General features: G+C 39.8%; 6 protein-coding genes across 8 annotated transcripts; 2 read left to right on the top strand and 4 right to left on the bottom strand.

Moving 5' to 3' along the window:
- Positions 1-11,126: 11,126 nt before the first annotated feature.
- On the bottom strand, positions 11,127-12,611 carry KCNS3 (potassium voltage-gated channel modifier subfamily S member 3). The gene has a single exon (XM_068409759.1). The coding sequence runs from the start codon at positions 12,609-12,611 to the stop codon at positions 11,127-11,129; it is 1,485 nt and encodes a 494-aa protein (XP_068265860.1).
- A 37,239-nt stretch (positions 12,612-49,850) lies between these two features.
- LOC137661187 (uncharacterized) lies at positions 49,851-61,682 on the top strand. The gene is made up of 21 exons (XM_068396601.1): positions 49,851-49,873; positions 50,124-50,176; positions 50,901-50,993; positions 52,325-52,452; positions 53,215-53,358; positions 54,016-54,099; positions 54,651-54,815; positions 54,885-54,981; positions 55,072-55,295; positions 56,050-56,203; positions 56,279-56,487; positions 56,576-56,693; positions 56,846-57,051; positions 57,509-57,626; positions 58,281-58,450; positions 59,237-59,310; positions 59,389-59,516; positions 60,341-60,530; positions 60,957-61,098; positions 61,370-61,466; positions 61,609-61,682. Exons 1-21 carry the CDS (start codon positions 49,851-49,853, stop codon positions 61,680-61,682), a joined length of 2,691 nt encoding a protein of 896 aa, XP_068252702.1.
- A 9,492-nt stretch (positions 61,683-71,174) lies between these two features.
- Positions 71,175-71,690, bottom strand: MSGN1 (mesogenin 1). Its single transcript, XM_068414651.1, has one exon. The coding sequence runs from the start codon at positions 71,688-71,690 to the stop codon at positions 71,175-71,177; it is 516 nt and encodes a 171-aa protein (XP_068270752.1).
- Positions 71,691-86,491: 14,801 nt separating this feature from the next.
- On the bottom strand, positions 86,492-107,837 carry GEN1 (GEN1 Holliday junction 5' flap endonuclease). The gene is made up of 14 exons (XM_068404476.1): positions 107,743-107,837; positions 103,688-103,885; positions 101,722-101,908; positions 100,325-100,501; positions 98,550-98,660; positions 95,732-95,805; positions 95,117-95,208; positions 94,153-94,303; positions 93,999-94,035; positions 93,816-93,896; positions 92,328-92,458; positions 90,482-90,543; positions 89,789-89,932; positions 86,492-89,561 (listed from the first exon to the last, which is right to left on the bottom strand). Exons 2-14 carry the CDS (start codon positions 103,846-103,848, stop codon positions 88,114-88,116), a joined length of 2,856 nt encoding a protein of 951 aa, XP_068260577.1. The 5' UTR covers positions 103,849-103,885; positions 107,743-107,837; the 3' UTR covers positions 86,492-88,113.
- An 80-nt stretch (positions 107,838-107,917) lies between these two features.
- On the top strand, positions 107,918-144,904 carry SMC6 (structural maintenance of chromosomes 6). Of its 2 annotated transcripts, XM_068424441.1 has the most exons (28): positions 107,918-108,073; positions 110,662-110,818; positions 112,809-112,957; positions 114,197-114,314; positions 115,128-115,233; positions 116,424-116,560; positions 117,114-117,175; positions 118,107-118,187; positions 118,736-118,837; positions 119,027-119,146; positions 119,251-119,349; positions 120,481-120,627; positions 121,004-121,092; positions 121,594-121,758; positions 122,758-122,936; positions 123,893-124,094; positions 124,243-124,357; positions 126,387-126,547; positions 128,695-128,830; positions 129,746-129,826; positions 131,715-131,885; positions 133,630-133,767; positions 134,994-135,139; positions 135,979-136,104; positions 137,493-137,598; positions 139,147-139,299; positions 141,019-141,116; positions 142,444-144,904. In XM_068424441.1, the coding sequence occupies exons 3-28, from the start codon at positions 112,814-112,816 to the stop codon at positions 142,550-142,552; spliced, it is 3,291 nt and encodes a 1,096-aa protein (XP_068280542.1). In that variant the 5' UTR covers positions 107,918-108,073; positions 110,662-110,818; positions 112,809-112,813; the 3' UTR covers positions 142,553-144,904. The 2 variants fall into 2 exon arrangements, with proteins under 2 accessions (XP_068280542.1, XP_068280613.1); XM_068424512.1 differs by lacking the exon at positions 142,444-144,904 and having other exon boundaries at positions 139,147-139,204; positions 141,019-141,110.
- Positions 144,905-147,632: 2,728 nt separating this feature from the next.
- On the bottom strand, positions 147,633-200,169 carry VSNL1 (visinin like 1). Of its 2 annotated transcripts, XM_068404753.1 has the most exons (3): positions 200,008-200,169; positions 148,855-149,070; positions 147,633-147,830 (listed from the first exon to the last, which is right to left on the bottom strand). In XM_068404753.1, exons 1-3 carry the CDS (start codon positions 200,167-200,169, stop codon positions 147,633-147,635), a joined length of 576 nt encoding a protein of 191 aa, XP_068260854.1. The 2 variants fall into 2 exon arrangements, with proteins under 2 accessions (XP_068260854.1, XP_068260863.1); XM_068404762.1 differs by lacking the exon at positions 148,855-149,070.
- Positions 200,170-288,358: the final 88,189 nt, after the last annotated feature.

Below are 288,358 nucleotides of genomic sequence, written 5' to 3'. Positions count from 1 at the left end.
TCCTTACCAATCACCACCTGAGTGTCACGCACATCAAGGGAAGGCAATGGATCAGCGACAGCAATCACGGAGGTGACAGAGATTTTATCTTTCTTTTGCTCCATCTGAATTCTCGAAGGAAAATAAGCATTTTTCAAAGAATAAGGCTAAAACTGGATGAAAACAATTTTTTAGTGAATAGAAAATTCATTGAAAAAGGCTGTGACAGGGAAACCAACTTTATTTCTGAATTCAGCCCACAGTTGGTGGGAATTTTCCACAAAACAAACAAACTGAACACAAACAAATCAAAAAAGGCAGGAAGGATTTTGGAACAGTGTATATTTCATTGTGAAATTTTCTGAGAGCATCTTGTTTCCAAAGATGCTGAAATGTTGCATTTCAACATATTCTAAAAAAATACTTTTTCATTGTGAAACTTTTTTTTTTATTTTCAAACCAGCCTAAATTTAATTAGATGCAGAAGAATTAACCCCTCAAAATCAAATGAAACATTGAGTCAAAGAAAAAAAGTTCAAGGGGTCTTAAATTATGGACTTTTTAAACACTTTGGTACAGCAACCAAATAGAAAAATCTATTGTTTGCTGTAATAAATTATACTTTTTTAATATAACTATGACAGGACAGCAAAGGGCATGATTATTTTTTCCCCTTTGTACTAATATGTCTTTTTTTTTCCTTAGACATTTCATTAAAGACAGCTCATTTTAAACAGCTTGGCTAAAACTAAAATGAGCTCTTCCAATAAGACCTCATCTTTTTCCACTTCTCCACAGTTAAGTCACCACTTTCCCAGTTACATGAGGTCTTCTTCAAGATCACCACCCCATTTTTGACCGCCACACTCCCCCCAGGAAAGGAGTGTATAGATTGAGAGACAACTGCTGTCCTACATAGCTTAAATGTCAGAAAAGAAAGGCAAAAGTGTGATGGAAACCAGAAGTGCTGGATGACAGAATGTCTGGCACAGGATCACATGAAACTTCAATTAGAGCTGCAAGGGAAGATCCCGGTCCTTTGTAGCCCAAAGGCACTGCTCTCCACCACGAGAGCAATCCGCCTGAGCCAGCCCAGATCCGTCCCTGATGCTCCATGTCTGCCTGCAAACCTTCCTGATGGAAGCAGGACTGGCTCCTGATCCCTTCAATATGGGAATTTGTTCCCCAATGACCACAACAAAACGCTTAGCTGTCCACTTTCCCAGCACTTGAGCTTCCTTCATGCTGCCAAAGATAACTCTTAATTAAGGTGTCAAAAACTGACAGGATTGATCACAGAGATGGTTTCCTCCATGCTGAGCTGTCTCAGATTCCAAACTTCTTTTTCAGCTACTTTTTTTGACCACTTAATTAACAAGAAGTTCATCAACTGATTTGCCAAGAGAAAGGTATCTCAATTGCCATGAAAGGAGTCTGAGATAGGAAAGAGTCAGCAATTTTTTGTCCTGTCCTTATTGTTTTATGCTCAAGTGTATATATACTTTCTTTTTGGTTATTTAGTCCAAGAAAGACCACTCTCATAACTGTGGAATTATTTGGCCATGAGAGGAGTTATTCTAGTATTTTTGCCTACCTTTTTTCACCACATGAAAAGCCATGCATTCTTCTCTTTTTCTCCTCCATCCAAAATTAAATAAACTATCAGCCCATGTAAGGTTTCTTGCAAGTGTTTTTTGTATGGTGAACTAGATTTGTGATAAGGAAGTCACCTGCATTTTAAAGGAACTGGATACTGAAATTACATGTGGGAGAACAGGATTTTGGCAATACAAAGCATTTCTTCCTGACCTCATTCCCTTCACCCTTTCTTTTAGTTCGCTGAATAGCTGGGAACATTGCATGGATTATATAGCCTAACACATGCAGTACGCCTAAAAGGAGAGTATGTGTTGCCAAAGCCCTCTTGGATGCTATAAAGTACAGAATCAAAAGGAAAAGAAATATCATGAAGTGAGCTAGACTGTCCCCTTCCCAAAACAAATGTTTCTCCCAGGTTACACTCCACAAAGTCTACCCATTTTGAAATGACCACAGGAAGGGAGTCTGCACTTTGCCAAATTTGTGCTATGGCACAGTCTTCTTCCTTGGAAGATGTTTCTCTGTAGGAGCTGAGGAGAGGAAAAGCTTCAAGACCTGGGGGGTAAGATTTCCCAATAAAGCGTCTTTGCAGCATGTCCTCTCTACAGACACAGCTCTTGCCATCAGCCCCTCTTTCCTGCTCCATTACCTCCTTCCAGCTGCTCTCACTGCATCTCTCCTCTGATTTCAGGACTGAAGCAGCATTTTAATGCTTGGGGAAATTGGCATTGGATTGAGAAGGACCTTGTAGATAGTGCACAGAGGCTGCAGTCCATGCGGTGCAGCTATGCAGCAGAAAACCACTGGTGCAGAAATGTCATCTTCTTTCCACCCATCGTCCCGAGCACAGAGTATGCAAGAGCTGTACGGCACATCCAGCATGCAGATTCCTTACCCCAGTCCCCAGATTCCTCTAACATTTATTTTCATAGGGACTCACAGTGGCCCTAAAGACTCTCTGAACACTGAATTTTCACCTAAATTTCATTATGCTACTCTCATTCCTGCCCTGTCATTACTTCTATGTCAGGGCAGAAAAGCCAGCGCAAAAAGTCTTTGAACCACCTTTTCCCCCTCGTCTCAGTGTTTGCTTTCAAGGAACCCTCGTCTTTCCTAAACCCTTTCCAGATACTCCAAATCTTTTTAGGATTAATTAAAACAGTAAGTGGGGTACATACAGGTTTTCAGCAGGTGACAATACAGTGAAAGCAAGCTAACAAACCCCAACATTTCTGCTGCAAGTGCCCTTGGCAAAGACCCGCGTTCCCTCTTGCATGCTCGCACTGCATTGCCTAATTGGATCACTTTGCATGCACCGCACACCCCTGTAATGCAGCAACTCCTCAGCGAGTGCCAGCACAGTAGATTAACAGAGGTTACCTTTGGTGCCAGACTTCTAAAAGCCTGCACAATAACGCTTTGACAGCTGTCCAATCAGTCTGTATATGTCTAGATATATAAAGTACCCAAAGCTCTAGCCTCCCATTAACAGAGGCAGTCTAAAAGCCAAGAGTACATTACTGCACCAAGAGCTGCAACTAGAACAGAAGCAGATTAATACCTGAATTTCTGTTAACCTTTCATTCACCAAACACTGCCAGAACTTTAGTCCTGTGGCTTAAGATACATTAAACATACCATACCTGTGCATGAATCCATACGTTGCTTACGAATGCTTCTGATAAGTTTTAAATTCATTCTCAAGCCCTGTAACAGTATATTTGACATCACTCCAGACTGAAATGCTATACCCTATCTTTTCCTTCAGACTCAATTGTCTAAAAGTATTCTCCAGATAAATATTAATTGTCTATTATTTATTTTCATTCTTCAGTCAATACAAAAAAATGCTAATGCAAAAGTGTGTGATGCCAAAGGCAAAAAGAACAGAATTACAACATAAGTTATAAAAAATCCAAGCACCCCCCACATCCTACCCACCAGCCATTTCTCTTTCCACACCTATAACTAGAGCTAATTTCATCTTAAAAATATCCAGCAAGGAAAAACATTGCTGTGGTTTTGGTACATTATGCTTTTGCCTTTAAAAAAAAAAAAAGTTGGAACAACATGAAAAATTATTGTCCCGAGGGAAGGGGGGTGTTTACAAAAAAGTCATGTTTGTTTTTAACCGCTTTAACTTTAATGTGCCCTTCATTTCATTCAACACTCTCTGTCGCCACAGAACAGCAAGATTTTTACTCTATCCCCTCATGAAATATTTAGAGAAATAAGAAAAAAATGTGTTTTGCTTTCCACTCAGGGGGCTTATGAAGCCATCCTGTCAGACACCAGCATCCTTCTGGTTCATAAGGAATTCCTGTGCACTCAATGAGCATTCAACCAGCATTTTGGCACCATGAGTTATTTATTCACCACAATTTTTTCCAAAGATCCACAATCCAAATATGCAAAATTGCAACCTCGTTTTCCAAAAACCAAATAAATGGATACTTATTTGTGTGCTTGGGGTTACACTACCTGGAATAAAATGCCAAACTTATCTATTTCCCTGTCTCAGGACCTAAGCTGGTCTTCAAATAATTGATAAAAAAATTACCTAAAGTCTTCAAATTCACAATTCAGAAGCAGGGAAAATCCCTTTCTGTGAAATCCATGGCATTTGACACTGTCAAATAATATTGGACTAGAGAAACTGTTTGAACTCCTTCACGCTTGTAGTTTCCAGGTTTCTAGGAAATGGGGTAGAAGCTGCAAGGATGATTTATAGCATGTGCAACACTTCAATCTCCAGTCAGTGTGAAAGGCAGAGACAGCATCATATCTAGCAACTGGCTTAGAGAAAAGGACATATTGTACCTGCAACTCAAAGCCTGTGAGAAGACAACATATTATTCCAGCTAATGGAATGGGTTCAAGGTTATATACAGATCTCTACCTGTGATTCAGTAAAAACCCTTGGATTAACACAACACAGAGTAGCCCGTCAAAGGGCTGTTCTTAAATATCCAAACTTTGAACTTCTTCCTCATTTCTGCTTTCTCTCCAAGGTCTCTTAGAAGTGTAGGAGGGTAGCAACACCAAATTCAGTGATATTATTCGACCTCCCCAAAGGCCACATCATACAGACCTCATTATTTTCTCACCCAACCATCCCTTTCTAGGGACAGGTGGCTAGGCATCTAATAGCCCCATGAAAGGTTTGTTGAGCAGACCCCAAGGATACAGGGGTCTCTCAGCCTATATGCTCAACCAAGAAGAGCTCAGTGTCAAGTGTGCAAAGGAAGAAAGAGAAGCCCACTACCAGCCCCTGTGCACGGTCCCTTGCTCCTCCTCACCACGGAGGCAGCTGCAACATTAAAACAGCAGTTGCAGCTAAACAATATTTCTGCAATTTCTCCAAGCTCAGATTTTTTTTATCTCCTGCTCCACAGCTGTAATACCAGGACTTAGCTCCACTATTTTATTTATATTAATGCACAGGGGCAGATTTTACAACACATGGCATGGTGAGAATATTTTATATGGCTTACAGGAAGCCAAGAAATAATACAAATTTGGGTCACAAAAGTACTGTCAGTATATTGTGTCTGCCTCTTTGCCAACACTAGTTTGCTCCCTCTGGTATATTATTCTGTATTTTTTTAATTACTACAGGAGACTGAACTTCAACTTGTGGGTCATTACAGACTAACAGCTAGAAAGGCTTTTTGGGAAAGTCCAAATTTTCTTGTATAGGAAGTCATTTTTAGCAATATTACACTGGATTAATCCTTACCCAGTGGCTATCACTGACCATCCTTCAGAATGAATTCCTGTGTCTGGCTTTATGCCACCCAAGTTCAGGTGCCTACATCAGAAACACAGTCCTTCCTACATATACAGTGTTGAGAGGGGAAGGATGGCACCACCAGAGGATAATCAAGTCCCTACCTCTTGTCATCTAGCACTCATCAGATCTAACTTCAGCTACCTAAAGGCTAGGCATCTAACCTAACTAAATCATATAGGCTTGTTGTATAGCCATCTTCAGATAGGACCCATCTACAGACAGGACCTTTGTATAGATAGGATGTGCCATCTCCTGAGGAGGGCTGCTGTTTCTCTATTGACAGACAGAGCCCAAATGACCAGCCACATAATAGCCTAAGTTAGGGGAAATTAATTCTGCCCAGGGTGTCTTTATGCCTCTGTTGATTCATAAGAGATCCTATGACAATTACACTAAATTAGGCTATACCACCTCTAACATAGTCATATGCTAGTTAGAGAAGGATTTGCAGTGGAAATAGTGATGAATGCCATAAAAAAAATAGGTGAAAGTAACTAAAGATTAAACCATGTAATGCAATGCCTTCTTGGGCTCTACCTTTAAAACGTTTTGTAGAAACAGTGACAGCAGATTACCTTCATAAGTCACCTCATGAAGCCACATGGTATTGTTTTTAGTTGACAAAATATGGCACTGATTAAGATTTCCTTTTTCCCAGCACTGCATTGCCATAGCTGAAACCAGACAGACCCTTTCCAGCCTGGTGCCCTGGACAGGTTCCTTCCACAACCAGCCCCTAGCTTGGGAACCCAGTTCCTTGGCCTACAGGTTCATGGGCCTGTTGGGGGGTGCTGGAATGTCCCTCCTTCCTGATGTTATATGCAATTTGGGGAAAACTGATGTGTGTGCAGATGAGAGAGCCCTTGACCTGCTTTTCTGCTAAAACCTCAAGCAAAGATTGCCCTCTACAATATATTCATTAAAAACAAACGAACTGTAGGTGGTTTCTCAAGGGAAGTGTCACATTTGATATTTAATCTGATTATATTATACACCTAAATGAGCTCTGCCCAGAGGTCATATATGCAATTACATATAAACTATATCCACCTCCCAGGAGCTCTGCCTTTTACTCCTTAACTGCCTGTAGCAGCTATCAGTCTATACCACAGTGAATTACCACTCCTTGTACCACCTTAGTTGTGCCAGTCAGGTGGGAGGGCAATGCCCAGAGTGGAAGTCAATAGCAAAACCTTGTAACCTGTCCAGAGACACACAGCAACTTTTTCTTCTGCTAGATTGTGCTTGGACCATAGGCCTATCATGAAAAATTAACTACTACTACACAACAAATTAAAAAAGAGGTCTCAGCAAATCAGGACATTCTGCTGTGCTTAGAAGAGATGCCGCAATTATTGTGCAGTGGGAAAGTGCTGAGATGGTTATAATGGCATTTGCTCTCTCTTGATTGACAGAGCATAAACATTTCAGAAATACAAGCAACAGCATTGCAGCCATACAGCACCAGACAGCAATATTTACCAGCTGTGACCAAGCTACTGCTATCAGTCATAAACAGCACATCTAGCACAGGGTTATTCTGGTTTTGTTTGAGAAATGTCCTCTTTTGGATGAAGAGGTATTAGCAGCTTCACAAACACTGTCAGCTAATCAAAAAATATTAGAGAAACTATCCACAGCTTAGTGGTTTTTCTGTCACTTGCTCTAGATGTCAGGAATGTGTGGAAATGAATAAATGTATTAATGCACAGCAGCCTGTCAGGAGCCCTTGGCACGCCGCGAGCCCATGTACTGCGTTTGCCAGTCAAATCTGCCCCATACTCTCAGCATTCCCTGACAGCAACCTGTTCGCACTGGAGTCGGCATGGAGTCTGCTTTTAAATGGTAATATCTTGCATCATGGTGCCTGACACTAATTTCTACCTAAGCCATAAGGGATATTTCATCTACAGGCCTGACACAGATGTGCCATTTATTTAGTTCATGTTTACGCTCATTAGTTTGAGCCACATTGTGACTTTTCTTACAAAAAAAGCACAGCCCGTAAGTGTGTTAATCACTGCTCATATACACGTCAGGAGTGCTCACTAATTTCATCCCCTCTAAATTCTACCTGCTGCCATCCAGGTGGATGAAACACGCCTTTCTGGACTCAGAAAGATCCTTGTTATGGGACAGAAACAGAACTGCTGGACCACAGGTTGGGTGGGAAGGGAGGCCAGGCTGGAAGCAGGAGGGGATGCATGGCAGAAGGGGAGAAAAAGAAAGAAAAGCACCAGTGGAAAAAACACGAAATAAAGTGAAGACAAGTGAAGACTCTTTCTGTCAACTTCTCTTTTACTTTCTTCTAAGGTCCTCTCAGGCTTTTCCGTCATCCCTTTAGATTGACAGCTTCCTACCTTCTCCCATTTCTCTTTTCTCATTCCTCTATATTGGCCTTTTCCCTCTTCTAACACACACTGAAAAATGGTGGCAGTGACAGAGCGTGCTCCCAGCAAGGCATGAGCTGTGGGCAGTTGGGTGACAGCCCCTGCCGGTTGGAAGCTGCTCAAAGAAAGAACTGCAACGCAGTGCAGTGGTGTCTTCCCATGCTACACTAGGGAAAAACACTGCAAAGACAGATGCTACTCTGGAAATAACGAATATCAAAGGGGAAGCATTTGCCATCAAGACAAACAAACTAATAATGTGCCAGGAAACTGTTTTATATAAAGACAAACAAATCTCTCCCATGAAAAATGAGACGCATATGGAAACAGTAACATCTTCTTTGCTTCAGTGTCCGAAACAGAGCAGCTGGGCTGAGAGAATTTAGAATGTATTTTTAAAGAGAAAAACATATAGTACAGGAATACAAAAGCAATAAAGACAATCATTGATACTGGCATTACATATTGATAATATGTAACTCTAGACTCAGGAAGAAGACAAATTAAATAAGAAACAATCCCCTCTTGCGCTTATCTCTTACTAGTAAATTATTCTACTAAAAATTTTTACTAGCAGGAAGAACGTGCAGTCTCTCAGTATTTGCTCTCATCTACTTTTTTCTGGCACTCGAGACTTGTGACACTTTCTAGTACCAGTGCACGTTACAGGACAGCAGTTCTGCCTTGAGGGGAGTATCTTTTGGCATGAAACAGGGCTCACACCCTGCTCCCAGTTACGCCTATGTGAAACCAAGGTGCTGGATTTATTCCACCAAAGGGAACAGATAACAACGAAGCCATTTTTTAAGATACAACTGATTTGAAAAAAGCCAAGATCTCATCCCAGAAATCAAAGTAACATACACTGCATGATACACGGATATGTACTCTGCCCTCTGGAGTGTTCCAAAAGACATGCCTCACTTTGCTGCAAGATGTATCTATGCATAAAAAAAAAAAGTCAGAGGGACTTAAACAGTATCACAGACTTAAGATTGATTCATATGATTGATCAAGAACCTACGAATTTTATGACAAATTACCAGTCAGTAAAATTTAATACAAAAAGTTGTGCATTCTGTGATCCTTAGGTAATTATTCATATATAAATTAGCCAGTCACAGCTTTTTTTCAACTATTTAATACAAATTTCTTGCCATTTTTGTTGCATTACAGTATTTTTCATTGCTTTTGAACTTCAGCGGCAGTGTAATATAACTTTATATGGAGACTACCAAGAGAGTTTCTTTGGACAGAGAGTAATTTTTATGTCGTCATTCTGCTGGTTGCTATTATATTCCTATGCACATACATATTTAATATTTTATATCATTGCATCTTTGTAATGCTAATTGTTCACTAAGAACAAACACATTTAGGCTAACTTTCCCTTTTGGTATTCCTGCACTAACTATGGGAAGAATTAACCTTAATTATCTGTGAAGCATCACATACACTTTTAACACTCAGCAAGTAATAAGCCAAATTTTGAAGTTTATCCAAAGCTCTAAATATTCTCCTTAAGCCCCACATCACTATATTGGCGCACAGCAGTCCTGAGGGACACCTCTTTCTGACGTATAGGTTGCTCCATCCCATTCTTTTTTGTTTCGCCATCTCAGAAAGAGGTTAGAGCTCTGTGCTTCAGTAAATACCAGTGCACCTCAGCTACTCTGCGTATTTTGCAACAGAAAACATGGCAGACATCTGAAAACTCATCCCTCTGCAGAGGCTAAAATCAATTGTCATCTTCTGGTTTTACTCAGTCTTGAAGTCAACTCCTACTGAGTTTGATCTGCCTGAGTAGAAACTGAGTAAGGGCTTCATCATTTCATCCAATAATTAAAAAAAAAAAAAAAAAAAAAAAAAAAAAAAGTGAAGCCTCTCTTTAAGGAAAATATCAACATCACAGTATCTTCAATTCTCCATTGCCCAGCATCTAATTTAGTCACTAGACAAATGAAAGAAAATGAGTGTTCAGAAACTCTATGGACTTTTATAAGGTCCTCAGGTTTCTCCAGCACTCATTTATGCTAGGCTCAAAGGCTGGCTTTCCTTTTAAACAGCCCTAGAAGTTCCAGTTTGAACAAGAGCAGGATTAGCTGTCTGCATAAGAAATCCCTGGAGAGGAATGCACAGAGCTGCAGCACTCTGCCAGGCAATGAGCACCGCTCCAGCCCGTAGTGCAAATGAGGGAAGCTGCCATCACCAACAGATAAGCTTTAGAAAAAGGAGATGAAATAGTTTAATATAGGGGTGCCCACATGCAGTGCCCACCCTACCCCTCTGATGGGCGATATATGGTAGAGAAGAGCATGTCCGCACATCTTCACTGCTTGGCATTACAGCCCTGGACTGAGAACCAGTGCAACCAAAATGCTGCTCACATTTGCTCCTACCACCAAGGTAGTAACCTCCAGCAAAGGAGCAGTGCTGACAGCAGGGAGCAATAACTACTAAAAACCACCACTGACGTTTGCTTCAGTGCCCACAAAACAAAGTCTCTGGGGAACCACCAGGGTGGTCTTAATCACAACAGGATCCTCTTCAGGCACCTGAATTTCTCAGGTTCACAATGGCAGAAAAGGTGGCTAAAAGGTACAATAAGCTTCTGTCCTGCCCTACGCCACACACTTTGTCCTCCAACTTGTGATTTAGACCATTTAGGACCTGATAGAGCTTGGCCATGCTGGACACTGGGAAAAATATAGGCACAATGGGATTAGCTTCTTTTAACAAACTAAAAATGTATTGTGCTTTTGGAAAAAAATCATAAATATTATGCTTCCATGGAGTAAAAACAGTATGTACCAATACATTTTCTGCCCCAACTTAGGAAACGAGTTCCCAACTCCAGGATTACAGAAATGTGTTAGTGAGCACAGTTTTACATGTACATAATTCCCTTCTTTTTTTCTGATCGATTTGCAGGTAAAAACTTCATTGACTTGTGCAATAGTTCTTGCATGTTTGTAATCTGTCTCTACCTGGACAGCAGCAAATTATAAAAGCAGATTCTGTATAGGCTATCAGATTGCTGAAGGAAAAAAAAAACAACCAGCCAAAAAAAAAAAACCACAAAACCAACCAAACACTGATCTCACATTTAAAACCATTTTCCTGACTTTTTCTCTCCAAAAATGCATAACATTAGTTGTGTAAAAACTAAACCACCATGAGGCATATTTTAAAGCCTCATATAAATAATGAAGCTTGTATGGCATCCTCAGAGCAAAGAATGTCCAAATATGGCTGAGAGTTAAGTAACCTGAGAATTAACTGCTCTTAATAAATTGACTTAAGTTTGAAAGTCCACATTTACCAAGAATCAGACGACAAATAAAGGAAAGAGAAAGTGATTCAACTCATTTTCCTGTACAATTTTCTAAAGATGTTGTGTTATAAACATCCTCCATATCTTGGATGCTGGAGGCATCTGTTGAATCTTGGTCACTGGCTACAATTCCTACTGAAGAAAGGCTAGAAATAAAGGAGTGCATCTTTTTTGCATAAATATCCCTAATGTTAAAATAAGGTAGGTCATTACATTTCTCTTTGCGATCATTGTTGCATTGGTCTGGATCAATATCTTTCTGTTTTTGATAGTACTTAGAAAACTTATTGAAAATAATGGTGATTGGAAGTGCTACCACTAGTATCCCACAGATAATGCACAGGGTGCCGAGCAGCTTTCCAGCAAGTGTGACTGGGTAAGTGTCCCCATAACCAACAGTGGTCATGCTGATGGTTGCCCACCACCAGCAAACAGGGATGCTCTGCAGTTCTGATGAGTCATCATCTTTCTCCACTGAGTAGACAAGCACTGAAAAAATAGAAATCCCAACAGACAAAAACAAAAGCAGAAGTCCCACTTCCTGATAGCTATGTCTCAAAGTGGCACCTAAAGACCGCAGCCCTACGGAGTGCCTGGCCAGTTTCAGGATGCGAAATATCCTCATTAACCGCAGGATCTGAACCACTTTCCCCATGTTTTCAATATCTTCACTTTCTTCTTCCTTCGTGTCCACAGCCAAGGTGGCATAAAATGGGATAATAGAGACAAAATCAATAATATTCAGTGGTTTCTTCCAGAACTTCTTTTGACTCGGAGCAGTGATGAGCCTGATCACTAGCTCAGCAGTGAACCAGATGATGCATGTAATCTCCACGGCTTCCAGCACGGGGTCTTCGATCTCCCTGTCATTGGCGTCCAGCCTTTGAAACTCTGGCATGCTGTGAATGCACATGGCCACAATTGATGCTAAGACAACACTCAGGGATGACACAGCAATTAACTTGGCAGACAAGCAGTATGCAGGATTTTCCATTCTGACCCAGACCTTCTTTCTTATTTCACCAAAACACAGATTGTCAAACTTTTCCAGCTCTTTATCAAATATGGATGACTCTTCGTTAGAAGAGTCTATACTTCTGTCATTGCTCTTCTGATCCCAGTCTTTTTCAGGACCTTCTTCTTTCCTTTCTTGGTACCGATTGCTGCAGCAGGAATCAATAAACAGCTCATTTATCCCCCAGTACTCTATTTCCTGGCAGAAAGAAAAGACACAAAGTTCTTCCATGACGTGAAGTTTGCCCGTATAGTAAAAATTCAGAACATATCGGAACAAGGAAGGATTCCTGTCAAAGTAATATTCCTTGTCCGCAACACTGTAATCATCACACAGTTCTAGAATAGCCTCTTCTGAATGGCATTTGAGAAGTCTCCCAAGTCTGGTATGGGGAAATCGGAGCAAGGTGCTTTGATCCACCGATTGCTTAAAGCCACCCACATTCAAATTGATAAGTTCTGCATCTTTGCCAGGTCTGTGAAAAAATTCACCATAAACCATTTTGAACAGAAGAGTTTCAGTGCTGGTGCCCAACAAGATTACATTGAACCTGAAAAAACCACAAGATATTGTTAGAGCATTTAATTCAGTTTTGCTTTTGTGACACATTCTTTTTTCCACCTCTGGTTACTGTGAAATGTTATAGCAAAAAAAAAGAAACGAAATTATGAATACCATTATTCAGCATTTCACAGAAGCAGGTTCAAATCAGTTTGATGGTTTAAGTCAGCTTTAGCAAATTTGAAAGCAATAGGTTCTGGTTTAGTTCTCCTTAATTTTTTCTAATGTGGAGGAAGAATGCCTAATTCATGAATAAATCAGCCTCTGTACTACTATCACATTGAAATAACACTCATGAGATCAGTTTACTGCAATGAAGTGAAAAATCTTTGGGTTAAAGACAAAAAACTTGTCAAACCATCAAAACCCTTAAGACAAAGCTTAAGAGCAGGTGTGTCTCAATTATGGTTTCAGTAGAGCTGTATTGCTTTATATGATGTTTCAATTTATAATCCACTACTTTCAACGTTACCTGCCTGAATGTGGACTGCAATTACTTCTGTTGTCATATCAATTAACTTCTTTCTAGAGTCATCCACAGAAGAGCATTCTGTATTCTTGAAAACGTACCAAATGTGCATTTGAAGCTTTCCAATTCCTGACTTCAGAGGTTTGTCTAGTACATATTTGGGTATCTACACTCCCTCGAGGTATTTTTCTACCTGTCTTCCTACTTACCTGGAGTGTCACAACCCTCTTATGAACCTTCAGTTCCAGAAGCTCTTCCTATTCCGCCATGGCATAGCAACAACCACTATGATAATGCTGAGAAGTTGGTGTTGAAATGCCATTTCTGGAAACAGGAGCTTCCAGAGATGGAACTTCCACAGATATTTTGCTGCAGCACATAACTGTGGATACCTGCAGATAGACAGAAGGACATTTCAGTGTTTCCATATTTTACTGTAAGTTAAACCATTCAGCTGAGACTGAATTCAAAAAGGCAGATATAGTTGCTAGCAAATAAGTTAACTTTTGCAGGAGAACTTAACTCTTGCTTTCCTTCTAAGGTACAGTTGTCTTCAAACCAAAATTGGCAGCTCTTACACTTGTCGTGAGATTATATATAACTTCCGATCATGAGGAGAGCAAATTTTTTTGATCTCAGACACTTAAGCATTAACTGATGTATAATAAGATAATTTATTTCATTTTAATATGGAAGTCAATGAATTTTAAATATGACAAGAGAGCATCTAATTCTCCAGTCCTAACAGACGGACTCATATCATGCAAAGAAATTGCTTTGGTGCTCTTTAATGGCTTGGGAAAGCTACTCAAGGAACAGACAGTAATTTCTACACCTGTCCATCTTTCAGTGCCTCCTGAAGTAGCACCAATTATGACTCAAAGTTGGGACATGTTAGAGTTTGAACATTTTTTGCTGCTCCTCGAGGTCTCCTGACTCAGTTAATGAGGGTCATTAAGGTTACATCTATTTGCCTGTTCACAGTGTGTGCACCATGGTTGCATGGATGCATGGCTGCATGGTTGCATCCCTGCTGCATGTCAGCAAGAGAGAGGAGCACCAGCACTTCTTTATATAAAAGAAACCTGGGCATTTTCATCAAACAGGAGTCACTGCAGACTTTCATAAGTGCTGGAGGGGATAGTTGGGATACTGGGCCTCAAGGGTGAGCCCTACATTACACCACCAGAACAAGTAGGAGGCAAAAGAAAGAAGAGAAAAAAAGAACCCCACCCCACAATCTTTATTCACTGTTAGCTAGAACATCAGGTACTTGGACTAGTTCTTTTGAGCCATATAGCCCTACTGCCTGGATTTGTAAAATTAGCACGTGTTTTCATTCTGTAGTTCCAAATAAAAGACTAGAGCCATGGGGTCTGGTGGAGAAGGAAAGACTCAACTGAGCTGAACTGACCTCTTGATATGAATCAACTGTGAATACGTTGAACAGAGATAAGTCTGCATCTCCACCACTGCTACTTACAGCTCCATCAGTCACCCAAAGTAACTCATTAGGCAACTTCTTAGGCACCTCTATCTAATCCAGAACTGACTTCCTCATCATTTTTAAAACAAACTGACTGAACTGGTTGCATCACGGAGGTAGAGCCATTCCAGCTACTGACCCCAAGTCTGTTGTCCCAAATAGGAGGACAATCCAATGAGGCTGCTTGCCTTAGAGGGAGGGACCCACTCTGCTGCAGAGCTCCCGACCTCCTTTTACTGCGGCAAGACCTAAATGGAGACAATCCCATCCTGCTTCACAGTAGGGTCAACCCTCATGTGCAATGTTGTCCTTGTCACTTGTTGATTATAGCAAAAGACAGAAATGGAAAAAGACTTAAAAACTGAGTTCAAACTTCTGATTAAATGCCAAGGAGAGAAGGAAATGGAGATACAGATCCATGCTGGGAGGGAAAGCATCAAACTGCCCAGAGAGCTGATGAGTTTATCAGCCAGAAGTTGAATCCTTCCAGCTGAGACTGTTTCATAGTATCTGTAAAGTGCAATGATTTATTTTCTCTGTGATGGAGAACACCTACTGTTTAGAGGAGCAGAAACTCCCTGCAACTGCCATGAAGGAAGGGACTTCCGTTGCCTTCTTGCCACTCCAGTGCCTTCCAGATGGGGTGAGAACAGAGAAATAGATCACTGGGAGCTCATGGTGGCAGAGTTTCAGTGCACGAGTTAAGGTACATCAGGTTTTAATACAGATCCGTTTTTCTGTGTAGGGGGATGTTACAAATGACTATCTGAGCCATGATCTCCTCACTCACCTCGCCTTTAACTTCCTCACATGCAAAGGTTTTTTTAAGTTTGTCACAAACATCAGTAGAGATCTGCTCAGTGCTGTTCTCTCTTACTATTTCCCTTGTATTATTTTTTTATAGTCCTTCATAGAAGTAGGAACACAGGGTCTGATGCTATAAACCTCACGTATTCTGCTTCTCCACAGGACTCATTCCAACTAAAGCTACTGAAAATCTCATAGTAATCTCCCTGTGTATAACAACTACTGACACCTATAACACATGAACAAGCAGGCCCAGAAAATGCTGAAACTACATATTTGCTCTGGTAATTAATTCTGCAAAACCAGATCTCTATCCAGAGTGAGCTTTATTTATATACTGAAAGAAAAATGTTATTTAGAAAAATGGGAAAAAGTATTTCTTTTTCTGGCCACACTACAAACCCCTTTAAAGAGCTTATCTTAAATCCAAATTAGTTTGAAACTAATTTTACTGTGTGCATAGCCTACCATACAATCAAGATAAAGTTCTTGTTCTGCTAAGACATGGGCGGAAAAGAAACATTATGTGAGACGTACTGCTTTCTAACTAAGCAAGACAGAGAACAGTCAGTTTTTACAGCATGATAAACTGTGTACATAGAAGTGATTTTACACCTTAAGGCGTAGTTTGAAGACAGGTTAGTCTAGACAGACTAGCTAACAGAATGATTGTAAAACACAGCTGCTCCAGGCATTTCCCAAGGCTCAGCTTTTAGGAATGATTAAGACATAAAATAAAAGCACTGATCTCTACTCACAGATGAAGGGAAGCAGGACTCAGCTGACAAACAGTACCACACTTCACTCATGATCTAGAGCCAAGCTGTGTTTTTACAACACTATAAATTTAAAAAAAAAAAAAAAAAAAAAAAAGAATAAATCTCAAGGACTGGGGTGACTGGAGGTCAAAGTATATTCAAAACCAAACTGACTCTATTTATTGATTGATTTCAGTGAGTAAAATCTCTACTTCACGTTCAGCAATTTATTAAGATGAAAGCACTAGCAATGTAAGCTAATATTATAAAAAACAGGCAAGATCTCAGATTATCTAGGGGCATTCTGACCATAAAAAACACAAAGCAAGTTTTACTCAGAAATAACTAAAATAAGAACCCAGTGCTCAGCAAATCTTTAGCACACTAGACTCTGACTTACTGTTGAGACAGCAATATAAACCCATATAGATTATGCAGATTATATTCATAATGGTGCCTCCATGTAATTGCTCTACTACTATTAAGTGATTTTTAGATTCACGCAAGCATGCACAGGAAAGTTTCATGATAACTATGTATGTCAAAAGGAGCTTCATGATCTGAAGAATATTGTTTGACTTGCAGGGACCTTGATCGCTAAGTCAGGGACCAGGACATTGTTTTTCCAGGCACCATCAGAACAATTTGTGGCATTTAAACAAGTGACTCCAGCCACAGGGCAAAGACCACAAATGACAACTTCTGTTTCAGCACAACAGGCTCTCTGCTCAAGGGAACCCTTTACTCACTCAACTGACTCTTTTACTCAAGGGTAAAACTGTGCTCAGCAGGAAACGACGATTTCCTGGAGTGCCAAAGCCTGTGTCATGAACATCCTCAGAACATAGAGCTACCACAAACTTTGCAACTCTCAACTTGAAGTGCAACAGTAAACTCTTTGATGTTCTGTAAACAACAAGTATTCATATATAACGTAATAAACTGCTAACCATTCCAAAGCACACGCTTCTTGCCCTGGAGAGAATATAAGAGAGCAAGTAAACACATACCAGATGTTAGTTACTTGGTTGCTTTAATTGCTTCAATGAGCTACTGGATAAGAACTCATATAGAATAGAAAATGAAACAAAACACAAAAGAAAGATGTTTACTGGAAGAATCAACATTCTTTTCCGAGATGGTGAAAAAAACCCAACAAATGGAAGTTGCAAATGTTAAGCTTGAGGGCCAAATAAAAGCTAGTCATAAGGAAAGCTGTGTGAAAAGGATACAAACATTAGAATAAAAAACCAAAATGACAGGATCCAACTCTTCCCAATCCAATTTGGAGATGGGCTCTAGCCAGCACTTCTACGGTCATACATTGTTGGTGAGGCCACAGGCCCATTGTCTGGCTTGGAAGTGGGATAGCAAATTTCTGGGCTTTTAGCATGCTGTGAAATCCCTAAAGCTCACAGAAGGAGAGTCATGGAGACAGAGTTGTATAATACGGTCCCCCTTTGAGAGAGCTATGCCACAGATGTATAACACACCCTGAAGTGCTGTGGTTTCCAACCTCTTCTGAAACAAACCCCTAAAAGATTTTTAGTGGCAATGTGGACCCCCATACTACAGCTTTATTTGTCAGTAAAGTTGCTCTTTCTCAGTCATCTTTCACATACTCTCTACACAAAGTCCCCATACTTGGTGAGGTCTGTCATCACAAGCTTCAGCACATCTTTCTTGACGTGTTGCACATTTGAGCATGGTAGTACCTCAGCTACTGGTAATTCCAAATTGGGACAGTTTCAGCTTCTGTTAGCATTAATCTGTCTGTGATTATCCAGGCACAATGGAAAGAAAGTTGAACTGATTTACAGTTGGATAGACTATGTTGTGCTTTGCTACTTGAAATATTCAAAGACAGCACATCCCTACAGATTTTGTCTCTTAATGATGCAGACAATCACCTGCGCTCTAACTTCTGCTAATTTCCTACAGTTAAGAGCTTCTACAATCACTCAAGCTACACACGTGCAGCTTTAGATACCTAAGTACTTTTAAAAAGCTGTGGATATGACCCTAACAAACTTCAGCTCAGGATCAACATTTTCACTGATTTTTTTAAGTGTTTGAATTTGTCCACTCACCATAGGGCAAATACTTGCCTCATGCACCATCTAAAAGTACTGTCTATGCTTTCTGACTCACTGGGCATAGTAAAACATCTAAATGCACGTATAATTTACTTGATCAATCACAATTAAGGATTTGGACTGAAATCCAGTTAGTATGACTTAAGCTATTGCCTGTCAGCTGGGCAGTAATAACTGCTTTAGCACACATAATTAAGCCTAAAAAAATATAAGGCAATATTACTTGGCACAGCCTCTTTCATTGTGATATAAGCTGTAACCATCAATTCTCCTTTTTAATATTTGACACAGTTACGTTAACTGTAAAAGCATCCACAGCCTGTGGAGGTAGAGGTTAACTTAAAAAAGTCATCTAGCACAAACAGCAAGACCATCTGAAGAAACTGGTCTGCGGTTATGGACATTCTGTGAGGCAAAAAGGATAAATTCATCAGCCGAATTATTTGCTCAGTTGTCATTTATTTTTTATATTGCATTGGCAGTGACATCCTTTATCCAGAATATTGCATTAAAATGCCATGAAAATAATAGAATTATGCAACTACGTTTCTCTTAAAATGGATTCATTCTCTTAAAACCTCCCAGGAGGCCTTAGGTAAATAAAGTTTGAGTTGAAATATCTAGGGCCAATTTTGTTCTGATGTTACTTGCACGTAAGCCTACTTGGCTAAAAGTTCACTCCCGGTACAATTCTACTGATGTCATCAGACTGTTTCAGAAACTGAACTTGCGTCAAATGTTTGTCCATCTTTGCAATAAAATGGAGATCAGAAAGAAATTATCATCATTTGGAAACAAAAGTAGCTGCTAGAAGCACCGCTGACAATAAAATGTAAAATTATTTAAATATCTGTACCTGTGGAAAAATAGTCTTCATGGCAAAATATAGTTTTTTTAAAAAAATTACCTCCTCCAAAAGACTGCATATGGAAGAAATGGAGCTATTATAACTCAAGAGTGAAAGAACACAAGCAAGAACAGAAGAATAAGCACCTCCAGCCCATGGTTCATACCGCTTAGCTGAAGTAGACGTTTTCAGGTGGGGTGAATCACCCACTGGAGAAGTCTATCTCTGTATTGACTGCATAAGCAGCCTGCGTGTCTAGTGTCATAAGGTGTCTAACTTGCATATGGCTAATACTAAGTAAAACGAATCCTCCCAAGTGAAATTCTGCTGCTTCTCACTATGAGGATGCCAGCAAGGATAGAGTACAGGCCAAGGGGTGGGTAGGAGAAAGGGGCAAGGGAAAACAGCACCGGCTGTAGCATCAACACAACAGAAGCTTATTTGGGAATACAGTCTGTAATCTGAATTGCTTTCTCATATATATAAAGAGCAGGGAGCGAGACCTAATATCACCCGGTTATCAGAATGTCATCTTGTAAAATGATTTAAAGAAAAAAAAAAAAGAAAAAGGTATCCTCTTATTAACTTGAAAAGCTCCTGGAGATAACACACGTTACAACAGTTAACAAGGTTTTCACCTTGCAATGTTCCCAAAGGCTCTGCAATTTATATTCCGTTCATATAAAATTAAAAGATCATTATCCACCTTAACTAAGTGGAATTGACAGATTAAAACGTGCTTGCTGCAAAATCTACCTGTAAATCCCCACCAATTAAACACAATTATAATGTTGCAGTTATGGCACCTGCTGGCTTCCACAGACAGCTGACCACATCAAGCATTTCCTTGAGCTGTATTGTCCCAATTGCTGAAGTTCACAGAAATATTTAAGAAGATGAGAAGATCCCCAAGGCATTATTACGACCAGGTCAGCATTGCTGTGGTTTGATGGTAAAATAAATTCTCTCTCTCCAGGTTAAGGTTTGGCAATAATCGTGTTTGACAGGTCATCTTAATGACACCCATCAAGAGCAGAGTTTCAAAACAACAAGTACTGTTTGAAGTGAATTTTGTAACTTGTAGGTCAAAGGATCTCCGCAATGAGGGCAGTTTCTATGGATTTCCTTCCTCAAATTAATATTCTGTACCCCATTTTCCACTGAGTCCTACGTTGTTCTGCGGTGGGTTGACCCTGGCTGGACGCCAGGTGCCCACCCAGGCTGCTCTATCACTCCCCTCCTCAGCTGGCCAGGGGAGAGAAAATACAACAAAAGGCTCATGGGTCGAGATAAGGACAGGGAGATCAGTCACCAGTCACAGTCATGGGCAAACCAGACTCCACGTGAGGAAATCAGTTTAATTTATTAGCAATCAAAACAGAGTAGGATAATGAGAAATAAAACTAAGTCTTAAAAACACCTTCTCCCCACCCCTCCCTTCTTCCAGGGCTCAACTTTACTCCAGTTTTTCTCTACCTCCTCCCTAGCAGCGCAGGGGGATGGGGAATGGGGGTTGCGGTCAGTTCATCACACATTGCCTCTGCTGCTCCTTCCTCCTCAGGGGAAGGACTCCTCACACTGCTCCAGCGTGGGGTCCCTCCCACGGGAGACAGTCCTCCATGAACTTCTCCAATGTGAGTCCTTCCCACACGCTGCAGTTCTTCATGAACTGCTCCAGCATGGGTCCCTTCCACGGGGTACAGTCCTTCAGGGACAGACTGCTCCAGCATGGGTCCTCCACGGGGTCACAAGTCCTGCCAGCAAACCTGCTCCAGCGTGGGCTCCTCTCTTCAGGGGCCACAGGTCCTGCCAGGAGCCTGCTCCAGCATGGCCTTCCCACAGGGTCACAGCCTCCTTCAGGCGCATCCACCTGCTCCAGTGTGGGGTCCTGCACAGGCTGCAGGTGGATATCTGCTCCACCATGGACCTGCACGGGCTGCAGGGGGACAGCCTGCCTCACCATGGTTTTCACCACAGGCTGCAGGGGAATCTCTGCTCTGGTGCCTGGAGCACCTCCTCCCCCTCCTTCTTCACTGACCTTGATGTCTGCAGAGATGTTTCTCTCACGTAGTCTCAGTCCTCTCTTCGGCTGCTGTCGCGCAGCTTTTTTTCCCCCCCTTCTTAAATACGCTATCACAGAGGTGCTACCACCATCACTGATGGGCTCAGCCTTGACCAGCGGTGGGTCCGTCTTGGAGCCGGCTGGCATTGGCTTTATCGGACACAGGGGAAGCTTCTACCAGCTTCTCACAGAAGCCACTCCTGTAGCCCCCCCGCTACCAAAACCTTGCCACGCAAACCCAATACATGTTCCCATTCAAGTACTTCTCCAATAACCATGATGAATAAAAAAATCCTATTGTTATGCCTATTGTGGTAATCTGTAGTATCACTAGTGGCCAAAAACATCTGATAATGATCCCAGCATCAGGTACTTTTCCATATAGGAAAAATGACATGGAATAAAGTTACCTCAACATATTTCTTAAAAATAATTCTGCATTCTCCTTCTGTCATTGATTTGTCCAGAGTCTGAGGAGGTCCTCAGTGAAACTCTATTTCACTCATAGAGGTAGTTTGGCTTTGAAAGGTTAATTACCTAAGCAAATAAGATGATGCAGATACCCAGGCAGGGAAAGCAACATGCCTGAGGCCACACAGCAGATCAGCAGTCCACAAACAAGTGCAGCCCACATCTCCTCACACCAATACTTTCAGTCTCCCCAATACCTAGCACATACCATACCAGGTACCCTGAGACACAGGGTGGGGTACTTGGGCCTAGAGCCAGCAGTCAAATGCATTCTGACAGAGCAGCCCTATAGCAGACAATTCCAAAAAAAAAGTGTTTTATAGGAGTCCCCTCACAAACAGAAAGGACAGTCTCTAACTGGACTCAGTGGCAGGTTCACTAGCCTCTGTTTAACACGCATGCTGCTGCTGTTGTTCAGTAAAACTACTCAACTGGGCTGTTAATGATCCTACGCAAGCTCATTTTTCCTGAAATATGTCATCTGCAAATATTTCTTCATTTAAAAAAAAAAGCTAGACTAGAAAATCTAAATATTATTGCTGCATTTATAGTGTAGTTTCAGGAGGCAGCAGTTGCACTGAGAAGCTATGATAGCAGAGGTGAGAAACTGTACAATCTATCCCACCACTACAACCCCTCGAGGTCTAACAAAAAGGGATAAACAATTAGACATGATATTTTTTCTCTAATACACAGGTCCATGAACCATTTAAGACTCTCCTGAGTTTTCAAGCAGAGTATCAATGGTTCACAACCCTCTGCTCAGAGGCGAATTACACCTGCAGTGAGCCATAACTCTTCCATGTTAAGGAAAGGAATATGGAGTTCGGAGAAATTCAGAATATTCTTATCTCTTGTGGAAAGGTAACAGAGAGTTAAAATTAAGATTTAACTCACTGCCAGGAAGATCAACCTGATATTCAAAATTTTCCATTTGTTAGTTCATCCTACATTTCCTGACTGTAAAGGAAAATCATTCTCATTTTTCACTTTGGAGTGTGAGGAATTGTCCTCCGGTTCCTAGCAGATGACTCCTGATGCAGCAAGACTGTTGATCATTTCTGCTCCTAGATTATCTCTTCCCCCTCCTAATCTTCCTCTTTTTTTTTTTTCTTTTTAGAAGCAAGATAATGCTTCTAAAGGACACAAAGTCCAATTGCAACAGTCAGTTTCACTGGGCGAAAAAGTTGTTCCGAACAATGACAAATCTATGCATCCCGTAAAGCAGGGCTTTTCCACCTTATGCTGGGAAGAGACATCTATGAACATAAAACCCAGGACTACGTTGTAGTACATCACAGCAGAAAAAACTATTAGGAGACATGTGAAATCAGTCCTGCCTATGTTACCATTCACACCTTCACTAGCACTCAAGCACTCAGCCACAGGTCCAAAACAGCTAAAAGGGCAATTCAGCTGCAGATGGCACAGTGCTAAACCACTCAATTGGCTACCCATAACTTTTGAACCCCTTATAGTTTTATTTTGTAAAGTCCTGGCTTTGGGATAAGATGCTTAAAAAAAACTTTCTCCCCGCAATATCGTTATGGGTGTATCTCAGTCACTTTGGGGTTTTTTATCTATAAATAAAATGGTTATGCTAGTAATATACTATCGACTACAGAAATTAGGTTGGGAATGGACCTTGAAGAGTAACATAATTCAATCCCTCCCCCACCTCAAGGCAGGTTCAGTTGTTCCTAAACAATTTTTGACAGATGTTTATTTAATCTACGATAAAGCCTGCCCAGAGAGGTTGTGGAATCTAGTCCAGTGCTTCAAAGCCCTTGCTCTCGCAAAATTATTTTCCTAACATCTACTTAAGCATTCTGTGCTGCAGTTCAGGCCCATGCATATGTACACTTAGAGTAGATTTGGAATGGGATGGAGTCACTGAGGATGGACAGCAGAAACAGGCTACAAATTCTCCATAACAGTTCAGCTTCTTCCTTTGCTATATATCTAATTTTACTTGGCAGTCTGAGTAACTAAAGTTACATGGTATTTATTTTTTAATGTTTCGATAAAAGTCTATTAATCTCACAGACAGACAAAAGTTTTCTTTACCACAGTGAAATTCTCCAAGATACCTGCAGTCTCTTAGGCAACAAGAACACAAGCAATTGTTATTGTGGATATTTTGGGTAAAACCTTCAACTGAAAAACTGTAAAAACCTTTGTGTTTGAAGCATGTTAATTTCACTAAAGGAGTCTGTGTTGTTCAAAAAAAAAGTTCTCTTGACCCAAGACAACTCTGAGGCAGAGCTCCAGAACTCACTTATGTAAGTCCTGCAGTCTGCTTCCACCCAACAATCATTTTCAAAGCATCCAAGTAACTTTTACCATGTGTGAGCATGCATGACCTGAAGCCACATGCTAAGAGAGGATATGTGGAGGCAGTTGGAGAAAATATCTGCAAGAGAGACTCTCTTGAGTATAGAAACCTCTGGATGCAAAGGAGTTGGATGCAGCCTTCCAGCCAACACTCGGAGCAGCTGGTCCAGCATGCTACAGGTCAAGCCAGCCAGCTTTGTCCATCAGATGCCATCTCAGAGGGGAAGACAGACTGTAGCATGGTGCTACAGAAACATTAGATGCAGACCAAGCTCTGGGGACATAATGTTCGGAGCCACTGTGTAAGCCTTACCCGTACTTAGGTCTAGAAGCCTCAACTTCTTGGAGCACTCAGATTTTGGGACACATGCTCACCACTCCTATATTGGACAACACTTTGTTCCACCCCTCCTCTTGACTTTCCAGGTAGTATCACAAACTAATTCATATTGAAAAGGCCCTTTGGAAGTAATCTTGTCTAACCCAATGCAATGTTTCGATAATCTTGTCTTTGAACCCAATGTTCAAAGCTGGTCCAGTTAGAGCAGGCTGTTCTGGGCCAATTGAGTTTTGAGTATCTATCTCCAGGATTTCCCAAGCTCTCTGGGCAACCTGGGCCAGTGTTGGACCCCTCTTATGGTGAAAATATTTTTCCTAAAGTCTAATCAGATGCTCGTTTGTTCCAACTTGGGTTCACTGGCTTGCATCCTATTGCTGTGCATCTCTGAGAAAAGTTACCCATCAGGTAACTATAGACCACAGTAAGGTTTCCCTTGCACCTTCTCTTCTCTTGACTGTACAAACCCATCTTTCTCAGCCTCTCCTTGTATGCTGTGTGCTCCAACCCCCAACCATCTTGATGGCCTTCTGCAGGACTCACTCTAGTATGCCAATGTCTGTAGTGGAGACCCCAAATCTGGACACAGTCCTTCAGATGCAGTCTCACAGTGCCAAGCAAGAAGGAATAACTGATTCTGTGGACCTGCCAGCTACCACCTTGCTAACAAAGCCCAGGATGCAGCTGGCCTTCATTGTGAGGGCACACCGCTCACTCATGTTCAACATGTTGCCTACCAGGATGCTCATGTCCTTCTCTACAGGGCTGCTTTCCATTCAGCCAGCCCCTCAACCTGTACTGTTGCATGGGGTTACTGTAGCCCAGATGGAGTTTCTCCAGGATGTTGAAACCCCTTTTAACAGCATCCTGCCAGCGTATTAGTGTAGAATTAGCCATCTCAGTCCTCAAAAACCAAAGGTATTTTCCCCGCTTACTTCAACTTGGTTGTCCCCACAAAGCATTTAGCAAGAAAGGACATTTGCCAGAAAATGTGTGAAGCAAGTACATGACAGGCTAAGAAATAAAATTGCATCATTGCACCACTGTTCAACAGAATATTCATAGAAACAGCTGAGGCATTGTCATTGTACACAAAAAGGAACAGCCAGCAAATAAGTTTTTCACCAAAAAAGCATTAGTCCTACCAGTGCAATTCATATCGGCACCTGTCAGTATTATTATCCGTTATTTTTTCAGGAAGTGTTGAGTAGCTACTAACACCTAGATTTACATATGCAAAATTATATCGCACATTGGCACAACTTGTAAGGTATTACAGGAGTTACATGCGTGGGCTGGATTCTGGCAATAGTAATACATGTGCTGGCACAGCCCATAACAATATAGCCATTAACTCAACCCAATGTCAGGCCCTATAAAGTTACCTGGGTGTAATTTTTACTATTGCCTTCCAATGACAGAAAGTTTGGAACAGAATATAAAGCCAAACCAAATTAGAAGGCATTTCAGAAGCCAGAAACAATCCTTCCTCTCCTTCCAGAATTCTCCCACCTGATTTTTACAAACATATTTTTCTAATGTCTAAGATGAAGCATACAAATGTCCAGAGAAGAAAAATGAAGACAAGTAGCTGGGTAAATCCTAATCTCACAGAATCAGCAGAGGTTCTGCTGAAGTCTTTAACAGGACGAGGGATTTCTTAGGTTTTTGCCTGGGCTAAACTTCAGCTAGACAGATTCATAAACTCCCACAACAAGCCCCAAGGATTTTGAAGGCACCACAATATGGAGGCAGTTCATACAAACAGGCCCAAAGGAAGATCTGAGACTCTGACTACACATCTTCAGAGAAAGAATTAGATTTAATTAAGCATATGCAGTGCATTGGAAGAAACTAATTTAAGAGCAATACATATTTTAGTTGGCAGTTTCCCTTTATAAGCTGCTGCTTGCAGCAAAGTACCACCAAACACCACTTTAAGCAAAAACTTCTTTGGCCTCAGCAGCAGTGCTAATCTACAACTCACTAGGAGGAAGAAGATGATACCTAAATTACACTTTTTTCTTTTGGTCTACGTTTGAATGAAGTACTTCAGTATGTGTTCAGTAAAACCTTGGAGAGAAAAATAATGACTTCTGCCTCTCACTTCATTTGTGCAGCTGTTTCCCCACAGGCCCCAGGGGCCCTGAAGATCTTTAAAGTTCAGACTTTGCATCTGAATATGTAAACACTTGATACCAGCCGAAATCAGTAAGATTTATCACCACGAGAAACATGTCTGAGTGCCTAAGATCCCAGTCTCAAGCCTAGGGCCAGCAGCTGTCAGAGATGTCAGCTGAGACTCAGTCCAAAGTTTTCAGATAGAGTTAGATACAAAGAAAGAAAGTCTCTTTCAAAGTCTCACTGGACTTCATACAAGCTAATGAATAATCTTGTTCTTAAATATTTTCTTCAAGTAGAGCTTTTGCTCAGCTCCAAGGACACCTGATAGCTCAAGGAGGCTGACACACATCCCCTGCCTCTAGCACTTACAGAAGGCCTCAGGAAAGGCTGGCTTCATGGCCAGGAGATGGATGGAGCATCCCAGAGAGCCAGGAATAAACACTTTGCCAACTAGCAAGTGCTTGCAGATTAGGCTTTTCTAATTCTTAAGATCCACAAGTCTCAATGCGTCCCACGACAACTCTTATTTGAGTGTCAAATATAACATGAGACCCAAAGAGCTAACTTGTGCTTATTTTGCACTTTTCTGTCATCCTAACAAATTAATAAAAATAAGTGGGAAAAACTGCTCTTTGCCTGGCCTTACACACAGCAAACAGTAAAACAAAATCATAACTCCCTGAGAAGAATAGCTTACAACAAATGAGACCATAAACACCATTACTGTTTCCAGACTAACGGCACTGACCTAATATATCAGTAAGGACCCATGCTATCCCACTTGTTCAGCTCAAGCTTTTACCAGTTTCATGGGTGAATTTAAAGAGTGGTATTGATCCATATTGGCTGTCCTTTTCAGTACCAACATTGCACTGGACAGGGAGACACACAGATCTTCTTAGCTTAAGAAGAATATACAAGGCAGCTTGTCAGCTGCTTATTCAGGAGAAAGGTGTCTGCCACTAAAATGTCATAATGAAACCATCATTCAATGCTTGTCACTAGCTAGGGCTAAAACATGGAGGACTGATTTAGTTTTGTGCTGCAGTAATGAGTTGGTTATTTGCAAAATCAAAACCTAACTTATGGTTCTATTTGTTCTTCTCTCAACTGGCATAAATAGAGTTCATAAAATTATAAAGCAGCTTTGGAATCATAATCCAGTTAGATCAGCAGTTACAATGATGTAAATGAAGAAATTTAATTTAAAAAAAAAAAAAAGATAAAAGATATAATAAAACTTTCAATCAAAGTATTCTTCTTTGGGACATACCCAAACCTCTACTGCCCCCCTTTTAAACATACTGATTGATAACAATTGTACACTAAAGTAATACTGTAGATTTATCATTGCATCTCACAAACTATGAGGATGATTCTTCTCTCACTAAAATCAAGAATAAGAATCCCCTTGCCCACTGCAATATGCTCTCCCCTGGTATCAAGGAGGCTTCTGAGCTGAAGTCTTCACAGCAGTTAACACTGCTCTGTTAGAGCACCAGCTCTTGTCAGCTCAAGGAGAGGAAGTAGACGAGAAGAGCAGAGCAGAGCTATCAGAAATGCTTCCAATTTTTATCAAACTACCTAGGCTGTGTCTTAACTCCTCCATGTAATTCAAAGCTGTTCATAGATTTTTCCTGAGCTGATTATCTGCCTCCCACAGGTAAACTGCCTCTAGTTGCATCAACAGCAGCAATCCATTTCCTAGGCTCAGAGAAAAGGAACAAAAAAACAGAGAAATATAAAATGTCCCCTATAGGGGGCAGCAAATTGCTAATACTAAGTTTTACAAGACTATTACAGTTTTTGTCCATAAATATCACAGCACTTTATTAAAACTTCTGTGAGGCGGATGCCTTGACCTCCGTGCTTTGGAAGCTGAATCTGAGACTTGAGAAGTGACCTGTTGAATGTCACCTAGCAGGTCAACATGTTCTCCTACAACATTCCCAAGTCCATAAAGCCTCTGTCTTTGTTTAGCTTTTAGTGAAAACCGAAGGAAAAGCGGGGTCAGCAGCCCTCTGCACAGGTGGAGCTCTGAGCCTGTCATTAGAATAGCACTGGACTAGAATAATTAAAAACATGGAAGAATTAACCAGTTTTTAAGATATCAGTTGGCATCTAAATTCCTTGTCCAAGTTGAGGAACAAAGGACGAAAACATAAGAAAGATGAGGAAAAAATGGGAAAGCAAAATTCTGTCTCAGATGATAAACAACCTGTCCTTAAACCAGCCACACTTTGTTTTGTTGGTTTTTACTGTCAGGCTGGTAAGACCAAAATATTCCCAAAAAACAGGAAAAGAGAAAAGTTCATTTATTAGCCTTTACCCCAAGGCAATCCTGTTCAGAGCACAGGCAGCTCCAGCAGTATAGGTACACTTCCAGAGTACTCACACCTTGCCAGCACAACCCCTCGCAGGGCGAGGGGGGACAACTGCATTTCTTGCTGCTGCTGGCAGAGGTAAGGATGGTGCAATGCTGCCTGACTGCCACCGCACGTGGATCGATTCTGCTGGATCAAAATCAAGCAGCTCTCCCCTGCTCAAGTTCAACCTTCAAGACACAAACCTACCTGGTAGAGATGGCAACAGACACAGAGCAAACTGAAGGCAGGCTGATGTCTGCAGTCAGGGCATGCGGCCACTCTGAACAGAGGAAGGTCCAAAGGGCTGAGCCATAATAGCCTCCCCTTGTGTCACCTCCCAGCAATTCCTCAGCAGCTACGACAGCCAGTAAATCAAGATCTCTCACTTCAGTCCCCACTCACCTGCCAGGGACAGGAAGGCAAAATGGATAAGTCACTTTGGTGTTAAGGGTGAGAACATGAGCTGGAGAGCTTGTGGATAAAGGGATGGAGAACAGAAAATCATGCTAAGACCAAGGACATCAGGAACACCTAGCAGGACAGATATCAGTGAGGGAAACAATTCAGAGAGGCCAAAATGAGTGAAGCCTTTCACAATCCTTTATATCAACATTACCACAACTCAACAACAGAGACCACCATGCTTACTCCAGACTTACACTAACTCCTTGCAGAATAGTGCATGAAGTTCAAGGTCTCAGGCTTTATCTGTAACACAGCAAGTGGCCTGAATCCAGAGTAAACTAAGCTCCAGATCAAGAACAGTGACCACAACAGTACTTTCTAACATAAGTGATAAAGCTCATCTTTCCTGAAGACAAATCTCTCTTGAAAAGCAAATCATGACTGTGGAATGAGCTCCAGCTCAAAACTAGAGACCAACATGGTCAACACCATCTTCCTCTACAAGCAAGATAAATATTTTAGAAGTCATCCCTTCTAGAGCGAAATGAAAAACAAAATAAAAGAAAACCATTACAAGCAACTGTCACATACAGAACTACTTTCTAATAAAAAATGAGCAAGTTATCCACAGATGACAGAAGTTTAGTGCACTACTGTTAGGACTTTACAGATGTTATGAATGATGGTAAGACAAGACAGAATAGAACAGGTTCAAATAAAATGGAAAGTAGAGTATAAAGAGAAGAAGCACCAGTAAATTATGGAAAAATAAAAGGGGTCAGAAGGAAATGGAGTAGAAGAAAGAATAAATGTTAAAGATTGGAGAAGCATACTGGGGTTACACCTTGGAGCAGATGATCACCTGACATTAACCAGTGCAGAACTATTGACTGGAACAGGTCAAGGACAGTTTCTATCAGCATAGGATTTGGTCCTCTACAGAGAACCAGAAGACAAGGGCAATCAGAGAGCATCCTGCCTGTTTTTCTGGGGATATTTTCCCCCTCAGGAAGTAAAGAGGTATCACAGGAAGAAAATAAGATGAACTCGTAAATTAAAAGCAGAAAGCAAACTCTAGAAAAGGAGAAAGAAGCTAAATAGAAAAAAAAAGGATGAAGAGCAAGAAATAAGAACAAAGAGATGGGGCAAAGGCAAGATAAGAAAATATCCACAGGTTAGTGGAATACATCTTATTTATTCATGAGCGCTGTTTTATTATGTGTCCTTGGCAGACATCCCATAACTGAGAATTTGCAAGGCAGGGAATGATGTGAGTTTAGAGACTTGAGCCTTGTTTGTAGTCATTAGACTTGGGCAGGTCTTTTTAATATACATGCCCCAGAAGCAAGTAAACAAGTTCTTCAAATCAAGAGCCTTTAGACAGGATGCATGCTACAAACAAATGGGCTTAGTCAGAGAGGGATTCTGGGAGAAAAGAGAATACACAAGCATGGCCACAACCTGTTTTCAAGGAACCATGAGGAAGGATAGGCTGTTAGGAAAGATATTATCCAACAGGATACAGTTTGCTTCTCACTCTGACTCTAGCTCACATCAGACTCTGCAGAGCGTCTGCCTTTCACACGCACTCCTTGTTAACTAGCACTTATTTTACCTGAGAGCATGTGGGGCTCAGCTTGCTCAGCTGTCAGGGAGGAGCGATGGGAAGAGCAGGCAGCCCCAGGAGCGGTGGCAGCAGTCTCTGGCAGTGGGGGCTCAGCCAGAACAAACGAGCACACCTCTGGCAGATGCACCAATGCTGAGTGGGGAAAGCCTGGCTGTTCCCACTCTCCATGTGGGTTTAAGTTGCCTCTGCAGCTCAGCTCAGTCAGTGCTGAACCTTATTTCACATTGAGCCTGAACCTGGCCCATGGTCTTGGCACTGAGTATTAATAGTTGATTTTACCTTGCCTATAGCTGTAATTGCACTAAGGCAATATTGGTAGCTTAATACTGATTTATCATCTGCTCAGGTTTGAAGTGGTTTTATTCTTCTTGCCCTGGGAAATTTGCTAAGTCCTAGAGAGGGTGAGCAAAGGAACACTTGTCCTTCAGGACCTTTCTTTTTCTGCAAAGGACATTTTAGGAAAACATCTAACCTCACCTGTCTCAGGAATAATGCTAGGGATCACACTGGAGTTTGCATCAGTTCAGCTGAAAACCTCTGTTCATTGATTTTCGTTTGTCCACACTCACAAATAGGATGCTGAAGGGCTGCTACCATTTCTGTGGGTTGCCTTAGTGCTCAGACTGATAACAAGACATAGACATTTAGATACGTTGTTCAAGGAAGGTCTGTTCAAAAAGAGCTTTAATGTCTTCTGCTATGAATACATATAGATTTTAACTTAAATCTTTTCAGCCTGTATAAAGAAGGTCTAACAGATAAGTAAAGAACTGTGACTTAGGAAATTTGGATACTATTTCTGGACCTTTCCCATTCTTCCATTCCTGCAACTGAAAAAAACTGAAATAATGATACTGCACCTCTTTATAAAAAGAACTGCTTTGAAATCTATAGACAACAAGCACCGTATAAAAGCTAGGTATGATTACTGTCAGTTAGAGCTCTTTTATCATCATTTAGCTACCTACTTATACACAAATAATTTACACAATTTCAGAACATAAAATAATCTTTTGTCTACCCACAGTACTCTCTCAGCAGAAATTTAGATACAGAAACTAAGAAGCTTTTTCCTTATTAGCCAATTGTCTTCCACTCCCCCAAGTACTACATTTTCAAGCAGCGAAATCTAGAGAAGTAGAAGGCAACAAAGAGAGGATACAGTTCTCTACGGAAAAACCTCCATTCTCATCACAAATGATTACTGGTTTCAACCCTGCTGTAGTGGGCAGCTTCTCCCTAGCAGCAGATAGCAAATACACTCCACAAATTTGAAAAGCCACCTCTGCTTTCTACTGAGTTTAGGATATCAACACAGACCAAATCCTAACAAAACTGCTGATGATTTAACCCTAACTGCTTAGAGAAGAGAAGGATTTTGGAAAACGCTGCACTTGTGACCAAGGAAAATAAGAATGCATGGCTTGGGACATGCCTCTGAAAATAAGACCTTCCCAAGGTATCCCAAGTCGGACACCCAGAATTTGGCTCACACATACCCTCCGCAAATCCTGGCTCATGTACAAAGTGTATTCTTGCCTCCTCTGTCCTCTTAGGATGTTAGCCTGAGTACCTTATGCCATCTATTGGCCTAGGCCAGCGACAATGCTCGGAGGAGAACTTAAATTCTGGGTAAGTGACTGTGTTAAAAGGGATCTATCGGTAGATCTGTAAATTCTGCTAATGGAATCAATACACTGCCACTGCTCAGATCTTGATGTCTACCTTCCCCAGCAGACACTCTTTGACTTCAGCTCCCAGAATAACCAGCAGTTGTGCTTTGCATTAGGCAAAAGAGAAAGAGTATTGGCATGGGGCGATCTCACACCGCACACACTGCCAAGCAAATCCAGAAAATGAGCAATGAGGATTTTCACTGTCTTACAGAAGCACATAAGAAAAGTCTTTTTTAGAAAAAGAGAAAGCCCCTTCAAAATCCACCTGGATCTAAAATCAGGCAAACTATCCCCAACTTAGTAAGCCTACTTTAAATCGGCCACTCAGAAAGAAGAGACTTCTCCTACATTTCTTCAGCCATAGAGGCTGTCGTAGCGATTCACGGCTGCTTACATCTAGTTTACTTTTTAATCTAAATGTGTTTTTAAAAGGCAAGGCAGAGCTCTGCAATGCGAAAGGGATTCAGAGACACCTCTCTATTGATCCACTCCCGCACAAGCCATTAAAAAGCAGCCGCGGAGCAGTCGGCAGGAGCCACGCGCGGCCGCCCCGTCCCCCCGGTCCCACCGCCGCCGCCTCTCCAGAGCCGCCTCCTTTCGGGGGGACGGAGAGGGGCGGCGAGTCCCGACCCGGAGAGCTCAGAGCAAGACTTCGGCGGAGCAATGAAGCCCGCCGGGGCTCCCCCAGCACCAGGCTGCACCCCCCCACCCGCCTCCTCCTCCTCCCCCGGCTGTTCGCCCCGCAAAACGCAAGGAGAAACCATCGCACCTCCGGCACCGCGCCGAGCCGAGCCGTGCCGGGCTGCACGCCCTCCCCGCCGAGCCGCGAAGCTGCCCGCCCCGGGGCCGCCCCGCTGCGGTGAGGAGCGCGGCCGCGGGCCGGGGCGCAGCGGGCGGGCGGGCGGTGGTGCCTACCTGGAGCTGCGGGCCGCCGCCGGCCGCCCCGCCGCGCTCCGCCCGGCACCGCGGGGCCGCACCGCACAGCCCGAGGTGGGAGGGGAAGGAAGGCGGCGGCGGGCGGGCTCAGGCGAGTCCCCACCCCGGCCTCGGGCATCCCCCGGCCCCCGCCCCGGCGCTCCGCTCCCGTTTCAGCGCCGCAAAGGACCGGCACCGTACCGGCGGGGCGGAAGCGGCCGCGGAGCCGCACTGCCTCCGCCCCTGAGGGTCCCACTCCGCACCCCGGGGTCCCGCAGCCTGCCTGAGAGGTGCTGCCCTCCCCCGGGGCGTCCCGCCCCGCACCCGTTAATCCCGCTCCGCTGCCGGGGGTCCCGCTAATGCCCAGGGGTCCCGCTCAGCGCTCCCTAGAAGTCCCGCTCCGCGCCCGGGGGATCCTGCCCCGGGGGGTTCCGCACTGCCCCCGGGGGTCCCATTCCTCTCCGGGAGAGTTCCCGCACTTTGCCTGGGATTCCCGCACCGCATCCGTGAGAGTCTCACACCGCGCCCGGAGAGCCCCGCTCCGCGTTCGGGGGCGGGGGGTCCCGCTCAGTGCCCTCGGGGAGCTCCGCACCCACCCGGGCCCTATCCCCGGACCACGCGTGGGGACCTGTCAGCGCTGCTCCCTCCCGCAGCCACCTACCAGGCACCACCAGGCAGTTCCCCTCTCCCCCACGACTCGCAGGGAGACGCGGGGAGAGGGACAGCCCGGCGGGAGCGGGGGATGCTGCCGAGGCCGGGCCGTGGGGAGCGGGCTGGGGGCAGCCGCCTCCTGCCCCGGGGCTGCGGCAGCGCGGCGGAGCAAGTTCTGCGTCTGCCGCGGGTCCCCACAAACTGGGCTGCTCGGCTTTTACCTTCCCGCTTTTGTACATTAACGGTGCCAAGTACCACGCAGATAATGACAACGCCAGCGGGATTGATCTGCTATTGATTCACTGCCGCTGATTCGCTGAAGTGGTAAATACACGGAGTTATTTGTGAGATGTGGAGTGTCCCCCCCACACGCCGCAGAGGGAACTGATTCCTCCTCCCTATCACGCCCCAAAGTAGCTGTTTGTATCAAGGCTCATTTCTGCCTTAGTCAAAGGCAGAGGGTAATGGGAAGCCGGGCCAGCTCCGAGGGTAACTGCAAAGCACAGCCGCGCCAGCCTTCGCGAATGGAAGATTTTGGCAATCCCACTGGTATGGTTTTGAAAAATGCCAAGGAGGAACACGGAGATTTATTCCTTCGTTACAAATTTTGACACAGAGGAAAGTATTTTCTGTACTTTTGGCAAACTTTTCAAAACTTTTCATTTAAAGAGTCCTGTAAACCATTGACGTCATTATAACCAACTGCAGGATTTGGGGAAAAAAAATCTGCTTAGTAACTATTTCTGCCATTTTTTTTTTCTGATCAATCTTCCCTTGAAAAAAATCATGCACAAATGTTGCAGAAAATTCTCCTCCATTTTGGGGGGTTTTGTTTGTGGTTTTTTTTAGAATTCATTACATATTTTAAGCAAAAGAATTCTATGACCGCTTGTAGAGTCAACATAAATACTCACCATGCTGTTGTGTTTCTGGTAATAATTTTGAAGTCTTACAAGTGTCCTCAGTTGTGAAGACTGAGGAGAGTGGGGATCCCAAGAAAATATATTTCTCTCTGATTGTGTTTACTGGTATTCTCTTAAGTTACTATTGCTGTGCAGAAAGGGTTCTTTTTCTTACAGGTTATGGTGTATAATTGCATTAATAAATTCATTGTTTATCACCTTCCTCCTTCATTAATCATAGAAGTTTTAGTTACTGCAGAATATGGCTTGTCCAGATATTACATCAACCCTTCAATGTTATGCACAGCAATCTGCATTTCTGCTACATGTTTTTTTAAAAAAAACGTAATTAACCTGCAGTAATATTAAGAACAAAAGTAATGACCTGCACAGAATGACATTTAGTTACAGAAAGTTTGTGAGAAAGCAATGCAGTGAGTGCAGGGTGAATTTCTGATAACCATCTAAATACAAGGCTGTGAGCAGAATACTTCCTGAAGACAAATGAGGTCATCTTAGTGGGTCATTTGGAGATTTCAGCATAAAGTTTGAAAGATCCTGCAGAAATACTGTCACTGACTTTGGAAATGATACTGCAGCACAGCAGCCCATCAGACGGTTACACAACCTCAGTCATCACAGGCGAGAATGTGAGATGCTGGAAATGGCCCAGGAAGGTGAGCAGCAGCTCCCCCGGGCAGCAAGGGCACATACGTTTCTGTAACCCCCAGTGAGATCTGTAGTGTGAAAGGGGGATGTGATGGGCTCATTGCTCAGGTTGACACGCTTGGTGACTGACGCTGGTGACCCTGACCTGAGCCACTGTTGTGGCCACTGGATGTGTCCCATGGTCCTGGCATGCAGGGCAGAAACATGTTGGCTTGGCTTCTCACCCAGCCTGTCAAGCTGCAACCTGCATTATCATAATGTACAGCTCCTTACATCAGCATGATCTTTTATTGCTCTTTTCTGGACAATAGACCCAGTCCCTTGGGGGCAGCACATTTAGAAACGCCAGTTCTCTCCTCCCAGTATACTGCAGACCCAGACGTCTTCTCTTTTTTATCTGCATCGAGAAATATCACAAGACTTAGGAATTGCATTTATTTTTGGATTTGATGCATCGTGGTTTCTTTTCACACAAGCAACATCTGAGCACGGAGCTGTCTGAAGGAGCATCTTCCCTTACAAAGCAGTTTTTCATGTGCTTCCACTAAAACACAGCAGCTCCTCTGAGCTGTGATCATGGTCTTACACAGAGGGCTGACTTGAGGTTTTTTGCAGGTTTTTTCATCTTCATTTGAAAACATGTCCTGGAATTTGTTTGACTCGCTCATCTGGAAAAGGAGAGAGGTCATTTCTAGCTTCTTGATGCAGGAAGACTTGTGGGCAGCTGTTTATGGTGGGCATGAGTTTAGCTGCCAGCAGTGGAGAAAAGAGACGAAGGGAAATCTGGGCTGTAACACCATCATCTTCATTGTGCTGCAGTGTTTTATAATATTGCAAAATGGTGTTAGCTGTTGCTTACCAGCTTAAAAGGGTTGTGAGATGAAGACTGTTAGGGGAAGTGGCATATATAAGGCTGTGCTCTAGCCAAAGGTCAATGAGAAATATTTGTATTCTGGAACAAATCATTACAAAGTGTCCAGACTAGATTTTACAAATATTAACTCCTTCAAAGCTGCTGGCAATAAGTTAACTCAAGACAAAACTGTTGTTTTAAATCCCTCTTAAGATGAGAAGATCTTCACCAGTGGAGTGAATGGAGTGAAAAGTTTGCACCAGTGAACATATGGCTACATCAGAAGGGATTGTGACTCCCCATAAAATGGCTTACATCCTTTTTTATGGCTCTCTAAGGCATGCAGTGAGCCTATCCAAAGTCAAGCTGCCACTGCCTAATCTAAACTGGAAACAACAATGCCCTGAGCACTGTTGTGCGTGAGTTTGTTGTGTTTGTGTAATGCTGCCATCCCTAGGGGCTGGCCATTTTCCCCCCTATTTGTTTTCTTCCCCGAATTGCCTTCATTCAAGCAAATCCTGTCAGCAGCTATGCCAGAAGGACCCTATTAAAGGCAAATGGACTTAATGTTCTTCCTTCACAAATGCTCATAATTTAAATTGCACAGCTGTGGGACGAAGTGGGAGTAACTCTGCCTTAGGTACTTTCTTGGGGAAAGAAGGGGAAAAAAAGGCAATTAGAATGGCAATTCTTCTGTCAGCGAGTACTGAATCTGATCTGCTCTGGCTGCTGCAATCCCACACACTCCAGCCCACAGAAGGGCACATGGGGCAGGGACTGCAACACCCCTTCCAGTCCCTGCAGTACTTGCTGATGTACATCCATGGCCACCACAGCAGCGAGCACAGGGAGTTGTCACTTGCCGCACAACCGCCCATACAAATCACAGCTTTTCACTCTCCCATTGACTGAGGTGTTTCTGCATGCAGGACTCCGGGTTTCAGTTGCACCCTGGCTGGATGCAAATCGTTTCATTCAATTGAGTTTTACATGGGGTTTGCACTACATCCACAGATGCTCAGTCCTCCATCTCATAGACATCAGAGGAACTACTGTTGTAATATTATGTTTTCACGTTGTCACAAGTTACAGGCAGACTGGAAACAGAGTGCTCCTGTACTTACTTTTGTGTTCCCAACCTGGGGACTGTCTATGCTCTTTTGACTTAAGAAAATCAGTGGGAATTTACAACTTCTGTTGTTCAGTTCAAGAAGACAAACTTTCTTTGTAAATGATAGGGTCCCTCCTTAAATAGCCTGAGAAAATAACTTCATCTAATGCAACATAGCACCTTCAGTTCACTAAATAGCATATTTCCAAAGGTAACAAAGTACTACCAAGAGAAAAATAAGGAGTTTTAAAGAGTTTGTGAGGCACCATGATCCGGTAACTTGAGGAAATACTGCATCTGCTGCAAAGCCAGGAACAGAACTTAGAGCTCCAAAGTTTTTTACTGATTTTTTCATGCTGAGTTTGGTAGTAACATATGAGTAGTCAGAGGAGAATATTGCTAGCATTTGAATTTAAAAGTATCTGTAAATGTTTCTAGGAATATGTGAACCATACCAGATCTTCAATCAAGCCGAAGGAAAGAAATTTATCACTGCCAGCTACTCACTGGTTACTGGGCTATCGACATATTTCTCAGGAGGAGAAGTCAAATGTGCGTGTGCATTAAGCATATTCCAATTATGGAAAGTATGTTTGCCATTTGTTCTGAAAACATATTAATGCAGAAGCTTGTTTAATAGAAGATGATGGATAGCAAGGTACTGAAACACTATTCACTGAGGTAGATAGGAAATTCCTGGTACCTTTCCTAATTCAAACTAATCTGAATTACGGTGTGACTTGTAGCAGAATAGGTCTAAATGACAACTAGTGTGAAAGTGCTGAATGCAGCAGCTATTGTTACACAGGCTACTAATACAGTAATTACACATTGGATATATAATCTGGCTTGCCTGTCACAGCTGAATTCTTGCTTACAACAAATACACTAGGCTTTACAGTGCTACAACTTTTTAAAATTTAATGGGAAGGCATAGTTAATGGGGTAAAAGAAGACAGGGTCCTTCAGTGGGAAAAGCATGTCTGTAAAGAATGGTGAAGAGGATTATATGTAATCTTTCCATTTCTCCTACAAGTTTATAGAAGATTTTTTTTTTTTACTTAGGAAGATGAAGTAGAAGAAAGTTAAGGCCTTCTTTCTTCAACCTTCTTTCTCTTCCCTTTATTTCTTCTTTGCTGTCTGTCTTCTTGCTTTTCAACTCTATTACTATTCAGTGTTACCAAGGTGGTCCCTTAGGAACCTCAGTCCAGGCACATAACTTCATTTGGGTAGATGTGAAACAATCAAGTACAAGGGAAGAAATCATGAAGATTGGGTAAGACAGACAGGGCTATAGAAGAAACTGAAAATCAGGGTTTGGAAGGTGAGGTAATACTGAAATGAATAGAGCGATATTAAAGCTATAGCAGTGTTTCACTTTGCTTAACTTTTAAACCTGCTTTTCTTCTATTTCATTTCAAATCTACAACACTTTTTCTTCTAGTTCTACTTTCTTTTTTCATCCTTTTGGGAATTTGTCCTCACTTTGCATTTATGTTCAGCTCTGAAGTCCCTGACGTCCATTTCTCTGACTTGCCATCAGTCATCGTCTGTGTGGGTGAAAGAGAGAGTTGCAAAGATTTCCTTCAATACTTAAGAGAAAAACAGGCCAGGAATCAATATAGCTATATAGGCATACAGCACTGATTATTGACAGGTAAGGGTATTTACATCTGAAAGCATTCCACCATGCTCTTCTCATGAATAACGAAAGAAGTTATGGCAGTCTTGTGGGTCTGGGTTAGCCAAATAAAATCTTTGGAGTGTATGAAGGGACCACTATATCTTCATTACCATCCTATGTTTACTTAATGTGTTCTGGGAAAAAACAGAGCACCAAAAGCTAAGAACTTTGCCCATGTTTCGGAAAGCTTCTATTCTGAAGAACCTATAGAGGCAGACCGTTGACACAATTACTATATAAGTTCCAAAGAGGCTCAGCACCGAAGTCTCCCAGCTCTAGAGATACTGTATTTTAGTAAAATGGTATGAAGTTCACTCATTTGCATCCCTCCAAAGGTTAGGTATTCAGTTTAAGATAATGAGTTAGGACCGTCCTCTGTCAGTGACAAGCGATTTATTCCATGTATCTTAGACACACACCTGATAAGAAGAATTGTTTTTTTTGGGGGTGCTCATTTTCATCTGAGTGACTACAGGAAAAGCTTAAGCCTAATCGCTTAGGCTAAAAAACTAAAATCAAAGGACTCCAGTACCTGAAGAGGGCCTACAGGAAAGTGGGAGAGGGGCTTTTTACAAGGGCATGTAGTGATAGGACGAGAGGGAATGGTTTTAAACTGAAAGAGGGTAGATTTAGATTTGGTATTAGGAAGAAATTCTTTACTATGAGGGTGGTGAGACACTGGCACAGGTTGCCCAGAGAAACTGTGGATGCCCCCTCCCTGGCAGTGTTTAAGGCCAGGTTGGATGGGGCTTTGAGCAACCTGGTCTAGAGGAAAGGTGTCCCTGCCTGTGGCAGGGGGGTTGGAACTAGATGATCTTTAAGGTCCCTTCCAACTCAAACCATCCTATGGTTCTATCTGAATTAAAGTAGTTGCAGCAGAATCTGTTATTTTACTAATACTTTCTTGAACACTAGCCACTGCTCATTGCCTTGCAAGAGGGAAAAAACAACAGTCATCGCCTTAAGGAGCTGAAGACATTCAAAGCACATAGTGCTTTCTCAAAGGAAAATCAACCTAACATTAGTATTGCTTCCCAGTCCTGTGCTATAGTGAGACTGCAAAGGAGTTTAAAGCAAACAGCTTTGCGAACATACAGGATTCACTTGCTAAACACAGGAGCCCTAAAAGCAGTCCTGGGACATCTACTGGACTAATATACAATATTATCAGTCTGACATATAGTTTTAATATCTGCATCACTACTCATAACCATGTAAATCAACTTGCTCAAATGGAAACCTGCTCTCAGGCCTTGCCAACAAAAGGAGAATGACACTTTTGAGCAGCTACCAGATCTGAAGGCATCTGGGACACAACAAGAAGCTGATCCTGGAGAGGCTCAAAGGTTGAATTTCCTCTGACTGATGTCAGAGTGCTGCTCTTCAATTTAAAAATAACATTGAAAAGGGATCCCTTCAACTTATACAAAATTAAATCATTATACTAAGTCTAACATGATTTTATTCTCAAGCTGTATTCTCAAGCTGTCTTGCCTCTAATATGTATAAAGTCTAGAATAGCATATTTATATGTTGTTTAGGGTATGGCAACTGTACCATAAAAAAGAGTCAAGCCACTACTCCCCAGCTCTTCCCCCTGTTTCTCTCCTGCTCTTAGAATCAGGAGTCTCCTGATAGCCTTGTTCTTGCTGGGCAATATCGCAAGCTCCGGCTTGGACCTGCAAGTTCAGCACAGTAATGTAGTAGTTTTATAAACAGTCAAGGATATGAAGCATCTAAACCAGACAAAGGTATGAAGCATCTAAACCACAATTTTCATGAGGCTTCTCTAGTAGTTACATGCCCACGCATGTTACAGATGCCTCACTTGGGCATTCTGACTACAGCCATGTCGTCTAAGTTCAAGAGAGGAGTAAGTCACACTCTCTACTGTTCAAGGTTGCCAGATCATGCCTGTGTCTGCAATAACTGGCAGTAGTCAAAACATCTACTGTGCTGGAAATACATTGTTTTGACAATCTGGTATCAGTAGCAGTAGTCTATCTCCATACATGATCCCATCGTCACACCAAAACAGCCCAGCTCCTCTCCTTGTGTTCAGTTGAACTGGCATTGATTTAGGACAACTGCAAAAATTCATGTTTTCTTCTAATGGTGGTGCAGTCGGCCAATTCAGTAGACAGCAGAGCCCCATAAGTAATTGCAATGATGCTCCTATGGGGGCAGCACCTTGCAGCATGAAGACAGAAAGGTCTACCAGATCATGGGAGGAAGACATTAAGGCAGTTTTGCCACTGTGGGCAATGTGTAGTCAAACCCTAGCCTATTGTGAAAGGAGCCCAATAAGCTAATAAACAAGTGTTTTCACTAAGCTGCATTAAATACACTCTGGAACTCTTCAAGAATCTCTAATTTTACATCCCTTCTAGAACCTAAAAAATGAAATTACAACCAGAACTTGTTCAGAGATAGATCATGGCTCATGTGACACCAGTCTTGTCCTAATTGGTCTTACTGATTTCAAAAGAACAATTCCTAGTTTCCTGTGGTAACAAGTAAGATCATAATCAAATATTCAATTGTTTGATAAAATGTTTATTTTTTTTAAGAGCCAGTTTCTGCTGCTGCTTTTGAAGTGGAGGCAAAAAGAACTGTTGGCATTTTCAGTAGAAAATACTGAGCTTTCGCATGAAATTGGTAAGAGTCAATTTATGAATTTTTTTATTAGACACAAATTCTGAAATCTTAGTGAATAAGTGTTTTCTGTCAGCAAAGTGAAATTAAAAAGCAAAATTTAGCATATAAGCCAAGGTCAAATCAAAATGGTGTTCAGAGAGGGTATGTTATTATGCCTGAATGGCTCATAACTGTTCTGATTAGCGTTGAGTAAAGGTGACTTACACACCCCTCATCCATACTAGGATTTCAGCATCATTCTGACTCTTTTAACTGTAATTGTAATTACTGTAGAATAATTCCTTTCAGCAAGATGTCATCAGTATCTATATTAAAACTTGCCGTGACTTACTGCCAAACTACTAAGTGTCTGTGCAACTCTGAAATTATTAGTATTGGCATACTGTCATCAGCTACCAAGGTACCTCATGGAAGCTGTGGTTCAGGTGCTAAATATCTCCTGCTCTTCTCCATTGTCTGGAGTTTCTTGCCATGCATCTTCCAGAACATGGGACAGTCTGTTGTCCATCAAGACACCAGAGTGCATTGCAGATAGGGAAGTCTGGCAGGGGAGTTTGGCCTACTGTGGAGAGGAGTGAGATCATAGAATCATAGAATCATTTAGGCTGGAAAAGACCTTTAAGATCACTGAGTCCAACCATAAAGACATTTAATCTATAATCTCCAAATGATACCATAGAACCTCAAGATATTTCAGCCCAACATCAAAGCAAGCTAGAGCGAAGCCCCTAGATTATTCCAGACTGAATTTCTTCTGAATTCTTCTTCTTTCCAGACTGAAGTTCAGTTCTTCTGAACTTTTTCTTCAGCTAAGTATTTAATTATTTCTGCTCTTTATCTCTATTTGGGAATAAAACAAATGTCAAACTTATTACCAGAACATAATGCTATTTTTTTGGCTGGAACTGATGAATGTTCAATGACATTTATTGTGGAATCAATAGGAGTATATGAAACACATTAAAAATGTGAGCAGTATCTCCTTATGCCACAAACTTCTCCCTTCCCTGTAAAATACTTAATCTAGGCCCAATTTTCCCTGTAGTTACCCAAAGGCAGTGTAAATCTAGATTGATTATATTTAAAATAATGCAGTTACAGTAAAGCACAAGTGGTCTTCCATACTTACATGACCTTTTTCGTACACATATTCTGCAGTGTATGAGCAGTTCACAAGCTCTTTTTGTATCTTGCCTAACAGTACTGTGACACATTAACTCTGTCTTATAAATAGGGGATGTAGATACAGATGTTTAATGAGGCTTCCAAGATCACATAGAAACTCTGAAGCAGACTGCCCCAGTATCAGTATAATGTTCAAATTCAGTGCAACGATTTCAATTTTGTCTCATTCCTCAAGATAATAAGTGGGAAAAAAGGAGGGGGAGTTTGGAAGAGGCAGTATGGCTTTTCTTTAGCATAGTCTTTTCCACAGACTGCTGTGGAGTCGAATTAGAGGTTAAGCCCATTTTGCTTTGCCTCTCTGGCCTTATTCATAAGGTAGTCTCCATAGGCAAGAGACTGACTGGTTCCTTATGTAATCCATTGCACAAGGTGGGGATATTCCCAGACCTTATCTATATCTTTCGTGATCCTGTATAAACGTCATTCAGCATTTGGATCTTTATGATTAGAATCTGTTTCCACAGAAGAAGGAAATCTGGCAAAAACCCAGAGTTGCCCCCTAACCATTTTGAGAAGTGCTGTGAGACCTTTAACTTAACGCTGGATGGCTGCCAGTTCAGGGGAGAGGAGACGTGTCATTTGATTTAGACTTTTCTTCTTCCCCACAGGCAATATGGAGCTCTATCAGAACAGCAATGCAGATAAACACTGATGCAATTGAATACACTTCCAAATTTCAAAATAAATCAATCAATAAAAAAATAGTTTTTCACTGTTTACAGCGTGCTGGGAACACAGGCAACCTCATCCTCCAAACTTTGAAAGCCTAATCCAAAGCTCACTGAAATCAGAGAGGATAAGATTAATGTTGGTTCAAGACTGCAGCATTAAACCTTAGAGACTGCAAAAAAAGTAAGCATAAAACTGTATTTAAATAAATTACAATTAGATTTACAAGTTAAATTTTATAAAGCTACTGCGGGAAGAACACTCTTCCCTTGGTTCTGTATTGCTTCATTTTGACTGCTAATAAGACACTGTGTGGAATTACTTGAACAGACAGAGCAAATCTGTTTATTTGCTGGAGATGACACACTATTTTCACTTGCTATCTCTGTTGCTACAAAGTCTAATTAGTACCGGTGCATGGCCTTGCACCAAAGAAAACTCCTTCCTTCTCACAGAACCAAAGACTTGCTTTCTAGGTAAGTAAATTATCTAGGTAAGATGTTGCAAGATCTCAAAGATTTTACATAAATAAGAGAGAAAAGACAGGATTACAATTCAGTGTAATAGTGAGTATAAATCCAGAGTGACCAAAGAAAAGAAATCTGTCTGTCTGAAGGGAAGAAGCCTCGCTTCTGGGCGTAGGCCTGAGTGTTTCAGGTTCTTCAACATTGCAGGATTGAAACTGAATATGAGCTAAAGATACAAAAGGATTATATCTGCATGACCCATCTGCAAGACAAGAGCTAGTTTATATGTCCATTACTTTGAGGGATATAAATGTGCAATAGCATCTTCGAATACAGACAAAGTGAGAGAATGGGACGGAAGAGTAAAATGTGTTTGTCTATATTTGAAATAGAACTAGATCACAGATTGTATTTTCAATTTAAGAACAAGTAATTCTTTCCTTGTTTATTACAGTTGTCAAGTAACCATATATATCTACATATAGACAAAGACTGGGTTGTACAGGGGAAGCAATTATTAATGGACATCACTGAGTGATAAATAAAGAGCTAGCTCTAAAATGGTATTCATTGCACACAGATGTCTGGACCATGGGCAGATGTCTTAAATTGTCTACACAAATTGCTTTTGTGCTATCACAGTAATGTAAATTGCTTTGCATTTGGTTCCAGACATTTCTACAGACTGTTCTCCACCGTGCATAAATTCCTATTCTCAAATTCTAACTGGACTTCAAGGGCCAAATTACTTTCTGGTGTAACTTTTTCACTTACTTTGGTTCAGTTTTATTGATGCAGACAAACTTTGAGAATGGTATTCTCAATTTTAGGAGATCTTGTACATAACTCCATAGGTTATGGTCCTGGTTCAGGGGAGGACATCCACTGCTCTTACACTGCCACATTGAAGGAAATAACACTCAGAAAGCACGAGCAGGGAGAAGGTGGGATGGACGCATGGTTTCATGCATGCTCTGTGTGCAAAACATGATGCTTTTCACAAGAAAATATGGTGTCGTGGTTTGACCCTAGCCAGCAACTCAGCACCACACAGCAGCTCGCTCGCTCACCCTGCAGTGGGATGGGGGAGAGAATAAGAAGGGTAAAAGGGAGAAAACTCGTGGGTTGAGCCAAAGATGGTTTAATAGGTAAAGCAAAAGCTGTGCACGCAAGCAAAGCAAAACAAGGAATTCATTCACTCCTTCCCATGGGCGGGCAGGTGTTCAGCCATCTCCAGGAAAGCAGGGCTCCATCACACATAACGTTACTTGGGAAGACAAACGCCATCACTCCGAACGTCCCCCTCATCCTTCTTCTCCCCTCAGCTTTATATGCTGAGCACGACACCATATGGTATGGAATATCCCTTTGGTCAGTTGGGGTCAGCTGTCCCGGCTGTGTCCCCTCCCAGCTTCTTGTGTACCCCCAGCCTACTTGCTGGTGGGCTGGTGTGAAGAGCAGAAAATGCCTTGACTCTGTGTAAGCTCTGCTCAGCAATAACTAAAACATCCCTGTATTATCAACACTGTTTCCAGCAGAAATCCAAAACATAGCCTCATACCAGCTACTATGAAGAAAACTAACTCCATCCCACCCAAAACCAGCACATATGGTCATGATCGACACCCTTGGAGGGAGGCTTGTTTCAAATGTCCTGCTGTACCCTATTCAGAGAAGAAAGGACTGACAGAGCATGTCTTATAAAGCTTTCACTAGGGACATTTGTCCTTTTAAATGTGCTGGTCCCTGGTTCAATCTGTGAACTCTCAGCTGACAACCATCATACCTACTGCCCTTGAACACAGGGGAGCCCAAAGAAAACCACCCATAACTCAGAGACAGATGTTTTCCTGACTCTCAGGGGATCTTAGCTCTACTGTACTCCCATAGCTGGACTGTGCCTAACTGAATATCAGGTCAGTGAAATCATTCGTATCCCCGGAGGAGGCATATCTTGCAGCAGAGACAGCCCAGCATAAGTTGTTGAGTTTTAGTTAATGGCCTCATTCTATCTAATGTGTCTGCTCTTGCAGATATCACTTACAGATGAACTGTGTGTTTTCTGTCTCCTCTTTTTTTTTACATGGAAAATATTTGAATTAGGCTAGCACATAAATGCACTGTCTAGGAACAGATTCACAGGAGGAGGAGGAAACAGAGAGACAGAGTAGTTGATTGAATATCTATTATTCTGAATTGCAACCCTGTGAAGAAAACGAGTAATACATTTCCTTGTGGACATTTTACAAGGGTCACTTCATAAGGGTGAGAATGCAACATCTCTCTTGGTTTTATTATTCCTATAAACACAGAACTACCTGTTACCTAACCCTAGAGGATCTATGATTTGGCTTTAATTTATCATGCATTTTTGCATGCAGTCAAAATAGCTTTCAAAGTTTGCTTAACAGATAGCCATATTAGATTGTACAGACCTCCTTCTTCCCTTCATCCAGGGGTCATGGCACTACATGACCTGACCCTACTGCCCAGTCACTGCTTGCTGTGGGAGAATTATCAGTTACTACCTGAAAGGCTGGTAACATTGAGATACACTGATACCAGCACATGGTTCCACATAGTTGTTAGCCCTAAAAGCGTGCATAATACTACATCATTTCTTCCTCTTGCCCTGATACTGACTGAAAAGCTCAGAAGGAAAATTTTGTCTGTCATCTTGGACATTTTGGCCATAGTAAAGCCTTTTAGATTTCAGTATTCTTTAGAAACTAAAATTGTGACAGACAAGACTTCTTGCTTTTTAGTTAAGTCAGCTGGCAATTTAGGTTTGACTAGATATAAATACTGTCAGATTTATTTTTGCTATTGTATCACCCAGAATCATAATTATGGTCCAAGACAACATGTGCTACATGCTAAAAATAAAAAAAATAAAACAACCACACAACAACACAGAAACATGAAAGTGTCTAGGAATTAATCTACAGTTGATTGGTAAAAACAGAAAAAGAAGGAAACAGTGACTGTGTGAGTAAACTGGATGGGTAATGCTTTCGGGACCACTGTGATAAGGCTGAATTGTAGCAGGACTACTGCAATTCTCCTTACATTTAAGTATATGCTTGCTAGTCATCATGATCCTGTTTAAACTACAAGAAGTAAGACACCTCCAGGATGTTGCTTTGCCCCATAACCTTGCCCTGAATGTGAGTATGGGCAGATTGAAGGATTAGTGGAAACATGGCTAGAATCTGTATGGGGCAGAAAAGCATGAGCAACCTTGACACCATATAATTGGTGTGATGGGCTTGTCAACAGCGCAGACCTGCTTGAAATATCAGGTGAATTTCATGCAAAGTAGAGGAAATCTCAGGCACTTCCCTGGTGGTACGTAAAATCAAGTTCGGGAAAAGTGTAATAACCTTTTTGTAATATTGTAAAAACACCGTGCACAGTGAGATAAAGCCATAATTCAAATGGTCTCCACTCCAATGATAATAAACAGGGATGTGCTATCCAATATTTAAGCCCTGACCACCTGGTCATGGTTTTATTTATTATTATAATTCATTATTTATATAGTATCCTTGGTGGATAGTGCTTCTCAGAAAAACTCCTTGTAAAGTTAAAAATTTATCAGACAGGGAATTTCAGAAGGAAACAACAGCAACACAAGGCAGTCGGGGATAAAACTTGTTTCTGGGGTAAAATCCAACATCCTGGAGCAGAGCAAACTTTGTTTTTTACATGCAATTAATTTTTTCATACTCTTGAAGATATGGGAGTGGTGCAGTAAGGTTAGCCGTGATAAGCAGCAGAAATACATCTGTCTGTCTAATACGACCTTGTGTAATCTTTGTGAGGTTGGAGAACAAAGTCTGAGCAATTGTGGCTGCACAGGCTGCGGGCTGGAGGGAGTGGGCTGAGGAGCCCGGCGGGAGAGTCTCAGGCTCCCTCTCGAGGACATCCGTGTTAATTACAAATAAATAGAATCAGAATCATAGAGTCATAGAATCATTTAGGTTGGAAAGGACCTTTAGGATCATCAAGTCCAACTGCTAACCTAGCACTGCCAAGTCCACCACTAAACCATGTCCCTAAGCACCACATCTACTCGTCTTTTAAATACCTCCAAGGATGGTGACTAAATCTTCCAGCTCTACTGCTGCTGAAGCCTTCACCTGTGCAAAGGAAGGAGCAAACCTCAAATGTTATAGGCATAAGCCTAGGACAAAAGGATCCCCAATATAAGGTTAGTCTAGATATGAAATATGTATAGAGAGAGGGATGCAGGCAACTCTGCTCATTAGGAAACACTGCCAAGTTTGCCTCTTGGCAAAGGTGTTTCAAAGAGAAGTATGGCATGTGTTGACATGCACAATATTCCTTATGTCCTGGTAAAGTTGCTGGAAAATACATAGGTCCACAAAGAAAATGGGGAAATCAAAACAATGTTTTAGCCATGAAAGAGGAGAAATTATCATTGCCACCGGGGAACTATGGCTCTGAGAGTTAAGGATGTATTTGCACAGGGTGATTGACAGCTGAACTGAATGATGACAAACACAAGGAATACGGAATTCTAGCACCCTTTATTACATAAAACAACACTGCAGCTATTATTATTTATTCTATTGATATTGCTATAATTATACACAAACAGCATTAAACACTTACAGACAATGTGAATGGACACCACAGCAACCCCTTTGCACGCTAGGTGACCTCGCCACCTTCTGACAATCAGCGTCTCGCCTCGGCAACCCTGGGGAACATCACACTCCCACACATCACTGACAGTGACCAGAGTGCACCCACGTTGAGACAGTGGGAACCCATCACTGATCCCAACCCAGGGCCACAGGGTATCACTTCTCTGCCTTCAGCACACAGCAAAGGCAGGGTCCTTTCCTCCCATGTGTTTGTGGTCAGATTTACTCCTCCACAGTTTTTGGGTTAATTATCCCCAAATTTAGGGATAATTTCTGGTCTAAGTGTCCCACAGGTCAGCTGGTGAGATAGTTCTTCATTTAGTTTGTGACACCCATCAGTCTCCAGCTGGGTTCCCTTTTGCTGTTAGGTTTGACCACTTACCTTAAATGTCACAGTTTCTTCCCTTTTTGTTGTACCAACTGCCTTAAAGCTGTAGTTTACACATTTGCCTCTAGCAGACTTCAGCTGTCTGGGGAAGACTATGCAAAATCCTCCAGATAGGAGACAGGGTGAAGAGAAGTCATTCTGAAACAATGAATTGCCACATGCTTTACCAGAACAGCACCAGCTATCCTACTGCCCCCTGACAACCTGCTAGTTGGGACCAAGCAACCATCAAAATGGGGAACCTAGGTAGGAGCAGATTTAATCCATAAATCAAATGAACAGGTGACATGAATTACAGGTCTGTAGTTAGGAGGGTAAACAGCTGAAAATGAGGTTCATCAGTATAAAGGTGGCAGCCTTTCTATTTAACCTAGGGCTCTGAGAAGCCAGAAAGATTTTGATTTCTGTGCAAAACTGATGAAGAGGATTTTTGTTTGTGTGTGAATATAAGGGAAAAAGCATCACAGGTAGAGGCTGAGTAAATACACAATGGAGCTGGGTCTGGTACAGAGGTGAGAGCTTCATGGCTACTAAACATAAATGGTCTTACCGAAGGCATCAAATATATTAACTTCTCTGATTTACCTTCTCTAACTTTATAGTGGTGACCAAGGAAATCCTATTTTGCAATTTCAAGTCTAGACCTGTAGCTCTAAACTTAAGAATAGTCTAATATCCAGACTGGAACTTTCTGAGCACAGAAATTTTTAGCATACTGTTGTCACAGCTGAAGCTGCTGCTAATCCCTGTCTTCTCTTACAGGTTGTTGCTAGTAGGGATATTAATCTCTGAAATATGGACCCAAGAGAGACCAGGTAACGCTGCTGTAAACTGCTTTCATGTAACAATTTCTAGGCTTTTCATAGGTGATATCTGTGTTTGTGTGTGTGTTTCAGAGGAGCCTGAAGTTCTTGTGGCAACCATACTTGCCCATTTTTCTGAGAAACTCCAAACATACAGGTTTGGCAGCCAAAGCCTGGTTTATGCTGTGGTGATACCTTAGGACTTGGGCTTCTCAAGCCATCCTCTTTACTCCTGTGTGGTCCTTTCCCAGCATGAGCCAACTGGCTTGCAGTACTGGTACTTAGGCAGGTGAACAGGGTAGGCTGATGGGTAGGTGATGTGACTGCTTTAGGGTTTTTTTTGCCTCTTTGCCAGGAGAGTGAGAGGGCTTTCTTAACTTTCCTGTTCTATTTTATTCTGTTCAAGGTGTTCAGATTGGGGTACCCAATTCAGTACTTTCTTGTCCCTGTTCTAAAATCCTGTTTCCTTGACCGGCTGCTGCAGGTAGCATTGCCAGCTGGCCAGACACAGTTACCATTGGAATACTGATTTCAGGGCTGGCTTTTCTCTTGGAAGTATTGCTGGTTTAAAGAAAAAAAAAAAAAAAAACAAACCTCTCAGACCTCCTTTATCAGAGATGCTAGAATATGATTGTCACAACACTGACTTTATAAAGCAATCGGGGAATTAACAAATTTCTGTTTGCATGTTACCTTTAATCCTCTACTTACTAGCTTTTCAATACATTCAACACAGGACCCATGAGTTCGGAGTGCTTGGGGAACCTTTTGCGTATAACACTGAGTACAGAATACTTTGCGGACAAATACTTATCTTTCTCTGTTGTTGGTAAGTTGATAGAGAACAACTTGGAGAGGGAATTACAAATGGTGAAAAGTTTAAAGTTCTCTGAGGTCATCCTATACTAGAATTCCCTGGGTTATTCTAAGATCATAGAGCTTAGTAGGTTGGACCTTGTTGTAAGTAAAGCCCAATGCTACCTTTATTTCTGTACAACCCGTCCTGTAGACTTGTTGTATGATAACTTAGCCATGATCAGACTTGATATAGCTATCTTTGGACTCAAATTGAAATGCATGTGGTAGTTTCTAGGCATGTTAAAGCTAGTGGATTTTCCTTCTAGTAAAAATGTTCCCCTCTAACAGCACATACTATTCTGAAAATTCACTAGTTGAAGCCGGCACTACATTACTCTTTGTTTGGTGGAGGCATATAAGTTCTTAATGAAGTTTAAGAAAAATTAGCTGGGCCCTCTGGCTATGGGGTTAGTAGTCAACAAGTGGTGCATTTGAGTGAAAAGCACCACGGAGTGCCCTGGAAGGGCAGAGTGAGATAACTTTGGGGCTATAAACATCAGGTGTAAGATTATATGCATAAAATGTAAACTCAGCCTTGAACTAGCTCTCTGTGCTAGTTAGCTGTCTAACTAGATATAGTCCATGACATCCATAACATAATGTCCATCTTTCCAGAATGCTAAACTTGTGTAAAAACCTGCTTAACGTGAGTTCTTTGTTCAGGCATCTTCATCCCTACAAAAAGAAAGACACTATGCAACTGGGATATGTACAGCTTGAAAGTATAAAGGAATTATTTTGGGGGGAAACCCACCCTAAAACACAAAATGAAAAAGCCCAAAACCACAAAGACAGTTTTGTAGCCTAAAAGAAAAAATTCAAGCTAAGCTTTAGTTTGTCATCCTGGTAAGACCCCTGAAGAGGCTCTGTTGGCTAGGCAGGCATCAGAGAGAGACATTGGCCTGTGCCAGCCACAGATCAGACTCCTGATATTGCTAGGCTGTCATCATCTGCCAATCCTGACAACTTTGACACTGATGTGCTGACTGTTCTGTGCTTACTGGGGGTTTTGCCCCTTTAGGTTTTAATATCTTTCCATGTTGGTGATGTGGACTTTTTTCATCTTCAGTCCTTGAGCTGCTAGTGTTCCCTGTCCCAGTCTATTTTACTTTTCTTACTTTCTATAGATTTTGTTACAGCTCTCCCACCACTTTGCAATTCTCTTATGTCTGAGCCCAGGGTATGCAGTTGGGCCTTATTGGAGCAGGGTCAGTTGAACCCTGGGGTAAGGGCAAGTCGCTCAAGGAGCTTGGAGAGCAGAAGTTGTAGTCATTAATACAGTTCTTCACTAATTGCCCACAGATCAATCTGACACAGCCTGGGAGCTAGATGAGGCCATGGCATCACAGTGTGGCTATACAGTAACTTACAGCAATTGGAATAACATTGAGTTTCGTGCTTCTGCACTAAGCTGCCATTCTCGCTTAGAGGTAAGTGTTATAGGCATTTTGACTACAGTGCTGTTATATATGACCTTTATGTGAAAGATCACCAAACTATTGATAAGTATTAGAATCATAGAATCATTTTGGTTGGAAAAGACCTTTAAGATCATTAAGTCCAACCGCTAACTCAGCACTGCCAAGTCCACCACTAAATTGAGGTGTTGTAATGTCTTGAACATCTATTAGCAGAAAATGATTTAATTCTTCTCAAATGTATCCAGAGGTCTGAGAATATTTCATGGTGCTGACATTTGAATGGCCTACAGATGAACACATGAAGAAGCATGTCACATATGCCCTTGAAGGGCAGCTGTTTTCCCTTGCATAAGAACAGGGAATTCTGTCTGGCAGCTGTGTTGCACTCTGCTATAACATTTTGTGTCAGAGACATGTTAGGGTAAAAGCTCAAAAGCTTTGGCTGCTTGTGTTGCTTGCTCACTGCTACTGTGTTGTAAACCACAAGATTAGCTATATTTTAGGGAGTGTTTTTTTTGTCCAGTTCTGGGGCTATGCAAAAGGTTGAAGCTGCTCCCCAAAGTATTTATGTTGCTATGTAGCTATACACCTATATGCATATAGCCTATGTAGTTAATCAAGTAGAAAGCAATCATGCTTCAGTATGGAGTTGCTCTTCTGTGCAGAGGCTAGTGGGTGGGTTTTGTAATTTACTTTTAGGTCACAAGGATAGGTGGTGCCTAACTAGGGAAAATCAGTGTAACAAGCAAGTGTTCCCCTGTGTCCACGCAGAATGATGTGTTTATAGTAACTATACAAATCAAAGCATCTCAAACTCCTGATATGAAGAATGCTACAACTCATCTGAGAAGTGCAAGTTGCCATTATGGTCCATGGAGTCCAAGAGAGTTAGTATGTGAAAGTAACTACATGGAGGTAAGTACTGGAAGTACTTATGGGAAGGTACTTAAAGTAAGGTAAGGAGGTAAGTACTGGAAGATGCTCTCTTAGAAGCTGATTAGATGCTAGGAATGTGTATTGGAAACAGAATTTCAATGCCCTGCTGTGAACAGCTCACTAGTGAATGCACAGCATGCATCTTGAGTTTAGTGACACATTTATATTATGCTTATATAGCCCACTTGCTAGCATTAATAGCCAATAAAGTAATGAAACAGTGTTCAAAAGGCTAAGCTAAAGGACTGAACTCACTCAATGTTGCCTCCACAAATCTTATTTGAGATAAGAAATGTATACTTTCTGAAGGAAGTTTCCCTACTGAATTTGCTGGGGAGAAATGCAGAGAGGGGAAAAAGGACTTCCATTGGAAGAGGACTTGGGAATCAAGAACAAATTCCTGCCCTTAACTGGAAGTAGAAATTGGAAGACAGGTGGAAAATAAAAACCTGAAATCAAGTGGACAATAGATAATGCACTATGCATGATGGCATCTTATGCCATAATTTTTTACTTGGTGGGAGGAAATCTCCCTTTAGGGAATGTTAGCCTCCCTTGAAAAAGACTTGTAGGATGTTGAAGACAAGGAAACAAGTGTCATCAGCAAACCCCTTACAGAGGGTTTTTTCCCTTCAGGTTTCTGTCAGGAGAGAGGTTCCACAGACTGTAAAAGACTTCATTCAAGATGAACCTGAGGACTGGACTCTTGCCTTTCCAGAGGTAAAACTGCAGGTTTTCTTCCTAGTAAAAGCTAGTGCTACTTCTGGCCCAATCATCCTTCTATTCTATATCCACACGGTACAAAATGTCCTTCTGAAAAGCACTTAAGTAGGAAGAGCAGAACTTCTGTACCAAGTGGTTTTAGAATAGAGATTTTATACATTAGAAATACAGACAGCTGTAGGCTGTGTCTCCAAGGAAGAAATGGAAACTGATGTCTCAAAGAGCCTAGAAATCAAGTCTTCCCCAGGCAAGAGACGGTGCAACAGAAACTGTCTCTAAGACCCCATTGCCCAGGAGTGAACTGTGGATAGGCTTTTTTCTTCTTGGGCCCTGTATTTGCAATGCAGCATTGCAGTTAATCTCTGATGCTCTTAATATGGAAAGTTTTCTGTATGTGTGAGGGGAGAAAGCTGGAGGGATATCCCACTAGCAGTGTTTAGAATAAAGCAACAAAACTGCTGTGCAGTTCAATACAATAAAATGTTCAACATAGTAAATCTGTTACTTTGAACAGCATGTTTAAACTGTTGATGAATTTCTCTGGGTAGGCAAAAGCAGAAGCCTCAATATGGCAAATAGTGTTTCATCAGCCAGAAGAAAAAAAGGCTTTGCTTGTGAGTGATGCTTGGAGTGCAGGCTATGGACTCAACACCACAGACACCAGGGTTGTGCTGCGAATACCGTACACTGACACACAAATTCAGCTGGTCGAGGTCGGTATGCAAATTCCAGCCCAGCAAGCTGCCAGGCTGTGCAGGTCTAACCAGATCTCTTCCTCACAGGATCAGGGAATTACCTTTTCTGCAGTGAGATCAAGTACACTTTACAAACAGCAGTGGATGATCCTGATGGTGGATACTGCTGTGGCATGTCCTGTAGGTGAGAAATAGGGTACCTTACTCCAATGCTTAAATGAATGGGGACCGTACTAGGGTAATGAGCTGACAGCTTTCCTATCTTGCCCCTAAGATGGTGTGGAGTACACTAACAAAACAATCATCTGGACTGTTCCAAAATATATTCAACTGCTCTCTGCTGGAGCAACTAGCTTTAAGGATGTTCTTGTTGAAGCTGGTGTGGATCTACACAAACTCTCTGCCAAAGAAATGGCTTCCAGGAAATACGTATTATTGAATGACTTAAATGCAATTACAATGAAGATACCAATAGGTGCAGAAGGTGGCTACTACAAGGTTAGTGATTTATGTTAGGTGTCAGGCAACAGACTTGCTCTCCCCCTCCCCCCGCCCCCTCCCCTGGGGAGGAATAATTCTTCATCCTGTTCCTTTCTGATGAGGGTGAGGAGTGTATATAAGGGTATATTTAAAATTCCAGAAGCCCTGACCAAAGATAGCTCTTGTAAGCATCACTTTGTAAAGAATTTCTTTTCTTACAAGCACAGATAGATGGACAGAATCCTACACAGAACTATTGATTTGTCTCCTTCCTCAGGTTAACACAGAGCTTTTGCCTTTTAGCCCTGACATCATACTCCTTGGAGACAGTCCTAACTGGACTGTAAAGCATGCATGGGTTCTGTTGTATTTTACACAGACCATTTAAGAGAATGGGAACAAAGCATTTGTCTACCAGACCTTATGATATTGGGATGGGCTGAGACTATACATCTAAATCTAGTTGCTTGGAGCGAACTGAATCCTGGGCAAATGTTGTAACTGAACTTCAAAGGAAGTTTCAGGAGAAGCTCTTTGACTGGTGAAATAGTCCCATGCTGCTTTGAAACTTGGAGTGGGAGGAACAACTTTCCAAAGTCTTCAGAGTATTCTGAGATAATCTAAACTCATAGGGATACAGCAAGTGCCACTTAAGTTCCTGAGCTGTGAAGGACAACTTACAGCTCAATGGAGCTGTATGACTTTGAGATGTTACAATACAACTTCAATGTAAAATCATGTTATACTAAAGGGTGTTGATTTGAAATTCTAGACTTCTGTGAGCAGTGGACAGCATGGGGCAAAATACACCATCAACCTGTTCTTGGAACATCAGTGGGAAGATAACAAATGGGGACTAACCAAACATACTATCATCAAGGAAATAGAAACACCATTTGAACAAGTAGAACTTGCTATAACCAACAGTAAGTAGCCTAAAGTTGAATTTATTGAAGGTTTTGGTACTGTTAAGAGCTTAATGTTATTGTGTTCCTTTTCAGACTCGGATTTGAGTGCGAGGCTAATGAATGTGACAGTGGGACTGCTCCTACCAGATGTGGAGCTTGTGAACTTAACCATTGCAGGGGCGACTGTTGCTTTACCTGAAGCTGTTCAGCATGGATATCTAACATATGAGATCAGATATGTTAACGGAAGCAAAGCCTACGTAATACAAGTCCCACTTGATGCACCAAGTGTTAAGAAAGAGGTATGGACTAAGACACTGCAGCATACCATGGTATAGAAATGATGATATCGCTTGGTGATTTTTTTATTTTTAAATATGATTTTCCCAGTACGTGAGAGCGGACATGAGAGAATACACCCTGAATGTCACACTTGCATTCATAACCCATCCAACAAGTGAAACCTTCACTGTCCCAGTCATAACAGTGTCATCTGTTAAAGATGCAGGTAAACTAGGGGAAGCTGGGCAAAAGTACCAACCTGGCTGTGAACTCAGCTGTTAACTGGGCTCATTTCAGCCAGGGAAAGGGTCAGTCCTGAATAACCCTATTAAATCTGATGGCACCTAGCATACTGGCTGACTTTTGACTGTATTACAGTACTGCCCAGTGCGAGCGGATTTTGTGATGGGAGGAACCTTCATCTCATTATCACTCATGGGAATGTAGACCAAAACTGGCTACCCTTCATCTCAGACTGGCACCTGACCCCAGAGGCTGCGCAGAAGTACAACTACAGCCTGAGGGACAATGGCACTCACTTGGCAATCTCTGTCCCTTTCCTTTCTTCCCATGTGAACTATGAGGTAAGGATGCCAGCATGTAGCAATTAAAAGGCATGCTCTAGCTGTGAGATATGAACATGATACACTATGTCCTTGAAGGTGAAATAAAACTTCCCTTTGAGATAGGCTTCGAAAGATTAATGGAGGACTATTTTCTGCCCTTGGAAGAACACTTTAATTTCCCTTAGTTAATGTTGGCAGAAGCAAGCAAGAAAAAAAAACATTCTGCAAGTACTTTAAGGCTCAGCTGTCTTTAATGGCAACTGTGCATGCAATGGAGTTTGTATTGCACTCTATTGCAAAACACCTGAAAAATCTCGTGTGAGCTTCTAAATTAAAAAAATCTCTCGTGTGGAATTGATTTTGATCTAGCGCCATATACCTTTGTCTTGTGATAACCTGCCCTCTTAGTTTTTGACTACTTTAGTTGAACAGTGTGTCTTTACTCCCCTGCTTAACCTGTGATTGTCTTCTCTAGGATTTTCATACCTCTGGAATAAAGGCTTCACTCCACTTAACCTTGAAGGATGGCATCACCTTGGCTAATAGGAGGGACTTCTCAATTTCCTGCAGATTTTCACCTTCAGAGCTAATACGTAATAACATGTTGGGGATTAGCTGTTAATGCTCTTTGAGTTGCATAACTAAGTCATACAAGCCCATGCAGTCTGAAAGGTTTCTAGAATTTATACTTGTGTGATACTCTTATTTGCCTGTCAGATTTCCTACAATGTAATATGCTACAAGGCAAGTCAAATTACAAATTGGAGTGACTACCCTGTCTCGTACAGGACGGGGGGAAGGAGGTGGGAAATTCTACTTCCCCTCACATCTCCAAAATCATGAAGCTTTTCTAAAGGGCTTTTGTGGTTGGTTTTGAGGTTGAATAGGGGTTTTTTGGTGGGGTGGTGGGAGGAGCGGCATACAAATTAGCCATTCTAAATCTACTCATTGGTATTGAATGTATTGAATGTCTTGGCTAGAAAAATCCTTTTGGGAGAGGGTGAGAGTTCCTAGGAAGAGAAAGGTAAGTGAAGTCACCAGCTTTGTCCACATAGTGCACACTCTACTGACAGTTAGCTTGAAGAAAATCAGATGTTAGTACTGAAGAGAGTCTTGCTCAAAACTCAGTCCTTGCGAGCTGCCAAAAAAACGTGCTAGCAAATCTATGCAGGACCTCTTTGTTGTGCTAGGCTACAAAATAAAGGAGTATGAGTCCTGATTTGTATGAAAATGTATTTTTCTTTCAGAGTGCCTGCCCAATGGCACTGTGGTTATTACTGCAGTAAAATTGGTAGGAATTGAAGACCTGGACACCAGCCTATTTGTCTTGAGGGACAGACGGTGCAAACCCAGCCTAGTGACAGAGAAGACTGCAACCTTCAAGTTCAATGTGAACACTTGTGGAACCAGTAGAAAGGTAAGGGCTTAGTCATGTGAAGTTTACTTTGCACTGGAGTAAGGTGGTACTGGCAGAGGTTCAGAGTTGAGCAGAAGCTTCAAGAAGGTCACAGATGACTTTTTGTTAAGTAGTACATCTACAGTTTTTTTCTGAGGATACTAAATTCAGTTGGGCACAAGTTCTTATTTGGTAAAAACAGTTTTCAATGTCAGAGGTGCTTTCTGAAACTAGCCTTCAGTTTGACCTCTCTGAATTGTTTAGTAATGGACTTGAATGTGAGTTTATGCTGTTGAGATGATATACTCATATGCCTTGCAGAACCTGGTTAGGTGTTGCTAATAACTACATGGCCCAAGACTAGACTGGGTCCTGTTTCTGCCACCTACATACTGCGTAAATAGAAAACAGATAAAATAACAAATGATCAGATCATGCTCAAATTCAGGTCACCACAAATGCAGCTTGCTTCTGCGAGTGTTGCATGTCTTTCTATACATTGATTCTGTCAACAGAAACAACTGATCTCTTTTTCTCAGGCTCAGTGCACTCCCTTTCTGGGGTGTTATGTCATAATCAAGTTATTGTTAACTAATAAACTGTCTCTTCTTCACTATGGCATAGCTGTCAGCTGTAGTCAGCTTTAGTTCAGTAGGCACAGGGCTGTCGGTTGGTAATTTCTGGCCGTTCCTAAGTGTACTCTGCTCAGTGCAATCTGCCAGTCAATTGAAGGGATGTGGATATTTTTTCATAACCCAAGTAAACTCTAATGTAACTGTCCTGTTTGTAATGATGTGTATCTTTCAGTTCAATAGCACAACTATGACATATGAAAATGATGTACTGTATTTCAGACCTGGCAATGATACACCAGTATACCAGTAAGTGTCATTCCCTAGAATAAGGTTGTCCAAGGTATTTTGGTTTCTAAAAGTCTAATGTTAAACCATTTCCCTCAGACTGAAATTTGTATGCTGGTATGCAATCAAGCAGACTGTTGATGTCCAATATGAATCTAAGAAGAGCCCACCACCCAGTATTAAGCCAGGATTTGGTTCTCTTGCTCTTTCATTGAAGCTTTTCAAAGGTAACGTTTATGATTAGATTCAAGAGAGTCACCGAACTGCTGAGGTTGGAAGGGACCTCTGAAGGTCATCTTGTCCATCCACTCTGCTCAAGCAGGGCCACCTAGAACAGGTTGCTCAGGACTGTGTCCAGATGACTTTTGAATATCTCCAAGGATGAGGTGGAAACCTCTTTAAAGCCTCTAACAGAGGCTTTAAAGAATGCATCATAAATGGTCAAGTATCTGTGGTGGATCAGACTTAGCATCACTGACACACGTGTGATTTTCCTGCTTGGTCTGGGCATGCTAGAAGTTTTGTGTGGTCGATATGATGTCAGCTTCTCTTTTCTATCAACTCCCGAAGTGTTGATAAGCAGAGTTAGTACTGACCGAAATAATCCTAACCTGTGTCAGGGAAGGAAGCTACATGCAATACTGCTGTTAGATGGTAACCATGCTAGCAGAAAGGGATAACTGAAGCTTGAAGCAAACCCTTGCCCTAACTGGAGTGGTCTTGATGAATTTTTTTTTTTTTTACTCCTTCACCCACCACTACCTTTATGGAGACAGTTTTGAATGAGCAACTTACTCCAACGGGTTTTTGCAGCAGGAGGAGTGTCTCACTTCTGGATCCTTAGAGCCAAGGAATATAGTCCAGATCTTTTCTTTCACTGCCAGTTCTTACTTTTGTGCAATCCTGCCCCCATTTGTTGACATTCATACGCTCTCCCAGATTTTAGTATTACCGTGACAGAGTAAATGGTGGTGGAAAGAAGAGTGAAACAGAAAGTTTGTGAATACTTACTCCGTAAAAAGGAAACTCTAACATCAATACTCTCTCCTAGAGAAATCCTATTCAGAGCCCTACCAGGAATCAGAATATCCTGTGGTAAAATACCTGAGGGAGGCTCTGTATTTTGAAGTTGAATTGCTCCAACCTAAAGATGTGAGACTGGAACTAAACCTGGATGACTGTTGGGCTACAAACTCCCAAAGCCAGGACAGCCTTCCACAGTGGCCCATCCTTATAAATGGGTAAGGAGGGCTTCCCTCTTGTATTTGGTAACTGTTCAGCACAAGGCTTCTTACCTTAGGTGGGAGGAAAGGGGAAGAGGACAGAAGTCATCTTGGATGCATTGTTTTGTCCTCATGGAAAATTGCTGCTAGGTGGTGAAGTGCATGTCAGTGTCAGCACAGCGGCTATGCCTTCTGGTGGCAGCAGGTCATGAAGGGCCAAAAGTGCTCCTAGCTAACAGCTTCCATCTGGAAAGAAAGAACAAAAAGCTGTCCTGACTGTGGCCAAAGGCAAGGGTCATGAATGGGGGAGGCTCTAGCCATACTCCGTGGCCTGAGGGAAACAGAGGGAACTCCTCTGTACTTCACCTCCTTGCTTTGTTCAACCAGATCTTTAAAGTGATGAAGGTTTAGATTAAATACACTTTCTTTCCCTTCCCCAAAAAGGTGTGAAAACAGTGAAGACTCCTACAGAACTGTCTTCCATGAAGTTAATTATAGCCTCAGAGTAAAATTTCCTCAGCACCTAAAGAGATTTGAAGTGAGGATGTTCACCTTTGTACAAGGCACAACTCTCTTAGAAGAGCAGGTGAGATGTCTCTGTGGTCTGTCATGTGCTGTCGGCAGTCCCAATATGTGAGCCTGGGGCGGTGCCTGCAGCAAATGCTGTGTAAGATGTCAGCTGGCCAAGTGCTGACTGGGGCTATTAGCCACCTCCTTGAAGGCATAATACTATAAGAGTAGTAAATAAAGACTAGCCACTTAGCAGTGTTCAGTTCATCCCCTTTGGGGTCAGTACACATCAGATCTTTGCCAAATAAGACTCCCCTACTCCTAATATATATGTTCCTGTCTTGTAGCTGTATTTCCACTGCAGTGTGGTGATCTGCAGCACTATGCAACAGCCTTCAGGCTTGCTTTGTCCAGGGAGATGCAATCCTGGGAAACACAGACTTGGTAAGAAAACAAGCACTTCTCAAGTCACTCCTGAATCTTTCCTCAGCAGTATGGCACATGCTCTCAGGAGCTGTGTCAGATGACAGACTCCTAGTCCTAGTGTGTGCTGTACAGAAAACTAAAAGCTGAAATGTCTTACTAGACCACAGGGCAGAACCACATCCACATGGGCAAGCATCATCTGGAGCAGTCCTTGTTAGGAAGGAAAACAACTAGCAGAGGTTGGTGTCAATCTTAAATTACACTACTGAAAGATCAAGCATGCTGTTGCTGTAACTTAACAGACTTCCGTATGTCTCTCTTCTCTCTGTAGATGAACACACTGACTCTTGACAGAGACTAAGCAAGAACTATTTAGTTTTATAAAGTTGCAGTTAGGTGGCCTAAGCAAGCACAGCCTGCCCAGACTTACAAGTTAGGGCATCTCAAAAGTATCTACTGGGAAAATATATTGATGGTGTCTACTGAGAAAAGGGTCAACTAATCAGTATGGATGTATCTTTGTCTTTAAGTTAAATTACTGTGTTGCTCTCCTGTGTTCCTCTACCGTGTTGAAATCTTAGTCTTTTGTGTGACTTGCATCTGACCTAATCTGCTCAGCTAACATGTCCAAAACTTGTGTCTAGTCACTCTGCAGTTGGAAGCATCTGTTTTGGGGTAGGGTGAGGAAGGTGGCAACAGATGTGAAGTCAATTGTAAATCACTTTGGGCTTCAGTATGAACAAAGGATTGCAGGGAGCTTAAAGTCAGTATGAGAAAGCATTTTCCTAAGCGAGATGGGGGTGAACATACTTGACTTTGTAGTGGCTATTGACAGAAAAGCTGTAAACTGTGGATCTTACAGGAGTGTTGTGGCTCTGCAATGTCAAGTTGCCTTCCCTAGGTGGGGGGAAATCACTCACAGGTAGCATCAGTGACTCTGCTTAGCTGAATAAGCTGTCAGCCTAAAGGAAAAAAAAAAAGCTTTTAGTGGAGACTTGTAGTTGTAGTAGTAGCAACAGTAATACATAGACTCTATCCACAAAGTGTTAAGGATTCTTCCTTACTAGAGAACTTGATGCTTAGGAGCCCCTGTCAGATTATTATGTTGTTTTTTTTTTGTTTGGTTTGGTTTGTTTTTCTTTTTTAATGGGAGGAGAATTTCTTGGTTTCTTCTTACAGTTCAGATTCAATATTGTATTTTCCTGTTCTAAGGAAAACTATTGCTTAGCATGAATCATTATCCCTTAGGGCTAAAGATACAATAATGGGTGTCTGCTTTTTAACTTTATAGTAAATGAAATTATACTACAGGGAATTTCTGTGAAGGCTAACTTGAGCAAGAAACTATTTTGTGAATCTATTTGCACTTGTTGAAAAAGCATGGTGTCTGAGATTGTAGCTCTGTTGCTACAATACCTGTACGGAGATCCCATTAAAGAGTTTGTGCTATAATTACAAGCTTATGTTTGTAAATCTTGTCTGTCTTCTAGTTGCCTGCTAAGCATATCTGTAGTAGATGTCTTCTACTGTCATTTCTGGAAAAATCTGTGTGGGTTTCATAAGGGACATGTCAAGTCCCTAGCTGTGCATCAAGACTGTTTTCCGATAGAGGAGGCTACCATGCTAAAGGACTCTTATTTTGTTACTCCTGTGGTAGGTGAAGACTAAAGCCATGGAGCTGTGATATTGAGGAGTGAAATGTAACTATGTCAGCATGGGGATAAAAGGAAAATGCAGACCATATAAGCCTGACAGGGGACTCGATAGGTCAGTGACTTTGAGCTTAGTGTTTTCCTCTACATTAACACAGTGGGTTCAGTACTAGCTATTCCTCAGTCTGCAGGCACAATCTATTGAGAAATCAAAGGACACACCTGTAATGCTGCCAGGGTTTTGCAACTAACAGAACACAAGTATGGGCACTTTAAGTGGTATCATGACGTCCTTGTGTGTCTTGCATCATGCTGACTGTCTCCCAATAAATGAGACTGTTATGCAGTGCTTTCTCCCTATACGTGAGTGGCAATCTTCATCTGCCATGACAGTGCTCTACCAGCACAGCGCAGGCTGTCTTGGGTAGCCTGAGCCACCTTCTTCCCTCTTACAGCTGTGCAGGAGAAAAATGTAGCAACTAGGGACTGCTGTGAGAACCAAGCATCATGAGGCTGGGCAGCCTGTTTCAGTACTGAGAACTCGGTCTCAGTTGTGGCTTCCTGGGTTTCTGATTCCTTTCTTCAAATGAAGACTTGAGGACAACATCACTTAGGAATAGAAACTTGGTATTTACAATCTCGTCTAAGGCACCCTCATTTTTTTTTTTTTTCATAAGATTAGTCAATATCTTGAGATTCTTTCTGTTGATGGAGATTTAAGAGTTGTTGAAAAGCAAGATGATGCCCAGGTAAACTGTGGCTCTACTCTTCAGCTCTTCTAAAAGCTCTGCTTAGTGCCATTTTGCAAAATGAGAACTCTTAATGGATAAGATGCTCCTTTACCTCTTTGATATGTTGGAAAATTCCCCCTGTACTCGGCACTGGTGAGGCCATACCTTGAATACTGTGTCCAGTTTTGGGTCCCTCACTTCAAGAAAGACACTGAGGTGCTGGAGCGAGTCCAGAGGAGGGCAACGAAGATGGCAAAGGGTCTGGACAACAAGTCCTATGAGGAGTGGCTGAGAGAACTGGGGTTGTTTAGTCTGGAGAAAAGGAGGCTGAGGGGAGACCTTGTTGCTTTCAACAACTACCCAAAAGGAGGTTGTAGTGGGGTGGGCATTGGCCTCTTCTCCCAGGCTCCTAGCGACAGGACTAGAGGACATAGCCTCAAGATGCATCAGGGGAGGTTCAGGTTAGACATTAGGAAAAATTTCTTCCCAGAAAGGGTTATTAGGCATTGGAATGGGCTACCCAGGGAGGTGGTGGAGTCACCATCCCTGGAGGTGTTTAAGAAAAGACTGGATGTGGCACTTAGTGCCATGGTCTAGGTGACACAGTGGTGTTAGGTCAAAGGTTGGACTCAATGGTTCCAGAGGTCTCTTCCAACCTGATTGATTCTGTGAAAATTCAAGAAGATTCCCCTCCATGGTTGAACTAGGATTTATATAAAGCTGCTTGTCAGATTTTTCAACAGCATGCGAGACAGAAAATCCATCTGAATATCAGTAAAATCTTTTAAAGACATGACAGTAATACTTTCCACCTCAGAGGTGTCTGTTCATACTAAAATTCAGGAACTGCCTCCTGGCTATATATATTTTTTTTTCATATATATATATGAATATATATATACATATTTTTCATATATATATATATGAAAATATATTTTTTTTTTCTTATATATATATAAGAAAAAAAAAATCCTCTTCAAGTGTTGTATCAACACCTCTTTGCCTTTTAAGTGGATATTTTTATGACCACATGCTTTTCCCCCTGGTATTTGGGATGTTATTTTTATATCCCTGTTAACACAAGTTGAAAGCAGATCAATCTTCTTTGTTTATGCTTAGTGTCTTCTGCAATTTCAACAGGTGAATGATAAAAGTCTAAGGGAAAAGAGAAGTCTGGTGTGATTTGTTTTTATAGGAAAACAGGAACAATAACAGGAGTGTACTGCAGACAGTTATTTCCACTTCAAATAAATGGCGATAAGTCAGTGCTAGAAGTAGCCTCATTATATCTGGTCACTGATGGAAATGCAGAGTTCTCACTCTTACTATAGTTTATATTTAATGATATGGCTAGTAGTTTAAAACTATGTACTGCTTTAGTGATTTAAGCAGCAAAAACTTACTATTAATACTGAAAAATTAAGAAAACTGACATTTACATTTTCTGGCCCAATTAACTTTCGTTTTTGTATATTGCTTTGCTTTTTATTTTAAATCTCAATGTTGTCATTAAAAGAGTAAATGCAATGCACCTCTATCCAGAGGAAAATATGTTCTGACAATGATCTAATGATTTGGGAAGCTTTGGTGCAAGTTTTGGCTTCTGCCACAAGTCTATTTGAGTCTTCAGCTAGTCGCTCCCATATAAATGCTGTTTCCATATTTGTGTGCAAGTCCAGAAGCGCTTCATGTGCCTTTCAAAGACAGGCATGTGCTTTGAAAGAAATGCTTTAAAGCAGAAGTAAACTGAATCAGTCTCCTTGCAGTTATTGGCGTACTGATAAAAGAGCAAGCTTAGGCTCGCTTTGCTGTGTAAAGAAGCAAAAAGTTCAGGGGCTTGGTCAGGGGGTTCAGAAGGACCCAACTCCTATAGCTCAATAAAAACAAGCTGTTTTATTGGGAGCTGGGACTTCTCTCCACAAGTTTCCCTTCTGTTAAATGCAATAATAGCATTTGTGGTTGTATGGCAAATGAATTGGGGAAAAAAAAGTTAGATGCTGGCTCCTTAGAAGCTGCAGTTCATGTATAATGTTGTGTGGCTGCTGCTTTTTTTTTTTTTTCCCAGCTACTGCCATGCAGAGCTGGAGGGATGACCCCTGGCATCCCTAGGCAGAAGGGCTGTGGAGCTGTGGCAGCTAGCAAACCAGCGGCTCCCCTAAGGAACTGGCTGAAGCCCTTTAGCAGGAGGTTTTTCTTCCCTCTAAGCACACCTATGTGCAGCCCAAATGTGTAACCATAAAACCTCTTGGCACCTACGTGGTGCTCCTCAGCATAGAATTTCAAAGTGCTGTGTGTGTGTGGGCGGGTGGCCCTGGGCTCCCCTCTGCTTTGGGGGCGGGGGGTGAGCTCTGCTGCTCACAGAGCCAGGGTTTGCCTGGGGAGCTCCTTCCATGTGTGATCCTTTAATGATGGGGGAATATTCTCTCCAAGGTTCTTGCTCTTTCCCACCAAGAGGGAACTTGACCTCCTTGCCATCTTCAGGGTGTTTATCTAGGTATTACTGCTGGTGGCAGGCAACACACCACTGCACCCCTTTTTAGAGGGTGAGCAGAGAAGTTGTCACTCTGCTGCATTCCTGTGGAAAGCCTGCCCTGGAGAGCGGAGCCTGGACGAATACCCTACCTACTAGGATTCCTCCTTTCCATGGACGTGCCTTCTGCTAAATAAAGCAGCATCACATACTTCCAGCTGCACCAGAACAGCCTCTGGTCTCTGGGGTATGAGAAGAAACCCAGAGCCTATTCTCATATGTTGATTAGCAGGAAAAACTCCCTCCAGCAGCACCAACTGCCTGGCTGATGGCATCAAAGGAGTTAACTTATATAAAATCCATTATATGTAACTGCCTGCTCTGCCCTGCCTTATTCTTCCCTAATAAAAGGGTTAGGATGGCTGTGGGGGAAAGGCCCTCTTTTCTCTGGCTTTTGAAACTCAAGGACTCTGTCTCTGCAATCACACCTGGTCCCCCTTCAGCAATTCACCCAGAGCAGAGGCAAGGGTGCAGCTCTGAACAGGAAGAGCTGTTCAGGAAAGCAGCTGGTGGGGTCCAGCCATCTCACCTATAATTTGGTGCCCCTCACACATCTTCTCTTGCCTTTAGCCTGCATCACTGCACTGCTCTCCAGTGTCTCTGAGCAGGTAGAGCATATGCGTGGTCTGGGCTGTTTCTCTCTGTCTTAAGGCAAAGTGTGGTGGTAGTTTTGTGTTGGGTGGGGCTTTTTTTCAATTTTTATTTCTTATTGTCTGGGACCACTTGTTAAAAGGCAAGTTATCTACTCATAGTGTGCAGCAACTGACTCTGAGACCAGCGGGATAGTGTAATCATCTCATCAGTAAACTGAGAGTGAAGGACCAGTAGTTCAATCAAATTGCCAGGTTTCTGTATCTCAAGGTTTTTCCTGAGATTCTAAAATACGTTTCAATTAATTAATTTCTGTACAAGATCTTATGTTCTTCATCCTTCCTCTATTCAGTATTTGAGCACTTATCTGCTGCCCTTTCAGCATTATGACTAGTATCACTCATGAAGTATGATTTCAGGTACCAATTTCTTGTATGATAAAATCGTGTATGTAGTAGAAAACTATGTGGTGGTGGTTTCTTCTTTAGTCCCTGTGTTCCATTCTCTACATTAGTGAGGAATTTCAGTGATGTGCTAACCTGGAAAAGGGGGAGATCTTGGGGCCATAAGAGTTCATTTCATTATCTGTGACTAACCTCAGTTTGCTCTGCTATATCTCTTTCTCTTTAACGTGGTAAAGAACTCTATCCCTTAAGCAGAATGTAAATTAATTCCTCAGCCATTGACTTCCAGTGATTGTTGGGCTGCTACTTTAGCTTTATTTCCATGTAGATTTTTAACATATTGTGTTAAGTGAAGATGATTGTATGTGAAAGATGTCCTCTGCTTCTGCGACTTGTGCAGCTTTTTCAGACTGAGGTTTCACTTTTTGGCCTCTGTTCTATGGATTATTATGGCGTTGCTGTTGGAATTCCATATAGCTTTGTGGACCTTGTGTACAGTCCTGGGTGCTAGATCTCATTCCCTCAAGTAGGGGACTTAACTTCATCTGTTTCACACCAATTAAATATCCTAAATTCCTGAGGGTAAAAGAAAGAGAAAAGAAGAGGAATTTTGACTGTATTCAATTTTATTGGAAAATGAATAAAATCCAACAGTTAGTAGCAACAGGACTTGTACCATCAAGAATATAATAATTTGGATGATTTGCTCTGGATCAGTGAAATGTCTGTGCCAAGGGGAAGAATTACAAAGGGAGGGGTTTAGCGAGATGCTCTATGTTAGGCAGAGCAAGAATTCCTTTCTTTCTGGGAGGGGAGAAACAAACCTGGCAGATCCTAGGCGATCCTGGGACACAGGCAGGCACTGAAACTGCCTATGCCTCCTACTCATACACCTCAGTCACTTTCCCCCCCGCCCCCCACATGCAGGTGGAAGGAGACATCCCCTGAAAGGGGATCAAACAAAGAGTGTGAGAGTACAATGTGTTCTAGTAAACTAATCCCATCTTGGACATGGACTTTGGTCCCATTGCACCACAGGGAGTGATTTAGGGCAAACCATTCCCTAAGGCCAGCTTAGATGCAGTAGTTGTGCTGGCGCTCAAAGTGTTTAAAGGTATGGCAGCAGCCACTGGAATACTGGAGCTAGGGAGTAGGTACGGGCAAGGTCTAGTTCACTGGCACAGAGGCAGTGAAGTGTCCTTCTGAAACTCGAAGCCTTGCCTTTGTGGTTACTTAGAGCTGTTGCTCCACCTTGGACTTGCGGACAGATGGAGGAACTCTACAGGCACCTAGCAAACTATAGCACAGCACCTTCGGAGCCTTCACCTGCCACTTTCTCTGGGGTGGTGGGAAATGCTGACCCTGAGCCACTTCTTAAATATGCAGGGTACCTCCTACTGGGACACTCTTTCTGCATACAGCATTACTTAGCTTTGTCTGTGAGCAGCAGCCTTCTGAAGCCATTAGCTATCAGAGCCTTTATTTGTAGATGGGTAAACTGAGGCAGCAATGCTGGATGACCAGCCAAGGTCATAGATAAACCAGCAATAAAAGTGGATCCTTCTAACTCCTTGTTCCTCTGCTTTACCAATGACCCTACAGGCTTCCCTAGCTGAAAATAGTCATTACCTGTAGTTTCAGGTGTAGAAGATTTAAGGAACAAGGTTAAAAGTCTTCCCAAGCATAGACAATACACCCAACCACTATACTTGTGAATGGTGATGGTCTTTAACTAACATCACAGAATAATAGGGCTATCTTCCTGTGCATCTGCTGGTGGTTTGCTAGTGCTAGTGAGCAAGTAACCCTTTACAGCTGTCAGTGACAATGAGTCTTTGAGAAAGGATGTGAGATCAAGCTCTGTTATCGTTCTGTGCAAGATCCCATGGACAATGTTTTGCAAGGGAGTGAAATTGAATATAATCCAGACTGACCTTGTCTATGTGGCTCTTCATCTGCTCAAATCTGGATCAGCTGCACAGGCTTATACTGAGGAAAGCTATGATGACATCAGTGCTGCCATCTCATATATGCATAACATTTTCTCTAGTTTGACAGTTTTATAGGGCTTTAAAAAACATTTCTACTTACATTCTTGCTGAAACCCTAAAGCCTGTGAGAAATCTAACATGGGTTAAAACAAAACAGAAGCATATGGGTTATGCTTAAATGTGGCTGCATCTTGAGTGACAGTGCTACCTGCATAAATTTGAATGTAGCTGCTTTTTTGAGACACTGATGGATTTCACACTGATTGCTCCAATATGCAGGTACCGTGTGAGAAGAGCACTGAGTCAGCTTAGGCTGAGCCTTGGAGAAAAAGGTGTATAAAGACAGTTGTGTTTCCTTCCAAACAAACAGAAAGAGGGAAGGAAAAAAAAGAGAAGGATGCTATAAAGTTTTAGCTTTGAGGTGCTCTGCTACAGGATGTATCCACAAACCTAAACCATATGCCCCACACAGATATGCTGATCTATCCATCCTGGTGAGACAAGGCTGTTACCTCCTGGCTGCTGCTCTCTTTGTGCCTTACATCTCTTCGTGGAGAAAAGGTTAATCTCACCTAATTAGCTCCACACAACTCAGCCCTGGGTTTTGCCCCTCTCTGTGTGTTGCTGGCCTCAGCACAGCCAAGTCTTTCGAATCAGTCTGCAATGAGATTTGCAAAACAACCCATATTTTTTGGTGGTGCGGTGAGACCTGCGTGATACCTGCCAGGTGAAAGTCAAAGTAATTAAGACTACAACCTGGTTTGTTTGGTTTTTGCATGGTTTCATGTGTGTGTTTTACAGGACTGTTACCAGCTGTAGGAAACAGCTGATCTGACAGCTTTTAATAAGGAAACATTATGGCTACTAGAGCCCTCCTAGGTTTCAGTACACCTTGAGGATAAAACTTTGCATCTTTCTGATACCTGAATCAATTTATTTCATGTCAGAGAGAAGAAAGAGAAGGAAGATAACTCAGCCTAATCTTATTTGTTCTAGCAATGTGATGTAAAAAAGTCTTCCATGATTTATCAGGCATTGAAGCCGGGGGTTTTTATACGTTAAATACAGAAATATTATATGTTTCTGTATATATTAATAAAGAAGATAGGATTTAACAGCAATTTATCTATACAAAATGTTAGTTTGCTTATATTTTACTTCCAAAATTTAGCAATCATTGCTAGATTTTATTTATCTATCAATCAGATATATAATACAAGATACAGACTATGACACTGATATTTATTTCTTTACAAGCAAAGATGTTCTCACTATTACTTAGTTTCTCAATTTTTAGGTACAGTGGAAATGTGGATAAATAGACAATACTTGAACTAACTACATATGTTCTTCCTCATCCTAGTATTAAAGTGCCTACAAATCAATACACTTAGTATTCTTACAGTGTTGTTGTCATTTACTTTTTAAAAATTCAGTTTAAAACCTATGGATTTACCGTTGTCCTTATTAAACAGAAGATCAGTCAGAACAGTGATATGTAAATCCGAGGAAGATCAGTCGGCTTTTTTTTTCTACTTTTGTATCAGACTAGGTTTAGTATTTCTCAGAAGCTTATTATTAAAAAAAAGACATAAAAAAAGCAAAAACCAAGACTTCTGTCTCAGCAACCTGCAGCTCAGGTTTATAGGCAATCCTACATCACCTTCCAGCATCGCGTCCTATGTACAACGGTGACCCTTGCTCTCCCTCTCTCCCTCCGTCCTCCTCTTGCACCCCATGCTACCGTACGCTGGCAAGGAACAAATTTTGCTGGTTTTTTGTTTGTAAAGGCCCTGAGCGTGCCGGGGCGGGTGCTCCAGGTGGGGTCTACGCCCGCTTGACGCTGTTGAGGAGCTCCGTCAGTTCGCTGATGTACTTGATGGTGTACTTCAGGGTTTGTATTTTGGTGAGGGGCTGTCCCCGCTGGCTGTAGACGGGGGGCAGGTAGTTGCGCAGCGTGTGGAGCGCGTCGGCCAGGGTCCTCATCCGCAGCTTCTCCCTCTCGCTGGCCTTCCTCCTGCGCTGGGCGGACATCCGCACCTTGGTGCCCTTGGGCAGCCGAGCCTGCCCGGGGCTGGGCAGGTAGGCGGGGGGGAAGTCCACCAGGCTGTAGCCCACCAGGCTGCCACTGCCGCTGCCGTAGGAGGTCTCTGCTGCCGCCGGGCAAGGGGACGAGGAGTAGGATTCAAAGGAGGGCGTCGGGGATAAGCTGTGCGGAGACGAGGCGGGGTGCAGCTCGAAAGCCCCAGCAGCGCTTTTCCAGTCCCAGGACGATAAGCAGACGGAGTGCTCCGAACCCAAAGCATCTTCCATGTTTATCAACGTCTCGTGCAGTTTGTCCATGCTGGAGGAGCGCTTGGGAGAAGCAATGCCCTCTGCCCGTCAGCAAAGGCTGGAGCCGCCGGCCGCCGAGACCTTTTTATGATGGAGGGAGGAAAGTGACAGAGTGGGAACGCGGGTTTGGCGAGAGGAGTTCAAAGGAGCGCCACAAGTGCTAGGATGGAAAGTGAACTCCTGATGTGCTAGTTTCTTCTCAATGATAATTATCAACCTTCAGCTAAAAAGCCTTTAAGCTAACAGGCAACAGCGAGAAAGGAGGAAAAAAAGATTATCTTCTTGCAACTAAACCAATTAAGGCTGCGCATTTACGTGTAACGTTGCGCTGGAGGGATAAGTGGTGAGAGAGGAAAAAGAAAATTAACAATTTTACAAAACAATTTACAGATGCGGAATTTAAGGATAATGACCACTAAAACAAACACTGAATTTAAGCCACCGGGCCCTGATCTCTGTGTAACTGTTTGAAGGCAATGGCACTACAGCAGTGATGATCTGATGCGTGCTGACTGCTGCTGCAGTAGTCTCTCATTATCTGCATCTTCATTGTGAAAGTCAAAGATAGTTTGTTTGGATTTGTGCATTTTCTGGCTCTGTGGTTTTCTCTTCTCATTAGATTGTAACTGCTCTCTGGATCACTTTGATTTTCAACAGGAGAAAGGAGGAAAGAACAGCGATGCATTCGCTGCAGTCTGTAGAATCATTTGCTATTTTAACTGGGAAATCAAAAAGGAAATCTGTAATTGTGAACAAAGTCCCATTTAAAAAAAGAAATAGGAAAATGTAATTAAAAAAAGTCTAAGAAATAAAATAAAGAGTGTATAAACTTTGGGCCCAGACAGATGTTTTACATAGAAATTTAATTCAAAGTAGTATACAGATTAGATGTGTGTAAGAGAACACTAGAAGCTACTTCTCTAAAATTTTCTACCTCCAGGAATCCTTTCTTCTGCCAAAAAACTCCTTTTCCAGCCCTGACTCACCGCAACAGTGAAAATGTATATCCTATAAATTAATAGCATTAATAATGAGCACTTTTCATCTCTAGGCTTCAGAACAGCTTACAGTAATGATTAATAATCTCTGTTACTCTGGGGAAATGGATAAGCAGAGGCAAGGAGTAACTTGTCCAAAATCACACAGCAAATCATTAGGAGAGCCAGGAAAACTGTCCAAAAACTACTGAGCTCTGCAGCTCTACTGAGCAGCTCGGCTGCCAGCCATGATTTTTTATCGGCCCATAGTGGAAACAAAATATATGATATAATGAAAAGAAGGGGAGAAAGGTTGCCAACCTGGAGGAAAAAGAAAAGTAGGATTTATTTTAGAGATTCCTTCTGTGTAACAATCTCTGTGTGCACCATAATCCCCCCTGAAAAAAGGGGGGAATGCCTCTGAATGGCATGCAGCTGAAGCAAGCTGAGGCTTTCTGGAATACACCATTTTTTTCTGATTGTGAAATTCTCACTACAACCACTCAGAAAAAAACAATCCGATACTCACCGTAGTCATTAGGAAGGCTTTTGTGAATTTTTGTGAGTTTGGGATCAAAACGTTGGGAAGCAGCTTGTGGGAGACTTACTGATTTTATGCTGAGATGAATAAGAAGGAACCAAAAAGTGAAGGATTTATTCATTTCAACCCGGGCTGAGACAGTTTGACCAGGATGACATGTACCCCATGCAGAAACTCGGGGCACCGCTCCCCACAGTCAGGATTGCTTTGGGTTTTATGGCTGCGCTGTTGTATTCTGAGCTCTCCTTTACTCCTTCTTTAAGGAATATGAGCTGAAACAGTCCTAAGAATCACAAATATCTGCTACAAATTAAAACTAAGACAAGATGAATGACAGGTATTTTCTGTGACTTCAGTGAACTGAATGAGTTTCATTAAGCACCAAGATAACGGTCACAAGGCCACAAGTTAGACACAAGGTCTAATTTAGCATAAACAGGGGACTCGTTTTGGTCCCTCATTTTATGTCTTTCCTTTCTTTTTGGTAAAGACAACAATTAAAAGTCTACAAATAATAGACAAAAATCAGGAGGGGGAGGGGGAAGAGGAGGAACTTCTGTCAGGGTGTGCCAAGAAAAAAGGAGCTTGCAAATATACGTATGGTGTGTGTATATATATGAAGATATTAAAAATACACATATTGAGTGTATATGTATATATGAACTGTTCTGCTCAGCAGTTTTGATTTTGGAATCAAATGTTAATTACATGCAGTCAAATTTAAAGCAAAAATTTCAACAAGTCACTAGTTTGCTGACTATGAACAATGTGTGTTGCCAGTTAATTTATACCCCTAATCTATTCATGAATAGTAGAAAGTGTTGCTCAGACATAAAGGGGGAAAAGATTTTGTGCATGTCCAAGATGCCATTGCTGTAAATGACAGGTGAACGTGGTCAGATTTCTTTCCTGTATTCTTATCTATTAGGGATTCTGATGAAATTAGGCAGGGAAGAAGAATGCAAATTATAGCAATAGCTACATCTTTTCTTATATCTTACGGGCAAATGCTGAGAGCGACAAAGGCAGGATATTAGAGTATGTGGACAACTGCTCTGGTTGCATAAAAAAATCACTGGATCTTATAGCCTTATGCTCTTATAAACTGTTAGATGGGCAAGAAAAAAATCACAGGCTTTTCTGTATTAATAGATAATATGGGTGTAATGCTCATACTTGAAAACTGCCTTGCAGTTGTGCATCCTGTTTTATTACCATCATGGTCCCTGGTGCTATTTTAGCTTGGACCCACCTAGTTATGTCCCAAACATTGCCTGGCTGTGGTTCAGAGGATGCCACCGAGGGCATAGGGGTAAGCAAAGTGTTTACCCATATGAAAGCAAGCTTTGCCATAGCACATGCCACCTGGAGTACTGCGTCCAGCTCTGGGGACCCCCACATAAGAAGGACATGGAGCTGTTGGAGCGAGTCCAGAGGAGGGGAATGAAGATGATCAGAGGGCTGGAGCACCTCTCCTATGAAGATAGGCTGAGAGAATTGGGGCTGTTCAGCCTGGAGAAGAGAAGGGTCCAGGGAGACCTCATAGCAGCCTTCCAGTACCTGAAGGGGGCCTACAGGAAAGCGGGAGAGGGACTTTTTACAAGGACAAGTAGTGGCAGGATGAGGGGGAACGGTTTTAAACTGAAAGAGGGGAGATTTAGATTAGATATTAGGAAGAAATTCTTTCCTGTGAGGGTGGTGAGACACTGGAACAGGTTGCCCAGAGAAGCTGTGGATGCCCCTTCCCTGGCAGTGTTTAAGGCCAGGTTGGATGGGGCTTTGAGCAACCTGGTCTAGTGGAAAGGTGTCTCTGCCCATGGCAGGGGGGTTGGAACTAGATGATCTTTAAGGTCCCTTCCAACCCAAACTATTCTATGTCTTCAGACCCAAAGAAAGGGCTGTGGCCTTGTTTGCTCTACTGGTATAGATGCAGCCAAAGGTTCAATTTTGAAAAGAAGCCACCCATTTCTACCCACAGCCCCCAGGTTCCCAAAATGTACTCACATGAAGTGTGCCTCAGTTTTGGCCAGATCGGGAAGCTATGTAAACCCCTCCCTCCACGATCCCTGTGTGATCCATCGACTATGCAAGTCAATAAAATCTCATGGCCGCTCTTGGATTAGTTAGTTTTGGATAGTACTACGTTTCTACCAGCAAGTACGAGAATCCTCAGTTAGGAAATCATCTTGCAAAGTGGAGACAATTATAACAGGCAAAAATTATTGGAAAGAACAGTTCACAGTGTTGTTTTGTAACAGGGCCTTAAAAAGTACCATACAGAGGAAGGCATGGCTACAGACTGGTTTATTTTTCTATACCCTATGACCGATGCTCTCCCACTAAAGAGCTAAGAAAGTCTATTATTTTAGGTGGCACCTTCCTAGAAAGTAAATCCAAAAATAAAAATAAAAAAAAATATGTTTGCAACCTTTATTTTATTCTACCTGTCACAAATTTGGGGAATTCCCTTTTTGTCTGTCAGTAATGCCAAAACATTGAAGAGTAGTGAGATATGAGGCTAACACCAATGAAATACAAACTGACGCTTAAAAAATGAAAAGGCATTTTTTGCTTGACTGATAGTGTTGATTTTCATTTCAGTAATTTATTCTGCAATATAAAGGCTAACACCTCAATCTTCATCTCCTTTAAAATGAAAGGTTCCCTGCTCATATTTCTGAAAATATTACAGAAGGGAGGAGAAGCATGGATGCATTGAAGGACCAAAAATTTTCCCATTTACAAAAAAAAGATGTGGAGTAGAAAATTTTTAGAGCTTCCATATGTGTCTGATTCAGATTTTAAACTTAAAATAGGTTGTTCAGATAATTGCTGTCATCCATGAGTATGGTAGATAGATGCATTTTTTGTGTACAGTTATTTAAGGACTGGTGTATATTTTTTCCTATAAATACTCTAGAGTATATTTTCATCAAGCTGTGAGTTTGGTAGGAGAAACAGACTTGTAACAATAAGAAGTAAAAAAATCATACCGTATGGGAAGAATGCAAGTTGAAACTGAGTAAACATGGATAAATGTGTTTCAACAACACTAATCCCATAACAGTCAGCCTCCTTTACAACTAGGACAGAAGTCCAGTCTTTTTTTATTGACAAGAAACAGATCATACTAATAACCTTGTAGAGCATTTAGAAGATAAAGCCTCATCTTGCAGTTTGTACCACGAAAAAAATATCTATCTCCCAAAAGCTTTTAAAGTCATTTCATCTCTTATTTAACAAGAAGTCTCCCAAGTATTAGCTGCTACGCCGCCCACTCGCTACGGAGGTGGCTGTTACCATCCTGCTTTACAGAGGCGCGGACGAGGAGTCAATCGCCCGTATATAAAATATGGGGCGAGCAGCTGCAGGACTCACTAACTTCAGCAGACGCAGCAGGTGTTCAACACTTCTGAAAAATAGTGTTGGACACCTCGGTTTACGCCCAAGCTGGCAATAAAGGAAGGAAAGGATCCACCACATTTGTTATCCAGAGTCACATTAGCCACCAGACGATGCTTCTCTCCCTTTTAAGGCTTTTCTTCAATTTGGATAGATGCATTCTTTTAAAAATTAGTAGACTTTGCAGCTTTTTTTCTACTTGTGGAAGATGGTTTAATCTGGGTCCAACCTGAACTAAATAAGACTTATAGGTAAGAAAGCTGGTCAACAAATACAAACTTTTTCTTTTTTTGTTTTTTTTTTTTGAGGTCAATATGCCAAAGAATACAGATTAACAACCAGCTACAATTCCCCAAGGCAAAGGCGGCACTAAGAGAATCAGGACTGATCCCGAGTACAGCCTTATGAAAGGGACCCCACAACACTTACTACAATCAATGAAAACCACGTGTAAATTTGATTTATAATTGTTATTACTGACTTTGGCCGAACAAACCTGTGGCTAGCACAAGAGAAAACATTGTTATTCATTTGTAGTAAGAACAGAAATAGGCCAGTTCTAGTGCTGTTAAAAATCCTGCCTTAAGCATTTAAACCCTTTAATGTTCTCAAGGGCGCAGCTCCAAAATGCGAAACTAAGACCCTGCTCATGGAGGATAAACAGCCAAATAAGTATCACTGATTTCACCAGGGCTTTGCATAGTGACAAGCATCTCTCTGGCATTGCCCTGGCAGAATCAGGACCTATCTATTTGCTTTACATCCTCAAATGTAAGTATTTGATCCTCCAAATAGCGGCAGTCTCCATCGACTGACAGTGACATCAGCTCCGCAATTCATTTAAAACATCTGATCTCCAAGCAACTGGCTTCCCAGATGAAAAGGCCTACGTGTGGAATTTACACCTACCCACCTTTTAAGTACGGAGTTTATTACCTAGTGGTTTTCAGCTGATATTTAGGAATGTCTTTTTAATACCCCTGTTAACAGAAGTTGAAAGGAGGTTCGACTGTGTGGTTGGTCTTTAATGTCTACTGGCTACTTCAGCCAGAAGGAAAGCGCAAAGCTGGGGGAGGAATGAGAGCCTAACACGGTTTATTTTGCTCAGAAAATGAAAAGTAATAGATATTATCAAAATAATAGAAGCTGGTTTGGTAAGAGAATTCCGTTATCATTTACTGCAGCTTCATTGTATCAGCTTTCACATTTGGTTTCAAAAAATTTTACCTGCTGTAATGAAGTTGATGTATTTCACTTTTTTGTGGGAGAGGTGGAAATATGTTGCAAATATTTCAAGATCATCAGCAATTCCCCCTTTTCTACCCAAAAGCATACGTTCAAATTTAATAAATGATAAAGTACAATATAGTTTCTCTCCAAGTGTTTCTTTGACTCTCCCCGTGAACAGCTTGATGATTGCCTTTACCATGTGTGATAGTGGTTTCACAGGGCTTTTTAAAAAAACAGATAGCACCTAAGGGTCCCAGAGGAAGTTCAAGGTTTGTACTCTTACATTCCTGCTATTACAATGGGCTTTTGTGCCCTGTGCTCTAAATGGTTCATTTTGCGGCATGATGAATTTTCCAAAACCAGGTAAATCTCACAAGTAATTCCAATAGCCAGGAAAATGGCACGAAAAGCTCCGTTGTGACTATTTCTAGTTGAGCTGCACAGCTGAAGCTGGGTGTTCATGAAAGGAGCTATTTTTCAATTGCTGTGATTACATTTCAGCTCAGGCTGTTCCTTTTCATCCACTGAACCTCCTCATCAGTATGTGCTCATTTCTTCCTCCCCCGTGTCCTAGCACTGATGTGCAGAATTGCTGCATGCTGCTAATAGAAGCCATGTTTCATCTCGGTGCTGAATGAAGTTATGCTCTGGGCACAGCCTGCAGTTCAGTTTAATAATTATAAAATGGATCAACAGTCTGGGTAAGAGAAAACGTACAAGTGTTAGAATACAAATTTTATTTAGCTTTTACATATTTCACATTCTGAAATAAAGTGCTGTGTGCCTGCTCAAGCCACCTTTCACAAGCACATGGTTAACCCATGGGTGAGAACCATTGATTTTAAACTGCAATCAAAAATTTCTTGGCAAGGTGCTAAATCTTAATTTTAATCAATCCCATTCAATCCCACAAAAAACAAAGTCTGTCTTTCAGTCTACTGATGAACATGAATGGCATATTAAGTCTGGGGCTTTTTTTTGCATTTGCTCTGAATGCTTCCATGAATTTTGCCTTACAAATTAAACTCAGTGTTCCAACAATCCCATGAATACATTTGGGTAAAATCGTTCCCATTTTTTTAATAGGTAAACTTTGCACACACAGCAGGTTTTCAGATTATATGAAATTGGAGGGAAGTCGTTAATATATTGGAGAGCAAAGCTGCCATTCAGAGGGACCTGGACAGGCTGGAGAAAATAATCCGAGAGCAGCCTTGGGAGGTGCAAGGAAAGCAAATGCAAACCCCTGCTCCCAAGTGGGATAACCCAACGCAGCAGCACAGGCTCAGGGTGACTGGCCAGGAGGCAGCAGAAGACTTGGGGAACCTGGTGGGTTGACAGACTGGAGAAGGTCCAGCGAAATGTCACCAAGCTGGCCAGGGGACTGGCGAACACAGTGTATGGGGAGAGGCCCAGAGAGGTGGGTCTGTCCAGCCTGGAGATGAGAAGGCTCAGGGGAGACCTTACTGCTGCCTGCAACTACCTGATGGAGAGTGGAAAGAAGAGTAACCAAACTCTTTGCAGAAGTTCACAGTGGAAGAAAGAGAAACAAGAACACGTCAAGTTCTGAGTCTCACAAGCCTTTGACCTTTCACTGATTCAATATAGGCTTCTCGCTGTACTTCTGGTCATAGAAGACACCGATGTTTTTCCTGCCCAATTAGATTTTAGGCCAGTTGTGCTTGGGTGACAAGGGCATGTTGCAGAGGACTCTATTCTCCACCACTGAAGACCCTGCTCCCTTTCTTTGTCTCATGATCACTTTTTATTTTCCACCTTTTCTCAATTTTGCTACCTCTAGCTTGTCCCATCTATGACTAAACATTCATTCTTTTACTCTTTTCTCTATCTTTTATTTTCCTGTCTTTTTTTTTTTTTAAAAGGATTCATCTATTTGATTTTCAGTCTCATTCTTTTTGGTGCTTCTTGATACTGAGAGTAGAACATGATGCCTCTTTTAACATCCCCTGCCCATATAAATCATACATCTCTGTTTACCTGTTCAGTTGCATGGGTGATGTTAGAAACAAGAAACATTTAATTATCCACTTGAAACAGGCTTTTCAGGAAGTCCAAAGCACAGGTTATTGAATAAATAGTTACAGTAGTTATAGTTACAGTATATAGTTGTAGATAGGGGCTCAGTTAAGGTTGTAAAGTTGCAAGAAGTCATTTACTTCAGGCCACCATTGCTTAGAAAACTCTTATATTATTTTCATTTCTATTTTTGAAGCACATGAGAGAGTAAAAAAGCTAAATTCCTAACAGGAAAACTTACGTATGGGCCAGTAAGTCAAGCTTATAAATCCATTAGGTCAAACAAAGAGAAGGGAAAACAAAGAGAAGGCAAAATGTAGAACTAGTGGGAAAAAGGGATTACTAATCAAACTCTTCACTTGCCTTCACTCTGAGAGCCCATTTAACTGTGTGCTGCTGGTCACCTCATCACTCTGACGAGACACAGACATCTGGTTTGCACCCTGCCTAAGTTCCTGCTTAGTTAATGGTAATTGGGATGTGTAAAATCCGCGCATGCATGAATAAGCAGGTAGATCTTACAACAACAGGTACGCAAATCTTGAGGGCAGCTGGTCCTGGCTAAAATTCTGCTCTCTTAGGGTCCAGTTTGCTGCAAACCAGGGAGAACAGTAAAGCGCTGTCTGGAGAGGCAGCACAATCACATGGACAGAAAATCAGGTCACAAATCTCCTTCCTCAGCTCTGCTACTGACCTGCATGATCATAGAGACCCCCCATCTTCTGCTCCTGCTCCCCTACATCTCTCCCTGCCTTAGACACTGACTGTGTCAGGGGAGGGATTACCTCTCTGCAGAAATCTATATGATGCCCACCACAGTGGTCAACTTAAAGCTTGTGACACTGTCCTATTACAAATTACTGCATAAAATGGAGACAGTATCAGAAAACAATTAAATCTAAATTGTCCAGCTAATATTGTTTTAAACCAGCTGAGCCTCTAGAGAAGCAATTTTCTAAAGTAAATATTGGCAAATGGGTTGTATTAAAAAAAAAAAAAAGGGATAAAAGGGAAACCTAAATTTCCCTGACATTGACCTGCCCTGTCAGGCTGGGATGCACATTCATCAGTCTCTTTGCTCTTATCTGGTATCTGACATTCTGTGACCAGTTGAAAGCAAAGTAACACAGATGGATAGTGCTCTCTTTTGAAGAACAAAATGTAGCAGGAACTGAATTTTCAAGTACGTTCAACGTGAAGTTAACTCTTAGATTGTAGGAGCAACTTTTAAAGGGGAGAGAAGGAGGAAAAAAGGAAAAAAAAGCTCAAAAGGGCTATTGGGGATTCCCTATTAATGTGCATATAAGGTAAGCTAACATTTACACAGTCCCTGCTACTTTCAATGTACTTCAGACAATGGCTAATCAATACTCATTACACAGCTTCGAAAAGGCTGAGTATTCCGGGGTGGTGAGCCACATCCTCCCAAATACAACACACAGCCTCCAGCAGCTATTTGGCCAGACAGCTCCATCCTTGGAGTTTTCCTGAGACCAGACAGGCTGTCCTCCTCCATGGAACCCAGCAAGCCTTGTCTTCTTTCAGGGGAAAAGCTCAGTGTGGAAGAATATCATTTGCTCATGGCAGAGGAAGGAATTTCATGCAGGCAATTTTCAATTAGTGAACCCAGCCTACCTTAGGAATCAAGTCTGAGATGAGAATGAAATGCGCCCCTGGCTCACAGACCTGGAATTAACCATTATGATCTAGCAGAGAAATCAGCCGAGTATTTTAAATTTTAGACAGTTACAAGGGATACAACAGCCCTGCTTCAAATATTCAGCTCTGTTCCTCCTAAATCCTGTGAATCCCTACTTATTTTGGGGTCAAATAGTAAACTTTAAGCACATCCTTTATATATTCAGGTTACACACTTCATGTTGCTCACATATCCTCATGGTGCCAGTAACACCCTGATTTTTTTTCAAGGCTTCCTCTTCCAGCCCAAACATAGCTCTCCTGCTCAGCGAGTTAATTTCTTTTTTTTTAATAACAAAGCAAAAATCTAAATAAAATTTAAGAAATGGCTCCATGGCTGTCAGTCTTTTCTCAAGTTTGCTTGATGCCAAAATTCTTGAAGTGTCCTAGAGTGAGAAGTTCCATTTCAACAATAAATTCAAACCTACAGAAGAAGCCAATCTTTACAGCTCAGTGGGCTTTAGATCAGACTCCATATTCCTTTAAAATCTTCCATGACGACTTTCTACAGCTTAAAAGAAACTCTAATAAAAGAAGTGCAAATATATTTTCTCTTGCGTTATATAAAGGCTACTCAAATTCAGCAACAGAATATTTTCTTGACACAAATTGTGTAATTATTTTTTCTAATGTACATCTTCAGAGTGGCTCTGAGAGCTGCTTTTGCTCCTAGATCTTCCACCTGGTACAAAGTGCATGTAGGTGTCTGGCCAGGGGCACAAGCACTGGAAGGAAAAGATCAAAGGCCTATAAAGGTGTCAAACTTTCAAATGCAAATCACATGCCATAACGCTGCTGAGAACAAATCCTTCATTATCACCATTCTGTGAAAGGCTTAAATTAGCCTGAATTGGCTGAAAAGAACAAGGAAAAGGAAAGCCATTTATCTTCCTGTGAGTTTTATTACCTTTAGATTTATTTGGCTAATGGTCCAATAGCCCACTAATCAGAATATCTGCATAACAAATTCTTCAAATGATCCATAAATAAAATATGTGATCACATAATGTTGCTATTAAAGTTAAACCGAGATCTGTGACAGTAGGTTATTAAAAGAGTACTTAGAATAAGACATCCTTTTTAATTGCCAAACTATGAGCTACTGTGATTTATGTACTAACAATTACCAACTGGCTTCTTAGCTTGAATTACATTTAGGGGAATTTTTTAATGTTCTCCAGATAGATGCCATACCTATCCTTATTTTAGGCTGTCATAATTACTTTCTTAAAAGGTACTATATCTTGGGGTTTTTTTTTTAACAGATAGTTTCAGTATTGTAGTAGAATATTTGATCAATCTGACTAGAAGAGCAAGAGTTAAAAAAATTGCACTATACTTAATCTTTATAAGGGGAAATCCTTGCACTCTGTTTTGTTAAACGAACAACTGCAGAGAGGTTTTGTTAAGCGAGCTTTATTTGGATCTTTGAAAGAGGATACACCTTGATCAGAAAACTCTCAGTCAGGATGGACGAGGGGTTGTCTGAGGGGAGCTGACTGGGGGCCCTGAGCTCAGCAAGCATCTTCAGGTGTCCTTGGCTGGGTCTGGTGAGACTCCCCACAATATCTTTGTTGGTCAGTTTTATCTGCACCAGGGACGTGTTTTTCTGGTCTATCTAACAGAATAAGAGAGGCCTGTTTAAGTCTACTAAGCAATAGTTCTGGTTGCCCACTCTTGGAAAACTTTCAGATTTCTATAAACTCAAATGGATGTAAGAGACTCGCAGCCTGTACTGCTAAGCAAGCTTTCCACAGGGAAGTACCCACAGTTAAACCACAAAAGCAATTTAGGTATAGAAAAATGCAATTAATAAAACTGGCCCAGTGCCATACAGTCATCTATGAACTGCTAATTGTCCATTCTTTCAGCAGCATCTCATATGAAAGATGTTGTCCTCCTCAGAAGTGTCTTCCTAGGTCATACTGAGACATCAGCCCTGTAATTAGAAGAAAATAGACCATCTCTCATATTTCTAAATGGCAGGTCTTATTTGGTAAAGAGGCCATTCAATAATTACAAAACTTGTAACACGTTAGTCTAGATGAAAACTCTTACAAAGCCCCTGCACAGTAGGTGGGCGTGTGGCTGTAACTCCTGGAGCCCTTTGTTCCATTAAACTCCAAGCTTTGGGGAATCTGAGCCTGAGCACTGGGCTCTTTACCCACCCAGCTGCAGATCAAGCAGCAAATTTAGCTCACCAGCGCAAAAGATTCAAAGAAAATGTCTACGAGACATCGCAGTGGGCTGAGCGACAGAGGCTTGAAGGCTAATGCTGCTCTGAGACCTAGCATTTACGTCGGACTGGAAGACAGCCTGAATTCAACCTGAAACTAGGCCACAAATCTCATTATTTTGCAGAAGATAAAACTTGGACGGTTTCTAGGGTTTGTGATATCTTGTCTATTATTTGTTATGTAGTATCACTGCCAGGGCAGCACAGGGATGTTGGGATGGAGGGAGAAGACAGTGCATAAGGGTTCATCTAGTAACTTTGCCCACAAATTTATTCAAAGCAGACCAGGCTCACAGTTCCTCCCACCATGTCCTGAAGAATACCCATATAGCTTGCCACAGACTCAACCTTTGTCAAGAATGTGTGGTAGGACAACTAACTTGGCTTTGAGCTTGGATAGGAAGGTGCTTTAGTACAGCAAATTGTGTTTTAAAATAAGGTATTAAAATAACATAAATGCTAATGTACAGCTACTTCCACACTACCTTGCATTAAAAATATCCCTGGTTAGTTTCTTTTCCTTCATTGCTAATTCACTTTAAATATCCACCAGGTGGAATTTTAGTATAGGTAGCTGTTCTCATGGAGCAAAATTTTCAAACGTGTGTCCCTTTTTCCAGCTGTGCTCAGTCTCTGAAGTGACAAAATCTCTCCAACCCCATCAAGGGAAAGGGGGTGGGGGACAGACGCAAGGCTTGGGTTTAAAGAACTGTTAAATTTTGATATGTGATTAATCTTATTAAATTAAGTTGTACTGATAGCAGTTACAATGCAGGATACATGAGCAAGATAACTGTGCAAAGGGTGGTTCTGTCACCCATCGTAATTTTGTTTTCTTGAAAAAGTTAAGTGTGTTTTTGTTTCCTGGAAGAAAAAGCGCTAAATCTAGCACTGAGTTTACTGTTTTGTCAGTAGCACTTAGGTTTGTAACAACTCTCAATAATATTCTAACCGCAGTTCCCTTTTATCTGCTGATATAATATGGCAGGGTTTGACACCTTTTTAGACATGAAAAGACTTTATCTTGTCTCAAGTAACAGCTGCCATTCGTCTCTTTCACCACTCTATTTCCAAGTATCTTTCTTCACATAAGAGCACAGAGCCAAGCCTGTGCAAAGCCTCAAAGTTAAATAATCCCCTTCTCAAATTAGGAAATCTGTTAGCTAGCAAAAGATGTTATCAAGTTAATCAATTCTATCAATAAAGTAGAAATTGGTAAATGCAATGAAAATGAATTTTTGCCTTTTGTTAAGCATGTTCACACATGTCGATAAGCATTTCAGTAATACCTTCCAATGAAAAAAGTAAGAGCATGTGTCGCTTGATAGCAGGATATATAGAAATTAAGGGGTGGGTTTTTTTTTAGTGCTCTCTATATATTCCATGTAAACAGTAGTTATTTTCCTTTCTGGTTGATCCCCCATGGACCTCAAACAGTGAGTTACAATCACAAGGAACACCAAATAAACGTTTCCCTTTGTTAAGTGATGCTAAATAAATTTGCTGCATCTCAGTAGATGTTTAATACTGTTTATAAGTTGAAATAATAAAATTTATACTGCTAAGACAGAACCTAGGGATCTGCTCTGTATCTCTGCAGGAATCATTCAAGCCAGAGGGATGCCGACATGAGGAGCGATAGACAGGTAAAGCACTCGGGCTGGTACAGTAGTTCTGCAGAAAAACTTTCAGAAAAGTACTTAAAGAAGGATGCATCCTTTACTTGCCCCATCCCCATAGCAAGTATCGTTTTATTACTTTAGATAAAGCACCCTGATAGAGCCTGTTTGGGCTGACCAAGACAGATGATAAATGCAAATATATTCAGAGTCATCGGGCTGATGCATCACATTCATTTATACTTAAACCAGTTTATCATAATCTTGTAGCAATATTTCCTGCAGAAAAAAGTTATCCGTTAACCCCACTCAATTTATTTAAACATTTTCTTCACAAGTGTGAGAGGTTGCAAAGCAGTCAGCTTTGGCATGGTAAAAACATTTCCCAAGAAGAAATCCCTAATCCTTAGATTGAGTAAATTACAGAAAGATGAGAAATTAATTTCCCTTCTGTAACAAATCACAAGTTTAATTCAAGCAACGGTAACTGCCCAATGATAAATGTTCTTGTGTTTATTTGCTGCAATGAGCAGCTACAGCCTAAATGAGAGAGGGCATCCTATACAGTTCTTCTCACATCTATTGCTGCTTCTAAAGTAGTGGCAGAAGTGGCAGCTTCTGAAGTAGTGGCAGAAAACGTGCACAAAACTGAGATGCATTGCAAATGAAAAACTTGAATTTTTTCTGCTTTTCATGCTGGAACTGAACTTATGAAATCAGATTAACTTGTAGCAATATCAGCAGCATAGTCCCTTTTTTTTCTTCTGCAGTTCTTAATGTCTTATGATTATATCTTATTTCTGGTTTCCATCATCTGCAAAACATGAACTTGTCATAATTCTGGCACAGTATTTTCAGCAAATCATCCATTAAAGCTGTCATCCCAGCCAGATTTGGAAAACAAACAAAAAACCCTCCAAAACCGGTTTTGCCCCCCAATTCTAAACAAAACCCTAAAACACAGAAACCCACACACTGTAGGTGAAATTTTATGATCCCTCCAACAAAAAAGTGCATTCTCATAAACTAGGTGCAAACAAAAGTGAGGTCATTCACATGATGTTGGCATTTTTATTAATGAAAATTCAAACTCTTGATTCCAACTTTCAGTATTCAAAAACCAGCAGCAAGGAAAAGAATCATACATAACCAATAACAATGTTTTTCTACAAAAAATGGTCTGATCTCTCCACTACTGACCACTGCATAAGGAACCTCTCCATTTATGGTCCCCAAGGTGACTGCTACTCTTATTTTACTTAGCAATTCTATTCTTCTAGCTACCCTCTCACATCAGCTTGGTGATTAAGAGTCTCCAGAAGAGAGAGACCATCTTCAAAACTGAAAGTGAGCTTCCAATATTTTGTATTTTTTGCTAATTTCCATAATACATTTCTCATTTGGAAAATCAACTATAAATAAACTTTCTCCATCTGTCCAGAGGAAAATAAGAAACTACCATTTTGGCTAATTACAGATTGTATTATCTATAGACTACCTATTTCTTCCTTAAACACATCTGGAATTTAGCTTCCTAACTTTTAAAGCCTTGGCCTTTATGAAGAAAGAATTGACATTTTCATTAAGGCATGGATATTCTAATTTTCTATTATTAACATTTTATCTTGGTAAGAGTGGCCTTCCTTCTGGTTGGTCCATATAAAAAGTTATGAATGCTTAAAGACAGGCAAGGAGCCATTTTCTAATAAGCTGTTGAAGACAACTTTTTTTTCCTGTATGAACAGATTGCTTCTATATTAAAGAGGTAGGAAGAACACCTTCAAAAATGCAATTGTATTGAAGTTCCTCCTTTAAAAAATAAACATTTACATAATATTATTCAAAGAATCTGTAATATCATCATTAGATTTTGATTTTCTGTAACTTAACCTCCATTCTATTATAAGTAGAAGTGTTAGATGGGATTTCATATCTTCTTTAAGAAAAAATGCCCCAAACTATAAATGTTTGATTAAAACAGCCATCAAATTTCCTTAAATATTAGATACGACAGCTACAAAACCAGAATATCCTTACATGGCTTATTCCATTCTTTGGAAGATGCACACACTCAAAGAACACTTTATTATAAGGCATGGCAGATATAAACTTAGCTACCCTGCAAGGTACATCTGCTGTGTGTCTCTATCTGGTCCTTCAGATATAATCAACACAACCAGCATCCCAGGATTTGAAAACCCATTTTAAAACTAGCAAAATGAAGTTAGTGGAGCAGAATGGAAAATTTCAGTTGGAAAGAGCTGTATCACTTTGTCTTATTAAGAATATCCAACAGCAGTGCAGGCACTATTTTAATAAGTCTGCTTTTATAAGAAGGACTAATAGCTGTACATAAAACCCTCACAACTGGCTGGGAAAAAACCTATCTTATTTTGTAAATAAACCTCCCTGCTCCCTTGTGTACTATATCCTTACGCTTATTTATCAAGTTCAGAATGTAATCAAGTCCAGAATAACTGGCACTTGCCTATGATCAGCCATTTGGTACTTTTGCTAACATTTTAGTTTCAAACTTCAGCTCCAGTATGCAGCATTTCACAGCACTTCTTATTCAACAAAACTGTGTCCACTTAAAATTGATAGAGCACGCTGCAGAAACTTTTGGAAAGAACTCTGTAACAGAGCTGAAGGTTCAGAGTTAATTGTTATTATAATCTATTTTATGGAGAACCTAATTGATTTTGATTCTTCCTTTTAGTCTTTCAGACAGGGGAAGGGGACTGTCTGCCCATGCATAAGTCACAACAGCACTTTTGGCTTGCTGCATGGGACCAGAACCTGACGTCTCCAACAGTTGCTCTGGACTTCGGAAACAATTCACTTCCCCTACAGAGGATGGTTTTGGAGATACTTGCAATGACAAACTATTACCAGCTTTTTTTAAATTGGTCTTTTTCTTCTTCCCTTTAATTATAAGGGCTGAATCACTGTTTGTTCTTTTGCTAGTGACAACATTACTCCTTTTCTCTGTAAAACATTTTTTAAACTGAGCAGGGTTCAGTTGCCTTTTCTGCTGCTCATAAATTAGATTTTTATTCATGCTCCCATCATCACTGTCTTCACTAGAAGAACATCTGTTCTGACACACACTCTTTTTAAAAGAAGTTTTCCAAGTAGTTTGAGTACAAGCTTTTTTAATGTGACAGCCAGTTACATCTGCTGGCTTTTGAGACACTGGAAGCGTTTCACACCCAGGACACAGTGTCTCTGTTTGCCCACTGAGGGCTAGAGATGTTGAACTGCTTATATTATGGTCTTTTTGCATCATTTCAGCCAGGCTGTCAGCCTTTTTGTACTGATCTTGATAAATGTGTATGCTGGATTCCCTTGTGTAGTTTTCTGATAGCACATTTTTACCTTCCTGCACTAGTTTATTTAACTGACAAGAGGAAGAGACATAATCTTTATCAGGATTCAATGTTTCTTTTGTTTGTTTTAAACATTTTAAAGACTCCAGTTGCATTACATCTTCAAACAAATGCTTTGATGGAATGGAAGTCTTCTTAAGTATTCGCTCACTTAAAGACCACTTCTGAAGTTGTCCCATAGCATTATTTGAAACCAAATCATCCGCGCTATCAGAATGATGTTGATCAGACTGCGTGGCATCAGAATATTCTGAGCTACTTCTTGCTGTTTCATGACCTAGTGGATGCGAGTGTTTTATGCAAGTAAAGTCAGCTACTGGATCACGGGTATCGCCTTCATGGGCTGGTGAAGTGCTGAAGAAGGTTCCTTCCCAATCAATACTGCTCCGCTGTAGACCAGCTGTTATAGAAGAAAAGGATGAGATCCCTGAATTTTTAGTACATTGTGCTGGCAATACAGATGAGTCAGCCAACGTACTCTGTAAGAGCAAGAAAGGCGACGCAGTCATAGGAAGAGCAGCTGCTGATGCTGGCATTTGAGCAGTTGTTACGCAGGAAGCTGCAGCTAACCCTAGATCTTTTGATTCAGTACTTCTCGGGTGTATCTGATCTTCTGGGGCAGTTCTTATATCTGACACGGAGTCTTGCACAGGAAGAATTCCACATCTAGATTTTAAATTCATTTGAGACAGAAGATCGCTAACTTCATAAACATTTGATAATTCCTTTTCTTTTGGTCTGTCTTTCCTGTCTGAAAAAAATAAAAAGGGTGTATCAAAATGGCATATTAACCACAGTTCAGATTTCCTAGTGCTCAAGTATAAAATGGTATGAAAAAAGCACAGTCCCTGAAAGAAATCATGCCCTAATCTTGACAAAAGATGGTATTTCTCAACAGTGTGAGAAATATTTGTTGCTTTTGCTTCCTGTATTCTGGCAAGACCCAAAAGTTCCTAAGAAATAAGCTTTTGGACTTACTTTTCTGTTTCTTCTTCAGAACTTCTGATTTTTCCGCTTGATAAAGGGCAACAACATCAGGATAAGCAGCCTGAAACAAAGACTCCTCTTCTACTGTGACTACAAATAACTCCGCAGGCTCATCTTCTGCATCAACATAATGTTCTAAAAAATTTATGAATGTACATCAGACATGTTTATACACACATATCAAAAGTAGGGAATAAGAAAAACAAAGACCAAAAGATTTGCCTACAAAGAAGGTATGTAAAAAGGTCAATAGTACAGTGTTTGATATTTAGCTACAAGTGAAGTCTTTTTCTTTCTGCCAGTCTCCTCACACAAACGGGCACACTAAAGGTAGAAGTTTGTCAGAACAGAAAAATTACTAGCTAGTAAATAGTCACAGCTTCAGGTACATAGTGAAATAAGATATGAAATACAGAGTCCAGGTCTTATTAACATGTACCAGAAAAGGTACCTGAAGACAGAGTCCCTTGCTTTCTAGGTAGACATTTTTTTAAAGAATTGCTTTTACTTTCAGGGTATGTGAAATTTGCTGCACATTTTCTATTGTTTTCATAGAACAGTTTCCAATCTCACCCACGTTTCATTGCCTCATAATGTTGTCAAACTCCTTTCCTCTTTAAAGCATGCTTTTCTCTTTTTCTATGAACTGTTTTGTTCCATAATGTACATAGAAATCAGACCAACCTGGTTTTTGCCACTCTATTTCAAAACAAGGAGTTCCGTTTTTAACACGTGTCTTGACTATCCTGTAAGAACAAAAAGAAGCCATTTAAATGATATTGTTTAAACTGGAAATGAAAAATCTAAGTTACCTAAAAATATTTAAATGCTCTAATTTGTAATGATTCAGAGGGAAAAATATTCTTGTAATAGTGAAATTAATACACTTTTTTAAAAATACACTACTTCTCTGTATAAGTTATACAGTAAAATTTTGGGTCTAGATTTGAGTACTGAAACATTTTTATTCTTTAAAGCTCAGAGGAGCATAACAAGAAATCAAAAAGCTATTCTGTAACTGACAACTGTAGCGCAGACTCCTACAAACGTCAGTTTGATATCTCCAACTAATGCCGCAGAGAAGGCTGTTGCCATAGACAGTAATTTTCTGAACAACCAAACACGGTCATTTATATCTTTTGCATGAGAACTAGAAGGAAGATAAAACATGAACTGAGCAGGGACTGTCAGCCTTTATGAGATTTTTCTAAAAACGTTATCTACACCCCAGTTTAATTGGTTCCTACATGTGAAGAGGCTCCTGCTGAATCATTACTGCTTTTTTAAACACTTGTTAACAAAAGAAACACTCTAGAGCATGCATGATCTGTTTTCTAAACTCTTGAAACACTACAAAGTGTTATAAACAGAGGATGTAAATTAATTCATTCACCAAGGTAAATGCTGGTAACTTATCCAGCCAACCTGTTCAAAAAGCAGCCCCGAACCAGATCTTCACTCTTTTGAAAGATAACACTAAATAGAACAGCTTCTCTGCAAGTAATAATTTAACAGACCATGACACATCAAACCAGAAGAGATACTATCCCATTGCTACTGAATGTCCTTCTGTCCCCCAAAATTAAGGTCTATAAAATACTAAACAGCATCAAGGAACAGGGAAAAACTACTAACCTTCTTGCAATACAATAATTTTGGGGGGCAGAATTTGGGTTTCATTTGGGAAATGAAACCCTCAGATACTAAAGTTAAAATAAGTAACAATTCCCTTCACACAGTGAAGTTCAGATTTGCCAGATGCTAGATTCTAGAAGTTTACGTAAGTTTAAGAAAAGATTAGATCATTTAAAAAAAAAAAAAAAAAACCCAAACGTATTTAGGGCTGATAGAATAAGAAGGTACTAATTCTGGCTCAGAAAACCACTGAGTACAGAAACCTGGATGTTGGGAAAATATTCTAGGGGAAAGTAGTTACATGCTTATCTTGTTTTTTTTTCCTGCATATCCATTTTTAGTAACAGGACACTTGGCCATTTTTGTATTCCTAAATGCAGCAGTCCTAAATGAAAATGTTGTTTTGAGAAGAAGGGGTAGCAGGATAGAACTGTAAGCCAATAATGTCATCAGACACACTGTACGACACCAGTTGGTAGGTCTGATAACAAATCAGAGATGATGACTGAATCCGCAGATGCTCATTTCTAAGCCTAGGCTCTTATTTTGAATCACAGACGTCAATTAAACTTCTGCTAAGAATCTGAGCAGAGGATCAAATCTATAACACTAAATCTCATGTGCAGATCCAATGAAACAGAATAGAAAGTAAGCATAGGGAAAAGCAGCTATTGTCAGTTAGAATGAAAAGAAACTGCTGTATGTATTACTTTGTGCAGCAGTAGTATAAGAATTGGTGTACTGATCTAAATTTTTACCTCTATTCAAAATGAGCACAAAGCTTGAAACAGAGATGGAAGAAAACCATTATATTTCCATAAAAAACAGAAAAAACCCATTATTTTCTCCAGCAGCAGAAGTAAACATATTAAGTTCAAGAAATCAAATACATTACCTTATTGCCTGCAGTTGTTTCGAATCAATGTATCCAGATTTTCTCTGGATCATATCATAATGGGCCAATAGTGCTAACAGTTTCTTACAAGCATAATGTTTGGTCCATTCCATCTTCTCAGAAGCAAATATCTGTTAGTAGAAAAAAAACACCTCAAACTTTAAAACTTTCTTATTCTGTTAAATATCATGCTTAGACAGCTATGTAGTAGGGACACAGGACTAAACACTTAAAATATCTAGAATGCTTTTATAGATTATTGTAATGCCTAACGATATCTCACTGCTGAGGGAGGGAACAGTCATTCGTAACAGGGCAGATTCATCAGCTGTCAATAACAAGCCAAGGGAACAGTTGTGTAGTGGCAGCAGCAGGAATAAGACAATTGCTAAACACCTGATCAGATTCATATCAGCTATGCAAGGAGCTGTGAAAATTATGTATTTTGCATGTGAGAGAAGGATGAACATGGATTTTCATTAAAGCTACATTGCTCAACAGCAGTTGTTACGCTGTATGTAATTCTCACACTGTAATCAGTCCTGGAAAATGAAATATTGTAAAAGATCTGCTTTCACCAATAAAAAAAGAAATAAAAGTCATTCTCAGAAAACAATGCTAACACGCATATATTAATGCATTTCCTTACCAAGAGGGTGGTCAAACACTGGAACAGGCTTCCTGAGAGGTGCTCGATGCCCCAAGCCTGTGAGTGTTTTAAGAGGCATTTAGACAATGCCCTTAATACATGCTTTAACTTTTGGTCAGCCCTGAAGTGTTCAGGCAGTTGGACTAGATGATTGTTTGTATGTCCCTTCCATCTGAAATAGTCTATTCTATTCTATTCTAAATACAAGCCTGGTATCTGGTTTTGGGAAAATGGGAAACAATCAGAATGGAAACAATCAGAATAAAGCCACTTCTGCTTGTTATATACAGAAGCTGGTTATCTCAATGATACCAAAAACAATCATTGAAAAGAAAGTTTAATGTTAAAAAAAAAGTCTACAATCATGACTTGCTAATACCCAAAGTTACCACATATGCACCGTTTCAGTATGACGATGAAACAAGTATGAGTGAAAACAAGAGCTGTATCATCTGTTAATACCTTTACAAAAAGTGGGTGAAAACAAAAAAGATAACATCCCTGAAGCATATATCATGCCATATAACCACATAGTACTTTATACACTATAGTTCATGCAGCACTCAGCAATCTGATTTAGTAATACTGGACACTGGAAAAACAAAACAATGGCAAGTGACCTTTTTCTGAGTTCTCTTTCTTCCACTTTTCTACAAACTTTTTTACATCAACTTATTTTTTATCAAAGTCTTCAATTTTAGGCTTTAAAAAAAAAAAATGAAGTCTTTAATTCTTATTTCCAGCAAAATTACCAATGAAGATCAAAATTATCACAGATGCCTTCCTTGCTAACAAACAAAAAAACTACAGAGCTCAATATCCAGTATTCTGTTATATACCTGAAAGGACAATAAATTTGGCCTTTGGCATTCCTTTATCTTGATTAATTTATTCTTGTTTACCAGAAATTCTTGGATAACCTTGAGATAAAACAAAAAAGAGACAGTTTAAGAGAGGGCAGAAATATGAAATTTCAATTAATTGATTAAAAAAATTTATCTTTAAATAGGCTTGTTTGTTACCTCAGAGAACGGAAAGCCCTCACAACTGTTAGCTTTTCTGCAGGTAAAACAAATGTGTTAGGAACTGAATACAAATGGGAAAAATGCAGAATATAAACGCTCACCCTGCACATGAACGCAGGGAAAAACAGTTCAATTTTCAAGACATTCCTACTTTCTGATATTGTCCTCCACTGCACTTGCTTGCTTCACTTGCTCTAACTGATGCCATTCACAAGGGCAGCAGTATTTGGAGCCATTGGGTTTGCAGTATCTAGTGCTTCCACAGAATTTGCATCCACTGTGCTCATGTTCCTTGTAAGATCCTGTAGAAACAGATGCACAAAGCGTGAGGAGAAAACAGGTTTTCAAAATCTCCAAATATACAAAGCTAATAGTACAAATACAAAACTCGGAACACATATGAATCTGACATGAATAGTAGCTGTAAGCAGATCTGCGTGCATTAGCGGTATTTCTATATCTACAGTGAAAACTGACAAATATGAGCATGCTTTCATTTTTTTTTTTTTAAGACTTTTTCCCAAGTTTCAGACCTTATGCTGAAAACTTTCTTACCTAAAAAACTACAGAAGTAGTCTGTGACATCCTCACAAATGTATATAAGTAACATATCTGAAAGAAGCTTTTCCTTCTCCAAGTGACGGGTTTGAACGAGCTCACTGATCAAAGATGCTACCGAAATGAGATTCCTTAAGATTGATTTCTTTTTATGAAAACACTGCAGCAAAACCCAGCAATGGTAATGGTTCAGTTGTCTTCATGCAAGACCAATTCAGGCAACTAAAGAAATAGTTCCTTGTCAGTATAGCATACTTTCTTTACTGATAATGTTAAAAAGGCAAACACCTGTGATCACACAACAGCATTGTGGTAAGATTCCACCTGCTTACCTAGTTTCACATTTGAAGAAAGGTAGTACCCAGAGTCAAAATTTTTATATAAAGATACATATACACATTATTGAAAATGTGAAGGTAGCCCAGAAGCTGAATGATGAGACAGGCAGTTTTAATGCTAGTCATAAAAAAAACCCAAAACCCCCACCCCATACACCCAGAACAAAAAGTAAACAAATGATTAGGCTAAAAACAAAATTCAGCACTTTTCACACTGACCTGGATGATGGCACTCAGAACAGTGAATTACTCTTTTAACAACCAAAGGTGGATTATTATCATACTGACATTGTTCTTTCCATTGCTCAAACCTAAGAGGATGATATTAAAAGGATTAAGAAATATTTTTAACTTTCGTACTTAAAACACTGAAAAATACTCCCTTTATACTTCTCAGGCATTTACCAAAGGAACAGCTTTCTAATTTACGAAATAGATTTTTTTTTTGAAGTACATTATATGATTGTTGGATTTCTAGTATTGACACACACATTATGATAACAAACATAAAAAGCATTTGGTATCCCATGTCCTGATCCACAATCCAATTAAAAGTCAGCAAAAGTCTCTCATCACTCCCTATGATTCCTTTCCAATATATCAACATACAACTGCTTGCTCAAGAGCTAGGACCCAGATAATGTTTAAAACAATTAAGAAGTTTGCCTAGCAGAATGCATAATTCATTTGCAAATACAAAGTAAGGAATGTGGTAATCTCTTCTCCCCCTCCAAATTAAAGTATTACAAACGTTGCCTTGGAGCTGAAGTACATACCAGCAAGCCTTTGAATAAAATCAAGTACTTCAGCATGCAACATAAATTTTCACTTTACCTTTGCAGTAAATTTTGACCTCGCAAAGTCTCAACTAACTTTAAAGCTTGCTCCTTCCCAACTCCTGGAATGCCCTATAGAGACAGAAATATGAAACATTATTTAATGACAAACAAAGTATTCAGGTTTTCATAAAAACTTCCTTCATAACATTATGTAGAGAAATGACAAAAATGGTCCCATATGTTGAGAATAAATTGAGAAAAATAATTTTTGACCAAGTTTTACAGTCAGAGAAGGTAACAGACTACAGCTGTACTACCAGCATAACACACAAGCTGCATAAAATGTTCTTACGCTCAGTAGCAGCTCAGATAAAACAAGATAGAAGAAAACAATAGGGAAAGAGGTTTTCTTTGTTTTGTTTTCCTTCTTGCTATCTGCAACAGGACAACAACATAAATACTGGTAACATTCTTGCCAGCTAACTGCCAGAGAGCTGAAACTTTTCAGAATTGTCTTGGAAAGACAAGAAGACAGATCTTTTGGATGTTAGAGTCAAAAGGCTGATACTTAAGAGAGAGAATAAACCCAGCAAAAAGCTTTCACCCACAGGAAAGAGATACTTTATTGCAGCAGAAACAGCTTAATATTTGAAGCACTTATGCAAAATCAATTCTGAGAGGTGACAAAGTGCAAGAGCATTTTCTGAAAAAATAATTAAAAACCCCAATAAATTCCTCCCCTCCCTTTCAATAATTGCATGCTTGATTTTGATATTTACTCCATTATTACATCTGTAGTATGTAGGTGCTTTATAGGAAAAGGGACTAACACTATGGATAATAGTTGGATAGGAACAGAAAGTATTTTCATAGAATCATGAAATAGTTTGGGTTGGAAGGGACCTCTAGAGGTCATCTAGTTCAACGCCCTCTGCAATGAGCAGGGACATCTTCAACTAGATCAGGTTGCTCAGAGCCCCGTCCAACCTGACCTTGGAGGTTCCTTTTCTGGAACCTAGCTCATGGACTGAGATCCAGAACTTTGTAGTAACTCCTAAACATACTCAAGAGTGAAAGTCAGTTGATCCAAAACAACTAAAGGAGAGCCACGAAAATGATCAGAAGGCTGGAACACCTCTCCTACAAAGAAAGTGTGAGAGAATTGGGGTTGTTCAGCCTGGAGAAGAGAAGGCTCCAGCGAGACCTTATTACAGTCTTTTAGTACTTAAAGAGGGCTTATAAGAAAGATGGGGACAGACTTTTTTAATAGGGCCTGGGACAAGGGCTAATGGCTTTAAACTAAAAGAGGGTAGATTCAGACTAGGTATAAGAAAGAAGTTTTTTACAGTGAGGGTGGTGAAACAGTGGAACAGGTTGCCCAGAGAGGTGATAGATGCTTTTCCAGTTCCTCTTTCAATCCTTACTCTATTTTGCCAAGAATCATACAGTTGAATATAAAGATCGTATTGAGTGTGCTTTCTACAGCATTATTACAAATAAATCTACAGCTTATTTTCATTCAGCTGTAATGGCTGAACTGAATATGGGCAACCATATGAAATAAATGCACATTCAAAACCAATGAGAAGTTCTCATTGGACTGCAGCCAGACACTCAGGTAGAGAGTCAGATATTCAGCTTCTGCAAGGAAAGTGTCATTTTGATATATATTCAACAAAGTAAAGTAAGTGCAATCATAGAGTGGTATTCTCATTTATTTGTTCTGCCAATCCCCATTCCCAGTGCATTCCTGTAATTCAGCTTTCCTTAGAAGCTTCTATCTTTTTCCACTTTGCTAGGCTGCAGTAACTCAAAAGATCTATCTGACATTGCACAATCGTGTCCCTTTAGGACTATGCAAGAAGCTGGCATTCCGGGAGCTGCTAGTTCCATTACAATAACCACTTATTAGCCACTATGTTTTTCACTCCCTCTCTCTTTAGACATTTATTTTGTAATAATAAAAACCAACTATTTAAAGATTCTTATAAAAGAAGCAAGTATTTCAGAAAAAAAACAACAAAATAATTATAGCTATTTGCTCTTTCAGCAGTATCAGTTTTTTAAAAGGACAGTTTTATCCAACTGGAACACAGTGATTTAAGAATAACTAGATATCCACTGCAAGCCTGAATGGGAGCAACCGTTGCCTGAAGTCACGATATGATGAACCGTATGGAAATCAAGTTTCATCACATTTCCTTTCCATTTCAAATAGCCATTACGACAGCTTCTGTTCAAAGTTTCCAAAAAAACTCAAGAGCTTACAGGAAAAAAAAAATTGAAAAAAGTGAAGCAGTAATGAACGAGATCCCTCTCCATTCATTAGGCAAACTTTCAAATAGGTGACTTTTAGTTCTGTCGTTTTTGTAAATATATGATTTATGAAGAAGTAGAAGGGGATACATCCAAACTGCATCCAGAACTGGCATTACTAATAACGGCAGTTCAAAACCATCACTACTAAGTCTTCCAAACAGCATCGACAAAGCTGTTTTTCTCCTTTTCCACAGCCACTCTGCCAGGGATGTACATCTATGCGAATGGGTACAAAGCATCCTCACAAAAAACTGAGTTTTCACACCTTTGCTCAATGTAATCAATATCTAAACTTTTGCCTTCACCTCCATTATAGAAACAGTCTGGAATAATACATAACAGTTTTAGAAAGATTAATGCTCATGAACCATTTTGATTACCTTTAAGCCTTCACAAATAAAATTTACAGCGACTTACTAAGCATCTTCTTCAACCAGATCTCAGTAATCACGCATTGCATACAGTTTTGTCAGCATGCACATGTCTCCCTTGATATAGTTTATTGATTTTCAAGACAGCGTAAGTACCTAATAAAAAACAATTATATTGCTTACCTTTGGAAGATAATCACAACCCAGAAGAACAGCTAGCCCAATCAACGACTCCCTGTCACAGCCAAGCTTCTCCTTAACAGAGGACATTGTGTAACAGTCAAGAAGCGGATCCTGCAAGAGAAATTTATCACACATTTCATTTCTGTAACATCAGAAAGGGAAGGAACTGCCCTAAATCACATTCAGTTTGATTGCTTACCCACCCCTATTCACCCACATTTGCAGGAAATGGGTCTACCCCGTAAGAGGGGTCTGATAGCAGAAAAAATAAAGCAGCAATTAAAATTTATAATGTAATGCATGGACACCACATGAGTAACTACAGTTCTGGAATTTCGAGTTTTAAGTATGGGCATCAATTGTTGAAAGAAAGTAAAATAAGCTAAAGGGTGTTTTGTTTATTACTTGTAGAAAAAGTGTGGCAAAATTAACATTATCCAGTACTAGTGGCTGTGTAAGTCATCTCAGGAACTACAGTTTTTAAAATCCATGTAAACATTCTAATGTGCTACTTGAGTAAAAAAAAAAAAAAATTAAAATGTTACCTAGGGTATTAAACATGAGCTAAAGGAAGACCTGAAGCTTTGAAGGGTAGAGGGACTCAAACACAACAACACAAAATCAAGGTTAACATGAATCAAAACATAGGACACTGCTGCCCACCCCGTCCACCCCCCCCCCAAAAAAAAAAAAAGACCGAACCTCATACAAGCCAACAATCCAAAATAATCCAGTTTTCTGGAACAGATGCCCCTGACAGACACACACTCACATAAATTATTTTTTTATGTTGACTTAGATACATAACAAAGCACACCTGAAACACTGAGGTCACCTTCATTTTTGGTGATGAATGACACGGAAATAAATGAAAGAAAAGAATCAGATCAAGACAAAACCCAAACATGGTGCCATCAAAGCAAATCACCTTCCATTAACTTTAATTATTTTTTTAAAAAAGTTAATTGTTCATAGTGCTTTTTTTTCCCATTCTATGGATTTTTCCTATCACTGAAGTATTTTCTCTGCAAGTCTTTCAGATGAACATTATTTAAAATTCTAACCCCACTATTATTTTTCCTCCATTTTCTAGATAGATTCACCAGACAGAACACAGGCATTCCTCTCTCTGATTTATAGAGAAAGTATAAATTACAGAAATCTGGCGTTGCCTTTCACCAGTTCTGGAAAATTGCATTCCTAACAAATGAACGCTTCAGCTCAAGGTCATAAATTGATTTGTTTTTTTGAATGATTGCAACAATTGATTATGATACAGATGTACAGTCCCTATCCTATCCATGTTCAATTGGAGACTAACAGTATTAATTGTAAGTATATTCATAATAAAACAAACCTGTAAGATGCAAGTGTGTGAACACTGTTATTAGACCCAGGAGGATGACCACTCCCATATGCCCTAACAGTAAATTTATAGGAAGCAATTACTTCACTCAAGTTCTCCACTGTAGAGGAGAAAAGGGGGAAAAAAACATTTGCTACTTAGCTTTATATGACACATCACAGGACACTACAAACACAGACAATAATACCGTAAGTGTTCTTCAATTCAGTAGTTTTGCTCTCACATCCAATACACGGATTGCCAGTAAATCAAACAAAATGTTCCTGTCTTAAATGTACTATTTTAAACAAACCCAGCTACTAGAGGGTAAGCACGATAACATCTAAGTAATTGTTTTAAGTCCCTTCTTTCTATTTACATTTTTGGGAAGAGTCTAAAGAGAGGGTGAAAAGGGGATGAGGTACATTACCTTGGCATTCATGGCAAAGTTCCTGTAAACTGTTTGAGCTCCGTATAAGAAGACATCTCCATCATTGGTAATGCAGCCATCAACATGTCCTTTTGCATTCAGGTAGGCACACATTGCCTCTGCTTCCCCGGCTGCTTGAACCCAAGGGACACCTAAACACTCCAGCAGTTCAAGACACTAAAAGAAAGAAACCAAAGGGAAAGACAGACTGAATGCTGAATTAGATCCACTTATTAGCATGCTTTTTCTCAGACACAAATGTATACAAAAACTGCTACTGCTGCACTGCCTATAGAACACTACATCTATACAAGCACTACTTCTGAAGAAATATACTTCACTGTATATTCAGTCAAAGGAAATATCCAAACAAGAGCAAAGTATTAGTTACAGGACTTGAACACAGCATGATTAATGGCTACTCTTTCACATAAACCTTTGCACTTTAAATAGATATTTAGGATGTTTTCAAAAGAAGAGTAACAAAGGAATATTTATCTTTGTGAAGCAATGCTGTTTACTCAAGTAGTAATACTGGGCTAGCACAGACATCTTTCAACAGATGCCAGGCTCCCCCAGAATATCAAGCACGAAAGTACAGTACTGTTGGCCCAGTAAGACTGGACCACAGTATACGACATACTGATATATACTCATATATATTTCTTACAGATTTCAGAAAAAAGAATTTATTTTAGAATTTAAGAATAAAAGATGAATCGATACATTCAATCTACTGAAGCCATGAATGTCTATAAATTACATTTCATAAAATTCTGAATAGACAAAAATGGTTAAATATCTGCAACAATGAATGAAGAAAATTACTGATTAGGAAGTCTTTGCAACTAGAGTTGTCTCAACCATCTATACCAAGACGACTATACAATCTTCCTTTTAGCCTAATTCAGTAGGTTTCCAACAAGTGTATCCTCTCAGCTATTCAGCTAAGTTTACAAAATTATAGATCTGCGTTACAGAACAGTTCTGCATACCCCTTCAAAAACACACTAGCTTAGCTTACATAGGTACACAACGCATTCCTGCTTTCATGTATACCCCAATCTAGGAAAAAAAAAAAAGTATCAATACTAATACTATTAAAGAACAAGGAATTTGGATTTCTGTAATAAACAATTATGACTGTGGCTCACTACAGCATAACATGCACAGGAACACATCAAACAAGAAAATTATTCTAACTGACATTGTCCCTCTTCTACAACAACAGTTAACACATGCTGTAAGGCCAAATTTCAAAGGCATGTGTTCCCTCAAAACACTGTTGAAAATTGTTGTGTAGAAAACTATTAATTCTTTCAAGTTCTTGTATTTATTTGGTTACGATTTCTTCCCATCACATTGAAATTACTGAAACACAGCCCTCAATAACTCACCTCTTTTAAAATGGCTTTAAATAAAGATCTCCCTGTTCTCGCAGCTCCAACTTTCTTTGAAGGTCCATAGCGCATCTCATTCCTCTTACTCATTGTGTCTGCTTTCAACTTGGGGGCCTCTCCTTCCATGACAAACACTAGTTTAATTCCCATTGATGTTAAGAAAGAGAACCGAAAAAATAGGTTTCTGCAATAAAGCAAGGCATTCCATAAGATGTAGAATTAGCAAAGTCTGGTTTCTTCAGACTTTTTCCTTGTATCCCTCAGACTACCCTAGGAACAATCTTAGCTTTCTCTCCATATTTTATAATTCCCTCACCCCCAAGCTAACAAACCTTTTATCTATAACCCTGTCTTTGGTTGAAGATTTTTTACTATGAACTTGTAACAGCTTTACAAAATTCCCAAGAAAATACCACATAAGGACAAGAAAGATCTTTTTTTTTGGTGTAAAGATTTAAGCAAATTTAAAAGGTTTAATAAAAAACATACAATATCAAAAGTCTGCTTCCAAACACATCTACATTGATTCTTTTATATAAAATCTTAATGCCAAATCTATCAATATAGGTATGTCAGATTCTGAAGTAACTGAATGCTGTACTATTAGACAGACTCATAGATGCCATTACCACGCCAATTTATTTCATATGCAAATCAGCATCGCTGACAGGTGGAATTTTGCAAGGAAGCAATCATAACTATTTGGTCTGTAACAGTAAAATTGAGAGCAGTAATATCAGACAGCACATTCTTTTTCCAGTAATTCTAGGATCAATCTGTCAAAAAGAGTAGACCAAACAGTTATATCTCTTCGATTGACATGGAAAGACCATTACTCTGGATTTAATTTTGTAAATTTGCTGTTGTCAAAAAAGGATAAGCCGATCTTTTGAGGCTAGTTCTATTTTCACAAATGATATAAAAATCAATCACTTACAATAAGTTTCTCTAAAATACTTAGCAAAACAATCTAATTTCCAACTGCCTGAAAACATTTCTTTTTTTGGTAGAAATCTGTTCATTCCTCTGTCTTGCTTTGGAAAGGCTGCATAAGAGATCTGGACTGATGCTTCCATTCCACTGCACACAGGACATCCTATCAGAGGGAAGTAATGACTTTGGTCATGCTTTAAGTTTTAGTCAATTATCCATTTGGGGTCATAAGCATAACATTTTAAGAAAATATTCTCTGAAGATGCTGATATTTCATATCAGTTGAATTCAACAGAAGCCACAGGAACATCTAACAGCAGCTAGTAACTCAGTATTCTTGAGGTAACCAATAACAGGTCATTTACAAAAATTTGTATATATTTTCATTTTTGCCTGCATAATTTGTGGAAAACAGTGCTTTGAAGTTACAGCTGCCTATACTTGCTCATCCCTTAAGTATGCGATTCATTTAAATTAAAAATATACATATTCTTCAAGGTTGTTCATAAGCCTGAAGAATGATTTAAACGTATTTAATTCAACATGAGGTCTAACTAGAATTTTAATGTATAAGCCACATCAGGCTAGAGTGTGCGTGACTCTCAGTATGCTCTGAATTGACTAGCATCCAAACTGCTGCAATAACCAGTTGAAACTCCCATACTACCTTCCTCAGAAATATATAGGAACTGACACATTGGTTTGTGTTCCTCAATAATCTGGTGTATCACAGTAAGACAAACATGGTTCTGCTTACATCCATCTCATCCTTATCTACAGATGAGGCCTCAAGACAAGGCAGGCTGGGCCCAAGAACTTCTACTTACACATGAGCATTAAGTTGAATTCAGCCAGTATGACTGAGCCTTCACTTCACACCCTTTACTTACGTAGCACAAGCGATAACAACAGAATAAAAACAAAACAGTCATATGAATTTCAGAGGTAGTCTTAATTTTGGAGTAAGTACTATACCTAAATTATACAGCTCCAAGACTTTTGACTACAGTAATTTATCTGGATATCATACCTCAGATGTGGCTTGGTAACTACTCCAATCATCTTTTTAACGGTCTGCGCTTCACAAACCCACAGACTTAAATCAACAGCAAGTGTTTTTCCTTTGAGACTGCTCAAGTTGATAGGTTTTCTCACAGGCTCAAGGATTTGCCACAGATTAGTCACTCCCATTGTTCTAGCTTCTTTGTTGTCAGTGTGAAGGTTTTAGCTGCAAAGACCAAGTAGAATAAAATACTTTCAGAATATAACGTGACCTATGACATATTATGAACATGAGGTTTGGAAAATAAATATTTTGTCATTATCAGTTTTACTTTTATAAGCCAAGAACACTCGCAATCAAGCCTTCTAAGTGTGTAGTGACTCCAGTTCAGAGATTGTTTATTACTAAATACCTTCTTTGGACTGTACATTTTCATTGCTAATCGCCTGAACATAAATAAAAACAAACTCAGTTGGGGGTAAAAAAAAAAAAAATGATTAATTTCCAAGTCTCATGTGTCCCTTACAAATGCACAATCCAAGCTTATTTAAAAACAAAGGAAAACCACACCTCTCGAGGAAATTACTTCCTGATCTGAAGTGGTAGGATTCACATTAAAACATTTCTGTTTAAATAGAAGTAGCCTAAAGCTACTTGAGGAATATTTACAATGACGACACAACTTAAACTCTCCTTAGTATTCCAAGATGATATAAGAAGGGTCACCAGCCACAGACTCTTGCTTGGTGTGACGGACAGAGTTTGTGTGCCTTAAACAACGTGTTTGACAACTCTGGCCGAAGGAGGGGATGGGTGCTACAGAGGCCTGCAAGTCTGGCACGAGATAAGGGCCTTGGGAGCAGAACAATGCCTTTGCTGTGCCTTAACTGACGTGATTTACAGCTCTGACTGGAGGAAGAGATAAGTCCTGTGGAGGCAGAACAGTATCTTTTCCTTGGGGCCAGCCTACATGTGCAACATCTTTGCAACATGAAGGCACCAACCTTGCTTGCACAGAAGCGGGGTCATACAGCTGACACCGCAACTGGGGGGGATCACGACCACCAGACACCCCTTGAAGGACCACCGACTCATTTCAAGAACAATCTAAGACTACAAATGCGCAGGCGTCCCAATTAGCATGAGAAGTGGGCGGAGTGGGGAGACAAGAGGGATGTTACCAACCTCTCCTATCTCACATGCAAATGACCTAAGGTACTTAGAACTTCTGGCTTGGGATGTTGGAGCGCGCTCCCGCCCGCTGAGGACCGGTCCTGACCAGAGGACTGATCCTGCACATCATTTACTGGAGAAGCAACTCTGCAAACAATTTATCAACTCTACAAACAACTTATACGCTGGATCCAAGGGTGGTGAAATATCTTTTCCTCTCTCTCATAATCTCTATCCTCTTTCTCTTTTCCCTTTTCCTTCTCTCTCTTTTCACAATGCCTTTAGAAACTCAAGGCACTTAAGACCATGCCACTTTCCCTGTATTAATAAATTGTTCTTAATTTCATACCAGTTATTTGGTGTCGTTTCAGCTTAATTTACTCCAACGGATTTATGAACTAGTTGCGACCAGGTCGTAACACTTGGAAACTTCAAGTTCGACTTGAGATAAAAAAATGACGGGGGTACTGCAGTACTGGTTGCACTGAGGTTGCAGAATCGCAATTCTTGGAGATTTTCAATATCCAGCCAGCATACTGTCTTACTGGTTTAATCCAATACTGGTAGAAGTCCCTCTCTGAGCAGGGAATCAGCACTGATGACCTCCAGAGATCCCTTCCAACAAACATTTTGACATTTTTAACACTGGGACTGCAGAAACACACCAATGTGTGTTTTTACTATTTTAATCTACTTCTGCACTGTCTTATTGTACAAAGTTCGCCTCATGCCCATTTTTCTACTTTTCCCTCTTCTCCCTAAATATTAGAAGGTAAAAATCAAATAAAATCTGGAATGTTTTGTATTTCTTTCATCCTGAGTTTGAAACCAGTGTACATTCAGATAAAATAAAACCCTCCTTTGAATAAATGACTAGATGAGCCAGCTACCTGTGCTCTGAGATCTGCTTAAGACACACGAGGAGCTGTGCCACCCCGTGGCCTCTAGCAAGCACGGCCATGTTAAACACAGCAATATTCCACATTTAACACCATCGCAGTCTGTCAGAACAGCAAGCCTGTCTGTGTAGGGTGCGTTGTTTTACACTCTAGAACTGTTTTAAAGCAAGGCAGCTAATCAATAATACATCATTCCTGCCACTGCAGGAATGACAGCTTGTTTTTAAATCAAGTTCTTATGTTAAGATTTACTTCAACAGAAATCATGTTTCTCTAACCCATTTCTTTAACTACTTCAATCATTCAACCTATTTTAATTGTATGCATACAGGGTATAATGTATTGCTTTTGTTGTTTTTATACCTCAAGCACTTAAAACGAGTTAAAAATATCAATAGAGCATGCAAACACATGGCAGAATTTCTTGAAGCCCATGATGATCAATTTCTCTGATGCACAGGGAAGGCTAACAAAAGGCATTCAAACCTTCTCAAGACATGTGTGATATTCAGCTTCAGGGGGGTTTAACAAGAGAATATCTAGCAAAAAAAGGGGGATGTCTTTTTTGATGTTATCATTTGGTTCCTGAGAGTCTACATCAATACATTTTTTTTTTTTTTAAATCATGTTAATTGGTTTTAAATATTGTTATGGAATGTCACATGATACTTAACAGGAGAGACAAACTTAATACACTAGACTTAACATTCCATAAGATTACAAAGAATAATGAAGTATAAAAAAATTAAAAGTGACAACAAAACGCCACTTTTTTTCATTATGAGATCATAAAGTATTGTTGTCTAAGGACAGAAGTTTTCCTTACCCTCATTCAATGTATATCTAAGGCTGAGTTATGAAAGCCTGTGAGACCTACCAGTCTTTGCTTTTTTGAGTGTATTCTGCAAAATACTTAGATCTGGATCCTGTACAAAAACAGATCTACTCTTTTTAATAGGAGTGTTCTGTCTACTCAGATTTCATTGAGGATCTTCATTCATCACAAGCCATCAATCTTCTCTGGAGAGATGGTAACTTCCAAAGAAGGGAGATTGAACCTTATTTTTTTTTATGTACTTACAATTCACTGAAGACACCATGCTATTTTAAGATCATTGACAGGAAATAAAAAATAAAAAAACCCCATACAAAACCTTCTCAATTTCTCATTGGGCCAGTATGTGCTGCAGCTATATAGCTTTTATGTTTTATAAATCGTGTTTTATGACTGTATTCTACTATACAAAGTCTTTACACAGCCAGAAAAGTAAGCCGCTTACTTGAAAATAACTACAGAAGACATTTAACACTTAAGTTTAATTCATACGGGTATGCTTTCACGCATTGCCAAGGTAACTTGCAAAGACTGCCAAGCATATGCTGTATGTCTGACTCACAGGCCTTTCAAAAAAAGAAGGGAGGAAGGGGAGAAAGGGGAGGAAAAAAGAAAAGGGAAAAAAAAAAAGAAGCCCCACGACACGTTTTTAACAACTCTCCCCCTCCCTCTGCGCTGTTGCGATCCCCAACACCTGGCACAGCTCTGCCAACAAACCCGAGCACCTGAAGCACGGCACTGGCGTGCTCCAGCATTTAGATTCCTCCTCCACCTCCTACTTTTTTTTTTTTCTCCCCGAGATGAAAACAAAAGCGAGAAGTTGCCTGGCACCGCAGTAACAAGACGCCCCGGCATCTTGCGTACAAGCATTTAAAATTCCCGCCTTGATACGACCGGGCGATAATAACGCACCGCACGGGCACGAACAGACACTTCTCCGACCCGCCGTGAAACCACCAGCCTTCTGGAGGGCTCTCCCGGCCCTCCGAGGCCTGCAGGCCCAACACCGCGGCTCCAGATTCGGGGCCGGGGGCCTCCTGCCCCGCAGCGCTCCCCCGGGCCCGCCCTCGAGCGGACGCCGGCGGAGCTGAGGCCGCGGCGCCTTGAGGTCCGCAACGCCTCCTCAGCGGAGGCGATTCAGCCTTCAGGGGGGGAGGGGGTTAGTATAAACTTACATCCCAGTTTGAGCCCCGAAGCTCAGGGAGACCCGAGCAGGCCCAGCCGCTAACCCCCACGACACGGGGAAGGAGAAGAAATCCCCAGGTCCTCACCAGCTCCGCAGCCCCAACGCTCGCCGCCAGCGGGCACCGCCCCAGCGGCAGCTCCGCCCTCTCGAAAATGGCGGGCTCAAGGTAACGGCCCCCTCCGGGCGGGGGGCGGCAGCGCGCAGGCGCCGCGGTTTCTCTTCCGTCGCACCGGGGTGGCCGTACTGTTGCTGGACCCGGCTCTCCCGCCTCGCGGGGCTCGGTACCTTCGCGGGGTCTGAGCCGGCGGCCTTGAGAAGAGGTAGGGTGAGGGGCGGGCGATCTGCGTGGGGCTGGGGGGGCCCTGGCAGCCGGTGCCGCCGCGGCCGGGCGCGCTTCTGCTCTCTGGGGGCGGGGGGCGGCTGGGAGGGAGGTCGCGGTGTAGTAGCGCCGTCTGCCCCCGCCCCGCCGCGATGCTCGTGCCCGCGCCGGGGTGGCTTTCACAGGTGGTTTTGTGGGGGCACGTTAGCAGTCGGAGGTGGCTTTTGCCCCCCCGCAGCCGAGCATGGCTGCTGTGCCTGGTGTGAGGGCTCCCCGCCGGCTCCTCGGCTTTGCCGATGCGCAAGCGGGGAGAAGCGGGTAAGGACCGGGGAGCGGCTGCCGCCCCGGGCTTTCCAGCCGCGAAGGGACTGGTGTCGCTTCTCTGGGAGGCGAGTGGGTCCTTCAGGTCGTCCGGAGAAAGTGTTAGGCCAAGTGAGAGAGAACCGGGATTGGGGGTGCAAGCGGGGGGGATTTGTGCCCCCTCTTTCCTTTGTCCCCCCCCCGTAGAGGAGGTGGAGCTCCCTTCTGTGCTGCTGTTTGTCAGGCTGCGCTTTTCCAGCGTATCGATCGGAGGGTATAGACTGCTTATGCATTGGCTGTGAGGGTATTTGGAGGGGAGTCGTTAATGTCAGTCATGTAGTCTAACACGGGACACCTGGCTCGCATAGCCCCCAGAAATATATGGCACTCCACTGCTGTGTATGAGGCTAGGCTTCTGGCCTTGATTTTCTGAAATACGTGCCTTTTGAGTACAGCAGGTAGTGTATGTTCCCTTCTTTCATTGTTGTAAACCGCTAGAGTTAATTGGTGATTTATTTATCACTGTTGTCGTGTCTGTTTAAACAAATGTAGCATGCTGTACATTAGCAGAAGACCACAACTCTTTTCTTCCTCTTCCTCTTCTCCCACCCTATACCTTCGCTTCTTCCCTATCTTGCATTCCTCCCACCATAGATCTGCTCTGCTGCCTTTTCTCTACCTGTTTTGCTCACTGGACTAAAGGCGATCCGGGCTGTAACTGCCCTGGGTGCGGAGTGGTTAAAGTAGGTGTTTTGAGTGGCAGCTTCTTCCTACCTTACATGGACGCCGGGCCAACACAGGGCTGCTAGAAAGGCAGTGGAGTGGTTTTGGTGGCAGTAGGTTGGTTGTGTCTGCTCTGGATGAGGCTGACTGTGACCAGCCAGGTAGGGAAAGGGGAAAACAGTTGTAGAGCTGCATTGCAATGGGAGCTGTGGAAAGAGATGCTACTGGTTACGTTGGAACATCAGTGGGCATTAGTGCATATTGCTTCCAGTGGATACGGCGTCTGTTTTTTTTATACTTTGATGTTAACAGAGTAAATACTTTTTTACTATAACATGTAATAGTCCTAATAGTTTTATACAGCACATTTGGGGATTGTGTTTTTCTTTCATGCTCTCATTACATGCATAAGAATTACTTCTAATAATTTGTAGTGATTCTATGATGTTTTTATAATTGGATCTGTCTTGCCCTTGTTTTTTCCCACTTTATAGCTCCAGTTTTTATTCCTAACTGTGTGTTCTTACATTCCACGATAGTAAAGTTCCTTTTCTCTATTGAATCAGTGCTGTTGTTTTGTCTTGCCAAATAACAGTCGAGTTCTCGTTTGAATTATTGCTGTTCCTGACTCTGTTATCACATGTTTCTATTAGCATAGTCCAACTTTATATTGCAATAGAAGCATAAATTTAGACTTCAATTTTTAAATATGATGCCTGGTCCATTGAAAAAACCCTTCTGTTAACATCTGTCAGTAGTGTCCATTGTTGGCTTCCCATTAGTCTATTACATATCTTAAAATATTTGTACTAATGTATGTTTTTTGCCAGTTTAATTGTTTCCAATATAGTATTGCACATCTTAACCTTCAGATAGGTCAGGTTGGCTGCTTTTCCTTTGCCTTTAATAGTTATTACCAAGTTGTTGTTAAAGTCATAGTAAGTAGTGCTGAGACTGAAATCAATTATTTTTTCAATTGAAAACTCAGTGAAGAAAATTAGGGGTCTCTTGGTGCAAGAGCAATTAATGTAAAAAACTTTTTCTGTCAAAACTGTCAAGATGATCTAAAGATAAAATTCAAATGTATGTGTCATTTTCTGTGTTTTTGTTTTGTTGTTTTTTTTTTTTTTAATGTTGATTGTTTCTTCCTTTAGCTTTTAAAGCTTTGTTTCTTGTGAAGTCGTATTAGTGGATTCCTTGTTCCTGTAGTCAGTTTCTCTTTCCTTCCCGCTTTTTTGTACTCAGTGTAGGTATTACATCTACTGGTACTTGTCATAATAGTTTCTGAGGCTACTTCAATAAAGTTTGCTTGCAGTTTTAGTTAAGTTTTGTTTTCAGTACTAGCTTTTCAAGAGTTCTGGGGTGCAGACTGTTCTGTCCTTTGCCTTCGTCATGCTTAGATTACACGAGTGAGTTGTCTTCTAGGTTATTTTGTTCTGTTTTCCACTCTTACGCTTTCTTTTTCTTAAATGTCCAAATGGTGTAGCAATGGAAGTCATACCCTGATCTTTAGTTTGGACATCAGTAATTATAACATTTAAATCTTGTGTTTTCCCTTCTTTCTAGAGAGAGATTTCAATGGAACAGCAGATTGAATGAATGCTTGTCTTCATATTTGGGTGATGGATAAATTTCAAGAGCATACAAGTGACTATTTCCTGGTCTGAGTAATTTAAGCATAAAGGCATGTTTATGTAGGAAACCGAAAGTAGCATAGCAAAAGGTATGTAACTGATTCACGAAGTGTATTTGCTCCTTGGTTTCTATGTGTATGCTTTTAAACTACGTAACATAAAATGGAAGTGGCAGATTACAGAATCACAGTATGGTTGGGGTTGGAAGGGACCTCTGGAGATCATCTAGTCCAACCCCCTGCCAAAGCAGGTTCACCCAGAGCACGTTGCACAGGGTCGTGTCCAGGCGGGTTTTGAATATCTCCAGAGGAGGAGACTCCCCAGCCTCCCTGGGCAGCCTGTTCCAGTGCTCTGTCAGATTGCCTGTAAACACTTAAAGGACATATTACAGTATTCGATCTGAAATCGCTGCCATACAAAATTGTTGCAAGAATGTCAGATGGGGAGTTTATTGCATTTCTGCATTTGCTTTGAATTGTGTTCATGGCACTTAATGGAAAGAGTTGCATTTTATTTTTTCTTTATCATTTAGATGCTGTGTCAAAGAAAATTAATGAGGGAATTATTAGACACTGTATTTTATAAAACAGTCAATGAAAATCTAGAACAGAAATTAAATCCTCTTTGTAATGGTGTAACAAATTTTAATGTCTCTGGTGTTTCGTATAATAAATGCTATTGTCTGTGATGCCTAATAGTATGAGCTATCTGACCTTTCATCAGTTGAAATCAAGCTATAGTTTGACCAGAACGTAAGCTTGGCACAAGTGAAAGAAGCTGCTCAAAGAAGCGCTCTCTTTCTCCGCAACGACCCAAACGTACAGATCTGCATGGTGAAATGGTTGGGAAACTTAAGCCGTGTGTCATGCAGTGAGCTCTCTATAGCAGTGGATATTAGTTACGTTTAATGCCTCTGAATTTTGCTCAAACTGGTGAGATGCATTTAAGTTGGTTGCCATCTTTCCTAGAAGGGAGCTCTAGATTAAATTCTAGTAAATGAAGTTTTCTGAGTAGGAGAACATACTCCCGTTTCAGAAACGTTTTGACATCGGAAAACTATGCAGCTGATGTCAATTTTAGCCTGTTTTGGTCACTTACCAGTAGGTGACTTAACTACTGGCAAATAAAAAGATTGTGGATTGCCTTTGTGTAAACAGGACTTCGTTTCTACTTTGGGCAAAAGTATGTGAACTTCCATGTTTCGTGTAGTGCTTTGGGACTCTAGGTATGAAGAATGTAGTAGGTACTTTTGGGGGAATAAAAACAATGCCCTAAGGTTACAGTTACAGAAAATGTGAGATTTTGACTAATCTTGATGCTTGTTGTTTCAGCTTTATGTGACTTTAGTAGACCTTGTTACTTTTGCAAGATTCATTTCTGACCAGTCATATTAGTGCTGTTAGTTATTAATTTGTAGAGGCAATATATAAGTATGTTGACTATATAGACAATTGTTATCCTTCATTAGAAAAATAACAGCATTTTGTTTACTGCGATCACATTACCCTGCCTCACAAAAGCAGGGTGGCTGTGTGCAAGAAACAGCACAGGAACAATGCTGTGAGTCTAAATTTTCCTTTATTCTACTTTTAGGTGTTCTGCATGTTAATTTTCTAGGCATTTGTCAACCACATATAATTAATATATTTTGGTTTTGGCTGCGCAGCTCACTTTAATCAAACTAGCATTGATGCTGGTGATCATACTATGATAGTTAGGTACTTTTTACAACTTAATATTCAACTAACCAAAAATAATTCTAGCAAATACCCTGAAATCTAATGTACCAAGGAAAAGAGAATCAAGGTTGATTTTGTTGTTAATCAACAAACAAATTCAGCTTGATTAGAATAATGAAGTTGTGTTTCTTTTGTTCTAATACAACTTCTTCGTAGTAAGCTTAGGCTTAAATTCACTGAGATTTCAGTTCTGAAAAAGTATTTTTGTTGCAACGTTTGCTATGATTTTGGTATTTCTTTTACCAAAGTAAATAAATTGCTGTGTCTGTGCTATCATCTGTAGGTATGTTTTCATCTAGAAGACTGAAACCTACAATCTTTCATTACTTTCATTTTTCAGTACTCATGGGTAAGAGAAAGGAAGAAAGTATTTCAAAGCCTGGATCCCATAAAAGGAAGAGACAAGAATACACAAATGAACACAGTGATGAGTCTAGCGAAGAAGAAAATTCTCAGTCATCAGCTGATAGTAATTTCTCTTCACTGTCGGTAAGTTGTTTAAAAAGTCGAGAGGGGAGATATAACAAAGTGTTGATATAAAAAATTCTGTTCCTTAGTTGATGTTGAAATAAATGTCTTGCATGTAGGCTTCAATGGAACCAATATGAAAGAAACTAGAGGTGATGTCTATGATGAGGACTTCTGCATGAGTTCGTTCTTACCTTCTTTCCTTTGGATCATGTAGTTATTTATAACTGTTAATCAAAATGACGGTATCCTGGTTTTATAAAATGAATACTACTGAAGTTGTCAAATAACCGAATAAAGGAAACAGATTTTGTTTGATAGAAGTATGGTAGATTTGGTTTATGGTTGATTTTGGTTTGTGGTAAAAGCAGAGAAAATATTTTGAAAACAAATTATTTAATAAAAAAAGCACCAAATACATGTTTGTTTTGCATAGCTGACACTTTCAAATGACTAAAAAAAAAATCTAGTGTTTGAAATGCATATTTGATGGAAATGAAACTTGAAAACAGGAATACTATTTTTTTTGGCTTTTCTGTAATAGCTGAATTCCGAATTGATAGAGGATTTTTAAAAAAATAATTTCTGAGATTGCAAATACTCTTTTGTGTATTATAAGACGCTCATTAATTTTTGGTACACAGAAGCATTCTTCCTCATTTCATTTTCTTGCACAGCAGGTGTTCTGTGTCATTGGTTTGTTTATTTTTCCTGAGTACTTTGCTTTCCTAGAAAACATTGCTTTTCTGAAACACTGGTGATAAAACTAAAGTTTCCTATCAAAACAATACTTCACCAGTTGAACAGTGGGCTGTCCCACTTTTAGTTTCATTTCCCCCTTCCTGATCTAATTTAATTTCCCTCGTTCTAAGCTGTGCCAAGAATTCTCACTGAGAGTTTTATTCAAGTAGCAAAAAAATCTTTCTATGATGCTCTTTATTACCTCTCTGCAAACTGTATACAATATATGCTCTTAATCTTTTATATTGTATTAATTATAAGTCAGTTATGGGGAGAACTGAAAGTTACTATGGGTGAGTCATCTGCTTTGGTAACTGTTTTCCTCTTATTTTATTACGTAACTGCTCTGTAGCAAGCAAATTTTCCTCGTGTCATGAAACCCGTCTGATTTCCTTGAAGGCTGTAACCGTTGATGTTTTATATCACACTGTCATTTGAATTCTCATTATATTTAAAATAGATAAACTGTATCTCATTAAAATGCATACATAACACCAGTTTTAACTATTAATTCTTTAGACTGTGGGGGAAGTTGGGATAATTGAAAGTATCCAGCTGAAGAACTTTATGTGCCATTCGATGTTGGGGCCTTTTCAGTTTGGATCAAATCTCAATTTTGTTGTTGGAAACAATGGAAGTAAGTATTAGTTGCATCATTTCTTTGTCAAAGAACACTTTTGTTAATAGTTTAGAAGATACAATTTTTATTTGAAAAAGGATTGCTAGCAATCTTTTAGGAATAGAGATGGATTCACTTTTGGACTTGGGAACGACACAGGTCTATCCCAGTAGTTCAAGGCTGGTGAAAAAGTAAGGTCTTAAATTTGGAGGTTTGCAAAAGATAATGTGAATATAAATCTTTTTATAGCTAAATCAGATATACATTTATATTTAAACTAAATGTACTCGTATGTTCATTAAATGCACAGTAATTGTCCAAGTATATGTCATGTAGAAACTGTTATAGGAGAAGGAAATGATACTTACTTATGCCAGGTCACTTCTTTTGGAGAGAGAATTTCAAAAATTAAACATACATTTTGAAAGAGAGCTTAAAACCTTTCAGATAGGTATATAAATGGTAATGTGTGTTTGATTTCTTTTGTTGTATACATGTTTTCTGTGTGCTTGTAAGGAAGGGGAGATTCTTTTCTCCTGAGATAGGACATCTTGTTGAATGCAAATTGCTGAATAGAAGTAACAGAAGTATGGCTCAGCATGTTGTGTTTGTTATTTTTTTATTTTTTTTTTTTAAGGGATAACCTTGGAAGTGATGATTATTTTTTTCTGGAGTTATTGCTATGTTATATGTTTGTTTAATAAAGACAAAATTTGGACTTTAAGTGCCTGAATACATAAGCAGTCAAACAAAAATCTATAATATGGGTGAACTGGATAAAGAGTTACAAGAACTTTTTTTTTTTAAAAAAGTTCAATGCTTCTATTACAGGTGGAAAAAGTTCTGTATTAACTGCTCTTATTGTTGGACTTGGTGGAAAAGCCACTGCAACTAATAGAGGTTCCTCATTAAAAATGTTTGTACGAGACGGAGAGACGTAAGTAAAACTTTTTTAGTTTTAAGGTTGAACATTTTGAGTGATTGTGATTCAGGTTAGCTGATCAGTTTTCTGTTCACCTTCATTTTCTCTGTTCTCTTATTGGGTCTACCAGATTTGAATAAAAAGCATAACACTGGAGACCATATTTAAACAAAAAATCCCTGAAACTACAAACAAAACCACCCAAAACTGCAAACAAAAAACACATTACAAATGTTACTAGTAATTTACCAGTAGTATACCGTTATCTCTAAACTAGCTAACATCACGATATGTCCTGCGTATTGCCCAGTTCTTGTGTATTACTTACATGATGTACTTGAATATCCTACAGAAGAATTAATTAGAAAAAATTCATAGGAAACTAGTTATCATTATTCTGCGAGCAGTGAGGTTAATTCTTTTTCTGTCTTTCTGGTGACATGAATGAATATACAATATAAAGACCTTTACATACATTATTAAACATGCAGGAGGTGGACTCATGTCTGCTGCAAGAGTGGAGATAACATGTTTAGGGGAATCAATAAAAAGATAGGAGTGGAGGTTTAAAACTCTACATTTACATAAAGCTGTAACTTAGAGCCCCAGGCTTTTCTTTTCAGAGGTAGGTAGAGTAAAATTGTTGGCAGTAGCTTCCTTATGTATAATAACTTAATGTTTCAGCATTCACTTGAGAAGCTGAAAATCTGAATTCGGAACTGAAACCACATCTCATCTTTTCTAGAAGAATGCCTTGAGCATTCTGCTATAGATTACTTTGGTTAGGGATGGCTGTAGAAGCTAAGCAACTGTTTTCTACAGAAGCCAGTTTAAGAACAAGAGAACAACCAAAAAAGCAACTTGATTCTGTAACCTAAAGGTGGGGACACTCAGATGGGAAGGAAGGGTTGGGAAAATGTGCTTTCACAACTATTTACTTCTGGCTCATGATTTATCTGAAGCACAGAAGGTGCAAACAAGTCAGTGTATGGCAGCCTTTCTGGCCATGTGTCTCCAATGCTGTTTTGGCTCAGACAGCATAAATATGTCTTGTTCCGATTGGTACTATGACTGACTTCCAGTTGTGACTTGGACAAGACATGACAATTTTTGTGGAAAATTAGAATGTTCTGGTATTTTTTATTATTATTATTTTAGATTTGGAACTAATTTTAGTTGTCTTTTTTTGATTATTTTTATTTCAGTTCTGCAGATATTACCATAACATTACGAAACCAAGGTAGAGATGCATTTAAACCAGAAGCGTATGGTAGCTCTATTATTGTGAATCAGCGCATTAATCTGGATGGAAGCAGAAGTTATAGACTGAAAAGCAAATCTGGTTGGTGGTAGTTTGTTTTGTTCTCAGTCTTAGAAGCTCTTTAAATGTTTTCATTGCTTTAAATGCCTTGGTGTTAGTAAAGGGTGATGTTTCTCATTTCATTTATCATTCAAGGATCATGTCCATTTTTTTTGTGTTTACCTTAGACTAAGAGTATTTTAGCATGTCAAAAGCAGTTGCGTCAGGTTCTGCATGATGTGAGGTCATACAGTATTTGTCTTTATGAAAATCTGCTTGTGTGATGAGGCTGAACATATTTTTTAGTCTTTTTGAGTTTGTTGAATTTGCTGATTTACCTAAATTCTGTCACAGAGGGTTTATGAGGCAAGGAGGGTCTTTAATTAGAAGTCTTTCTGTACAAATGCAAATACATCAGAAAGATTAAAAAACCCAACCAAACTGTTTTTCATTTAGGACTAAATCTGTGTTACAGAAATACTAATCTCATTTTTTACATTTACCAAGAACCACTAGATTGAACAAAAGGCTAGGGTGTTGGATGTCTCTTTACTTTGGACCTATTGGTATTTTTCCTTTCTTTTTTTACCATTAGGGACCTTAATTTCTTCAAAGAAAGAGGAACTCATAGGAATACTGGATCACTTTAATATACAGGTAATTGTTATAGTGTTTAAATTCTGTGCAATTTAAGACATCAGCATGTGATGTAATAATTCTTTAATTAAAAAGCAATGTTGCATTTCGTTAAATGAAAGAGGTTCACCTCTTCCATGTTCTTTTGAGATCAAATGCAACGGCAAAGGAACATTCAAATTTATGCGTCATACAAAGCAGGAAAAGATTCTGTCCCAGACAGAGAAGTATTTGATATCATCTGTCAGCCGTGAGTCATGTATCCTGTTAATAAAAGTCTTAGCATATGTAGGTTTCTTTCATACCTGAGCATCTTTTTTTTTTTTTTTTTTTTTTTTTCCTGCTCATTATTTCAGTTTTTGCTGTTGCAGAAATTTGAGTGCGTTTTTGCTGCTCAAATGATTAAGGAAAGATCAGGTAGTGCACATGAAGTTTAAAATACTCAACATATTCAGCCTTTCAAGTAATATAAACTTCTGTTAATATGTGTTGATTTTATTTTGTGTAAACTTCTGTAAGAATATATGGGGCAATTCATTGCATTTAATGCAATACTTTGATCAATTAAATAATGAGAAATTCAACAGCACTGGACAGAATTTCTAATGCTGATCTCGTTAAAAAAATGGAAAAAAACAGGCACTGTCTTTCTAGAAGTCAGCTATCCTCCTGGAAGCAGTTCCTTAGTTGTCCTTAGTTGTGGTTCTAATTTTTACTTGCTGGAGTTGGACTTTTTAATTTTTTGTTTGTTTGTTGTGGTTTTGTGTTTTTTTTTTTTTAAATAAAAAAGGAGTGAGAGGAGTAGAAATCTTAACTTCTGGATCTGCTTCTCTCAGCTTACAACTGAATTGCTGGGCATGGAACAGGGAGATGGTTTGCTCACTTTCACGGATATGCAGTTACATGAGAACTTTTTTACTTAAAATAAAATGAAAGTAATTTATTTTTACAGGTAGATAATCCTGTGTCTGTTTTAACCCAAGAGATGAGTAAGCACTTTTTACAGTCTAAAAATGAAGGTGACAAGTACAAGGTAAGAAAAATCATTTAACACTTTGATTAAACATTAAAATACTGATTTCAAATTTTTAGAGGTGGTATTTGGAGGAAATAAAATTCAGAATTCTTAATCCTGGAGATGGCTGAACACCTGCCAGCCGATGGAAGTAGTGAATGGATTCCTTATTTTTCTTTGCTTGTGTGCACAGTTTTTGCTTTATTAAACTGTTCTTATCTCAACCCACAAGTTTTCTTGTTTTTACCCTTCCAATTCTCTCCCACTTTTCTTTATGGAAAGTGTTATCAAGCAGTGGAACAGGCTGCCCAGGGAAGTGGTGGAGTCACCATCCCTGGAGATATTTAAAAGACAAGTAGAGGTAGTGCTTAGGGATATTGTTTAGTGGTTGACTAGGTAGTGTCAGGTTAATGGTTGGACTCGATGATCTTAAAGGTCCTTTCCAACCAAGACGATTCTGTGATTCTGTGATTCAGCATGCATAGAGGTTGGGATGAGTGGTCTTTCTATGGTAATTATTTAAAAGCTGCTGAATCTGACATCTGCATCTTTTTATTCCTTTTTAGTTTTTTATGAAGGCAACTCAGCTAGAACAAATGAAAGAAGATTACTCCTCTATTATGAAAACAAAAGAAAATACATGTATTCAGATAGAACAAGGAGTAGAGGTATGTAAAAGTAATTATTAGTACAGATCTGAGCACTGCAATAACTATAGGAGTTAAACTACATAGCTTTGGTTTGATTAGTTCTCAGTGACGTTAAATTAAAAAAAAAATCTTTCCAAGATTTCATATTGTATCACAGCTTTTTGCACTCACGACTGAACCTCTCTTTTTCTTTTTTTATTTTTTTAGCGTCTTCAAGAACTTAAGCAGCTTTATGGTGAAAAAAAGGAACGTTACAAAAGCATTGGGTTTGTGAATGACATGCGAAATCGTCTTGAAGATTTGAAACATAAAATGGCATGGGCAGTGGTAAATGTTTTGTTAAAATATTTTTCCTCATATGAAATGTACTTTAAATTATTCCCAGTCTGCTGCGGACATTCTGATATATGCTGATATATGCTTCTATTTAGGTGGGTGAGATGGAAAAAGAAATACAGCCGATCAAAGAAGGCATCATTGCTGAAGAAGGAAATACAGGGAAGTTTGTTCAGAAGGTAGAAGAATGCCAGGCATGTATATGGTTTAAACCATATGTCACTCTAGTTTTGGCTCCTTGACTCAAGAATAAAAATAATATTTAAACTATGATTGCCCTTTAGCTTGTAAGGTATTGAAACTGGCCATCTTAGCTTTTCACAAGCAGCTGAGAACATTCCCATTTATACACTTTTTTTAGCCATCTAAAACTTGACAGTAACATTTGCATTCCACATTTCGCTGGATGATAATATTAGGGCATTTTGTTTTCTGTTGTTTAGTAGGGGTATGTGTGTGTGGTTTTCATGCTGATACTTTTCTTTCAGGTAAGGGTTATATTATTTTGACTGGGAATTTGAGATGACTAGCACGGCATATACCACTGAACAGTAATTTAAGCTGTTTTATTGTTGAGGGTACTTACTTGATGCCTATTTCTGTAACGTTGGAGCATCTTTCAGGGATGTGTCATGAAGGTTTCCTTGGGTATCATTGCCTGTAGGAAAGATCAGTGTCTGATTTCAGGAGACGTGGAAATTTAACAGCCTCTTTGGATGGTACTTAAAACTTCTGTAGGTAGCAAGAAAGAATAATTTTCCCAAACATTGAGATTCACATATAAAATACATCTTTTGCATCATTATTTTGAACTTTTCGTCTAGTAAAACTCCTTCTCCAAACTTTCTGAATTGACACTCCTTTTTTTTTTTAATGTTTTAAACAAAGAAGTATGTATTTTTTTTACAATTGAGGCATTTTTACTTTGTGGCTGAACAATTCCGTGTACTGTTAAAGGAACATTGTCCAGATACTGATTTCATTTCTTCCGATATCATGGTACTTGGCCTTATTGTAGTAAGAGTCCTGTGTTTGCATAAATCACAAGTTAGAAAAGAAGGTTGCTATTTACTTCACAGATTTGGTAGTCTGTTGGTTTCCTGAGTATATTCCTTTATTAATTTTCATCTTAGCATATCCATAGTGGCAATGACTTGCTTTATTTTTTTTTTAACAAAAAAAAGCAAATGAGACATGTCGGATGGATTCTTTTGAGAGAGATTTCTTCTGTATCATTAAGAGGTTTTTCTTCTGTGGCATTAAGAGGTTTTGAAGAAAATTTTGCTTCGTTACTACTTGTGTATCATTCTCTTTTTGCACCAAAGATAAAAGTGAATGAAGCAGAACAGAAGTACAAAGCGTTACAAGACAAGTTAATAACAGTAAGTGAAGAAGCACAAGCTCTGCATCCTCAGTGTGTTTCTTTGAAGGCTGATGTGCAGGCAAGAAGAAAAGCAGTCAATGAAACTGAGGTAGGCAAAAAGAACTTTCAAAGTTCATACCAATTTAACGCTTTAATCTTGTCCTTGCTCTACCCATATGTATTTCTCCACCTGTGTCTAGGCTTCCTGAATCCATAGTGCAGTTCAAAATAAGTGCAATTTTGTGCCTGACTTGCAAGTAGTTTCTGTTTGGGGGCCGTAGGGTTTATAGCAGTGTTAAGCTTAGGTCAAAATAAATATGATTCAAGTTAACTGTGTTATTCCTTCTTTTTCACATTCTTGAAATTCAAGTTATGTTTATCTGTTTTGATGCAGTTTAGTGGTTTTTTTACTCAAAACTATAGTTCTTTTTGAAATTATTTATTGCTTCTATTTATTAAACTGCTGTATCCTGTTTCCTTCATAGGTAGTTTATAATCGTCTCAAAACTGAGTTAAAACGTCTGGGAAAAGACGATGAACAGCTACGTAAACGAATTGAAGAACTGAAAAGCAGGTAAATACAAATATAGTGATTACGGTGTATGTTTATTAAGGTATAGGTATGCAGGGAACGAGCTCTTCTGATTAGTGAGAACGTCTGCAGTAACAGAAAATTATTTATTTAAACTTTAGCAGGGTGCAGTTAAATATTTAAATATTTCTGATCCTGCTTCTTTGAATACCAAGATTTTGACTAGAAGATGATGAGGTAATTGGACAGAAAAAAAGCTTTTTTTTGTTGGTGATAATATACATTTTCTAGCTTCCATGGTGTTGCAAAACAAATACACCTGAAACTAAATGTAATAGGAATGTAACTGAGGAGAGTTATGTGTGATTACAAGTTAAAACGAAACATTGGTATTTATGCTTTGTAGATCTCGTAAATGCAAAGAATCTCAAATACAACTTTCTGATGCATAAATCTTTTGTATGATAGAGGTAATAAAACAAAGTTCATGCACTTACAAATCGTCAGTGTGGTTTTAAAATATTGAAGTATGATCTTTTCTAGTGCTAATCAGGTTTCAGAGCCTGAAAAATTGGAAAGACAAAGGAAAATTGCACACTTAAGGGGACAGTTAAAGGCATTCCATGATGAAGAAATGATGATTGGTCAACAGGTGGATCAGTTTCAGCAGGCTATATATAAGTGTAAGGAAGAACATGCTAGAATTAGGTAAGCTATGCTTTTTGAATGTAACTGTTTTCCTTGTTTCAAGTTATAAGAGGTCCCTTCCTATGTACCTGCATTCCCTGAGATATTAGGCTTCAGTTTATATTTTTTTTTTCCTAGTTTATCTTAGGACTTGCTAAACTTTTGTCTTTGGCACAATGTGACTTAATTTAGAAACTTTTGGAAAATTAAGAAAACTGTTTTGTCATTAAAGGTGAAAGGTATTACTAATTTAAAGCCTAATATAAATCCATACTGTCACTTTAATGCACTTCTTTCTTCCTCCCTCCATCTGTCCCTTATTCTTTTATCATCCTATGGGCAGACTATGATTTAAATTTTTTCATGTTGTTTAATACACTAGTACATCCTGATATGATGTCAGAAGATATATAACATGATATAAGGAAATAGGTACATTTAGGGGTAATTATTGTATCTATAGTTACAGGCAAATTTATAAAGACTTTGAAGCAAGTGGTTCAAATACCACTTTAGGCCATACCCAAACTAGAAAAGCAAAGCACTCTGGCTTTGATTTGGAAACCTGAACTTGAACAATGATTACCAGAGGGAATTATGGTGATGTTGTCATTAATTGTCTTAGAAATTTGAGAATTGTTGCTTATTACACTCAGTGTATTAATTCAAAAGTCTTTTATCAATTATTGTAACCAACAGTTACTTTGTGTTCTATTGAAGACCTTTGTAGAAGACAGTGAAATTGAAGCATGTAATTAGAAATAAATTTATTATAAATTTTTAGAAATAAGTCTTGTAAAACTGTTGCAAAGTAGTAATTTTCTTTCTTGCTTCTGTCTCATATCTCTTGAAACTATAAAAATATTGTTGCATGTGTGTAGGTAGCTGTACATTGAAGTATTGAGGTCTTGATGCACTGTCTGATTAGTACTTGAAAAATGAGACTTTATAATTATTTTAATCAAATTAAGGCTTCCTAAGCTGTTGCTACTGAAAAAAAAAAAAAATCCATTCTCTTAGGAGAGAAGACTGTGATGCAAAACAAGCACTGGATGCCAAGCAGAAACAGCTGAGAGAGTTGAAAGATAGTAAAACAAATACCTTGAAAAGATTTGGACCACATATGCCAGCATTTCTTGAAGCAGTTGAAACAGCCTATAGGCAAGGGCGCTTTAAACACAAACCTGTCGGACCTTTAGGTAAGAGTGACTGCTGAAAAAGATGGTCTTTAGAGTATTTCCTCATGAGATTTATTGCATGGCTGCTAATGTAAACAGTGATCTTTTAGAATACTACTTGTACTTTAAGGAGCTTCAGATATATCTTTCTTTACTTTCAATGCACTGCCCTGACTCCCCCACGCCCTCTAAGCATCAGACTGCTGTGCTTTGGCTGCTCGTTCCTTAGTGGATTGCACTGTCCAGCTCTTGGACAGATTTTGTTCAAAATGCCCAATGGCTGACTTGTGGGCTTGTCAAACTTGAGATGCTTTGCATGGAGCAACTCAGACAGAACCAATTGAGATTTTCTATGAAAGTTTGGTTTCACTAGTTTTCTTACAAGCTCTGACAGTGAATGCTTTTTTCAGTTTGTGAATGGGAGTAATGGCTTCAGCGTATTCTGGACGTTAGTGTAAAGGCCATGTACTTAAGTACTTGGCATTTACTGCAGGGTAACAATGTGCAAGCACACATGCTACTGAAAACAGGCGATACAATGGAAATCTTCATGTTTGTTTAACTTGCAGCAGAGATGTTCCTCTGCCTTCACCCTTAAAGCATTAAATTGTTGATAAGCAATCTTTGCCTTGATAGACTTCTGCTAAGCTGCCATAAAATTGGTACCTTAATGGAAGTTAGTAGTGACCTGTCAAAGATCTTGGGAGAAAATGTAGGCCTCTGAATATGTATAGATGGTCTCTATAGGAAGTGAAATCATATGTCTGTGTTTTCAGGGTAGCTTGTGTGTTGTGGAGTTTTTTATCTTTTAGTTAACTACTTTATTTTTTTTTTCTTCTTGTAAGAAAGGTTCATTTCAGACTCAAAAAAAACCCCACGTAACACAACAAAACAAAAACCTGGAGTGGTAAAAATGCACTACTGGATGTTTTGTTAGGAGCACAGCTCCTAAAGCCTTGTCTCTTCTGTTTATTTAGGTGCTTTCATTCATCTGAAAGATGCTGAACTGACCTTGGCTGTTGAATGTTGTTTAAAGAGCCTAGTTCAGGCATTTTGCTGTGATAATCACAGTGATGAAAAAACTCTTCAGCTACTGATGTCAAAATATTATCCGCATGGATTTAGACCTCAAATAATTGTAAATAAATTTCAGGATAAAGTTTATGATGTTAGACACAGGTAAGTTATGTTTTCAATTCTATTGCTTAGCCTTGATGGTTCAAATTATTATTAATTGAAAAGCACTATTTGTATTATTTTTTTTTTTTTTTTTTTAAAGAATCTCATGTGAGCTTTATGAATAGTGATTTTTCCTTCTTTTCTTCAGAGGAGTTCATCATCCAGAATTCCCATCAGTTCTCACAGCACTGGAAATAGATCATGCAATGGTTGCCAACTGTTTGATCGACGTGAGGAGTATAGAAACAGTCCTGCTGATTAAAGTAAGGCTCTACACTCCCTATTGGTCTTTAAAGAAAAGCACTTTCTCTTGTATGGAGCATATACGATACCTTCACTGATAGTGTCTGTAATGGACAAAAGAGGTAGAGTGTTGGGGTTTTTTTTTTGTTGTTTTTTGGCCCATCCAAGGAGAGGGGAGGACCCTGATGGCTGAGTAGACCCCGGCTGTATCGGTTATCAGTGTTATAGTGCAGTACACACAACTCGTAAGCTTCCACCGGAGGGCTCCCAGTAAGGCCCTCTTGGCATTCAATAAATGGTCAGTATCCCACTTCAAACACTACTTTCTGTCATGGGCGAGACAGAGTAAACTGACAACCCATAGTGGATTGAGATACTGGGATTTAATTAAGAATCAGCAAGGTTAGAGCTTTTACTCTCATTTCCACACACTTGCTTGTTTCCCTGCCCCCCCACCCCCCAACACTTCCTTCGTAGGTCTCAACTTCTGTCCCCAGCAGGGAGATCACTGCTGGTCCAGGAAGGTCAGGCAGAAAATCTTACCGGTTCCTGCTGTGCAGCTGCTCACAGGTACCTGTTTGGGCTGTTACTGGCCGAGGTCCCTGGGTATTCCCTGGGATTTGTCTCTACAGATCTCTCCCTACGTGTTCCCAGGATCTTCCCTGTTTGTTTCTGGGATGTTCACGACCACCTTTCTGGGCCTCTAAGTAGTCTAGTTTCCCAGTGTAAATAGTCCATGTACCTGTGACCAGCCTCCAAAATGCTGTCTCTGTCTCATGTCTCTCTATTAATTGGTGGGTTCAGGATATGTCAGTTCTGTGTAGTCTGGGTGTTACTAAAATCTGCAGTCAACCCCTACCAGTTGTACCTAGGGACTGGTAGTTAGGTACTAGTTATAGCTGTAGCAGGCTTGTACTTGAGAGTTCAAAAGTTCCCTTTCGGATGTTCAACCACCCACTCTTACATGAAATTATCAGCTGCCTGTTAGCATTCACAGCCTAATTTATTTTTCACCTACCACAACAACCAAAGCCCCTTTGGACTCTGTAGTGTTAAAGCATTTGAGATGAGAGACTGCAAAGAAACATGGTTGTGGATAGAGTCTGGTAAAATAAAAAATTAGCAATTACCAGTTATTAAGTAGGATTTGAGTGAAGTAACTAGCAACTGGTGTTGAAGTAAGTTTACACACTATTTTGATGAGAATCTATTTTTTGATCACCATAAAAACATGTTAATGAACTGTTTTCTGCCATTATGGGATTTCTGATCTTAACTGATTTTTGACTTTCTGTTACTACTGAAGATACCAGCTCCAGCAGTTAAGATTACAGGTAAAATGTTCAAAGATTAAAAATAAGATGTATATCTTTTTATTTAAAGAAAGCAGGGTATTCTATGAACAGCAGAACTAATGATACTTACTTTTTGTGGATTTTGTTTTTCTCCAAAACCCCTTGTCCCAGTTTGTCCTCTGACATTCCTACTGGAAAAGAGGCAGATTATGGTCTGTCTAGTGCAGAACTGACTGACTAGCAAGCGTGGCTGTTACTGAGCGGGATATGTAACAGCTGAACTTTCTAGGCCTTTTCTCATGCCAGGAATACTAGTTTTGTTCTTCCCCCTCTGCCTTACCTAACCATTGATTTTCATAATGTTGTTATCTTTGAGCCCTACCCGAAAAATTTCAGCTGAATCTGAAACAAATTGAACGGGTATTGTGTGGAAGAGATGATACTTGTGAATGGATAACATGATTGCTTTCGACAAAAGCACTTGTGACCACTTAGTCTGGCACTGGCAATGTGTTTTTTACCAGCACGTTTCCCCAAACTTTAATTGAATATGGTTTGATGTACTTCACAGCTTTCTTTGGAAGATTGTTTCCTGTATGTGCACTCCACTTTTGTTAACTAAATATACCTGTGCGTGGTGACCTTTTGGTTAGTGACTTTTCTCCCATGGCAAATATTCTAGACAAGTTTTAAGTTTGTATCTTTAATTATTTTTGCTTTTCTGTTGGTATGATAAGGCTATTGTATTTTGCAGAGTAGCCGTAAAGCTCGTGAAGTAATGCAGCTTAATCGGCCCCCAAAAAATTGTAGAGAAGCTTTCACGGCTGAAGGCGATCAAGTCTTTGAAAGACGATACTACTCTTCTGATTACGTCAGACCCAAGTTCCTAAGCAAAGATGTTGAAGCAGAAATAAGGTTAGCATCTTGTAATGTTGTGTTGGTAAAAATGCACTTGTTGACATGAATAGTGGAACTGCATATTTGTCTATTTGCATGTACGCTACTCTCCAGTCTCTCCATTTTCTTTGAGATTTATGCTTCCTTTCTGAGAATTCTTGCAAACCTCTTTATTTCAATGCCTTTCTGTGGTAGGTACAATTCTGAATGGTACCTAGATATTTTTCAGCTTGTGGCATGTACATCTTGCCCAGCAAGTAGGGATTTGCTGGGCTGGGTACTCCAGGAGATCTAGCTACCCTCCTTTTTATTATGGTTGCTGAAAAAAGAGTATGGAGTTGACAGGAGTAAAAGCTGTTTCTCTGAAAATCCCATACCTGAACAGTGGTATCGCAGTTTACTGCAGATGAAGCCTAATTATTCAAACCAAAATTACATTGTCACGTGTAGTCCTACTGGCTCAGAGGACTGGAGCATCTCTCTTATGAGGAGAGGCTGAGAGAGCTGGGTCTGTTCAGCTTGCAGAAGAGAGGACTGAGAGGGGATCTTATCAACACTTACAAATACCTTAGGGGGGTGTCAAGATGATGGGGCTAGGCTCTTCTCAGTGGTGCCCAGTGACAGGACAAGGGGCAATGGGCACAAGCTGAAACATGGGAAGTTCCATCTGAATATGAGGAGGAACTTCTTTACTTTGAGGGTGACAGAGCACTGGAACAGCATGCCCAGGGAGTTTGTGGAGTCTCCTTCTCTGGAGATATTCAAAACCCGCCTGGACCCTGTGCAATGTGCTCTGGGTGAACCTGCTTTGGCAGGGGGTTGGACTAGATGATCTCCAGAGGTCCCTTCCAACCCTTAACCATTCTGTGATTCTGTGGTTTCAAACTTCGCATCTGTGTTTTCTCAGGCTTTTGACTTCACTCATGGTAGGTGTCTCTGATAAACTTGACTTCCCCTCCCCTCATTTTATTTTTTAATTATATTTTTTTCTCATTACTTTCAAAATAGTATGCTAAAAAGCCAAACATGTTTCGAAGTTTAAAAACTTAAACTGTCACCAAGCAAATTGGTGACAATAGAATACTTTTATTTCGAGGCTCAGATTATATTTCAGACATATTAAGTAAATAATTTTATTATTAAAAGCTGATAGTGTAGACTGAATTGAATGTTAAAAATTTATTTCTGCAAACTCAAAAGTTTTGAATATGTCAGTTAAATGTACATTGTTCATGTCAGTATGTAATGAACTTCACTCAAAGATTATCTTAACTTTCAAAGTGTTATAGGCATTTCCTTACCAATATTGCTAAGGGGGAATGATGTAGGCCAGTTAAAAAGGAAAAATGTCTTCCCCTCCTCCCCTCTCTTCAGAACTTAGCCTAAAGCAATGACACATTCATCTGGAATAGTATATGCAATTTATTAAACACTGACTGAGGTATCAGACTTAACCAGTCCCTTTGATGCATCTATAGCAAAAGTTGGAATAAACATTTGCATTAAGTTGTGTTTTGTTTGTTTGTTTGTTTTTTTACAGTAGTATTAGCAGAGCTTCAGCTTCCTTTTGCAGGGATGAAAGACTCTTTGCCATCTGTAAATAATAATAAAAAATAGTTTTGTTTTGCATTTCAAATAGTTTTACCACAAACTGAAAGAATTAGTTGTGGAAATCTCTGGACATGACCTCCTTTGTAGAAGGAAAAGTATGAGACTATATAATTTTTCACATCTCTCTTAATGTATTTTGTCTCTGACTGGGAGTGTTTTGTCCTAGTCAAAGTACTTGTTTTCTCTCAACATGCAGTAGTATTTTTAGAAGTAACACCCCGATTTAATTCAAGCATTTGGCCTGTTTGCAAAAATTACTAACAGAGGTTACAGATGGTTCAAATTGCATGCATGGTTTATCTGCTAGGCATTGAACTAGAACCATCAAACAGCTACCTGCTGGTTATTAACTGAGTTCTGCTGTAGAGCTTTGGTGTTTCTTTATTGATTGTTCAAACCATGCAATGCATAACAAACTTCAGATTTTTGGGGGGAGGGGTGGTTGCTTTTTTACCCTTTGTCTTGTCATGCATTTAATTTTGTGTATTTGTGTTGTGTGTAATAAATAATAGCTGTGTAATATATAATATCACAATATCACTTGTTTTATAAAGTCACTTGGAGAAAGAAATTGAAAACAAAAAGGCACAGATGACAGTATCTCAGCAATGTTTATGTTCCATTGAAAATGAGATTAGGCAGAATGAAGATCATCTTCATGGTCATCGACGACACCAAAAAGAACTACAGGTAAAATAGGTACAAAGTTAATTTTTAGAAACTGGTCAGTCTTTCCCTATTTCATTTTGACTTCTGCAATATATTTTGAGTGGATGATAGTTTTTAATGTTTATCCTTACTTTTGTTGTTTGCTTTTATGTTGTTTACTTTTGTAGTATGCTTTCATTGTTTAGGACAGAACGACAGAGGTCACATCGATCCTAGCATATGCTATTGTTTCTGTATGGTATCTTTTTTTTTCCCCCCTTCTTGTGCTAAATCTCACAAATTTCTACTGCTGCTTCTGGTGCAAATAGCAAGCTGTTGCAAGTTTCTTTTCCCTGCTTCCCCCTCCTTTATTTCTGTTGAGCCTTGCCTCTTCGTTCCCAGAATCTTGTTTCTCTTCATGCTCTTCATTTATATTCTTAACCTATTTTAATATGCTGCATATTTCACCTTTACATTTTCTTAATTTTAATTTCTTTATAAACCATTTTACGACTATTAGTCTTCTTTCTTTGTTTTCCATCACTTCTAGGTAGGATATACATTTATGGTGGCCAATGATATTACAGTTAGGCAGTGCAAGATAATACATACTACATAAGGTTATATTCAGTAAATTACAAATAAGAACGAGCAAAAACCTGGCATGTGGACTCAAATTGCTGCAGATAAATATTTGAAGGAAAAATAAAACGTATTTTATTCATTTGTCATGTTGAATGGAAATACAATAATAACTTAATGATTTAAAGTGCATGTGACTTTCAGAACAAGTTATATATTACAAAAATTGATTCCATAAGTAACTGGGAAGAGTTCTGTCTTTTTGTAGGCACTAATGAAACTAAAAGACAAGTATCTTGCTTTCTGTGTTGACTTAAATGACCAAATGTGAACTTTATATAAGCTTAAGAATATTTATTTTCTTTTTCTTTTCAGATAAAAATAAGAACAACAAATGCAGAAATAGCAGATCTTGAAAATATGGAAGAACACCAGTCAGTGGACATCCGTACATTAGTAAGAATAGATTATCAAATTGTATCTAATAAGGATGTGGAATAATATCTTTTAATGTTGGCAGTGTTTTAAAATAAGCAAATACTGTAGATTTTCAACTAGTGTACAAGTTGGATAAATAGCGAAGAATGCAACATTTTGGCATAATTGTAGACATTCTGTAATGGCACGATTTTATTTATTTTTGGTGTTTTTGTTTGGTTGGGGTTTTTACTTGTTTGTTTTTTTTTCTTCTGCCCTTTTTCAAACCAATAGCACTGCAGGTTTATGGAAGGCAAGGTGGTGTTGTAAAGGGATATTCCATTCATTTTCTTTCCTCATTCCTGACCTGCAGTGCTGTAAAATTCTGGTTAGGGAGAAGCAATGCTGTAGGTTTGGAGGTCAGAAGTGGCACCATCAAAGCATAGGTAAAGGTCACTCTGGAGCATAATTAATGTTACAGCACTGCCGCTCTGCCCTGAATGCACAGTTTCTTGCTTTGCTGTAGCTTCACCATGCAGAAGTTTTAAAGTTCATATATCACCGTAGGGATGGATCATGGTAGTGTGATGGTTTCTTCAAAGTTCTTATTCTTATCCGCATGGTCTTAAAATGTACACATAGTAGTTTAAGAACAGAAAAAAAAGTTTGATAATCTGTTGTGATTTGTATGATGGTGGCCATGCATTTCAACTGTTACCCTGTAATAATCTAAGGTATAGATGGCCAAGATTTAAATTCTGAGAATTGTACTGATAGATGTTAATAATAATCCTGACTGTAGTTGTTTCAGTTTAATTCCATGACAGTTTTCCCACTATTTTATCTGGAATCAGCGAGAGACTTAAGTTGCCCGGAATTTTTTTTTTTGTTACTTCTGATGTTGGCACAAACTTACCCTTTTTCAGTAGTCTGTCTTGCAGTGTGTGTGCACACGTGTGTGTTAGTAAATGTTTCAAGATTTACTCAAAAAGTAAGAAATCAGTACAGATTCTGTAAGCTCTTGTAGGGTTTTGCTTTTTCATATAATCGTGGTCTATTAGTTTTAAAAAAAGTATATTCTTTATCCTTTTGGGAGATGGAAAAATATTCTATTCCCTTTCTGTAGGAGAATATCTTCCTGTTTGAAAATTATTGGACACTTGCTTTTTGAACATCAAAATTTTTACCATTACTTCTGATAATGGTCTTATGCAACTGGTAGATTTATATATTTGCTTCTCTTATTACTTTCTTGGATTTTTGCTGGTTTTGTTTTCTGTGCTTTCTGGCCACTACTATGTATTGATTGCTGTTCTTTCACTTGGTATTTGTCTTTCATTGCTGCCTTAATTTCACAATTGTCTGATTGTGAAAAAGAATCTTAACAATACAAAGTTTCATTTACATATTTTTCTCAGGTTTTGGAATATTTGTCTTTTTAAATCAGAAATTATGTATGATGATAATTCATTAGCAATGGTATAATTGTCTAGGGAACAGTGATGATCCACTTAATCTTCCTGTATTCCTTTGTATACTGCATGTATATACTCTGACACAGATCCAGAGGGAAGTTACCTTGTTCTTTTGCTTAAAAAACTACTGTAGCAAAATATTTTCATGGCTAAGTCTTCACAAAATCCTATCCCCTTTAGTCTTTTCATCACAACTCCCAAATAAAGTCCCCTTAATTTTCAGTCAGATAATTAGGAAATTCCCTTTTTCTTTTGGTCTCCTACAAGATCTGTCAGTCTCTTCTTTTGGACTTTAGTGGCAACTACGTTGAGCTGTTAATATTCTTATTAGAGTAATAGAGTATTGCATGTAATCTTGTACCCCGATAGCGATAATAAAATAAAAATCTTGTACAGTAATTGAGTAAATGTATGTCTTCTTTATTATTCTTCACTGTAATATATTTTGACAGGAAGATGAAGCTAAAGAAAATAAGGGTAAGATGGAATCTGTTAAAAAAGACATGCAGGAACAAAGCAGAAAAATGGAAGAACTGAAAAGTATTCTTCAGGTAGCTGAAAAAAAATTTGAAGAAATGAAAGAAAAAGTTCATCAAGTAGAAGAAATTGCTGGTCCAATTAAGGTAGCAATAATTTCATATTGTATTTTTAATTCATTCCCTTTGTGTGGCAAGGGGGATGAGGTTAAAAGGAGGCAGGAGAAAAGAGTATGCTCCTTCCTGATATACTTAAGGTCTACCTATGAAAATGGAGATAGAGCATTCCATCTGGAGCATGTCAGGAAATAAGCTTGGCAATATTTTGATGATGATGTTGATTGTTAAGTGTAGTTGCTATAGTGTTTTATGTTTCCAGAGAGTTTGTTTCCAGGTATTTTTAGTCATGGGCTGAAAAGGAAGGAGAAGTAGTTTCCTTGACTTTCCTTTTTAGTGCATCCCATTTGTTGTTTTGGCTTATTTGTTTGGTTCTGATAAGGCCTGGCTAAAAATGTTCATAACCGGTCAGTTTTCAAAATAGCATTTGAAGTTCTATATGAAATGGTTATTATATTATAAAGTTGCATAATCACAGAAGGTACCAATGCACAGTTTTAATTATTCAAGACTGCAGAAGACACCTGGAAATCGCAGGGAAGTAGCAAGACTTAAGATAAATAGCAGAGTGATGACATGCAAAATTTGATGTTGGCAAATGGAAGGCAACCTCTTGTTGGCAAGAAGAATTAATGGTTTGAAAATGGAAATAAGTGTCCAGCATGTTTAGAGTATTGTGAACTTGTAGAAGGATAGAATGAGGACAAACTTAGAAAGATCAATATAGGAATCTCTTATATGCCTTACTTAAATTGTGTATTGCTATGTGCTGAGCCCAAATTAAAAAAGCAAGAGCAAACAAAAGATGAAGGAAACAGGTAAGGAAAATAACTGATAAATATATTAGTTATAATGTATCTAATACGAAAATTCTAAAGTTATGTTCTATTTAAAAAGCAGAACTGTGTAAGGAAAGATAGTAGATTTATTCAGAGTATTAGAACATTATTGCTAGTCATTAAGCAATAGAGGACAACTCTTAAATTCCTGAAAGGATTTTAGATTAGATGTACTGCTGTGTGTTCTACAAGTTGTTCAATGAACTGTTGACGCATAGCAAGTTGTGGCGTTAAGGCAGGATTAGAAAAAGGTAAGAGCATCCATTATTGTTGGTGACTGTTGGTTTTCTTGTTTGTTATTTTGGTTTTGGGTTTTTTTGCATGTTTTTGTTGTTTTTTTTGTTTGGTTTGGGGTTGTTTATTTTTGTTTTTTTAAGGTAAGCCATCTAGTTGACAGGGAAGAGGGAGAAAACTGTCGTCTAATTTATGTCATTCCTTATACCTCTTTGCTTCTCTGGAAAGATATGATATCACTTCAACTGTATCAACACTAATGTAGTACAGAAGTTGCTATAGGCTATGTCATATTACAGGTATTGCAGGACACTGAATTTTCATGCAGAAATGCAGTTGTGGATGATGTCACACAGGCATCAGAAGTTCCGACTAGAATGTAGTGTACAAAATAAATGTAGTTTTTGGAGGTTTAGAGAAAGGATGGCTTTTTTTCAAAGATTAAAATGTCCCCTCAAGATATGATTCCTAAAAACATTATGTCCTTGTCAGAATTGAGTATAGACTTTTCGAGTAGACTTTCTAATAAGTTGCTGTTAAAGCTGCTGGACTTTAGAAGGAGTAGACTTACTGCAAGCAAAATAAATTAGTCAGTGTTAAAAACAACATAATTACCTGTGATAAATCAGTAAACATTAGAGAGATGCTTAGGAATCTACCCCAAACAGCTCTCTTATCACATCCTGATTTATTCCAAACAGGATGAATTAAACCAAGCTGACTCAGAAGTGGAAAACAGTAAACGCCGTTTGCAGCACTGTGAAGACAAACAGAAAGAACACTTGGCGTGCATAAAAAGACATAAAGAATTACTTGCTGCCAAAGAAAAAGGATTAGAGGTAGGTGTGGGGTTTTTTTTCTTTATCATAAAGCCAGATGGTCATGATCCTTCTAATATTTAATAATAAATCACAGAATCACACAGAATCAATCAGGTTGGAAGAGACCTCTTGGATCATCGAGTCCAACCATTGCCCTGACGCCACCATGTCAACTAGACCATGGCACTAGGTGCCATGTCCAGTCTTTTCTTAAACACATCCAGAGATGGTGACTCCACCACCTCCTTGGGCAGCCTGTTCCAATGTCTAATGACCCTTTCTGAGAAGAAATGCTTCCTAATGTCCAACCTGAACCTCCCCTGGCGAAGCTTGAGGCTATGTCCTCTTGTCCTATCGCTAGTTGCCTGGGAGAAGAGGCCTACTCCCACTTCACTACAACCTCCCTTCAGGTAGTTGTAGACTGCAATAAGGTCACCTCTGAGTCTCCTCCAGGCTAAACAACCCCAGCTCCCTCAGCCGTTCCTCATAGGTCATACCCTCCAAACCCTTCACCACCTTGGTTGCCCTCCTCTGGACTCGCTCCAACAAATCATTCCACTTGTACAACATACAGACCATATTAATACTCAGCTATACTGAGTATTCTCTCAGTGGTGTCTTAAGCTGACTGCATCTAAATCAAGTAAAAGTAATTTTGTATAAATGAATCTAGACCTCTTTTTGTCTGGGAGAACACTATTTCTGACTTGACAGGTAAGTTAGGGGCTACCCATCTAGGACTCTTTCTTTTGTATTTTGCAATGAAAAGATTAAAGTGACTTAACCTTAAAATTTGTGTTTTAAGTTCAGTTGAATAATATTGTTTTGGTTTTTTGGATGCTAGGTTTTTCCTTGTACAGACCTCATACCTGATCTTTTGACAACTTACCTAATCAAGCTTTATTAACTAACTCTGAAATCACATCCACAAGGACTTTTGTAAGACTGTCCTATTTAAATATGGTGAATTTCGTTCCTTATTTATCTGTATTATCTGTAAATAACTGTGAAGATATTAAAGATCTCGGATACATTTCTTAGCACTGAAATAACAATTTTGCTAACAACATTTATAGGTAGGTCGTTAATGATAGCTAGGTTTGCTGTGATAAGTACACAAAGAATGATAAAAAAACGTTCTTGCTTGGAGAACTTGTTTTTCCATAACACAAATTATTTGCTGTGAAGACTAAACAGATTTTTTAAAAATGTAACAATTAATTGAGTATCAAACATTACTTTAGGAAAAAATTGCACAAGCTAGGCAGATCTACTCAGAGCGCTTAGAAGTCAGCAGAACTGTTAAGAGTCTTGATGCAGAAATGAATCGCTTGAGAGAGAGGATAAATTCAGAAAATGATCGCCATGGAAACAGAGAAGAAATAATACAGTAAGTCAACTTTAATGTCTAAAGTAGTTCAGGTAAGATGGAAAAGATAGGGGAAAGAAGAGTTTTCTTATTGCCTCACAATGCATTTATATGTGTTTTTAGTACTTAAACCCTGTACAAAGGGACGGACACATGCTTTGCTGATTGCTCAGGCAACCAGTACTGAACAGGTTTAGGAGTGTTGAACTGCCCTCTAGTGATTTTAAACAGTGTCTGTACTGTATACATGAAGTTACCCCTCCTAGTGTTTAGAAGTATACCCGTTATGTGGTGCAAACATGACTCGCTGTTGTTCTGTGATGGAATGAGAATTAAGCATACTTCTAGTTTGAGTAACTAATGCAGAAGTTAAGCAATTACTTGAGGTTTTGACTGCAGTGTATTTCAAGGAATCACTCACCTCAAATATTCTTGAGCATGGGGAGCTCAGTCATTCATTCTCCTTGGTGTAAGAGTTTCCTTTCAAAAGAACTAAAAATAGAAATAAAATTTAATTTTTGACCCCTTTTCATTTGTGAACAGTGTCTTACTTGACTCATGAAATGCTTTTAGCAGAGAAGTTGTGGATGCCCCCTCCCTTGCAGTGTTTAAGGCCAGGTTGGATGGGGCTCTGAACAACCTGGTCTAGTGGAAGGTGTCCCTGCCTGTGGCAGGGGGGTTGGAACTAGATGAGCTTTAAGGCCCCTTCCAACCCAAACCACTCTATGATTATTGTAGATCCTCACAAGAAAGTTTTTATTTCAATGTTTTGATTATCAAATTGATTTTCAGCATTTACAACACTAGCTTGGTTTTAATGTAATGCATGTTGATCCTAGACTTTCTGTTAATTGAAACAGGCAATTTCATGATGCAAAGGAAAGATATGAGGATGCAAACAGTAAAGTAAAGAATTTAAAGAAATTTATTAGGCTGCTGGAAGAAATAATGACACAGAGATTCAAAATATATCGACAATTCTTAAGGTGAGTTAATTTTACTGTAATTTTAGGTTTCACATAATCTAACATGTAGATGTAAGTGCCTGCCCATATTCCAGGGTGAAAATTATAGAGCAGACCTGTGAGAATGAGATATCTTTAAGGCGGTATGCCACAGCAATCTTTCTAACCTAATCTTGCTCCCAGATCCAATACTATCGTGCGTGACAGTTTAGAAGCAGACTGGACTGACAGCTGGAAAAAGGATGTGATTGGTGGAGGCTGTATTTTGCTTCACACCAAAGGCCTTGACTATGCTGATTTAGTCCAAGGCAGTTCTGTTTCAGTGCTGGTTTTGGTCAGTAAAATATCAGCAGCGTACTAGCATTGAAATCATCTGGAATGTCACTCATTTTCATTGAGTATAATTAGTGGTGCTGTGCTCACGTAATTTCATTGTGGGCCAAACACTTTTTCTCTGCCCTGTGCTGAAAAAATTTCTCTTTATTCAGATTCTGCAATTTGACAGCTGCTTCTCTCATGAAGTGTCCATACTGGGAGTGCAGCCCTTCTTTCTTGCTTCAGTCCCTTAGTAATCTGTACCTATCGATGAAGATTTTGTGGTGGCTTCCTTTCAGAAGGACTGATGGGCTGTTTTCCAGTGCAGTCCTTTATCGTTTGTCATTCCCTTCAGCAGAAATTGAGGCATATGTGTTGGCTCTGCTTTTTGTACTTTTTGATCTGGAGCATGATCCTGACAAACAGTAATGATCAGGAGAATCCCAACCTTTGCAGGTGGAAGTACAGAAATAGTAGTGGGTAAGATTTACCTGCAGAATCTGATGCTTGCCTTATGGTGCCCATATATGTCAAACTGAATCTTGTTCCTAGTCCCCAAATTTGAGTATGAATCCCACTTTAAGATGTGTGGAAGAACCATAGTTCTTTCTGGAAGGAACTGTGATGTATTGTCTATTGGGGAATTAAATGCTAGAATTTTGGGGGAAGGGGGTGGGGGGAGAAGTTAATACTCAGCACTGTTTAATTCCCGGAGTCTAGCAGAGTCCGTGTAAATTCTTTACTGTTCTTACTGTGCAGTCCTAATCCTGGATAGGAAGGAAGTGGAATGTGGTCATTTTCTGTTGAAGTTGTGGAAGAAGGGTGTAAAAAGCTTCCAGTCTATTGAAACAGACTTCTAGAAAACACAAAGCCTGTATATCTGGATTTCTTACCTTGTTACTTTGTGTCAGTGATTTTCTCTGATATGTCACGTGCTCAAGAGTGTAATTGATTTGGGAAAACATCATTAATGGAGCAGGGCTTAATATTTAAGATTATAATGTGGAACTGTTGATAAAAATCTGTTGTCACTTTTTCATGTCTTTTAAAACTTACTGACCTAATGTTTGTTTGCTTTATGTAACTGATTTAAGGCTCCTTTCTTTACGATGCAAACTCTACTTCGACAATTTATTACGTATTCGAGCTTGCTCTGGAAAAATATATTTTGATCACAAGAATGAGACACTTTCAATAACAGTAAGTTATTTTATATTACTTCAATTATCATAATATGTAATGAATTATTGTTATTTTTAATATCAACTGCTAGAACATGCATTGCAAAGGATAGAAGAAATTGTTCTTCCCTCTCCAAAATCACAGAATGGTTGGAGTTGGAAGGGACCTCTGGAGATCACCTAGTCCAACCCCCTGCTAAAGCAGGTTCACCCAGAGCACATTGCACAGGGTCGCATCCAGGCGGGTTTTGAATATCTCCAGAGAAGGAGACTCCACAACCTCCCTGGGCAGCCTGTTCCAGTGCTCTGTCACCCTCAAAGTAAAGAAGTTTTTCCTTGTAAAATGTGATATGCTAAATTATAGGATGTTGTTGAAAACAAGTAAGAACAAAAACCTTATCATCATCTTATATGGGCAGGTTGCTAGATTACATGGAATAAATTTGGACTGTCATCTTATGCTGAGGATAAGAATTCACTAGGTAGTTATCCTAGTCAGTCTTTCAAAATTACTCATTACAATGTCATTGATAGGAAGTTTTCCTTTATTTGTGTGATTGTATAATGGCTCTAGTTGTTATTTAAACAACTTTTAATGGCTGAAAGCTTCAATATTATGTTTTTTCTATGTATCTTTTAACATAGCTTCCAAAAAGTTTTAGTCATGGGGATATTTACTTTTTTTTCTGTGGGAGACTTCAGTTTTATGAATTGAGGGGAAAAATGGGTAGTGACAACATAAATACGTGTTGACACAGTCCTAATTAAACAGGTGAAGGAATATGTATCTGAAGAACTCAAACTCAGTCTGTAAAATGTCAAGTCATTACCTAGCTTTATCAGAATACTCTTTTTTTGTTTGGTTGTTTTTTTGTTTGTTTGTTTTTTTTTTAAATAGCTGATGTCTCATGTTTCTCATGCAAGAGGTCTATATTTAGTCAAGGAAGGTAAATTGAAAAAAGAAAACCACTCCCCTAAAAAAGATGCCAAAAGACCTCACTCCAAAATAATTCTTATTTTTCTGCTTAGGTTGTTAAAGGTAATGTAATTAACAGGACAAGAAAATGCCTAAGTTTAATCTTAAAGAGTCAATGCCACAAGGTGTCATCATAGTCAATGGGACCAAAGGACTATTCACAATAGTTTATGTATTCCGGTAAAGAAAATGTTCCTCCTTTAAACTTCTGCTGTAAATCAATTACCTGCTTTTCTATTGTAGCTGGTAACCATTGGATTTTACTGTAATTTAACTACACTGGTTGACATGCATTAAACAATGTTTAATAGCTATTAAAAATAGAAAATTGAATAAGAAAACACTGACAGAGTCATTCAGTCTGTTCAATGTATTTTACTGTGCTGGAGAAGGTTGCAGGGATCCTAGAAATGTGTTGCGAAATGGTTAGGAGCCATCCCATTCCAGAATGGCAGTGACAGTGAAGTGCATAAAATTGTTCTCAAGTGATCTCTGTCTGTTCATGTGTAATGTGTTTGCCGTTAAAATTATGACTCTGATTGTAAGTCTCCATCTCAGGTTTAAAAATTACTCGAATATTTTTATTTCAAGGTTCAGCCTCGAGAGGAAGATAAAGCTGCCCTTAATGACGTGAGATCCTTATCAGGAGGTGAACGTTCCTTCTCAACAGTTTGTTTCGTTCTTTCTCTGTGGTCCGTTACTGAATCTCCTTTCAGATGCTTGGATGAATTTGATGTCTACATGGTATAGTTTAAACTTAAACTACATTTGCCATTCTAATTTTTATAAATTAGTGAAATAGCTGGGTTGTTATTTGTATTTGGTTAGATTTTAAACCACTATAGTTAACTGTAAATAATAAACAAAAACCAAATCTCCTGAAGCAAAACTTGTTAGGGATCTTGTTCACTTTGCTTAGTGACTTCTGAAGCTTATTCTGTTTCTGAAGTTGGTCCTCAGAGCTACGAGCATCTCTGTTACTTTACATGCTTAAACCTTAGTTCAGAGCAAAAATGGTAAAATACAACTTTTTATTAGTTCCCTGAGCAGTTGTTATTGTGTTTGTCACAGGTTGCCTCTGCATATTGCTGTGACAGTTCTGGGCTTAGCATGTGCTTTGGCTTCTGCCAATTTTGAGATCAATGTGTTTTTTTTCAGAGCAAGTGTAGCAATTGAGTTCACTGTTGCTACTCAGAAACTTGTTTTATATTCGCCTAGTAGCATCTTTCCAAGATGCTGAAATGCAGAATAATGAACAGTAAATACTAACGTCAGCTAAAACTGATAAACCTCATCTTTGTCTACAGCTTCCCTGGATAGGTGATTAAGCAATTTGTTTATGTATTTTAATTTTATTTCCTCCTTATTAATATGCAGTGTGGTATGGTTTGAGAAAATAATTAGTTCTGTGAGACAGAGTAGATACTGGATTATTTCATTTTGCCTTCAGTGTCCCTCCCCCATCAATGATTTATTTACTGGGAATGACAGACCTAGAGGGTATAAAAGATAATATACTTTGTATATAAAGAATTTCAAAAAGGAAAGTATGCATCTAAGGTGATCAAGCAGTTATTTTTCAGCTGACTTCCAAAGCTTAGGTCCTCTTTTACAAGTTAGTTGTGCAGAAGTTTATCCATCTGTCCAGAAAAAGGTGGATACTCAGAACTGTAGGCCCTGCAGAGAACTTCCATGGCATCTGTTCCATAAATAATTTGTATTTCCACTGCTGTGCATGTAAGTGCAACCTTACCTGTCTCCACGTTCTGTTGTTACTTTTGGTGTAATCCAGGAGACCCACCACAAGAGGACTCCATCAGCATATTTGCACGGGAGATACCTCGTTTCATGTGTAACAAGGTATAGAAGCAGAGCTTTGTTTAAGCCCTGCTAATAATAGCTTCCCATTACACATCTTTTTTTCAGTAAGCTTAATGCATAAGGTTGTGTTCAAAACAGTAATAATAATAACAATAATAATCATAATAAAAACAAGCTACATAATATCTTAGGTTTAATGCAGCCCTTAAATCCTTTCAGGTAATTTTGAGGCAGGGTTTTATAGGAAACATTATTCTACTAAAATACAGTTAATCTCAGCATACCAATAAAGAAAGAAGTACTACGTGTATATCAAAGCCGATAGAAAAACACGGTGCGTAGGAGTGTGTGATTGTTCCGATAGAAGCTTTCTATTGTGCATGTATAATAAAAAGTGGAGTTCAAGAATTTCCCAGACTATAATTTGTAGCTTTTAGAATGTAACCCGAATGTTTCTTCAGCTTAGTTTTTATTAGACTTTTCTTTAGCTAAGCTTTACTTCATATGAATTAATTCCGGTAGGTTTTTCTATTGAGATATTTTCTAATGAATTTATTCTTAAGCATTTTTCCTAATTTGTGCAATAATAGGCCAGTGAAGTGCACAGTCAGTATTACTACCTGATAAATCTTTTGTCTTTAGGACATGGTTAACAGAAGAATTGCAATGGATATGATTCTTAAGGTGGCTGACTCTCAGCGTCATCGACAGTTCATTTTGCTCACCCCACAAAGAATGAGGTAATACTGTTGTGTTATATTTCCTGGTACAAGAATTAAAAGGAATTTCTACTGCAAGGAGTATAACTTGAAAAAAGTAAATATGAGGAGAAAGAAATGTTGCTGTTTGTAGCAGTAGAACATCAACAATTAAGCAGTTCATTGCTGATGGTTCTGGGAATTTAATAGGTTTTTCACTCTTCATTACGTAATGTCTCTTAATATTGTAGTTCAGTGGGACTTGAATCAGTTTATCTTAAGTAGAACAGCTTTTTGAAATGTTTTATTGTGTAAAGTAGGCTCCTGGTAGCTATTAACACTGTATCTCCCTGTCCCCTCCCAAAATTAACAGAACACTGCATTTTTCTATTTTTCCTATTAATACTACAGTACTTTCAAGATGTTTGTCATTTGAGTTGATTTTTTTTTTTTAATATCACTGATTTAGAAACTGATAACTTATCTCCTTGTTTTATTTTTTTGATCTAGTAGCCCAAAATTTTTTAAAAACCTCAATATAAGTCCCTTGTAAAGCCATGCACAGCTTAAGGGGATAGTCACTGTCTAACCTTGTGCAGCCAACTCTTCTCTCTATTAGCCAAATGTAATCAGTGAAGCAGAGGATAATTAAGCAGTCTTCAAAATGAAGCTGATTTACTCTTAATTGTCTTCCTCTACTAAAATCTATAAAAAGAAAAAGAATGATATTCTGTTGTTATTTAAGTGGAATTGGTTTGTGGGGAATTTCTGAAACTGTATTCAATAAACATACAGGAATTTTCTGTATGGTTACTGTTTAAAAGTTTAATAATTCAAGTGCATCTTCGTTTTGTTATATTTTGTTACATGTTGCATGTTCAGCAAACATTTAATTTAACAAAAGTATGGAGGCACCTTCAGAAAAAAAATACATTTAGGATAATCGGTGGAGAAGCCTGTATAAATATATGTTTAGTAACTTTGCTCATCCTTAGTATGAAGTGAGTGATTGTACATGTATAAAGTGTGTGCCACTTCAGGGTCTGTAAGGCAAATATGAACCGTAGTCAATCATTATTTCATTTGGAGTTTCTCTTAAAAGTACCTTTTCTATAATTAAGGTAGTCTAATTGTTAGAAATCACATGATTGAAATCAGTCATTGTCTTTACCTCAAGCTTTTACTGAAGTCTGGCTTCAGTATCAGTTTAGTGAAGCCAGAACTTCAGCCCGTGTTACTGTTTTTTAAAACTGTCAAAGAAAAAAGATGGAGTTATTTAAAGGAAAATATGTAATGGAAAGAATCAAATGGAAATACTGAAATTTGTGTACAAGAAACACTGTTTAAATGATGCATACTTTATTTTTAGTTCTCTGCCCACGAGTTCCCGTATTCGAATCCTCCGAATGCAAGACCCTGAAAGAGGCCAAAGAACATTGAATTTCCAAAACAAGAAGGACAAAGAAGATGATCAATAAGTGCCTCTGTGTATGAATATGGCATACTATTGAGGATAAATGTGTAATGATGGGTGTAAAGTTATTACTTCCTGATGCTGGATAAGAGGATCTTTTGTTAGATACTCTCAGGAAAATAAGGGGTTCCTGTATTTTATTTTTTTTTTAAGATTTACTGTATGTGTACAGACCAAGAATAAGCACAATTTTGATGATGACAAAATCCTGAATGTTCAGTTGATATTTTTAACTACCAACTAGTAGAATTTTTTATCAGTTGTTCTGTTTTTTCTTCTGGAAAAGATTAAATATATTTTGTATAACTATGGAGTAATATTTTAATAAACAGTGAGAACTGATACTTGTGGTAATGTTTTAGTATCTCTACACACTTAAAATTAGCATTAAGTTGAAAGCATTGGTTTCTTCCTAGCTCTACTTTGTTTCTTAAACGTGTGCTAATTAATTCATGCAGCAAAACACGTGTTTCATTTCTTTCCAGTGGAACCACAGCAGCTGAACATGAGAAACTATAAGTACTTATAGTGTATACTTTCATAATTAGAGACGTGAGGAATTTATTTGCAGTATATTCTCTGGACAGTAAAAAGGTGCTTTTATTTCTTCCCGAAGAATTTGTAGGGAAGACTTTGAGTTTCTTTGGACACGAGCTTACAAAACCTAGCAAGTTGTGGCTTTATAAACTTAAGATTCTTAATTCCAATAAACTAATTTCTTGCACAGTCTTGAGTTTGCACGTATAGACTAAGCTTGTAGATATTCATTACATTATAACAAACTAAAGTGATGGAAGTCCTTCCAATATAGAGGAATGAAGTGGAATAAGAATATTGGGAAATAATACAGTAACTTTTCTACAGCATTGTAGCGCCTGCGTTGTGTGTCCCTGTCCCAGCTCCCCTCCCACCCTCCCCCGCGACTATACTAGAGCAGTTAAAATAAAATAGACTTGCTTTACTTAAATAATACAAGCATTTGTTTGGGATGAGAGGGAGAAAGAAGCAGCAAATTTTTCAAACTGCCCCAAATTAACTTTTTTTCTCTTCTGTTCTCCAGGAACTTGAAATTGTTGGGAGCTCTTAAAAAACAATCACTTTTTACAGTTCAGCCATTAGACATACTTGTCTCTTTTTGTTTTGTTTTGTTTTGTTTTTTAAATGTTATGGGGATACAAAAGCCATTGAGACTATTTGGAGAACAGTTCTGCAGTTCTACAGTTATTTACCGAATAGCAATTCCTCAATAAAACCTCATTGCACTGTACGTTTTAACTGGACTTTGTTGCTGCTTTTTTATAGCCGCTGCACAGTATTTTGTGTTCTTTAATGTTCTTTGGTTTTTACGCAAACACGTATTACACTTGTAGGTATCTCTAAAATATGAAAGCTAGATACGAATTGAAGGAAATACACTGAGAAAGCTAGCTGCAGTTCTCGTGCATTCAAACTGTAGGAATGAAGTCTAGTGATTTTTTTAAAGGCTTCAGATGTTTAGTTCTGAAAGCCCAGGGTAATGGACAAACAGACTCACAGCAACCTTGAGGAGGTTACTGACAAAACAGGGCCAGGCTTGTTGTTGAAGTGCGTGGCAGAAGAGAGACAGCAGTCATAAATTTGAAGTGGGGAGGTTCTGGATGGATAAACGCGGGGGGAGGGATTGTTCATGATGAAGGTATGAGGCATTTGAGCATGTTGTCCTGACAGGCTGCACAATCTCCATCCTTGGAAGCTTTTGGTGTCCAAATAGATTGCTGCACCTCCTTCAAACAGGGGGTTGGACAAGAGACCTCTGGAAGTCCCTAAACTAAACAATTCCATAATCCTGTGATTTGATGGAATATATATTAAAGATACAACTTCAGGATTATGTGAAAATACAGTGTGTGGGGTGGGGAACCATACAAAGTGCATACTTGGCAGAATTTCTCTGGAACGCAAGCCCAGTTTGTACTGGGAGTCCTCGATACTATTACATGATGATGAACCACATGTTTAATTTGACTCGATTTTATGATGAAACTAGAATATGTTTCAGACCCTCTTACGATATTTGAAATGATAGAATGGCATAGCATTATTTCCTCCTGATTTTCTTCAGCATCCAAAAAATAATGCAAGAGTGCAGAGACAGGAGAGAGAAAAGCATTTAGCTTCATTAGTACTTTCCTAATGAGTTGTGTGGAGAAAAGAGCTTAAGGAAAATTATTGCATTCCTACTGAGCTAACACTTCAGCTTTCTCCCAGGTTTTCTATAGACTTACTTGAAATAATGGAGCAGTTGGCAACAATTCTGGTCTTTGCTTCAAATCATATATTGTATATATTCCGATCTACCACTGTACTTGATGAAAATGTATGCCTGACTGTATAGTCATTATAAGCAACTGTTCTTATGGTAGAGGATTGGTTCTGAATAAACAATTACTGAAGCACTTGCTTGCATGCACTTATTTTTGCAATGATCCTTATTTTTGGTTCTTTTACAGAGTTTACTGTACCAGCTACCTAGAGAGAGAATTGCAGTGCTGATGTTAGCTTTTGTGACTGTTTGAGTTGTTGGCCATTTTCGATGGTAATGCATTGCTTAATGCTGCATTGAAGTAAACGGAGCCTGTTCAGGTACATAAATTCGAGGTGCAGGGAAATGTAGAATGAGATACTGCCTCTCTAAAAAGTGTATGTAAACCAGAGAGGCACAAATTCCCAGGAATATTCAATATCCTCTCTACAACTAGTTATTTAAGCCTAAGTAGAAACAATGGGCGTATCGTTATGAGAAATATGTAACATTTTCAGAATGCGTGTTTTATTCTGAAGTTGCAGCCAAATGTACAAAGTATACCGCTCTCTAATTTACTAAGAATATTGCCTGTGTGGTCTAAGTAAAATTCTGGTATTAAGAAATGTAGTTGAAATTTCTGCATTTTGCTGTTTGTTTGGAATATGAAGAAACTTAAATACTAGAGGATGGCTGTGGTTGTGGCAACAATTGATGCTGTGTTCCCCCCAACATGTTTGTCAGCAAAATATGTAAAATTGTTTTGTTTGGGGTTTTTTTCCCCTCAACTTTAAGATGAGCTTTTTAAATTTGAAAACAGAGAGAATGATTTTTTTGTGTCATGTTTTATTGTCTGATTTTTAGCTTTGAAGAGTACCGTCTCATTTCTTCATAAGGCAAAGAAGAAATATCAAACATGCAATTGGAAGATGTGCAGACTTCTTTTTTTTTGTAATCTTGCAAGCAACCAACTGTTTAAAGTAACTGGGAAACGTGGTGTAAGAAAGATTTTTATCTGCAATTTCTGAGTATGCTAGTTCTCGATGCAGCCAGGGCTGCGCAGCACTTCTTGCCACGGTATAGAGATGAACTTGATTGATGGACATAGAATTGAGGAGGACGGTGGTTCTCTTCACTATCCCTTCTCAATCATCAAACTTTATGGTTAATTTATCAGTAATGATTTTTGACAACATATCTGTTTATATGAAACCCAGCACAGTTTAATGTCATATGATAAGAGGAAAGACTCTTACTCAAGGAGGGAAAAACATTAAAAGACCACCAGGTTTAGGCCAAGCAAATAAACTGTATTTGACTTCCAGCTAGCTTAAAAAGCTACGAAAGCACAAATCTAGTAGGTGTACTGTTAAATCTTAGCATTAGCATAGAATCATAGAATCATAGAATGGTTTAGGTTGGAAGGGACCTTAAAGATCATCTTGTTCTAACCCCCCTGCCACAGGCAGGGACACCTTTCCACGAGACCAGGTTGCTCAAACCCTCATCCAACCTGGCCTTAAACACTGCGAGGGAGGGGGCAGCCACAGCTTCTCTGGGCAACCTGTGCCAGTATCTCACCACCCTCACAGTAAAGAATTTCTTCCTAATGTCCAGTCTAAATCTCCCCTCTTTCAGTTTAAAACCATTTCCCCTCATCCTGTCACTACTTGCCCTTGTAAAAAGTCCCTCTTCTGCTTTCCTGTAGGCCCCCTTCAGGTACTGGAAGGCTGCAATAAGGTCTCCCCAGAGCCTTCTCTTCTCCAGGCTGAAGAGCCTCAACTCTCTCAGCCTGTCTGCATAGTATCTTACAGGATAAACAGCTGCTTTGATGGTAAGTAAAAGAAACTTTTGGTTTCATATGACTTCTAGTGAGTGAGTGCAAAGAAGTTTTCTTCATACTTTCATAATGAAAGATATATTTCCCAGTAGTACAGTGCCAGATAATTAAAGAGATTGAACTTTTTTGTTTTTTCCTATTACCGTGCTGAAGACATGAAATAAGAATTAGGGGAAAAGGTCAAATGTTATAAATTTATTTTGGGACATATATATTGCAACCTCTGTGGAAGCTTTTGAAAATTCAGGCAAAGATCAATACACTTCCAATAAAACCTTTAAACTTCCAATAAAACAATATTTTAAACATTATATATATATTTATATATACTTTTAATGAAAGGGATAATTTTAGCAGGTTTTTCTTTTTTTTTTTTTTTTTTAATACTGCATTCCTCTGATATAGCTCTTTCTGGATTGAAGGGATGCAAATGAGGTAAGAATTAAGGCAAACCTAAAAGGCATGCAAATGAAGTACATTTATATCCACTGACAATACAAGCACATGTGTGGATCAGACTTAAGAGCTGAGGAACTCTTCCCCTCTGTCTGTCCAGTACTACTTTACAGCAGAATGGTGACATGATTTATAATAAACAGTTAACATTAGCATGGGAATTCAGTGTCACTAACATTACTCAGTCTAGGAGACACAGAGCTAGCATCAGTAAAACATGAACAATAAATAATATAATTCACTGCAGCACAGGACTGCTGCGCAGGCTTCAGAGGAAGAGGGTTGTTATGAAATGACATTGCACACATCACGTTGTGGCAGTTTATTTTTATAATATATACTTTTAAAATTCTTTAGCAAATGACATTCTCATGCACACAAGTGTTTCAAACACAAGAAGCAAGTCCATTTATAGGTAGTCCAAGCAAATTTTTGTGTGTGTGTAAATAGCTGCAAACTGAATGAACATTAAACTTCTGTGCAGTCTATGACGCGTTGTACACAAGCTCATTTTTGAATGTCACACTGCAGGAGTAATACAATGGAAGGATCACTCTTTGCAGCTTCTTTGAATTCATCCAGTGTGATCTGGTCATCTTTGTTCTTATCCATCTTACTGAAGATCTTGTCTACCCGTTGCTCAGGCGTCAGACCATCCTCATTCATTTTCATCATTATCACAGTGCCCACCATTTTGTAGATGGCCTTTGGAAAGAAACCAAATAGAAAATTCAGCAAACGAATTAACCTGATTTTTTGATGTGATCATATTCTGGAAAGATATTCCAACAATAAAATGATTGCCAGTTTCCCTAAAGATTTATTTTTCTTTTTTTCTTAGAATCAGATGTCCATATGCTTAAAACAAGGAAGAATGTGTTTTACTTTCTTTAGATGTAGATTTATTTTGGTGCTTGCATTTTGCATCCTGGAATGAATTTCTTTGGCTTTCCATTTCACAGTGCAAGACTGTTGTAACCTATTCTCTGGATCAACTGTTTATTTGGCTTTTAGTCACTCCATTTAAATATTTCACATAAACTGAATAATCAGTTTTAGAAGTCATCACCTTTTAATAGCTTTCTGTGTATACATGTGAGCAAAATCTGGTATTAGCTACTGTGGCTAGTGGCTGGCAGATTTCGAGGGAGGTAAACTTTATCCTTCCTTTTATATGCTCTGGTCATCTTACAGCCCATCTGTGAGAGCTCACTGAAAATAGTGTGTTATCCCTGTAAATTTCTGTAATCATCTAAAGTTAATCTCCAGTAAGGTTTCAGCTACTTGAGCTACAAACCAGTAATTTCATGGGTGTCAAGTGATTTTGAGATGGGCTTTGCAAATCCTTTGCTGTGCTGTTCTTATGGTTAATCCGTTCATCAGAAAAAAAAAATTACCTCTGGATGTTTAAAAGCTTATATGCACATATGTAGTCTGCAATTCTCCGAGATTACATCTATTAAAATGTTAGTGTGCTTGCACCACTTAGGCATGAGTCAGTATAGGATGAATGTATGTAATGTACACTTTTAATGGTACAGTACAGCCTCTTGTGTGCTTAAAATCTAAAGGGTATGTGAACAAGTAATTAAATTTTACTAACCTAATTTTGAACCTGCTTTAGCAGGCGGTTGGACTAGATGATCTCCAGAGGTCCCTTCCAACCCCAACTATTCTGTGATTCTGTAATGTTCAGACATGTTATTTTGAAGTGTCATATTGATCTCACCTCTATAATTTCCAGCATTTCCACTCTTGTAATTTTACCATCACCATCCAGGTCATACATGTTGAAGGCCCAGTTCAGCTTTTGCTCAAAACTGCCTCGTGAGGTGATGGACAGTGCACAAATGAACTCTCTGAAGTCAATGGTCCCATCTCCGTTTTTATCAAAGGTGCGGAAGGCGTGCTGGGCAAACTTTGAAGCATCTCCATAGGGAAAGAACTGCAAAATAAAATAATAAATAGAACTGTGGGCAGTGCCAGGGAGCAAGTTCTGTACCTGCCTGAAAAATACTGAAGTGAGGCATTCACGAAGAGTTTCTGCTGGAAGATTGTAAGCTTCCATAACAGTTACAGTGTAGTGATTATTAAAAACTTATTTCTACAAAAATCTCTTAGCTTACTGCAAACTATATTACAAATATATTTAATGCTAATTTAAAGATAAATTAACTAGATGAACCTTAAAATGAAGTTGGGTGCAAATGGGAGATTGTATGTGACATTCTCTTGACTTTGAAATACAGCAACCAAGGTGCATTTTAACAGTATTTTTTCTGCCTGGGAGTCACCAGCTGTTGACATATTGCAACCAAGTAGATGTGTGGGCTTGCTGTTACATAACTTCATTTATTTAAAAAAAAAAAATCCACACAAAGCATAAAAAACCAGGAACATATGTTCTCTTCTGCCAGCCAACATAATACAAGTATATAAGATGAGAACTGAGATTCAGTTAACCAATACAGGACAATGTTTTTCATGTTTAGTATCCATTATCAGTGTACACTGCAACGGACTGTAGCTTAATAAAGTATTTTAAATGACCATAACATGTAAGTTTTCAGCTGATGTTTTTTCCATCAAGAAATGTATGATTTAAGACATTTGAGGCAGCGGTGGTTCTTTCTGTGGCCCAGACTCAAGAAAACATACCTCTGAAGAGAGGGAGTTTTAACCCAGTGCTGAAGCCCCATTGCAGTGAAGGGACTGTACGCAAATAGTGATTGTTTCTATATTCCCTGCCAAATTTCATAGAGGTTTTCATGCTCCTAAAATACAAACGTTGCATTACTCCCAATCTGAGAGCCATCTCCTTTTGTGCTTTTTAAAATTTCAAGTCTTAGTACGCATTGCATTTAATAATCTAAGTTTGAAGGAAAGACTTCGGTGGCAGCTGAGGAAGTGGGTCTGCATTTTACAATTTTCCATGTCCCCATCCAGAGCTTTCACTGCAGGCTGACGCGTGCTGTGGTCAGCTGTGAAAGCCTTGAACAATACACTCAAATTTCATGGGGGATCTTGGGGATCTCACAGCATATACAGGAATGGGCGCTGCTAATTGCCTGACAAAATACAGATGTAGAACATGGCAAGCCTTTGCTGCTTTTCCTTTGAGGAGGCCAAATGACCATTTGGATACTGTGTCTTGCCCTAAAAATGCAAAACTTAGTGTGCAGCCAGCTGCTTGCGCTATGCGGCTGTGCGGGTCATGTCAGGAGCCACTGCTGCATTGCCAAAGGGGTCCTAACCTGAAAGTTTCCTTTAAACTTGCTGTTTTCTCTGATACCAACTTTTCAGACACAATTCTGGATAACCTTTGCATTGCTGAAGAGGTATGATACAATCACTTCTCTGGCTCAGGGGCATTATAGTCATTGTAAAATCTTCCTCTTCCCCTCAAAAGAGAGGCAGGGTTAAATTTTGCCCACCTTCATACATTCGGAATATTGCCCTGGTGTGAATTACCTCCATAGGAATGAAAATAGCTGTATTATCCCTGAAGAGATATCAAATATGCCCATCTCACTTCCCAAGTATCTTTTTGGGAAGATACTTGAATATGGCGTGGAGGCCTCGAGAGAGAGGGACACTGTACCCATTCCAGTGGTATTTTGTCCAAGTTAACATCGCCGTTAAAGTTGTGATTTTCTCATTTTACAAAGTATGGGTCAGCATCCAGCTGCTGCTGCTTCTGCGCCCCTTCTCCAATAGCTGAAAGAGGCATTTGGTATCATCACCTGAAAATGTAACTTACGTGCCTGTACTCAACTCAGCCCATTTCTGTTTTGATAATGCAAACTGATGGAGCTGTAAATGCCTCAAGGTACTGCTGCAGCTCTTTTCTGTACTTTCTGGGTTTTGACCTTTAAAAATTTTTGGACTCTGGTATGCTAAGCATGACTGGACTCGTAAACACATATAAAGGTACATGGATTCTCTGATACAATTCAGGACCGCAGTGACTGCAGCTACCAGACCTTGCTGAATTGCTCTTCCAGCGCAAACCTCAACCTTTTGTCAAAGCAAACAGAGCTCCCTCTGTGGGAAGGCTCTTTGGGCTCACAATCCTACATTTGGCTGTGTCAGAACAAAGTCATGTGAATGTTATCCAAAACCTGAATGTTATTTGTAGGTTATTGAAAATCTTGCTCATTGCTTTCTCTTCTTCATGATCTACCTTTTCCCCAACTTCTGCATCGACTGCAAGGGCTAACATGGGTGATATTTAATTTTACACGTGTGTGTGTATATAGGTACGTGTACACTTCTGCAGATCAGTGGTGGGAAGTTAAGAAGTGGCTCTTGCGCCCTGTAGCTCCACCGGCACTCCACTGCTCCCCGCTTCTGTTCTTGGGAGCCTGCTGGCTGCTCAAAGCCGAAAAGACAATTAGAATAATCTCTTGCTTTTTAAATCTGTACTGATCACTGTCCTGTGACATATAGTTTACGAAACAAAATACTTCAAAATTTCACAGTCTTCCAAGTGCTTCAGTTAAGAGCTGACTATTGCTGAGGATGGTGCCCAATCAGTATTTCTGTGACTCTGTTGCTCCAAAGTCTCTGTAACAGAAAGGCAAGCAGCCAGAGGAAATGGGACCATCCCTTTCACTGTCCAGAGAAACAAAACACATTCAAGTGCTATTCTTCTCTGATCTAGACTCAGAAATGGCACAAATGTACTGGTGGGACCAAAGAACTAAAATGGAATGAAGAAGCTCACCTACAAAAATGGCTAAGAAGTGGCAGACACACAGAAATACTCAAGAGCCCAAGAACGAAGCAGGGGATTAGGAGGGGTCAGTGGCCGGAGATGCCAAAGACCATTTCTAAATTATTCTTGGGGACACTCAAACATATCCTTCAGTCTCCTATCAGAGAAGCAAAAGCAATCTGTGCCTACCTCTTGTGCCAGTCGAAAAGCATCCTTCTATTTTTTTCATCACAGACAAGACAACATTTTATCTTCTGAGGTGAAAAAGGTGATGGCACTGCTCAGAGCTAAGCCTTGGCATTCACAGCCTAGTAAGGTGAACAAATGGAATTGATGCCTTTTTTTCGCCCCCCTCTTGTTTTTCTCTCTATTTGCCTCCCTCTAGGGAGCAGATGCAGTAAAAGGTCCTTTAGGGACTGAAGGCACCCGTCTCCAGTCTGTACCTGCTGATTTGTATTATTTTTAGCTCAGAACGACTGAAAAACATTGTCAAACTTGTTTAAAAACCTACCTGAAGACTTCCATTGGCCTGTTTTGATATGTTTCATAAATAAGAAATGGAGTAAAAGAAAACCAAAACAATTACAGAGCAAAAGAAGCCAGTCTGGTAAAACATTATTTTGCTATTAAAATACAGTGAGGCCTTAGCAAGGTGTAAAGGCATAGACTGTTAACTATTTTTAAGACTAGTCTGAGCCAAGAGGCAATGGGAGACAGGGATCACTGGAAGAAAAACACCCATTTTTGGTGGGGGGGATATGAGAAGAGTGGTTTAGTCTGCCTCATATGGCACTCTGGCACAAGCTCAGTGAATGCCTCAGAAACAAGTAAAGAAACACAACTGGGATTTTCAGAGGCTCCAGCCGTTGGGCAAGTCTGAGTTCTTCAGGCTCCTCTGCAAACCCTTGTCCAGGTGATCAATCTACGCATGAAAGCAACCAGTTCCCTCCTGCTGCAATGGTAGTACTGAAAAGTGCACTCTACACACCAGCACTGTCTCCTGCTTTACCCTTTTCACCTAAAAATCAAGACAAACGATACCTGCCTGGGCTTTTTACAGCAGTGAGTTCCACAGGTGACCAAACACTGGTCATTCCTTTGCTTCTGCTTCTCATCTCTTGCTTGGCCTGTGCTTTTCGTGACTGGTTAGATCAACATGCTGGTGTGTGAAGAAAGTGTTATCTCTACAGACAACTATCAATTAGGAAAGGAAGATTAAAAAAAAATCCCTCTCATTCTTCTTCTAAATTTTGAAGAAGAATGTCTTGCAGGTTCTTAGTTCCCAGAGTGTTTCTGGGTCCTTTTCCCATATCTAGGGGGGCGGTTCATAGGGTCCCAGAATATCTATCGAATAGCATCCACAAATTATACAGAACTTAAGTCTTAGGGAAACTGATGAAATATCTAGAAATATTTATCTGCTTGGCTGCAGATGCTTCTAGCATCTTTGAAGAGACGCTGTTCACAGACAACTCTGTGACCAACTCTATTCAGATCATCTTTGGGAGGGAGTTATTCAAAAAGCAAAAAGCATATGCTAAAGCATATGGCTAAAGCTTTAGCATATGGCTAAAACATAAAGAAAAAACAAAACCAAAAGCAATACACTTCCTCAAATTCCCCAGTGATGGGGAGGTTCCAAAAAAAGAAGGGGCTCTCCTTCATTGGTAGAGTCGGGTGGAGAGACTCTATAGACAGCCTGATAGGTGCTTTGTTTTTCATGCGATGTTTTCTCATGGTTGAGATGCATTGCTATTAAAAGGGAAATTCTGCTATAAAACTGGAGAAAACGAGGATTAGAGTAGTGTACAGAAAGCTGAACATGCTGCCTACACATGCCCAGTTGATGACTCGGTCACTGATGTAAGGTCACAGCTTCCAGCACTGAGGTGGGAGCTGGAGTGCAGAATGGGAGGTGGGAGAGCAGGAGGCGACACAGGGCTTCTGTATCCCAGGCTTGGAGAAGACGAAAGAAGCAGCCGCTGATTCCCTCAGGAACTGAGACACCCCATTTGGGGCTCAGTGCTGCCATGCTCTGCCAAGGGCTGGAGCAGAAAAGAGGGACGAGCGAGGCACAGCCAGTACAAGGAGCAGCACGAGCACCATCGGGGGCCAGCACATGGAAACAATCCTAGAAGTTGGCTCCCATGGGAAAAACCTTATACAATTGATGCTGTTATGCTTTAGGAAGGAGTTACCCTATTTATCTGCCTTGTTAGGGTTTTCTTTCCTCCCTTTAGTAAGTTTGCTAGGCATCCTGTTCACCTTTGTAAGTGGAGAACACGAGCATGTTGAGAATCGGAAAGTTTGGCTGCTGGTAGAAGCTCAGACTGGTATTTTATAGCAAATCTCTCAAATTTGAATCCAGATGCTGATAGCTCCTGGTGAAGCCCCATCTTACAGATGCTCGAAAGTGAGCAGCCCTTTGAAGTGTATTCGCTCAACAGCTCCAATAGCTGTTACCCCCAATCTTTTCAGTGGAGGGACCAAGTCAGAGTTGAGGTTTTATCCCCAGCTTTGTATGTCATGAATCAGATACGGTCTCCCACTCTGCAGAGCCACAGCATTAAATGTGTTTGAAACTACAGTACATGAGCACTGTGGATATTTTCACCATGAGATAAAGCTGCAGTGGTATTTTGGTCATGGAGGGGGATGCCTCTCGTGACTAAGGAGCAGGCTGCTGCTCACTAGTTTTTCAAGAGGATGAAGCTCTAGGCTCCTGACAAGAGTACAAATGCAGGAGTTGAGGAGATAAGAAAAAAGAATACTTTTAAATTATCTCCTTTAGAAAAAATAACTGTAACTTACAATAATGTACTGTACTCTTGCACTTCATGTGTTAAGGCATGAGAAGGGGAAGAGATGTACAGACTGCGACCGCCGGGACCTGTCAGGAAGGTTGTGCCGCTCTGGCACCAGGGTGACCTGCAGGGCTGCAGCCTGTGCCTGCCAGCACCTCTGTACAAAACTGAAAACTAATGTAACAAGAGCATAACCACAGCAGCACAAAAGACACAGCAAAAAGACAAAGACACATTTGCCTTGCTTCTGGAAGAGATTTGAATGGCCTGGGAATACACAGCTCAAGGGCAAGTCAGGACAGATACACCTTTAAAATAGATAAAGACACATTTTCAAGACTTCCTGAGTATGTGTGGATTAAGAATGGATAAGGTACAGTGTGCCCCTCTTGTTCATGTTATATCTCACCCTCATCTTCTGGAGTAACGCCAGTGAAATGAATGCGAAAGGCTGTGAGCTGCCTCCATGCCCGGTGCTGGAGCAGAGCTGGCTGGCACAGAGCATCCCACCAGGGGTGGTGGGGAGCAGTGGGGAGGAGACCAGGGACAGGGCAAGGCTGAGCAGGGCAGGGCTGTGAGCAGGAAAGCCTGGGGGTGTGAGAGCCACGGCATCGCCCTGCATTGGAGCCGTGCATCACTCTTCGGTCAATGGAGAGAGGCTTCTCCAAAGAGCCATCTGAAGTGGTCAAATTAGGTGTCAGAGACTTCTCCCTTGACTGGCTGTAGGGGGAGCAGAGGGATCATTGAGCTTCAATTATGTTTTTTATTGAAAAGTAAGTCTTCACAGTCCTAAGCAGGGAGACTTCTAGTCCTTGTAATTGTCAGACTAGGCCTCTTCCCAGCTATCTTCCATATACTTCTGGCTGAACAAGTGTTTTCAGTGCTTGCCTATGAAACAGGCTTTCACAAATCACAGCAGTGGGATGATGTAACATCCTTTCCCTGCTGAAAGGCCTCAGCTTGGATGTGGAAACCCCGCACTCACCTCCCTCCCCTGTCTGAGGACAGCCGAACGGGCAGCTCTGGAGAGAGTGCCGGCCACGGCGTAGTGCGGACCATGGAACTATGCACTCCCAAACTGGGAACAGCTTGTGTGAGCTAATATTAAAGGGATCAGAGAGAGCAAACTTTTTTTTAACAAATTAGTGGTTTAGGAACTCCTTTAGAAGAGAGAGGATTTGAATTCTGGCATTTCCCCCTTATACAGTATATATCATATATCATATATTATATACTACGCATATTTTAAAATCTACATTAACTCAAGTAATTTTCACAACTCTCCTTTCCTCTCATCCGCGTCTTAAATGCTACGATACTAAGCACAATATATATCACTAGCCATATGGGCCAATGCAAATGATCCAATTACTTCAATGGGTTTTGAATTGCACCTATGATCACGCTAAATCTGAAAGCATTTCCTTACCACTTTCTAGTTCTGTCAAAGGTTTTCCCTGAGTTCCTATTCATTGGATGAGATCTTTAATGAACTGAAACACATCCAAGTGTTGTTTACTCAAGTCCAGACCCCCAAAGGCCTTTAGGCAACGAAGGCAAAACCCACAAAGGGACCCAGGCAATGAAGGCTACTGAGCCATCGCCTCCATAGCCAGGGCTCTCACTGCTTTAAGGTGTCCAAATGTTTTGGCTGTGGATTTTCAAGGGCTTTTCTCACACAGCTCTTCTGTCTAGACTTTGGACATCCTGTTCCCAGAGGCAATTAACCACACCTCAATATTCTCAAGTCCTTCTGTGGTTCCTGTCCCCAACTCCCCTTTAAATGAGAAGCATTAGGATGCATTTAGATAACCACTAAGGATTTGAGTCTCAGAGCTCTCTGAGGCAGAGTTTACTGCAGAGACATAACAGGCAATGAATGAGCACCCAAGAATTTGGCTCCATGGAAGCAGAAGTAATTTCAGCAGCTATGCATGCTTCCATTAACAATTTAGTAAAATGTTAAGGGATTTGAATCCCAGAGGTACAGATGTTCCAGTCCTGTTCCTGGCTCTCAGTCACAGTACTAGCAGCATATCAGCACAGAAAGGCACATCACATGCCTTCGAAAGGTTTGGGGCTGTCTTGATCATATGCATTGAAAATACAGTGAGGATTACAAAGATTTAATTTTATTACTGAAACTCCAGGGGGTGGAATTTGCACCATGTCTCTATGCTGTGCTAGAGATGGGATGCTGTAACAGATCCAGACATGATGTTCACATGTGTGGTACAGATGGGACCCTCTTCTCAACCTTCTCCTTATCCTCTGTTCCTCCCCATCCTACATCATCACTCCATTATGCAGAGAAATCCTAACAGAGGTCTAAAAGCTCTTGCAATAGCTCACCCCCAACTACCGCACTTATGCCACTGATCTCCACATGAGCTGAAGCAACTGCTACACTAATGGGGCTGATGAGGATCCCCGATCTCCGCTCCACCACAGACACAGCCAGAGGAAAATGGGCAGGTTGGTTGGGTATTGCGGGTTAACGATGCATGTAAAAACCGCCTGGAACAGCAGCAGGGTTTTGTGGAAAATGTTTCAAAGCTGAAAGCCTTGGCCAACCACATCTTGTGTGTATCACCAGGCTAGTTAGCTTAAAAATTTCTTTTGCTAAGCTATTTTTACTTTGCAGATAAAGCTGGAAAGAGCAAGCATAGTCCTAAGAAACTCCATTCATGGTTAGTGAATTGTATTTCCTCTGTCTTCCAAAATACAAAAAAATTAATAAAAATGGTACTACTGTGTCAGGGTTTGTACCTTTTGAAATCCAAGCTCAATGTATTACTCTTAGGCACTAATGTAACCCAAGAAACAGCAAGATTATCAAAGCAGACAATGATATTTAGACTGTCCATGTGTAGGATTGCAGCTTCTGCTGATGGAATACGTAATGAAGCAACTGCATCAATGTAGTTTATTCTCTTGCATGTTAATATAGCTACACCGCTTCAGAAGACAGATTCATTTGGTGTTCCTCCTACCGTTGCCGTTACTGGGAGCAAAACATGATCAGTTTTCCTGTTTCTCCCTCTTCTTCCATTCAGCCTGCGAAGGGTTATTATCTCCTTCCAGCTTGTCATACATGTACCAAAGCACTTCACACTCAAAGCATTTGAGTCCCTGCTTGGTCTCTGGGAGAAAGGCCATTGCCTGGCTCAACTTTAGCCTTTTTATTGCACAAACAAAAGGTCCACTGGGCTGACCCACTGGAAAAATGCAGAATCGGAGCATGCCATACCACAACCCAGTAGTGCAGATCTGCACAGCTTTTACCAGCCAGATTCCTTCAAAGGAATCAAGTTTTTCTCTCAAGTCAGCCAAAAAAATGAGTCTGATTATGTTTTGCTGAGTATCAGGGAAGAGATTACCCCATAGGATTACAATGGATCAATACATATGAATCTGGGCTTCAGGCTGACAGGATAAAGACCTGAATCTTTCAACATTGGCAAAAAGTTCATTGCTGCAAAGCAGAAACCAGCATGGTATTTCTGCAGCAAGGCAAATAAAAAAAAGACATCATGGATAAAGCATCAGTTGCAGAGCAGGGAAGACAGAGAAAGATGAGAAATGGGTCTCAGCAAACGACATGAGAAGAATGAAATACTGTTAAGAAGACTTGAGATGAGGATTTAGGAAAGGCTGAAAAAACTTCCTTGTTTCTTGTGACTGACCTCAAAGCAATATGTATACACGTCTGTGCATACTTATACACTGTCCCAGAGGTAACCCTCAGGGTAAAAGCCCACTGCCTTTTGCCCCTATGGATGCTGAGGCTAGTATAGCTGCACTGTAAGCACACCTGCAGTATAAGGCAGAAATGTTGTCCCACCTAGGAAACCTGCCTCTGGCCACATGGCTTCAGCTTGCCAGAGGGTCCCAAGGCAGTGGCAGCACCCACAGCCATGGGTCTATAAGTTTCAGCAGCAGCTGAGCCACGGGGCTGAGCCTCTGGAAAGGATAACCTTGAGGACCACCAAAGACCAGAGTCTAAAGGACTATTTAGATCCGGGTCTCAGTTCCCCGCGTGTAAATTCGTGAGATGTCCCCCCCTCAGAGGTGTGCTGTGAGGATAAACACAACAAAGGATTGCGACTATTTCAGATGTTGCTGCAGCGGGAGTCATACAACCAGCAAGAACTGGGGAGAGCTGCCAAAACACATGGATGTTTACTGCTTATGTCTCTGCTCAGGAGCTTTAATGCTGTGAACACGTACGCATACACAGACACATGGGGAGGCTTATAAGCAGCTGTTAGTTCTACACATAAAGAAGAAATATTTAGAAGAGCCAAGAAATCTAATTTCTCCCCTTCACGGGGAAAATTTATAACTTGTACAGGCTGAAGTGGGATCAGAGAACAGTCTGTGTCTTTCCCAGACCTCCAAAGACTGTGACTAGCTTACGTTAGTATTAAGAACTAAGTCACCCTGTCTTGCAGATGTTTTTAGCCACTGCAGAAATGCTCATTTGAAGCATACGGAGAAGAAATATATGAGAATTTAGGAACTGACCTTGAATTATCAATACCAGTTCCTTGCAATTGTGTGAGACATGGGTTAAGTTAAGAGACCAGAGAACAGGCACACACCACAGGCTATGATAAAGCAAGGCCCACAGTAAAAAAGTCAAAAGCTACTGCCAGCATATGCCACGAGGCTGGAGGGAGATGGATGGGAAAAGACAAGAAAAGAGAAGTCACGCTGCTGCTTCTCAAACATCCATCTGGCAGGGTCTACCTGTAAAAAAAACTTCCAACCCGAAAAGTTAATCTTTTTATTCACATTTGTGGGGAATTAGTCATTAACTAGCAGGAAATGAATCGATTTTCAATCTCAGATTTTCTCTGATTAGATTTGGACAATAAGAAACTTAATTGAGCTGTGGTAGTGCTATAGGTCAATACACTAGCAGATCAGTTATTACTCAGTGCTAACAAAAAAAAAATCTCAGAGAGAATTGTCATCAAAACAATTAGTATTGCTAGTGCATAATGCAGTGACTACCACTGATTAAATGTTATTTCTCTTTGATCTTCCTTAACTGAGCAGCAGCACTGGAACACTTTATTTATTTTAAGTTTGGCACAATCTTCCACCACCCCAAGGTCAGCGATAGCACAGGGCTATGACAATGTCAGGATCCTGCTGTGCTGTAGCTATGCTCCAGCCTAATTACAACATCCTTTTTCTTGACACCATGTTATCTCTTTAGGAATATGGGAACATAACAGATGGAGAATACACTGATCTGGGACATTTCTTTTTTTTTTTTCCCCTCCTTTTTTTCCCCCCCCCCAGTAAAGATCATCTGATTCCTTTTCGTTTCTGAAAAAGGCTTTATCTTCCCAGTGAGTTTTGGCTCCAAAGGTTCAGAGTACTAACTTGAATGCTGTGCCTGCTGTGTTGTGAAGTCCTTAGTGCAAATTTCCCAAATGAATGGGACTATAGAAGCATCAGTAAGTGCTATTTCCAGCCAAAAAGGGATTTGAAACAAGAGTCATGAAAGTCTCAGACAACCATCTTATGAATATACAGATGGAACTGCAGAAAAAATTCTCACGCCTGAAATATCTGACTGTCTCATATACTTATGTAATATAGCCTCCTAAAATTATTATACATATCAAGTTGTTATAGCCCAGTACTGCAGAAAGGAAACTGCAGAAAGAGAAGGAAAATGGCTATAGCTGGGAGAACTGAGGATTTGAACCTCAAGATCTCAGTGAGTGCTAAACTACAAAATCCCTTTCCTTGATACTGAGTGCAAAACCTGCTAATTCAGGAGGTTACCAACAAATAGCCTTAACTTCTGGGGAGAACTACCAATTCCCTCACAAGCACAGCTCACTCCAGTGAGTGAGGCCATAGAGCAGTCCATAAACCTTTCAATCCAAGTAAGGAAACTACAATCTGAAGTTAAGAAAGACCAAAGGAGTGGAAAAAGATGAAAGCTGTATGATACCATGAGCACCTTGCAAGAACTTGGCCTTCTGAGAAAAGCATTGAGTATTCAAGGAGAGAAAATGGGAAGGGCTGACTGCCCCCAAAATCAGTGTGCCCTGCTGCTCGTTGCCATCACAGGCTAGACAAGGGAACCCCAGCCTGCACCTCCAGACAGCTCAGTCCCCATAGGAACACATGTAACAGGATAAGTAACCAGACTACATCCACAGTCTCTAAGTCAGTCTAGTGTGCAGTGGCGTGCATTTCATCCCTCTGTGCCCAGCCAGCCCTAGGCAATGCACTGGGAGTGGCTATTTTTTGTGTTGTACCCAAAATGTTTAATGACGCCTAAGGGCTAGGCAGAGTTAATGACACAGAGTACTTGGGAACCCACCTGGGTAAATCCTGACATATCTTTGCTTGGAGACCACACAGCTGTCCTTAAGCTCCTGTGGTCTTGGCACACAAACAGATACCTGATCAGAGCTGGTAACAGGAGAATAAGGTTTCCATGTGGGACAAAAGGGGAAGTGCTAAAGGGAATAGAAAGGACCTCAAAGGTAGAGGTGAGAGACAGGAAGGATGGTAGCATAACAGCAATATTTAGCATAATAGATAAGGGGCAGGTGGGCAATGACTTGGTATCATTCTTCTTTTCCCTGCTGTCCCTAGGTATATCCTATTGACTTTTATTTTCAGTTCTGAGTTTCAAAGCAATCAAACAACTCATAGAGGAACTGTACTAAAACAAAGTTTCTAATTATTTGAAATTGGAAATGGGCCCACATTTCTAACTGCCGCAAGGCCTGCCTCAAAGCTTTTCTTTTGCAATGAAGCTGTGAGCAGATAGGTTTTCAGGTTTCCTTCTGACTTTTGTATGGCCCTACTTAGAAGATCTGTCCGTCTGTAACTCTTCCATTTCTTTTCTTATGGAGAATAATAATAAAAAAGGACTCTTAACACAGTGCAGTTTTAAGATTCCAGCTTTGCAAGATTATGTATTTTCTTCCATATGTAGGCTTTCTCTTACAACATAAACCTTTTGAAAGGTCAATGCCAAGACTTACAAGCCCAACAGTATATTTAAACTTTGAAATACCAGCATTCTGGTGCAAAGGATTATGCATACACATCTATATATACCTATATATATAGGGAGTGGGCCAAATTAGTTCTTGCTTAGAAAAAAATGTCTTAGAAGACAAGACTCTTGAGCTCACTGACATTTAAAAAAAACTAATTTTATTTACATGAAGTGTTGTGCACATTTGTAGTTCCATGTGAATAACAGTATTATTATTGCTGTTATTGATAGTCACAATATCTAAGAATCTTGGTTGAGCAGCATTTGGATAAAACCTAAAGCTCAACATAGATAAAAAAGAAAGAGGAAAGAGAAAAGTCAGTGCAAGGAGCCTGGAAGACATATCCTTGTGACTTGATCCAATGGGTTTTCCCAAGGGTGGGGAAAGAGAAGGGAATGACACAGCCCATTGTGTCACCTTCTGGGAATTAAGAAGATATATGGGCAGGTCTAGAATAAAACACGGGTATTCAAACAATGACAGCTCTTGAGTACACTGTCTCCTTGTCTATTAGCTCCACTGGTCAACTCCCCGAACAGGGAAGGGATCTGGATCCAAGACTTTCAAAGGATGAATGGAAGGATGTAAAGAAGCATTACATTCTCATTCCTTGTCTAATATGGTTCAAAAATGCAAGGATGCAGACTTCTATGAGATTAACTTAAATGAACCAGATGTTTGGAGGTGGAAAATCACCCTACAGATTCTGTTTCCTCAGTACTGTAACTTTGTATTATCACCTTCCAGTGGGTTTCTGTGGTTTTATCCACTCTTCCAGGTATCAGACAAGACCACAAGGGCTCATTTTAGAGAAATCTGTAAACCTATTAGTATAATCTGGAACATGCTGCTTGTTGATTTAAAGCATTGTAAGCGAGAGGCAGGGTTGCCTTCTCTCCTGAATTTGCCTGCTTAAGTAACTTAAATCCTTCAGCACATGGTACCTTTGAACTTCAGCTCCTTTTTGCCATGAGAAAACCACCACTGAAGCAAAAAGTGACAACAAGTAGAGCAGTCTCTTCTGCTACATATAGATCAACCAGCTAAGAGCTTACCTGCCACTTGGTTCCTTTAAGATCTTATTCATATACTTAGTGTATAAATGACTTAACAATAGAATGCAGTAAGACCATACAAAGGGATGGCATAAACTAAATTCTAAAATCTGCAGACAATGAGTTACCTTTAATTAAAAATTAACTTTATCTAAAAAGGTGAACAAAACTATACTAACAAAAAAGATGCATTACTATGTATACTTAAAAGAAAACTAGGTAGGCAAAGGGACCTGGGAGTCCTAGTGGACAGCAGGATGACCATGAGCCAGCAATGTGCCCTTGTGGCCAAGAAGGCCAATGGCATCCTGGGGTGTATTAGAAGGGGTGTGGTTAGCAGGTTGAGAGAGGTTCTCCTCCCCCTCTACTCTGCCCTGGTGAGGCCGCATCTGGAATATTGTGTCCAGTTCTGGGCCCCTCAGTTCAAGAAGGACAGGGAACTGCTAGAGAGAGTCCAGCGCAGAGCCACGAAGATGATTAAGGAAGTGGAACATCTCCCTTATGAGGAGAGGCTGAGGGAGCTGGGTCTCTTTAGCTTGGAGAAGAGGAGACTGAGGGGTGACCTCATTAATGTTTATAAATATGTAAAGGGCAAGTGTCATGAGGATGGAGCCACGCTCTTCTCAGTGACATCCATTGACAGGACAAGGGGCAACAGGTGCAAGCTGGAACACAGGAGGTTCCACATAAATATGAGGAAAAACTTCTTTACAGTGAGGGTAACTGAACACTGGAACAGGCTGCCCAGAGAGGTTGTGGAGTGTCCTTCTCTGGAGACATTCAAAACCTGACTGGACGCGTTCCTGTGTGATATGATCTAGGTAATCCTGCTCCAGTGGGGGGATTGGACTAGATGATCTTTCGAGGTCCCTTCCAATCCCTAACATTCTGTGATTGTGTGATTCTGTGAAAACTACTATCCATACCCATTCTTCCAACACCAGGATTTCTCATTGTATGCACTATTTGACACCATTTTAATGACTGAAGTTTCAATAACATAATCAGGAGTTAGCTGAAGACACAATAAAAAGCACTTGAGCAATACACTTCTCTAATGCTGACTCCTTGCTGCTTTATTTATCACACAAGCTTAGTGTAGTTACATGTTCTCCTTCAGATTAAGTTAGCCTCTGTGCATCAGACCAACTCAAGATACCTGTACTGCTTTAGTTGCGCATAAAATTCTGAGCGTGACAAATGTAAAACCGATGTCTTCACTGTAGTGGTAAATGCAATTTCATTTCAAAATCAGATCTATTTGAATTCTTCCCCTCAGCTACAACAAAATCTCTGAAAACCTGAAAGCCCAGCTAAATACACTTGCAAGGAACAAAATACAAGGTCTATTTATAGACATGGCAAAGCAGAACTAGAGGGATGTATCAAAATCAATGTTTCCCATTAATAAACATTACCTCAAAAATATGCTCAAAAATGTAGACTGATGCAATTTGAACTGCCCAGCAGTATAATTATGGTAACTAGCTCACACTGGGGAACAACTGTTGCTTTTCCACACTGAGTAATGAATATGAGTAATAGATTTGACTTTTTCTCCCAAGTATTCCAGTAAACATGTTAAATAAATCAGGTTGTAGGCTTTCATGAATACATAACAACAACCACTCAGTCCTTAGCAAGCACGCAACAATACAATAACAATAATAATGGCAAAAAAGGAGTTCAGTATTGGGGTGAGAATTCGAAGCAGTCATACATGCCTTCAGAAAAGTTAGCTCTCTTACCTTATGAGAGCAGCAGATCGCATCATCTTTAATATTCTTGTATCCCAGAGTCAATAAAGATGAATAAAAAGACATTAATGGTTGAACAATAAACTACGTAATCATGACCAAACTATTATGCTACCAACTGCTTTCCAGAAGGATGCTGGGTTACACTTGGCAAAAGAGATCCTCCCAGGAACGCTGTTCTTGGTGATGCCGGTTCCCAAAACGTCCTTTTCAAGTTCACAGCTGGGAGATACAGCCCAATTCCTGACATATCTCCTCTATGAGTTGACTGCATATAATGCTCTCTAGAGATGAGTTATTTCTGGAGGAACAGTAATGACATCTATTTCACACGTATTTGATAGATTCACATGTCGTACCAGCTGTAATTAAGGATGAAAAATAATGAGCTAATTCTAGTAAGCTGTTAAATTCTCAAACAAAAAAAAAATATCAAAACCAAAGTTACAAGAAGACAAGAATGAAACAAGAAAGCATTCTCTCGACCAGTTGCTATTATCACAGAAGTAACAGGTAGGCATCATCTCCAGAACAGGGGCTTTTCTGAATTTGTCCTCCTACTGCATTCCTTTCTCAACACACTCCTGGCTTAAAGGGTCTTCTTGATGGTCAAAGGATTTTCAAGCCTCTAAACGCTTCATAAATCACCTGCGAGAGGCATTCAATGAAGAACCACTCTCTTAAGGCAGCTGTCTCTAGAATGCAACTAGTTTCACAGAGACTCCATGTGGCATCTTATTTGAAATATATGGCAGAGTTGGCATTTCATCTGTTTTAGAGTTCACACTCTCACAAAAATAGAGCAAAGCCCCCCTTCTCATAGCGTGAGATCTTTATGGAGAAGTGGCAGCATCTTCATAACTAAGGTTACAACCAGATTGCCTTGTAAAGAAGTCTCAAAATTCTTTGCATCTTTCCTCAGTGACAGCCAAATACCTAAAGGTGATAACATTGCCCAGGCAAAGACCTTCAACGAACCAGCCAGGGAATTCAGTCTCTGAGGGTGTATATACTTACTGAACAAGAAACACACAAGAATTGTATATAGTCCCTGTTAAACAATAGGAGAAAAGAAACTTGAAATATGCTTTAAACAGGACGTGTCTAAAGAAAAATAATAGACTACCAAGCTAATGGGCGCCAGTGCTTTTTAGTGCTGTCAAAATATGGAGAAGCTTGTCTTCTAGGCTGGGGTCTAAGGTTCAACTAGAAAACACAACACTGGCATTTCTTCCTGCACCTGGGATGGAGCCCAGAGGATAACTAGTTCAGCTGCCCGGGCAAAGACAACTCATGAGAAAGAAGGTAAAATCCTAAACCACAGCAGCAGAGCTCTCAAATTGAACGTGTTAAGTACTCACCCAAGCAAACACCATTAGCAGTCACCAGCAGTATTTTGGGTTGTCTCAGTACACTGGTGAATTCTGAAAGCACCAAAATCTATGAAGGTCAATCAGAAACTGTTTTCTGAGGTAGCTCTGTTCTTCCTTTCTTACACAAGTGTTGGGAAAAGTCTGTACCTCTGATAGCTCAGTCTCTCCTACTAGAGTGTAAACAGACCACCAGTTCTTAGAAAGCTCCCAGAGCTCAATAGCATTTTCACAGAAGTCTGCCAGTTGGAGTTGGCTCTCTTCATGTGGGGAACAGTGAGAGTACACTCAAAGCAAGCACAGGAAAAGGTAGATTTTTCACAGCGGTCCAGTTTATTTATGAAGAAAACCATCTACATTCAATCTAAATAAAGCCCTGCTGGCAGAGAAAAAAGGTCTTAAATTTAAGAATTTCTACTTGCTGTCAGCATCAAATTCTTCCAGCCCCACCCCAAAAAATGTTTATGCCTGGATTCTCTTATTCACTAGATTTCTGACCACCACTCAGATGTGGACAGTCCTGATATCTAATCGGTACCACAGTACCTACATCTGTCATCTCTGAATATACTATCTCTATTCTGGTAGTACTGTTTGATGAAAAAGTATTTTTGCGAGCCGATGTGTTTAAACGTTCTGTCACGTTTGGTTTAACAGCCAGCCTGACAAACACCAATTCAAAGCTCATTGCTTCGTTCTTCTTCAACAGTGGAAAGAGATGCTGCATCTTGATGGGGTGATATATCCCAAGACAGGTTATATATCCCAACAGCAGGCCTGACCTGAATCCCATCCCAAGTGAGCACTTCGTGACTTCTTGGGTTATGAAGGATTGCATGACTATAGGCTGAACACAGGAATAGCTCAGTGAAGAACACGATTTTAATTCTCAACTGAACTATAAAGCACTACTTCCTCATGCTGCCTTTAACTGATAATGTACCTATAACCTTTGCAGATTTACTAATGAACTAGACAGTCCTGTTGCATTTCCAGTAAAATTCATAAACATCTGCAATCTACAACAATCTACTCTAAGTGCTGATATGAAGTGACAGGGAGAGAAAGGGATGGTGTGACACTGAAGCTTGAACGCGATGCAAATTTGAGGTCACAGTATCATGTGTTTGAGACCTGTCATGAAGCTGAAATACAAGAGAAGCTGTCACAGTGATACCGTGACAGTAGAGTTCAGCACGCTGATGAGGTGACTAAAACCCAGAATGACTGCAGAGCCAAGGGAAAAAAGCTGACTTTTTTTTCCTGTGCTGTGTATATAAATAGGAAAAACTTGGTTCTGTTGTCCTACGAGCCCACTGTCTCTGCGATGTCAGTCTAAAGCAATGACTGACCTGTGCTATATTTACAGAGTCACAGAAAATGTTGACTTTTCAACTGAAATGTATCCTTGGGTATTTCTATTGCTGCAGCGGAGCTGACTGTGTTTTCACAAGAGGGCAATGTACATTTTCTAGTCACAGCAGACTAGTTTCTGCTTTTCCTTTGACAGCTATCAACGCCGCCATTGCCTCAGGAGAGGTAACAATCTGTAGGTTTAGCTAGCTATACCAATTTGTAAGATGTGGTTAATAACAGGTTTTCAATTTTAAAAAGAGCTGTTTTCACACCTACGGAAATCTGAGTGATCCCAAAGTGCTTTGCTAGCATTAGACTACTCCCACAACCTACCCACATGGGTGGACACCTGAGTACCAGCAAAGCAAGGCAACAAAACAAACGAGCTTGTGAGATTATACATAAATGAGCCACCTACCAACTCCACCACTTTTATACCTGACCTATCACCTTATTACTTTTTGGGTCCATCTGCTCGGGACTTCTGGGTGGGGAATTTGCTTTATGTAGCCTTCAGTAAAACTCAAATTCCCTGATAAAGGGCCACCCTGCATTTGCAGGCTGAGTCCCCACTGAAGCACAGCAAGCCTGATGTACCAGGAGCACCAGAGTTGCTGCCCATGCACTGTAGAGTCAATCTGCACGTGTACAACAGTAGATGAGGGCAGGGCTGTGGATGTAGTCTATCTAGACTTCAGTAAGGCATTCGACACTGTCTCCCACAGCATCTTCCTAGACAAACTGGCTGCCCGGGGCTTGGATGGGTGGAGTCTTAAATGGGTTAAAAACTGCCTGGATGGCCGAGCCCAGAGAGTGGTGGTGAATGGGGCAAAGTCCAACTGGCGGCCGGTCACTAGCGGTGTTCCCCAGGGCTCAGTTCTGGGGCCGGTGCTGTTCAATATCTTTATAGATGATCTAGATGTAGGGATTGAGTGCACCCTCAGTAACTTTGCAGATGACACCAAGCTGGGTGGCAGTGTCGATCTGCTGGAGGGTAGGAAGGCCCTACAGAGGGATTTGGACAGGTTAGATAGATGGGCCGAGACCAACGGCATGAGGTTCAACAAGAACAAGTGCCGGGTCTTACACTTCGGCCACAACAACTCCATGCAGCTCTACAGGCTGGGGGAAGAGTGGTTAGAAAGCTGCCCGGCGGAAAGAGACCTGGGGGTGCTGATCGACAGTCGGCTAAACATGAGCCAGCAGTGTGCCCAGGTGGCCAAGAAGGCCAATGGCATCCTGGCCTCTATTAGGAATAGTGTAGCCAGCCGGTCTAGGGAAGTGATCATCCCTCTCTACTTGGCACTGGTGAGGCCGCATCTTGAGTACTGTGTTCAGTTCTGGGCCCCACACTCCAAGAAAGATGTTGAGGTGTTGGGAGTGAGTCCAGAGGAGCGCGACCAAGCTGGTGAAGGGTCTGGAGGGTCTGAGCTACGAGGAACGGCTGAGGGAGCTGGGGTTGTTTAGCCTGGAGAAGAGGAGGCTCAGAGGTGACCTTATTGCAGTCTACAACTACCTGAAGGGAGGTTGTAGTGAAGTGGGAGTTGGCCTCTTCTCCCGGGCAACTAGCGATAGGACAAGAGGGGACAGCCTCAAGCTTCGCCAGGGGAGGTTCAGGTTGGACATTAGGAAGAATTTCTTTACAGAAAGGGTTATTAGACATTGGAATGGGCTGCCCAGGGAGGTGGTGGAGTCACCATCTCTGGATGTGTTTAAGAAAGACTGGACATGGCACTTAGTGCTATGGTCTAGTTGACATGGTGGTGTCAGGGCAACGGTTGGACTCGATGATCCCAGAGGTCTCTTCCAACCTGGTTGATTCTGTGATTCTGTGATTCTGTGAACATGCCCAGGGCTGACACCAAAAGGTGAAAAGCTCATTGTTTCAGTGCAAATTAGTTATACAACATAATGACATCAGTTATGCAACATATAGACATTGGTTATACAACGTACAGACATTAGGAGGTGTTGACCTGTTATTCACGCCACATGGTATGGGAGCACGTAACTGTCCCCAGGAAGACTACCAAGAAGTCCAGACACAGCTATGAGAAACAACATTTTAAAAAATTTGGATATTGGCAAGAATTAGCACAGCTGAATCATCTACAGCTCCTGAGCCATGAGAGCAAACTGTGCACTACCGAGAGGGCAGGCAAATTTCTGGCTGCTCTGAAAAACCCAGGAATTACAGTTTCCATGCAAAGGAGGTGAGATCTTGGTTTCTAAATACGTTGGATCGTGAATCTGATCTTCTTCCAAATTCTTCATGGAAAGGTTGGTTTTTGGTTTTAGGCATTAGAAACAAACGCCAAGGCCAACCAATGAGCTAAGATGAGGCTTTTATGTTGGTGTTACATTTCTGAACAAGTCCCAACCATTTACTTCAAGTTAGTCATTCACATTTGAATACTGCATCATTTATTGCTTTACATTGCACTTTTAAAGCCAGGTTTTCAGCTTTATTTAAAGATTGCCCAAAGCTGAAGGAGAACATGAAGTATGAAGGACTTAGTAGGAGCTTCCACAGTAGGGGGGCCGGTTTCATACTGCCCCTGCCTCTAACACCCCTTAATGTTTCTGGGCTGCTAAAAGCTAGGCGGCATCCAAATAAGCTTCACGGAATTGGCAGAGCAGCGAGGGCCCTGAAAATAGTGACCGTTTTCACTGGAAACAGTTATGACATTGGAAAGAAGATTCCCCCATGTTCCTCAGCTTGCACTGAGATCCTGTAGGCTTGTCCTCCCTCTGCCTGGGTAGCAGATACAAAGAGGCTACGGAACTGCTCTACCTCCAGAACCCCCTTCCACCAACATCTCTTTTCAGTTTACCTTGAAAAGATAAGAGCAATTTAGTCTTTCCTGCCTTTGCCTTGAAGGTTTTGTTCTAAATGTATTTTGACAGCAGAAATAAAGACAAAATTTTAATAGAACTAACTGAACCACAAACTGAATTATGTATTTCCATTTCAGGAGACAATCTCACTGTTAGTAACATCACTCTCCTTCCAAAAGCATGCATGACAGAATTCAAAGCATTTCTCTGTTCCTTCATGGTATTCTGTATCTGGCAGTAGCTACGCAGCACACAGAGCTCCCTCTTACACGTGTATGTGTCATGTGTCTCACTTGCTTTGTCCAGGAGTCGGGGTGGGACTATCTGAATTGCTGAACCAGTCTGTCTGGAAAATTTGTATGCTAGCGGATTAAAATGCACACTGAACCCTGGCAACATCCCTGCTTTGGATCTCTGCCTAGAACCTTTATTTCTTCATATTCAGTGTTCTCTCAAAACATGCAGCAGCTGCAGGCTTTCTGTAGGACCCCCATACCAACAACCTTCCCCCAGAATAGAAGCACATGGCAAGGCAAGGTCTAAACTGTATTGACAGCCTGGTGCATCTTAATTTTCCAACACTGGATCTTTATTTGGTTCCCATCTTAGAGAAATGACTGCAGTCACCAGCCAGCTTACTAAACCAAGGTCAAATCCTGAATAAACACCTTCCTCACAGATTTGTTCTTTATTAGCCAAACACCCACTGAAGTCACCAAAAGTGTCAATAAAATGAAGGCACATTTTATTTTGTGAGCACAAGGAAGCGGATTGAAAGAACTTACATCAGCTGCTAAACGTATGCTCTAATGACCACCACTGGATTATTAGTAGCGACCTAGATGTAAAAAGCTTTGATCTTCTTACTCCTGGGTTATTATCCATTTTCTAGATCTCTTAAGGTCAATCACAGTGAACAAAAATTGGGATGGGTGAAAACTGCGTGCGATACAAGAGAGAGGACCATGGAATACCGATCCCCAGACACCTCACTGAATAAAGCAGGCAGACACCAGCAGACATGATTAATAAGAGCAAGCCAGAAAACAGCATTACATTTCAAAGAAATCTAGGGGTGAATAGCTTGAGGTAATGAGATACAAAGTCTTTCACATGTAGGTCACCAGTTTTAATCCAGCTCTGGCCATAGCAAACTCCAGTCATTAATATCTGACAGCTCTCTGGCAGCGACGTAGAATGAGATGGTGGTCCTGGTTTAATTGCTAGTGGTATCTGCAAAATAAAGCATATCAACAGAACTGCAGTGCTGTTAAAAGTCTAGGCAGGAAGGTCAAGGACTGACTGGGCTTTGCGAGAGGACCTCTACCCCCCTTCCGAAAAGCTTCATTTTCTATTAGTGTCAACTTCAGATATCTCAAGGGTAATAAATCTTTGTGAGGGAACAGAGGATAAAGGAAGAAAAACACAGTTCAAAGAAAGCTGTGGAAACTCTGCTGCCTTGAACCCAGATCAAGGGCCAGCTCCCCAGCCGGTGCTTCCACTGAAGTGCTAGCGCTACTCCAGTTTACATTGGCCCAGGGCTTCTCCCTGGTATTTTCAAAAAGAGCAACACAGAAGCCAGGACCAGCAGATGAAAGGGCAGACGCATGGAGCCATGGAGCAGGAGAAGGAAGGCAGAGAGCAGACCAAGGCCACAAAAAAAAGAGACTGAGAGGGAAGAAGGAGCTCTGCATAAGCTTAGAGGATGACAACACAGATGACCTCAGCATGGGTCTTCCCTCACACGGAGCTCCCTGGTTGTCACACCTTGATCCAGTGAAGAGTTTATTATGTACACTGTGGGCCCCACTGCTGTCTCTGAGGTGGGTCACAGCAGACACCAAGGGCTGCAGGAAGAGCCCATGTGACCATGTCTCGCCAACCCATGTTGCCTCTAGTCCAGAGTCCCTCTTAAGCGTCACAGCAATATGCCAGCCAAGAAGCAAGGTGTGGGGAGAGGTGAAGTTATGATTCACATAACTGGAATAAAGGGTCCACCTAGAAATGATGAATAAGAAACAGAACTCCTTCCTGCTGCCTTTTCAAAGCCTTTTCTTTAGAATAGGAGAAAGGACTGCATTTCCAAAGCCCATGTGAAATGTCTGACATTCACATCAGGAAGTGAGAGATTATCCTACAGCTTGTAAGATAGATCCTCCCAGTAGAAGATCAGAACAGAGAGCTCTAATTTCTATGTTTAACTAAGAAATAAAAGGATTTTTCTTATTTTTAAATTTTTTTTTTAGTAAAGGCTAAGTTTAAAAATGCAACTTTGACTTGGCAGAGCAAATGTAATCCTCCCCCCCGCCCAGTAACTGCGCCTCTATTGTTTTGGATAAATTTATCTCACCTTATCTGCTCCAAAACCAGATATTCCATCTAAGCTAGTTATCAAGGTTCCCTCAACAGTGACTGGAGAGAAGCAATCACCTCCAACAGGAGACTCATCTGTCTTAAAATAGGAGGATGCTTGGAACAGGTAGGATGAATTCTCCTCTCAGTAGGTGGTTAGTGGAGGTGTCCAACATATAACAACTAGCTTAGACTCCAACATGGCAAAAGTTAAGTGATTTGAACACAATCTTTCGTAACCAGAGTGAATTTTCAAGTATTTCATGGACATCCTGCACGGATATTTTGGGTTAAGCCTTGAACAATGCACTCTTGATGCTATTATATGAAGCATAACATTTTCACATGTAATAGTCAAATTATCTGAAGATATTTGTTAGCAAAAATGACAAATCAATTATGTGCCTAATCAGAATAGCTTAGAGTTAAAAATGATGGGTTTAAGTCTTTCTTCCTCACAACTACCAGTGCTGTTTTATCTGCTTAGCATAAGAAACATGCTGAAAGAGGAGTCATGTTTTGTTTTTTTAAAGTATTTTCCTTTTAAAACTCCTCCACTTGCTTTTGGAACTGTGTACGTGACATGCAAGAGTCACATTTCCAAGTATTTTGCATTCAGCAACTTCTTACAAAAAAAAGTGCTCTTTCATATTGCATTTTAGAATTGTGCAAATTCTATACTGATCATTCAAATAGCTTCTCCAGCTGTTAAAAAGGGACAGACTTATCCACAGAATTAGATTTTTTTTCTTTGAGTGCTTTCCCTAAGTAAACAAAAAAACGATACAGAAACGTACTGAGGTAGAACATCCCTGGGTGAGAGTTTTCCCAATTTCCAGGACAATTCTGCTTCGTACCTTCTAGCCAGCTATCCATCAAGCTGTGAGGTAACCACTAGATGGTGGTGGTGTATACCCCACATGGAGTACCTGCCACTTTTTTACTTGCCTTTCTCCGAAACCGCAAGGAAGGAGAAACATTTCAGCACACTGTACAGACCCCCACTGTGGTGTAAGTCAAACCATACCCTTGATCCTGCCCAAGCAAGAGCCAAGCGCTTTAACTTGCTACAGGCTGTTGTGTCACAAAAGTTGCATAAAAGAAAGTCTTAATACTTTGGAAAAATATCATGCCCAGTGTGATACAACTGAGCGCTGCAGGACATTGACGAAAACAGAAATGAGGGATTCAGGAGTTTCTCTAGACTTCATTTAAAATAATCACATTCTGCCCCATCGTGCTACAGCTGCCTTTGGTGAATTTAGCTCCATAAGTGGCACTGGAAGCCTTTGCTTTCTCTCTTATGGAATTTACATGTTCTGCTGCTCTTCCTTCAGCAATGTAATTAAAAGAACCTGCTTAGCATAATTAATTTGCAAACAGGCTGGATGAAATGGGATTGTATCCCAAAGGCTTTTTCAGCATTAAGGGAAACTACTTCAAGCGTACTGTAATCTAGAGTCTCCTGTATATTAATCTCTTGCATTTTGCATTTTAAAAGCTCTTCATTTTGAAAGGTGCTACAATTGGCAGCCCAGTCCTGATTTGTGTTGCTGATGTAGACCTAGATTATACAGCTCATTCTGCAAACCATGTACCCCAGGGTATCCAGCCTCTGAGCAGAGGGAGGCTGTGTAATCAAGACCTCTTCTTTGTTGAAGGTTTTTTGCTGAAATTGACCCATCTTCCTCAAAAATCCTCACGCCAACCTGATCTGAAACAAGAACATGGTGTTTTAGATGTTAAAGGCAATATTGCAGTCAGTCCTGCACAGGCAACCAGGGGAACGCTGAGGGAAGAGGGAAGGAGGAACACCTTCCCACAGGGAGCAGCTGGGACTTCCGCTCCTGCATGACCACTAGGACCATCTGTGGTCGTGCCCTGCTGAGAGCAGTTCTCCCCACAGCACAAAAACCTAGCATTATTCCTCCCTTGTGTTTAGGCTGTCTGTAAGGACAAGGACCTACAGAGAGGTCCTTTAGTGCATCACCCTCGCTGGCACCCACAGGACCCTCCTGCTCCCCCCCTGCCTGTGAGTGGGTGGCAAGGGCACACACAGAGCCCCAGCCCTTCTGAGTGCTCCCTACAATTAGCAGTCTACTAATTGCGACATCCATACCTAGCTTCTTTTTAATTATTTGCTTATTTTTTTAACTGAGAACCTGTCCCCTTCAGTATGCAATGAAGAGATTTCAGATTTCTCAACCACCCTTCCATGTCAAACTCATTTCCAAAGAGTGATAATAAATCAATCATTTATGGCATTAACAGTTTAGCTCTAGGGACTTTTAATTTCAATACAATCACCACTAGCTGACAACACAGGCAAATGGAAAGCCCTACCCCCAAACCTCATTTAAAGCCGATCATCCCAGATTAGAAAGAAAGAAGGTTATTTTAATGATCTAACCTGAGAAAAGATCATTCGGGTAGTTTTACAAAGAGGGGAATACTTTTATGACATGACGCTGATGGACAAGTGATGCAGAAAACACAGCCCAGTCTCCTTTGGCGTATCTTTCAACCACTTAATTTACATGGGGACTAACAGGCTTGATGTCTGGCAGTGGAAGAGATAGGTATTATTCTGTACTAAAAGACTCATGTGTTGTAGTGAAACACCTATTAAACTCAGCTATAATGCAAACAAAAGTCATTTATCAAGGTCATGGGTTTTAATGATTATATGATATTGCCTGCCAATATTATTTGTATTTAAGCCCTAGTTATACTACTTTTGTAAGCAGTTCTTTTCTAATACAGGCTGTACAGTTCATCAGGTGGTGAACTAGGTGATGCTGCTCAAAATATCATTGATGGGGAACACTTGGGAGTGAAGTCACTAGATTTCATCTGTTGATTCATGACTGGAAGAAATGAATATACATGATGCTGTCTGAGGCACTGAACTGTTCATTCCTCAAAAATCAGACATGAACCCCAGATAAATGTCAAACTAACAATGTTTCTAAAATGTGAGGGCATTTGAATAAATTCAGTTATTAAAAAGAGCTATTACCTTTATTAATGAAATCCTCTCACACACACACAATCACTGTATCGCATCACTGGAGCGTTAAGGGATACATCACAACTAAAAAGCCATGAAAATAGTCTGCAGTGCATACCTGAAGCCTTGATTTACAAACTTAGACGGGCAGGTTTATCGAGATCTGTATGTAAGGCTATTAATTACAATCTACTAGTTTTTAAGCAATACATTTCAAATCAGAATGATTAAGAGAAAAATAATTTAGTACATTTTTATCTTATTTTAAATTATTCAGAGAATGGGAGAGAAACAAGAACTTGATTGCTTCCATAGGCTTCATAATCTTAATGAGTTAATATCAAATACTTTACTAAACTCTAATAATTCAGTTTCATTATTAAGCACAATATTGAACGAGATATTAAACTTAATAAACAGGGAACAGATAACCTCTTGAGCAGCAGACTCAGAGAAACTCATCATTGCATCTCACAATCAAGTGCCCATGTGAATTCTCTGACATCTAAGAAGGTTTCAGTGCATGTTGGTATGTTGGTGTCTTTCCTCCGTGAGGGTATTAATAGGCGTGTCTGGCCTCATGTGGATATTTGTTATATAAAACTTGTAGGAATTTTTTTTTTTTTTTTTTTTGCATTGAGACTTTCATTCCTCTGTCCAAATTGCATGAATCACGGACATCGATTCAAAACTCATTAGGGGAAGTCAGAAAGACAGATGCAATCACATCATCTTTATTTCCTTAAGAAAGGAGACAGCAAATATTGTTCAGACAGATATAAAATGACAGACTAACTCTAGGACCAAGCAGTGACCTTGGCCAGAAGCTCTGACACAGGACAGACCAGTGCTGCTCCCCTTCGTTCAGCACAATGTACAAGAGGTTGAGGGCGACTGACAAAGACATATTATCACCAAGCGTCAAGGCACCTTAATGGGAGTTTAGAAAACTAAGTTTAAATCTTCTTAGGTAGGGGTAAGACTAATCTCAACCCCTGGTATACTTTAGGCACTACTCTGGGGGCTCTAAAGGAGGCAGAAATACTACTTTTGTGGAAAGGGTTGAATTTGCTTTGGTGCCTTGCTCCAGGAAGGGCTCTCTGCTCTGAGAATCAAGAACTGAGGGATACAGACTTCTTCAGCCCAGGTCACAGGATGCAATGTTTCCTGGGAGCAGGGCTTAACCTAAAACGCCCTCCTGGACATTTCTCATTGGAGAAGCAGCTCTCCACTCAAAACATTGGCTCAAGTGTCTCAACTCGCCCTACCCACTGAGCAGGCACCTAGACACACACCTTGTGTGAATTAGAAAAATTAATTCCTGTTGAATCTGTCTGGTTAGGTCAATTGTACATTTTTTGTTTCTTTAACATTTATATTATGGTGGTACAGCCAGGATGTCTTGTGCACATGTTATTTGCATAAATTCTCTCCAGTGGTACTTTCTTTCTATGCAGACTGTTCATATTACTTTTTCCAAATCAGACCATGCACAAGCAACTGGCAGCTCTTGCTTGGGAAGTGCTTCATCTCCTTTATGCAGATTGTTAGCACCTGAATTTCACTTCTGAAGCCAAAGTGTTACACAGGGATGTTTAAGACATACCACTGAATCATGCATCCCAGGTCTCTCTTTCTTGTCCAAGGCAGATAAAGTATGGTTTTCTCACAAGTTAGCACAGAGAAAAAGAGATCAAACCCCAGCAAACCCACTGCAATAAATGGGACCCTGACTTGTAAAAAATAATGCTTGCCATGCAGAACAGACACTGCTCACACAGTTTATTGATTACACACATCACGTGTTGAGCCGTCCACTAGCAACAGAAGACAAAATAACAACCACATGTTCTTGGTTGCACAACATCGTGGAAGGACCGACATCAGTAAGCCTTCTTGCCGGAAAAGTGCTTTTATATACAAAAGGAAGATGTCTTTTAAAGATTACGCCAATGAGAGGAAGACATGCCCTTAATGAGTTCAAATATTGCTTCACAAGACCAGCCAATGATTTATTTCTGCCTTATTTAGTGATGGGTGGTTCTCCAGAGGAATTAAAGATTGTTTTGACAGCTGACTGAGACCATCACAGCTTTTGGAGTCTTTTTTCCTTCTATCTGTCCATTACCAGAACTGTCCATCTGACTATGACTTCTTCCTCTGTTAGAAGACTGTTCCTATTTTACCAGCAGGCTATTTTAGCAGCAGACTGCTCCTATTTGATCTGTAAGTGAAACAACGTCGCCAGCTTCACAGCACTGTTTCTTACTCCTTCAAAACAGAACAGCAATTTGCACGGACACTTTGGGGTGACGGTTTGAAGAGAGCAGGAATAAAGACTACCTGCTTTTTCTGGATCTGCCCTGCGGTCTGGTCCCAGATTCAAAAGCTGCTGGTTCAGGAGTGATAACATAATCCCTGTCCCCCAGGGAGTCCCAGCAGGGGTCCCTGCGAGCACAACTGCCAGCACAACCATTGGCAAACACAACTCCCCACTGTCAGCAGATGCAATAGAGGCTCTGCTCTCATCCAAAATCAGTGGGATTAAGGGGTTCATTCTCTTGGCTAGTTAACCCAGGGACGCAGTTCCTCCATTCTCCACTTCAACAAGGCTACTGAAAAGAACAATAAGTGGTTGCCTTGACTGCTGTCATCCAGATGTTTTTTTTTTGTTGAATCATAGAATAATTTAGGTTGGAAAAGACCCTTAAGATCATTAAGTCCAACCGTAAACCTAACACTGCCAAGTCCACCACTAAACCATGTCCCTCGGCATCACGTCTACATGTCTTTTTTGGCTGTTTTGGTTTTGTTTTATTTACAAGTCTTTTATTTGTGACCCATGATGCTATTTAGTCTTAGTCTTATCTTGCATTTCAGCTTCTCCCTGGGTACATTAGCTCAAATTCTTTCAGTTAAGTTAAAACACATGAGCCCAGGTGAGAGCTTTCATGGAAGTGCTGGCATGAGAAGTAATCAAATTATTTAGAGGTTTGTTTTTCTTCCCATGGCTTTTCTCCACTGGTGCCAGTGACACAATCTCTTTATTCCAAGCACTTCAGGCTGGCGCCTTCAGGCACTGCTATTCAAGAAGTAATAAGATTACCCCTTTATGAATCATAATACAGATGAGAAAAGAAAAAGGTAGCCATACTCTGTGAGACATCAATTACTGCTCTGAGAATAGCAGTAAGATTTTCAAATGAGATAACCATTGCTTCTCCTTACAGCTTTAAATATATCCCCAGAAGAAAAGACAGTTAAGGCTGAGAATACATTGCCCTTTAAAACAGCATTAACATATTATATTAAAAAAAAAAATAAAGCATTGTGAGAAACAGGAATCCAGAAAATCTAGTTAAAGACCCAGCATAGATATTAAAGGGAGCAGTTGCAAAGGCTGGGGTTATCCGAAGGGTACTTGTTTCCCGAAGGTCCTCTGTAATCAACAGAGAGTGACAGGTTTCACATGGGGTCAAATCAGAGAGCTTAAATGAGAACCTTGTTGTGGGTGATCCTGGGGAGGAGATCATCTCTTTTTTGTTACTTGAAGAAATTTAGGAGACACTCATTTCGGTGAAGGGCTTTGTCAAATTCTTTGGAAAGTGAAGTAAACGGTATCAACCATATTACCTTTATACACGTGCCCACCTACCCCTTCAGAGATCTCTAAGAGGTGAGGAAGGAACACATGGTGTTGACTCTTCCCCAGTGGACTGTAATACATAAATCCCAAAGGATAAATTGCAGACTTCATACTGGTCATGCTAACAGGGAAATATAGCTAAACTGGACATAGTTACCTCAGTGCTGAAGGAAAAAAAAAGTGTTCAGTTAGACTGAAGCATTGATTTAATCTGATTTCTTGTATGTCACTTTTTTCCATGTCATTGCCAATTTTTTTTCTAAAAAATACAATGCAGTTTTACTACAGAAAAATAAACTAGTCCTACATTTTTCAAACTATGTTACAAATTCAGTTGTTCTGTTCTTGTTTTCCACAGCCATAAATGTGTTAGTATAATTTTTCTGCATAGTATTTTGTTTCATTGTTTTTTACAGCCTAAATATTTTGCCTCAAATGTCACAACAGTTTTGTTGCCTCATTTCAACAGTTTTGTTAGTATAACAGTGTGTAGCAAAGTACAAGCAATACATGTGACAATGCTTTGTTTCTTACAACTCTAGTATTAAGGGATTACATGTATACACATCATTTTCAAGCAAACCAAGCGAACTAAAAAAAGTATTAGGAATTTACTGCATAAACTGCCTGTCTAAAATGACATTTTATGATGTTATATTCTCATCAGACTGTGTCTTGAAGTGCAGGAAAGAGCAACCATTTTGTAGGAAACTTCTCTTAAATGCTTTAATAAAGACAGTTAAATGCGTTACTTGGCTTGTAGCGTTGTTCTAAGGGAGGGGATACCTTAAAGAATTCTAAATTACCTTCAAAAGCAAGGAATAATATAAACAAACTTCAGAGGAGAATAAAGAGGTTATGCTTCTGGTGTACGTGACGAAAATCTGACATTTTCTCTGTGAACAAGTTCTCTTTGAACTTGCTCGTTGACAACGTTCTCTGTCCTACAAAAATTTATCTTGCCACTGTTAACACCATGCCAACACTGCTGTAAAATTCATTTACCTGTCCTGTCACTTCAACCTGCAGCCTTCGTGGTACCTCTTTCTTCACTGTACCAAGGCACAAATGTAGACCAGCTCTTCACTTCAAGCTCTGATGTTGCCTGTAACTGTCTACAGTTTCAGAGCAAGCAGCATTACGTGTTCTTCCAGTGCACACCCACTGCAGGGTATTTCCTCCTCTTCAGAACATCTTCTAGAAATCTGTCTGTGGCAACCCAAGGCTTGACAACAGTCAGCTGGCATTTGGGTTGTGACATCTGGGGCCCTTGGTATTGTTTCATTATTCACTTTTATTCTCGTGGTCCATTTCCCCCTATCCATCACCTCCTCCTTAAATGCAGACTACAAGGTCTGCAGGGTAAAGATCATCTTTATGCCTTGTGTTGGTACATCACAACTCATCATGCATCCTCAGACTTAAATGCTAATGCTATGAACTGCAACAGCATTTCTAACAGAATCACAAAATCAATCAGGTTGGAAGAGACCTCTGGGATCAAGTCCATCCAAACCATTTCTTAGAAACAGTCCCATCCTGTCAAGCCGAAGGCATGAGACCAAAAAGAAAAACACCAATAGAAAAGAAAGTCAATCAAGTCTTTGAACTGCACTTGAGACTGATTCATTTCTTATCCAAATATAAATACATCTGAATTAAAAAAACTAGTAAAACAAAATACTATAAATCGAACTTGGTCTATGTGGGAATACTATATGCACTCGGTTATCTTCTTGATGTTCTAGCTACTCCTTGCTTCCCATTACCTAACATTGCATGTAGACCTAACACTTTGTCGTAAGATTTGGCAAAGCAAAACCAATCTGACAACAGTTTATTTTCAAGAACAAATCACCTAAATAGAACAAATTGATTGACTCTCTGAATTTTCCCCAACACATTATATTACCTTTATTTACATGTCTCTAGAATGGAATTGTATTCCTCTTATGACTTCACATTTCTACATATTTCCAAAAACACATTCTTCACTTGTTATTTTAAGTATATTACACATCTATATTTCTATCCATCTTTTTCACAGACCTGAGATTTAAATTCAAGCTTTGGCAGGTAACTCAGCCCTGTTGCTTAGCAGCAGCTGAGACACATGTAAATGCAATAATGGAAATTCTTGCGGTTACAAAAGTGGAAAGCTCATGCCTGCTAACAGCGGACGTTTATAAATCGGCTGGAAGCAGAGTAAGTGGCAATATTAGATTAGAAAAATTCTTTCCAAACAAAATACAGCCTTGAATACAAAGCCAACCAGCCCGACACAACCTAAATAATAGACTGAGGTTAAAAACCCAAGAGTCAGTATTTAATTACGATTGGTTTTATGTATTGATCACTCTAGTATTTTAACCATCATATGATTACCAGTATAAAAGACTACACTCCATTTCATTTAATAGGTGAAATAATGGATTCATGAAAGTCAACTGCAAAACTTTCACTGTCTTTATAGAACTGGGATTTCATATTATCTCCATTTTTTTCATTAAAACTTATTTTTAAAAGAATCGATCCAAGTGTCTGTGTGAATCCAAAGCCAACTGCTTAGCACTCCATCTTTGGTTAAAAAAATAACTGGTTTAACGTGTATTTCACAGGTCCATACACTCACAGAAACATGTGGATTATAACTGAAGCTTCTTAATTCTATGGTACCATCAGCAAGAAGGAACCTAAAATGGCCTCCAAACTGAAACAAGTGGACTCAGAGGGCCGGAGCACCTCTTCTATGAAGACAGGCTGAGAGAGTTGGGGTTGTTCAGCCTGGAGAAGAGAAGGGTCCAGGGAGACCTTATTGCAGCCTTCCAGTACCTGAAGGGACCCACAGGAAAGCGGGAGAGGGGCTTTTTACGAGGGCATGTAGTGATAGGACGAGGGGGAATGGTTTTAAACAGAAAGAAGGTAGATTTAGATTAGATATTAGGAAGAAATTCTTTACTGTGAGGGTGGTGAGACACTGGAACAGGTTGTCCAGAGAAGCTGTGGATGCCCCCTCCCTGGCAGTGTTTAAGGCCATGTTGGATGGGGCTTTGAGCAACCTGGTCTAGTGGAAGGTGTCCCTGCCCATGGCAGGGAGGTTGGAACTAGATGATCTTTATGGTCCCTTCCAACCCAAACCATTCTATGATGATATGATTCTATGACGATGACTTGATCATGACCCAGGTCAATGATGAGGACTGTCCCTTCCTATATGTGCTTAATATCTTCTGCACTGCTGGTGTGTAACATCCTGGAGGGTTGTGCCCGTGCTCATCATTACAGACTTAAGGCCTAATTCTTTGCACGTGTAGGATACAGTTTAGCTTAGGCATCTAAAAGTTAATTGTCTAAGTCTGAAAGACAGCTATGAAACTTCAGAATCTCATTATAGTGAATGGAGAATGGCATTTCCATAGTATCTTTAATTTCTTCCAAAAATAAATGTTTAAGATTACATTAATTCCTTTGAGAACTCTCTTTCAGTCCATTAGCTATTAAAGAAATGAAGATGGCTTTGTATAAAGCAGACAAAATTAATAATTCTCTGGAAATGCCTCTCTCTTTCCATTGACTCTAGTGGAGTCTAAATGACAAACTAGCCTTCAGCTGGCAAAATTATTCCTAACTGTTACATCTGTGCTGAAGCTCAATGGCAGGGATGATGGTGACTAAATAAGCAATGATCTAGTGGAGAACGTCCTGGATTTTAACTCACAAGCTCTGAGTATTATCCTCAAAGGTGCTAATGATCTCCTGAAAATTAACTTAAGTCCATTTCCACCTCTAACACAGACTGATTCTTACAGTCTGTAAAGGAGCTACTTTGTACCCAGATCTTGTTTGGGATTCCTTCTACCTAGAGATAATTTACAACATCATATTTTAGTCTATGGTGCCACATTCCCTGAACTCTAACTCCATTTGTTGTTTATACATTGCAGATTTACACATTGCACAAGTCTTTTTTTCCCACTGAACTTTGTTCAGCAGAAAGGAAGAAATAAAGGATTTTCCTATTCTGAACATTTGACAAAAGGTTTTATTTATTCCAACTGAACATCATTTATTTGTGATTTTTTCTCCCTTCTAAATATGATGGTTTGTCAGCTTGTGTCACTCATTCTCTATTCATTTCCATCAGCTGTGTCTCTGGCTCCCATGAGAACACTTCAATTTTGTTGCAAGGCCCAGAAATATGATAATCAACAAATATTTCTAGGTCAAATCCATTGTCACAGTGTCAGCGTGTTCATGAGAAATACTGATGCAATTACACAGTGATTTGCCACTCCAACTACCAGCAAGACAGATATAAAATACAGTTTGGTTTATACAGATCTTTTTAAATTGTCCCCCTTTGAGAACCTTGTGAAAGATAATCAGTTATACCGAAGAACCGAACCAGGAAAAATGCTTAATACTTTTATGGTGTTTTGCATTTTACTGCTGTACAAACATTAACTGATTAAGCCTCACAATACCCACGTGAGGAATGGAAGGAAGCATTATTACGATTATATATTATAATTATACTGTCTCATTTAGAATTTCGTGGCTTGTGACTTTTAAAGTAATTATTGTAATTATCATAAAAATAAAAAGTCAGAAACAACCTTTTTTTTTCCAGTATGAATATGCTCTAAGCTAAGCAAAGAAAGACTTTATAAATGCCTAAAAGCACACTTTCCCCTCATGTATCTCAGCTTCTGTTTTCCCTTTGTCCATCTGAGTCCGCAGGACTTGATTTTGCTTCCACCAAAGGGGAAGAAAATCTTGACAATCATCACAGGGGGTCCTTGATTTTAACAGCAACAACAAAAAGCGTGAAGTGAGTTTAATCTCTGTGATTTTGACTATTTGCTAAGAAAACATTATGAGATCTTGATATAAAACATGCTTATATGTTCCAAACAACATTATAAAGCCTCTATGATATCTTGTAATTGGGATTAATTTTTAATTGATTATGTAAAATTGTTTTTCTCTGAAATATCTCTCACCAGTGTCTGGATTCCTTTTCCCAATTCTAGTCTTCTAACAGCTCACTGGCCCCCTTTAGATATAGGCAGATAAGTTCCTTCGGAGAATGGTTTCTCTCATACATCCATCTTGTAATGAGATGATGTGCCCACTGGAGATGCCTTTGCTCTCCAGGAATAACATAGTCCCATACATTTCTCCTGTAATACTGGAATTTTCAAGGTCTATGGGGTCAAAACCCATTTTAGTAACCATACAAAAGCGTCATACAACATTTGAACTTTCAACTGGCTCCATCATAATAGCCAGTCACTGCAAGTTATTAGGAGTTAACCACAGCTGGATCAGCCTCTGGGAGAAGCTTCCTTATAAGGCCATAAACAACTGAATGATAATTTGGAAAAGGATCTCAGGTAGTTTCTTTTAGCTGGAAGCACAGCAGTTGTGATAATTTCTTTCTTCTTCTTCTTTTTTAATTATGCGTTAGAGACTTAACAGTACTAATGTATGTACAGTGGCTCTAGCAGAAGAGGAGAAAGAGAAGTAATCTAATGAACCCAAATACACACAACACTCTTTTGTTGACAGTGGCTGGAAAAAGAAACTAAGAAGTAAAAAGATCTGATAATATCAAGCAGGTCAGGCCAAGATTAATAGAAGATTAATAGGAGGATTAATGTTCCTAACTTGCAATACAAAAACCAACCAGAGCACTACTCAGTCTTCTAGGTTTCCACCTACTACCTGTATACCCCAACCATGGCTGGACATGGTGCTCAGTTCATCTGCCTATTCGAAAAGGAATTCACCATCAAAAGCCATCAACAGTGGTTTGCCATAATATAACTCTTTTCTGCAGCAAGTTGCCAATACAGTCCTTGTGCTAGTTGTAGACAGTATTTTGACTGTACTTGCCTCATGACACTAGAAAGACCATCTGGCTAAACAGATGTGGTAATCTGATTTGTTTGGGCAATGAACTGAAAAAAACCACAATGGCTTGAATGGGAGTTCCCAGGAGTGCCCAGGCCAGCATCTTCTCTTGTGCACTTCCAGATACTATATTTGTCATTTCAGAATGAGCTTGGTAATAGATTATTTGCTTGTGGAAGTTACCAAGAGAGAAGGAATTTCCATACAAAAGACAAAAAGAGGTGAACATATTGTCATCACAAAAAAATTAGTTGTAAGGCCATCTGTCATTCTTTTGCAGAGTATATCATATGTTATAAAACAAGAAACTGGAAAAATGCAAGCCAAGTCTTGGTCCCACAGAAGGTGTCAAATCTCCCATGGATTTGAACAGGACCACTGGCTATTCAATCTGTTCATTTATAACTTTATCTAAAGACTGCAGTACAGTTCTCAGAACCATATATTTTATTACAGATGTATAACCTTAAACATGTAATGGATTGTCTAGATAATGTCCCCCTGCCTACATTCTCTTCATCATCTATCTTAATTTTTAAAACCCATAGGTTTATAAAAATATATGTAATTTTAAGTCTTCCAATGTCTACAGAATGTTTACACTTATTCAGACTCAATTTCTTCTCTTTTTAATTTCCTTTAATTTCTCAAACCTGTATTGTTTGACACCACCACCATTCATATAACTGGCATTACTACAAAAAAAAAAAAAAAAAAAAAAGACAGAGAAAAAAAACCCAAACCTCTGACATAGTAAACTAGAAATGTATACGTTCAAAGATTAAAAGGAAGGCATTTCAAAAATCTTTGTGAAGACATTTGATTTCAGTTCAAGTAAAAGATTCGGGATAGTTCCATTTCTTAAAGTGTTCCTCAGCTCCATTAATAATTAACAACGAACACTCAACTATGCCCACTCATTTTGCTTTGCTATGCAGAATCTTGCCAGAGCTTGTAGATGCATATTTTAGAAAAGTTTTCAGCTATAAGGTCCTCCTTTGCCTAAAGGATCGGGCTGGCTATACTGCCCTTTTCTTAACGTAAAGAGAGAGACAAATTAAAATAAAATGACCAAGCCCACATCGTAGGCTGAATTGGCACAACCAACAGCAAGCTTCTCATTGTGTTGAAGTCACAGCATCCCTTGCCCAACAAGGCAGAGTTGCAGAAATTCAGAAGCTGGAGAAGAAAAGGACAACAGTACACACATCACATCAGGCTTCATCATTCCTCTAGCCAGTGCCTTAGGAAAGACGGAGCAGTGCTAGCTGAGAAGAAAAGCAAAGCAAAGCACATTATGGTTAAGAAAAAGATAGGTATGTAGCTCAAGACTCTGCATGCCTGACAGCCAGGATTGTACAGAACCTTGGAGATGCCAAGGTTGAATCTTCTGGCCCACTCCAGGAAGAAGAAGGTCACTTCGCTCCTTGAGGGAGAAAACTTTTGCTTTTTTATTATATTGCACTCTGTGAATTTACCCAGTGATAGCAAGAATTGAGGCCCTAATACAATAAATGAGTTTTAGAAATTCAAAAAGAGCATTTTCAGTCTGTCATGGATTTTACTAAAGAACTATTTTTACTTTGGTCAAACTCTTACCCTCCACCATAATGCTTCCACTTTACACATGACTTGTGTGCTGTTACCGCTCCCTTTTGTTATATGGTAAATGAGCTACACAGTAACTAGGGATTGCTTTTCTTGTAAAGAGGGGGTTTTTTTCCCCTTATTGTTCTTTTGGCTCCAAGACATGCATTCTTATCTGCACAGTAACACGACTTCAGCTGTCCCTTGACCTAGCTATTACACTAACGTGCTGGCAACAAAACCTGGGAGATACTTCTTCAACCAGCCAGCTACGTGAACTCACTCACTCACACCACACATATACAGGACTTCCATGGAATTTTTATACTATTCCAGGCTTTTTCTCTACATAAAAGAGGAGAAAAGTTTAAAAGTGTTCTTGCCCACTGGTGTACAGTGACATGGGCCATCCCACAGAAATCAGGGGTCCTCTTAGGACTACGCACTTGCTTTCATAGCATTCTATGTAGAATAATATTTCTATGAATCTGGAAACTTAAATATAGCCCAAAGTATTCTGGCAATATGTAAAATGCATGCATATGAGCCCAGAATAGATGAGAGCAAAGAAAATGACTGAGATGAACAATCACGTGGGAATAAAGAACATTGGGTACATGTATAGAAAATGGAAACAAATTACTGAAAACTGCATGAAGGCAAGTACTATTGGCGATAATGCAGGGATAATGTTTTCATAGGGATTAACTGTTCTGGAGCACTTTTCCCATGTGTAAAGCACAACATACTTTTTATTCAGATAGGTTGATTTGGCAGCCTTTTTATTGCTAGCAAAAACTATTTATTGTGCCTGTGCAGGAAAAATTCCACCCTCAGATAGCCAGAATGCAGTTCTTTTATCTCACACTGACAATCGCCTGCTGGATAGAGCTCAAGAGCTAATTTCGCACTGATAGTCCACTTCTATAGGATGCCTGTTAGAAGTTTGTGTGCCAAATTAAGCACTTACAAAAGTCTTTAATAAATCTGGCTACACGTTAATGGAATTTTTAGACTGCATGTGTTAAATTCAGCCTTTGGAAACAGATTTGCTTTCTTTGGCAAAATTTCATTATTCTTACAAAGAGGTAACAAAGAGGTACATCACTTTAAAAGAAACTGCTGAATACAAAGACCAGCATTTACCTTTTGTTAGCATTATTTTTTTACTCAGTTTTATTGCCTTGGACCTGCTGGTGATTTTCTGTATGAGCAACTTAATTTTCTGAGAGTGAAAACAGGGTTTCCTTACATGTTCTTTTAGAGCATGTGCTCTTTTTCATGATTTTTCATGCTTCAAGGATACCCCAGGATAGTAGGTACAGGAAGCAGAAACTGTCGTTCTCCCTACGCTTGGCCATTCATTAGAATAACCCCAGAATTTACGTCTCTCTGAACATAACATCAGGTCCATTAAGCACCATTTTCCTGCTATACAGAAAAACTCCAGGGGAAAAGATTCTTAAAAATAAATAAGCAGATAAGACTAATACACCATAGGGGCTAATTTGTGGCACAGAGTTTGCAATTCTAACACAAGGCCACTAATTTGTTGGGCTTCCCTTGTCATATACTGTATTTAACTGCAGCAAGAACTAATTGACAGATAAATAATTGCTTCTTCAAGCCAAGATTAATATAGCAACCTTACAATTAAGTATGACTATTACTATTATAAACTCCCATTTTCAGAATCCTGTTTTATATACCAGCATTTCTTCCATCTCAAAAAAAATATAAAAGACATTAGATATGCTTTAAAGAGCTGTTTGAGACTTTAACCACAGTTTTCTTGCTGGCTTTTTAAGAACCACCACATACTGGAAATGAGAAAATGCACCTTTGTCAGGCCAACTGTTATTACTTTTATTTAAAAAAAAACAACCAAACAAACAAATGCCATGTATGGACATTCTATTTTAAAAAGTCAAATATTGGGAACTATGACTTCCTAAATAAATGGAGTGTTAAGGCATCCCTTGTTCTGCACAAATGAGCAACAGAAGAGATAAGATGAGAATTATGTGTGCAGTACCATTACTGTGAAGCTGATGCTCAGCTGTACCTTTCTGTGGCTTTAGATATACATGAAATGGTATGACTGTATTCCTCGATTTGGTCACCACTAAACAACTGTGAACTCAGAGTGGTGGATTCCCACCTAAGTGACTTGTCCTAATCAAGAAACCGTGAGTTTAACGTGCGTATATAATCTTTGTACCAAGTTTACCAACCCACATGTAATACAAGACTCAATGTGCTGAAGATGCTTTGTACTGAAATGTACAAATTGGACCCTGAGGAAAGGAGATGTGTTTTGCTCCTCAGTGAAGTTAGGAGTATTAATGGAGTACACAGGATGGCACCTGACCTGCCAAAGTGACACCAGAATCTGTGAGAGGGAAAGTGGGAAGCAGTGATTTAGTGAGAGGAACAACTGTATCCTTTCCTGATGGAGTTAAGGCATGTGTGTGTAGGTAGGGAGACTCTGAAGGGAACTAAGGACATCTGCATTTCACCGGGACCACATCCAAAGAGCATCACCTTCCAGCTACCCATGTTTAGCAGCCGGCTGAAAAGCAGTTGGCTGGACTTTTTCATGAAAACAGATCCATGCTAGGAGGGAGGACAACTCCTGAAGTCATCTGCAGGCTTTACCTGTGGTGTACTGTGAGGCTTTCACGGCACAATTTCTTGTTTTAATTGGTCCATTCTTAGACAACTCCATCATTTCAGTTACACGGTTTAATTACATAATTATCTGTACTGACACATATTATAAACTTAGGCACTGTAATTGCTACATTAATAAACACTAACACAATTAAAAGTGTTCCCTATACCAAAAAGGTATTTAGAAGAAGGACACAGATCTAGCCAACAGGGACACAAGGAGTAGTGGTAGCTGGAGCCTGCGAACATGAAAGCAAATTCAAGGACTGCTCCTTTTAATCACTTCTTGTGTATTTGCTATTAGTTCTAGGGACAGGAATCACATAGCCAAAGCTCATGTATCTTGGAATAGCGCTTTAACAGTCTCCTAGCCTGATCAGTTTGACAGGGAGGAGCAAATTAGTGAATATCTGTCAAAGAAAGCTGTGAAGAGTCCTGAGTACGCATACAGGTGTGCAATTGCCTAGTAAGGGATAACAGCAATTCTAGGGTATATCCTTCCAAATGAAAGGGGACACAGGCATCTAGAAATACCTTCGTAATTGAACGTACTTCTGTTGAAAGCTGCTGACAAGGTCCATATAAAATCTTATTTCAATTAATGACCTAAGAATTTTTAATTCCTTTTTTTTTAAGCTTTGTTAACATGGAAATAATCCCCAATTGACTTTGATATTCACTTTGAGGTGAATTGTAGTGTTGATTTACACTTCTGCTTACACTGCTGCTTCTCTGGACTACAAGGAGATTTTATTTAAAGCTGCATATTCCATTCTGGGCTATCCATGCAACCAGCCAGCCAAACTTCACAACTTCTTATACAGGTGGATTTCACACCTACTTCTTCTGAGAATGTTTCATATGTATTTCAGCAAAATGGCAAAATCTCCTCCAGTCTGAATTTCCTTGTGTTGATTACTTTATCTTCCAAACCATATGTTTTTCTCATTTTGTTTTGTTTGTGATTGAATGTAAAATTAAGATAGCTATCTAATTCTTATGCCAAGTAGCGGTAAGTCATCTCTATTCAGCAATCAATAGGTTTGTCGGTGCAAATAGTCTATTCCTATGAGCCTTAATTAAACGTGAAAAGATGGAAATTTACTCTCATTGAAGAAAAAGAAAGCTGATATCCCAAGGTACTGGAAACGTTCAGACTATGATTAGTAGAAACCTGACTAGAATCTCAACTAATGTCTACATCATAATAAAAACTGCATTTAACTTGGTAACTAAGCGAGCTTCCAAATGTCTCTCCCTACCATAGAACCCCCAAAAAAACCCTGATGTCTCATTACCTGCATAGCTATAGCTACCCACAGCAGCATGCATTGCAGTGGTAATAGTGATTTGCCATCTCAAAGTACTACAAGCAGATGGAGCAGGCTGAGATGCAATGCATGGCTGCAAGAGCCATGGTCCAGGCTAATTGGACCCCTTTAATTTTTGGAGTACTCATACCCAGATACAGTGACTCACAGCTGTCCATCTGGGAAGCTCTGGAAGTACATATCACTAAGGTAATTTAATTTTCTGAGGGACTGATGAGTTCCCTGAGGACAGGGGGAGATGAAGCTGAGGCATGGAGTCAGAGATGTCACATCAAGGTGAAAGGACTCCGAGCATCAAGTTCCCGTTCACACCTTATGAAACAAGAACACTGTTTTCAGCCCCAAGCCTTGTGTTCAAGTGGGATATTGGAAGCGGACTTTGACACTAGAGGAAAACACTTCTATGTTATTAAATAAAATACTTTAAATCATATTAGTTTACTCCAGTGCTGAAATGCAGGGGCAACGGACACAAACTGAAACATGGGAAGTTCCATCTAAATATGAGGAAAAACTTTACTTTGAGGGTGACAGAGCACTGGAACAGGATGCCCAGGGAGGTTGTGGAGTCTCCTTCTCTGGAGGTATTCAAAACCTGCCTGGACGTGACCCTGTGCAACGTGCTCTGGGTGAACCTGCTTTGGCAGGGGGTTGGACTAGATGATCTCCAGAGGTCCCTTCCAACTCTTACCGTTCTGTGATTCTGTGAAGTGCCCTGGTTTCAAAGGCTCTGTCAGGAATCCTGTAATACCAAACAGCTTTTTTTTTTTTAATATATTTTAAACAAACAGAAATGTTTATAGCTCGAGAAATGTGACAAGCTGAAGTCCCTGAAAGACCTTAATTCACTTCGTCTCAAGTAACAAAAACACATGCTTACTAGCCTTCAGAACAAATTTTAGTTTTCCAAATCAAAGTTACTGAAGACCTAAAATACAGGTTCCCACTAAGAAGTGGTCACAGCTTAATTGTAGACTGCATATCACAGTGTAGATCTAGAGTAGACATTTGATTATTACATTGATATTAGGAAGACATTCTTTACTGTGAGGGTGGTGAGACACCGGAACAGGCTGCCCAGAGAAGTTGTGGATGCCCCCTCCCTGGCAGTGTTTAAGGCCAGGTTGGATGGGGCTTTGAGCAACCTGGTCTAGTGGAAGGCGTCCCTGCCTGTGGCAGGGGGGTACGGAACTAGATGATCTTTAAGGTCCCTTCCAACCCAAACCACTCTATGATTCTATGATATATTCTATGATTAAAGTCTGGCCAGAAGTGCCATACTATAATGTGCATTTATGACCCCAGGAAGTCATTCCCAAGCCATTCTGTAGGGAAAAAAAACCTCACTCTGAAGAAATAAAATAAGGGCCATTTATATTTTGACCCATGAAATAATTTCAACCCTGACCTTGCCAAAGACATCAAGCAAGTGGTTTAACCTTTTTGTATCTATCTCAACTGTCCATACATAATATAGAGACTTTATATGCTCCATTCATGGTTATTTTATTTAGATTGCAAGAGAAGGGAAAATCTCTGAAAAAAGTACAATCCGTGTCACCACTCCCTCTCTCCAGTGCACATCCTCAAGGGTTTTCACTGGTTTCGTGAGCACCATTCCTGTGAAGAGAAGGAAAGCACTGAGGTGGTATGAAGGGAGCTAGAAAATAGGAAGTTTCAGAAGGAAAGAAGACCCATACACTTGACTTTTGCAACAGGTTAGGTAAAGGTTGTGAACCTCTGGTCAGTCTTGACGACTGCTTTGAGGACTACTTAACAATGGTAAAATTAGTTGCAGCAAACAGTAGACCTGAACACCACAACAGCTATGGGACTTGGTGATGACCGTTTTTTGTTTTTTTTTTCTTTGAGGTCTTTGATACTTGGTGTTAACAATGGCTCTCTCCATCCAAGCTGCACCACTCCTTCTGTATCACCCTTCAGGGAAATCATAACCGTATTAATGAATTCAGTGTTTTGCTATAGAAATAATCACAGTATCCCAAATTCATCATTTTTATTTCTCTGAAGAATCCAACACAGAGCAAAGGTGAGCTGTAAAGAAATAAGGTCCCTTATAAAAATGCATGGCAGTTTTTTGAACTGGTGAGCTTCCTTCAAAATAAAAGATGAAGTAAAACTAATTTGCATGTTATTGATGGTAAATTTACCCAGCCTGGGTTCTTTTATCAGGCTATGTTGGAAACCAGGGCATGCATGTACATGGTGAGATTTTTAAGCATTCCAGGCTGGATTGTCTTGCCCCAGCTGGACGTACTCTCTTCAATGCTTTGGACTTGAAGTTAGTTTAGAGTGCCTCCAGGAACCACATATAAACACAGAATTAAAGAACTATTCAATACTTAGTAATAATCAGAGGTTTTGTCTAAACCTTCACATCCCCACATATCTCTTGACTCTAAGCCCTGGAGATGCCTTTGGACAGTCAGACTGCTTTATGGATTCATGTGACCATCATTCCTGCTTCTCACAGAGGGGGTGTCAGCATATGTTACTGAATTGTTCAAGCATCAGGAAGATTCATCCCACAAGCCTGAACACTCCACAAGCTGCTGTTTGGAGCAATTAAGATTTAGCTATTTAGATTTCATCTCTTAGAATTGTCCAACTTCCTCATTTTCTAGATTTAGAGTCTCCAGAGATCGTCTGGAGGATATGGGCCATTACGTGCTCTGCAACAGAAGCAAAGAAAAATACATTTTAGCCTTTAAAATTAGCCACTAGCCATAATGCTGCAAAAAGAAAAAGACTTGTCCTTCTTTGCCTCTGAAACTGTTTTTCTAATAATTTCAGACCTTTACTCTCACCATTCATCCATACAGACTTAGTTTTTAAATAACTGCTGCCTTTAAATGACATCTAGCAATGCATAAGTTGTTTACACGTGATGAGAGGAGCTCCCCAGACTCTAGATCCAGCTTGTAGGACTGGGCATTAATGGAGCTTGCACCAGACTTCACAGGACTCAGATATCACAATGATAAACAATTTCAAGAGCTCAGAGCAGTCCTAAGCACTTAAATAAGGATCAGGAATGAAAACTCCCATTAGCTTCAGTGAGATTAGGATTTCAATCTAAACTGACTCCATTCTGTGTTGTTAAAGGCCCTTAGTATCCAGTGTTGTGATTATAGCCGTATTTTCAGAAAGTTCACTACCAGGTGTGCTGGTCCTCTTCTGAAAATTACTGTTTTCATTTTACTTTGCAGCTTAAATGAGAATCCCTGTTTATTTACTGTATTTTATTTTTTGATATGGTTGCTGATCTTTAAAGCTCTATTTACTAAAAGCAGATTTTGAAAAATGTTCTGTAAAATGATATTAAGTCCAGCCATTATTTTTCCTGGGATCAGCACAGAGACAGACATGCAGCAGAAGGGCATGTTTCCAGTATCCTCCCCTTCTCTGAATCGTTCAAAGTCAGCTTCAAAGTTAACACTGCCTTCGGGGTTTGTTTGATTTTGGTTTTATATGTAAGAAGCATTCTGGCCCTTTGTTTTAAAACTCATGCAGCACAATTTCAGCTTCTGTTTGAAACATATAATAAGCCTCTTATGTGGTTTTCTGGTAGACCTGTATTTTGGCACAGCACCTGCCTATTCATGCTTATAAGGAGAAGGAGGAGGAGGAATAATGGCAAAAACAGTTTTCCATGGAAAATATCCAGGCAACAAGACCATGCCTTTTTTTTTAATCAAGTCCTGTATGAAAAGCAATTGTTTTTAAAGTTATCAAAACCTAATTTTAATACAGTCTTGGAGCACTAAACGTATACTTCATCCTGAAAAGCACTCCCCTGTGATAATGCTGGACCGCAAACACATTTGCTTTTCAGCACACTCACTTTTGGATTCTGCTATATTAATTTTCCTTTCACAGGAACTTTCACTGCACTTCTGGTGAAAAGTTTTTTACTCTTTAGGAGCATTTGTTTCCAATGATTTTACTCTAATTGTCTCAAAAGTGCAGATTTGTATTAAGTGCTTAAGGAATGCATTAAGAATCTTTACCTCGTAGATTGTTCTGCAACCCCCCTCCCAAAGCAAAACTTCCACTGATGCCAATAATGTTTCTGTTCTTTCTAGCCTCTATTTGCCTATCTACATATGTATGTGCTGCTTCTTATAGAGCCACCTTGTAATGTCCCTGGATCAGAGCTATTTGTTGCTTTACTTGTTTGCATCCAATGCTATTTCTAATTGTCTCTAATGTAACAATAATACTTTTATTTTTCCATATCAGTTTTAAAAATTCAATAACACAGCAGTACTAGTAACCTGTTTAAGGATCTTTTAGAGTCATGTTTATAAATAAATACATATGATGTTTTCTGTGTTGCAGTTAAATTTAGGTGGTGCATCCAACAAACGCGCTGTCATACCGTCCAGGAAGTCTGCTAGCACTCCAGATGTAATCTTCTGGAAGGTAGCAACAGCATGGGCTAAAATCATTGTATAAGTAGATACATCAGTATTTTCAATAATCTGCATGATTTCAAAACATGCTGTAGTTCTTTAGCAATAAATGATTGGTATAATATACCTAAATATATTAATTATAGCAGGTATAATATACCTAACATTGGTATAATATACTTCAAATGTACTCCCATTATAGGGAGAACTTACATGGCCAAACTGCACTTGTAAAACCAGCACAGCTCTTCCAATTAAAAGAGATGGTCCCAGGAAAATCAGTTTCTGCCAGTGCAACTGCATCTATGTTAGGGGCATCTGTAAACACAGCTGTGCTCTTCTGGAATCCCACTTCTTCACAGCCACTGAGAGCCTGAAATGCAGCTCTAACATAACATTTTGAGGAGCTCTGTGCCATCTTTAGAAAGATGCTAGTCTGTCTTGAAAATCTGGATAGAGAAAAAGAGGCTGCAAATATACCCACTTAAATTTCAACAGATTTTTGAGATTCTTTTGTTCTACACATATTAAAATGAAGGACTAGAAATCAATTCCCTTCAAGGCAGGAAATCACAGAATCACAGAATGTGAGAGAGAAGGCAAAAATATGACAAACCATTTGATTGTAATTAATCAAATAGCTTTAATATATTTTTCCACTTAAATGTTATCTATAAAATCCCAAAACATAGCTAAATAATACATGTGCAATAAAGTCACAGAGTAAATGACTTTATTTAATGCTAGCATTATATCATGATCACTCCCAACCCCACCCTTCCAGTTAAAGGACAATTGGTGCTTGTTTCTGTTATTAATCCAGAGGATATGCTTCTCATGTTCAGTGACCCAGTTCCAAGAAGTATCACAATATAGAAGCCTATTTTCCACTTAATAAACATGCATAATTCCTGTGAACATTAGCACTGATTATGCACACTTACACACTGTAGGGCATATTAATCTAAACCCAGTACATTCAGAAGATCTGAAGGAAAATGTATTTGGCCCTCTAGACTGCAAGAAACCCTCAAGAATGACAGGAACAGTCCAGAATGTTTTATTGGTATATTTTATTTTAATGACAGTTTTGTATATTAATTCCTTCAGCTCTCTGCCCACAGTGCTAATGATGTTTTACGTAAGATAAGAGAATTAAGGACTTTTTAGGTAGAAAAAAGGAAAATGAAGAAAGCAAGCAAGGTTTAAGCTTAATGGTTAGGATATTCTCTTTGAAGGTGGAAACTGTAGGTTCCAGCCTGTCCGACGCTACTTATCACTATTCCCTGCAGAAAAAGAGGTTAATTGGGATATTGCCAGCAGCCCAGAAGGACCTGTCTCATCACAGGTAGAGCAATGAGAGGGTGAGCAGTGCAGATTCAAACTCTTTACAGGGACATGATAATTGATTCAGAGTTTCCTACACCTTGATGAGTACTTAAACCACTGTGGTAAAGGTAAGGTGTGCACATTATCTTTGTTACTTAAGAGAGAAAGAAAAAGGACTCCAGTCACTTGATTTTGCTTTGACTTGTAATGTCCTAGATAGTTCTCTGCAGGAGAGGTTTGAAAGATGCAACTCCCATATGAAAACAGACGCATATACCCTGGAGAAATGTAGAATTTAATATAAATTCCTGTCCTGAGCATTACTTTGTGGTTTTGCATTGGCACATTTGTTTACAACATGCTGGCTCGATTTTCAGCTTCCTCAGAATGATATCCACAAATTTCTCCCCCTCCCACGCTCTGTGCAGACTGTCGGGACAGCTAACTTGGTGTTTCAGCATTTAGGTCTCTTTGTGGCTCTGGGCTTACAGTATATAAACAATTTCTTCAATTAACTATATCCAGAACTGCTGAAGCATTCACCTCATCCAGCACCATGGAGGGAAACATGAGCTCTAATAGCTTGCCACAGATTCTGGATCCCAGGAAGAATCTACCCACCCAAAAATGTACCAATATCTTTAATGAACCTGTTAAGATTGTAGGCAATACTAAATATGCAACAGTATAAAGTATATTTCTATTAGCTGCTTTTTTAAAAGAGGTGTTCTTGACTAAATATTTTTATAGACACTTCCACTAAAAGTGCTGCAAATAATTTTTCTGTAGAGTCCATTTGTATCACTGCTATTTATTTTAAGCACTGCGTGATTTGTGTTCATCATGGAAACTTCAATAGCAAAGGCTTCCAAGCCAAGCTAGAGTAATGCCCCCTTTTAGTCAATACAGTCTTCATCTACATCAGTAAACAGCACAGCGCAACTGATGCAAATATGTAGAGTGGAAGAGTTAGTGTTGAGGACTTGACATCCACATCACACGTGTCCTGGATGTTTTACTTCAGACAGACTCTAGCTTATTAGCAGGCATTAGAAACAGTAATACATTAGGTGTGATCCCAGGACACATCTTCTAGTTACGTTTCATCCAAAAAAATAGCCGTTTTGTGCCCCAAGATTGTGCACCCCACTCTGTAATTATGATGGAAGAGAAGTAAGTGGAGATAACCATGAAATTCACCTCAAAATATTGCTCCTTATATGATATAAAGTGGTTTTGCTCTTTAAGCTGAGGATATTTTCTCCTGTGTGTGAGTAAAAGAAAATAAGAGCTTTCTTTGCATCTTAGTTAGATGACCAACACCCTTTTATCAATACATGAAAGTGCACCACACAACTGTCATGAACAAAGAAACACTGTCATCTTAAGAAAATGTAAATCTGAACTGAAGGTAAGTCTTGTATTTCTTTTCCAAATATATTGATTTATAGAAATCTTCTTCAATAAAATCCAGTTCAGATCAACAGATAAATGTCATCCCTCCCAACTATAAGTTCACGCAGAGGAATTACTAATCAATACACATTTCATACATTTTCACCCTGAATATGTATTAAAGGAACTGAAGTGCTGTAAATGTAATCATAATGATTTGGATCTCCAGCTCGTGGCTCCTCCTGGAAAGATCAGATTTCGCATGTGGGGTTTTGTTTGCAGCCAGCAGCCGGGGCAGGCAGAACATCCTACACAGGAGAAGTCACCACCACAGCCGACACTCAGACTATCAGCTCCTCAGAGAGCCCAGGGCCATTATTTTACATGCAATTCTGTGACAGAAGGAGAAGTAAAGCTCTGGATTTACTACAGCTAATCATATTTCTCTTCTGCAAAATTAGTATTTCACCCTGTATACAGACATTATATACAGAATGACAATAAACTGGACTAAATATATGACAGTGCCATTACAGAGCAGATCTCAAAAACCCATAACTACCAAAGCAAGGGAGACAATCTTATTTGATGTGCATATCTAAAAATATACGAGGCCATAAAACTAAAAGCCAGATACTTTTAAGACTACAGAGCTGTCTCCGAATTTCAAGAGCAAAATACTGCCATGCTCTTCATGTTATTTTTTGCACTACCGTTTTTATAAACGTGATATTGAACTTGCTCTCTGATACTTCATGAGTAAAGTATCTTGTGAAATATCTGTGAACACTTCAAACACCCCTTTGAAGGGAGGAAGTCCTAACAGTTTCGAGCTATTTTCAGAAGACATCTTTCCCCACAACACACAAAATCATTAAAAAAAAAATTTAATCCATTTACTGTGGTTTGCCAAAAAGAAAATAATGATTTCTAAAGAGTTAAACAGTTGACGTACTTTATTAGGAACGCATATTTTGTAAAGACCATTTACTCTCCTCAGAAGCATGTATGAGAAATGATTAGATGTCTGATCTTCCTGGATGTGCACTGAGTACTGTTTAAAATGGAAGCTATGAATTATCAGTCAATAACAAGCACAATACTTGAGGCAGTAAAAATACTTTCATCTGAAAATAACAGTTATTATAAAGTCAGTAGTTTCTTAAGAAAAGGGTTGTGAGACAACATCTTGAGCAATAAATATTAAAATATGAAGACAGAAGCGTATTTATGGAAGCTGGAGTTAGCAGTTTTTGTTAGATCACTCATTAGAAGGAAAAAGGGTTTAGGTAATAATTTTCGGAGTGATCTGGCTCAAGGCTGAAGAAATTTAGGAAAGTACTGTAGCATGCATTTAAGGGAAAAGATGGATAGTCCCACTCGTCTGCAGAAATTGTCAGTGTGCTCAATATTAACTACTTATATTTGAAAGGCTTTTTTATTTTTATTCAGCCTCACATTGTATTTATGAACCGTTCTGATCCTACTGTTCATCATCGCCATCCAGTATTTTTCCTAATTAAAATTACTTTGAAGTCCCTGACCTTTAGGCAGACACTCAATTCTGAATTAAAATATAATTATCTTTGTAACATGAATACACTTCTTATGCTGCCCCCATGCTCTTCTTGTTACAGAATAAATACATAATAAATGTAAGGCAAAGACTACATTGAACTTGATAAAATAATGAAAAATAAGAAGAAAATAAACCAAGCAGCCTGGTTTTCCTTTCCTATATAACAAGAGCAAAGAGACAGTAGGGAAAAAATGAAGGCAACACTTAAAATTTAGAGAAAGAAATCCTTTGTGCACAGTCTGTAATTTATCTGCAGGACATACTGTCACGAAACTTCACCACTTTTTCTGAAAGCAAAAGGACAGTATTTTATATGAGTAGATCCAGCAATCACATGGTTTATACTCCAGTGGTATTACAGGGGTACAGCACCATTTATTGAACAGGACCACAACCACTCTTTGAAGGTGAAAGAGGCCCATAAATTACAGAGTGCAGAGAATATATTTCTTGTGAGTAAATCACAGCTTTTTTTTTCTAAACTTTTGGTTCTGGTCACTGTAGCTATGTGAATTGTTGGTGTGATGGCGGTAGCACTTCCCATTTATCTCCTCGTCTTCACCATTGCTTCTCCAAGCAAAGGTGTTCCTTAGCCTAAATGACTGGCAGCTCATGACCATATGTTTGCTTTACATTACTTTGCAACCTTTTCTACGGCCAAATAATAGGAACTTAATAAATAACTTACTTTTACATAGAGCTGCTGAAACTCCTCAAGGTTCAGTCTACCACTTGGACAGTCCTTTAGAAATCCTTTGTACCACTGTTTTAGCTCGTGTTCGTTGAACTCCGTGCTCTTCACCAGATCCTCCATCACCTCAGGGGCCAGCTTGCTATTCTGTTTCCCCATTCTGCCTTAAGAAGAAATAAATTAATACAATTAGCCAAGTTGCTGTGAACATTTTAAACTGGAATTGGCGACAAAGCTCAAACTCATCACTTGTTTCATACCCACTGCTGCCTTTAGTCAAACGCAACTTCACAGATTCGCTACTGAACAGGAACCTAAGCTATGCTTGAATATTAGAAGCTGAAAATGATGATAAAGACAACATTCTTCTTTCATTCTTAAGGCCTGGAGACAGACTGCTCCTTTGCCTTCAAATTGGGTAATTTCTAGCTTTTCTTTACACTAAGGCTGAAAAAGATGACTTCACTTTTTCTTTGAATTTAACAAAAATTTTTCACAGATTCAGGACATCCACAGAATTCCTCTTTATCTTTGTCTTGAAAATCTCTTCTCATACGACACCCACGTTAGCAGCTACTCCTCACAGGTACAAGGCTGTGGACAGACAGGCTTGAAATGTACAGCACTAGATGTTCCACTGGGAGGAAGCAACACGAGAGTCCACACACACTTGGTCTCAAAAAATGATGAAACCAAACTGGAAAAAATAAATGTAATTCTTATATATACGCAAATATATGTATATATACACATACGTAAACGTATAGGTATATGTGTATGTGTATACTTAGAGCATACTTGATACACAATAGATGGTTTATATTTCATCACTGTTAAGTCTGGAGATATCCACTACATTTGTTGTATCATTTTGTATACACACTTATAAATATTAAACATAAAACACACAGAAATACAAAATATGCATGCGTGTATAGATACTTCAGTACTGCTTATGTTGGCCCTTTGAGATATTTCCAGGTCCTTTGACATTTGACCAAAGATGTCCTTTGAAAGAACTTTTGAGAAAACCTTTCCTTTAAATTTTCCCATTCTTCTAGAGTTTGTTTCACGACAGATGTCTTTCAGTTATTTCTTAATCAGATGACAGACAGTATTTAACTTGTCCTGTACAGAACTGCAAAGTGATGAATAATTTCTTTTATGAGCCTAGCTTAGCACTTCCATTTTTATCTCCCAGTATAGCATCTGTCTCTAATGACAGCACCACACTGAACGCATTGATTGTCCATATCACCACCCATTCCTGATATTAATCTATTGCTTTTGGCATATTCCCCTATTTCAAAGGGGAAGCTTCTTTCTCCTCAGAAGGACATACTTTGCTCTGTTCCAATGAATCAATATATTTATATAATTTCCTTTATAGGAACCTTCCTTGAGCAGGCACAAAGTTAAACATTTCTCCTAGTCTGTGTGTGGCCAACACATCCCCTGGTCCCATACTACCAGTGGCACCAGGTCTCTTCCTGAAACACCTCATGGCCCTTCTCCCGTTTGGCCATGGTCCTCCCTGGTCTGTCCTCACCCTCTCCCACAGCCCCCAGCCCACCAGGACAACCAGGGCTGGCAGCAAAGCTCTTTGCCAAGGCAGCACACGACTTGGCCGCACAAACATCCAACACCAAGAAGGAAGGTGTCTGTCATCAAAGCATTCAGCTGGTACAAAGCTGGGAAACTTGGTCATTGAAGTACAAAATGCCACAAGCCATCGGGTTAGAAACTCCAGCCAGAAATGTCTCAATGCATTCAGGACGCGGCTGTTAGACAAGCGTGCTGTGCTGTGCACAGATGTAACTGGAGGTGGAAGTGGGCCACCATTTCTTGGGGTGCTTCCAGCAAGCAGATCCTCCTTCCCCAGGCTCTGCACATCCCTCCTCTATCGACACAGTGAGATGCCACAGTGCTTTCTTGCTCGAGGCCCTGCATCTTGTCTGAACTACAAGAACCCGCTGCAAGGATTCACCCAGCTGTTAATTAAGGGCAGCACGCTGCTTGCTCTAAATTTACTTTGAAGCTTTGCCAAGCTCCCATCCACACATTTCGGTAAACTTAGCATGAATATGGGAGAGTTCAACATTTCAGTTAATTGCCACAGGCCTAATTGTACATGCAGATGTCCAGAAATTAGCTGTTTTGACTAAACGATGGGTTTGCAATTTATAGTATTTAGAACAATTGCCCCAGCCTTATCTTTCAAGTCCTCATCTTCTCATGTATGACACTGACCTGATTTGGCATAATCTGAATTTAAATCCCATGGAGACTAAAGCATACTAATACAGTTATTTCTCTAGCTCCAACTCAGATGACTTTTAAGTGAAACAATAGACTGTTTTATTTGTTTTAAGCTTTACGGGGCCTGTTTATTTCCTCTTTTTACTTTTTTCTCCTTTAATCTGTTACCCTTTGCAGTCATAAGGTGCTTTGCCTAGGACCCAGAGGACCCCTAAAGGTTCTCAGCAATTATAGCAACTACCTTAGGTAGATTCATAAGGCATCTTCTGGCTCTCTTAATTTAGCCAAGTGGGCTTTTACTTCACTGTTTTCACCTGGATTCTTATCTCCATTAATATTTAACTCAATGACACTTACACATGAAAAAAAGCATCTTCAGTGGCCAAAAATCGGGTGGTTTTGACTGGCAAATTTTCTGTAATAGCAACTGTTCTGTATTTATTGTGCTAGCTTTATAGCATTTGGACCTGGCACTACACAGAGGTGGAAGCAGACCAAGCTGTGAATCTCAGCACCATCTTCCAGTTAGCTATGTTGTTTTCAGTAATGTGGATGTAAAACACTATAGAAAATGGAGTGGGTCTGCTCGTATGTAAGAATACATGAATAAAGAGCTGGACAAACATATCCACACATAACCTTTTCTATCATCAGATTTGGAGAAACAAGACATCAGTTTTCTGCCTCTGTGATACAGGTCCCTAGTTTTGGTCAGCTGCTTGTTCTACCATAGGTTGTCCAGTAAGTCCCAAACACTTTCCAGCCATCCCTGATGTACCTCACCATGTAATATCCCCTAGTAAATGAAAACCACAGCTGACATCTTGATAAACACTTTCAGAAACTATTTTTTCCACAGAACCAAACCAATATTTGAGGAGGGTATAATTTGGGACTGCTGGGTTCTGTACTTTTATTTGCTGCTCCAGCACAGTACAATGCATAATCTGTTGGGCTCTGTTTGAGACAAGGGACTGAACAAGCTGACCAAGCTGGTCACAATGCCTTCCTGTAATTAGAGACACTCATTCTTTCTTCTCATTTTAAAAGTTCTTTTCTTATGGAATTGAATTACAATCTGCAAGAAAGCTCAAGAATCTCATATAATTATCGAATATAAACTCACGCTTCTGGCTCTGGGAGATTTGGCTTATTTGGGGACAAAAACTCAAATACATAGATTATCTAGTTAATCACATTCTAACATCTTCTAGAGTTTCTTATTCTGAATCTCTTATTATTATTGAAAAAGTACAATCACCCATTAGCAATGAGTATGCCACTGCCAACACATTTAATTTTCCAAAATGAAAAATACTTTTAATTAACTAATAATCATGGTTTCCCAAACATGTGTTTTCCTTGTGAAAATCTATGAATATGCATTAGGAAAAGACAGGAGTGAACAGCTGCACAATCACTAAGTTTTAAAGAGGAGGAAAGGTCACTCTGCAAGCATTTCTTTGTTTAGTAAATTTTATTCTTTTAAACTATAAATTTGCTTCCAACTTCCATGCTTCCAGCCATGCAGTGTGACAATCCAAGCACTGTTATTCATCTTCTGTTGCGTTTTCTGATTGGCAAAAATCATGAAAGGCAAAAAACAAAACAAAACAAAAAAACAAACAAAAAAGCCACATGCTCTGATTCCAAACCATTGTGTGGGAGAGATTCACAATAAGCAAGGAATCAGGTATGTGGGTGGCTTTTAGCATCAGTAACGGTGTCAAGTCTGTTCCCAATGAGATTACTCTGGCAGGAGAATGCTTTTAAATATTAGCAAGGGCAACACAATCCAAATTAGAGATCAAGAAACACAACAAAACTTTAGTGTTGTGCCACAAGTAGGAACAGCAGTGAGGGCTGAGATCAAAAACACATTCTCTTGGTTGAAATGCTAAAAAGAGGCCGTCAGCTACCCAGAGAAACAAGCTTTTCAGAAATGCTTATTATAGTAGTACTTCAGTACTTCATTAAGTAACACCTTAATTGCTGCTTTTACAGGTCCATAGGAGAGTCAGATTTAAAAGACTGAATTTTATTAAACAACCAATCCCCTACCTGAAGCAGTCCGGGCTGTCCCAGCAGCAGGCAGGGGCAATACGAAGATGTATTTGCCTGCCCTTTGCCTGCTGGACCTCAGGAGGTCCATGCCAGCCAGCCTGGGAAGCAGGAAAGCGCTGCAACAGCAGCAGCTGGAAGTTACTCTAAAATGACTCAGCAGCATGGCTTAGCAAACTGATTTTATATAATTTATTGGGGGCTTTGGAGGTAACGGACATTAAGTCGCACGCAAGAAGACGACGACAATTCCTCCAGTTTTAAGACCATACCTGGTTTTAAAAAGTTTTCCCCTATTTATAAATAGTTTTTCCCTGTTTATATCTTTTGTTTGGTATCTTTCCTGCAGTGCTATCATGTGTCCCACACAGGTTTGTGCTGTTTCAAAAGCTATCTGCTTTCCATACCATCATCATCCAAACCTCCCGACCAACGGCAGGGTTTTTTCCCTGGAATATTTTACAGCGATTCCTGCACAGGTTTATCAGGTCTGCCTCTCCCACTTAGCTTGCCAGTCCTAAACTGCCTGTTTGAGCACAGTTTTATAAATGAAAATTTTATTGAAGACCTAAGAAAAAAAAATTCAAGTTCAATAGCAAAACGTGACTTACAGAAGCTCCTTTGCTGTTTAACGATTTCAAAACACCCCCGAACTGTTGCTAACACAGCTCCATTCCCACCTGCTTCCTCTTTCCCCTCCTCTCTGTTCCCCTTCGGCCTCCTCAGCTAGTGTTCAGTGTTCAAAGGGACCAAGTGAAAACAAATATAACTCTGGCCGTTCCTAATGAAGAGTAAAGTGAGCGCTGCTGAAGATCTTATGTTTGTGCTGAAAAAGGACCCAAATTCCTTTGAAAAGACAGCACCAACAATGTCCAACCACGTCCCTGAAAATCCAGTTCTGTGCCTTTTTGCTTGCTTTCCTTAAACTCAGTTATATAAAACCATTTTCTTTGCAGCTTGCATTAGGAAAAGTGTTGCCATCAGGTTGAGGGAGGTGATCCTTCCCCTCTGGAAGGATCACCTTCAGGTGATCCTGAAGGGACTGGAGCATCTGTCATACAAGGAAAGGCTGAGGGAGCTGGGGCTGTTCAGCCTGGAGAAGAGAAGGCTCAGGGGGTGTTATCAATGTGTGTCTAAATACTCAATGGGGGAACAAAGATGGCAGAGACAGCCCTCCTCTCGGGGGTGCTCAGAGAGACAAGAGGCAAAGGGCACAAACTGAAATTCAGGAAATTCTCTCTGAAAGAAAAAAATTGCTTTTTTACTGTGCAGGTGATCAAACACTGGAACAGGTTACCCAGAAAAGTTGTGGAGTCTCCATCCTTGAAGATACTCAAAACCCAAGTGGACAGAGCTCTGAGCAATCATTTCTAGCTGACCCTGCTTGAGCAGGGGGCTGGACTAGAGCATCTCCGGAGGCCCCCTCCAACCTTGGTGATTCTGTGATTCTGTGAAACAGTTAGGGGGAATTAGGGCAGTCATAGCACCTAACTTTTGGTATCCAGAAGTAGCTGCCTATTTTCACTAAATTCCTTCCATGGGTAGCTGAGAGAAAAAGGGTTCATCCAAAGGATCATTTGGAGAAGATGTGCTGGTGACTGCAGCCACCTCCCTCCCCTCACTGACTCCAGGAGTGCAGGGAGATTCACCTTATATCCCTGGGCACAGGCACCTAACTGAAGGGGGCTACCCCAACAACACATCTCAGTGTATTTTGGCTGCTTTGATACCTGCCTGTGTTCATCCCCTTGTTTTCCCAGTAAACCTGCATGAGCAGAAGGGGTTAGTCAACCAATATCTCTGCAGCCTTGTGAGGTCTGTGCATTAAATGAGGTCCCTTGTATGGTGCATGTTTTTCTTGCTCTTCCCTGGCTCTGGGAAACGGGAATGAGTCGTGTGGACTATGCCAGAAGCAAATGACAACACTCACTTTGCCAGCTCAGCTGTGCTGGCAGGCACAGCTTTCCTTCCACCCCTCTGCCCACTCCCATCCCACAAGCCCCCACAGCAACGTGCTGACTCCTGGGGACTACATGTGAAATTCAGGCACTGAGCAGGCAAGTGTGGTGGGTGTCTTTGCAATCTTTGACACAATACAAATCTATAAACGGTACATTAAACACTGTATAGACTCCAACATACGTACATATATAGGGGTAACAAACCCCAAAACAATTAAATGCTGGGGGAAGCAGAGAACTATGTGTATTATCTACAATAGCAGAATAATTTTCGTATTATTTTTGAGCAGGCTGTTTATCAAATTTCCAGCTGTGTGCTGATAATAACTATAACTCCTGACAACTCCCAGCATTGTTCCTTTCTCCTCAGGCTACTTCTGAAACTGCCTTTTCTCTACTAATGTCAGCATGAAGGATAGATAGAAGCAGGCTATCAAACCACACAGATTCTTAATTCCTTCAAATACAGTTATTGTTTCACAGAAGAAGAAATCCGGAGCCGCAGCCTCTTTCACACACAAAAAACCCAACGATCTCATACCCAAAGCTCCATGGGAGTAAGTACCCAAGGAAGAGTACATGTGGAAGAGGAATTTTCCCATCTGAACCAAAGGCTACAACTAAAATGTCTTTGTCCAATGGCAGTGCTTCAGCAGTGGATGACACCAAGCTGAGTGGTGCAGTTGACATGCCTGAGGGATGGCATGCCAACCAGATGGACCTTGACAAGCTTGAGAAGTGGGCTCTTGCAAACCTCATGAAGTTCAACAAGGCCAAATGCAAAGTCCTGCACCTGGATTGGGGCAATCCCCAGTATCAATACAGATGGGGTGATGAATGGATTAAGAGCAGCTCTTTAGAGAAGGACCTGGGGATACTGGGGTACCAGTAAAGAAAGACATGGACTTGTTGGAGTGGGTCCAAAGGAGGGCCACAAAAAATGATCAGAAGTCTGGAACACCTCTCCTACAAAGAAAGGCCGAGATAGTTGGGGTTGCTCAGCCTGGAGAAGAGAAGACTCTGGGGAGACTTTCTTGCAGCCTTTCAATATATAAAGGGGGCATATAATTTTCTCTACCTGATTTTCTGATTTTCTCTACCTACTCCTCCCCAGTGGCACAGGAGGACAGGGAATGGGGGTTGCAGTTAGTTCATCACATGTTCTCTGCCGCTCCTTCCTCCTCAGGGGGAGGACTCCTCGCACTCTTCCCCTGCTCCAGTGTGGGGTCCCTCCCACAGGAGACAGTCCTCCATGAACTTCTCCAACATGGGTCCTTCCCATGGGCTGCAGTTCTTCACGAACTGCTCCAGCACGGGTCCCTTCCACGGGGTGCAGTCCTTCAGGAACAGACTGCTCCAGCATGGGTCCACCATGGGTCCACAGGTCCTGCCAGGAGCCTGCTCCAAGACGGGCTCTCCACAGGGTCACAGCCTCCTTGGGGCACATCCACCTGCTCCGGTGTGGTGTCCTTTACGGGCTGCAGGTGGATATCTGCTCCACAGTGGACCTCCATGGGCTGCAGGGGGACAGCCTGCCTCACCATGGTCTTCACCACGGGCTGCAGGGGAATCTCTGCTCCAGTGCCTGGAGCATCTCCTCCCCCTCCTCCTTCTTCACTGACCTTCGTGTCTGCAGAGTTGTTTCTCTCATATTCTCACTCCTCTCTCCAGTTGCTGGTGTTGCACAGGTTTTTTTCCCCTTCTTAAATATGTTATCCCAGAGGCGCTACCACTGTCGCTGATGGGCTCAGCCTTGGCCAGTGGTGGGTCCATCTTGCAGCTGGCTGGCATTGGCTCTGTTGGACATGGGGGAAGCTTCTAGCAGCTTCTCACAGAAGCCACCCCTGCAGCACCCTGCTACCAAAACTTTGCCATGCAAAACCAATACAGATACCATACAGATCTTTCAATATGCTGACACCACGTTAAGTACTACACAACTATTAAACCATTTGAAAAAGGGGTCAGTCAGCTTAGAAGGAACTAGTAGTGGCAGCAGTTGTCTTTCTCCCTTCACTGTCTCTCCTGTAAGCCAGACAACTGGATCCTCTTCGTGACCAGGAGCCTTTACTTCATGATGGACACTGCATGGTGTGATGGCATTTGCAGCTCTCCAAAATCCCTATGGGTGAAAGACTCCCTCACTTGACTCAGTCCCATCCTCCTACTCCTCTCTCAAAACCCATGGATCCAAACACACAGCAGCTCCATGCCTGCACTTTGGCAGCAAGGGCAAAGGACTGTGACAACCTGTAAGAGCAGAAGATGAAAGCAATCCACCTCCAGGTGTTTACTATAAGGGCAGAAAAGCCAGGCAAGGAACACCACCCCAGACACTGGCAGAGGCACCAGGGCAGAGTGCCAGACATGGTGAAAGCCAAACAGGGCCAGGCAATGCTGAGCACTGTGGACCTGCTCTAGCTGACCCTGCTCTGAGCATGGCCTTATACTACACAGTCTTCAGAGATCCCTGCCAGCCTCCACAGTTCTGTGACTCAAGAACTGCAGACATCCTTTCAGTAGTACTTTTGGGAGAAATTGATCATCAGGTATAGGTAGAGTTAATATACCTTAATGATATTGGTATATTGCCCATCAGTGACCTCAGGAACATGTTCTCCCCAATCAGAAGCTAAAGTCACCCTGAACTACCAGCTTTCTCCATGCAACACACAGGGCTCTATTCTGAGATTTTAACCAAACTTACGCTTCCTATCCCAAGACGATGGGAAGTCCATTAGTGAAAAATAAGAAGAATTTGTGTGTTTGTATAACATCATACTGAAGTTAGAAGCAGTCATAATTTGCTGTTGATAACATAAACCTCAAACTAAGGGGGAAACAAACAGGCTAGGTTCTGATTTATATTACAGTACAGCAAAAACTGGAATAAATCCAGTGATTTCAGATTACTTTACTGGGTTTACCAAAGATCAGATTCAGGTCTGCAATCTCTCCGTGTAAAATAAATGGGGGAAAATAGAGGGTAATGACATTAAGGAATGCAATTATCCAACTGAACTGAATAATAAATGGAGAGAAGAGGTTTAAGCAAAAGAAGAGAGATATATTTTTAAATTTTATTTGAAATGAGATGGATATTCAATTAGATTCGAGCAATAAAAAAAACATTTGAAAGGGTAAAAGCTGTGCAGGAGGATGCTCTAACATAACAACGACCGGAATGTAGGGCTTTTTTTCTCTAGGTGAATTTATTTCACTAAAAGTGTGGATTTGCTTTCTGTTGAGTCTGGAATAAAACAAAAAGGGAGTTCTCTACATTTTCAATATGAAAATCAAGGGTAATACTAGACTCACCAGTAGCTCCACTGCTCATGCACCCCTGTGGGTCACAGCAGGGCTCTATTCAAAGCCCGATGCTGAAGCCTGCAGACACGTGGTCTGAAGTACATCACGGGGTCTTATTTCTGCCCCCTCTTCTCATTTGGATTGAGAAACTCCTCAGAGCATGCCATAGCTGGCTTTCCTCCTTTGCAAGTCAACATAGGAGGAGGTACGCAGCATAAAGCAGAGACTTATCTGGGTTGTTCAACAAGACACTAGTGCTCAGAAGAGCTTCCAGGATCTACCACTTAGCTTTAGACTTGAAGAGAAAGGGACAAAATCCCTATTCTGCCTGCTCTTTCTCTCAAGTCTCTGTTTAGATGACAAGGAGGAGAGTGTCCATATTTCTACAGAAAGCTTAGGCTCTGGATGATCAGTGGTCCTGAAGAAAGTTTTTACTTCTTCCTTAACTCCATCATTTGGCTCTGTTGCATGCCGTAACTCAAACTTATTTGGTTTTTTTTTTCACAGCCACTTCTTCTCCAATATTTCGACAGAATTTGGTGACTTCTAGAGAATGTTCTAGAGAATTTAGTGATTAATTTCTGAAGGGAACAATATGCTTGTTAATGTTGTCAGACAAACACATAAGTACATCTGTTGCCATAGTTTTCATTTTGCTACTGTCACAGCTTCTATCAGCTGTGGTGATCAGTACGTAACAAGGAGGTGTGCATTGAGGAAGAAGCCTCATTTTTCAGCAGTGAAATGAGTATTTTCTTCATCGGTCTATTCTCCTCAATTTTGTCCTCGTAAATAATAATCTTAAAATGCATGAAGAACATTTACTGTACCTTTTTGTAATAATTCATATGCTGAACACAATTCCAATCACCTGAGTGATGGTTAGTCTGATTATCCAGAACGCTCCAACATCAGAGCCTTGATTGCTGTGACGAGTTTGTTATCTGCCTTATACCAAATATAACAGGCTTTGATTGCTTTCTCTGAGGTTTTATTAGAATATGGTTTCCAATAGGCTTTCCCTCATGAGATGCCCTGATATGTTAACAGAGAAATCTGTAACCTCCTGGACATCACTAGTTCACAGCGACCACTGGAACAAGTTCTGCGTCAGCACTGATGATCACTTTCCAAGCCTTGCATTTCAAAAGAGTGGCTTATACAATTTTTAGGTATTTCAAAGATCTATCCACTATTCAGTATTCCACCTCTTCTGGCATAGTTGTTGCAAACGTCTTGTTTTTGGGGAGGAAGATTGACAAGGCATGCCTGAAGATTCTAGTTTCCTTGAGGAGGTTCCAGTTGCCTTCTGCAACCATGGGACAACATTTATGTAGACTGTAAATGTCCACCTAGTTTTGTTATGCCAAACTAGACCAACATTTCCTCCGCCTGAGATACAGAATTTTTGGCAATTTGTAGAGACTAGTGTTAATTAAAATGCTGATTTTCTTTGACATAAACACTATTCACAGTTCATGCTTGGGGATAAGCGTTTTTAGACTTTCGCCATTGCTGTGACTACATTTACATATATGCACCAATTTTTTTTTCTTAGTTTTTGTTTGTTTTTAAATAAATACTCATTTATTCTGTTGTAATTGCCTATAAAAAAGTAATACATGTTTTCTCTCCACTAGTATTACAGCAGGTCTTATTTGCTATCAGTTTGCTTTATTGTTTGAAATGTCACTGTACCCTTATGTTTGATACGTGCAAAGCCAAATTCTCTAAGTTGGTATGCTTACCAAGAGGTACTTTTACTGCTCACCTTCCAGTCTCATTTTAATTTGAGTTTGAATCCATCACATGCCTTTTTTGGATAACATCTCTGACTCATAAGTCATTGGGGTCTACTTAATGGTACAAGATTCACTCTAGATTTATATCCATATTCCTCATCACAGCTCTTAAACAATACTGCCCAACATTTCTGCAAAGGTGGATTGATCGCATTGAATGTTAGCTGTTTAAAAAGTCAGCTGGTTTTGGTCCCTCTGCAGTCAATGGAGATGGTCAGAAATTTCAGAGTGATTCACCCCATGCCTGAAAGAGGCAGGATGAATATATGCATGCTTATTTTAAGACAGGATGAATCACCTTCTACAAGTGTCTCTTTCTTTCTGCTGAGTGTAGAGGCAGCCTTGTAAACTTGCTTAGATCTGAAACTGGATTTCTAAACGCTTAAAGTGAAGGAAGAAAAATCCCACCTTGCTCATCGACAGTGGATAACCTAGAACCAAAATGCCATTCCTGATCTCAGTAGGAAGAACGTACATTTGCTGTTATTCCTATGTATCAGAACCTGTATTCAACTGTGATTAATGCCATTACAAGTACAACACGCTGGTCTACCAAATACAAGCAGTCTTTCCTGAACTGCTATTTACTTCCATAAAAGCAGTGGAAAAATTAACTCTTTTCTACCCTTTTCCAGGCCCCCCAAAACTAAAATAGTTTTAAGCAGCTGAACTGCAGAGATCAAGCTGCTCAAGCTTGTTTCATTATGCCCTTGTCATTCCCTGCTTTGTCCTCAGTATAATTCTCAGCCAAGTAAAGTCCTGGCCTCAAAGAGTAAGAAGTATATTTTTTATTATTATTAAACGCAACATTCTTTTATAAGAAATTTAACTCTGACCATCTAAATGCTGTATTAAAGTTTGGTCTTCTCCAGCCCATTTCTAATATTCAACTCTCTCTCTATCCACCACAGCCTCTTCAGCGACCATGTCCAACAGTGCAAGACACTGTCTCATTGCTCTGGATTCACAGGGAGGAGCGGGTATGGTGAGCACTGCATGGCCCTCCTCCAGTCTCTGCTCGGATAAAAGGCAGCAAGATCAGAGATTGTTTCCTCTCTGTTCCCAACTCACAAAGCAGCGATAGGGTCTCTTTTTGGTCTTGTTCATGCTCCTGTGTCCTGTGATGACAACCATGACGGACAAAGGATGGAGTAAAACTCTGAGCAGGGATATCAGCATATGGTCTATAAATAGGGTTGTGATAACTGAAATAAATATAAGCTAACACATACGGATACATTTTAAATCTTTTGCTTCCGTTCAATTTCTGCATGAAAAAGGAACACAAGACTCTGGAGTTAGCTCGCTTTGACACGCACATCTATGATGGCTGTGAATGGGCTGATTTCAACTGATGATTTTGACCTATGTGCTAAACAACTACACTACTAAAAACCACATGACTATATTATGACAGATATTAACAGAAGTGGTTAGCAGGAAAGCAGATTACAGCTTTTTATTTTACTAAAAACCTTTCAAAGTCAAAACAAAGTACATCATTGTGGCTAGTGATCCATTGGTGTAACGCTCTCCCCAAATTCATTATAAACGAATCGTCAGAACTATCCCTTGTGACTGCTTCAGATGGAGCATGATTAAATGCAGAGGAAATACATTACTGAGAAGATGAATCATAATTCTGCAGAATGAAATCAATGGCTTTACACTTTTGAGTTGGACATTGAGGGGCGGTCAAAAATGTTACTCATACAAACAAATGAGCAAATGAATCACATAAACAGCTTGGACAGGAAAAATAAATTTACTTAAAATTTGATTGGCAGTAACACTGACTATCAAAGAAACACAGAAGAAAACCTCAACGTTTCTTAAGGTAGAATTTTCAAATAAAAATTCCTTCATTGCACTACTACAAAATGCGAAGATTTTCCATCACTTTTGATTTTTATGGTTTGGAATAAATGTAATAATTTTACTTAGAGAGGTTTGATGGGCCATTTGAAATAACATTTTAGTTCCTTCAGTGTAGTTCTAAGCAGGTAGATTGGTAACCATCACAGCAACGAGAAGACAAGATGCCCTAGTGAGTATCCATCAGTATGACTTAAGCCACTCAGGTCCACTCAGCTGCCCAAACACACAGTGTCCCAGCTGGTCCCTGCGTTAGTATCTGCAAGCTCCATGTGGACGTCTCAGACACCTTAGGGCCTTTCAGATGGCACTAGACACCTCTGCTTAAGCAGCTGAATCAGTTGAATGAGATCTTGCCCACCTAATTTAGACAGCTAACTTGAGCCTAACAAACCAGGTAAGTGCCAAAGCGTCCTGTTTTGGCAACAGAGAAAAGCCATCACAGCGAAACCCTGCTCACCTAACTAATTCATCAAGCTTGTATCTATAGGCTCTCCCTCTGGAGTCCATGAAAAATGCCTGCCTTCCCTTAATCCCCATTTATGCTGAGGACTGCTTCGTTCTACACCTGAAGGTTAGATGGGAAATAAGGTGTTTCTGATGTAGCTTAACACGCTGATGTTGGTGTGATATGCTGTGTTAACCAGCGAGCTGTCAGCCTTCCCGTCCATTCCTGCTAGCACACACGCAACCAGCAAAGAGCGCATGTAGAGTCAGCTGTCATGTCAGCAGTGCCAAAAGGAGAGCTGCTAAGCTCATCTGTTGTTTGTGCCTGTCCATATATACTGTCCCCTTTGCTATTTTATAGAATAATGCACAAGAGGTCCAAACCATAGTTGATCTCCAAGTCATTTTTCAGCATTGACTAGTATCCTTGATGGGCATTGGAGCAAAATGTCAAGGCTGGTAAAGTGTGGTCCCACCAGGACTGAATTTAGAAGTATTCATTGTGCTTCCTCCTGTAGGAGTTTCACTTTTCCAGAGCTGCCAATACAATTTCTGTCACAAAGCACATTTAATTAAAAATGTAAAAATGGCTTTAATGCAGATTGAGAACATGAGTTCTTCAGTACAGAGTATCTCTGTTACACGGGCAAACCCAGCATCAAAAAGCAATAATGCACATAAACATTACCTAGTATTCCCTCATTAATCAGCACACACTAGTAATACTGCTGTTTGAAATCAGACTGACAGATAATATAGTTGAGCCTCACGAACTCTTCTTCCTGGAAAAATGTAAGTATTTTTACAGATGACAGAGCCCCTAGCAAGGTTATATATTGAGGGGAAAAAAAAAAAGAATGCACTCTGACATTAATATTGATAGAAACTGCAAAATGAGCAAAAAGGACAAAGCAAAAGGAAAGTTGGCTGTCTCTGAGAAGACTCTGTGTCCTCAGTACAGGAACCTCATTATTATTTCATGACCTTAATGGCAAGCCTTGAAGCCTTGTGTATGTATGTCCTTCGTAACAAAAAATTAATTATGAACACAAACCAGAAAAACTCAGATAACAGCAATAATTTGAAGCTGTTTTAGCTATTTCTTCTAGTTTTGACTTAATTTATACAGTACAATAGTTCTGAGAGACAGCAAGGTAAAACATAAAACTTTTCATAAGTCCCAAATATGAATCACAGCATATGGTCTTTCTGTTAAAAGATAAGCCAGAGGGAGGCAGGGAGAGAGAGAAAGCCTCTCATGCTAAAGGACTGCACAGTTTCATCATTTCATACATTAAAAATAATTGGAACAATTTCTTCCAACTGTTTTTCAATGAGAGCTCTACTGGAATAAATTTTTATAACAACTGGTTATTGTGGCTGTGCTAATAAAACTGATATACTTGCTCAGCTGAATCCGTGTGTGTACACACATGCTTTTTTTCTTCTGAAGTAATAAAAGACAGACAAAAAATAAAAGAGAGAGAGAGTCTAAATTTCAGTAGCATTTACTGTGGCCAAGAATAATTACATCTATGCTGAGGAAAGAGGAGAAAACAATGCATCACACATTTGTAGTACCATACCACCCATGAGAACTTCAGTGCCTCAACCTGCAAAGGACAGCATGCAAGGTACAGTCTATTGGTTGTTTTTTTTTACCTTAAAGAGATGCTTGCTTTTTAGATTACTTTCTAAAATACTGTTTTTCTAGGACACACAGTTCAGGAGTTATCTTTTTGATGATGACAGAAAAAGGTGAGCAAAACCAAAATGCTAGCAACATTTTTGATTTGGACATCAGTGCATGTAGAATTCCTTCAGTAAAGCACATGGGAAGCTGCTACAAAGGCAGGGACACCTTTCCACCAGATCAGGTTGCTCAAAGCCTCATCCAACATGGCCTTAAACACTGCCAGGGAGGGGGCAGCCACAACTTCTCTGGGTAACCTATCCCATTGTCTCACCACCCTCACAGGAAAGAATTTCTTCCTAGTATCTAATCTAAGTCTACCCTCTTTCAGTTTAAAACCGCTAGCCCTCGTCCTATCACTACATGCCCTTGTAAAAAGCCCCTCTCCCGCTTTCCTGTAGGCCCCTTCAGATACTGGAAGGCTGCTAGAAGGTCTCCCCAGAGCCTTCACTTCTCCAGGCTGAAGAGCCCCAACTCTCTCAGCCAAGGGGGAGTTGTTGGAGGTAACAGGCAAGGACAAACAGTGGGGACAGCATTCACACGGCTGTGCCTTTCACAGTAACTGCTTCTCCCAGGTGACAGGAGACAGCAGTGAGTGAAATAGTTTTATTTCCAGCCATGATACTAAGCAGCTGCAACTGCATTGACAGCTACCCTGGACTATTTAAGTCTGTAGAATCTGGAAAGCTAGAAATATCATATCAAATGCTGCCTTCCTTGGCATTACCTCATGATTACTTCACTCATTGCTGGAGAATGTGGAGGTGAAAGGGTTTATGATAAAAAATGGTTGTTGCTCTCTCCAATGACTTCAGAGGCTGGGAGTGACTTTGAGGATGATGTAATCTCTTTCATATTTCTTATACTTCTGCAGTAAGGTACATAAATTAAACTGCTGCTAAGAAAGAACAAAAGTATCTTGGATATCAAATAGAAAAATATCCTTTCTTTATAGGCAATGCCATCTTCACCATTTAATTGCATCCACAGCTTTTTTAATTGCAAAAATGCCCCACAACTTTAGTATATGAACATAACATCTACTGTGGGATTGAAATCACCTGGGTTTAATGCTCTCAAATTTTGGTCTCTACACTAAGATAGTCATTTAGGCCAAGAGAGACACAGTCATCTCCAGATAGCGATTCAGCAAGTTGATCTGAGACATTTCTCCTAGGACGGGATGAGTCATACTTTGGAGGTGCTGTTCTCTCTCCATTGACTCTCCAGACTATCATGTCTAATAATCACTGATTAAATTAGCTTTCCTGAATTTGTCTGATCCCTTTTTGACCACATTTATGTCTTGGTCTCCACAACATCCTGTGGAAAGCAGTTTCATAATTTAATTAAACGTTATACAATAATTTCATTGGTGACCCCATTTCTTGTACTGTGAGAAACAGTGACTATTTATTATTCACCTGCTCCTCATCAGCCATGAAACAGCCAGACCCTGCCTAGCCTATGCTCCATATTCCCAGCGAACCTTACTCCCTTTTTCTAGACTTTTTACAATTTTTCTCATACAAGTGACTATAAGTACAGATAGGATGCTCCACATGCATATACAGTAGAATATTTTTCTACTTCTGCCCTAGTATTTCCCAGACACTTTAACTGCTATTTGTCATGAACTGGTAATTTCAGAGATCTACCCTCATTATTGCCCAGTTCCTCTCCTGATTTCTACTAGTTAATCTAGAGTCATCAATATATTTTGTCCCACAGACAGTACCTTCCTCTTATTGCCAACAAATTCACCTGCCATTTTATCTTCCCAATATTCAGTATTACATAATTATGCTGCAGCACTTTATAGTCAGATTTAAATTTGTCTGCAATGAGTAATCTCAAATCATATGCAAACTTTCTTACTGGACTAGTCAACTCCACAAGCCATCTATGAATACATTTCATTTTTTCCCCACTCTCCATAAATTGTAAAAATGTGTGATAACTGTTTTTATGCCTACTACCTTTTACCGTATTATGCCTACATAAGTACTACAAATGACTTCGAAAATTCAAGACTAGATAGAAGATGGCTTAAACATGTTGCTATCATTAAAGGCTAAAAACTTGATAAAATATTTCATAGATTCATGTATTTTAACAATCTGGGAAGAAGTGTTGTGATCGTTTTGACAGAAATTTCACAGACAAATTCCTGGTTCGTCTTCAATCTTTGTCATTGAACAAGAGCACAGTTTTTAGATAGAAACCTGGTCTTGATTTAAAGCTTTAAAACAACAGATAATCTACCAGGTCTATAGTTGGATCAGGCCCTGCTTATGCTAAATGCTGCACTGGTAGAGCTGTTAACTCTTTCTGGTGTGACAATACAGGGGAAAAGTTAAAGGAAATGAAGGCTATAATTTAGGAATAAGGTAAACAATGGAATAAAATAAAATAATAACAAAAAATCCACAAATAACCAAAACCCAGCAGCAAGAAACAGAGTAATCTTACAAGCTATTGTGGCACTTGCTAGGAGCTTGGAACAGCTAGTAAATCAAATCAGAGGATGCAATATAAAAACTGTTGGCTGCCAGAAGGCAAATAATTGTTTGAGCTGGTTGTAGTTGTAGCACCTTTTTTCTTTCTTTTTTTTTTCCTAAATTACTCCAGAAAGACTCAGTACAAAGAGAACGTGTTACAGAATCCCCTCTGGAACTGAATAAGACTTCAAATGATGGACTTTTGGTAGCGATATTTTTCAATCTCCAAGACAAAAAGGAATACAGAACAAATTATATCCAGGAAATCTGCCTGCTTTTTCATGGTGGAAAAAATCCCTTCATCTTTCCCGACCAGAGCAGCCCTGTTACTAAGGCCAAGCAAAAGGGGAGGGGAGCAAGCATATGTCAAGAAATTGATTCAGGGAAAAGGATCAAAAATCTCTTTTCTCACTTATAAAAAACCTGTATTATGTTCTGTGGGAAAATGTGTGTACCTTGGAATGGAAAAATGTAGACTTCAAGGCAAGTGGTATAAGGAGCCAGATTTACAAAGACATGTAAGCACTTCTATGGGTCTGGACTACTGGCTAACGAAGATGCTTTTATCTAATTGCCTTCATTCTTGTCTATTCAAGTAAGTCAAGGTGACGTTCAGTATAAATGTATCAACCGTCTCTCCGGCAGCTTGAGTGCTCTTATGAAATCTCACCAAGTACCTAAATAGCTATGCAAATCTCATCTGAAGTATTTAGTTGCTGCATTCCCTGCTCAAAATGCAACTTAAACTCTGTCACCTCTACTTTCTAAGAATAAGACACCAGCATACAAAGCAGACCAGGCACTGAACTTCATCATGCTAGCCTGGGCATCCATGCCTTGTTTTACGTGATACCACTCCTTAGCATTTTGAAGGTCCCAATTTCTCACACACCGCCACTGTGAAACATTCAGGTTGGCATTTGATTCTTCATAAAAATGCCAGGCACATGAATAAACATATGTCATATTAATGTTAGTGCTGGGGAGCTGTGAGTGCCAAGCTGTGAGCACATATTAACAGAGTAGGGTAAGGAAGGTGCCTTAAAAGCCCCGTGAAATTACCGGCAATGGTGTTGCTGAGAAACACCGATACGTATATAGATGCACACATGCAATAAATATAGGCTAAGCTGGTTTTATTATGCAGATGTCCTTAGCGTTAAGAGTGTCTACACAGTATTACCACGGCTCTGCTGTCAGACAGACGGTTAGGTAACAGTAAATTGATTGTGAGTCTCAGCCCCAAGTTGTCCCTCCTCTTCCTCGTCCAATCTTTTCCCTGTACTTTCGGCTCCCTGGCAGCAGGCTTGCCAAGCCAGTCCCAGTAAATCTGTACTGGCTCATCCTGGCTTTTTTTCCCACCTTCCTTCCCTCCTTCCTTCCTACCTGGCTCTTATTCCCCACCCAATGCCAATTCTCATCACCCCTGGGGTTTTATCTGCACTTTTCCTTTTCTGGCTTTTCATCAGCAAAAGGAGCAAGAGCAGCTGTGTTTATACCATGCAAGGTGTATGCATAAGGAAAAAAAAAACAGAGGTAGGCTTGCTTAAGCTGCAGAGGAATTCATCTGGGCAACATCTTACTGACATTTAAACAATCTTGGCATGTTGAGGCACAAAGATAACACAACCCCTCCCAAAGAGCAGAGAGGGATGGATGCGCAGGCTGCCAGCAGGGCTGTCAGCATCTCGCAGAGAGGCAGCTGCTGAACAGGAGGGACCGGGGGCAGGCCTCAGCGTGTTTAAATGGTGCTGCACGCTATACGGTATTCGAGAGCGTTACATGTTAAAAATCAGGTTATAAAGCTAAGTGAATTACGCAGCTTATAATTATGTTGTGTAAAGCTTAAACAACCCCAGGCAGCCACCCAAGAAACACCGCGATTTACAGGCGTGAGATGCAGACGCAGGGAGGAAGGCAAGGCTGATACAAATGTCCCCCCCACACGTGGGCAAACATGCAGGGTTTGTGCGTGTACTCCTCCAACTACCCCAAATCACCACAGACTGGTCGGAGGAGAAAACGCTCACGGAGAGGAGCCGTCTGTGGGCAGGAAGAGCAGCAGAACCAGCCACGATCATTAGCAGTAATTGCAAGTGAGACGTGCAGCACAACGTTTTCAGATCCTAAAGGGTCTTGGTGAATCTAATCCACCTAAAAAGTGGGACAGGAGGAAGAACTGTGGGAGAAGTTGGCATCCCTGAAGGAAGAGATTAATTTTTACATCCTCAAGTAGAAAAAGATAATTCAAACTACCAGGGAGAGAGGTTCTTACTTATATTTTCTACATGATATTCTGTATCACTTCTTCTCTCCTCACCCCTAACAAAGTAGTGTTGAGTGAATCTATTTGTTTAACACTTGTAAGCAGGGAAGCAGAGATCACTGTCCACTCATCTCATCACCTAGGTTTCTAGGTGGAGGCTTGAACTGGTTTTGTTTGTTTGTTTGTTCTTCCCAGAACAAATGCAGAAATGAACCTGACTCTTGCTGCTGCCAGTCTGCCCCTGATAAAAGGGTAAAATGGAAACGGAAAAGGCATTGGGGTCAGAGATGTCACTTGCATTTCTACTTTCTCTTTTAAAAACTAGCTATACTTCTCAAAAAAACCTTTTTAGAACATCTAGGAAACACCTTTTTTAAGGTTAAGAGGAAGAATCAATTTGTTACTCTGCTCTGCTTGCCATATAGATCTGTTGCAAAAAAAAAAAAAAAAAAGGGGGGAAAAAATCTTAAATCTGACAGGCATGAGAAAGCCCCGAGGAGCTGCAATCCCCCAAACAACGAAGCCATTACTGTCTTGAAGTTTCCATCAAATTAGTGCCTGCCACCAAACAAAGCCACTCGACAGTCTGCTCATTCTTCACTGATGTCATACTCCCACCCTATTCCAGTATCGGTGCTCCAAACTTTTTTAGAAACATTATTTTCCCCTGACTTGAAAGGAGCTAGGTTGATTTATGCCTCCAAGAACGTGGCCAGAATCCAGAAGGACATCAAACTGCCAGTCTGTAACTTAACCTGTTCCCTCAAGAAACTGAATTAAAATGTTTTTTTATTATTAATGATGACAGTAAATAACAAAAATCAGTCACAATTTTTAAAACTTTTGTATGACCAGGGACAACAGAAAACTGAGAAATTGTACTATTAATGCCAAACTATTCAAAATGATTGCAAAGACAATCAAGAGTTGACTCTCTTTCTCTAACACAGCATCCACAATCATGCACAGAATAATAACAGGGAAATTATTATATAGTCAGTAGCAGGGAACTTGATTAATCCAGGTTATTTCTATCTGGGTGGTAGCCATTAGAAGTTGGACATCTATTCTAAACTAGTCATCAAGGCTCCAATGCGCAATGGAGAGAAACATGCACCCAATTCACCAAAAGGCAATTCATCCCGTGCTAAAAGTATATATACAAGATAAGTGGGATTAATTTCTCTCTGAAGATGCCTACTCTTGTTTGACTATATACGAAAGCCTACACAACTAGTTTAGACTAAACATTGAACTTCTAAACAGCTAGAATGGCATGAAACAAAATTCCACGCCCTGAGCTCAGACTGAGCTGGCTCCCAGTTCGGGGACAAGTGCAGAGCCTACAGCCAAACTGCTTCAGTCCTCGTGACCCAAACCTAGGTACGACCTGGATGGCGAAGGGAGGCAGTGGATCTTGGTGACCTTGTGGGACAAAATACCAGCTCAGCGTTACAGCAGCCCCTGAGCAGACCCTTCCCAATAAATTGTCTTTCTGCCAATACAGCCAGTTACCAACATGTTTCAAACAGCTCTTCTTTGGGGTCCAGATTTACTAACGAAAATCACACAGCTTTATATTCTGATTTCCCTGGCCCTTGTATGGCCATTGACATACTTTCAGTTAATAAGCTTCTATGTTAACGTAATTATTTTTAAAGGTATTTTTAATAGTTTTGACAGGTTAGTACCATTGACTTGCTGACACATCCATGGGGAATGGCTTAGTACCAACTGGCTCCAGTCCTTGGTAATTCACATATAGGAAAGAACACAAGCACATCTACAGTATTTTATGTCTATAATTCTATAAACTCATAGTCCCTGTTCAGACACATTATAATTCTCTTTACTTCCAGGTCTCATGATACGTTTCTCTAGATTCTTGCTTATCTTAAAGAACTGTCCTCTGAATATAGATATGACATGCAATTGTCGCTAACCTCAGCCTTAGTTAAGTTGCTTTGATTTGCTTTCAACCATGACATATACTCACTTTGTCCTTGCTTTTGCTCTCTAAAGCAGTTTATAAAACTTGAAAAAAGGACTGCTTTGTATCATATGGAAAATAACTGTGCTGCAAGGAACAATACCAAGGCTGAAAAGCCTAAAATTAGACCTGCAAGCTTTGCTTTCATTGGCAGCAATGTGTGCACATTCATATTGTCCCAATCCTACATTCTACCTCTTCTATACTTGTGACACACGCTACTTTCTGAAAAACACTGAAGTTTAAAATTAGCAAAGCTCTTCTGATTCAAGGGTATACTGACCTTGGTGATCGGTTATTTTGATCACATTCACCTTTAGGCTTTAACAGTAAATTGCAAGATCAGCTTATTTTCAAAAGCAGCAGCAAAGAAAAAGCATTCGCAGAACAAAAAGCTGAAAATCTCTGAAACGGTGCCTGGAATAATCCTGTTATTTCCAGGTTGCTTTTTTTTTTTTCCCCCTCCTAAGAAAACTCAAACACAAATCTAATAGCTGTATTTTTCTACCCTGAAAGCAAGCTAGTGAGGAGATATGCACTATATAAAGCGGCTGGTGCTGGGCAACATGGGACTAAGAGGGATAATTTAGTCATAACAGGTTAGCATCTATGATATACCCTTTCTCTTCTCAGCTACATCCATTCAGTTCCCACTGTAGTCAACAGGGGGAATAAATAGGAGCAAAATGTATCCAAAAGGTCAAGCTTCATGGATTTTCAAATGAAGAAAGCTGCAGAGAGGCTAAAGTGAAACCAATGCTAGCTACTACCTTGAAGATAATGCAAGCAGCTGCCAGTGTAGTGTTTATTTTGAGTGTCTCCTCGTGGAATTTCAGGATAAAATATGAGATTGGCAGCCAGCCTGAAGGGGGTATAGTCAGAGCAGTCCAATTTCAACAGACTATCAAGATGAACTGTTGGGAGTTATTTTACAGGTTTATGGCTATAGCTCACTCTGAAGCGGACTGTTATTAATATTTGTAGAACACTATGATATAAATAGCAAAACTACATCTACCACCTAGATATCTGTGGTATGCTCTGACAGAGCACTTTTTAGATAACTGAACACCATTAAATGTGCCACAAATGCTATACCTGAGTTACGATATTAGATACAGATATAAGTAATGCAACAGTTATTTATCCATCAAAAAATGCTGATGTGGATCTCTAACGTAGAACTAGCGTTAACAGCCTTAGGCAGAAAATCAGGGGGTGATTTTCCATCAGAAAACAGAATTTAATTCCAGTACTGTTACAGGGAAGGAGAAGCCAAATAGTTTCTTGGAGTTAGGACCAGGGGAAGTCTAGACAAAGCTGGTCCTGAACTGCATTCAGTGTTTCTCACTGGAAAATCTGTGGCCATAAAAAGTAATGTTTTCAAAGTAAGACAAAGAGCAGCCAGAGAATACTATTTATTTCATCACACTGGTTTTGTCAGTATTTCCTAATGTTTCCTGCACTCTGGAAACTGCGTAGGCTGTCCTTTAAGCTTTGCTTACCCAAGCAGCAAGCTCCACAGGTCACACGGTGGCATTTCAGAAAACACTGAGCTTTTGGAAAAAGAATTGAGGCTGGTTGCATCACTGAGACAAAATGGAGATATTAACCACCAACTGCCTCATGAGCGGGCCGTCACTGCATGGAAACCCTGGGAAAGGTAAATACACCTTTCTCAGCGCCAGAAGTTTTGTCCTAGTTCCAACCTCACGATGAGGCAATTTCTTCCTGGGACAGCCCTTCTTTTGTACCTGATTAAGCCAGGTAATTACCTCCTGGATTTTGTGGGTAGGAACATGATGTGCAATAAGTCCATTTATGGAGCTGTGGTTTCAGTCTCAGGCTTAGCCTTCTGTTCTTCCATATAGAGAGTTGCTTTTACTGCCTTGATAACTGTCATCTTTCAAGTTTCTGTGATTCTTCCAAACTCTTCTAATTATTCAATCACTATGGACATGCCTATACTTGCATATTAGTTCAGACCAAAATTGGTAGTGGATATAACTACAAAAGGTATTCCTGAGAAATTCAAGGTAATAACACTCTCATACCTTTCTTATTCTTCTGAAAAACATCTTATTAACATAGCAATGTTTCCAGAGAATAACAATTTTCTAGACTAAGAGTATCTACATATAGAACTATTTCGGAATAGCTTTTCCCAAAGAACATCAGGAACAGGAGAGCTTGTCTTTGCTATTCACTTTGCTGCTTAAACGTGATCTCTCATTTTACATAGAAGGTGTATGATCCATGGATCTAGACACTTACAGAAAGAAATTTTACACTATTTATTATCGATTATAATGGATAATCAATAGTAGAACTGATTCTACTACGGGATTTTATTGGAAGTGCACTGGAAGGAGAATTAAAACATAAAAATAATAAAAATTTAAAGATTCTGCAGTGAGTTGTAGAACACTTTTTAAAAGATTTAAATTAAATTAAAATTAAATTAAATCTATTTTAAAAGATTCCCCACAGATCCCCAGATGCCCAAACTATGCACACCAGTGCTGAATACTTTATACACTCCATACTATACCGTATAGAGGCTCTGCGCAGAGGTAGAAGGTAGCTTTGCAAATTTCTTCATTAATAATGTTTAGAAAAGTAAGTTAGGCTCTTCTGAAGCCAACTGACGGAGCAGAGGTAATGGCATGATATCCTGAGTCTGTGTGTGAAATAGCTGAGTAAGAAACTTTTCCTCAAAGCTCCACACAGACCTTGGGGAAATGTGAGGTTAAACTTGTGACCTGGGCATAACTGATGCAGCATGCTTATTTCTTAGGAAAAACAGGTTATCATTCAAGCTGTCCGTGGTGTCTGCAGGTCTTCATTCCTTTTGAGCATCTTTGTGGTAGGTGTCAGCTGTCATTAAACTGGTGGGTGCTAAGGCGAGTTGTGCACTGGACAGCCAAGGTGCCCCAGCTCCCAGGCATGTCACTGGGACGGCTCTGCCCAGCCCGCCCAAGGCAGGGACTTGGTGCCAGAAGGCTGTGCCCACAACAGACACAGAAGCAGGACCCCAGCAGCATCCTCCGTGCTTCACTCCACACCATCCATTCCCCAACCAGGGAAGTACTTATTTCACTCCAAAGCAGTCTAGACATGAGCTAATACATATACAACGCAGATGTACAGGAGATTATTACCTGACACAAAACCAGAAAAAACTATCTGATAAACTTCAGAGTAAAAATGTAGACAGGTTGAGTAAGCTTCATGCTAGTGCATACACTCCTTTTTGAATAGCTACTTCATCTGCTCACCGCAGAAAGGTCCGCTTGCTGCTTCCCACCAGCTGTATTCTGCCTTTCCAGTATTTGAGGCTTACTTTTATTTTGGCTGAGTGGAAGGAAGATTTGGAGAAATCCTTGCAGGAATGGCGGAGTGCAGGGAGCTGCCTTGCCTACTGATCGATGCATGCTGCCCAGGAAGAGAGGCAGGATGAACACTATTTCCTCCCTGCTTGTTCATCTGCCCCTCTGGGAACAAGCAAAACTGCAGTGACACGTTAAGGCATGTGCTGTCAAAGTGCCTCAGGCAGAAAAATAAGCGAAGTATCAAGTGACTGAGCTCCACGGGATGTAGGGCTGTTGCAGCCAAAGGAAAGTCCCACTGCAGTTAAACCATACCTTTAAATTTTTCATTTAGAGTGATAAAAAGTCCCATTGAACAGTCTGAAGCTACAGGAACAGAATGAAACCAGCAAGCTGTTCTGCTGAAAAACAACCTGACTGTGGAGTTCTGCTTTCAGAATACAGACCTAAGCTAAAAAGTTTGCTGCATGAACTTGAGTCTTGCTATGCTGAAAAAAAAATTGTACAACCAACTCTTACATATGGCAGACTCTCATCTTTTGTCTTCCATAATGTGGACTTGGCTGACAACACTTAATAACGACTTAATGGAGCCTGATAGAGTTGAATTGGCTTATATCCAGTGTGATTGGTGCTCAAATGTCTCCACTTTTAAATATTTTGCCGTAATAATAAATGGGAAGTAATGATCACCCACAGCTGGCCAAAGAAATAGAGATTTTTCAAAGGAAAAACCGGGCACACACAACTTCTGGACCATTCCACATAAATATGTACCCTTCCTTTTTTTTCTGCTCTAGTACTTTTTTAAAAACTATTTTTACCAGGTGCAGTCTTGACAGTTTCACACCCATTCCTCTCCAAAACAAGTAGGAACAGATAATAGCCACCTCTGCCAACTCTTACTGTAGTGACAAATCTCAGGCACAACCCATAGATTAGCAGAATGTAACTGGTTATGCCTGTTTACTGCACTGTACTGAGAAATCTTCACGTTTCAGTTTATTCACAGTCAAACTGATTTCTAGGTAGTGCTTCACATGTCCAAGGGGAAAGCCACAAAGCCTGTCTAAAATGGAATCCAGCTATAAATTATAGGAAAGCTATAAATTATAGGAGAGCTCTACCATTTTACAGCCTGCCATAAAGCATACAACTGAGAATAGATCAGTTGCTGGCTTCTTTCTAAAGGATAACTCCAAATCCAAATGAGAAATTGATCTGGGACCTTATTTTTTCATAGTTCTTTGACAACCATGTGTGCATGAGCAATTTTCATACGTGTAGTGGAGTGCTGACAGCTGTATTTTATTATGCAAAAACTTAAGAGGAAAAAATATGTCAAGGTCTATGGCTAAGCTGATAATTAAAACTGATGTAATAATTGTATGTAAATGTAATATAGTGATGTAATTAATACAATGTAATTAAAACTCAGATAACGGAGACATACATCTCCTCACTATCTACTTAAAGAGCCCAATCTGTGCTCTGCAGCCCAGGTCCTCATCAGCTCTAGTCCAAGGGGATCATTGTTACCACAACAGCACCCGACTGAGATCTCAGCAGCAAACGCATAGGAACCTGGGAGAGATGTAAATATCTGCTTATTTCCACTTTATAAATATTCTGAAATTAGACTGGTGGCAGCCTAATCATTTAAGGTATACAATAATTATTACTTTTAGTTCATTAATACTTTTATTTCATTTGTAGTTCATCAATTACACACAAGCACTTGTTTCTGTAAGAATTTATAAGGACAGCTGATATTTCTAAATGGCACTGTTTAGCTTCATACCAATTACCTGAGAGAGCCAAGAGGAAAGATAAGCCTCAGGAATGGGTCACAGGCAGACAACGACAACTCTGTACTGGTCCCATTACTCCATGGGAAGATGATTACATAGTGATTTTAATCTGACATGATCCAGTTCTGCTGCCACAAAGAATTATACCCTCCAAAGAAAACCTCTCTCATTTTTGGAAACAACTCCATGCCTAATGTCTTGTGTATACCCTAGGATTTGTATGGCCATGTGCAAGGCAGGATAAGGAAAAACTGGCCATGCCCCTTCACCCAGAAAAGAAAAAAAAGGTCATTTAGGTGAGCTAAACCACAAAGGAATAAGTGGTAACACGAAAACCAGGCAACAGGGAAAGCTTCCCCTCCTATCAGATGCATGTGATTTAGTGACCATATTGACCCAGCCAGGAAAGGTTGGGTTGGGCTGGATGGACGGAGAGCTCAGCCCAAGCTGGTGCCACTATTCACCCTCCTGCTGCCAGAAACATCGATCACCTGGTGCTGGGGTAGTCAGGCATCACGTTTCACTTGGGAGAGACCAGTGTCACACCAGAAGTCCAATGGGACACTGCTTTCATCCCAATTTCTAGGTCTGCATCCTCATTCTTTTCAAACCCCAAATGTGGTCACCCCACCAGCAGATCTTGTATTACTCTTTTCACTGCCAGATGCAGAAGACAATCACCAATATGGGAACTATACCTGAACTGTACAGGCAACTCTTTTGAGGAAGAGATTGGCCTTTACTGAAGTAGGGGACTGAAACACTTGTAGCTTCTCAGTGAAAAATTTACACAAATGCCAAACATTTTTCCACCTTGACTTGTAACAGCTAGAAATACGGTTTTTGAGGTTTTGGCCAACCTCTTTCAAGTTAGCAGTGCAAAGTGAGTTCCTCCCATAAAAGGAACTTCACTATAGCGCTGTAATCAAGCAAATAGGTAAAACAGGGTCTACAATTCACTATGAGAATCAGGGTCTTGGATTCCATCCTCCGCTTTGCTACCATTTTTCTAAAAGCTCTTGGACAAGTCATGTTTCTCCATCCTTCATCATATAATATGATGTGAATGAAATCATGTCAAATTCTATAAATTTGCCAATACTGTAGGTGTCACATTCCGTTCATGACTGACACCAGTGGTGAAAAACTACATGGCACATAAATACAAATGCAAAACGATGAGCAACTTGTCATTTAAATACTTCAAAATCAGGGCCCCAAACTAACAGATTTTTACTGCAGAAAAGCAGGATTTTAAAAAGCAGCAGTTCAGTCATAAGATCAGTGAATCATATGATGAGAGAACATATAAAGTCTTATGCAAAAGCTTCACATTTTTCAATCCTTCTCCCCACTTAGTTTCATGTCCCAAATGCTTCTAGATGAGCAAATTCCCCTGCACCCACACAGAACTCGCTGCCAGAGGGAGCCTGCACTGATGGTGTTTCTCTGGTCGTTTTTAGGAGTTATTTGTATGTGACTCAAAACCATCTCAATTCCCCTTCTTCTTCCCAAACAGCTGCATCTATTGCCCATCTCACTTACACATACATACAAACAAAGTTATCAGAGCTCAGCTATTGGCATCTCAGGAAGGCTTCCTCCAAGCACCTAACTCAGTGAATGCTTTTGCCCCAGCACAGTTCTGATACAGCTTGTGAACCATTACATATGAAGGAGCAGTTCAGAGAAAAGTGACAAATATCAGCTGGATTTATAACTAAAGTCAATTTTTCCTGGCAACTCAATTTTTCCCAGCAACTCAGTTTTTCCCGGCAAAGTTTTCTCACACCATCTATAAATCGTGAAAAGCAGGGAAACTGTTGGTAATCTTCCATTTCTAATTAATCACCTCTTTTGTGAGAGGTTCTCCACTCCTCAGTCTCTCAGTCTTTCTTAGATGTGGACACCTTTACCTCCTTCTGTCTTCAAATGCTATCCTACTCCTTCTCCTCACTTCTCCCTTCCTTTGTAATTCATTTAAAATGTCTTCTCCCTAGCACTGAAATCCTCACAGATCTGATCCTGCCTACATCTCTGACATGATTCATGATCACACCTCCTTTTCTCCAAGTCTCATCTCCTTTACGCTATGAGCTTGCTGAACACTTACACCTACATTTCTAGTTAACTCTATGTGTTCAAACCAACAGATTATCCCATGTAATTTAAATGTAATCACCCGCAGAATTGTTTTGGTGGTTCAGGATGTACTTTGCACTGCTCAAATCCATTCCTTGATCCAATTTTTCCAGTAGGGATCTCACAGATCAGCTCACAGAATGAGTCCTCACATTTGTATGGCATTGGAATTTGGTCCAGCTACTTCAGGGTGGGATTGATTCAGAAAAGAAATTCCCGGTTCACATTCAAATCTACAGGACTTTTTAATAATGAAGCATTTTTAATAATGAAGCATCACGAAGTCATCCTTCAATTTCCTCCTAAATATTTCCTGATATCTATGCTTGTCAACATCACTGCTAATACCACTGCCCACTGATGGCATACATTTCCTTTCACTGTACAACCACATCTCAGTCACTTTTACTGTAATTTGAGTTTTTGCATCATGGCCAATTACCATAGCACGGCTGACACGCAGTGACTTTACCCCTATAACTCGTGTGAACTTGATCCCTTACTTTTTTGTTTATTCTCCTAGATTCAACATATATAGAAGAGTACCTCATTATTCAAGTGTCTAGAGTGATACCGCTAACTTTGACCACTCAGAACAAAATGAAAAACTGCCAATCTCTGCAGACTTCTTGAAGGTATTTTCAATGGAAAACGAAAGTACAAGAGTGAAATGGCTACTAGCTGCTGTGTAGGTCTTACTAGAATCACTAATCTCATAAATTACTACTCTGAGTGACAAAACGCAGACTTGCAGAGGGAATACGTCAGTTGTCTCACGCAGCTTCGGATGTTGAAGCCCTTCTGAGTATATCAATGCTTACAACAGCAAACGGTTGGGTTTACTGGGCAATACTGAGAATTACAATCTCTGTTACATGTAATCCCAGAACAACCTTGACCGTTTCATGAACTATTTCTTTTATCTGGAGATGAGCTGACATTGATATATTGTTATTGGTCACCACTAATACACTCCTGTTGGCAACAGGGAGATGCATACAACTGAAATGAGTTACATATTGCAACACCTTCCAATTTATATGGAAGAAAGTAGAATTTTCAAAATATCTTTCTGTCTCTTCCTTAGCTGACTATGAAAGATATGACACCCACTAAAACTCAAGACATAGTTGGACATAGGTATTTTTCATGTATTTGAAGCAGATGAAGCTGCAGAATTTTTTTTTTAATTAACACAACAGCAATACAAAGCAATGATAGGACTGATACAGAAATATGAATTACTTTATTATTTTACATTTGTCATGGATTTCTCATGCAACAATTCAGAACCTTGTTAAATTGTTTCTCATTTATTTATAGTTGCATACGATGAAAAAAATCTACATGCAGTGAAAAATATTTGAAGGAGGTACTAATCTAATGTATCTCATGAGTAACAGCAATTAACTTGCAAACAGCTGTCTACCTCATTCTTGTCTAAAGAAAGCAAACTGCTTTGTGATTGAAGAACTCGCATTAATAGATTTTGTTAAGTTAATTAACAGCATAGATGTTACAGCATTACACAATATGTATATACTGATAGGAGGACCATCGATAACGGTATGTAGAAATAAAAACCACAGAATATGTTATGCTAAATTACTGTAACATTTTCAGTCTCCTACATCTTCCTATCCTGACATTGCAGAACCCAGAAAAAAAAAAATAAAAGAAAAGCATAGGCTCCAATCCTACTGCACAGATTTACCAGAAGTTACATATTGGGCCCTGCACTAAGATACGGGGAGTTAGGGCACTGCAGAGAGTGGTTCAATGGACAAAGCAGACAGACACACAGAAAGAACATGGCTGTACTCAACATCTGTCCTTGTTGAGTTGTACTGTGCCTTCTTACAGACTGCTCTTTGAAAATATCAGTCTAGAGATATTTGCATAACCCAGCTGTTTAGGACGTGTTCTAGGGTGTATCTACATTGCAGCTGGAGCGAAGTGTGTGCTTGAGCCAGCTTTTAACTCGCTGGCTTTGCCGCTGCGAACAGCCCCGCCGGGGCAAAGCAGAAGGTGGTGTGGGCTGCGTAACCTGCTCAAGGGCAGGATGAAGACCTGAATACATAAGCCATGCTAAGTACCATACTGCTGTGTCTGGCTTGCTGCAGGTGCATCATATATTTGGTTTAGGGCTAGTTTGAGCATGTCAGCATACTTCATTCACAACCTAGTGACTGCAGAATAGACATATCCTAATTAGCTTTGCAGGAGGTGGACTCAGTTGCTGCTATCAGACATGGATTGGTCCAAAGTCACTCCATGAAATCCCTGAATATGCACCTTATCTTTCTGCACAGGTTGTATTTACCACATCTCCTATATGTTGTTAAAATTTTAATAAAAATATTTACCTTTACAGCACTGTAAATATACATACAGCTGCACTTCCTAGAACACAAAGGCCAGATCCTTGTTTTATAAAGCTCACAGTTTAAAAAACAAACACAAAACCACAGTTAAAATGCAAGATGAAGAAAGCATCCACCATGGTGAAACATGCACGGCCAGGTATTGTTAAGGAGAGGGAGGCACTTAGGCAACAGGAGACTGTTGGAGCAGAATCAAAGAGAGGGAGCAGAGCCAGAGAGGGAGGAAAAAAGGGATCAGTAAAAGCTGAAGGATGAGATAAGAGGCGAGGCAGAGTTAGTACCTGCTGACACTGCAGGATTACGTTCTCATATAACAGAGCGAGAAACCCACATGAGTAATGTTCACTTCTTAAACCGTGTAGAAACTAATATTACTTATTGATCTGTGTTTCAGTTGCACCTCTGTGGCTGGCACTTGAGAAAAACAAAGAATCATAACCCCTTCCAACCCTCCTATTTCTACAGACAAGAATTAAAATAAATAAAAAATAGCCACTGAACTAAACAGCTAAGCACTTGCCCAATGTGCACCACAGCAAGAGACAGCTCTTGTTAACAAAACTTTTTAATGAAGAATTATAAAGGCTACTTCGTAATCTACTTACCATACCTGAAGAGGAAAACGGAGCCTTAGTAGCTACTTCTCTCTCACACAGTTGTATCATTAGAAATTCATTGACAGAAGGCGGCAGGCATATTTTATGTACTTATATGGAAAAAACAGTTTGTGATGCTCTGACTCTCCTCATTTAAGGATGAAGAATATAAAAGTTTTAACGAGGTAAAATATCTAACATGCTGATTTCAAGGCCAAAAAGCATGCTAATCTAAATTTTCTCATTCAGCATGGATGCCAAGGACCGGATTCCAAGTCCACCGGAGCACATAGCAGAGCATCCTTTGACCTTAAAATGTAGTTGATGTGATCAGATTCAAGCGAACTAACATAGCCAAGACAGATGCAAAAAAAACTCCACATGAGAAATACAGGTCAAACTTCATTAGGGGGCATTTGAAGATACAGTCCTTTTGTATAAATCAGTCTGGTTTGCAAAAATAGTCACTATGATCCGATGTTTTATGTATCAAACTAAAATTCCTTTTCTGGCTATTGTACTTTCAAACCAAAAGCCTTTTAAGCAATTCAAGACAGGTATTTCAAGACCATTCCTGAATGTCGGTACTCATTTGTATCATTTGAAAAAAATATATATTTAAAATGAAAAATAACTGCTTTATAAAGTACAGTGTAACATTCTGTTGTAATGAAGGCACATCGACTACAGCAATATAGACTGGATATGTGCTGGATATTAGCAATACTTTCACAAATGAGTTTTTGCAGCATTATCCATTATGTAAGCTGATTTTATTTTCAGTGCTAAGGCCTTGTAAAAATGTTCATTTTTACTAACTTTTCAAAATAACTTTTTTTTCTATGTATATCAACCTCTATTAAAAAACAAAAGCATTTTAATTCAAACTACTAACATCCTGAATTTCATTCTCTAAGAGTCTTCAGCTACTTTATATTTCTAAATATAGCAGATAAGGGTACGTAGAAATATGCTGTATTCTAAAAGCTTTTATAAACAAGATGTTCTAATTTTAGAGGACTCCATTCTGAATAAAGTCTAATTAAATACACAGATACTCTCAAATGCAGTCCACAAAAAGGATAATATTCAGCTCTTCTCACTGCCATTTAATTCCACCTTATAGCAAATGATTTAATATCTACTTTTGAGTAAAAATGTTTTCTACTAAGTGGAACACTAATCTTTTATTAAAAAAAAATCCCAGTAACATACGGCTTTTGTGAAATTATTTGTAGATACTAAAATCAAGTCATAGATACTTTACTCACACCTGGCTCAACAGCTGATGTATTTAAGACTGATGTTCTTTCAACTGCTTCAGGGACTGACTGGCTCAAGAACTGGTAATGAAGTCCAGACCCAAGATGCGAGGTGTATGTTCTAACACCAAGGAAAATTAACTATTAGAAAAACTTAGGGAGAACTGAGATAAATTTTCCATTATCTGTGGTCTTTAAATCAAGACTGATTTTTTTTTTCCAAAAAAAATATGTATGTAGTTCATGAACAGGAGACTAAACAGAGGTATTGCTGAGTTGAATGCTATGGACTCTGCTAGACACTTGGCTAAAATTCTCATTATTATCCCTTGTAGACTTAAACATTAATGAATCTGAAAGCTTTCATCTCTAGAATACAACTTCCTACTTAGCTACAAGTTAAAACTAATTAAAGTAATTTTCATCAAAACGTTTAGAGCCTTATATTTATTAGTCTAAAAGCTCTGTAAATTACCAACACAGCTTGTTTTCTTCCTGAGTATACATTTTGACTTGTACAGTGCTGACAGTATATTCTTCATCGAAGTCTGACCAACCAAGGTAATCCCATTAGTTGTTGTTATTATACTGGTTGATTCAACTCATCGGGAGTTAAACAAAATTCCACTATTTTCTTATGCCTAGCTATGGTATGAAAAAAAGTTAATACACCATTTAGGGTATATTAGGTAGGACTGAAAAAAAAAAGTTAATACACCATTTAAAAGTCACCATCATGGATCTCAGTTTTTATGTCTCTTCACCAATGAACTTTGAGAAGGTCTAAGTTAGTGAACAAGAAATAGGTAAAATGATTCTTTCTGCTACTTAGTATACTATACGTTGGAGCTGCATAAAGACAATAATGCTTTTCTGAAATCATCAATTATTTAAAATTAAATCAGCTTTATGTCAAAAGTGATTAAAGGTCATTTTAATCAAAAAGTTTAGTGACTCTCATATATTAGTGTAAAAGCTATAAAAATCATTATTACAGCTTGTTTTTTATCCTGCACATCAATTTAGACTCTTGTAATGCTGATTGTGTAGATATTCTTCCTGAAATGGCTTTGTGATGATAAAGAAAGCGATTTTAAAATTCTTTATCTTTCTTATAGGAAATTATTTTATTATAATTATCTTAAAAGAGCCACTTGAATACCTCAAGTTATCGCTTCTCGTGACTTCAAAAATCGTAAGTTGTTGACAAACTCAAGAACGTATCAAACTCTTGCTCTTTCAAAACAGTTGAAGTGGAAAAGCAATAATATGTTCTGTTAAATTTGTTGTCTGGGATTGAAAATGTGACTCAATGAGGTTTGATCCAGGCAGAAAATCTTCAGTAAGATCTGTAATACCTCTTCCTTTGTTCCTGATATCAGAGTTTCAGAATACATCACGTTTAGGTCAACAAAAGATGCATTTGTCATCTCACTCCCAATGAACACTGTTTATTTCAATTAACTGTGGTTTTACCAGTTATTTTACAAAACATATTCTGTTCCTTACCCTGCTCGGGGGAATCATCACAAAGAAAAACAGCTTGATATTCTTATAAACACATCAATGAATTTGAGTATCAAGCGATTTCTATCTTTTCCTTCTCTTTCAACTGCCCCCTTGAAACTACTTACTTTTTGCAACTTTCAGCTATGAGACCATCTGTAATAATCTGCCTTAATTTCCTACATGTGTATTATTGTTCTTTGGGTCATACTCTTATCTAAATGTGGAAAAGCTCCTGAAAGCAGACACCCTGTGGATGATGTCCACATGAAGTTTAAAACGCAAATTGAAAAAAATACATATATTTTCTTAGCAACTTAAATCATAACTTAAAAAGCAATATGGATTTGAAGCACTACCCAGAGATTTTGTATTCCACGAACAAGTATCCTTTATATCATCTGTTTCATTATCTTTGAAAAGGATTATAGCTATTACTCTCAGAGCAATAGTATAAAATTCAAAAGATAAGATTCTCTCTTTCTATGAATAAGGACAACAGTCGGAGCTGAGGTAAGAAAGCGCCTCCCTGTGATGGGAGCCCATCTGGATCCTTACATCTTACAGCACTACACATGCTCACAGCCTTCCCTACTCGTGCTGTATTCTTGTCTCAGGCAACGCTTTAGCGATGCCACGTAGAGAAGCTATAGAGTAAATCCCGATCTTTCCCAAGGATTAAGGGAAATAAACAGTGAAGAAGATAATTGGTAAAAAGAAAAGCAATCCAAAGATGCAATTAAGCCACACAAAGATCAGAGAAGAAACAAAATTACACTCCAAAGGAAGAAAGAAAAAGGCAAAGGATGTACAGAATGGCAAAAGGTATGCAAATGCAGGTAATGTGGACCCACAAGAAAATGGGGACAGATGAAATGGCGTAGGTTCACTACAGTGAAGTCTGAGTCAAAATTAGGCATGAGGAATAATGCAGGTCAAGACCATACGGTTGCTCTTCTCCATTAGTGTAAGACAATATTAAAGGAAAGTGCAGAGTCCACTGGCAATCAAAAGGACTCTGAAATAAGCTTCTTTTTAGACCACTCTGACGACAAAGGGTATTTAGCCCCAGTCCACACTGTTAAAACAATATGCTTTAAAAACAAAGGGATGAAGACCAGTGCTGAACATGTTTGACATCACAGACAAGGAGCACACTTTCTCATGGTAATTGCTACGTGTTTCAATTCTAAAAGTACTTTAAAACCAAATTTGCCTACCATAATGTAAATTTTCTAACTCCAACTTCAATTAGTTTACATTACTGTTTAATTCACGATTAGAGGATGAGCCAGCATTGTTTGCCCAAGTGACATAAACTTCTGGAAATCCACAGGAATCTCCAAAATCTACAGAACTGAATACCTGAAGCCTCAGTGTGTGGCATAGATATAATACAGGAACGCACAGTGCAGCCAAACATAAAATTAGAATTCCAAAACTGAAAAACAGAACAACAGCTTGAAAAGTAAACAATTTTGGAAGCTCCCATAACAGAGTTCACCATATTCATGTATTTGTTAAAAGGAATCTGTATTCTTAGATTTAGATCCTGCCTGCAGCTATACTGAGAGTACAGACAAGAAAAGTCAAGAGGGCTACTCCATCCCAACACACTAAAAAGAGAAGAAATGGAGCTGCAGGAGCACAGTACTGCGGCCTGTTCCCCATGCCCTCGAGAGGGACCGTGCTGGAAGGCATGTCGGGATCCCCAGCGTACCCTGGGACACGCTGCAGTCAGCATGATGTTGCACCTTGGGACACACGCAGCGCCTTTTCCAACCAACACCAAAGCCAGCTTCCTTGCATCGCTTCCATCCTACACAGCCAGCCTGATTCTGCAAGCTGAATCGGCAGCCTTCTGTTCTGCCCTGTCCTACTCTATCCCACCCCATCCCACAGTTAGACTTTGCCTTATCATTCTATCCAAAGCATAATTTTTCTTCTGGTTGGTACTATAGTGTGAAATCAGCCATGACTCTCCTGGCACATTACACCAGGGGAGTGCACACAGGGAACGGTACAACAGGACTGACAGCAGCGGGGACATCTCTGGCATTCGCTCTGCGGTCGTGACATTATGTAATGCTGTGATCGCCTGAAGTAGATGGGGCTCCACAACACAGCTGATGTGCTGTCAATAACCAGACCTTCTCTCACACGAGGCACGTCGAAAAAATCAGTGGGAAATTGGTGGTGTAATTCTATGCACGGGTATGCATTTGTATGGGACAAGACAATAGCGCAACCTGGAAAATGGATTAAATATTGCAGTTTTATGTCAGAAAAGCTTGTGGCTAAATTCCTTTTGAGCCCGACAGGATAAGGATTCAGTCCTTAATTAAAAGGCAGGAATAATACATAATGAAGATTAAGAATATGTTTCCTTATTTTTCCTTGACAGCAGCATTAGCCCAGACTACTTTATGCTTTGTTTGAATGGAGAAGCAAAATGTAATCAAAGTTTTAATTAAAATTGATCGCAGTCCACAAACCTGAAATGGAAAAGTGCTGTTCTAACACGGCTACTGGAAGACCTTTCTAGTACACAGATGTTCTTAAATGAACTGTGATCTTTAAAAAAAAAAAAAAAGGCATTCTGTCAAGAAAGAGGGTAGTAGTGAAAACTAATGAGTCTGAAAATGTGTCATAGAAACATACTACTAGCAAGCATGTTTTCTGAAAGGGCCAGTGAATGTGTATTTTACAAAGACTGAGTTTCCTCACATACTTATTTTTCTCTGAATGTGAGGATTCTCTTCCTTATTGCATTCCAGTTAGTAAATATGTGCATCTTCTTCATAAAGAGGTGGTGGTACCTCTGAGAGCGGAACTTTGTAACGAAGGAAGAGAACGTCTATCCACAGAAACACCCGCTACAAAATATTGCTAAAAATATTTTGCCAGCAGAATTGTTGGGAGAAGTACCCGTATCTCTTAAACACATCTGTTACATTAGCATCTTCTGTACAAGAACATGGAATTTATTCATACATTTGGCCTTTTGCTAATTGGCCAAGGCTCCAGCGTGCAAGTAACCACACTTCAATTTTAATGAAAATGGCAGGGGTTTTTTTAATTACTCTGTTATCTTCACGGTTTCTTTGTCAGCCGAAAAGCCTGCTGGTGTAGGTAGCCGCCGCCCCCCTGCCCCGGCCTTGCTGCACCGTTTGGGGCGATGCGGGAGCGCGGTTCCCCCCGGCGGTACCTCCGCAGCGGGCGGGAGCTCCGGCTGTCCCGAGGGCTCCGCACGGCCGGGCTCGGGCTGCCCCCTCCCCGACCCAGGAAGGCGGAGAGCCCCGTCCCACCTCCGAAAAGCCCTTGAACAGGCTCCTCAGGGGCGAGAAGCGGGGATCTGCAGTTGCATAAGATCAGGCTTCCCCCCGCCTTCCCCCCCCCCCCCCCAATCTCCGACCGTTTCTCCCGACGTCGGCGGCCGGAGCAGCCAACCCGGGCTGGGGCAAAGCAGGGGAGCGCCGGGGGTGGGGGGAGCGGACCCCAGCAGAGGAAAGGCTCATGGGGCTGGGGACAGGATGCAGAAGGGGTGTGGGGGGACCTTGCAGGTGGCTTCATGCAGAGAGGGAAGCGCCCGGCTGGGAGGGGGGGGGCGACGTGCCTCGGTGGGGACAGTGGGACTCCGGGGGCTGGGGACACCCCCAGGGTGGGGTGGGGGGAAAGCCTTGCACCGGGGGACACGGTGGCAGCCCTGCAGCGGGGACGCGCGGGGCGGAGGGACTCGCGGTGCACTGGGGTGGGCTGTGCAGGAGGGAAGGCAGCGCTGGGGGGGCCCTTCCAGCAGCCCCCGCCTGCGGGAAGCCCGCACCGCCCCGAGCCCCCCCGTCCCGCCGCGGCAACCCCGTGCCCTGGGGACGCGTCCCCGCAGCAGCGCGGTGCCCAGTGCGCTCCCCCGGCACCGCACCTCCGGGACCCGGCCCTCCCCGGCGGGGGCCGGGGGCTAAAGCGCCCTTCGCGGGGGGACTGGGAAGGGGAGGGAGAAGCAGCCCCCCGGGGCACCCGGCAGGCATGCCCCCCCTTGCCCCCGCACACACAGCCCATCTCCCCGCGGGCGGACAACTCATTTTCATGCGGTTCTTGCGCGCAAAGTTGCGCCGGCCAGGCTGCCTCCCGCCCGCGCTCCCTCCCTCCCTGCCTCCCTCCGCGGCCGCGCACGCCCCCGGCCCCCGCAGAGCCCCCGCACTCCTCTCCGCTCGGGTCAGAGCGGAAAACGCCTCGCTTTCCCCCACGGCTGCTCACGATCTTGCCTCAACCTTCTCCTCCTTTTGTTTTTTGATCTCTGGAAACGAAATTCTCTCTCCTGTCGTCTCTCCTTTCCCTCCTCCTCCTCCTCACGCCTTCGTGTGGGAAATGACTCGGATCGCACACCAGCCTCCGTTATCTCCTCCCACCTCCATTTTCACTCCGACTGATGCCCCAGTAAAGAGCAGGAGCGCGGCACGTCCACCCCGCACCGACCCCGCCGAAGGGGCGAGGCGAGCGCACCCGCTTGCAAACGCAACCCCGGGCTTACCCTGCCAACACCTCGCATGTTAAAGAAAATAAAATAATAAAGTAAATTAAAAAAAAAAACAATCTCTTACAGGCAGTAAGACTATCAATAAAGCGATCGCAAGGATCGGGAGCACTTCTGCCTTCCCAGCGGGTGTGATGACCTTGCGGGGACTGCTCTTGCTTTTCGGTTTCGCACAGTCTTTTTTTTGTGCGTTTTTGTTTTGTTTTGTTTTTTTACTAGAAAAAAACAACGACCTTTTCGTTATCTCTTTTCAAAGGAACAAGAATGCCAAAGGCTTCCACTTTCACCAAAACATTTCCAAGCGCAAATTATTAAGCGGCAGATCAATGGCTCCCTTTTGATGCTGTCGGTATTTATGTCCGGATCGATGCGGGGTTCGGTCTCTGATCTCGCAACAGTTCACGGCAAATCGCTGCGGACACGATTTCCCTCCGTCTCGCCCGTGAAAACAACAACTCCCGCATACGGAGCAGCGGAGACCGATCGCGCACAGCAACTTTCCCGGTGAGGATGATAATCCCCGGGCGCTAAGGAGCGGCCGCGCTGACCACACCGCCCCCGCCTCAGCCCCCGCCTCACTCACACGCTCCCCCGCCGCCTTCCCGGGAGGAACAACCCCGCGCGGGGCCACCCGAGACAGCCTCGTCCCGCCCGACCCCGCCACCGGTACCCCGCGAAAGGTTCCCGCCCGCACCTCGCCGGGCGGGCGGGTGCCGAGCCCGGAGCCCCCCCGCGGCTGATCGATCACCCGGGGCGCACTTACAGAAGGCGCCGAGAGCTGTCCGCGGTGCGGAGGAGGGCGCTGGGCCGCGGGGTCCCGCCGGGGTGCCGGGGCCGGAGGGACGCGGCTCGGTGCGCGCCCGCCCGCCGCTCGCGCCGCAGCTCGCTCACTCCCGCCGCCGCCGCCCCGCGCGCCCCCGCTCCGCCCCGCGCGCCGCCCGCCCGCCCCGCACTGCAGACCGCCGCCCCGCGCACGCCCCGCGCAAGCGCCGCCCCGCGCCCCGAGCATGCGCGCGGACGGGGCGGGCGCGAGGGAGGGAGAGCGCGGGCGCGGCGGGTCGCGGAGTCGCGGTGGCGGGGAGGGACCGCGAAAGCGGGGTGGGACACGGAGCCCCGGGGCGGGCGCAGCGGGGCGCCGGGAACCCGCGGGGACTGCGGGGAACGGGGACACGCTTCAGCGTGGTGGCCTCAGTGTCGCTCGCGGTGCGTAACGCCCGCGGCCTGCCCAGGCGCTGCAGGTGCCCGGCCTCGTCCACAGCCACCGTGCACGTGCGGGGACATGGCCTTGTCCTGTGGGCTGCGCTTCGCTGGCGGCTTTTTTATCTGACGTGTGGAGCCCTCCGTAAGCGTCACACGTGTGGGGACAACACCTTGGGGTGCGGGCTGCTCTAGGCTTGGGGACAAGGCCTTGGGGTGCGGGATGCTCTGGGCTTGGGGACAAGGCCTTGGGGTGCGGATGCTCTAGGCTTGGGGACAAGGCCTTGGGGTGCGGATGCTCTAGGCTCGGGGACAAGGCCTTGGGGTGCGGGCTGCTCTAGGCTTGGGGACAAGGCCTTGGGGTGCGGGATGCTCTGGGCTTGGGGACAAGGCCTTGGGGTGCAGATGCTCTAGGCTTGGGGACAAGGCCTTGGGGTGCGGATGCTCTAGGCTCGGGGACAAGGCCTTGGGGTGCGGGCTGCTCTAGGCTTGGCGACAACGCCTTGGGGTGCGGGATGCTCTGGGCTTGATGGCACTTGTATCCCACGCGTGGAGCCACCTGTAGCCATCATGCATGCGTGGAGCTGTCTTCCATTGCAAGCCACGCTTTCACTGGTGGCTCTTTTCCACAAGCTTCCTATAATAGCGTGGAAGTCAATGTTAGATAGTTCAGCTTGCATAACGTTGTTCATCCCTTTGATGTAAAATCCAACTGATCTTGCCCTTCAATGCAAAATCCAACTGACGTTGCCTTTCCCTCACTGTTGTCACTGTCATCGTAGTAGTTGCTGTTCTGGTAGGAGTAAAGATCAGGGCTCTTTCACTAGACATTGCACAGCGTATGACTGATCAGTAGGCCCCTTCTCAGGCAAAGACATAAGCAAATGTTTGCTTTCATGCATGGCAAGTGCTGTCGCTGACAGTTTACAATACGTAAATTAAGCGTGTTTAGCATGTCCTAAGTGTAACACTAGAGAAAGCAGAGGGCAAAATAATGACATATATAGAAAAGAGTATCTGAATCAAGCCATGCCCATTTTCATCTTGCTACTCATTATTTCAGAAAAAAAATAAAAACATGGAGATTGTATAACACATGATAGATGGTAATAATTCTTAGTTTATTGTTGAAATGCCCAAAGAATTTGATTATAATGCAAACTGATGTGTTAGGTATTGTACAAATGCACAAGAAGCTGCAATATTTTCACTTTGATAATGTATACAATTGGATTCATAAGTTATCTTTGTGTGATAAGCAAAAATCTCTAATTTTACACCCAGAATTACTTTTTGTGCGATAAGACAATAATTTTAAGATTTTATGCTTTTCTGGAATTTCCCAGTGCATTCCTCTTCCTCAGCTCATATTTTGATTTTCCATATGTGCAAAAATGCAGCCTGAAAATGCTAAAAATTTAGGTTGATTCAAGCCTTAGCACAAACAAACAGGAGGTGATTCACTTCACTGAGTATCTCTGAAATTCCTGTTTTATTCATTCTGATTAAATTATTTCCTGTCGTCTTCATGTTTTGCTACCTCATTGCTTGCTCGGCCTGGTAGATCATTAACAATAATCTTTAGCATAATGAAAGTTAGAGTGCTGTGGTATCTGCTTGGTAAGTTTTAACCACACTGTTACCTCATATTTTTTGTCTCTTGTTCAGTTCTTTATAAGTTTGTCTTTTACCATCACAGTGCAACATTAATTCTGTGTGACCTATTTTGATTGTGTATTGCAGTTACTGCATGACTTCATCTCCTCTTGATAACTCTTCTAGTGGCAGCAGTGTAGCTATGGGAGTGCAGATCTCTGTGTTGGCTGTAAGACCAGGTATTTACTTAGTGTCTTAGTTGGGTTTTGCTGCTGTTTAATTCTTTCACAGCTACTGAGGTAACAATATCTCGTTCAGCTGGTTGAAAGCTGGCTTAGGGTTGTCTGCTGGGTGACTGGCACTTATAGGTGACATGCCTTTCGATATTGTTGAGGGGTATGCTTTTCAAAAAGGTGCTGAGAATTTGATTGCCCTCAAAAAGCAAAATTATAGATTGAATTTTAAAACATTCTTGGCTACTGCACATTTAAATAGAACTTTTCATATGTGGTAATTTTTTTCATTGAATGCAGTGACAGGATTCTCGTCTACTATATAAAAGTGTAGATTAAGCAGAAGATACTATGTAGTGTGTTTTCATGGGTGACTTTCCTGGTCTGTGTTTAGATAATTCTGTACAAAATCAGGTCACTTAGACCGTGTTTTCAAATGCATTTGAAAAACATGATGCTCATTCAAAAAAAGAAGCCATCTGAGCTGTTATTATAGAAAGCTTTAGTTTATTTTTTCATGTACTACATCACAGTAATAATGCAATACAAAATCCCATTTGAAAAGTAAATATATATATATAAACCCTCCCCATTCGTAGTATTACAGCTTAGTCCAAAATGCCACGAAGAAGCTTCATTTTGTTGCAAATCACCAATTTAATAAACGTTGCCTATTAAACTATGCATAGGGCTATCATTAAAAAGGTAATAATGACATTATCAGCAGTTGTGCTCTTATGACATGTCTTACACTGTGCTGCCCTACACCTGAAGGCTTTTGTAATCTCAGTGTAAATGTTTACCAGTTCAGACTGTTGGCATTTTCAGCCACTTAACATTAATTTTTAATCTATGTAAATGATATTATTGTATTTTAGACTGTGGAGAATTAAAGCCACTGCACTTGTTTATCATATAAGTAATTGTAGGATTTTTCATTTTCTTGCTATTCATCTCTTTGGATTTTGCAAATGAAACTCATTGTTGCCATTTAGCAGCGTTAAATGGTTTTTGAACCTAAAGAACCAATTGCTTATAATGGAGCTACAGCAATTTAAACGAAGTCAGGATCTGACCCAAAGTTTTCTATATAGTGTATATTTTTTTATTTTAGCATCAGAATGAACTGTAAATATAAGAATTCTTAGCATATGAATTAATAGCACAAAAATGTAGGTACACGCTCCTTTTACAATGCCCCATGGCTTACATGGGTCTTCTTTAGGCTTTGAATCCTAAATGTTCTGCTTATACTTTTGAAAGAAGCCAAGTGATGCCCTGCGCCTCTGATCTTGTCAAGGGAGATAGATAGGCATCTCCAGAGGGAAATTCAAAATCTCATGAAATTGAGCATCTTCCTCTCCATTTTTCTCTCCCTTCGTTGCTCCAGAGTAGAGGATTCAATATTAAAAGACGCGGTAGTCTCTGAGAGGAGTCACTATCTCAGCAGGTGGCTTACTGGCAATGAGATTTTTATTTTTTTTTTTTTTAGCATGACCTCCTGTTTTACAGACACCAATTTAATTGCAGAACACCATTTCAGGGGTGGCATTTTCCCCTCTCCCTTTTATGCTCAATACTTGCTAAGGATATATTTGTGTTTATATTTTACGAGGATCAACAGCAGGATAACGAGAAGGGATCTGAGTCTATATCTACATCTATAGCTGTATACTTCATGTTCTGCCAGGCTTTTTGAAGGAATTATTTCCTTTCTCCCTTCTGTGTTCCCTTCGTGCAGTTTCTGCACACTGAAATACACTTCTCTGTTACATGGGGAACTGAAAGCAGCAATGCGGCTGCAAGGATTGGCAGAAGGGAGCTGCTTCAAGGCTTTATGATTAAATGAAGCTGCTGCAACACGCTGCAGTTAGGAAAGGGTGAGATTCTTGATATAACAGCAAACAATGAGTGTGACCGAGATTATCAGTTTCAAAATGACTGTAGATTATCTTGCTTCTTTAATGTGCTATATATAATTATACAAAAATTACATTTTTATGTATATGTATTATCTTTCACATTCATCTCTCATTCATTTTTAAGTAATGCCCCTAAGAATATAGATAAAAATATACTTACTTTACTAATAAATCCAATTTTCTTCTTTATGAAGTGTAATGATTTTATGTATACAGATCACTTTTGTATGTGTCAAACCAAATAATTTATAATTCGGTCTTTTTATTAATGAGATTATTTCTTGGTCCTCAATTTCTCAGGCCCATGGAATGAAATGTAAAGAAAATACAATTTATGTAACATCATCTCTGATGTTGTATAATACAGTCACAACTGGGGAGTACATGCAATGCCTAACTTTAGATAACTAAATTTGGTAGCTAAATTACCTGCCTATTTCCTTGCATTGCCTCTAGTGTCAATGAAAATAAAAAGAAGTCCTGACAGGGTGTTTCAGACCAGGAACCTGGCTACCAAGAGTCAAGAAAAAAATGTATGTAAGTTTAGGCACCTAAATGAAGTGTCTAAAGCTAAATGGCACGAGCCCAGGTTTTACCCCAGGAGGCTGTTTCCCACAGAAGCTCTTCCAGTTGTTCTTCTTAAGTGAGGCATTTGCCCAAGTGGAAACAAAAGGTTGACATTCTGGACCTGAGAAATACAAGCTTCAAGCAAATAATGGCTGTTTAGAAGGATAGGAATGACAAAACTTAGAAGCATTTCATTTTCTACAAATGTCCTAAACATAGCATCATGCTTTCCTCTGCCGTTTAGCTCAAGGCAGAACTCTTACATATACAGAATAATTCCTGTGAAGTCAAAACGGTCATGCAGTCTTGAGATGTTCCAAGAGAGCTTTGTTTGCTTATTTGATCCACAAGTGATTGTCCTTAGCTAAAATATTATATATAATACTGACATGTAAAAATTGGAATGCAGCTGAAGAAATAGTAGTAAATAATAAAGGAAATAAAAATAAAGGAAAAGGCCACAAATTTCAGATAGGTTAGCAGATTTATTAATAATGAAATACTTAGTTTTACCAACGTACATCAAAACAAACAAGATGCTACCTAGCCTTTTTTTTGGACACCAGATTATTTTACTCAGTTTGCTTGCATTTTTGGTATTGTTTTTATTATTAATGTTTGTCATACAGTTCTCTGTGGTTAATAAAACACTTTACCCTGTGATATGAATGTACTTTCTACTACAAAATTGCAGGGAGGTTAGATGGAGAATAAAGGTTGCAGCAGGACTGCTTACTTGCTTATGGACAAAATGTACTCGAATCTTGGTGGACATTTAGGTAGTTATCTTTTTATAATTAAACTGCACTGTGAGACACGATGACTTCTCATAATAGTCTTTATTTCAGAAGTAATACTTTTTAATATAATTTGGTTTGAGGAAATAGCAGTGAATCAGCACTCCTGGACCATAATCACAAAAGCAAGATGTACTGCTAAGAGTGGAGATACATCTCAGAAAGTGGGCTACTGGTCATAAAATAAGTTCAAAACCAACAGACAGAAGTGCTCATCAGAGAAAAGAGATGTTATTGAAAAATTATTTCATGATTTCATTTGCATTGAAATCTTTCCATCTGTAATATTAGGTCATCTTCTTCTATATCTGTTAACCCCTAAAATAAGTGCCAGTCCTCTACACATACCTCACTAATTGTCAACATCTCTATTTGTCAAAATCGTGCTGCTGCTTCTCTCCCCAAAGTACATCGCACAGCATCTAGTCTGGTACCTAGTATCAGAGGTGTCAGTTTAAGAAAAGCTTATTAAAAGCAAAGCAGTTATACAATGTTGCTTTCACAAGAACATCTCCCTTTCTAGTAGTTTTGAGGTTAGGAACATGCAGAGCTGGAGTTTGCATTTGAATCAGGACACTTAACAGGCATTGTTAGGGCCACAAAAATGATCAGAGGGCTGGAGCACCTCTGCTATGAGGACAGGCTGAGAGACTTGGGGTTGTTCAACCTAGACAAGAGAAGGCTCCGGGGAGACCTTATTGCAGCCTTTCAATTCAATACTTAAAAGGGGCTTATAAGAAAGACGGGGACAGACTTTTTAGCAGGGCCTGTTGCAATAGGACAAGGGGTAATGGTTTTAAACTAAAACAGAGTAGATTCAGACTAGATATAAGGAAGAAATTTTTTTAGGATAAGGGTGGTGAAACACTGGAACATGTTGCTAAGAGAAGTTGTGGATGCCCCATAATTGGAAGTGTTCAAGGCCAGGTTGGATGGGGCTTTGAGCAACCTGGTCTACTGAAAGATGTCCCTGTCCAAGGCAAGGGGTTGGACTACATGATCTTTAAAGGTCCCTTCCAACCCAAACTGTACTATGATTCTATGATTCTGTGATTCTATGATTGGTGAACATCTTAATCATGAATTTGTCACTATTAAGTAATTTATATCTGTGTTTCTGTAACTTCCTGTTGCAATGAGTTCCAGTCAACTATGCTTTAGATATTCGAAAAAATATTCACCCATAGCATTATTATAGAACCCCACTGTATTCACCACATTCAGTGGTGAAAAATGTATTGCCACACTGAAAGCAACCTTGGCAATATCAGCGCATAAATTTGAAGTAATTTTTAAAATACAATTTTATAAATATTTATAAAAATACATAATATACAAATATTTAAAAATGAAAAAATATTAATACTGAGATAACTGTACTGATTTTCATTCTTCTCTATGTGATAAAACCAAACCAAACCAAAACAAAAAAACACTTTTTAAGCTTGTAACCAAATATTCTGTAGCATATCCCATCATCATGTGTACCACCTGCAGAATTCAAGGGCCTTCCCCCAAAGTCAGACCTCAGGGAGCAGCTGGGATATGTATGTGATGATGTATTATTATATTTGATGGGGGAGGATGAAGAGGGGTTGTGTTCTCAGAACCTGCCTCCTAAAACTCTTAAGAGCTTGAAAACCCTTTATGTGTGAGAACCATCCTAGATGGTTTAGCCCAACACTAGATACTGTTACAAAGTGTTTATGCTTTCCTGAGCCTTTCTGAGCAACTTCCACTCCCTTTTGAAGCCCCATGGTTAGCCCTTACTGTTAAATTTCCATCCATTCTGTCTTCCCTCTCAGGTCCCTGTCTGACCCTCCTGCATCACTGTTTTCTCCTTCATCACTGGAATCTACCATGCTCTCTGCTGCGTTGAACAGCCCATTACCTGGGGCACAAGCCCTCTTCCAGAATGGGTGGTTGCTCCCAGAGGAGGGTTTTACCAAAAAGTGAGAGAGGGTAGCTGTGTACGTATTATATATTAAAGTTCAAACATGGCTTATTATCTTATTTAAGATAAAGAGAATTTTAATATTTTTACTTGCTCTTGTGATTTATTTAGCATTGATAGAAAAGTAAACTAAGCAAAGGGAGAACAGTCTGGTGTGGCTGTCATAAACAAATGATTCTGTAGCAATACAGAATTGAAGCCAGAACACTTCAAACAAATGCAGCAGATACTTTGCAAAACTGTTGTCTCAAATAAGCATTATCAACTTTTCTAGCTATGTGTATTATTCTGTGGTTGCCAGAGATATCTATGTATCTGGAGATTAATGAAAAATATTCATGCATTATTCCAGACACTTGGTAGCTTATCCAAATTGGGAATAATATAGCAATAATAAATGTTTGCTATGTGCATAAAATCTTTTTTCATCTTTAACACAGATTTTTATTTATTTTTAACAATTTGGTAGTTTATTTCATGTTATATAGTACTGTACACTGTACAATAAATCTTCCTCCAATTTTCAGATTCTTTACTGATCATGACTTTTGTACCCGTAAATATTTTCTCCGTGATGCCTAAATTACTGGTCAGCATACTTCAAGTCATTCCCAGGTGCTGTTTTGTTCCGTAATGAGGCCATCAGTGTTTGTAATTTGGGAGGAGAACCAAAAATCATGGAGTAAGTTGAAATTAATTTAAAATCAACTCACTGCAAAAAAAAAGATTGCCCGTAGCTCATTATTATATGACTGTAGGCTGTGGCTAACTGGGTAGTGTATTGTAATATAACACTGTACCACAGCATGAACAGCTAAGAAATGAAAGCAATATTGAGTTGGATGAGTTTTAATAAACCTAGAAACTAATAGAGGCCTTAGACTAGATATTTTAACTTACCATTTTTTTATAATACCTTTTCATCGTATTTAACAAGGTCTAGGGAAACGCTGAGTATATTTTACTTCATGTAATGTTATTAGACCCAACAGTCCTGAGTTTTTGAGCAGTAATTTGTCTCTCCAGATCAGAAGTGTTAGATGAGTAGCTAAAAAACGTCTCTATAATACGCTTGTCATCCATTGCCTTGGGTAATTTTAAAAATAATTTTATAAGGAAAATGGTTTACTCTGAAGGCTGTTCTAAGTCAAAAGAGCTAATATCTTCCCAGTTAAAAATTTGTGAGAACAAATAATTTTCAAATAACTAAACAAGAACTGAGTAGGTCTATGAACACAGCAAAGCTATTTAGACCTGTTCCCTTTATTGTACTGTACTTGTTAGATGAAGATTCATCATACCCTGTACACATATACTAGGTTGTGTACATTTATATCTGGTATATATAGACAAGATAGATAGATCCTTTCTGCACATTTCTTCAGTACCTTAACCATGAGCTTTCCAGAGGCTGATTACAACATGCAATTCCTGCGCTCTTGACTTATGAAGGGACAAGGCAGAGGAGGGAGGCAGTTCCTCATTCCTTTTGCTCCGAAGAGGTGTCTGCTAATAAATGCAGAGCATGTTCTGCTCTCTCGTTCCCGAGTAGAGCCACTCTGCGGGCATGCATGATCTAGAAACCCAAGAGGAAGCCCAGACGGCTCAGCCTAAATGTCTGTTGCAAGCAGCAGTCTCAGTGAAGATATTTCCCCCTGTGATACCACTGAACTTGCATACTGGAAAAGTGGCAGTTTAACTATCGGTTAACAGTCAATAAAAGAATAGTGTTGGTCAAAAGATGTATCTGTGGTTCATAATGCTACTCAAAATAGAGACACCTAATTCTGAATGAGCTTACTTAGTTTCTAGCAACGCACCCCCGAGTCCAGATTTATTTACCCAGCTGCTTCCTATACACAAAATTGTTTAGATTTCGTGACATTGCTTTCTGCAGTGTAGTTCGTTACACAATCTTTTGTTGCATTATTTTTTCTCCAGCCTTTTCTGAAACAATGTTTTACAAACTTCTTCTCAAGTGATTAACATCTCGTTGCAAACGTGTGCTGAGATTCACTTAACCAAATGTAGCCCTCTACATTTGAGTTAGCCACGCGCTGTTGCCAGTATAGTCAGTTGAAACGAATAGGCATTTTTAATGGTTCATCTCTTCCTAAACATCTGAAATACTTGAGATTCAATGTCAGCCCAGAAGTGCCTATTTTTTCCTACTGTCTATAAAGGGAACCTTGAGTGGTTAGCTTAGATGCAGATGGCCTAAATTAGGTTACATGAAAAGCACCCTGTAGTTTTCAGACTGATAAGAACTATCACTAATTGTAAAAATGGCAGTCCTGGTGCTCAGATCTGTGGGATCTACACTGCTGACCCAGTTGCTTCACTGTTGAATTTGCATTAATTTAGATTATATTTCCTCTTCTGCAGACATAATGTATTTTAGAAAACACAGGGAAGTCCAGCCCATGTGCCATCATTTGAATCTAATAATCTGTTAATCGGTACTCTGGTTTTAATCTTATCTTTTAGATAAGTCCGGTAAGAAATGGGTAATAGGTCAATTGTAGATTTACCTCTTGGACTACAAATGTTGATCTTTCAGCATTTTAGGTGGAAATAATTGTACCTAATTTAATCTTTATTATAAGGAAATCGCCGTTACTGCAAATCATTTTACAGTCTCTCTGCAGCTGGGTGAGATACCATCACATGACAACATATCTTTTAGGTCTTAGAGACTTACATGAACCACCATCTAAGTGAGAGTTTCCCATACTGGACATTTAACTTTTAAATGATAGGTGATAATTAGCTACACAGCAAAAGGGCCCAGAGTTCAGAGCTCATTTGTTTATTACCAGGATGAGATCCCCTTTAGGCACAATATCCTAAGGAAGCAGTGGTTTAGGTTTTAAAGCCACATTGTGTTCTAGATTCCTTGTCTTTGTGAAACAGCTGGTAATTAATGATCTTTCATTCTGATGCCATTTCAAACTAATGATACACCAATAAGTGTTTTGTCCCATTTAATTTAATTTTGAACAATAGCTTTACTGAGATTCTGTTGTTTCTCTTGAGAAATTTATCTTATAGTCTGTCAGAGTTGTATAAATGTGGGTTAGTATATATACATAATTTGTGTGTGTATATGCAACCACACACAGACACACACTGTGTTAAATCTACATTATTTACTGCCCTATCTCACGTGTTAAATGATTTATTGTCTTCTTCACAAAATTTCTTTTATAAAATTTTTAGGCTTTTACTTACCTGCCTCTTAGTTGGTTTTTAGGCAGCTGGGTAATTTGATTTTTTTCAGCCTTTCTACAGAATGGTCCTTTTTACCAATGTGTTGATGTTTAACAGGACATCTGAGCTATTTCATAGATGTTTAATCAGCTTTCTTCTTCATCTTGAGTCTATTCTAAATTTTTATCCATAGCTGAAATGGGTGTTGGATGTAGGGGTTTTGTAAAGACCTACCTAACAGTCATTTTTTGATGTATAACTGTGTCTACACGTAAGAATTAATTTTATATAAAATTGTATAAATGTACATAAATACAATAGACAATAATATATATAATAATTTTATAGAAGTATTAAAACTATATGTGTGTAATTAGTATATCTTTTATGTGAGAATGACGCTGATCTGTTTACAAGATACTTCACAATAAAGAAATGCCTGCAGTCTTCCTCATGTCGTATGTTGATAGTTGACCATGTTTAAGATTGGGCCAAGCAGGAAGCTATATAATTTTGCAGCTGTTCAGCACGAACCTCAAGAAAAAGCTCCATGTTCTTAAAGAATTTTTTTCCCCCTAAGGCTTTTATTGAATACAAATTTCTGATTCATATTCTTGAGAAAAAGAACATTAAATTCCTCCTGAATTTATGAACCCAATAGACATTGTTCATTTTTTTCCTCCACCCATAATTTCTTTTTTTTTCCCTCTAAGGCTATGAAAAACATTTAAAAAGGAGATTTTGATCAAAATTATTAACTGATCTCTATTCATACCTTATTACTGGAATTCCATATCTTTTTCAAGCTAGCAACACCTGAATGTATGAGAATAGATTAGAAAGAATAACTGTAAAAGCAAACTGCTTATTAAATCAACATAGTCTAGCAGTTGTTCTAGCAAGCAGTCAGTGTGGAAACCATTTACCAGTTGCTAGGATGTCTCATTTATAGTGTTGACCTTCAGCTATATCAAATCACTACATGCTGTGAAATAGCGGAGAGGAATAGCCTACCTACCTGTACGCTACGTCTAATTCCTGGGGCTTGCTGGAGACACATACAATGCTCTTGCAATTTACAGCAGTGTCAGGAAAGCCCGGGATCACAGGAAAATATATTCCCATCCAGCCCACTCAACAGGATGGGCAGAACTGAGTGCCGGTGAATGGACATTTTATTGCTGTGTTTGCCTGCTTTAGGTACTTTTCCTTTCTTCGGGTGTTTTTCTGTGTGTGTGGAGAGGAAGATTTTTGTAAATAAATATATGTGTATAAATTAACACCGTAGCTACACTGTGACTTCATGGTATATGTCAGAAAGCATCTTGTACATGAATCTACATGAACAAAGGGCTGCTATTTTTTTCAAGATGATGAGAAAAAGACAGTGATTATTATTATAATAACCTGTTGTCTGACTGTTGAAGCTTTAAAGAAATAAAAAGGAAGAATTCTATACTGGTTTTATGTTGTAGAATCAGTGCCTAACAGCGGCATTCTATATTGTTCCCGTCCTAAAAATAAAAATAGCTTATTTATTTTTTATTTTTATTTATGTTGTATTTGTTTTTAACAGGTAGAGGATTGCTTATATTAATGGTCACATAACATTCATCATCACTCCCGTGCTTTAATGTATCATGTTATTGATTTTTCCTATTCTTTGATTATATGATTCTTTGATTCTATGATTCTATGTTATTAATTTTTCCTATTCTTTGCAGTCTTACATGCTAAATTAAAATACACATCCTGATCTACAGTATTTTATATATGTTGTTATAATTAGCGAATCTCATTCAGACTAAGATAACTTTAAATGTTACTAAAAGGAATATGCCATCATTATGTTTAAAATTAACTCGGATAAAACATTTTAGGTTCACTTGGTTTCACCTAACAAATGCTGCACAAGATGTCTAAGTGTTATTATTGAATATTCCAAATTCAACAACTAATTGGGAGTTGTGCTTCCATGGGGAAAAATATTTGCATTTTGATTATCAGCCATTTAGAGTATTTCATCATTATAACCTACAGTTTCCTCAAATACAAGCGACAGTATTCCTGCTTTTGTGATTCTCTGTTAAGTGAGTTTCAGCTTTGTCAACCTTGTTTATATCATTCATCTTTTAGTCATCATTTTAAATATGGTGGATAATTTATTCACAGTAAGCTATAATCAGCTCCTAATGGTTCCATATTTAATGCATGAAAAGACACTTTTTAAATGCCCAGTTATACAAACTGTCATAAAAAGTGAGGATCCAGTACAATAAATCAGCACATTACTAGATGTTTTGATGTACTAGATGTATCTCATCTAGACGTCCTAGATGTGCCACTTTGTTAGATGTTTTCCAACCTAGAACCAAAGAAACAGAAGAATTTCAGTTTCCAAAATACAAGGCTCATACAGATGTGATCCATATACTATAAAAATGTTTTCATGTTGGTATGATGATAAATTATATTTTGAGATGACAACTGAGACCTAGGAGAACAGTATGTTCTGTAGTTCAGAAGCTCAATCTTTTCCAATTTTTGGAAAACCAGGTATCAACTTCCACCCACATTATTTATAGTAACAGCCACGACATCTGGAGATTTTATAGAATTAACAGGGAACACACAGGTTGCCCACATGCTCGATGACACACTTCAGCTACTTCTCATTAGCTATGTGTGCCTGCCAAAAGTGAACCCCCGACAACCACATTTTGACACTTGACTAAAGAAGCGTATTTTATGCCCACATTTAATGCCCACAAATAATACTATTTATTAGATTAGGATGGTGGGGGGTTATAAGAAAGAAAAATAATGTATCTATCAATTACAGTGTGTTGACTCCCTTACATTGTATGTAAGGAATGCATTTGATTTATTGGTATTGAAATCTTGCTTCATGATTGGCAAATATGTCATAATCACACTAAATTAAAGAATTCAGAAAATATTTATTTATCATGGCTGATATATAGGAACAGAGGAGCATGTGTCTGGAGGAGAGCTTTAGAGTCATGGACTGCATGTGTGAATAATTGGGAGTAGATATTTTGCTAAGAAATATGATGTCTTCAACTGTGATCCCATTACAGCAGTTTCTGATATCCATATCACACGTTTTAATTTTGAAGAACTTATGGGATGTTAATGTGTAATGGAAGGACCCTCTGAAACATTTGCCATGGAGTAATGTGCTCTTTAAATTCCAGTCAATTGCTCTCAAAGTCAAAACCTTCTGTTATTAGAACAAAACATACCATTAAGCTGTTCTGCCCACTGAAAAAATCAACATGTCTTCTTTTTTATCACTGGACAGATTTACTTTTTGAAAATAGTTCAGAAAAAGAAAGGAAGAACTCATTCAAAAATCTTTAACAGATTTAAAGAGGGATGGATATTCAACCTGCGTAATGGGCATTGAGTTCATAAGGCCAGTTGTTTATTATTGCATTAATATTTTGGCTTGATTACTCTTCATTAGTAGCACATTTCAGAATACAGTATCTTCCTGGAAACATAAAAATACAGCACATTTTTGAAGTATCAATAACAATCTGAAATACATATCTAATAAAAAACGTAAAAATGGCCATACTGGATCAGATGTGTATGTCTGATCTGTATACAGATGGCACAGTATATTGTTTCCAACACTGGTCAGTAGCTAATGTCTAGAGAAAGTGTATAAGAAATGATGCAAATAGAAAATATTCCTTCACTTAGTACCCTCTAGCTTCTGACAATCAACATTTTGCAATTTTCTGAATCTTAGTTTGCAATCAAGGCATTGTGCTTAATAGGTTATGGAGGTATCTTTCCTATATTTTATCTTAATTAGTTTTGAAACCTCTTATACCTTTGAGCCTCATCACTACATGCTACCACGAGTTCCACAATTTAATTATATATGAAAAGTACTGTATTTTGTTTGCGCTAAGCTTCTGGAACAGTAATTTTAGTGATATGTCCCAGTTCTTGTCCTGCAAGGAATTTCTCATACCCTATTTGATGCATCCAAAAACTATGTGGAAAAGGGAATACATAGCAAGGTGACAAAATTTACTGATGATATTAACCTATTTAGAGTAGTAAAGATGAGAACCACATGTGAAGAACTGTAGAAAGACCTTGTGAGATAGGGCAATAAACTGGCAGCTGAAATTCAATTTAGAGTAATGTAAACTGCTGCAGAGGGGGAAAAAATAGTCCTAGCTTCCCATTTAAAATGACGGGCTCTGAAATGACCGTTATTGCAGAGGAGCCAGCTCTTCAAGTTATGATAGATGGTTCAATGAAAATGTCAGTGATCAGCAGTCAAAAGCCAAGCTGAACGTTAAAAATTACTGGGAAAAGAAGGAAAAGCAAACCAAAGAATATTAGCATGCTGCTGCATAAATATGTGAAGCACCTGCAACTTGACCACTATATGCACTTCTGATCCCTCATCTTATGGAGGATATCGTAGCATTAAAAAAGACTCAGAGAAGGGCACCAAGAATGATCAAAGGTATGGAATTGCTTCTATAGTGGGATCAACCAAATAAGATTCTTCTTCAGCCTGCAAAAATAGATGCCTAATCGAGATGTGATAGAGGTCTGAGAAGCATGAATGGCATGGCAGGGATATATAGGGATTGAGTGTTCACTGTGTCTTTCAACGCAAGAAAGGGAGGCATCAAAGCAGAGCACTGGTCCCAAATTAATAAAAAGGGATTGTTGTTAAAATTATTGAGGTTAAGCTGTGAAATTCTTTGTTCTCAAATTTTGTGGGAGCTAAAAGTTTATGTGGAATTAAAGGGAGACCTGAAAGAAATCTACTGAATATGGAAAAGAAATCCGTGGAAATCCTGAATACATAGACAGTGACCAAACTGGAAATGGTTGCAAACTGAGACTTCTTAGGAGATGCACGTTTCATCCCATTCTTATTCTCCTTACAACATGCCTGAGCTTTTGGTTTCTTTCAGATAGGACACTGGGGTGAACTGACCTGAGTATGATCTAATATGGCCACTCTGAAGTTTCTGTGAATAGTCCTTTTCTTTTTCCCTGTTTTATACTACCAATGACTTTATAACATCACATGTTGTTCCCATTAATCATCCCATTTCTTCAGTTGAAAGTCCCAGTATGTTTGGTTTTTCTCTCGTATGAAAGTTGTTTCACATTGATCATCACTGTTGCTTTTTCTGCATTTTCCAGTTCTGTTATATATATATATTTTTTTTTCAGGTGGGATGACCAGAGTACCACTAACTACTAAAGAGCTGGACATACTATGGATTATAGAAATATAATATTGGTAGTGTTTTCCTGATAATTTCTTACTTTTTCTCTTTTTTTTTTCACTGCTGGTGAATGTTGAATTACTGTTTTCGGAGGCTGTCTGCAGATTCCCCCATATCTTTTTTTCTGAGTAGTAGTAGATAGTAAATATATACTAAGTGTACATGTACAGTTAGCGTTGTTTTTCTTCTACATATTAGCTCTCATTTATCAATAATAAAATTTAACTGTAGTTTTATTATGCAGTTATTTAGTATTGCAGGATGATTCTGGGATTCTTCACAATCAGCTGTAACTTTGAGTACCTCCAATAAATGTGATCTGTCTTATGTAGTTTTCCAGGTAATTTATGAGTATGTCAAACAGCATAGTTCCCAGCACAGGTTTTTCAGAAACAAAAAGAGAAAAAATAAAGGCTTTGTCAAGCCCGTCAGTTTGTTTTCATATGAAGTTTGATGGCCATAGGTAGATACTAAATACACACTACTCAAAAGGGCACTTGAGTTTTTGATTTTTTGCTTCAAAGGCACTTTCATCTTGCATACTTAATTTTCATCTGTTCTTGCTGATGAAAAACACATTATAATCTGGATAATTTCAAGAAGCTAGATAGGAAGTGGCTGAACAAGACTTCAGAATTCCTATGATTGATAGAAGAACTAGAAGACTTTATTATTTTCCTGCCTCTGATACATCCCCAAACTATCATGAAACGATACATCATGCCCTTTGCCAAATACCTCTGTGAAAGTTCAGGAACCAAAATCAGTAATCTGCACTGCTTTTATTGCCATAAGACAGTAGAGTACCTATTTTAGTTGTCTTTTTGCTTATACAGGAACTGAGGTGCAATCGATACAGGGAAAACTATCTTGTGAAACTTCTCCGTTGTCCCATGGATATTTTGCACTTTGATTATAAGCTTTGGCAGAACGTTATATGGGTGCAGCTCACACTTAGCTTTTACTCTGTGGACTTCCCGACATAGACTGTGAGTTTCTGCAATACTTTATCACCTCTTAAATGGCTCCACTTGTTTGCGAAGCTGCCTGAGCAGTTAAGCCCTGCAACTTCTACAATACACCCAGTTAGTAATGGCAGAAGGGGTGCTGTGTTTGTTGTTAACCGGGCTTAATTCCAGGGACATCAAAAACTACTGACAAGCAGATGTGGCTAACACTTAGCTTTACCATGTGACTCTCAAACATATCTCAGCTGTAAACAGAGTTCAAGAAGAAAGAAGTAAGTGTAGATATTTTGTATCTTCATGATATGTTTAAAGAAGAAATCAACATTGAAGAGTTGTTTATTTAAATGTAAGCTGTTATTGTTAACTAGCTTTTTATCAGAAATAGATACTACTATAAGACTAAGTGAATCACTATGCTCTTTACTTATGTATTAGACATGGTTTAGTTAGTCTGTACATGATAAGCACGGAGACTAAAAGAAGACAGCAACACTGAAAAAGGGAAGATGGACTGCTCAAAATTTAGTGCTGTAACTAGCTTTTCATAGCAAGCATCCCAGAGGCACTGGGAAATCTCCAGCCTTAGAGATATTCCGAGCTTGACTGCAAAAGCCCAGAGAAGCCTGATCAAGGACCGAAGTTAGATGCAACCTGAAAGTTGTCTCTGCTCTGAGCAGAGTGGTCCAGCAGATCTCCAGAGGTGTCTTCCAACCTGAATTTTTCTGTGGCTCTATGAACAAGCCTGTATGCTCTACGCAGTATCTTGAGCCAAAGTAAACCAGGCTTAGGGATCATATGGACTGAGTTAATTGCCCTGCTAGCATGAAAAGAAGAACACTGCATTCCAAGTGCCTTTGGATGTGTGTGACCTGAATTCAGCAGCACTGCAGATTTTCAACAAAGAGGTTTTGAACTGTCTGGCAGGCAGAACTATTTTCCCTGCCCTTTATAAAGAAGATGGATAGTGGCAGAAAAAATTGGATAAAGATCCTTTTTATCTCTGTCTTTAGTGCTCTGTATACAAAATGCCTTTTTTTTGCTGTTTTGGAATTAAGCTGCAAACAAGGTATTTCAGCTGGAAAATAAGAACATCTTTGGGATTGTACAGGGATGATATATATATAACAGAGAATGATACCGTCACAACAATGGAGCGGTATGATCAAACAGTGTATCAGGTGATAGGAAGAGAATGTGTCCAAAATATCAAGTCCAATAAACAGCAGCTTTTATTCAAAGTGACAGCTGTCAAATGTGTAGGACATGAGGCAGTCAAGCAGTGACTTCATTGCAGCGGACAAAATAAGGGGGTCATAGAGGGGTAGGATTCACCCTACAGTTAAATAGGACTGGCTGAAGTTCTTACATGTCTCTTGAGCATGTTCTTTTCATATCCCTCAAGATACAAACTAACTCCCTTTGAAAGCAACAGAAGAATCTATCACCAGCAGAAATCAGAGCACCAAACCATCTTCAAAAAATTCAAGTCATCATCGTGGCAGTCAGGCAGCAGTGACAGACCAGTGCAGGGAGAAGATGGTCTGTGTCAGATATACTCCCTTCTCCAAAGGTTTAAGAGGTGGGGGCTTTTGTCCTGCACTTCCCTATTACTCTTAGCTTTATATACAATGCCTTCTGGATCTCTCCCTGTGAATCTTCGCACGCTTTGTTTCCCTTGTTTTACAGCTGCAGTTTTCTTTCAGTTTAACTCTGTATGAGGCTACAAGAGAAAACAATTTGGGTTTTGGAACAGCTTCCTTCTTTTCCGAGGGCTGCTTTGTGTTGGTCGTGGAAGAGATGTCACCAACAGCAGAAACAAAAAGGAAAATAAAAAATAGAGTACAAAAATGGGGGGAAATATAAAAATAATACGAGCTCAAGAAATGCTACTAAATATTTTGTAAACGTTTACTAAATAACTTTGCAGGGAGTCTGTGATTTTCAGGACAGTTTTATTCCAGGCCCAGATTTGAAGGACTAAAATATTGCTGAATCACTCTAGGACTGTTGCTTGCATACCCATGGAAGCTGATAGTAGCATAGTGTACCTCCTACGTGATGCTTTTTCTTTGTTAGTCAGTACGGACACTCTGCTGAGAATATGGAATTAATACATGCAATGCATACAGAGAGACAGCAGCTTCCTTATGATTTAAAGTACATCGGGTAAAGTTGAAGTTCTATCTTCATTATACCAGAGAACATCAAGCAAGCTGAACAGTTAGAATTAGTGATTGGGGACAGTATGGGTTACTCTGGAACAGTGAGAAGGACTGAAGTTTTTATTTAAGCTGTTTCTAAATTACATCGACAGGTAGGAAGTATGTGAGTTAGGGCTGCAGCTAAAGCAGTTGTGATAGAAAGTACAGAAAGGATTTTCACACACCAATTTTTTTTTATGAATACTTTTAATGATGAAGTGATTGTGTGACGTGACAGTAAGATGACAAAAAGAGGTAATTTGTAAAATACAGTTTTAACAATGTTAGTGACCAATATCGTGTTCATAAGACAAGTATCGAAGTGAACCTTTTCCTAGTAAAGCAGTAAATTCCCTTTGGAATCTTAATTATGACCTTTGATGAATCAGTGTTACAAGGTGAGCTACTTTCAGAGTGGAAATTTACACTCTGCATTACAGTTCACTATAGAAACATGATGGATTACAACAGTCCTTTGGTCTTCAAATTTCACGTTCTAAAAAGGCAGTTTACTTACAATGAATTGTAAGGACAAGGCTGCGATCATTCAGGTAGCACAGCTAAATCGAGATAAAGGACTTGAGCCAAATTGTACTGTTTCACTTGACAAATCCAGATTGTCAAATTTTGGTGTCTTGCTGATCACTTAGAGTAGCTTAATTGGTTTTGGTGCTGTCTTTGTTGATATTTAACTTAATTTTCTAATATTTATTCCTGACCTTTTTTAATATTTTGCAGTGTTTTTTCTGTTCTAGATTTCAACAAAACAAACAAAAAAAAAGGGAAAGAAAAAAGAGAATGAGAGTTACAAAACCTTTTGTAAGAGTTTTAAATAATGGTTTGAAGTGAAGGAATGTTTCCGAGATTTGTTTGCTGCATCAGAACCCAAAACTTCTTTGCTGACTTAATCAAGAAGCTGGTCTGCAACCCACTTTCTCAATTTGTAACCATAGTATTATAGTAGTTATATACCTGTTACGTATGATAGAGATGTAAGCAATTGACAGAAAGTGAAAGTTTGAAATTATCAAAATTCTACAACAAAAATGTGGTTGATTGCGTCCTATTAAAATATTATTGAACCAAGTAGCAGGGAAAGCAATTATGTCTTTTTTTCCACTCCATTAGTAGAAATATGCTATATTCAATTTGTAATATCAGTAAACAAGTAGTATGAATAAATTTTTTTCATGAGTTGCAAATTGAAAAGTGCAGAGCATGGGGGATATACTTCAGTGGACGTCTGTCAGCTTATGCTAGGTATCTAAGTTATATACAATGAAGTAAGCCGTAGATGTGAAACAACTGGATGGGATTTAATAAACTATCGTGATTTATAGCTGTGTAGATGCAAGAAAAAGCAGTTGTCTTTATTTTTCATGTAATTCTGGTTGTTTGCACTGTTCAAAGACATGAGTAATTTTAAACTGACTCATATTTACTTGCAACCTACCATGCATACTAAGGACCTTCACACTGACAGGCAAGTGGGGGAATATTTTATTCAGAAGATGTTAGAAACAGTTGTGAACACTATAACATTTCCACTTCAGAAAAATACAATACTTTGTTTTCCAGGAATGGTTCCTAGACACTTTTCCAATGCAGAGGACTCGCAAACATAAGTGCCGTGGTGAATCTGCTACTCTCTTACCATGCTTTAAAATCCTATTTCTAGTTTATATCATGACTTTCATTCCATATGGTATTTTAAATATTTTAAAATGTGAATGTAATCTAAATAATTTCAATCAGACTATTTGTTGCTTAAAAATAGACAGGAACTGTGTCTTTTTAACTAAAGATTGAGTCAATTAATATTATTTCTTAAGTATTAGAAAGCAATTACTAGCCAGATTTGTTTACAAAAGCAGAATTATCGAAGAGAAAGATATTTTAAAGCTCAGTTCTGTAAAATTCCTGGGTGAAATGTTTACTACCAGGAACAATGGATCTGCTGGGCTTCAGTGGATTTGTTCATTGTAGTACGGATGATAAACCTTAAAAAAAAATTATTTGCAGCAACAGGCCCTAAGGATGTTTCTATTTTTATTGACCATCCTTAACGGTATTAAAGCAACCTGCTGGTTTCGCGCAAACTTTAAAAAATAATCTTTCAGAGATGAAATTTCAGCAGTTGAAGAGGAAAGACCTATTTCAAAAGCACGAAGCTGTATGAATACTTGTTATTTTTGAATAAAGTCCTTGGCTGAACCAATGCTTGCTACCATGGAAAAAAAAAAGCAATGTCTTTTCTCCTATGTGTTAACCAGAGAAGGATCGTGGCAGAGGGCCGCGGACATGAGCATTTGCACATGCAGCACCTCATGCTTTTGGATTTAAGCAATATAGAAAAATACATCCAGCTTGCAGAAATAACTGGAGCAGGTTGCTTGGCTCCAGTCAGTGACACCTCATTGCTCAGGCACCAGAGCAAGGATTTTCCAACCAAACTGCAGTTTCTACAGTGCCTTTGAGCCATGCGCATCAACCTGCGGCCTTTGGCACATAAATCCCCGCTCGTCCTTCTCGTTTGGTGCCCGGGGGCGAAGAAAAGCCACCGGCCTCTTTCCTTTCGGGCGGAGGGACACACCGGGACTGAGGCCGGGGCCGCACCACACCAGCGAGGTGCTGCGGCCGGGGCACGGCGGAGGGATTCTTCCCGCCTCCGGAGGCTCTTGGCGCCTTCGGGGTCTCTTCCCGCCCCCGGGGGCTCTTCCCGCCCTGAGGCGCCCGCGGCGGGCGGCAGCGAGAGCGCCGCTGGCTGATCGCCCCGTCAGGGCACCGCGAAGGCCGTGCTCCGCTTCGCCGGGTTTCCGGCTAGAACGGACCTGTGTCCCGTGCTTAGAGGGCAGCCGGGGTGCTGGGCAGTCAGAGCTCCGGGAGGAGGCGGCCCCCCGAAGAGGGTGGCTGAGGCGGGCTGGGCACGGTGGCTGAGGGGCACCCCCTTGCCCCTGAGGGGTGCACCGAGGGGAAGCATCTCAGGGCGGGATCGGCTCTAAGAAGCGACCGTGCTGCAGGGAGAGGAAAAGCAATCACTGTGGAAGACTAAAAAAAAAAGCTTACAAGAGGTTATACAAACCAGGAGGGAGAGACGGCTTCCCTCACGGTAAAACTTGACTCAAAGAGGAGGGAGGAGGGTGGCTGTATACCAGAGAGGGAAGCCACCTCGGGGACAGCACAGAGAGGACCTGTCACCTTCAGCGAGGGGGAAGCCTCCTCAGGGAGGGGAGAGAGCAGCCTTGTGGAGAGAGGCGAAAAAGCCACGAGCTTGAGCATTCATTCGCTCTCTGCGTTTCACAGGTACATCCCGCAATCGCAGAAGTGTTCCTCGCCAAATTACATTTTCCCGTGTCATTAAAAAAGTAAACGTGCCCTATTAGGAATGCTACTTGATTCTTGAATCATGTAGTCCTGGTTAAAAACTTAATTCTGTTAATGATATACTTCATGAAGTGTTTTGATCACCTTCCTGTTGGCTCTCTGAGGCCAGCTCTGCATGGTGACTGGATTGTTCAGAGATACTGGTGAACCAGTCTGTTACAAGTATAATAAATTCCCTCAATCAGTACATGAAATTTCATTTTGCTCAAATTATGTTCCACATGCTAGGTAGATCACTTCTTAAATGAAGCTGCTGGGTGCATTTAACTTGAAGAGACAGGCACTTAAACATCACAAGCACCAGTACATTTAATAATCTAGATTTCAGCCTGTGACACCACTCTTCCTTTGTATATGAAGACACAACCTGATACAGTGTTTTGTCATACCTGAAGTCTTTTGATAAACTTGCCTACAGTTCCACATTACAAGTTATCACACAGTGAAGACAAGACTGGCAATTTCTTTCAGCTTTTAACAGTTTTAAATGGTCCACTCCTCTGATTCAGAAGAGTTCATCAGTGGGCATTATTTTCTTGCTATTTGTTCTCAGTAGTCATTTTTTGGCAAAAATACAGTGTGACAAATGCACTTAATCTCTGTAACTTGTCGACACAGTGAAATTATCACCCATTTTAATTTTGCATACCTATGCAACTTTAGTAAATAACTTCTATCTGAAATTCTAGATCTTGGTTTGAAATGTTGTTCAGTGATCCTGCCTTTATCTCAGGCCTGTGATGTATATAGAGCAAATATCAATGTAGCAATATGTGTAGATGATAGAATTACTAATTTTGTGTCCTTTGTATTTTGGAAATTGTTAAAAGATCATTTATGCTTAATACTTCAATATTTCTTTAACTTTCAGGACTGTCTCAACAAGTATAGAACTTACTTTTGTGAGCATGGAAAGTACATGTTCTGGAAGATTTTTGTCTGCATTGTCTGATGAAACTGAATACTACCTATATCCAAAACGAATTAAAATAGAAAGTAATCAAAAAATCCTAGAGAAAGAGGAGCAGCAAAAGTTAGAACAAAGCATACGCTGTGTGAACCCATACCAAACATCACCACATGAAGCTATGTATTTATCAGAAAGACAAAACAGCTGGCCATTAGAAAAGCAAGGTTGTGGTACAGCAAGAAAAACTTGTATGAGTGAGATTTTCTGTTTTCAAACTTGTAGTAGTGAAAGATTACCATGTAGAGTACCAGAAAATAAACTGTCTAGCAAAAAATGGAGTCCTGAAAATGAAAACCAAATTACTATGGAAGATGATATTTCATTGAATGTACATAGACAGGCTCTTGAAACGGGGTCACTCAACATGTGGAATGCTGCTAACACATGTAAAAATCTACAGGTACTAAATCCACCCCAAGTGCAGCAGAACAACAATACAGAACAAAATAATAAAAGAAATGGTGCTAATGAACTCAAACAAAATTCTTCAGTTACACCCTTAAACAGAGACTTGTTTCAGATGAAATTGTTAAGTCATAAGTCTGTCTCTGATAGAAAGTGGAAACAATACCAGCTTTTGCAAATTCCATTTTTATGTGGTACCAGTTCTGCGTTTTCACATGTAGAACACAAGAAAAATAATTTTCTGGAAAAAGTATGTACTACAGAAGATAAAGATTATTCCAGTAGTGATAATGAAACAACTGCAGAAAGAGATAATAAAGAAAAAAATAATTCATCATATATAGTTCCAACATTAAAACCTTTTAGAAGTATACAACCACTGGAAATCCCTACTTTTCAGTTTCCTAGCATTTCAAATAAAATAAATAGTAAAATGCCATCAACTAACTTGACGGAGATGGACTGGAGGAATTTTAAAGGCCAACCATCTTTGATGCAATCGAAACAGATATATGGTGTGCAAAAAATGTCTGAGATAGGGAAACAAAAAATGCAAAATGATAGAAGCATTGTAAAAGCTTCAACTGTTAGTTCTGAATTTAAAGAAAAGAATTACCAATCAGAAGGAGGAAAAGTACCTGTAACTTATTTCAGAGGCAACAGCACTGACATTGAATGTAATCAAATATTTGTTGAAAATGATTTCAAAGATAAAATGCTGAAGAATTCAGATGGTGATGATGACCAGAAGTCAAGGATTCTCATTTACATTAGTGCTAAAAATGTCCAGAATGAGAAATGTATCAGCTATAATGATCTTTTGAAGAGAATGGGGAGGAAGAGCAGTAATGAGAACGTGGGAACATTTCATATACAGAAAAGTTTTCCAGTAATAACAGAAGCATTAGAGAAAAATAAGTTACTCATACACTGTGGTGTGCGTAATTCCAACAATGATATTAGTTTGTGTGAAGCAGAATCAAAACTCTCTACAAAAGAAATACTTGATTTCAAAAGATATTTAACTAAAAACATTATATTTGAAAGTAATTGTCCTTCCATTATTGGGCAGAATTTTCCAGATACAAAAGTAAGTTTCAGCGTATTTAGGGGAAAGGAAATGTTCAAATTAAAGTTTTCATTTCAAAACATGTTGTTTGGAAGGGTCAGGACATGGACTGAATCTTTATGTAAAGATATGCCCACGTGTCAGGATGGCAGTATTACACATCAATTTCATTTTTGTGAAACATTAAACGAGCAGTGTGATACTCAAGAGTTAGTAAAGAGCAACATAAATAGGAGCCACAACAATAAAATATGCATTTGTTTGCTGGCTATTATTTCAAAGCATCTGAAGGTGGAACTACTAAAGACAATTCTTGCTTCCTTCTTCAACAGCAGAAGTACTTTATTGCCAACTGAAGGAAAGTCTGTGCAAGTGGAGAATCATCCTGGCAGAAAGCAAGTTCAGTTAAACTCTTGCACAGATAATGCTTTGAGGCAAAACACAGAATTTCATAAAAAAATAGAAACTTATACAGGCTTTGTAAGTTCTAAATTTACGGAAAGCGTTGGGTTTGGATTACATAATGAATGCCAGAGAAGACATTTTTCTGTATCTGTAGGTGAAGAAGAGTCCACTTTCCTAAAAAGGGGAACCCTGTTTCGTAACAAAAAAAGTGGATTATGTAAGGGAAGACGTGTCAGAAAGCACTACCTCTTATCCAGAGGGAGTGAAGGCTTTAGCACCTATTTGAGATCAGTCAGTTGCAAAAACAGTATGAAAAAGCAACTTTTCATTGCTAAATGCCTAATCTTGCTGCAGGGCACTTTTGGTTGTTCTCCACTAGACAAAATGAATTGCTGCAATATCACAAACATACAGTATCTGATAGGAGCAAATCTTAGATTTTGGAGTTACTTTCCTGCCCGTTCACAACTGAAATTTGGAACAGTAAACAGTAAATGTACAGATTGGGAAGCATTGGTAACGACAGTAAAGCAGGAGAAGAAGAAACCAGAAGAAATGTTTACTTGTTCTTTTCATGGAGAAAGGTTTAAAGCTTCCCCTTTTGTTTTATGTGAAAATAAAAAACACAAAACAACTGAATGTAGAAGCTGCACAAATGAAGTCATAAATGAAGCCACGTACACCATGAAAAAATATTTGGGTACTTCTAGTTATAAAAATGCTGATAGAAAAGAGTGTGTTAAGTCGAAAGAGTTACAGATAAATTTGTATAATTTTCTGTCTAAAAAATCTTTTTCTATTTTTGACACATATGAAAAAATTCCCCTTACTACTGATTCTGAAGACTTTGACCAGATCCCAGTTGTAAACCAAGACAATCCTGTCAAAAAAAAGTCGTCTGAAGAAAATGCAGTCACTAATTCAAAAGAGGTTCATAATTTGCCTCCTAAATCCAACGATGGCTTAATTCTACCTGAGCAGTCAAAAACAACTATGGAAAAAAGTAATTCTTTCTTGTTAAAAGATAGCCAAACAAGCCAACCTGAATATTGCAAAAAAATAGATACAGATAGCCCACATTTAGCAAATGAAAAAAAAGTAGAAGACCAAAAAACTTATTTAAATTTTGAAAATGTGTTTCCTAGTTCCTCAAATGTTTATCAGTCTGTCACTTTGCCACTAGGTAGCAGCTGTTTTGTCGATAAAGGTGGAGTAGGAAGTGAAGATGGACACTGCAGGAGTTCCGCAAGCACGGACCAACAAAAACAAAGTGACAAAATTCATGGCACTACTCAATATCCGTCCACAGGAAGTCCTACTGTGGCAGATAGGTACTTGCAATTACAGGCTAAAGAAACAGTGCCGCTTTCTTTACAAGGGCATGCACAGACAAATAAAGCAGTCAGTTCAGAGCCAGCAACTTTTGAACAACATCTTGAATATGTAAAAGAACAGGAAGAGATAAGTGATGAACAAACACATGTAACTAATGAAAGTCAATGTGAGACTGTAATGAATGACTTGATTATGTCACATTCAGAAGATGAATCCAAGACAGTCATTGCTGCAGAAGAGAAATTAAAAATGCATTTATCTGTAATGAACAATGGATGTCTTGAAGATGTAAAAGATAAGTATTTACCTTTAGAAAATGAAATCACATATGAATTTGAACTGAAGAGAAAATTTGATTTAGTTCTAGAAGAGCTACATATGTTTCATGAAATTAGCAAGGGAAATGAAAACAGTTTATCTAGTTTGGAAACAAACTCAAACAACAATTATTGTGAACTAAATAATTCTGAGGGGGTAGATGAAAATGTGACGAGTGTTTCTCAAAAGAAAATATGTATTTCTTCTCCAATCTGTGGTACTATAGAAGGGGAAGACATAACTGACAGTAATGAAAATTTATTAAACGAAAAAATATCAAATGAAAATGAAGACCAAAAAGTACCTAAGGAATATTGTATTTCAAGACCGTCAAGTGAAGAATTGCTGCACTCACCTGTTGCAGAAGGTAAGCATATGAAATTGTTGGCTATTATGCTAATAAGCAAATATAAAATTTTAGGCAAATATTTGGTTTGCTGTAAAGGTGTGTTTCTCAACTCAGTTAATTCCATAACAATGGCTGAGTTTTCATTGAATTGTACAAGGTTTGTGAGGCAAAATGTACCTGCCTATGAGTAGCCAAATGCAAAACCACCACACTGCTACTGCTATTTGCACACTGTGCCCTGGCAGTTGTGGTGCAGAATTCAGTCAGTCAATCTCAGGCTTGCTCCTACCAATGCAAATTCCATTACAGATTATTTCTTTTGTCTTGGACTTCATCATAATAAGCCCTAAATTCTCCCAAAGAGTCAAAAATTCAGTAAGATGCACATTTACAGAGAGAACACACTCAATTAATATATGATACAATATGCAGAAAGGAGACAATTGTTCCCTTACAAATGGTGTGTTCTACTGAAAGCTTTTGTAGTGCCGTGAAAATCACTTCATGTTTTCAAAAAGGATTTTGCATAATATTCAGAGTCCGTTTTCTCTGGGAGGCCATATTAGTGAGGCATCGAACAGTCACAAAAAATTCTTTTGGAGTTAGGTGATCAATGGTGAGTCACTTGTTAGATGTCTCTGGTTTGTTTAAGACCTGTAAGTGAACTCAACAGCTAGTCTCGCAACATTTACATGTTTTTGCATCTGACATGGATACTAATATCTTCTATTTAAAGAACATTAGTTTGGGAAAACAGGCAATTTAACACACGTTCATGTAATAGGTTAATAAAGACACATGTGAGTATGTTCATGAGTGGTAGGCATTACTCGTCGTGTGTGATACTTGCGTATTTCTTTAAAGTGTGTGCTAGTTACCTGTCCTCAGTACTTAATTCTGGGCCATAGATCCCAAATAGGTGAGAGCAGTTTGCTTCACTAAGGATCTTAAGCTCGGAAAGCAGCAGTAGGATTTTTAACGTATTCTGCACTTAATCTTCTCATGACATTGCTCTAGGCAATTCTTGCCTTGTTCATTTCTTGTACAGCACCCTGTTTTGGATGACCTAACTTTTTCCATCCACCATAAAGGGAGCGTATGTATCTCACTTATGGTTCTGACTTCCAGGCCAGGCCCTCGCAAAATTTAGGCAGTACTATAATTATATTTGTTTAAAATTTAGATGCCGCCTTTTTTTTTTATTATTATTATTATTTTCCTTAAAGAAACATACTCCCTGCTTCAAAAAATATGGTGGAAATCTGCTTTGTAAACTCTAACGCTCCTACACCATTTGCCTCAGAATCAAGAGGTATTTATTGTAAGGGAAGGACATCAAGAAGAAAACCAGTTGAATGCTGTACCGTCTTTCAGAAATAGCCCTTGTGTGATAAGTAAATTATTCAGGCACTTTTCAAACAGCATGTTTATCACATTTTGTACCTGAAATTCAGTTTGCAGAAGTGATGAGTTCTCACAGCTGCAAATTAAATCAATAAGAGTTATATTTGGTAAATTCTTTGATAAAAATGCAGCCATCTCAAATTTGGCGTCTGAAATCAATTTCTCAGGGCCTCAGCTCTAAATTCATAATGTGAGAATTGCAGGGGTTTTGTAAAGGTAATTAGTGTTTGTGAAGCAATTAGAAAAGTGTCACAGAAAAGCCCCGAAGGGAATTCTGTTCAGTAGAGTTTTAACAGTATAATGTGCTGCAAGTTACACCTGAATGCTTTGTCCCAGAGAATGAAAACCTGATAGATACTGGATAAATTGCTCACTAAGTGATCGCTTTTCTGCATAAGTCTGGAATAAGAAGATCCAAGTAGAGAAAATAATATGTTATCAGAGGATTAAAGACTGTATCATTGCACCTATGTGAAGGAGAACTTCATGAGGTGTATAGATAGCTTTTGACAAGCCTCTTAGAGTAAGACTTTGTCGTTTCATTAATATTTCCCATAATATGCGTATATATGTTTTACTCTCATCAACAAGAACCACAAATTAATAACTAGATGAAAAAAACTTAGTTGTTTGTTTATAGAAATTAGTTAAAATCTTAAATGTTGCATTTATGCTTCTGTTTTAAGGCTACTTTGATGCAGCTTATAAAAAGCCATACTCATGGGACCCTGCTTTTTTATCCTGCGCACTTGTTAAGGAACAAAACTGTAGTTTACACACAGAGGGAGGTAAGAATAATATTATTCTGTTATTTATACCACAAACACCAGTGCTAATAAACTTATTTCTCAAACATTTGTATTTGTTTCTTCCCTTTTTAGCTTTCTGTCCATAGCAATCACATTTTATTTAATTATAGGTTACTAGAAAGCTGTCCTATCTTTGGCTTTGGTCACAGAGCAAGTCATGCAGATGAGCCTTTTTGTTCTTTGGATAGAAGAAAAGAACTCTAATAATGTGGAGTTTCCTTTTTTGCTTGTTTTGAAATCATTTGGAACAAACATCTTTGGGCCTCCAGTGATTGTGGAATAGCCAAGATATACTACAAGGAGAACATGATTTGATATACTTTTCTTGGAAGAGTTGTAGTTTTGGACACATTGTGGAAGGAAATTCAGAGGCTATTGCCAATTGATCTGTTAGGATTTCAAAAAGCATGTGTTTGCGTTTTTTTCCAACACTTGGAAACATTTAGTAAAACAAGGCTATTAGTTTATTCTGAAATAAAATACTAAAACATTGTAAGGAAAAGGCTATCGATAACTTCTGTTTCACTAAGTCAAATTACTTACAGATATTTTCACTTTCATTCCCCATCGCACCTCTTAAAGGTCATGCACACTTTGCTGTTCTCAGAATCCAGAAAGTTGTTTCCTTCATTCAGACCATTGTGTGAAATAATGAGACTGAAAATCTTGAATATTTACAGATGACCTCTGGTGTTCTTTTCACCTGTTTTTATTGAAGTTATGTCATCTTTTGATAGTATTTCATATACCAAATGCAAAATGTTACAGAGAATACTTCTCTACTTCTTTTGCTGTTTAACACTTCTCTATAAAGGTGTTTTGTTTTGGTTTGGTTTGGTTTTTTTAGTGGCAGATGGATTCTAGTTTCTGACTTTTGTAGTAGCTGTTGTTATTGTTTAGGGAAAATTCAAATTCCAGAATGCTGTATTGTGCATAACAGCACAAGGTGGTTGATATTAACATCTTCCTGGAAGTTTTGTTCAGATGGTGTTGAAGCTTGCTAGATGGAACATTGTAGCTCCTGCAGAAGATCAGAAGATGGCTGAACTTGGATCATCTTCCCTTTCTTCTTTCCCTGTTGTTGTTTTGGGCCACAGGGCCAAGGGCAAAGAAATTCAGACATTTTCTATATTGCCATTTGCAGTAACTATTCCCTTTACATTGCTTCCTAGTCTTTTTTAAGTTCCCATCTGAGCTTCTCCCGAAACTTTTGGAAGGAAACCTTAACAATGAGTGAGTTCTTTTTGACCCATGATTGCTGAGAATTCATGCAGATTTCTAGAGCAATGGCAGATTTCTAAGGCATTCTATACCTTATTTCCGGTGCTTTGTCAGACTCAACGGGCACCTAATATACTTCCAGTAGAGGCAGCTGATAAAATTTAACGTTCCACTCATCATCATTCTCAGTTGATAGCAAATAGGGAACTGCTGAGTATCGTCTTTCCTTGAGGAGGCACATTGCTTCTGTGCTGTAATCTATGGTTGGCAGAGACAGTTCTCTTCCATTTCCATTGAACATTGCCTTAGAGATTATTCTGAAGCAAGGACTGTATCTGTTTTTGTCAGGGGGAATGCTGTATGTACTGTACTTATAGGAGTTAATGTCAGAAGTTTAGCTGGTGTGTGGCTGTCTCCCTCTATTTTTTAGTAGGATTCTGAGCCATCACACGTGCTCTTACATGATTTGGGTTGGTTATGCATCTTGGATATGATCACTCTGTTTCTGGTATGGAATCCAAGCCTGTTAATTTAGCCAATTTAGTTGCCAAAACTCTGTGACTTAATCCAGCATATTGCTCCCATAGTTAGAAGTTTGGGAGGTACAGGTTTTATACTTGCTGGTATCAATGAGCTCTTTGTTTTACATCTGACTGTTTGGTCACATGAAGTGACTGTTGCCTCAGAAACTGTGACTGTTTTGGAAAAGATACCTAGGTGGACAGGAAGATTTACACTTCATCAGTTTTACAATTCAGCATGACTAACTACCATGATTTATTGGCTACATATAAACCCGTAACACTTGATTGACTTTTACTGCATGCAGTTCCTCTTCCAACTGACTCTTATGAGTCTTATAAAAGACATAGCAGCACTACTATCTCATCATTGACTTAAGAATGGAGCTTTGGGGTTTTTTCTCATCCCATCATTTAAAATTCTTGTGAAAGGCTTAGAGAATATTTTTTCTTTCTTTAGTAGGATTCGAGCTGAGTGCCTAAGGCTCACTATTTGATATTCTAGCTAATTGCTCAGTGCTTCATCATTTTATAGAATAATGGAAAATAGAACTGGAAAGGACCTTGAGAAATGTGACACCTTCTTGTGTGATTATTACTTCTTCTGGATGACTCATTGTCCTCATCTCTAGTTTACAAGTTATGGTCTTCCATTCTTCCCCAGTGAGTATATTATTTTATGCAAAAGAGAACAACTTCTAAAGGATGACTGAATCATGCTCCAGATTACTAGACGGCGTATACCTTACCTAATAGAGTATGGAACAGAAAATTCACTTCCTGCTGTCCTACTTTCTGTGAAATGAGTGGTGCAAGAGGAGGTATCATGGTTATTATCACCAGTAGAGGGATGCCCAGCTCTGTAATTTGGATTTGTACATCTAAACCCCGCAGACTAGTGGAAAGTATTGAAGCATACTCCTCTCAGCATGTCCCCTATGTCCCAGAATGGTAATTTGTATCAAACTATGTGCCTTTGCCAGTCTGTTAGGAAAGTTATGTAATGTTAGGTTGAGGATCCTTCTCATTAGAAGGAATCTAAGTGTGACTCAGCATTTCAGTTTCAACCAGAAAGTATATGTTAGACGCTCTACAGCTGAACAAAGTGGAGATGGGACAGGATGTAGTAAAGGACCGAGAAGCTGCAATTAATGTTAATCTAATTTATATATCTCATTAGTATGTAATTCTGATTGTACTTTCACTTTTTTTTTTTTTTTTTTTTTTAATATAGGATACTTTCTGTCACATGAAGTTATAAGAGTACAGCCTCTTAAAACATGCAAGGGCCCCATCAGGATTGGGCTGTCAAGAAAAGCTCGGCCCAAACAGCTTCATCCATATTTGAAATGACTCACTGGATTCTTTTACCAGTCTTCAAATAGAATCACTCTGCCTGCAAACTGTTGAAATGTTTTTATGTTACCTTTTTTTTGTTGACAGTTTGATCTTTGTGGTCTATGGGTTTTTTAGATATTAATATTGCAGTATTTGCTAGTGATTTATTTAGGAATTCTCCTGTGCATATTTGATAGCACAGGGATTTATAATGAATGTTTACTAGTAGAAATGTTAATGGAAAGATGAGGCCCTTTTAAAGTTTATGTAATATTAATAAAATCTGACATGTATTTCTCATCTATTAAAATATGCAGTTGAAATTTTCTGTTGTACTCAGACATTCTTCGAATTCTCTGTGTGTTTATATAGTTTTAAAAACTCAATTAGTATTTTTAAAGGGATTTGTCACAAATGTTTAGAGAGGTGTAGAAGAGCATTTCAGGAAGCTGAATTTAGATTACTAAATAGGAAGATTTTATCTTAGGCTTCAGAGGTAGTTTCCTCTGATGTACTTTGAGTTCACAGAATCATAGAATCACAGAATACCAGGTTGGAAGGGACCTCAAGGATCATCTGGTCCAGCCTTTCTTGGCAAAAGCACAGTCTAGACAAGATGGCCCAGCACCCTGTCCAGCTGAATCTTAAAAGTGTCCAGTGTTGGAGAATCCACGCTTCCTGGGGAGGTTATTCCAATGGCTGATTGTTCCCCATTGTGAAAAATTTTCCTCTTGTGCCCAGTCAGAATCTCACCAGGAGTATCTTGTACCCATTACCCCTCATCTTTTCCATGTGACTCCTTGTAAAAAGGGAGTCTCCATCTTCTTTGTGGCCACCTTTTAAGTACTGGAAGATGGTGATGAGGTCTCCCCTAAGCCTTCTTTTCTCAAGGCTGAACAAACTCAGTTCTCACAGCCTTTCATTGTATGGCAGTCCTTTGGTCATCTTTGTGGCCCTTCTCTGTCCACATCTTTTTTGCATAGCAGGGACCAAAGCTGAGCACAGTGTTCCAGGTGTGGCTTGACAAGTGCCATGCACTTGTCCTGTTAGACAAAGAAAATTCTTGAATTTCAGTGCAGAGTTGGGAAGGAGGAACAGTATAAATATTACAGACGGAATGTCTTATTCTGAGGGTACTGATTCCATTGCATACAACATGGAGGAAAAGTACTGCTACATAAATTCTGGAGACTATGTATCTCAAAAAATGGGGAAACTGGGGCTGATCTGAAACATACAGCTATTGGTTAGGGACATCTGTTAATAATTGTTAATATACTGATACTTGTGTTATCTAATAACGAATAGTGACAGTTTCAACTGAATTAGAGCACCACAACAGTTTCAGCTGAATTGGAGAACAGAAAGAAACAAACATGGGTGAAGTCTGAAAAAAAAAACCAAACACAAAAGTGTCAGAACAAGAGTAATCCAATAACAGATGCCAAGAAGAAAGCTTTTAACCCTCTGTATGCAACTGCGCAAAGTTTTTTAGAAAGAGCACATTTTACACTGCAGTGGACGAGAATTTCAGTATAACAAGCGTTACAGGATAGTGATGATAAACCCCAATACATAATACTTGGTTGCAGATGACACAAGGAAAGCTGAGCAAGCTGAGGGGAAATACATCCATAGGTAAATTATTCTGTAGAATCTATAGCAACAGTGTGAAGATGAAATCACTACACAATTTAATCTATTTATCAGTAACCTTCAGAATATGTAATACGTAATAGTAAATATATCAGTATGCTTATCCTATAGGAGTCTAAATAAGAAAAGGAAATTCAGTACACAAGGTGGAAAGAAATCAGTGAGACAAGAAAATCTGAGGAAATTGTTATAATTTGGTTTATGTTTTGTTATTCTCATACGAAATAGTAAAAATGTCAGATGAACATTTGTTTCTAGGGACAGCTGGTTCTAAAACAAGGGTATCTAAACTTATCTGTGGACCATAGGTTGTCCAAAAGGTGTAGTAAGTGCTATGCACCTGGTCTAAAAATAATTTTAAACAATAAAACTTACTAGCTTGTCCATTAAAATTTGATGATGCAAGTATAAAACTGTTTGTGCTAATGGAAGGCATATTTCTGGAGGTCACGGGACAAGAAATTGTCCTTCCTTCGTCATCAGACTATGTAAAAGTTTAAAAGAGCGAAGCAAATGGGCAACTAGAAAACAAATTCAGAAGCAATTCAGAAGCAGCTCTTAGGAGGACAGGGCCATTAGGCAGCTCCCTTGGGAATGTGCAAATGAGCCTGAGGAGTCCAGTCAGGCGGCTGAGCAGAGACGGGATGGGCTAGACTTTGTAACACCTTCACCATCATCAGCAGACATCTCTGTCTCAGAGAGGATAACTTGGCATTACCGATCAGGGTGCGAGTGTGGAGGAGCTGGTGGACTTGTGCTTGGTAGCAACCCCTAAATGGCAACTGATGGTTGCTACTTTGTCTTCCTCGTACTTCATTTTAGCTCTGGTAAGTATGAGGTCTTTAGATTTTATCATTTGTGAATAGACAGGAAAAGAATGCTGATTTCTCAGTGCTTTATAAGAATGTTCAGCTTAAGTTTCTCTGGATCCCAGTAAGTAGCAACTGATCACAATTCTTTAACCAAGTGTTCTTTGTGGTGTAACCAGCACAGAGCAAGGAGAGCTGGTCTATAGGTATCTGAACGTCCCACCCTGGAGTTTTGTCTTCACAGCCAGGCAAACAGTTTCTTGAGTGCTGCCCAACGTGAATTGGCTTTCAGGAATGACGCCTTACCAATAGATTATCTATCTCATATTTGTAAATGTTCATGTTTACAATAGGAGGTTTTCTTACAATTTGGGAGCCATTCTTCTGTATTTACAACACATTCTCTGGTCTCTTTGAGAAAGCCTCTCTCTGTGCCATTCCCTGTCCTACGCCTCAGGTGGGAAAAGGTATCTTTACTCCACAGGGCCATTTTCCCATATCCTCTTCCTGCGTTGGCCTGTGATCATTAATGAAACTTGGGAATACAATGAAAACGTTGCATTTGTGGTAATTGTGGGGCACCTCTGATGGCCATGGCTTGGAAATATGCACACCATTTCTGTCCTAGCACAATTGAGCCCTCACAATGTTCAGAGCATGGTGATGCTGGGTGTCAGCCACCTTAAAAAATCCCTAGAACTTTACAGATCAGTGCAAAGATGACAACCACAGCACGTGTGTCTATCACCAGCTTCCACACCACAGACTGATCAGAGTTTGTAATGTCCAGGGGTCATGGCCTTAAATGTCTAAGATGGAGGCCTCATAACTCTGAGGTTTTGTTAATGGTGGCCAGCATGGAGTCATGAAAATGGCCTTCATCGTTCTGAAATCAGTTACATCAATAAAAGTTGTGAAGTCACGTATGGAGATGATGTGACCCTACCAAAGGGTACTTGTAATAAACGTTCACATGGCTAATTGTCAAAGTAGAGAATACACTGTCCCTTGAAATACCTAGGTAATTTTGTTCTGCCTTATACTAAACTGCAGGATTCCTGGAAACTCAGATTATACTAAAATCTGCAGGAATCAATCTCAAAGAATGATTCCATTACATTACCTCATGATGGTTGATACAGCCAGTCATACTTCCACTGAAGAACTTTGCTGTCTAGTAAAAAGTTAAGATGCAAAAGGTCTGATACAAGACAGTAAATATCTTTAAAATATCCAAGAGTTAGATGGTAACTGGCTATATTATATGCAATTTTTAGAATTCAGAAACATGCTTATTTTTAAATCTATGAACTCACCTGTTTTTAAAAAATATCTCTTTATCTGATGCTTTTATGTCAAAATACTACAATGATCTTGTGTGCAGAATACAGAGGTAAACAGGCCACTTTTTCAGAACAAGAGACAAAGTCTTAATTCACTGAATTTATACTCAGTGGCGAACCTCCTTGTGTTGAACTGTGCAAAGTTTGTGAAAGAATGTCCCAAAATATCCTGGAAAATGCATTGGAAATACAAAAACATATTCTCCAACTTAAACAATACCCAACCACAAAAACCCAGACAATCAATCAAGTAAAAGAACAAAAATCAAACCATGCGGACAAGTAGAAAGAATAGTCCAGCTGAGATATTGTGTAAACTTTATGCTTCACTGATCTTTCAGCTGGAGATCGCTGCTAACAACGTGCCCTCCTCTTAAATACCAGAGGAAGGGTTGGCACTGGCCAGCCTGGCCCTCTGCCAGCTTTAGCGTCCCTAGCCACCGTCAGCTGGAAAGGCTCCGGTACCTTGTTACGCTGGAGAGAAGCACGTGAGTGTTCAGCTGTGTAAAGCAGCGATATAAATTGGCATTGTTCCATCAGCTTTTGGAGATGGGCGGGTATATGCCAAGCAACGATCCCGCCATATGTCTTTGCATATTTTATCGAAGAAATACATATAGATTTTGAATTTTTTCATTGCAGACAATTGTATCTGGTGATATCTTTGGGTTAGCTAAGCTTAGTAATGCTGACTGTAACAGAAATGAAGATGTTAAGTGCTGTTATATTTTAATAATTATTCAGAAAAGCTTAAATATAATTTCCAAATCATTTTTTATCAGCTGCTAGAACAATACATATAGCTATGGCTTATTTAATACAAAAGGATTCAATTATAGCCTACTGAAAGCCTTGAATTCTATTATATGTATCAATACATGTGATTTTTTAATAAATAGTAATTGAATATATCTTTTTTGTCTGCCTTTCGAATGACTGGATGCAAAGCTAACACTGCTCTTCTCAGTGTATTTTGGATAAATGTGATTAATAAATGAACAAATGCAAGATTGTTAAAATTCAGCTTAATAACAACACCTGTGTAGTAGCAGTATAGCTATTGTCTCTCAGGGAATTGAACTGCAACAGGTGATGAAGCCCAGTTACTCATTCTACTGTTGGAACAGTTTCCAAATAAGAATAGAAGACAAACATTTGAGGGAAGTCATCGGAGAAAAGGGCTGGAATGACTGTATAAAATAAAAGGTTCTTCATCAAGCATGATGGTGCCAGGGCATTTTGTGAATATACATTACCAAGAAGCTTCATGTGACTAAGGATGAGCTCAACTTTTGCTCTTACAATTCACGTCCAGTTTTGATCTTAACACTGCTCCCAACGTGGACATCCCACCATGTTGTTCCCACACACTGTTGGAGAACGTACCTGCTGTTGTCCCTTAGCCAAGCCACTGAGGTCTCTTTACCTGCTGTGTTCCTGCTTAGCCATCAGTAGAGCATTTCTAGACAGAGTGTCAAGTAAACTCAAAATACATTTTAAAAATGCCTGGGAAAAGAAAAGTTGATTTTGTTCAACATTACTTCTGTTAAGTATGATTCAGGTGAAAATGGAAATACGGACGCTGGTTTCAACATTTGTCCGTTGGTGGTCTGGGTGATAGACGAAAGGCTGACAGCTGTCTGTATGAAATGCAGCAATTTGACATTTACAAGTTATGATTAATTTCATAAGCAAAGTGAGTTCATCGTGATTTGGTAAGGTAACCAAAGTAAATAGTCAATCATCTCATAAAATATATGCTACCATTTGGTATTTGATCTGAGTCAATGCTATGGTAGAAGAGACTAAGTGTAGATATAGCTAAAAAGAAGTGTATGTTCCATTGTGTTGTTTAACATCTTCGCCTCACAAAGCCCCTTGAATTATTGAAATTTTTTTAGTCAGGAGTCATTATGAAAATTCAATACAAATTATATTTAGCGTATGCACTAAGAAAGATGCCTAGACTAATTCTCTGTTAAAATACTTTCTATCAAAGCTTAAATATGCAAAAATATGCAAAGCTTACCAAAGAAATGTGAAAAATAGTCGCATCATTATAGATATGCATATATGTATATGTGCATGTATGACCTACTATGTTTTAAAGTGTAATCAAAATGTATTCTCATTAACAATGTCATTTTGGAGCCTCTTATGGCAATGATACATTTCACAGTTTTGAACAGAGGTTTTGGCCACAGGTGGGGAGATGGGAAACGGATTGAATTGCCTTGGGAAACCCCAGTCAATACAGTGAGGTAGGCTCTAAGGTGACCTGAATTGCCTTTGCGAAAGAACTGTCTCTCTCTATTCATTAGTGAGGAAACTTAGGGAAACCATGTGCCAGAGTCAGTGTTTCAATGGACTGCAAGAGCTGAAAAATAATATTTATTTATTATTTGTAGCCAAGGGTGAAATAGATATCTGTGTGAAGTCTATTCCAGCATTGAAATTCTGTGATTCTCAGGTTTGTATTCCAACAGCATCCAGGACCTCTGGTCATAAACTCTGTTTACTGCAAAATCTTTCAACAGAGATTTTTTTCCTGTCCCAAAGATCTTACAATTCATTTTTTCAGTCTGTCAGTGTACCTTTAATTTATTTATTGCTTATTACTATGACATTTAATGAAGGCAAAATGACCAAAAAAGTAACCTTTTCAAAAAGAGCAGTCTACTTCTACACTTTAGATAAAGGAAACTTTTCAATTTTAAAATAATTTTGTTTATTTGAAGAATATGTTGATGGATGCATGAATGAAGGGATGGATTACATGTATGCAGCAGGTAGGGAGCTGACCATGGGAAAGACAATGTCTTATAGATTAATCTGAAGATGGATCTCCAGTTTTATTCTTCTCATCCATTCCAAACATTCCCATCCTTTCTGGAGCAGTTTTTTCCTTGAGAAAACGAACAATGTTTTATGTGCCTTTGGAACTAGCTCCTTGTGCCCCTTGCCCTCTGTATCAACTCATTCTTCTTTCTGCCTCGTTTTCTTTCCTCTCCATTGGTGCTTTTCTCACGGAATTTGCTGAGGTTCTGGCAGCATGGTGGAAAGCAACTAGAGCTGGACTTTCCTGCTATCAGCCTAGCTACAGCAAAACTTACCTGCTTGGTCTTGCCAAAGTTCACCTGTTTGTTACATGCTTGTGCCTCAGAAGTACACCATAACTGACTAGTTGTGGTGAACTACTGGCCTTGACCACCATTTTCACTTTGGGAGAGGTTCCTTGGGCATGGACGGGTGCTGAATTGTCTCAGGATGCCTCTCTGACCACATTTCTGTAAGCCTATGTTAACAGTGACAGTTCTGAGTTGCCCAGCTTTGGAATGGTTAGCAGGAATGGTTATAAAAAACAGTAGTGTCTGAAATCTTCAGTTTTCAGGAAACTATGGAGTATGATGGTCAAGGGAACTTGAACAAGGTATTGATTATGGAGCCAGTACCATAAGGATAATGCCATGAGAATTAAAACTATAGCTCTTCTTTTACTCCCTATGAAATAAGTATTTGTAGATAGTCCTATGCTCATTTTTTTTGTGTATCTTTCTATTTTACATGTATATTTTGCTATTTGTTTTTTAAAAACCCTGTCATTAGCAATATATCTGTAAAAAAACTTTCAGGATGGGGGAAAGCTGTAGAAAAAAAGTTTTGACATATTTTCAAAAGAAGATCTTTTTTAAAAGATGATGAAGCCTTGAATTATGCTTGTATACTGCACTATACTACTCTTCTTTTATCCCATGTATATAGTATGTTGTTTCTTGGAAATAATTATAGCATACAAAGAATGGAGGTATGAGAAATAAGTATAGTCAATACTGAAAAAAAGCCACAAGACTTTTCACAAAACTGAAGACACAGCGTAGGATGTGTTCATCCTTGTGCAAATTCTTCCTTTGTAAGTGCTGCCAAGGTCAATGTCAGCTTGAATTCTTCAATGCATACTGTAAGTGCTAGCCGTGCAGATTAGATCTGCCCAGAGCTATTTTTATTTGTTCATCCAGCTTTTAAAAATACATGTTTGTGCTCTTCTATTAAAAAAATTTCCATTAAAAATAATCAGCAGTCCGAGCTTGTATCAAGTCTTTCATTATACTCATTCTCCTCCTACTTTTCATTTTGCCCCAGGAATATGTACAAACAAGTTTCCAGCTGCACACTGCTGAATGTATTTTCACATTCAATAACAAATGAATAATATATTTCCTGCATTTCCCAGATAAGTTAATGAAATTAGATTTTATAGGGATTAAAAATAGTTCAGTGTTAGGACTCATTATGGGAATCTTAACGTTTACTGAAATGCTGAACTAATAATATTGAACAGGGAATTGTATCTGTAACTGCTTTTATTTCTAGAATGAACCTTTACATGCATGAGCTATGTCATTAATGGCACAAAATTATCCAAAGTACAGCAATATTTCATGAAGTTCCACTCATCCTATTAGGGCTTCTATTTTTATGAAGCTTCCAAGGAAAGAGAGGGAAAAAAGAGAGAGAAATATGTCCTTCTTATATATCCATTTTTTTTGTTAAGTCAAATGTGAGATTGTTTGACTATTGCCAGATCTTCTTCAGGCCAAATCTCGTAGTACTTTTTTTTCATCAACCTATTTTTCTCTGGCAAAGAAAATACTGAAAAAAATTCTAATTCAGCCTGATTCCTAGGTATAGTCCTTAAGGATTCCTTGAGATGCTTGTCTATAGGACAGAGAGGTATGTGATACTTCCCAGGCAACCACAAGCAGGAGTAGTAGGAGTCTGTCAGTCTTTGCGCCTAATATCTACATACACAGCCATTTACAGCTTTGTCCTTGACAGCCTTTTCCAAAGAGGTCAGGAATATTGCTGTAACAGCGGATGGACACTTTTGGACAATACCAGGGTAGAAATCTGTCAGAAATACTAACAACTCTTTCAGGAGAGTCCAAAGATGTGATATCAGAGATTTTCTATCATCATCAATTATTCTGGACTACCAAATGCACTCGCTGTGTTTCAAGGAGGTGATATTGGGCTTCCCTATTCAATAACAATAGGGAATGTTATTGCATTGACACTGAACCATCTGAAATTCAGGGAATCACACACACACACAGAATCACAGAATGTTAGGGATTGGAAGGGACCTCGAAAGATCATCTAGTCCAATCCCCCTGCAGCAGCAGGATTACCTAGATCATATCACACAGGAACGCATCCAGGTGGGTTTTGAATGTCTCCAGAGAAGGAGACTCCACAACCTCTCTGGGCAGCCTGTTCCAGTGTTCGGTCACCCTCACCGTAAAGAAGTTTTTCCTCATATTTATGTGGAACCTCCTGTGTTCCAGCTTGCACCCATTGCCCCTTGTCCTGTCAAGGGATGTCACTGAGAAGAGCCTGGCTCCATCCTCATGACACTTGCCCTTTACATATTTATAAACATTAATGAGGTCACCCCTCAGTCTCCTCTTCTCCAAGCTAAAGAGACCCAGCTCCCTCAGCCTCTCCTCATACGGGAGATGTTCCACCCCCTTAATCATCTTCGTGGCTCTGCGCTGGACTCTCTCTAGCAGTTCCCTGTCCTTCTTGAACCGAGGAGCCCAGAATTGGACACAATATTCCAGATGCGGCCTCACCAGGGCAGAGTAGAGGGGGAGGAGAACCTCTCTTGACCTGCTAACCACACCCCTTCTAATACACCCCAGGATGCCATTGGCCTTCTTGGCCACAAGGTGATGACCTTACAAATACCCCTCTTGACTGCCGTGTTGCCATGCAACTCTCTGTCTCCTGGCTTTATTGTTCAGAAGAAAACTCTGTTTTTTAAAAGTTTAAGCTACTATTTTCTTCTGCCTCTTGCTCACTCATCTATCATTGCTGTGGTTCCTGCTGCTGATGCTGGGCTGCTAATGGCTTTTCAAGCCGACCCTGCCATAGCCTGTTGCCATCGCTAGGCTGTCTACTGCAGTACTGACTTTGTATCCACGGCAAGACATTGCGTCCGTTGTTGCCATGCTTGTCCCACTCTATGCTGTGGCAGTTCTTACTGTGCTCCTGTGAGTTACTGACAATTTATGTCATGCTGGTTTCTTATAAGAAGGATGGTGTCTCTTAGGACTGTGCAATAGATTATTTTTTGTTTGGTGGCTGAGGCAAATATGAAAAATAATGCCCGAATTGGAGGGGGTTTTTATAAAGTTTTTCTTTTTGGAGTAGATTTTTTGGAAGTTTTTCTCATAGTAATGAAAGGCTGAAAAATATTCATTCTGAATCAAGAAAACATTTAGTTCAAAATCAAACATTTTGTTTCTAGTGTAGAAAGTAAAAAATAGAAATACAGCACTCAATTAAAGCACCAGTTACAACACTGTCCAGGAGCATTGTCCTCAGTGAGTAGTCAGGACACTTATACAATATGTGGGACACTTAAGTTCAAATCCTCACTCCAGAAACATCGCTTCTTCACCTTCTGCCTGCCTGGTGTATGTTCTAGATGTCATACTGTGTGGGTGTACCTTTACTCAGTCATTCAACTGCAGACGTTCTACTTTGTGTAATTTTTTAACAGGAACTGACAGCTGCTTGTTCCACCTTCTCAGTAAGTGCATGAGCATTTACATCATTCTCATCTCCTCCCTCATGAATATTTAAGTATTTGTGCAAGATGAAAGAGCTTCAGAAGAAGAAGAAATTGGAACAACTTCTGCTAGAAAGCATTGCAGTCACTGCAGCGGTCATATACTCTGTTCTGAGATACTGTTTCTGAGATCCCTGTCCTTAAATGCACACTGTAATAACTGCTGTTGTTATCTCCACGTGGCCTTGATGAACATAGTTCGAAATGTTTTTGTTTGTACGTAAAGCAGTTTTCATATTCCTCTGTCACTGAGCTCTGAACTCTGCACAGGGTGCAGTAACTCATGGAGCAGGAACTATGCACATACCAAGAGAATTTGTTCTCCATCTTGATATCAGGTCAGTATCAGTTCTTGAAGGAGGATTAGTCTGTGAGATTATGACATTAGTAACGAGTTGTGATTCTTGAAGAACAAATTGACTTCTTACTGACTGCTTCATCACTTCAGTTCCTAGACTACTGTAAATGTTGAAGTATGTGAAACTAAGTACTCAGTCTCAGTTTCACTGACATCCACTCCACAGAGAAATCAAATCCAAATATATCTGCTTAGAAAAGATAAGATTCTGATGTCATAATGATACTTTACTGTTGGAAAAACTGCCAAGTCTCCAAAACTTTCTCCTTGTTTCAGTCCGATAGTACAAAAATGAATAAAACCTGTTAAGCTTAGATATAACTAAACTGGAAATGGTCTTCTGAGCCATCTTATTTCTGCTAGCTGTCATGATGCCAGTATCTTTGTTGCTTTGCAGTCATATGCCCAAACTGCTTCTCTTGTCAACGCCAGCTGTGAGATACGTCTGGGTCTGACCCACTGACATGGGCAACACTTGTTCACTACTCAAGCCACAGCTTTCTTCCAGCACCATCTCACCCATCTAAATGGTTAGAGTAAGATGACTAATGGTCAGTTGAACAAATCCCATTATGAAGCATTATTATTCTCTTCCAGTGACAGAAAAAATTCAGAGTTGGAAGACAAGTCCTCTAGTCAATGAGTGTTTTGAAGCAGAAGTGCAACTCTCCTTTATGCTGCCCCTCTCATGACCTGAGATGTCTAGAAGAGTAAAGGTCCTCTTTATGAACATATTTAATACAGCAATATCAGGTGATAAACCACAGCATTTGGGATTACATCTTTATGTGAAATCATGCTGAGTCTATTAGAAGCTTTCTCCCTTACACTGCCTTCATATTTAATTAATTTAGAAAAAAGGTTTCAACTTCTTTTCTCCCGTCCTTTTATTTCCTACTTCATGTTATCATCTTTGTCCACAAGGACATTATTTTTTTATTTTACTTTTATTGCAAGATTTTGTTACTTTTTTTTTATCCCTTTGCCTGTATCAAATGCTTTTGTATCCACGGTTGATTGCTGTGCTGAATTTGTACTGATCTTGTGGAAACAGCTGAAAGTATTATAATTTGTTTATTATCACAAGCAACATCATCCCTCAGACAATTCTTTTTATTATGAAGACTGGGATTAAACTGATTTGATTGTCAAGCTCTTTACTGTCAATCTTATCAACCACTAGTAACCTTCTCTATTATTTTCTCCATTTAGTAAACCTATTCTAGGAGAGCTGCCAGATTACAATCCAGCTGAAAGGGGCAGCAACTGCAGTCTCTGCAGCACTTCCTAGCCACGTAGACATGTCTATATAAGTGCTTTCAGAGTCTGAATCCTTTTGTATCTTCCTTAGACATTGAGAGAGATGGACTATTTTGTTTATTTTCTCATCCGTTTATCATATAGAGCATTTTTCCTGATTATTTATCTGGGTAGAATCTAAGACAATTCAACAGAAAATGTTCTTCTTTATGAAAGACAAGAAATTAATGATTTCCATTTAATGATCCCCAGATCATTGACAATGGATTATCTGTACTGATGTCCTCAGGCTCTCTCGTTGAAGCAGGCTGAGACAGAACCTGCTCCTGAACCTGTCCTGGCAACACTGGACACCTTCCAAGGCCCCATCCTGAATGATTATCATCCTTCCTTGGGGAGAAGCGTAAGAAAATAGGATTTGAAACATTATTTTGTATTGATAGCCTTTATTTATAATACAGAGCATTCAGCATCTTGAGAAAACACGTTAGAGTGCATCTTCTAGAAGTGCACCTTGGTGTGGGTTCCTGAGATAATGTTAAGTATAGAATCATAAAGGTCTTTTCCAAGACGCTGAATTCCCTGTATTATTATCTGGTTCCTCATATTGGCTACAGGATTGTTGCCATGAATAATGACATTGTATAAAAATTATGAGTAATGAGATTATAAGATTATGCAATGTAGATCTGGGAATCGTACAAGCCATTTGAAAAAAGGAAGGGGGGGCAAAATAAATATCAGGCAAGTAAGTTTTTGAAAGACTGGCTCATATTAATCTTTCCAGAAGAGTAAAACTCAACATATTTGCACAAACTTCTGAAAAACATGTACTTTTTATGAATGTACTATTTGGACAAAGAGAGCAGTGAAGCATTTTGTTTGTGCTGTCTAACTTGCAGGCTGCACTTTCTGAGTGGGGGCAGATGTGAGTGCTGCTTATGCTGTTTGGAACCTTTTCTGCATAACACTGAAACCCAGTAAAAAAAGAGAAATATTCTGTATTTATTCATCTGTTCACAGATCTGCAATTTCACAGAAGTCAGCCACATGAACCCACATATTTATAATAGGAAAATAACAGTATTTAACAGATGAAGGTAACTGGTATCATCCAGCAGTTTGTTTTACCGAAATTAAGTTTCACCTGAGATGTAGCACTTGTCACCTGTAATAAATGATTTTTAAATTTAAGATGAAAGTATGGGGTTTTTTTTTCAATTTCATATGGATTCATGGGTGGCTTATATGTTATTTTACAGTAGATTAAAAACCCTGATTTTCTTTTCAGTTATAATACACTAATACAATTTACTTGATAAGAATAAATTTGGTTTTGATCCTGCAAAGTAATATGAAGGTTAAGAACCTGAAATTGTTGTGAGAGGAGATGAGGATATACAAACAAAGAAATGCCATGAAAAAGGATGTTATCAGTACAGTCAATATAAAACATTATTTCCTCTGCAGACTCACCATTCTGCAGCTACAATGCTTCCACTGTTTTTAAACACACAGCAATTTCAACACGTAAAAAGGCTTTTAAATCCTACAATTTCTCTGTGTAGCATAGGCAAATTTATTCTGAATTTAAAGGTTTTTTTTCTAAAATTAACAAAATAAAACAATCAGAATAGTTTTGTCAGCACAGAAACGTGACTCACAAAACGTTAACCTACCAAATTCTTTGTCATTGTTCAACTTTTCTACAACCATTTAAACATTTTTAAATGCTGTTTCTTGATTAACCAACTGATTTGGCTATTCATTCCCAATTGTGGTTGATGCTATTGATTGGCTTCTCAAAGGGTCTGATTCAAAGCCTCTTGAAGTCAGTACGACATCAATAATTTAGGCTGCGTACTTTGGATCAGGCCCAACAAATAATCGGTATAACTGATGTTTCCTTCTAGGCTGCTCTTCACTGCCACTGGTTTTGTAACAGAGTGAAACCAGCATTAACTGGGATTAAACTGTAAACTCTTAGTTCTTCTTGGAATTAAAACATAAAGAATATATAAGGAAAACATGACAAAAGTTATTAACTATAATTGCTACTTCAATAACAGCAACATAAAATCATCTAACAGTACCTTGAGGGGAAAATTATTTTGGGGTACTATGATTTTGGTTTTATGAGTGAGAAAATTAAACTAATATTAGAAACTAATAAGGAAACAATATTTGTAAACCAGACGAAGTCTAATGGTGGTTTGAATGAAATGGTTTGATTCTCTATTAAAAGAAGCATATTTCAACCTGAAGCTCCCAATTTAGCATGATCTCTAACAAAAATCCCATTATAATATGTTACCATTAAATGTACACTTGTGTTTTTACTCTAAAATTTAGCAAATAGGTTTGTTAGGCAACTAGGAAATAGCTTTCCAGTGGCCAAAATACTGTGTTAAGTAAGCTTTTCTCATTAAATTACTTCTGTGCTGGAGATTCATTAATATTAGTTCACTAAAATCTAGCAAAGGTCAGCCAAAAGGTAATTGTGTGAGGAGTGAACACCTTCCCTTGGAACTTTCTGTGCATTTTAAACCAAGTTTTTTTTCTTTTACTTCTGTAAAACTAATTTGAAAGAGGCCTTACTGGCTCTATCAGATCTCTCTTACTCTAAGACAACCTTTTAGATGTATCTACTGCAGACATGCATGCACATTCATATACATTCTGTAAGGTTCCCAACAGTGTTGTGAATTTACGCTGATGTGGGGAATTACCAGTGTCACTGAAGAGCAGCTGGCTGTGAACTGTGATGAAGAGCACCACACCGCAGTTTGAGACAGCAAGTAATCACATCGTGTCACACAGAAACTCTGGTTGAGTTAGGCAAAATTTTTCGAATTGGTGTTTGGCCAGGGCACTGCGGCAAAAACCTTACTTTTAAAGAAGTAGTATTTGAGCATTAAGGAATTAATGAATGAACGTTAAGGAAAAGGAGAGCATTAAGGGATAGAAGTGTGCTGACTTAACATTTCAGCCAAAAAGTAAAACCTCTGAACACAAACGGCATGTCAGCAGTGTATAACAAGGAATGGCTTCAACTCAGGCTCAAAATAATAGTAAATTGTTATTTATTATAAA

The sequence above is a fragment of the Nyctibius grandis genome, chromosome 1 (assembly GCF_013368605.1).
Source record: "Nyctibius grandis isolate bNycGra1 chromosome 1, bNycGra1.pri, whole genome shotgun sequence".
In the NCBI taxonomy this organism is placed as follows: Eukaryota; Metazoa; Chordata; class Aves; order Nyctibiiformes; family Nyctibiidae; genus Nyctibius; species Nyctibius grandis.
This window is presented reverse-complemented; position numbering and strand designations above follow the sequence as displayed.

Bases quoted from the DNA above. Each gene is read 5' to 3' on its own strand.
- SMC6 (XM_068424441.1), top strand. From the start codon at position 112,814: ATGGGTAAGAGAAAGGAAGAAAGTATTTCAAAGCCTGGATCCCATAAA. The intron at 116,561-117,113 runs GTTGGTGGTAGT...TTTTACCATTAG, and splicing joins TAGACTGAAAAGCAAATCTG to GGACCTTAATTTCTTCAAAG. The intron at 121,093-121,593 runs GTAAATACAAAT...GATCTTTTCTAG, and splicing joins ATTGAAGAACTGAAAAGCAG to TGCTAATCAGGTTTCAGAGC.
- MSGN1 (XM_068414651.1), bottom strand. From the start codon at position 71,690: ATGGACAAACTGCACGAGACGTTGATAAACATGGAAGATGCTTTGGGT.
- GEN1 (XM_068404476.1), bottom strand. From the start codon at position 103,848: ATGGGAGTGACTAATCTGTGGCAAATCCTTGAGCCTGTGAGAAAACCT. The intron at 95,209-95,731 runs GTAAAGTGAAAA...TCATCCTCTTAG, and splicing joins GGTCAAAATTTACTGCAAAG to GTTTGAGCAATGGAAAGAAC. The intron at 90,544-92,327 runs GTAATGTATTTG...TTGTTCTTACAG, and splicing joins AAACAACTGCAGGCAATAAG to GATAGTCAAGACACGTGTTA.
- VSNL1 (XM_068404753.1), bottom strand. From the start codon at position 200,169: ATGGGGAAACAGAATAGCAAGCTGGCCCCTGAGGTGATGGAGGATCTG. The intron at 149,071-200,007 runs GTAAGTTATTTA...TTTATTTTGCAG, and splicing joins TTCAGCAGCTCTATGTAAAA to TTCTTTCCCTATGGAGATGC. The intron at 147,831-148,854 runs GTGAGATCAATA...TTCTTTCCAAAG, and splicing joins AAATGCTGGAAATTATAGAG to GCCATCTACAAAATGGTGGG.
- LOC137661187 (XM_068396601.1), top strand. From the start codon at position 49,851: ATGGAGCTGGGTCTGGTACAGAG. The intron at 55,296-56,049 runs GTTAGTGATTTA...TTGAAATTCTAG, and splicing joins CAGAAGGTGGCTACTACAAG to ACTTCTGTGAGCAGTGGACA. The intron at 58,451-59,236 runs GTAAGGGCTTAG...TGTATCTTTCAG, and splicing joins CTTGTGGAACCAGTAGAAAG to TTCAATAGCACAACTATGAC.
- KCNS3 (XM_068409759.1), bottom strand. From the start codon at position 12,611: ATGGTTTATGGTGAATTTTTTCACAGACCTGGCAAAGATGCAGAACTT.